We start from the raw sequence: 288,358 nt of genomic DNA, 5'->3' as shown, positions 1-288,358 counted from the left end.
GTTCGATATTTGCATTTGTGGCTGAAAAGTGTGGAAGAAAAATGGAAAAAAGGTTTTGTTACTTCAGTCATTTGTTTGTTTCAATCTCTGGCAAGTATGTGTCTTAAGTCTTTTGTTTTATTCCCAAATCTTTCACACATAACTTGTTTTTTTTTTTATCTATACATACCCTTCTTTTTGTCACGCCTCATTCGAACTGGACACAAAAATGCCATATTTATGGTTTAGGGGTTCTTTTAATAAAATAAATGGTTATAAATTATTGCCACTGTAGATTGTTTATATTTCTGCTTTTCTAAAATTTGTTATTTGTTTAAATTTGTTATTCCACCATATTCTTGAAATGTTGTTCTTTTGCTTCTGTTTTCCTTAATTGCCTTCTACACTCTATTCGCCTCTACTCCATAGGCAGGCATGCATTCGTGTGCTGTTTGTTTTGAAGAAGAAAAACAGCTGATTATTTATAAAGAGATTTGCATAGACAGATCATGCTCTCTCTCCCAGCATCAATTTAGTTTTTGTAAACAATTCTAGATGTCGCTGTTATGACACACAAATTGAGCCATTTTAAAAACAATGACGTTTCAGCATTTGGGGTTTCTAATACGAAGATAATTTGCCTTCCAATAGAAAATCAATTGTTTCTTAATGATAAGGCAGTAAGTTGTCTTCTCATTGAAGAAATACTTTTCTTCTTTAAGAAGCCCAGAAGTCAGTTTTCTTATAGAAAATCTGTGTTATTCTCACAAAAGGCTAGTAGAATATCTCAAAAGGGTCTAATAAAAGACCAGCAGGGTTTCTGATAGAACACCGGCAGGTCGTCTCATGGACTACCAATTAGTCATCCTATAGGACGAATAAGTCTTCTTATTTGAGACAACTAGACAACTATATAAATACCATGATGCCATAGAAGTTCAGTAGGTCTTCCTTATGAAAGCCTGAAGTCCTTCTCATAGAATATCATTAGGTGTTCTCATAGAAGAGTAGTAGATCTACTTCTTATAGAAGATGAAATAGCCTTCTCATAAAAAACCAGATGGTCTTCTCATAGGAAAAATTTTTTTCAGCTAACCTTCAGAGGCGTGGATTTTTAAAAAAATATTTTTCCAACAAAACTTCAGAGGCGTGGATTTTTTAAAAAATATTTTTCCAACAAAACTTCAGAGGCGTGGATTTTTTAAAAAATATTTTTCCAACAAAACTTCAGAGGCGTGGATTTTTTAAAAAATATTTTTCCAACAAAACTTCAGAGGCGTGGATTTTTTAAAAAATATTTTTCCAACAAAACTTCAGAGGCGTGGATTTTTTAAAAAATATTTTTCCAACAAAACTTCAGAGGCGTGGATTTTTTAAAAAATATTTTTCCAACAAAACTTCAGAGGCGTGGATTTTTTAAAAAATATTTTTCCAAAAAAACTTCAGAGGCGTGGATTTTTTAAAAAATATTTTTCCAACTAAACTTCAGAGGCGTGGATTTTTTAAAATATATTTTTCCAACTTAACTTCAGAGGCGTGGATTTTTTAAAAAATATTTTTCCAATTTAACTTCGGAGGCGTGGATTTTTTAAAAAATATTTTTCCAACTTAACTTCAGAGGCGTGGATTTTTTAAAAAATATTTTTCCAACTTAACTTCAGAGGCGTGGATTTTTTAAAAAATATTTTTCCAACTTACCTTCAGAGGCGTGGACTTTTTAAAAAATATTTTTCCAACTAAACTTCAGAGGCGTGGATTTTTTAAAATATATTTTTCCAACTTAACTTCAGAGGCGTGGATTTTTTAAAAAATATTTTTCCAACTTAACTTCAGAGGCGTGGATTTTTTAAAAAATATTTTTCCAACTTAACTTCAGAGGCGTGGATTTTTTAAAAAATATTTTTCCAACTTAACTTCAGAGGCGTGGATTTTTTAAAAAATATTTTTCCAACTTAACTTCAGAGGCGTGGATTTTTTAAAAAATATTTTTCCAACTTAACTTCAGAGGCGTGGATTTTTTAAAAAAATATTTTTCCAACTAACCTTCAGAGGCGTGGATTTTTTAAAAAAAATATTTTTCCAACCAACCTTCAGAGGCGAGGATTTTTTAAAAAATATTTTTCCAACTAACCTTCAGAGGCCTGGATTTTTTAAAAAATATTTTTCCAACTTTACTTCAGATGATAGGGTTTTTTAAAAAATATTTTCCAACTAACCTTCAGAGGCGTGGATTTTTTAAAAAATATTTTTCCAACAAAACTTCAGTGGCGTGGATTTTTTAAAAAATATTTTTTTTTAAAAATATTTTTCCAACAAAACTTCAGTGGCGTGGATTTTTTAAAAAATATTTTTTTTTTAAAAATATTTTTCCAACCAAACTTCAGAGGCGTGGATTTATTAAAAAAATATTTTTTTTTTAAAAAATATTTTTCCAACCAAACTTCAGAGGAGTGGATTTATTAAAAAAATATTTTCCAACTAAACTTCAATGGCGTGGATTTTTTTAAAAAAATATTTTTGCAACTAACCTTTAGAGGCGTGGGTTTTTAAAACAAAATATTTTTCCAACTTACCTTCAGAGGCGTGGACTTTTTAAAAAATATTTTTCCAACTAAACTTCAGAGGCGTGGATTTTTTAAAAAATATTTTTCCAACAAAACTTCAGAGGCGTGGATTTTTTAAAAAATATTTTTCCAATTTAACTTCGGAGGCGTGGATTTTTTAAAAAATATTTTTCCAACTTAACTTCAGTGGCGTGGATTTTTTAAAAAATATTTTTCCAACTTAACTTCATAGGCGTGGATTTTTTAAAAAAATATTTTTCCAACTAACCTTCAGAGGCGTGGATTTGTTAAAAAATATTTTTCCAACTAACCTTCAGGAGAGTGGATTTAAAAAAAAAAAATAATTTTCCAACTAACCTTCAGGAGAGTGGATTAAAAAAAAAATAATTTTCCAACTAACCTTTAGAGGCGTGGATTTGTTTAAAAAATATTTTTCCATCTAAACATAATAGGCGTGGATTTTTTAAAAAATATTTTTCCAACTAACCTTCAGAGGCGTGGATTTGTTAAAAAAATATTTTTCCAAATAACCTTCAGAGGCGTGGATTTTTTAAAAAATATTTTTCCAACCAACCTTCAGAGGCGTGGATTTTTTAAAAAATATTTTTCCAACTAACCTTCAGAGGCGTGGATTTTTTAAAAAATATTTTTCCAACTAACCTTCAGAGGCGTGGATCTTTTAGAAAATATTTTTCCAACTAACCTTCAGAGGCGTGGATTTTTTAAAAAATATTTTTCCAACTAACCTTCAGAGGCGTGAATTTTTTAAAAAATATTTTTCCAACTAAACTTTAGAGGCGTTGATTTTTTAAAAAAAATATTTTTCCAACTAAACTTTAGAAGCGTGGATTTTTTAAAAAAATATTTTTCCAACTAACCTTCAGAAGCGTGGATTTTTTAAAAAAATATTTTTCCAACTAACCTTCAGAGGCGTGGATTTTTTAAAAAATGTTTTTCCAACCAAGCTTCAATGGCGTAGATTTTTTAAAAAATATTTTTCCAACTAACCTTTAGAGGCGAGGATTTTTAAAAAAAAATATTTTTACAACTAACCTTCAGAGGCGTGGATTTTTTAAAATTTTTTTTTTCCGAATAACCCTTAAAGGCGTGGATTTTTTAAAAATATTTTTTTCCAACTAACCCTTAAAGGCGTGGATTTTTTAAAAATATTTTTTCCAACTAACCCTTAAAGGCGTGCATTTTTTTAAAAAATATTTTTCCAACTAACCTTCAGAGGCGTGGATTTTTTAACAAATATTTTTCCAACTAACCTTCAGAGGCCTGGATTTTTTTAAGAAATATTTTTTGAAATAACTTTCAGAGGCCTGGATTTTTTAAGAAACATTTTTTAAATAACTTTCAGAGGCCTGGATTTTTTAAAAAAATATTTTGCAACTTAACTTCATAGGCGTGGATTTTTTTAGAAATATTTTTTTTTAAATAACTTTCGGAGGCCTATATATTTTAAAAAATATTTTTCCAACTAACTTCAGACAGTTGAAATTTCCCAAATTTCTAAAAGGAAACGTATTCTAAATTCCTTTTGACAGATGTGAAATGAATAAATTTGATGAAATCTATTCTAATCGTGATTCATTTACAAAATGCCAAAAACTTTCCATTTGCTTTATTGATTTGTGATATTGGCATCGATCGGCAAGTGCCAACAAAATGCGTTCATATCTATCTAATCTTATTCTATTGCTAACAATATGCAAAGAAAAACAAACAATTTGAAACAAATGCGACCCACAAGGTTTATTGAACTTTGTAGGCTATTTGTTGTCCAAGGTAAGTGCAATGCCTTTCATTGCATTGCAGTGCGTTTTTTTCTCGCGTTCAAGTCATCATTTTACATTCGCCATTAGCATTTTACAATCGTTGTTATCGCTCTCTCAAATGATTTAATTAAAACAATACTTTCCCCTGTATCCAACCTTCCCACCATAGATTCACATACACATACATACATACTCGCTTAGGAAAACAAAAAAACAAATAGTTTTACTCGTCGCATGCATTGTCGTCGTCATCGGCACACTGACCAACCTCAAAATTCAAGTAAATAATTAAATACAAATATGTATAAAAGTGATGCTAATATAGCGGTTTTTCTGAGTACACTTTTTATTTATTTATTTATTTCAAAAATTCATTTGTGATACAAAGCCAAAAGGCCAATAAATGTATCAATTAACAACAAATAATATATCCTGAGTTTAATGTATTTACAATACTCATAATTATTACTAAAATTTAAATATATTTAATTACTTTTAATTCTTCAAAAATGAAAAAAAACAAGTGCGGCTCCCCAGCCATAAAAATATGTATTTATATTAATACTATGATTTAAGAATGTCCAATAAGCGGCAACTCTCTATACAATTAGCGATAACTATCAGGCCTTTGAAAAAATTGAAGAACTTTCAAACGAAAAACATTGTTGCTATGAGAAAAAACACGTAGTTCAAGAGGAAGTACATTCCAACTTCTCGCAACTCGAACCAAATACGATCTTGCAAAAATATCTTTAACTATTCTGGGAATATAAATCTGAGGGTTCCTTCTTCTTCTTTATTTGCCAATTCGGTTTTCGAATTATAGGCGACCAAAACAATATTGCAAAAATTAATTATGTGCTTAAGATATTATAATTTCATATGTTTTTCAGGATCTCTGCAAAGGCATCCCTGTCTTTAGCATCACTTAGAAGTCTTACAGAATCCCGAATTCCAGTCCATACTTGGATATTGTCTAGCCATATAGTTTCTTTTCTTCGTCTTTCCGGTCTGCCAGCAATAGTTGTCCGTAGTATATTTTGTAGCAATTTGTATTTGGGGTTTCTCATAATATGTCCTAGGTATGCTGTCTTCCTTCTCTTTATCAAATCGATCAACTCCCTCTCGCAGTGTATTTTTCTCAGGATTTCGGCATTTGGTATGAAATCAGTCCATGATATTCTCAGTACACGCCTATATATCCAGATTTCGAATGCCTCCAATCTTTTTATGTCTGCTGATTTTAAAGTCCATGTCTCAACGGCATATAGCAGAACTGACCAAACATACGTTTTTATAAATCGTCGCTTTGTTGTGAGATTAATATCATGACTTGACAAAATTTTTTGTATTTATAAAAAGCGTCTCTTGCCATTTCTATGCGACTTCTAATTTCTCCTGAGCAATCCCATTTCTCGTTGATATTAACTCCAAGATATTTAAAGCTCTTTACTCTTTCGATGCAGGCGTCTTGTACTTGCAGCGTGATATCATTGTAACTGTTGTTTTTGCTGATTATCATGTATTTCGTTTTTCGCATATTAATTTTTAGCCCGTAAGATTGGCTGTATGTGGATAGTTGATGCATTAGATATTTCAGTCCAAGCATGCTATCAGACAGTATTGTTGTGTCATCCGCATATCCTTATATTATTAAGGAACATTCCGTTTAAATATATACCTTTTCGAACGTTGCTAAAAGCCTCTTGAAATATTTTTTCAGAGTAGATGTTAAAGAGTAAAGGGGAAAGAATACATCCTTGCCTGACACCTTTAGATATAATGATGGTTTCCGTCAGTTCTCCGCTTATTTCTATTTGTGCTGATTGGTGCCAGTACAAGCTTTTTATACATTGGATCTCTTTTTGGTCTATATCAATGGATGCAAGAATTTTCATCAGTTTATCATGCTGCACTGTATCAAAGGCTTTCTCGTAATCAACAAAGCGTTTGCGTTTCGGCATTTTTGAACTAGTGTCTGTACAGAGAAAAGTGCTTCACGTGTTCCCATGCATTGTTTGAAGCCAAATTGCGTTATGCCCATGACGCTTTCACATTTCTTATAAATTCGTGAGTGAATTATTCTGAGGAATATTTTTAACGCGTGACTCATTAGACTTATTAGTCTGTAATCACTGCAATATTTTGGATGACTTTTCTTGGGGATAGTTATGAATGTTGATTTTAGCCAGTCTCGAGGATATTGGCCCGTATCGTAAATTCGGTTGAACAGTACTTAATGAATGTATAAAAGAAAATAACATCCTTAATGAATATGGAGAATTATGTTTAATAATATTATGGAACAAGATTAAGCAGCGATAGTTAATGAACTTATCAAATGAACACCCTAGAAATCGCGTAACATCTGCTGTTATATGACTATCTCGTCGGAGATTATATACAAAGCGTGCGATTGTATTCACAATCCGATTTAGCTTATCGAAATGCAATCCTATAGTCCCAGAAAACACCTCAAGACCGTACAAAACTTGTGACATCAAAAGAGAATTTGCCAGTGTTTGTTTTACATGTTGAGTTAAGTACAAGTTTGTAGAGTAAATCCGACGTAAGGTAGCATATATTTTCCCAGTCAGTGCATCAATATGATTTTTAAAGGAAAGTTCGCAATCTATTATAACACCCAGACACCTGTGCTGTTCAACAAACTCGATTCTGGCTTGGTCTATAAATATATTTAATGATTGTGATAGTCGATTGTTTAATCGAAAATCCAAAGCCTTAGTTTTTGACGGATTAACTTTTAAAGAATTTCTGGTTGCCCAGCCAACAAAGCGATTAAGATACATGTTTATGTCATTCTCAAGCGCTTTAGGGGATTCACGACAACCATTCTCATGCGATTGAACATTTTGGAAAGACGAAAAGGCTAAATCCCTTACAGATATAGCAAATCTAACATCCCTTGACATCATCCAGGGATCAACTGAATATTTAATCTTCTTCGTAACAACTGGAACAAATGAAAATAGAGAATTTAAAAGAGAACTAATGCAGGCACATTTAGCATCCACACCTACACTTCTAAAAACCAAATTAGGATCGAAGGAGGCAAGGAAGGACCATAAACCACTCCAGTCAATATTTTCGAGGTCTCTATATTCAATATAATCCGGAGAACTCCTAAATCTTAATGAAAGTGATCCAAAAATTAAGGCATGATCTGATATGGCCGTGCATTGTATTTGGCCAGTATAAACTATAATGGAAGAATCACTGGTTAAAATAAAGTCAATTAAGGATGTTGAACCGCTACCGATGTTAAAATGAGTAGGCCTAGAGTTATGGGCAATTGTCAAATTTAAGCGGGTGCAAAGTCCACGAATCAGATTCGCTTTAGCAGGGTCAAACATATTGCTGTTAAAATCACCAAAAATTACAATGTTGTTGTATTCTGCAAGAATGTCACAATGGAGGCTTTCGAACAAATCAATAACACCTGAAGGCAAATAAATAACACCAAAAAGGATGTTTATATGTCCAAACTGTAATTCTAAGAACAGTGATTCGCAATGTCGAACTGACGTTTTAAAAACAAACTTAAACTAAAGATTCTTAGATAGGTATATTCCAACACCACCACCTCTTGTAGTGTCTGGTGTCTGGCGATCACTACGTACGAAGTTGTAGCCCGGAATAGAAACCGCTGTGTCTAAAATCTCAGGAACAAGCCAAGTTTCAGAAACAGCTAGGATATCAAAGGTATTATTTCCCACAAGGTTTCTTAGCTCATCCAGCTTAGTAATAGGCCGAATGCTTCGACAATTCAAGTGTCCAACATTTAAGTTATTGACATAAGGAGACAATAGATTTTTTAAGTAAGAGCCACCACTTACTATTGGGCCAAGGTTTTCATTAGAAAGCATCAAAATAGATAAAAAGTCCAGAGGCGGGGAACCAAATAAAGAACAATAATTGCAATAGGCAAAGTAAATAAAAACTTAAATTCATCTCTAATATAAAAAAAAAACTTTACTATCTTAACACAGCTAATCGCTTATTAAAAATAAAATGTGAGATCAAAAATTAAACATCGAATTTATAAAAGAATGGACAATAATGCTTTACCAAGATGTAGCTAATATTTATGTACACCTCAAGGAGGCTATATGAAAGAATTCAATAGGAAAATAACTACATCCAGGTTTACATGAAAAATATGCATGTAGGGAAAAGTGATAAAACTTCAATTAGAGTTTGTAGCCTGATCAGTAAGCAGCGATGAACATCCACTTGCATCTCGCACAAGTACAGAACCGTCTGGCATTATAATTCGGGCTTTGGTGCCATTATCACCGTTTAATATTCTATATTTTGCTATAATATTCTGTTTACGAAGCTTAGCACAAATAGAATTCAATTTGCTGGCAGCAGGAGAGAAGTGGTCGTTTAAATATAACCGACTGTTGATATCCCCAGCAACATCAGGTAAAACATCTCCAAGTTTTAGAGAACGATTTTTGAAATATTTTCGCATAATTTCACCTCTGCAGTCCATGTGGTGAACAGAGTGGTCGAATATATAGTGCCGCATATTTGCATATTACTCGGGTGGAAGAAGGTGGTAATATAAGTCAAATAAGAGTTCAGCCTTTTAGAAATTACATCAATTACGCCAAGATCGTACAATCAATAATCCGCATTCGGAGATATCACCCCACATTGGTAAGTTCTTGTTTCACTCTACTGGGCTAGGACTTCCTGTTCCTGAATTCCACGTACGACTGGAGGCCGCACATATAGTATAATTTATTATCCAACGATTGAAACTTTATCGGAGGGTAGTCTGAACGCTGTCCTCACACAGCATGGAGTGTTTGACAGTATCAACGGCTTCTGTTCTATCGCACGGCTTGATCATGTTGAGTCCTCGACTAAAATGTGTAGAGATGGCGTGCAGCGCTGTTGTCGTACTGAGCTGCTTACGTAACCCATTCTGATTATCGGCAACTTGATAGCTATTCGGTCTGTACGATTCAGCTTTACCGGCAACCTTGCCTGGCTTCATTAGCGGGATCACGCTATCTATTTTCTAGACTTTGGGAACCATGGTTGAAAACTTTGGTGAGATACACGAATCCTGGCTCATCTAGCTATTTCAGCATTACCATAGAAATTCCATTGGAGTCCAACGCTTTGGATGATTTAGCGTTCCTGATGTCATTCGCTACATCATCCATTGTAAATTGGGGTGGTTCATCCTCGGCAGGAAGAGATTTAATGCCACGTAGTACTTTCGGAATGCTCGACAAACTGCCGTATGTTTTATCATTCTTCTTTCTAGTGTTCGAGAGTAACTGAACCGTGGGCACTGGCTATGGTTATGTCTGGTGATACGCTATATCTGGGTTTCATGGACCATCAGCCCTCTAGGCGTGGATTTTTAAAAATATTTTTTCATGGACCATCAGCGTGGATTTTTAAAAATATTTTTTCATGGACCATCAGCGTGGATTTTTTAAGAATATTTTTTCATGGACCATCAGCGTGGATTTTTTAAGAATATTTTTTCATGGACCATCAGCGTGGATTTTTTAAGAATATTTTTTCATAGACCATCAGCGTGGATTTTTTAAGAATATTTTTTCATGGACCATCGGCGTAAATTTTTTAAGAATATTTTTTCATGGACCATCGGCGTGGATTTTTTAAAAACATTTTTCATGGACCATCAGCCCTCTAGGCTTGGAATTTTTAAGAATATTTTTTCATGGACCATCAGCCCTCTAGGCTTGGAATTTTTAAGAATATTTTTTCATGGACCATCAGCCCTCTAGGCGTGAATTTTTTAACAATATTTTTTTATGGACCTTCAGCCCCTTAGGCGTAGATTTTTTAGGAATATTTTTTCGTGGACCTTCAGCCCCTTAGGCGTAGATTTTTTAAGAATATTTTTTCATGGTGTATTTTTAAGAATATTTTTGCATGGAACATCAGCCCTCCAAGCGTGGATTTTTTAAGAACATTTTTTCATGGACCTTCATTCAGCCCCTTAGGCGTGGATATTTTAAGAATATTTTTTCATGGACCTTCATTCAGCCCCTTAGGCGTGGATATTTTAAGAATATTTTTTCATGGACCTTCAGCCCCTTAGGCGTGGATTTTTAAGAATATTTTTTCATGGACCTTTAGCCCCTTAGGCGTCGATTTTTAAGAATATTTTTTCATGGACCTTTAGCCCCTTAGGCGTGGATTTTTAAGAATATTTTTTCATGGACCTTCAGCCTCTTAGGCGTGGATTTTTAAGAATATTTTTTCATGGACCTTCATTCAGCCCCTTTGGCGTGGATTTTTTAAGAATATTCTTTCATGGACCTTCATTCAGTCCCTTAGGCGTGGATTTTTTAAGAATATTTTTTCATGGACCTTCATTCAGCCCCTTAGTCGTGGATTTTTAGGAATATTTTTTTATGTGCCATCAGCCCTCTGTATCTTTCATCCCCTACATTACTCAATATTTATCTTCACATCTTACTTAAATGGAAGTTTTTCACAATGAATCTTGAATTGGGGTTTCGAATTGAAAGACATTAAGAAACAAACACACAAACCCCGGTGCCTTGGGTGCAGTGCCAATGAAAATGTTTCTACGTCCGACTAAACATACAAAATGATTTCGTTGTTTTGCCGTTGATTTATTTTAGGTGGACACAAGTTAAGTTAGTCATTATGTTATTGGTGTTGTGAGTGTTGTTCATTGTTGTTGTTTTATTTATAAAAATAATGTTACAAGTTTTTAGTTTACAGCAATTAGCCATCGTGTTGCACCGCAATAGGTAATCCAGTTTCAAAAACTATGGAAAAGCACAGAAAGTTAAACGCCAAAAAACCAGAGACGTCCGATTGGAAATTGGCCAAGAGGCTGAACTACGGCCAAATGTGTTTTGTGTTCAATACGAACGGCACCCAACCATCTTAAGGAAATTAAATTCAATCTACGTTGATGCCGAAATGTATTTTAAACAATTTAGGCTTATGGATAGACATTTGTGTCATGAATTATTCATGATATTCCGGATTTGGGATTTTTCCACACTCATAGTTTATGCGTTCGTTACCAAAACTATTCCATATGCATGCAGGCACACACAAAGTCATGCCAACATACCATGTAATGTACACATTTCAAATACGATCTGAAAGAAAAACCAGTCGACGCATCTGTATTGCATTGCGTTTGCCTCCGTATGACGTAAAGTTTGAATGCATTTTGCGCCGTTTGCCGCAGTTGAATGACCTGAAATTGCCTTAAAAAATGCCAAGGCAAGCAATGAATGTTTGAATGAATGGTTACAAATATTAATAATAGAGGCTAAAATGTATTCTAAAGTAGAGTGTAAATACTTATATACATATACACATATACATACATACGTGTTTCTATATTTACACAAACATAAGAACAGATTTAAAACAACTAAATGTTCTAGAAATAACTACATATTTTTTTTATAACAATTCATAAATTGACTAGAGAGTGACTTCTAGCATTTAAATAATATACTCCGATTCTATTATTAGCTCAATGAAAAATTATTAGCTCAACGAAAAATCCACGCTTAGAGGGCTGATGATCTATGAAAAAAATCTTAAATAGTCCCGCCTAATGGGCTGATGGTGCATGTAAAAATATTTTTAAAAAATCCACGCCTAAGGGGCTGATGGTCCATGAAAAATATTCTTAAATAGTCCCGCCTAATGGGCTATTGGTCCACGTAAAAATATTCTTAAAAAATCCACGCCTAAGGGGCTGATGGTCTATGAAAAAATATTCTTAAAAAATCCACGCCTAAGGGGCTGATGGTCCATGAAAAAATATTCTTAAAAAATCCACGCCTAAGGGGCTGATGGTCCATGAAAAAATATGCTTAAAAATCCACGCCTAAGGGGCTGATGGTCCATGAAAAAATATTCTTAAAAAATCCACACCTAAGGGGCTGATGGTCCATGAAAAAATATTCTTAAAAAATCCACGCCTAAGGGGCTGATGGTCCATGAAAAAATATGCTTAAAAATCCACGCCTAAGGGGCTGATGGTCCATGAAAAAATATTCTTAAAAAATCCACGCCTAAGGGGCTGATGGTCCATGAAAAAATATTCTAAAAAAATCCACGCCTAAGGGACTGATGGTATATGAAAAAATATTCTTAAAAAATCCACGTCTAAGGGGCTGATGGTATATGAAAAAATATTCTTAAAAAATCCACGCCTAAGGGGCTGATGGTATATGAAAAATTATTCTTAAAAAATCCACGCCTAAGGGGCTGATGGTCCATGAAAAAATATTCTTAAAAAATCCACGCCTAAGGGGCTGATGGTCCATGAAAAAATATTCTTAAAAAATCCACGCCTAAGGGGCTGATGGTCCATGAAAAAATATTCTTAAAAAATCCACGCCTAAGGGGCTGATGGTCCATGAAAAAAATATTCTTAAAAAATCCACGCCTAAGGGGCTGATGGTCCATGAAAAATTATTCTTAAAAAATCCACGCCTAAGGGCCTGATGGTCCATGAAAAATTATTCTTAAAAAATCCACGCCTAAGGGGCTGATGGTATATGAAAAATTATTCTTAAAAAATCCACACCTAAGGGGCTGATGGTATATGAAAAATTATTCTTAAAAAATCCACGCCTAAGGGGCTGATGGTATATGAAAAAATATTCTTAAAAAATCCACGCCTAAGGGGCTGATGGTGCATGAAAAAATATTCTTAAAAAATCCACGCCTAAGGGGCTGATGGTGCATGAAAAAATATTCTTAAAAAATCCACGCCTAAGGGGCTGATGGTGCATGAAAAAATATTCTTAAAAAATCCACGCCTAAGGGGCTGATGGGCCATGAAAAAATATTCTTAAAAAATCCACGCCTAAGGGGCTGATGGTCCATGAAAAAATATTCTTAAAAAATTCACGCCTAAGGGGCTGATGGGCCATGAAAAGATATTCTTAAAAAATCCACGCCTAAGGGGCTGATGGTATATGACAAATTATTCTTAAAAAATCCACGCCTAAGGGGCTGATGGTATATGAAAAATTATTCTTAAAAAATCCACGCCTAAGGGGCTGATGGTATATGAAAAATTATTCTTAAAAAATCCACGCCTAAGGGGCTGATGGTATATGAAAAATTATTCTTAAAAAATCCACGCCTAAGGGGCTGATGGTATATGAAAAATTATTCTTAAAAAATCCACGCCTAAGGGGCTGATGGTATATGAAAAATTATTCTTAAAAAATCCACGCCTAAGGGGCTGATGGTATATGAAAAATTATTCTTAAAAAATCCACGCCTAAGGGGCTGATGGTATATGAAAAATTATTCTTAAAAAATCCACGCCTAAGGGGCTGATGGTATATGAAAAATTATTCTTAAAAAATCCACGCCTAAGGGGCTGATGGTATATGAAAAATTGTTCTTAAAAAATCCACGCCTAAGGGGCTGATGGTATATGAAAAATTATTCTTAAAAAATCCACGCCTAAGGGGCTGATGGTATATGAAAAATTATTCTTAAAAAATCCACGCCTAAGGGGCTGATGGTATATGAAAAATTATTCTTAAAAAATCCACGCCTAAGGGGCTGATGGTATATGAAAAATTATTCTTAAAAAATCCACGCCTAAGGGGCTGATGGTATATGAAAAATTATTCTTAAAAAATCCACGCCTAAGGGGCTGATGGTATATGAAAAATTATTCTTAAAAAATCCACGCCTAAGGGGCTGATGGTATATGAAAAATTATTCTTAAAAAATCCACGCCTAAGGGGCTGATGGTATATGAAAAATTATTCTTAAAAAATCCACGCCTAAGGGGCTGATGGTATATGAAAAATTATTCTTAAAAAATCCACGCCTAAGGGGCTGATGGTATATGAAAAATTATTCTTAAAAAATCCACGCCTAAGGGGCTGATGGTATATGAAAAATTATTCTTAAAAATCCACGCCTAAGGGGCTGATGGTATATGAAAAATTATTCTTAAAAAATCCACGCCTAAGGGGCTGATGGTATATGAAAAATTATTCTTAAAAAATCCACGCCTAAGGGGCTGATGGTATATGAAAAATTATTCTTAAAAAATCCACGCCTAAGGGGCTGATGGTATATGAAAAATTGTTCTTAAAAAATCCACGCCTAAGGGGCTGATGGTATATGAAAAATTATTCTTAAAAAATCCACGCCTAAGGGGCTGATGGTATATGAAAAATTATTCTTAAAAAATCCACGCCTAAGGGGCTGATGGTATATGAAAAATTATTCTTAAAAAATCCACGCCTAAGGGGCTGATGGTATATGAAAAATTATTCTTAAAAAATCCACGCCTAAGGGGCTGATGGTATATGAAAAATTATTCTTAAAAAATCCACGCCTAAGGGGCTGATGGTATATGAAAAATTATTCTTAAAAAATCCACGCCTAAGGGGCTGATGGTATATGAAAAATTATTCTTAAAAAATCCACGCCTAAGGGGCTGATGGTATATGAAAAATTATTCTTAAAAAATCCACGCCTAAGGGGCTGATGGTATATGAAAAATTGTTCTTAAAAAATCCACGCCTAAGGGGCTGATGGTATATGAAAAATTATTCTTAAAAAATCCACGCCTAAGGGGCTGATGGTATATGAAAAATTATTCTTAAAAAATCCACGCCTAAGGGGCTGATGGTATATGAAAAATTATTCTTAAAAAATCCACGCCTAAGGGGCTGATGGTATATGAAAAATTATTCTTAAAAAATCCACGCCTAAGGGGCTGATGGTATATGAAAAATTATTCTTAAAAAATCCACGCCTAAGGGGCTGTTGGTATATGAAAAATTATTCTTAAAAATCCACGCCTAAGGGGCTGATGGTATATGAAAAATTATTCTTAAAAAATCCACGCCTAAGGGGCTGATGGTATATGAAAAATTATTCTTAAAAAATCCACGCCCAAGGGGCTGATGGTATATGAAAAATTATTCTTAAAAAATCCACGCCTAAGGGGCTGATGGTATATGAAAAATTATTCTTAAAAAATCCACGCCTAAGGGGCTGATGGTATATGAAAAATTATTCTTAAAAAATCCACGCCTAAGGGGCTGTTGGTATATGAAAAATTATTCTTAAAAATCCACGCCTAAGGGGCTGATGGTATATGAAAAATTATTCTTAAAAAATCCACGCCTAAGGGGCTGATGGTATATGAAAAATTATTCTTAAAAAATCCACGCCTAAGGGGCTGATGGTATATGAAAAATTATTCTTAAAAAATCCACGCCTAAGGGGCTGATGGTATATGAAAAATTGTTCTTAAAAAATCCACGCCTAAGGGGCTGATGGTATATGAAAAATTATTCTTAAAAAATCCACGCCTAAGGGGCTGATGGTATATGAAAAATTATTCTTAAAAAATCCACGCCTAAGGGGCTGATGGTATATGAAAAATTATTCTTAAAAAATCCACGCCTAAGGGGCTGATGGTATATGAAAAATTATTCTTAAAAAATCCACGCCTAAGGGGCTGATGGTATATGAAAAATTATTCTTAAAAAATCCACGCCTAAGGGGCTGATGGTATATGAAAAATTATTCTTAAAAAATCCACGCCTAAGGGGCTGATGGTATATGAAAAATTATTCTTAAAAAATCCACGCCTAAGGGGCTGATGGTATATGAAAAATTATTCTTAAAAAATCCACGCCTAAGGGGCTGATGGTATATGAAAAATTATTCTTAAAAAATCCACGCCTAAGGGGCTGATGGTATATGAAAAATTATTCTTAAAAAATCCACGGCTAAGGGGCTGATGGTATATGAAAAATTATTCTTAAAAAATCCACGCCTAAGGGGCTGATGGTATATGAAAAATTATTCTTAAAAAATCCACGGCTAAGGGGCTGATGGTATATGAAAAATTATTCTTAAAAAATCCACGCCTAAGGGGCTGATGGTATATGAAAAATTATTCTTAAAAAATCCACGGCTAAGGGGCTGATGGTATATGAAAAATTATTCTTAAAAAATCCACGCCTAAGGGGCTGATGGTATATGAAAAATTATTCTTAAAAAATCCACGCCTAAGGGGCTGATGGTATATGAAAAATTATTCTTAAAAAATCCACGCCTAAGGGGCTGATGGTATATGAAAAATTATTCTTAAAAAATCCACGCCTAAGGGGCTGATGGTATATGAAAAATTATTCTTAAAAAATCCACGCCTAAGGGGCTGATGGTATATGAAAAATTATTCTTAAAAAATCCACGCCTAAGGGGCTGATGGTATATGAAAAATTATTCTTAAAAAATCCACGCCTAAGGGGCTGATGGTATATGAAAAATTATTCTTAAAAAATCCACGCCTAAGGGGCTGATGGTATATGAAAAATTATTCTTAAAAAATCCACGCCTAAGGGGCTGATGGTATATGAAAAATTATTCTTAAAAAATCCACGCCTAAGGGGCTGATGGTATATGAAAAATTATTCTTAAAAATCCACGCCTAAGGGGCTGATGGTATATGAAAAATTATTCTTAAAAAATCCACGCCTAAGGGGCTGATGGTATATGAAAAATTATTCTTAAAAATCCACGCCTAAGGGGCTGATGGTATATGAAAAATTATTCTTAAAAAATCCACGCCTAAGGGGCTGATGGTATATAAAAATTATTCTTAAAAAATCCACGCCTAAGGGGCTGATGGTATATGAAAAATTATTCTTAAAAAATCCACGCCTAAGGGGCTGATGGTATATGAAAAATTATTCTTAAAAAATCCACGCCTAAGGGGCTGATGGTATATGAAAAATTATTCTTAAAAAATCCACGCCTAAGGGGCTGATGGTATATGAAAAATTATTCTTAAAAAATCCACGCCTAAGGGGCTGATGGTATATGAAAAATTATTCTTAAAAAATCCACGCCTAAGGGGCTGATGGTATATGAAAAATTATTCTTAAAAAATCCACGCCTAAGGGGCTGATGGTATATGAAAAATTATTCTTAAAAAATCCACGCCTAAGGGGCTGATGGTATATGAAAAATTATTCTTAAAAAATCCACGCCTAAGGGGCTGATGGTATATGAAAAATTATTCTTAAAAAATCCACGCCTAAGGGGCTGATGGTATATGAAAAATTATTCTTAAAAATCCACGCCTAAGGGGCTGATGGTATATGAAAAATTATTCTTAAAAATCCACGCCTAAGGGGCTGATGGTATATGAAAAATTATTCTTAAAAAATCCACGCCTAAGGGGCTGATGGTATATGAAAAATTATTCTTAAAAATCCACGCCTAAGGGGCTGATGGTATATGAAAAATTATTCTTAAAAAATCCACGCCTAAGGGGCTGATGGTATATGAAAAATTATTCTTAAAAAATCCACGCCTAAGGGGCTGATGGTATATGAAAAATTATTCTTAAAAAATCCACGCCTAAGGGGCTGATGGTATATGAAAAATTATTCTTAAAAAATCCACTGCCTAAGGGGCTGATGGTATATGAAAAATTATTCTTAAAAAATCCACGCCTAAGGGGCTGATGGTATATAAAAAATTATTCTTAAAAAATCCACGCCTAAGGGGCTGATGGTATATGAAAAATTATTCTTAAAAAATCCACGCCTAAGGGGCTGATGGTATATGAAAAATTATTCTTAAAAAATCCACGCCTAAGGGGCTGATGGTATATGAAAAATTATTCTTAAAAAATCCACGCCTAAGGGGCTGATGGTATATGAAAAATTATTCTTAAAAAATCCACGCCTAAGGGGCTGATGGTATATGAAAAATTATTCTTAAAAAATCCACGCCTAAGGGGCTGATGGTATATGAAAAATTATTCTTAAAAAATCCACGCCTAAGGGGCTGATGGTATATGAAAAATTATTCTTAAAAAATCCACGCCTAAGGGGCTGATGGTATATGAAAAATTATTCTTAAAAAATCCACGCCTAAGGGGCTGATGGTATATGAAAAATTATTCTTAAAAATCCACGCCTAAGGGGCTGATGGTATATGAAAAATTATTCTTAAAAAATCCACGCCTAAGGGGCTGATGGTATATGAAAAATTATTCTTAAAAAATCCACGCCTAAGGGGCTGATGGTATATGAAAAATTATTCTTAAAAAATCCACGCCTAAGGGGCTGATGGTATATGAAAAATTATTCTTAAAAAATCCACGCCTAAGGGGCTGATGGTATATGAAAAATTATTCTTAAAAAATCCACGCCTAAGGGGCTGATGGTATATGAAAAATTATTCTTAAAAAATCCACGCCTAAGGGGCTGATGGTATATGAAAAATTATTCTTAAAAAATCCACGCCTAAGGGGCTGATGGTATATGAAAAATTATTCTTAAAAAATCCACGCCTAAGGGGCTGATGGTATATGAAAAATTATTCTTAAAAAATCCACGCCTAAGGGGCTGATGGTATATGAAAAATTATTCTTAAAAAATCCACGCCTAAGGGGCTGATGGTATATGAAAAATTATTCTTAAAAATCCACGCCTAAGGGGCTGATGGTATATGAAAAATTATTCTTAAAAAATCCACGCCTAAGGGGCTGATGGTATATGAAAAATTATTCTTAAAAAATCCACGCCTAAGGGGCTGATGGTATATGAAAAATTATTCTTAAAAAATCCACGCCTAAGGGGCTGATGGTATATGAAAAATTATTCTTAAAAAATCCACGCCTAAGGGGCTGATGGTATATGAAAAATTATTCTTAAAAAATCCACGCCTAAGGGGCTGATGGTATATGAAAAATTATTCTTAAAAAAACCACGCCTAAGGGGCTGATGGTATATGAAAAATTATTCTTAAAAAATCCACGCCTAAGGGGCTGATGGTATATGAAAAATTATTCTTAAAAAATCCACGCCTAAGGGGCTGATGGTATATGAAAAATTATTCTTAAAAAATCCACGCCTAAGGGGCTGATGGTATATGAAAAATTATTCTTAAAAAATCCACGCCTAAGGGGCTGATGGTATATGAAAAATTATTCTTAAAAAATCCACGCCTAAGGGGCTGATGGTATATGAAAAATTATTCTTAAAAAATCCACGCCTAAGGGGCTGATGGTATATGAAAAATTATTCTTAAAAAATCCACGCCTAAGGGGCTGATGGTATATGAAAAATTATTCTTAAAAAATCCACGCCTAAGGGGCTGATGGTATATGAAAAATTATTCTTAAAAAATCCACGCCTAAGGGGCTGATGGTATATGAAAAATTATTCTTAAAAAATCCACGCCTAAGGGGCTGATGGTATATGAAAAATTATTCTTAAAAAATCCACGCCTAAGGGGCTGATGGTATATGAAAAATTATTCTTAAAAAATCCACGCCTAAGGGGCTGATGGTATATGAAAAATTATTCTTAAAAATCCACGCCTAAGGGGCTGATGGTATATGAAAAATTATTCTTAAAAAATCCACGCCTAAGGGGCTGATGGTATATGAAAAATTATTCTTAAAAAATCCACGCCTAAGGGGCTGATGGTATATGAAAAATTATTCTTAAAAAATCCACGCCTAAGGGGCTGATGGTATATGAAAAATTATTCTTAAAAAATCCACGCCTAAGGGGCTGATGGTATATGAAAAATTATTCTTAAAAAATCCACGCCTAAGGGGCTGATGGTATATGAAAAATTATTCTTAAAAAATCCACGCCTAAGGGGCTGATGGTATATGAAAAATTATTCTTAAAAAATCCACGCCTAAGGGGCTGATGGTATATGAAAAATTATTCTTAAAAAATCCACGCCTAAGGGGCTGATGGTATATGAAAAATTATTCTTAAAAAATCCACGCCTAAGGGGCTGATGGTATATGAAAAATTATTCTTAAAAAATCCACGCCTAAGGGGCTGATGGTATATGAAAAATTATTCTTAAAAATCCACGCCTAAGGGGCTGATGGTATATGAAAAATTATTCTTAAAAATCCACGCCTAAGGGGCTGATGGTATATGAAAAATTATTCTTAAAAAATCCACGCCTAAGGGGCTGATGGTATATGAAAAATTATTCTTAAAAATCCACGCCTAAGGGGCTGATGGTATATGAAAAATTATTCTTAAAAAATCCACGCCTAAGGGGCTGATGGTATATGAAAAATTATTCTTAAAAAATCCACGCCTAAGGGGCTGATGGTATATGAAAAATTATTCTTAAAAAATCCACGCCTAAGGGGCTGATGGTATATGAAAAATTATTCTTAAAAAATCCATGCCTAAGGGGCTGATGGTATATGAAAAATTATTCTTAAAAAATCCACGCCTAAGGGGCTGATGGTATATAAAAAATTATTCTTAAAAAATCCACGCCTAAGGGGCTGATGGTATATGAAAAATTATTCTTAAAAAATCCACGCCTAAGGGGCTGATGGTATATGAAAAATTATTCTTAAAAAATCCACGCCTAAGGGGCTGATGGTATATGAAAAATTATTCTTAAAAAATCCACGCCTAAGGGGCTGATGGTATATGAAAAATTATTCTTAAAAAATCCACGCCTAAGGGGCTGATGGTATATGAAAAATTATTCTTAAAAAATCCACGCCTAAGGGGCTGATGGTATATGAAAAATTATTCTTAAAAAATCCACGCCTAAGGGGCTGATGGTATATGAAAAATTATTCTTAAAAAATCCACGCCTAAGGGGCTGATGGTATATGAAAAATTATTCTTAAAAAATCCACGCCTAAGGGGCTGATGGTATATGAAAAATTATTCTTAAAAAATCCACGCCTAAGGGGCTGATGGTATATGAAAAATTATTCTTAAAAAATCCACGCCTAAGGGGCTGATGGTATATGAAAAATTATTCTTAAAAAATCCACGCCTAAGGGGCTGATGGTATATGAAAAATTATTCTTAAAAAATCCACGCCTAAGGGGCTGATGGTATATGAAAAATTATTCTTAAAAAATCCACGCCTAAGGGGCTGATGGTATATGAAAAATTATTCTTAAAAAATCCACGCCTAAGGGGCTGATGGTATATGAAAAATTATTCTTAAAAAATCCACGCCTAAGGGGCTGATGGTATATGAAAAATTATTCTTAAAAAATCCACGCCTAAGGGGCTGATGGTATATGAAAAATTATTCTTAAAAAATCCATGCCTAAGGGGCTGATGGTATATGAAAAATTATTCTTAAAAAATCCACGCCTAAGGGGCTGATGGTATATGAAAAATTATTCTTAAAAAATCCACGCCTAAGGGGCTGATGGTATATGAAAAATTATTCTTAAAAAATCCACGCCTAAGGGGCTGATGGTATATGAAAAATTATTCTTAAAAAATCCACGCCTAAGGGGCTGATGGTATATGAAAAATTATTCTTAAAAAATCCACGCCTAAGGGGCTGATGGTATATGAAAAATTATTCTTAAAAAATCCACGCCTAAGGGGCTGATGGTATATGAAAAATTATTCTTAAAAAATCCACGCCTAAGGGGCTGATGTTATATGAAAAATTATTCTTAAAAAATCCACGCCTAAGGGGCTGATGGTATATGAAAAATTATTCTTAAAAAATCCACGCCTAAGGGGCTGATGGTATATGAAAAATTATTCTTAAAAAATCCACGCCTAAGGGGCTGATGGTATATGAAAAATTATTCTTAAAAAATCCACGCCTAAGGGGCTGATGTTATATGAAAAATTATTCTTAAAAAATCCACGCCTAAGGGGCTGATGGTATATGAAAAATTATTCTTAAAAAATCCACGCCTAAGGGGCTGATGGTATATGAAAAATTATTCTTAAAAAATCCACGCCTAAGGGGCTGATGGTATATGAAAAATTATTCTTAAAAAATCCACGCCTAAGGGGCTGATGGTATATGAAAAATTATTCTTAAAAAATCCACGCCTAAGGGGCTGATGGTATATGAAAAATTATTCTTAAAAAATCCACGCCTAAGGGGCTGATGGTATATGAAAAATTATTCTTAAAAAATCCACGCCTAAGGGGCTGATGGTATATGAAAAATTATTCTTAAAAAATCCACGCCTAAGGGGCTGATGGTATATGAAAAATTATTCTTAAAAAATCCACGCCTAAGGGGCTGATGGTATATGAAAAATTATTCTTAAAAAATCCACGCCTAAGGGGCTGATGGTATATGAAAAATTATTCTTAAAAAATCCACGCCTAAGGGGCTGATGGTATATGAAAAATTATTCTTAAAAAATCCACGCCTAAGGGGCTGATGGTATATGAAAAATTATTCTTAAAAAATCCACGCCTAAGGGGCTGATGGTATATGAAAAATTATTCTTAAAAAATCCACGCCTAAGGGGCTGATGGTATATGAAAAATTATTCTTAAAAAATCCACGCCTAAGGGGCTGATGGTATATGAAAAATTATTCTTAAAAATCCACGCCTAAGGGGCTGATGGTATATGAAAAATTATTCTTAAAAAATCCACGCCTAAGGGGCTGATGGTATATGAAAAATTATTCTTAAAAAATCCACGCCTAAGGGGCTGATGGTATATGAAAAATTATTCTTAAAAAATCCACGCCTAAGGGGCTGATGGTATATGAAAAATTATTCTTAAAAAATCCACGCCTAAGGGGCTGATGGTATATGAAAAATTATTCTTAAAAAATCCACGCCTAAGGGGCTGATGGTATATGAAAAGTTATTCTTAAAAAATCCACGCCTAAGGGGCTGATGGTATATGAAAAATTATTCTTAAAAAATCCACGCCTAAGGGGCTGATGGTATATGAAAAATTATTCTTAAAAAATCCACGCCTAAGGGGCTGATGGTATATGAAAAATTATTCTTAAAAAATCCACGCCTAAGGGGCTGATGGTATATGAAAAGTTATTCTTAAAAAATCCACGCCTAAGGGGCTGATGGTATATGAAAAATTATTCTTAAAAAATCCACGCCTAAGGGGCTGATGGTATATGAAAAGTTATTCTTAAAAAATCCACGCCTAAGGGGCTGATGGTATATGAAAAATTATTCTTAAAAAATCCACGCCTAAGGGGCTGATGGTATATGAAAAGTTATTCTTAAAAAATCCACGCCTAAGGGGCTGATGGTATATGAAAAATTATTCTTAAAAAATCCACGCCTAAGGGCTGATGGTTTTCTGTCTCGAAAAAATATTTTGTGCCAATACTCCCCCAGGTAGAAGTATTATTCGTAATTACATAGATGGCGTATACATTATGACAACCATAATACGACCCCATAGCCTTCAAATCGAATAATCACTTCGTCAAAAAGATGCTCTGTAATAAATGTTTGAATTAATTCGTAGGTAATGTCTATGAAAATCCACATCTATTCGGCCTTCATAAATTATTCTCATGCAAGCTGATGATGATTGCAAATATGATACCTGAAATATAAGAGAAGACTGCAATGAGAGTTAAATAAAAGAGAGGGAATTTACAACTTCTAAGAGAACTTAGGTTTCCGTTTAGTGAATGGCGCCAAAATTTTCGTTTTCAGTTCCTATTGTTGATAATTTTGGTAAATGACATGCGCATTTTTATCGATTAAATAAATTTTAGAATTCGACCCGAAGTAGTGACGAATAGTGGGGTTGGTGACAAATGCCGGTATGTGAGGAGGTAGTGGGGCTGCGCTAGAACACATCAATGTGATAAGAGGTTTCATGGTTGAGAGAAACAAAGAGCCAGAAAATTGAATTGGCAAAATGGGGGTGTGTTGTCTTTTGTTTCACAGTTCCTCGTTTTACATTAGTGAGGATGTGCAAGTGTCTGTGTGTGTGCGTGTCAAAGTGTCAATGCCGACAAAAAATTAACTGGAAGTTGGGGTAGGATATGGAAGCAAAGTGTTAAACTTGTGAAAATTTATTGCGTAGAATTAAATGTTGGTAGTGTTGGATTTTTATATGTACATCTACCATGGAAAGTTAATACATATGTATCAAACATATAAATGTATGTATGTATGGTTAGTTTTGTGTGTATTCATGTCACCATTAATATTACATGTGGGAGTACGACGTGACACATCCGTTACGTCCCACCAAATAACAATTCTCTATGATGATTAACAATATCATCGTCGTTATCATGAATGCCAAACACGATGATTATGATGATTATTTTTATATTTGTTGAATGAAATACACTCTCATACACCCCATGTATAGACATACACATATTATGAAATGGCTTGGCTTCTGGTTTTGTGTGTATGTACGCCGGTGTATATTTTTTTTGGGGAGTTTTAGTAGCATTCTATCGCAAGATGTGTTAATGTTATAAAAGTAACTTTAAGGTTAGTTACGATTCTTTTTCAGTGATGTGGAACATTAATTGAATCAACAAGTTTAAATGGAATTTGTAATGTGGACGTTTTGTAAGTCTATTTAAAGTTTCAAACTTCTAGTTAATTTTAAGCTATTTTAAAGACGTGAATGACATTTTTAGTTAATTTGGGATTAAATTGATAATATTTGGTTAAAGTGGTTTTTAATGTTTCCAAGAAAAAATATAAAGGAAATCATGTTGTCAGGTTATTCGGATAATAAGAATAAGTGGTTCTTGGAGCATTCTGATAATTATCGAGAAAAGTATGAAGAATAAAATTATAGCATTGTATCCGTATAGCTTGAAACGGATGATCCAATCTTCATATGTTTTGTGGGATACACATAAAAAGCTTGTCCTTAAGCGAGAGGCTTTATAATTTTTTGACTGATTTATGGCGAAAAAAACTATCCATTTTTTAATTAAAATCGAAATTTTGACTTTTGTTTGTTTCGCTTAAGAACTGCATCATTAGGTTCTTAATGATACCACAAAACATATGTATACTGGTCGGTCTATTCGTTTTCGAGCACAAAACAGTCGAAAACAGTGTTTCGTAGGCGGACATTTGTTAGAACACTGTGCAATATTTTTCAACAAAAAAATTCGAAAGTGATTTTTAGATAAAAATAAAATCTTCTAAAATTTTTTTGTAGAGTTCTTGCAAAAAATCTCGAAAATGGCTTTTTTGGTGTTCAATAAGTGGCCATAACCCCTTAAGAGTAAACTGGATTAAAGTGTAGGACACTTGTGTATCTTGGAGCTGTAGCTAATTTTGGGAGTCACTCCCTTGGATAGTTGTCGTGTCAATAAGCAATTTTGGTTGGTTATCGTAGGATTTTTTAGAGCTTTTTGATCAAAACGATCCTCGAACAGCCCTTAAACTTCACTTTTGAGAAAGATTTTGAAATATTGTGAGGGAGGTATCCGAAGGAATGAATCAATATAGAACCTATTCGAACTTGATTTAATTTGTGAGTGATAAACAACGATGTGCAAAAGTTGGACCAACGTTAGTCATTTCTTTCGATAATTATCGGACCTATCAGTTTTTTTAGTTGATCGCCGAAAGAGCTTTCGGGCCATTAGCACATTAAGATAGCATGGATAATATTTTTAGTACATTTAGACAGCGTGGATAATTTTTCTAGTACATTTGGGTAGTATGGATAATATTCTTAGTTCATTTGGATAACACCGATAATATTTCTGGTACTTTGGATAACGTGGATAATATTTTTCGTACCTTGGATAAAGTGGATAATATTTGTCGTTCTTTGGATAACGTGGATACTATTTCTAGTACATTTGTATAACGTGGATAATATTTCAGATTCTTTGGATAAAGTAGATAATATTTCTAGTATATTTTTATAACGTGGATAATATTTCTGGTACTTTGGATAACGTGGATAATATTTTTCGTACCTTGGATAAGGTGGATAATATTTTTCGTACCTTGGATAAAGTGGATAATATTTCTAGTACATTTTTATAACAATGATAATATATCTGGGACTTTAGATAACGTGGATAATATCTTTCGTACTGTGGATAATATTTCTGGTACTTTGGATAACGTGGATAATATTTTTCGTACCTTGGATAAAGTGGATAATATTTGTCGTTCTTTGGATAACGTGGATACTATTTCTAGTACATTTGTATAACGTGGATAATATTTCAGATTCTTTGGATAAAGTAGATAATATTTCTAGTATATTTTTATAACGTGGATAATATTTCTGGTACTTTGGATAACGTGGATAATATTTTTCGTACCTTGGATAAGGTGGATAATATTTTTCGTACCTTGGATAAAGTGGATAATATTTCTAGTACATTTTTATAACAATGATCATATATCTGGGACTTTAGATAACGTGGATAATATCTTTCGTACTGTGGATAATATTTCTGGTACTTTGGATAACGTGGATAATATTTTTCGTACTTTGGATAACGTGGATAATATTTTTGATACATTGGAAAACGTGGATAATATTTATCGTACTGTGGAAAACGTGGATAATATTTCTCGTACTTTGGATAACGTGGATAATATTTTTCGTACTTTGGATAACTTTAATAATATTTCTCGTACTTTGGATATAGTAGATAATATTTCTAGTACATTTTTATGACAAGGATAATATTTCTGGGACTTTAGATAACGTGGATAATATCTTTCGTACTATGGATAACGTGTATAATATTTTGGTTAACGTGGATAATATTTTTCGTACTTTGGATAACGTGAATAATATTATAATATTTTATGGATAACATCGATAATAATTCTGGTACATATGGATAACGTGGATAATATTTTTCGTACTTTTGATAACGTGGATAATATTTCTAGTACATTTGTATAACGTGGATAATATTTCAGATTCTTTGGATAAATTGGATAATATTTCTAGTACATTTTTATAACGTAGATAATGTTTTTCGTACCTTGGATAAAGTGGATAACATTTCTAGTATATTTTTATAACAAGGATAATATTTCTGGGACTTTAGATAACGTGGATAATATCTTTCGTACTATGGATAACGTGGATAATATTTTGGTTAACGTGGATAATATCTTTCGTACTGTGGATAACTGGATAATATTTCTGGTACATTTTTCTAGCGTGGATAATATTTTTCGTACTTTGGATAACGTGGATTATATTTCTGGTACATTTTTCTAACGTGGATAACATTTTTCGTACTTTGGATAACGTGGATAATATTTCTAGTACATTGGTATAACAAGGATAATATTTCTGGGACTTTAGATAACGTGTATAATATTTTTCGTACTTTGGATAACGTGGATAATATTTCTGGTACTTTGGATAATGTGGATAATATTTGTCGTTCTTTGTATAACGTGGATAATATTTCAGATTCTTTGGATAAAGTGGATAATATTTCTAGTACATTTTTATAACGTGGATAATATTTTTCGTACTTTGAATAACGTGGATAATATTTCTAGTACATTTTTATAACAAGGATAATATTTCTGGGACTTTAGATAACGTGGATAATATCATTCGTACTATGGATAACGTGGATAATATTTTGGTTATCGTGGATAATATTTTTTGTACTTTGGATAACGTGGATAATATTTTGCGTACTTTGGATAACGTGGATAATATTTTTCGTACTTTGGATAACGTGGATGATATCTTTGGTACTTTGGAAAACGTGGATAATGTTTTTCGTACTGTGGATAATATTTCTGGTACTTTGGATAACGTGGATAATATTTTTCGTACTTTGGATAACGTGGAAAATATTTCTGCTACTTTGGATAACGTGGATAATATTTATCATACTTTGGATAAAATGGATGATATCTTTGGTACTTTGGAAAACGTGGATAATATTTATCGTACTGTGGAAAACGTGGATAATATTTATGGTACTTTGGATAACGTGGATAATATTTATGGTACTTTGGATAACATGAATAATATTTTTGATACTTTTGAAAACGTGGATAATGTTTTTCGTACTGTAGATAATATTTCTTGGGTGCCACCGTGGTGCAATGGTATGCACGCCCGCCTTGCACGCAGAAGGTCGGGGGTTCGATTCCCCGGCCAGGCAACATCAAACATTTTTCAACGGTGGCAAAATACCCCTCAGTAATGTTGGCGACATTTCCTGAGTATTTCAGCCTTGAAAAACTTCTCCACAAGTGGTGTCTTAAGACACGCCGTTCGGACTCGGCAATAAACAGTAGGTCCCATATCATTGAGCTAATATGAATCGGGGTGCACTCATTGATATGAGAGAAGTCTCCCTTGTCCCGTATGGGATGTTGTGGAACAATGTTTTTTTTTTGTTTTTTTTTGGATAATATTTCTGGTACATATGGATAACGAGGATAATATTTTTCGTACTTTGGATAACGTGGATAATATTTCTGGTACTTTGGATAACGTGGATAATATTTCTGGTACTTTGGATAACATGAATAATATTTTTGATACTTTTGAAAACGTCGATAATGTTTTTCGTACTGTGGAAAACGTGGATAATATTTCGCGTACTTTGGATAACGTGGATAATATTTTTGGTACTTTTGAAAACGTTGATATTATTTTTCGTACTTTGGATAACTTTGATAATATTTCTCGTACTTTGGATATAGTAGATAATATTTCTAGTACATTTTTATGACAAGGGTAATATTTCTGGGACTTTAGATAACGTGGATAATATCTTTCGTACTATGGATAACGTGGATAATATTTTGGTTAACGTGGATAATATTATTCGTACTTTGGATAACGTGGATAATATTTATAGTATATTTGGATAACATCGATAATAATTCTGATACATATGGATAACGTGGATAATATTTTTCGTACTTTGGATAACGTGGATAATATTTCTGGTACTTTGGATAACGTGGATAATATTTATGGTACTTTGGATAACATGAATAATATTTTTGATACTTTTGAAAACGTGGATAATATTTTTCGTACTTTGGATAACTTGGATAATATTTCTGGTACTTTGGATAAAGTGGGTAATATTTTTCGTACCTTGGATAAAGTGGATAATATTTCTAGCACATTTTTATAACAGGAATAATATTTCTGGGACTTTAGATAACGTGGATAATATCTCTCGTACTATGGATAACGTGGATAAAATTTTAGTTAAAGTGTTTAAAATTTTTCGTACTTTGGATAACGTGGATAATATTTATAGTACATTTGGATAACATCGATAATAATTCTGGTACATATGGATAACGTGGATAATATTTCTAGTACATTTGTATAACAAGGATAATATTTCTGGGACTTTAGATAACGTGGATAATATTTCTAGTACATTTGTATAACAAGGATAATATTTCTGGGACTTTAGATAACGTGGATAATATTTTTGGTACTTTGGAAAACGTGGATAATATTTTTCGTACTGTGGATAACATGGATAATATTTCTCGTACTTTGGATAACGTGGATAATATTTTTGGTACTTTTGAAAACGTGGATAATATTTTTCGTACTTTGGATATCGTAGATGATATTTCTCGCACTTTGGATAAAGTGGATAATATTTCTAGTACATTTTTATAACAAGGATAATATTTCTGGGACTTTAGGTAACGTGGATAATATCTTTAGTACTATGGAAAACGTGGATAATATTTTGGTTAACGTGGATAATATTTTTCATACTTTGGATAACGTGTATAATATTTCTCGTACTTTGGATAACTGGGATAATATTTCTGGTATTTAGGATAACGTGGATAATATTTTTCGTACTTTGGATAAAGTGGACAATATTTTTGGTACTTTGGATAACGAGGATAATATTTTTCGTACTGTGGATAACGTGGATAATATTTCTAGTAAATTTTTATAACAAGGATAATATTTCTCGTACTTTAGATAAAGTGGATAATATTTCTAGTACATTTTTATAACAAGACTAATACTTCTGGGACTTTAAATAACGTGGATAATATCTTTCGTACTATGGATAATATTTTGGTTAACGTGGATAATATTTTTCGTACTTCGGATAACGTGGATAATATAACGTGGATAATATTTTTCGTATTGTGGATAACATGGATAATATTTTTCGTACTTTGGATAACGTGGATAATATTTCTCGTACTTTGGATAAAGTGGATAATATTTCTAGTACATTTTTATAACAAGGATAATATTTCTGGGACTTTAGATACCGTGGACAATATCTTTCGTACTATGGATAACGTGGATAATATTTTGGTTAACGTTGATAATATTTTTCGTACTTTGGATAACGTGGATAATATTTATAGTACATTTGTATGTCGTGGATAATATTTCTGATACTTTGGATAACGTGGATAATATTTTTCGTACTTTGGATAACGTGGATAATATTTCTGGTACTTTGGATAACGTGTATATTATTTCTCGTACTTTGGATAACTGGGATAATATTTCTGGCACTTTGGATAACGTGGATAATATTTTTCGTACTTTGGATAACGTGGATAATATTTCTCGTACTTTGGATAACTGGGATAATATTTCTGGTACTTTGGATAATATTTTTCGTACTTTGGATGACGTGGATAATATTTTTGGTACTTTGGAAATCGTGGATAATATTTTTTTGTACTGTGGATAACGTGGATAATATTTCTCGTACTTTGGATAACGTGGATAATATTTTTGGTACCTTTGAAAACGTGGATAATATTTTTCGTAGTTTGGATAACGTGGATAATATTTTGGTTAACGTGGGTAATATTTTTCATACTTTGGATAACGTGTATAACATTTCTCGTACTTTGGATAACTTGGATAATATTTCTAGTACATTTGTATAACATGGATAATATTTCTGGTACTTTGGATAACGTGGATAATATTTTTGGTACTTTTGAAAACGTGGATAATATCTTTCTTACTATGGATAACGTGGATAATATTTTGGTCAACGTGGATAATATTTTTCGTACTTTGGATAACGTGGATAATATTTATAGTACATTTGTATAACGTGGATAATATTTCTGGTAACTTGGATAACGTGTATAATATTTATAGTACATTTGTATAACAGGGATAATATTTCTGGAACTTTAGATAACGTGGATAATATTTTTCGTACTTTGGATAACGTGGATAATATTTTGGTTAACGTGGATAATATTTTTCATACTTTGGATAACGTGTATAATATTTCTCGTACTTTGGGGAACTGGGATAATATTTCTGGTACTTTGGATAACGTGGATAACATTTTTGGTACTTTGGAAAACGTGGATAATATTTGTCGTACTGTGGATAACGTGCATAATATTTCTAGTACATTTTTATAACAAGGATAATATTTCTGGGACTTGAGATAACGTGGATAATATCTTTGGTACTATGGATAACGTGGATAATATTTTGGTTAACGTGGATAATATTTTTCGTACTTTGGATAAGGTGGATAACGTGGATAACATTTGGATAACGTGGTTAATATTTCTGGTACTTTGGATAACGTGTATAATACGTCTAATATATTTGGATAACGAGGATAATATTTATAACCCGGATAATATTACCTGTACTTTGGATAACGTGGATAATATTTCTATTACTTTTGTGTAATGTGGATAACATTTCTAGTATATTTGTATTACGTAGAAAATATTTCTGTTACATTTGGATAATGTGGATAACATTTCTGTTACAATTGGATAACGTGGATAATATATCTCGTGCTTTGGATAACGTGGATAATGTTTCTAGTAAGTTTGTATAAGTGGATAATATTTCTGGTACTTTGGATAACCTGGATAATATTTCTGGTACTTTGGATAACCTGGATAATATTTCTAGGACGTTTGTATAAAGTGGATAATACTTCTGGTACTTTGGATAACGTGGATAGTATTTTTGTTACTTTGGCAAATGTAGATAATATTTCTGGTACTTTAGATAACGTGGATAATATCTTTGGCACTATGTATAACGTGGATAACATTTCTGGTATTTTGGATAACGTGGATAATATTTCTGGTTCTTTGGATAACCTGGATAATATTTCTAGGACGTTTGTATACGTGGATAATATTTATGTTACATTTGGATAACGTGGATAGTATTTTTGTTACTTTGGCAAATGTAGATAATATTTCTCGTACTTTGGATAACGTGGATAATATTTATGTTACATTTGGATAACGTGGATAACATTTCTGGTACATTTGGATAAAGTGGATAATACTTCTGGTACATTTGGATAACGTGGATAATATTTCTCGTACTTTGGATAACGTGTTCCTCTTACGTTTGGATTACTGGGATAACATTTCTGTTTACCTTGGATACCGGGGATAATATTTCGGTTACATTTGGATAAAGTGGATAACATTTCTGAGTACATTGGTTAACGTGGATAATATTTATGTTACATTTGGATAACGTAGATAATATATCTCGTGCTTTGGATAACGTGGATAATATTTATAGTACATTTGTATAACGCGGATAATATTTCTGGTACTTTGGATAACGTGTATAATATGTCTAGTACATTTGGATAACATGGATAATATTTATAGTACATTTGTGTAAAGCGGATAATATTTCTGGTACTTTGGATAACATGGATAATATTTATCGAACTTTAGATAACGTGGATAATATTTATAGTACATTTGTAAAGCGCGGATAATATTTATCGTACTTTGGATACCGTGGATGCTATTTTTAGTACATATGTATAACGTTGATATTAATTCTGGTACTTTGGATAACGTGGATAATATTTCTAATACATTTGTATACCATTGCTGCTACTTTAAATAACGTGGATAATATTTTTAATACATTTGTATGAGGTGTATAATATTTCCTGTACTTTGGATAACGTGGATAATATTTCTGATAGTTTGATAACATTTCTAGTACATTTGAAAAAATATTATCCAAGGTCAGGCATCCAACCCATTGCCTTAAGACTGGAAACGCGTTGACTTCCAGATACATATAGCGTTTTTTCCTTAATGTTGTTTACAATTGTGAAATTCTTCTAAAATTTGCCTTTACCCTTCCTTTTCGAATTTCACAACTGCATTTACCTCAGAATCCGCCTCTTCCCCTTTGAATTTCACGTTTTTTGTTATTGTTGCATTTTTATGACGACGTAAATAATACCTAACATTCATGAGAAAATTACATCCTCTCTTTGCAATTGTCGTTGTGGGGAGGGAGGCAGGCACTTAGGGAAGAGGTAAACAACATCAAGTTGAAAAAACTTTGCATACGTTAAGAGTATCCTTGGCACGATTTGAGGGCATTGCTTGGTTTCTTTGCAAAGCCAATGCCTTGCTGTATTTGATGGTCCTTGTTTTTTTAGTTTTTTTCCTTGCAGCTTTGTACAGATGAATAGTGGCAAAAAAAAAATAAAACGGAAAGAGATGTTTTATGGACAAAAAAAGAGAACAAATAAAGAAGTCAATTTGAGGAAGAGAATGTGTGTGGCATTGCAAATTGCACATCCCACACTACACGGCAATAAACACACGCACACACATAGACTAGCACAGACCACGGAAGAGGGGCCATTTCTGTGGTTTTTTGTTGAAACGAAAGTCCCTTGTCCTTTGGCATCCTTTTGAGGTTCAACAAAATTCTCTGAATGAGGTTTAATGTTTTCTGATATGTTTTTTAATGAGAATTGAAAATATAAGAGTGGATTATTTTAAAGTATTTTATGTGTTTGAAATTATGAACGTTTTCTGTGCGATATTTTAGTAGCCGTTGTGCAAAAACAATTTACAAATTCGTTTGTTGTTGTTGTTGATTACTTAATACCTCAAAATGATGGCTAATTTATTGAGCACCGCGACATGAAGCCAAATGCGCAATTTTCTTTTGCTTGATGAAATGACCATCTGAGGGGCGAATGAGTTTTCTTTTTTAAATATTATTATTAACACTCAAATTTAATTGTGCAATGTAATTAAATAATTTGCTGTGCAATAAATTTTTTAAATATAACAAGCAGGAACAAATTGTCGTCCCATAAGTGTTTTTTTTTTTCAGTTGGCAAATCAAAAGCGTGACTAATGTAGATTTTCGAAAATAGAAGAATATTGAAAAACTAGATGGCATTTCTTTTGATTTTTGAAATTCGTAATGAGTGTCTAATTTATTTCTTGTTTGTCGCTGTTGTTGCACTCACAAATATTACATTTACGTAATTGCAATTGCTTTGACATGGTGCCGTATGATTTATGAGAGCAATAAATGTTTATTACACATTCGCCATGTGACCATTAGGAGGAAGGGAGGAATCTTAGTGTTCGATTGAGTCATTTTCGATTACCCCAAACTGAAATGAATTACCACAAGTCTTGAGAATGATTTTTTAAAGATTTTCTCAAGGAACAAAGGAGGACTATAAGAGTGGATTTTTTAAAAGTACAGAGGTGGACGATGAGCGTGGATTTTTAAAGATTTTTTAGAAGTTCAGAGGAGGACTATGGGTGTTGATTTTTAAAGGTTTTTAAGAAGTCGAGGCGAGGGACTCTAAGCGTGCATTTTTAAAGAGTTTTTAGAAGTCCAAAGGAGGACTATAAGCGATGATTTTTTTAAAAATTTTAAAAGTGCAGGGGAGGGACTCGGCGTGGATTTTTTTATGATTTTTAAGTAGTCCAGAAGAGGACCTTAAGCGTGGATTTTTTAAAGGTTTTTTAGAAGTCCAGAAAAGGGCCTTAAGCGTGGATTTTTTAAAGGTTTTTTAGAAGTCCAGAAAAGGACCTTAAGCGTGGATTTTTTAAAGGTTTTTTAGAAGTCCAGAAAAGGACCTTAAGCGTGGATTTTTTAAAGGTTTTTTAGAAGTACAGAGGAGGGACTATAGGAAGTCCAGAAGAGGACTATAAGCGTGGATTTTTAAAGATTATTTAAAAGTACAGAGGAGGAACTATAAGCGTGGATTTTTTAAAGATTATTTAAAAGTACAGAGGAGGAACTATAAGCGTGGATTTTTTAAAGATTATTTAAAAGTACAGAGGAGGAACTATAAGCGTGGATTTTTTAAAGATTATTTAAAAGTACAGAGGAGGAACTATAAGCGTGGATTTTTTAAAGATTTTAAGAAGTCCAAACTTATAGTACCCCTGGATTTTTTAAAGATTTTAAGAAGTCCAAGCTTATAGTATGGATTTTGTAAAGATTTTTTTTGAAGTCCAGAGAAGGGACAAAAATCATGGATTTTTTAAAGATTTTTAAAAAGTCCAGAGGAGGGACTGTAAGCGTGTATTTTTTTAAAGATTTGTTTAAAGTACAGAGAAGTCCCGAGGGGGTCTATAAGGGTGGATTTTATAAAGATGTTTTTAAAGTACAGAGGAGGGACTATAAGCGTGGATTTTATAAAGATTTGTAAGAAGTCCAGAAGATGGCCTATAAGCGTTAGAAATCCAGAGGAGGACTATAAGCGTAGATTGTTTTTAAAGATTTTTTAGAAGTCCAGAGGAGGACTATAAGCGTAGATTGTTTTTAAAGATTTTAAAAATTCTTGAACAGTATTTTATAAAAATGCATGCATTTTTGTGATTCTTAAAAATATTTTTTTAAAAATCCTTGTTAAAATATTCATCAAAATTCTGTACAAAATATTCCTTAAAAGTCCTCGCATATTCATGTAATTGAAAAATTTGCAAAATATCCTGTAAAAGTTTCTTTAAGAATCCTTGAAAACATATTCTTTTATTCTCATAAAAAATTCTTTAAAAACTATTCTTTTAAAATCCTTGAAAATTAGTAGAAAATATATTCTTTAAAACACCTTGAAAAAATATTCATTAAAAATTCATAAAAAAATATTTTATAAAAAATGCATGTACATACATATGTCGATGTAATCCTTGAGAAATATTTTTAAAAATACGTTTTTGATTATTTTCTTGTGCTAGAATTTCCACGTCTTTGAAATTAGGTGTATGTCCTTCTTGCATACAATGGGCAGCAAGAGCTGTTTTTTGTTCTAATGGCTTATTTTTCGCCTTTTGATCCGACTTATGAGAACCGAGTCTAGTTTTAAGCTTCGATCGTGTTGTTTCGTGGCGAAAAATAAGCCATTTGAACAAAAAACAGCTCTTGCTGCCCATTGTATGCAAGAAGGACATACACCTAATTTCAAAGACGTGGAAATTCTAGCACAAGAAAATAATCAAAAACGTAGATACATGCTCGAAATGTTACACATTGTAAATGTACCAACTAAACAAAGAATGAATTATAAGTCAGACACCGAACACTGTGCTCAGATATACAGGAATGTCATTGAAAAGCACATGCAAATTTAGTTGGAAAATTCTTGTCAACAAAAGAGGATGTAATAAGCTGTGGAAGTAACAAAACCAAATAATTATTATTGGAACTTTTGTTTTATAATTTTGTAAAAATATGTAATTGTTTTTTAAAGCAATAATTCCCTGATGATGACTATCGATGATAGTCGAAATATCGGAAAAATAAATCAACATTAAAAAAACAAACTTTGTCTGTTTTTATTTATTCTGACCTCAAGCCAAATGAAGGAACAGGAGATACTAATCAAAGGTCAACTAAAATCATACGAACGTTTTTAAAATTCTTAATAAAAATTCATTAAAAATGTCTTTAAAAATCCTTGAAAAATCTATATATATAAAAGAGCTTAGTGATAAGTGAGTGAGTGACATGTATATCATCGCCCAGACGAAACCGCTGAAGCTAGAAGGCTGAAATTTTGACTGTGGGTTGCTGTCGGTGTGTAGGGGTGAGATAAGGCTGGGTTTTTGGAAATTCGACCTAGAAGGGTACGAAAAGTACTAAAAGGTACTAAATACCCTTTGTATTAGGCAAACGGTAAGAGCTAGAATTTTGAAATTTGGAATGAGGGTAACTGATGGAGAGTCAGAAAGATGTACCAAAGGGTTTTCGGAAACTCGACCTCTAAGTGTACGAAAAGTACTAAATTTGTACGAATTGTATATTTTGAAGGAATTTAGCTAGAAACTTGGAATTTGGTATGGAAATCAAGGTTGGAAAGTTGTGTTTATAAAAGGAAATGGTTTTGGAAATTAGTACTCATGTGAAGGAAAAGTTCTAAATGGTACTAAATTTAGTACAATTGGGATTTGGGTGAACGGATAGAGCGGGAATACTGAAATTTGGAATGTGGGTCACTGATGGAGAGTTAGAAAGATGTACCAAAGGGTTTTTGCAAATTCGACCTATAAGTGTACTAAAAGTTACTAAATTTAGTACCAGTTGTATATTTTCCACTGATATAGCTAGAATCCTGGAATTTGGTAAAGAAATCAAGGTTGGGAAGTGGTGTTAATAGAAGGAAATGGTTTTGGAAATTCGTACTCATGTGCACGAAAAGTTCTAAATGGTAATGGTTGTAAATTCGTACTTATGTCCACGAAAAGTACTAAATGGTACTAAATTTGGTACAACTTGGAGTTGGGTAAGCAGATAGAGCTGCGAACCTGAAATGTGGATTATTGAGGTAGCATTGGAAATTCGTACTTATGTGTACTAAATGGTACTGAATTTGGTACAATTTAGATTTGGATAAATGGATAGAGGCGGAATCCTAAAATTTGGAGTAGTGTTACTGTTGGAGTATAGAATAGTGGTAGTTTTGGAAATTCGTACTTCTGTGTACAAAAAGTACTGTTCTAAATTTGGTACAATTTAGAATTGGGTGAACGGATAGAGCTGCAAACCGGAAATTTGGAATTACGATTACTGTTGTAGGGTAGGATTGAGTCATGGAAATAGCTTTGGAAAATTGTACTTATGTGTACGAAAAGTATTAAATGGTAATAAATTTGGTACAATTTGGATTCGGGTGAACGGATAGTAAAGTATTAAATGGTATACGAATAACGGTGGAATTCTGAAATTTGGTATTATAGTCGCTGTTGGTGGGCAGGGTTGAGATAAGTGAACGAAAATTACTAAACGCCATAAAATTTTGTTAAAATTGTTCAGATGAAATTGTAAATAAGTATCGCGATTGGGATATAATTTGGGATATCGCGATGTTATTTTTGAAACGTTTACCTAATATAAGTACTAAATTTGGTTGTTTGTTGGTGTTCAGATAAGGAGTTTTTTAAATGCATACAAATTCTGAAATTAGGTATGGGGGTCGCTGAGGACTGAATTATTGAGTTGGTATTGGAAATTCAAAAAATACAAAATAGTACCAAATTTGGTGTTGGGTGATGCTGGAATTTTATAGTTAGTGTGCGCAAAGTACGAAAGTGCAATAAATGTTGTATTGTTGTATTAATACTAGAAGTATTAAATACTACTAAATATTGAATCACTGGTATTGAGAATGTCTATAAAAATCCGCCTTTCTGCATGTAATACCATGGAGTTTTAAAATTGTATCGAATAGTGTGCTATTGCTTTCATATTAACGCGAAGGTGGTTTCTACATTTTACACTGAAATCGAACAGTCAAACGTATCTTTTGAACAAAATTGTTTCTTTTTTATTCTGGACGTTTTAGAAAGTACATTTGAAAACGTAGTAGGTCTACGACTGCGACTATTGTTTTGCAAGAAGGTTTTTATCCCCTGTGAACAAAAAGGGTTAAATTAAAATGTGTAAAAAATAACTGTTATATAGGTGCCATGTCAAACAAAGCATGCGGATTAAGTAACATTTTTTGAATAAAGGTTTTCTACATGTTGATATCACAAATGCCGAAATTACAGATACTTCGGTTGGAAAATGTGAATAAAATCTTCAAAATACCCGTACCGTTCTAATAAAACATGGACTTGAATTTAAAATGGGTATTTTTTTGGAAATTCGAACTAATAATATATGAACAATACTTAAAAGAAATTAAATATCAATTAAAATAGGTATTAGTACATCAAAATTTTCAGTGTCCACCATTTTCATATGAAATATTGTTTATTTGTATATTATTCCCTTTCCAACAATAAAAAACAAAAATTATCTGTTTTTTATTTAAGACCTCAAGCCAAACGAATAGAGGAAGAAGATATTATATAAAAGTTCACGCATGTTGATGTAATCTTTGGCAAAATATTTTTAAATTTGTTCTTTAAAAGTCCTCGAATATTTATGTAATTGTCGTTGGAAAATATAAGTGTGAATTTTTTTTCAGATTTTTTTTTTTTCAAATTATTCTTTAAAAATTCATGAACAATATTTTATAAAAATTCATGCATTTTTGTGATCCTTGAAATTTTTTTTTAATTCTTTAAATATTCATCAAAATTCTTAACAAAATATTCTTTAAAAGTCCTCGCATATTTATGTAATTGAAAATTTTGAAAAATATCCTTTAAAATCTTGTCAAAATGTCCCTAAGAATCCTTGAAAACATATTCTTTAAAAATTTCTCATTAAAAATCCATTAAAAGTGGTACCGCTATATGGGGCTATACCAGAACCTGTAACTATGTCCATCATTTTTAGTGAGGAAGATTCTGTACCAATGTGGGGTCCCATTGCCAAGTTACAGCCAATTCGGCCTACTAATGAAGATAAAATCCTCATAATACTTGAAATCGGGTGGTACCGCTATAATGGGCTATACCAAAACCTGTTCACGCATGCTGATGTAATCTTTGAAAAAATCTTGAAAAAAATATTCTTTAAAAGTCCTCGAATATTTATGTAATTGTCGTTGGAAAATAGCTTTCAAAACTCATTGAAAAGCTATTCTTTAAAATTCCTTTGAATGCAATCTTTAAAGTTAATTGTAGTTTACGCACTGATGGATGGAAAAGGACAAAGGCAACACAACAAGTTTGAAATGTCCAAAATTATTTAAAACCCCAAAAAATCAAGTTTAGTGCCGACGTAGAAAATTAACATTGCAAAAGCTTTTAATCTAATACAAATTTCCCTGATTCCAATTTCTAATAAAAACATTAAATTTATTTGAGCATTGTTCAAATATTACTTCATCCTTATTAAACAACAAGTGAGCAAAGGCTATAGTCGGGACGGGGCCGACCATGTGATACCCTACACCACTACCCCTGTGCATAAGCTTTTCACTGGTAAACATTTCTTTTAGGGAATATAAACCGACTACCACCAAAAATAATATGCCTCTTTGTCTCTGGGACCCCCATAAGCAACCAAAATTTCGTGACCATCCTATCAAAATTACGACCTGTAGCTTGATTGCAAAAAAATGGAAGAATTGGATGCATTACCGACTATTGTGGTATCTCCCTTGTTTGGCCACCTTCGCCAACCTGTTTTTCACCAATGTAAAGGTAATATTTTCTTCTTCCATTGACAGGCTTTGTCGTTGGAATACCCCTACAAGAAGCCAATATATTCACAAAGAATAAAACTTTAAATTTGTCTCCAAATGAGTTTTTCCCCATTCCGACCCCTAAATATTATCCGGCTATCACCAAAATCAATAGGCTTCTTCCTATGTGGGACCCGCATCAACTCCCAAAAAATTCGTGACGATCCGATTAAAATTGCGACCTGTGGCGTGATTACAAAAAAATCGGAAATCGGATGCATTATCGACTATTGCCATATCTCTGCTATTTGACCACCTATGACAACCTAATTTACATCGCCGTAAAGGTGATATTTTCTACTTTCCTTGCCAGATTTTGCTTTTGATATACCTCTTAAAGAAACAGAGATATTGGCTTTGAAATAAAACGTTGACCTTTCTCCAAATAAGTGTTTGCCCATTCCGACCCCTGAATATTATCCGACCATCATTAAAATCAGTAGGCTTCTTCCTCTGTGGGACCCCCATTAACCCCTAAACCTTCGTGACGATCCGATCAAAATTGCGACCTGTGGCGTGATTACAAAAAAATCGGAAATCGGATGCATTATCGACTATTGCCATATCTCTGCTATTTGACCGCCTATGACAACCTAATTTACATCGCCGTAAAGGTTATATTTTCTACTTTCCTTGCCAGATTTTGCTTTTGATATACCTCTTAAATAAACAGAGATATTGGCTTTGAAATAAAACGTTGACCTTTCTCCAAATAAGTGTTTGCCCATTCCGACCCCTGAATATTATCCGACCATCATTAAAATCAGTAGGCTTCTTCCTCTGTGGGACCCCCATTAACCCCTAAACCTTCGTGACGATCCGATCAAAATTGCGACCTGTGGCGTGATTACAAAAAAATCGGAAATCGGATGCATTATCGACTATTGCCATATCTCTGCTATTTGACCACCTATGACAACCTAATTTACATCGCCGTAAAGGTGATATTTTCTACTTTCCTTGCCAGATTTTGCTTTTGATATACCTCTTAAAGAAACAGAGATATTGGCTTTGAAATAAAACGTTGACCTTTCTCCAAATAAGTGTTTGCCCATTCCGACCCCTGAATATTATCCGACCATCATAAAAATCAATAGGCTTCTTTCTTTTTGGGACCCCCATTAACCCCCAAAATTTCGTGACAATCCGATCAAAATTGCGACCTGTAGCGTGATTACAAAAAATCGGAAAATGGGATGCATTATCGGCTATTGCCATATCTTTGCTATTTGACCACCTACGACAACCTGCTTTACACCGTTGTAAAGGTGATATTTTCTACTTTCCTTTCCAGGTTTTGCTTTTGATATACCTCTTAAAGAAACAGAGATATTGGCTTTGAAATAAAATGTTGACTTTTCTCCAAATAAGTGTTTGCCCATTCCGACCCCTAAATATTATCCGACCATCACCAAATTCAATATGCTTCTTCATCTGTGAGACCCCCATTAACCTTGAAATTTTCGTGACGATCCGATCAATATTGCGACCTGTAGCGTGATTTCCAAAAAAATAGAAAAATGGGATGTATTACCGACTATTGCTATAGCTCCGTTATTTGGTTACCTACGCCGACCTAGTTTGCATCATTGTAAAGACGGGATCTTCAACTTTCATAGTCAGGCTTTGCTTTTGGAAAATGTTCAACCAAAGCTGTGATATTTGTCAATATAATTAAAATCGCAAAAATGAAAATTGGGGTTTTATTTGCTACTATTGCGATATCTTCGTTGTTTGATCACCTACGAGCACCTACTTTACATCATTAGAAAGGTGATATTTTCTGCTTTCATTGCTTTTGGTATACCCCATACAGAAGCTGAGATATTGGCTTCGGAAAAAAGTGTTGTCTTTTTATCCACCTAAGTTTTTTGCCCTTTCCGACCCCTAAATATTATCCGACCATCACCAAAATCAATAGGCTTCTTCCCCTCCGGGACCCCCATCAACATCCAAAATTTCGTGACGATCCGATCATAATTGCGGCCTGTAGCGTGATTACAAGGTTTAGATGGACAGACGGACAGACGGACAGACGGACGGACGGACGGACGGACGGACACACATAGCCAGATCGACTCAGCTCGTCGAGACATTCATTTTGATATATATAAGTATGGGTCTACGACCATTATTTCGATGCGTTACAAACTTTTTGGCCAAAACCAACTTATAATACCCTCTCCACATAGTGGTGTAGGGTATAATAAAATATTTATGCTACCCCATGTAACGTATTAGTGTTGACATTCATCATACGATCCTGAGTATATGACAATTAAATATTAGTCAAAATAATAAACATGATATTTATGTATTTCTTATAGCCGAAAGAAGTACTCAAAAGCACCTAAATAAATACATATATAGATATGTATATATTTATGTATATTCCTGATTTATACCACGCACTTTTGTTTGCTATTTCTAACAGTTCGTGTACGTAATGGAAAAGCAACTGGTTTTACCATAAAAGGCAAGTCTATTGTCTTGGGGTTTGGCTTTTAGTGTTTTTTTTGTATTTTTCATTTATTATCCCGACGTCCTTGTAACTTTTTTCGTACACAATACACATTGAAAATGAAAGAATAAAGAAAAAACGGATGTAAGGTTTTCCTAAAACACAGTCATGCTTTGTGAATTTCCTCAGTTCATGGTAGAATACTCGTACATGTGTATACCCTGTACAAACATTTGCTTTTATGGCAATAGTCGCCGTCGTCTATGTCGCTGTCGTCATCACTGCCATTACCAAAATCATTATCTTCGATGAGTGTATCATCGTGTGCTACACCTTCCTTACCACCCACATCAGACAAATATCACTTGTCGGTGTGAGAGGGAGAGAGAGAGAGTCTGGTACCATCCATGGCCTATCTAACAGTCATCAGTTTGTTGTGGTCTCTTGCCAAACACTAGACTAGGGGTGAGCACGCCTGTGTGCTAGCACACAGGCAAATTGTGAAAACGTACTCTTAGTTTTTTGTGAACCATAAACAATTAAATGTTTATGCAATTTTTTATTTATATTTTTTTAATAATTTGCATTGTGGACGCTTTTAAACAACATTAATGTTTAAAAAATGTTGAAATAAGTAATGAAACATCAAGAAAAATTAAATATTAATTCTCCCTTAAGTTTGCCTCTCTCTCGATTTTGCTCAGCTCTGCACTAGACGCATCTCCGACGACTAAAACGAATACAATCGGGTTGGGTTTTTGTTTGCCTATACGATACGAAAACGTTAGGTAGTCAAAAGTAATTGTTTTGTGGGTATGTTTAATTGAATTGAAAAACGTATTTTAAATTCACTTTCGTTGGATACAATTTTTCAGCGTATTTCTTTGGTTCAATAATTCGGTTGTTTGTTGAACGCTCACTGCAGTCCAGGGGAAATGTGTGTTACGTTATGCGAGTCTTGTTGTTGTCTTTGTTTATTTTAATATTTTTGTTTACTAATATCATTTATAGATTTTTTTTGTCATAGAACAGAATATTTTAATGGAAATCAATTTTGTTTTTGATTTGAAATATTTGATATTTTGAACATTATATTTGGTATATCGCTCCACTGGGCCCATAGAAACAAAATAAGGAGCCAAATGCCTAGAAGACGGTATTGAATGTATACCGCCGAGAATGATTAAAGAACTGTTATTATGTTATCAGGGCCCAATGGTTATAAATTATTATACCCTCAGCATTTATGCTAACGAGGGTAATACACTTTCATACGGGCGAAATGTGCCTCACCGAAATAGTCGTTTTAGACTCAAGGTATGCCAGTTTCAGAGAATTTGGAGTTGATTTGGCCATGTCCGTCCGTCTGTCTAGCTGAAGCGTACGATAACTCTGGTACGGATCAAACGATTCGGTCCAAAATGTCGTAATATTTTGTCCAAGATTAGTTTAAGTTGAAAGATGGGTCATATTGGTCCTCTCCCTTGAGGACATCCTCCACAAAAGTTCAAAACTTTTCGCCAAAATGGCGTGCAGGATAACTCTCGAAGGCAGTGACCGTTTTGGCCCATGCTTTGCAAATCGCAATATTTCTGTGAGGCATAGATTAGTTCCAAATATAAACTATATTTGTCCACTACTTCAGGTACCTTCCACACAAAATTTCGGAAAAGTCCAGTTTAAGAGCTGCTCACAAATCGGTTTGATTTTTGTTGTACCAAATTAAATTCGCTGCCTCCATCACAACGGTACAAGTTTTTTAGGGGATAGTCCATACTTCCTGAGAAAATGGTCCGAAAGGTGTAAAATAACCTCTAGGATGCAATATGTAGTGGCTGGACTTGACTATATTGGTACACTTCTTCGGGTACCTTCCACACACATTTTCGGAAAAGTGCCATTTAAGAGCTGCTCACAAATCAGTTTTATTTTTGTTGTAGTAAATTTAATTCGGTGCCCCCATCATACTTCCTGAGAAAGTGGTCCGAAAGGCGTAAAAACCCCTATGATGCAATATGTAGTGGCTGGAGCGCACGATAACTCTCGATTCGGTCCTAAATTTGACCTTCACAATAGTTTGTCCAATTGGTCCATATAGGTCTTTTCCTTAGGGTATATCCCTCACAAAAGTTCAACATTTCTATTTAAGTGCAGTTCAGTATCTGTTCGAAGATCTTATGGAAAATTATATCGATACTACACCTTGTGGCCCTGTTTACAGCGATATTATGCTTCTCGGAGGCAAGTCCATGCTTCCTGACATACTGGTCCAAAGTCTCTAAGTTATTAGGTAGCCAACTAAAATGACTCCTAAAATAACATCCACCACCAACAATTTTTCCGAAAATATTCCTTACATACTCTTGAAAAAATCCAAATATTTTAAAAAATTCTTCAAAAATATTTAAAAAATCCTTGCAGTAATATTTTTTTTTTTAAATTCATGAAAATATTCTAATATTTTTTTAACAATTCTTTAAAAATATTTTTAAGAAACTCTACAAGTATCCACGCTTTTGCTGTAATGCTCCTTGAAAAATATTCATCAAAAGTCGTTACAAAAACATTTTTAGAACTTCTTGAAAAATATTCTTAAAAAACATTTGAAGAAATTCACTCCTTTTGCTATGATGATCACTGGATAATATGCCTTAAAAATCCTTGCAAAAATATTTTTTACAAATTCTTAAAAAGTATTCTTAAAAACCCTCCACGCCTATTGCTCTGATGGTCCTTGAAAAATATTCTTCAAAAATCTTTCCATAAATATTCTTAAAAACCCTTGAAAAAATTCCTCCACCAAAATGGAGTATGCCGATCCATCATTTCAGGTACCTCCTCGGCATCACTTGAGAGCTTTAGTTCATACGCAATATCTGAAACCCCCCTAATACATAATTATTGGGGAAAATATTTTTTGTTTACTTAGCCGGTATTCGATTCTATATTGTCCATAGACGAAAATTTGAACACTCAAAATTCCACGTTTTTGAGCTTTTAAAAAATCCACGCTTATTGCTATGATGGTCCTAGAAATATATTTTTCAAAAATCCTTGCAAAAATATTTTTTAAAAATCGTTAAATTATTTTTAAAAAACTTTGAAAAAATCCACGAATATTGCTGTGATGGTCCTTGAAAAATATTCCTTAAAAATCCTAGCAAAAATATATTTTTAAAAACTTTTGAAACATATTCCTAAAAACCGTCGGAAAATAAATCCTAAAAATCCACGTCTATTGCTGTGATGGTCCTTGAATAATGTTCCTAAAAACCCCAAATCATAAATATATTTTTTTTTTAAATTCTTGAAAAATATTCCTAAAATATCTTTAAAATAATCCGTGCCTATTGCTAAATACTTTTCTAAATTTTTGAAAAATATTCTTAAAAAAATTTAAAAAGTCGGCTCTTAATGCTGTGATGGTCCTTGAACAATATGCCACAAAAATCGTGGCAAAAATATATTTTTAAAATTCGTGAAAAATATTTATAAAATACCGTTCTCAATAAAAAAAATTATCGCCTGTTGGTGTGATAGTCCTTGAAAAATATTCCTCAAAAATCCTAGAAAAAATATTTTTTAAAAATTCTTAAAAATATTCATAAAAAACAAGTAAAAAAGTATCAGTCGGCTTTGCCGACAGAGATATACCCTCAGCCTGGGCAAATTGAAACACTTTTTTCACAAAAAACTTATGTATTTAGGGGGTTTCAAAATTTTGGTCGTATGAACCGACAAAAATGTTGATTAGGATTAAAGTTCAAAAAATTTGCGGAAAAGTTACTTAAATGAATGGACCGAAATAGACCATGGGGGTGCCATAGGGGGTTTTTATACCCTTCGCGCTGTTTTCTCAAGAAGTATGGACTTGCCCCTGAAACAACTTTTACCATCCTAATTGAGGCAGCGAATGTAAGTTGCTTCAACAAAAATCAAATTGATTCAATAGCAGGTCTTAAAGTGAACTTATCCAAAATTTTGTGTGGGAGGTACGGGATGGAGTGGACAAATATAGTCCATATTCGAACCTGATCTATACCTGGTAGATGTTATGAAAATGTGTAAAGTATGGACCAAATCGGTCACTCCCATCAAGAGTTATCGTGCGCACAATTTTTCCGAATATTTTTGAACTTTTGTGGGGTTGGTACCTGAAGGAGTGGACCGATATGGCTTATCTACGAACTTAAAGTAAGTTTGGAAACAATATTAAGAAGGCCAAATTTTGGCCGGAATCGGCATTTCCGCTCGAGAATTATCTTGCGCTTCCACCCATAAACATGGTGTCATAGGGTTTGTTTTTCAACTTTCAGGCTATTTTTTCAGGAAGTATGAACTTGCCCCTGAGGAAACTTGTACCTTCGTATAGGGGACAGTGAATACAAGATGCAGGTCCTAAACTGAACTTTTCCGAAATTTTGTGTGGGAGGTACTCGAAGGAGTTTACCGATTGAGTCCATATTGGAGCCTCATCTAAGTCTGGTAGAAATTTCATAATGTACAAAGTATGGACCAAATCGGTTACTCCCTTCAAGAGCTATCGTACGCACAAATTTTCCGAACATTTTCGAACTTTTGTGGGGGAGGTACCGGAAAGAGTGGACCGATATAATCCATCTTTGAACTTGAACTAAGTTTGGACAAAATATTACGAAAGCCAAATTTTGGACCGAATCGGTAGATCCGTTCGAGAGTTATCTTGCGCTCCAACCACTACACACGGTGTTATAGGGTTTTTTGTAACTTTCAGGCTATTTTCTCAGGAAGTACGGACTTGCCCCTAATGAAACGTACAGCGTCGTATAGAGGACAGCGGATACAACTTGCGTAAACAAACATCAAAGCGATTCGAGACCAGGTCCTAAACTGGACTTTTCCGAAATTTTGTGTGGGAGGTACCCGAAGGAGTGGACCGATTGAGTCCATATTGGAACCTCATCTAAGTTTGGTAGAAATTACACGCTGTGCAAAGTATAGACCAAATCGGTTATTCCCTACAAGAGTTATCGTGCGCACAAGTTTTGCGACAATTTTTGAACATTTGTGGGGGAGGTACCTGAAGGAGTGGACCTATATGGTCCATCTTCGAACTTAAATCGAATCTGGACAAAATAATTCGACACCCGAAATTTGAACCGAATCGATTGATCCGTTCGAGAGTTATCGTGTGCACCAGCCAGCCAGACAGACAGACGGACATTGCTAGATCTACTTAAAATTGTCTGAAACGGATATCGTACAAACATACTTGGGGTCTAAAACCATTATTTCGATGAGGCACATTTTTGGTCGTATCAAAGTGTAAAGGCTGAGGGTATAAAAATCCACGTCTATTTCAGTGATGGTGCTTGAAAAATATTCCTCAAAAATACTTGCAAACATATGGAAAAATATATTTAAAAATTCTTGAAAAATATTCTTAAAAAAAAAACTTGAAAAAATCCACCCCTATTCCCCAAAAATCTTGGCAAAAATATTTGTTACAAATTCTTGAAAAATATTTGTAAAAAAGCCCTCGAAAAATAGATATATTTTTTTAAATTCTTTAATATTATTCTTAAGAAACTCTTGAAAATATTCAAGTCAATTCCTATGATGGTTTTTGAAAAATAATTCTCAAAAATCCTTGAAAATAGATATATATATATTAAAAATTCTTTAAAAATATTCATAAGAAACTCTTTAAAATATCCATGCCTACTGCTTTGATCGTCCTTAAAAAATATTCCTCACAAATCCTTTTAAAAATGTTCTTTTAAAATCCTTGAAAAATATTATTCAAAACCCTTGCAAAAAATCCACGCGTATATATATTATATTTTAAGAATTCTTGAAAAGATCCACACCTATTGCTCTGATGTTCCTTAAAAATATTTCCAAAAATCCTTGCAAAAATATTTTTAAAAAAATTTTTGAAAAATATTTCTCAAAAATACTGGCAAAAATATTTTGTAAAAATTCTTGAAAAAACCCTAGATCATATTATATTCCTCACAAATTCTTGCAAAAATATTCTGTTAAAATCCTTGAAAAATTATTTTTAAAACTCCTTGAAAAAATCCACTTCTATTGCTATGATGGTCGTTGAATAATATTCGTCAAAAATCTTTCCAAAAACATTCTCAAAAACCCTTGAAAAAATCACGCATATTGCTGTGATGATCCTTGAAAAATATTCCTCAAAAATCCAAGCCTATTGCTGTGATGGTCCTTGAAAAATATTCCTCATGAATCCTTGAAAATATAATTTTTTTAGAAAATTCTTGAAAATATCCGTTCCTATTGCTTTGATGGTTTTTGAAAAATAGTCCTCAAACATCCTTGCAAAATATGTAAAAATATATTTTAAAAATTCTTGAAAAATATTCTTAAAAAACTTGAAAAAATCAATGGATGGTCCTTGAAAAGTATTCCTTAAAAATCCTGGCAAAAATATTTGCTAAAAATTCTTGGAAAATATATTCTTAAAAGAACCTTGAAAAAATTCAAGCCTATTGCTATGATGGACCTTAAAAAAAATTTCCCACAAATCCTTGGAAAAATATTCTTTTAAAATCCTTAAAAAATATTCTTAAAAGCCGTTGAAAAAATCCGCGTCTATTGCTGTAATGGTTATTGAAAAATATTTCTCAAAAATCCATGCAAAAATATATTTTAAAAATTCTTGAAAATATCCACACCTATTGCTCTGATGTTCCTTAAAAATATTTCCAAAAATCCTTGCAAAAATATTTTTAAAAAATTCTTGAAAAATATTCTTAAATGAACCTTGAAAAAAAATCAAGCCTATTGAGAGAATCTGGGATGTTTGTGGAACATTATTATTATATTGCTATGAAGGCATTGAAAAATAATCCTCAAAAATCTTTGCAAAAATATTTTTTTTAAAAATTTTTTGAATATATTCTTAAGAAATCCTAAAAATGCCATGCCTAAATCCTTGCAAAAATATTTTGTAAAAATTCTTGAAAAAACCATAGAAAAATATTATATTCATCACAAAACCTTGCTAAAATGTTCTTTTAAAATCCTTGAAAAAATCCACTCCTATTGCTATGATGGTCGTTGAAAAATAGTCCTCAAAAATCCTGGCAAAAATATTTTGTAAAAATTCTTAAAAAATATATTGAAAAAACCCTAGAAAAATATTAAATTCCTCACAAATCCTTGCAAAAATATTCTTAAAAAAACCTTGAAAAATATTCTTAAAAACCCTTTGAAAAAATCCAAGCCTATTGCTGTAATGGTCATTGAGAAATATTTCTCAAAAATTCTTTCAGAAATATATTTTAAAAATTCTTAAAAAAAACCCACGCCTCTTGCTATGATGTTTCTTAAAAATATTTCCAAAAATCCTTGCAAAAATATTTTTAAAAAAATTCTTGAAAAATATTCTTAAGAGAATGAGAAAAATTCAAGCCTATTGCTAGGATGGCATTGGCAAATAATCCTGAAAAAGCTTTGCAAAAATATTTTTTTTAAAAAATTTTGAATATATTCTTAAGAAACCCTAAAAATACATGCCTAAACCCTTGCAAAAATATTTTGTACAAATTTTTGAAAAAAACCTAAAAAACTATTATATTCCTCACAAATCCTTGCAAAAATATTATTTTAAAATCCTTGAAAAATATTCTTAAAATCCCTTGAAAAAATCCACTCCTATTGCTATGATGGTCGTTGAAAAATATTCCTCAAAAATCCTGGCAGAATAATTTTGCAAAAATTCTTGAAAAATATACTGAAAAACTCTAGAAAAATATTATATTCCTCACAAACCCTTGCAAAAATATTATTCAAAATTCCTTGAAAAATATTCCTAAAACCTTAAAAAAAATATTCTTCAGAAATCCTGGCAAAAATATTTTGTAAAAATTATTGAAAAAAACCCCTAGAAAAATATTATATTCCTCACAAATCCTTGCAAAAATATTCTTAAAAAAAACCTAGAAAAATATTCTTAAAACCCCTTGAAAAAATCCAAGCCTATTGCGGTAATGGTCATTGAAAAATATTTCTCAAAAATCCTTGCAGAAATATATTTTAAAAATTCTTGAAAAAATCCACGCCTATTCCTATGATGTTCCTTAAAAATATTTCCAAAAATCCTTGCAAAAATATTTTTAAAAAATTCTTGAAAAATATTCTTAAATGAACCTTGAAAAAAATCAAGCCTATTGAGAGAATCTGGGATGTTTGTGGAACATGATTATTATATTGCTATTAAGGCATTGAAAAAAAATAGTCAAAAATCATTGCAAAAATATTTTTTTTTTAAATTTTTGAATATATTCTTAAGAATCCCTAAAAATTCCGTGCCTAAATCCTAGCAAAAATATTTTTAAACAATTCTTAAAAAAAAATTCAAAAAACCCTAGAAATATATTATAACACAACATTGTTCCACAACATCCCATACGGGACAAGGGAGACTTCTCTCATATCAATGAGTGCACCCGATTCATATTTAGCTCAATGATATGGGACCTACTGTTTATCGCAGAGTCCGAACGGCGTGTCTTAAGACACCACTTGTGGAGAAGTTTTTCAAGGCTGAAATACTCAGGAAATGTCGCCAACATTACTGAGGTGTATTTTGCCACCGTTGAAAAATGTTTGATGTTGCTTGGCCGGGGAATCGAACCCCCGACCTTCTGCGTGCAAGGCGGGCGTGCATACCATTGCACCACGGTGGCACCCATATATATTATATTCCTCACAAATCCTTGCAAAAATGATTTTTTAAAATCCTTGAAAAAAATCCACTCCTATTGCTATGATGGTCGTTGAAAAATATTCCTCAAAAATCCTGGCAAAAATATTTTGTAAAAATTCTTGAAAAATGTATTGAAAACAACCTAGAAAAATATTATATTCCTCACAAATCCTTGCAAAAATATTCTTTTAAAATCTTTGAAAAATATTCCTAAAAACCCTTAAAAAAAATATTCTTCAAAAATCCTGGCAAAATATTTTGTAAAAATGATTGATAAAAACCCTGGAAAAATATTATACCTCACAAATCCTTGCAAAAATATTCTGTAAAAAAATTGAAAAATATTCTTAAAAACATTTGAAGAAATCCAAGCCTATTGCTGTTATGGTTATTGAAAAATAGCAATAGGCCTGAAAAAAATTCAGGCTTATTGCTATGCTGGTATTGAAAAATAATCTTCAAAAATCTTTGCAATAATATTTTTTTTAAAAATGTTGAATATATTCTTAAGAAACCCCAAAATTCCATGCCTAAATACTTTCAAAAATATTTGGTAAAAATTATTGAAAAAAGCCCTAGAATTATATTTTAAAAATTCTTGAAAATATCCACGCCTATTGCTCTGATGTTCCTTAAAAATACTTCCAAAAATGCTTGCAAAAATATTTTTAAAAAAAATTCTTGAAAAATATTCTTAAATGAAAATTCAAGTCTATTGCTATGATAGCATTAAAAAAACCAAAGAAGAATATTATATTCCTCAAAAATCCTTACAAAAATATTTTTTTTAAATCCTTTAAAAATATTCTTAAAACCCCTTAAAAAAATCCATGCCTATTGCTATTATGGTCGTTGAAAAATATTCCTCAAAAATCCTTGCAAAAATTTGTGTAAATTTATGAAAAATATTCTTAAAAAAACCCTTGAAAAAAATCCACCACTATTTCTATTATGGTTCTTGAAAAATATTTTTTCAAAATCCTTGCAAAGATATGTATATTTTTTTTAAATTCTTGAAAAGTAATAGAAATTCTTTGGAAAAATAATCTTTAAAATCCCCGCCTGCTGTTTTGTTGGTCCTTGAAAAACATTCATTAAAAATCTACGATTGTTGGTCTGCTGCCTTCTTGGTTACGTCGGTATTAACATGTGTGTGTGTGTGATAAGAAAACACACAAACCCCCAATTTCTGTATTTTTTTGTTACCTCATCTTACGTCATTTTTAAGATAATCCTTTTTAAAACAGCACTAGTTCAAGGTATACATTCGGCTATGCCTTTTTGATATTCTATTTTGCGTTTGTCTTTCTCTGTTTGAAAATCCAATTAACGACAATTGTTGTCTATACAGCCTAATGACCATTTTGAACGTGTTTCCTTCCACTCACAAGAAGACTTTCAAGTGTTCATCAAAATTGGCCACTACTTATTACGTTGTACGTGGTTGTTATTATTGTTGCTGATGGGGCTGTTTTGACTGTTCGTGTAAACTACTTGAACAAATTTCAATTGGCGGCATTTTTGTGATCTAGGTTCTGTGAAAAGTTTAAATTTTCATGACAAAATCATTTAACACTTCATTTAGAAAATTGTTTTGTGGAAATTCATTTCATGCGATAAAATTGCATTTGTCGGCAGTTTGGTTACGACAATTGGTTACATTTAATTTCTTATTTAAATTATTGGCTATGGACGGACATAGATTTCTGGAAAGCATGAAAGTGAAAAATTCGGCAAATGAAATCTTTTCGAAGAATTTACATTAAAAAACAAACGTTTGTTTATTTTTAATTAATATTTTTAATTTGTGAAGCTTTTGCGTGGCTCGTGTTAGCTAATCGCCTTTAGAAGGTTTAAGATACATCTCTTTATGTTGAAGCCAACTGCGTCTGTATTAACTATCTCCAACCATAACACTATGTGAACTAAAATTCGATGGCTTTTGAAACTTCAGAGGTATTCAAGGTCAAAGTTCATCTGTACTGTAGTTTTCTAATATTTTGCATGCTAATTTAATTTTTGTTTTTCCATATTTTTTTGTTCATGTTCATCTTCTCCATAGTTCGATAATAAGTTAGTCAACTTTTATTTTTTCAAATGCTCACAATTTTCCTCCCGGAACCAAGAAGAAATAATACCTTGTGTTCTTCCTCGCCTTCTTCTGTTTCAAGGAAACATTTGTAATTATTATTTTATTATAAAACTTTGTTTGACTTTTTGTCTTGGCGTCATGCCATAATTGTTCGTTTCCTTATTTCTTGTATTGCAGGTTTATTCGGAGGATCTAAGTCAGAGGTTCAGGGGAGGAAGATTCATTTCGTGGAAAAGGTAAAGCGTGCAAAGAAAAGTTTGTTGTTGGTATTGTATTTAATTAATAATATTCCATGGATTTAATTTCACTTTTTGTTGTAAATTTAATTGGATGTTATGTGTTTGGATGTTAAATGTTATGGTTTGGAGGGGGTATGGGGTTGGAAATGGTCTAATTGAAATAGAGTGAAAACACAGGTGTTATACTCTTTGGTGCGAAATACGGGGAAATGATGTATAAAAAAATAAGTGCTAATTGGCTTTATCAGGACAAAGTCTGCAATAGTATAGAAGGCTACGGTAGGAGGCTTATATAGAACACAAGACCTCCCTCCGTAGGAGGCTTCTATAGGATAGAAGACCTCCGTAGGAGGCTTCTATAGAATAGAAGACCTCCGTAGGAGGCTTCTATAGAATAGAAGACCTACGCAGGAGGCTTCTATAGAATAGAAGACCTACGCAGAAGGCTTCTATAGAATAGAAGACCTACGCAGGCGGCTTCTATAGAATAGAAGACCTCTATAGGAGGCTACTATAAAATAGAAGACCTCGGTAGGAGGCTTCTATAGAATAGAAGACCTCCGTAGGAGGCTTCTATAGAATAGAAGACCTACGCAGGAGGCTTCCATAGAATAGAAGACCTCCGTAGAATAGAAGACCTCTATAGGAGGCTTCTATAAAACAGAAGACCTCGGTAGGAGGCTTCTATAAAATAGAAGACCTCGGTAGGAGGCTTCTATAGAATAGAAGACCTCCGTAGGAGGCTTCTATAAAATAGAAGACCTCCGTAGGAGGCTTCTATAAAATAGAAGACCTCCGTAGGAGGCTTCTATAGAATAGAAGACCTCCGTAGGAGGCTTCTATAGAATAGAAGACTTCCGTAGGAGGCTTCTATAGAATAGAAGACCAACGCAGGAGGCTTCTATAGAATAGAAGACCTCCGTATGAGGCGTCTATTGAATAGAAGACCTCGGTAGGAGGCTTCTATAGAATAGAAGATCTCCGTAGGAGGCTTTTATGGAATAAAAGACCCCCGTAGGAGGCTTCTATAGAATAAACGACCTCCGTAAGAGGCATCTATAGAATAGAAGACCTCCGTGGGAGGCTTCTATAGAATAGAAGACCACCGTGGGAGGCTTCTATAGAATACAAGACCTCCGTTGGAGGCTTCTATAGAATACAAGACCTCCGTTGGAGGCTTCTATAGAATAGAAGACCTCCGTAGGAGGCTTCTATAGAATAGAAGACCTTCGTAGGAGGCTTCTATAAAATAGAAGATCTTCGTAGGAGGCTTTTATGGAATAAAAGACCCCCGTAGGAGGCTTCTATAGAATAAACGACCTCCGTAAGAGGCATCTATAGAATAGAAGACCTCCGTGGGAGGCTTCTATAGAATAGAAGACCTCCGTAGGAGGCTTCTATAGAATAGAAGACCTCTTGGCGTCATGCCATAATTGTTCGTTTCCTTATTTCTTGTATTGCAGGTTTATTCGGAGGATCTAAGTCAGAGGTTCAGGGGAGGAAGATTCATTTCGTGGAAAAGGTAAAGCGTGCAAAGAAGAGCTTGTTGTTGGTATTGTATTTAATTAATAATATTCCATGGATTTAATTTCACTTTTTGTTGTAAATTTAATTGGATGTTATGTGTTTGGATGTTAAATGTTATGGTTTGGAGGGGGTATGGGGTTGGAAATGGTCTAATTGAAATAGAGTGAAAACACAGGTGTTATACTCTTTGGTGCGAAATACGGGGAAATGATGTATAAAAAAATAAGTGCTAATTGGCTTTATCAGGACAAAGTCTGCAATAGTATAGAAGGCTACGGTAGGAGGCTTATATAGAACACAAGACCTCCCTCCGTAGGAGGCTTCTATAGGATAGAAGACCTCCGTAGGAGGCTTCTATAGAATAGAAGACCTCCGTAGGAGGCTTCTATAGAATAGAAGACCTCCGTAGGAGGCTTCTATAGAATAGAAGACCTCCGTTGGAGGCTTCTGTAGAATAGAAGGCTTCTATAGAATAGAAGACCTACGCAGGAGGCTTCTATAGAATAGAAGACCTACGCAGAAGGCTTCTATAGAATAGAAGACCTACGCAGGAGGCTTCTATAGAATAGAAGACCTACGCAGGAGGCTTCTATAGAATAGAAGACCTTCGTAGGAGGCGACCATTGAATAGAAGACCTCCGTAGGAGGCTTCTATAGAATAGAAGACCTCCGTAGGATGCTCCGTATGGAATATAAGACCTCCGTAGGATGCTCCGTATGGAATAGAAGACCTCTGTAGGAAGAACCTATAGAATAGAACACCTCCGTAGGAGGCTTCTATAGAATATAAGACCTCCGTAGGAGGCTTCTGTAGATTAGAAGACCTCCGTAGGAGGCTTCTATAGAATAGAAGACCTCCGTTGGAGACTTCTATAGAATAGAATACCTCCGCAGGAGGCTTCTATAGAATAGAAGACCTCCGTTGGAGTCTTCTATAGAATAGAAGACTTCCGTAGGAGGATTCTAAAGAATAGAAGACCTACGCAGGAGGCTTCTATAGAATAGAAGACCTCCGTAGGAGGCGTCTATTGAATAGAAGACCTCGGTAGGAGGCTTCTATAGAATAGAAGACCTCCGTTGGAGGCTTCTATAGAATAGAAGACCTCCGTTGGAGGCTTCTATAGAATAGAATACCTCCGCAGGAGGCTTCTATAGAATAGAAGACCTCCGTTGGAGTCTTCTATAGAATAGAAGACTTCCGTAGGAGGATTCTAAAGAATAGAAGACCTCCGTAGGAGGCTTCTATAGAATAGAAGATCTCCGTAGGAGGCTTTTATGGAATAAAAGACCTCCGTAGGAGGCTTCTAGAGAATAAACGACCTCCGTAAGAGGCATCTATAGAATAGAAGACCTCCGTGGTAGGCTTCTATAGAATAGAAGACCTCCGTGGGAGGCTTCTATAGAACAAAATACCTCCGTGGGAGGCTTCTATAGAATATAAGACCTCCATAGGAGGCTTCCATAGAATAGAAGACCTCCATAGGAGGCTTCTATAGAATAGAAGACCTCCGTAGGAGGCTTCTATAGAATAGAAGACCTCAGTAGGAGGCTTCTATAGAATAGAAGACCTCCGTAGGAGGCTTCTATAGAATAGAAGACCTCCGTAGGAGGCTTCTATAGAATAGAAGACCTCCGTAGGAGGCTTCTATAGAATAGAAGACCTCCGTAGGAGGCTTCTATAGAATAGAAGACCTCCGTAGGAGGCTTCTATAGAATAGAAGACCTCCGTAGGAGGCTTCCATAGAATAGAAGACCTCCGTAGGAGGCTTCTATAGAATAGAAGACCTCCGTAGGAGGCTTCCATAGAATAGAAGACCTCCGTAGGAGGCTTCTATAGAATAGAAGACCTCCGTAGGAGGCTTCTATAGAATAGAAGACCTCCGTAGGAGGCTTCTATAGAATAGAAGACCTCCGTAGGAGGCTTCTATAGAATAGAAGACCTCCGTAGGAGGCTTCTATAGAATAGAAGACCTCCGTAGGAGGCTTCTATAGAATAGAAGACCTCCGTAGGAGGCTTCTATAGAATAGAAGACCTCCGTAGGAGGCTTCTATAGAATAGAAGACCTCCGTAGGAGGCTTCTATAGAATAGAAGACCTCCGTAGGAGGCTTCTATAGAATAGAAGACCTCCGTAGGAGGCTTCTATAGAATAGAAGACCTCCGTAGGAGGCTTCTATAGAATAGAAGACCTCCGTAGGAGGCTTCTATAGAATAGAAGACCTCCGTAGGAGGCTTCTATAGAATAGAAGACCTCCGTAGGAGGCTTCTATAGAATAGAAGACCTCCGTAGGAGGCTTCTATAGAATAGAAGACCTCCGTAGGAGGCTTCTATAGAATAGAAGACCTCCGTAGGAGGCTTCTATAGAATAGAAGACCTCCGTAGGAGGCTTCTATAGAATAGAAGACCTCCGTAGGAGGCTTCTATAGAATAGAAGACCTCCGTAGGAGGCTTCTATAGAATAGAAGACCTCCGTAGGAGGCTTCTATAGAATAGAAGACCTCCGTAGGAGGCTTCTATAGAATAGAAGACCTCCGTAGGAGGCTTCTATAGAATAGAAGACCTCCGTAGGAGGCTTCTATAGAATAGAAGACCTCCGTAGGAGGCTTCTATAGAATAGAAGACCTCCGTAGGAGGCTTCTATAGAATAGAAGACCTCCGTAGGAGGCTTCTATAGAATAGAAGACCTCCGTAGGAGGCTTCTATAGAATAGAAGACCTCCGTAGGAGGCTTCTATAGAATAGAAGACCTCCGTAGGAGGCTTCTATAGAATAGAAGACCTCCGTAGGAGGCTTCTATAGAATAGAAGACCTCCGTAGGAGGCTTCTATAGAATAGAAGACCTCCGTAGGAGGCTTCTATAGAATAGAAGACCTCCGTAGGAGGCTTCTATAGAATAGAAGACCTCCGTAGGAGGCTTCTATAGAATAGAAGACCTCCGTAGGAGGCTTCTATAGAATAGAAGACCTCCGTAGGAGGCTTCTATAGAATAGAAGACCTCCGTAGGAGGCTTCTATAGAATAGAAGACCTCCGTAGGAGGCTTCTATAGAATAGAAGACCTCCGTAGGAGGCTTCTATAGAATAGAAGACCTCCGTAGGAGGCTTCTATAGAATAGAAGACCTCCGTAGGAGGCTTCTATAGAATAGAAGACCTCCGTAGGAGGCTTCTATAGAATAGAAGACCTCCGTAGGAGGCTTCTATAGAATAGAAGACCTCCGTAGGAGGCTTCTATAGAATAGAAGACCTCCGTAGGAGGCTTCTATAGAATAGAAGACCTCCGTAGGAGGCTTCTATAGAATAGAAGACCTCCGTAGGAGGCTTCTATAGAATAGAAGACCTCCGTAGCAGGCTTCCATAGAATAGAAGACCTCCGTAGGAGGCTTCTGTAGAATAGAAGACCTCCGTAGTAGGCTTCTATAGAATACCTCTGTAGGAGGCTTCTCTATTCCAGCACTAAAAGTGCTCAGATCAGGAATTCTGGGAAATATTACCCCTCCCATGGCGAAAAAATATATAATTGTAGATGTGACGGTCCTTTTTCGAATAACCTTCCAAGTCAACCCGGTGCATAGAACCGACCTTTATTGTGTGCTTAATCCACACCTATTTTCTTTTTTGATTGCTCCTAAAAATCGTTTAAAAAATCCACCGTTGTTGTTGTCATATTGTCTTCCTAATATAATGTAAGCAATAGTCAATCACTTTCCATTTTTCAAGCAACTCAATTCCAGATTGTTCCAAGAATTCCATTCAATCATGGACAATGCATTTGCTTTTAAATCACACACACACACTTTTGAAAGGATATCCGTAAAATGAGTTGATACTGAACCCGGTGCTGTTGGCAGCTATCATCCACAAATGGTTTTTAAGGACAATATGGTACAAAGCCACCTTGCCACCCCTTCAAATGAAGTGTACCTTCTAGCAATAAAGTGCAACAATGATAGATAGTTGAAGGCACCAGCAGGTCTGGAAAAGAATGGATAAAACACCAATCATGTTGAGATTTACATTCAAATTGACTGCTGATGACAACAACCATGATGACATATTTATGTTCATCAACACTTGCACTTCACCACAATAACTATGGAAATATTTTAAGTATATAACAGCTGTCACTGACGGCATTTAAATGACATTGAAGCCCTGTTAAACAATGACAAGGAAGCCATTGCCGTAGTAGTAGGGATTCCTAGGCGATAAAATTTGGATTTTCTAGGAGTAGAAGGAGGTTCCTTCCTGATAATATGTAGGACAGTAAATAAAATGTTTAGCTATGTAAATAGGTACATATGTATATACATATGTATGTGTTATTTAATTAATACACGGCTTCATTGAAAATAATTGTTATAACCCAAGGACCCTTGAACCTCTCATATGACAAAATACATATGAAATAATTACAGTAAGTGTAGTTTTTTCCTGTGGACGAACACATATCATTCCGACTCTTGTTATTGTTGACATAATTAATTGAAGTTGTTGTTAATAATTTCACCGCATAAAAGTCCATTGAGATTTCTGTCATTTAATGATGATTGATATTTCCATTGGACAGGTAGACGACAATCAATACACGTGTCGAATTTTTGGACAACATTGCTAAGCCATGAGAGACATAGTAATTATTTAATTGAAGGACTGTTAAGCTTACCTACAAACATACATACATACATACATATCGTCACCATAAATGCCCGAAGACGTAACCGACATGAAAATCGAAATTCGTTTTTTGACGTAATCTGATACATAAAGCTAAAACACACGCTCTGGCAAAATTTCAAGCTTCTACGTTCAAAAACAACAATGCTATTTAAGAAATGGCATTTCGGAAAATGGGATAATATTGCAGATTTTGTTGTAATGGAGGATCTTAAAACTAAGCACTTCAGCGGTTTTGGTTTCACTACTAATTCCCCTTCGTATATGATCGATAATATCCCATATACTCGCCTTCATAAGATTAATATTCCATAAAACAGTTTTTAATTTTATACCGTTTTTTGCTTCTCCTGTAAAGTTTTGGTTTTGTGGGTTACGTCTTCGGGCATTTATGGTGACGATATGTAAGTCAATAATGGAATCAAAGTATACTTTATGACATCAGTTATACGCATCAGGGTGCCACTAATTCAACAAAGAGGCCAAAGGGCATGTATTTTAAAGATTTTTAGGATAATGCCAAGACGCTAAAATGCTTTAATAGCCACGAATAAATAGTTTTTTAAGATCCAAAATCTTTATAAATAAAAATCACCCTTTCTCTAGAAATGAGTTTTTAGAAGCACCCTTTCTCTGGGAAAGGGTTCTTAGAAGCATCCTTTCTCTTCGAAAGGGTCTTTAGAAGCAACCCTTTTTTGGGAAGGGGTCTTTGGAAGACCCATTTCTCTGGGAAAGGGTCTTTAGAAGCACCCTTTCTCTGGGAACGGGTCTTTATTCTATGGGAAACGGTCTTTAGAAGAACCCTTGCTCTGAGAAAGGGTCTTCAGAAGCTCCCTTTCTCTGGGAACGGGTCTTTATGCTATGGGAAACGGTCTTTAGAAGAACCCTTGCTCTGAGAAAGGGTCTTCAGAAGCTCCCTTTCTCTGGGAAAGGGTCTTTCGAAGCACCCTCTGGGAAGAGGTCTTTGGAAAGGATCTTTCGAAGCACCCTCTGGGAAGAGGTCTTTGGAAAGGATCTTTCGAAGCACCCTCTGGGAAGAGGTCTTTGAAAAGGATCTTTCGAAGCACCCTCTGGGAAGAGGTCTTTGGAAAGGATCTTTCGAAGCACCCTCTGGGAAGAGGTCTTTGGAAAGGATCTTTCGAAGCACCCTCTGGGAAGAGGTCTTTGGAAAGGATCTTTCGAAGCACCCTCTGGGAAGAGGTCTTTGGAAAGGATCTTTCGAAGCACCCTCTGGGAAGAGGTCTTTAGAAAGGATCTTTCGATGCACCCTTTCTCTAAGAAAGGGTTTTTAGAAGCACCCTTTCTCTAAGAAAGGGTTTTTAGAAGCACCCTTTCTCTAAGAAAGGGTTTTTAGAAGCACCCTTTCTCTAAGAAAGGGTTTTTAGAAGCACCCTTTCTCTAAGAAAGGGTTTTTAGAAGCACCCTTTCTCTAAGATAGGGTTTTTAGAAGCACCCTTTCTCTAAGAAAGGGTTTTTAGAAGCACCCTTTCTCTAAGAAAGGGTTTTTAGAAGCACCCTTTCTCTAAGAAAGGGTTTTTAGAAGCACCCTTTCTCTAAGAAAGGGTTTTTAGAAGCACCCTTTCTCTAAGAAAGGGTTTTTAGAAGCACCCTTTCTCTAGAAAAGGGTCTTTAGAAGCACCCTTTCTCTAGAAAAGGGTCTTTAGTAGCACCCTTTCTCTAGAAAAGGGTCTTTAGAAGCACCCTTTCTCCAGAAAAGGGTCTTTAGAAGCACCCTTTCTCTAGAAAAGGGTCTTTAGAAGCACCCTTTCTCTAGAAAAGGGTCTTTAGAAGCACCCTTTCTCTAGAAAAGGGTCTTTAGAAGCACCCTTTCTCTAGAAAAGGGTCTTTAGAAGCACCCTTTCTCCAGAAAAGGGTCTTTAGAAGCACCCTTTCTCTAGAAAAGGGTCTTTAGAAGCACCCTTTCTCTAGAAAAGGGTCTTTAGAAGCACCCTTTCTCCAGAAAAGGGTCTTTAGAAGCACCCTTTCTCTAGAAAAGGGTCTTTAGAAGCACCCTTCTCTAGAAAAAGGGTCTTTAGAAGCACCCTTTCTCTAGAAAAGGGTCTTTAGAAGCACCCTTTCTATAGAAAAGGGTCTTTAGAAGCACCCTTTCTCTAGAAAAGGGTCTTTAGAAGCACCCTTTTTCTAGAAAAGGGTCTTTAGAAGCACCCTTTCTCTAGAAAAGGGTCTTTAGAAGCACCCTTTCTCTGGAAAGGGTCTTAAGAAGTACCCTTTCTCTGGGAAATGGTCTTTAGAAGTACCCTTTCTCTGGGAAACGGTCTTTAGAAGCACCCTTTCTCTGGGAAAGGGTCTTTAGAAGCACCCTTTCTCTAGAAAAGGGTCTTTAGAAGCTCGCTTTTTGAGGGAAATGGTCTTTAGAAGCTCGCTTTTTTAGGGAAAGGGTCTTTAGAAGCACCCTTTCTCTGGGAAAGGGTCTTTAGAATCACCCTTCCTATGGGAAAGGGTCTTTAGAAGCACCCTTTCTCTAGGAAAGGGTCTTTAGAAGCACCCTTTCTCTAGGAAAGGGTCTTTAGAAGCACCCTTCCTATGGGAAAGGGTCTTTAGAAGCACCCTTTTTCTGGGAAAGGGTCTTTAGAAGCACCCTTTTTCTGGGAAAGGGTCTTTAGAAGCACCCTTTTTCTGGGAAAGGGTCTTTAGAAGCACCCTTTTTCTGGGAAAGGGTCTTTAAAAGCACCCTTTCTGTGGGAAGGGATCTTTAGAAGCACCCTTTCTGTGGGAAGGGATCTTTAGAAGCACCCTTTCTCTGGGAAAGGGTCTTTAAAAGCACCCTTTCTGTGGGAAGGGATCTTTAGAAGCACCCTTTCTCTGGGAAAGGGTCTTTAAAAGCACCCTTTCTGTGGGAAGGGATCTTTAGAAGCACCCTTTCTCTGGGAAAGGGTCTTTAGAAGCACCCTTCCTATGGGAAAGGGTCTTTAGAAGCACCCTTTCTCCAGGAAAGGGTCTTTAGAAGCACGCTTTCTCCAGGAAAGGGTCTTTAGAAGCACCCTTTCTCGGGGAAATGGTCTTTAGAAGCACCCTTTCTCGGGGAAATGGTCTTTAGAAGCACCCTTTCTCTGGGAAAGGGTCTTTAGAAGCACCCTTTTTCTGGGAAAGGGTCTTTAGAAGCACCCTTCCTATAGAAAAGGGTCTTTAGAAGCACCGTTTCTCTGGAAAAGGGTCTTTAGAAGCACCCTTTGTATGGGAAAGGGTCAGTAGAAGCACCCTTTCTCTAGGAAAGGGTCTTTAGAAGCTCGATTTTTTAAGGGATAGGGTCTTTAGAAGCACCCTTTCTCTGGGAAAGGGTCTTTAGAAGCACCCTTTGTATGGGAAAGGGTCGGTAGAAGCACCCTTTCTCTAGGAAAGGGTCTTTAGAAGCTCGATTTTTAAGGGAAAGGGTCTTTAGAAGCACCCTTTATCTGGGAAGGGTCTTTAAAAGTACCCTTTCTGTGGGAAAGAGTCTCTAGAAGCACCCTTTCTGTGGGAAAGGGTCTTTGGAAGCACCCTTTTCCGTGGGAAAGGGTCTTTGGAAGCACCCTTTTCCGTGGGAAAGGGTCGTTAGAAGCACCCTTTCTTTGGGAAAGGGTCTTTAGAAGCATCCTTTCTCTGGGAAGGGGTCTTTAGAAGCACCCTTTCTCTTGGAAAGGGTCTCTAGAAGCACCCTTTCTGTGGGAAAGGGTCTTTGGAAGCACCCTTTTCTGTGGGAAAGGGTCTCTAGAAGCACCATTTCTGTGGGAAAGGGTCTTTGGAAGCACCCTTTTCTGTGGGAAAGGGTCTTTAGAAGCACCCTTTATTTGGGAAAGGGTCTTTCTCTGGTAAAGGGTCGTAAACGTACACTTTATGACAGCAGTTATACGCTTCTCTGGGAAAGGGTCTTTAGAAGCACCCTTTCTCTAGAAAAGGGTCTTTAGAAGCATCCTTTCTCTAGAAAAGGGTCTTTAGAAGCATCCTTTCTCTAGAAAAGGGTCTTAAGAAGCACCCTTTCTCAAGAAAAGGGTCTTTAGAAGCACCCTTTCTCTAGAAAAGGGTCTTTAGAAGCACCCTTTCTCTAGAAAAGGGTCTTTAGAAGCACCCTTTCTCTAGAGAAGGGTTTTTAGAAGCACCCTTTCTCTAGAAAAGGGTCTTTAGAAGCACCCTTTCGCTGGGAAAGGGTCTTTAGAAGCACCCTTTCTCTAGAAAAGGGTCTTTAGAAGCACCCTTTCTCTAGAAAAGGGTCTTTAGAACCACCCTTTCTCTAGAGAAGGGTCTTTAGAAGCACGCTTTCTCTAGAAAAGGGTCTTTAGAAGCACACTTTCTCTAGAAAAGGGTCTTTAGAAGCACCCTTTCTCTAGAAAAGGGTCTTTAGAAGCACCCTTTCTCTAGAAAAGGGTCTTTAGAAGCACCCTTTCTCTAGAAAAGGAAAGGGTCTTTAGAAGCTCGCTTTTTGAGGGAAATGGTCTTTAGAAGCTCGCTTTTTTAGGGAAAGGGTCTTTAGAAGCACCCTTTCTCTGGTAAAGGGTCTTTAGAAGCACCCTTTCTCTGGGAAAGGGTCTTTAGAATCACCCTTTCTCTAGGAAAGGGTCTTCAGAAGTACCCTTCCTATGGGAAAGGGTCTTTAGAAGCACCATTTTTCTGGGAAAGGGTCTTTAGAAGCACCATTTTTCTGGGAAAGGGTCTTTAGAAGCACCCTTTTTCTGGGAGAGAGTCTTTAGAAGCACCCTTTTTCTGGGAAAGGGTCTTTAGAAGCACACTTTTTCTGGGAAAGGGTCTTTAAAAGCACCCTTTCTGTGGGAAGGGATCTTTAGAAGCACCCTTTTTCTGGGAAAGGGTCTTTAAAAGCACCCTTTCTGTGGGAAGGGATCTTTAGAAGCACCCTTTCTCTGGAAAAGGGTCTTTAGAAGCACCCTTCCTATGGGAAAGGGTCTTTAGAAGCACCCTTTCTCCAAGAAAAGGTCTTTAGAAGCACCCTTTCTCGGGGAAATGGTCTTTAGAAGCACCCTTTCTCTGGGAAAGGGTCTTTAGAAGCACCCTCTTTCTGGGAAAGGGTCTTTAGAAGTACCCTTTCTCTAGGAAGGGGTCTTTAGAACCTCGATTTCTTTGGGAAGGGTCGTTAGAAGTACCCTTTCTCTGGAAGAGAGTGTATAGAAATATCCTTTTTGTGGGAAAGGGTGTTTAGAAGCACCCTTTCTCTGGGAAGGGTCTTTAAAAGTACCCTTTCTTTAGGAAGGGGTCTTTAAAAGCACCCTTTCTCTAGAAAAGGGTATTTACATGTACCCTTTCTCTAGGAAGGGGTCTTTAGAACCTCGATTTCTTTGGGAAGGGTCGTTAGAAGTACCCTTTCTCTGGGAAAGGGTGTTTAGAAGCACCCTTTCGCTGGGAAAGGGTGTTTAGAAGCACCCTTTCGCTGGGAAAGGGTCTTTAGAAGCACCCTTTCGCTGGGAAAGGGTCTTTAGAAGCACCCTTTCTCTAGAAAAGGGTCTTTAGAAGCACCCTTTCTCTAGAAAAGGGTCTTTAGAACCACCCTTTCTCTAGAGAAGGGTCTTTAGAAGCACGCTTTCTCTAGAAAGGGTCTTTAGAAGCACACTTTCTCTAGAAAAGGGTCTTTAGAAGCACCCTTTCTCTAGAAAAGGGTCTTTAGAAGCACCCTTTCTCTAGAAAAGGGTCTTTAGAAGCACCCTTTCTCTAGAAAAGGAAAGGGTCTTTAGAAGCTCGCTTTTTGAGGGAAATGGTCTTTAGAAGCTCGCTTTTTTAGGGAAAGGGTCTTTAGAAGCACCCTTTCTCTGGTAAAGGGTCTTTAGAAGCACCCTTTCTCTGGGAAAGGGTCTTTAGAATCACCCTTTCTCTAGGAAAGGGTCTTCAGAAGTACCCTTCCTATGGGAAAGGGTCTTTAGAAGCACCATTTTTCTGGGAAAGGGTCTTTAGAAGCACCCTTTTTCTGGGAGAGAGTCTTTAGAAGCACCCTTTTTCTGGGAAAGGGTCTTTAGAAGCACACTTTTTCTGGGAAAGGGTCTTTAAAAGCACCCTTTCTGTGGGAAGGGATCTTTAGAAGCACCCTTTTTCTGGGAAAGGGTCTTTAAAAGCACCCTTTCTGTGGGAAGGGATCTTTAGAAGCACCCTTTCTCTGGGAAAGGGTCTTTAGAAGCACCCTTCCTATGGGAAAGGGTCTTTAGAGGCACCCTTTCTCCAAGAAAAGGTCTTTAGAAGCACCCTTTCTCGGGGAAATGGTCTTTAGAAGCACCCTTTCTCTGGGAAAGGGTCTTTAGAAGCACCCTCTTTCTGGGAAAGGGTCTTTAGAAGTACCCTTTCTCTAGGAAGGGGTCTTTAGAACCTCGATTTCTTTGGGAAGGGTCGTTAGAAGTACCCTTTCTCTGGAAGAGAGTGTATAGAAACATCCTTTTTGTGGGAAAGGGTGTTTAGAAGCACCCTTTCTCTGGGAAGGGTCTTTAAAAGTACCCTTTCTTTAGGAAGGGGTCTTTAGAAGCACCCTTTCTCTAGAAAAGGGTATTTACATGTACCCTTTCTCTAGGAAGGGGTCTTTAGAACCTCGATTTCTTTGGGAAGGGTCGTTAGAAGTACCCTTTCTCTGGGAAAGGGTGCTTAGAAGCACCCTTTCTCTGGGAAGGGTCTTTAAAAGTACCCTTTCTTTAGGAAGGGGTCTTTAGAAGCACCCTTTCTCTAGGAGAGGGTATTTAGAAGTACCCTTTCTCTAGGAAGTTGTCTTTAGAACCTCGATTTCTTTGGGATGGGTCGTTAGAAGTACCCTTTCTCTGGAAAAGAGTGTATAGAAACATCCTTTTTGTGGGAAAGGGTGTTTAGAAGCACCCTTTCTCTGGGAAGGGTCTTTAAAAGTACCCTTTCTCTGGGTAAGGGTCTCTAGAAACACCCTTTATCTGGGAAAGGGTCTTTAAAATCACCCTTTCTCTGGGAAAGGTTCTTTAGAAGCTCGCTTTATCTGGGAAAGGGTCTTTAAAAATCACCCTTTCTCTGGGTAAGAGTCTCTAGCAGCACCCTTTCTCTGGGAAAGGGTCTTTAGAAGCACCCTTTCTCTGGGAAAGGGTCTTAAGAAGCACCCTTTCTCTGGGAAAGGGTCTTAAGAAGCACCCTTTCTCTGGGAAAGGGTCTTAAGAAGCACCCTTTCTCTGGGAAAGGGTCTTAAGAGCACCCTTTCTCTGGGAAAGGGTCTTAAGAAGCACCCTTTCTCTGGGAAAGGGTCTTAAGAAGCACCCTTTCTCTGGGAAAGGGTCTTAAGAAGCACCCTTTCTCTGGGAAAGGGTCTTAAGAAGCACCCTTTCTCTGGGAAAGGGTCTTAAGAAGCACCCTTTCTCTGGGAAAGGGTCTTACGAAGCACCCTTTCTCTGGGAAAGGGTCTTAAGAAGCACCCTTTCTCTGGGAAAGGGTCTTAAGAAGCACCCTTTCTCTGGGAAAGGATCTTAAGAAGCACCCTTTCTCTGGGAAAGGGTCTTAAGAAGCACCCTTTCTCTGGGAAAGGTCTTAAGAAGCACCCTTTCTCTGGGAAAGGGTCTTAAGAAGCACCCTTTCTCTGGGAAAGGGTCTTAAGGAGCACCCTTTCTCTGGGAAAGGGTCTTAAGAAGCATCCTTTCTCTGGGAAAGGGTCTTAAGGAACACCCTTTCTCTGGGAAAGGGTCTTAAGAAGCACCCTTTCTCTGGGAAAGTGTCTTAAGAAGCACTCTTTCTCTGAGAAAGTGTCTTAAGAAGCACCCTTTCTCTGGGAAAAGGGTCTTTAGAAGCACCCTTTCTGTGAGAAAGGGATTTTGGAAGCACCCTTTCTCTGGGAAAAGGTCTTAAGAAGCAGCCTTTTTCTGGGAAGAAGTCCTTAGAAGCACCCTTTCTGTGGGAAAGGGTCTTTTGAAGCACCCTTTCTCTGGAAAGGATCTTTTGAAGCACCCTTTCTGTGGGAAAGGATTTTTTGAAGCACCCTTTCTGTGGGAAAGGGTCTTTAGAAGCACCTTTTCTCTGTGAAAGGGTCTCCAGAAGAACCCTTTCTCTGGGTATGGGTCTCTTTAAGCACCCTTTCTCTGGGAAAGGGTGTTTAGAAGCACCCATTCTCTGGGAAAGGGTCTTTAGAAGCACCCTTTCTCTGGATTTTTTAAAGATTTTATGATCCTCCAAGGGGAATATAATTGTTTACTCTATTGTTGTATTCCATTCTTCTGGTGCTCTTCCACTGTTTTCCATATTCAATCAAAGTGAATCTGCATGATGATGTTTTTATTCGTGCGTTTGTCATGTTGCTTCTCCACACATTCCGTACACAGCACAGTACAAAGTCCTCATTGGAAGAAACATTCTCGAACATCAACGTCACTGCATCTCGTCATTGCAGTTTCTGAATTCGTTTTTCAATTTGTTTTTGCCGTTTGCTTCAGTTTGAATGAATTGTCAATTTGATCGATCTCGCATATTAATGAAGTTAATTGAAGCTGTAGCCAGTCACGTGAAATTTTAGATTGTTGCGAAATGTTCGAGAAGGAACTATTTTTTTAGGAATGTTGTTGTAGGTTTTGAGAATCATAGCTAATATTGTGTTGAGCTTTCCTTATGGGAAATTTCCATTATTTTATTTAAATTTCAAAACTTTTAGGATACTACATTTAGAGAATTTCAAAAGTAAGATATTTATCCAAGATTGTCTCGGTGATTGTGCTGAACTTGTTGATGAAAGAGGGATCAAAATAAATCTTGAAATTTGAGATGTTGTAGCGGCATTGTTTCTAAATATATACATACCTCAAAAGTCTATAAAAAGTGAAAATGTAAGCATGTTTGTGTTCGCAGCTTAGTAATTACAAAACCAAAAAATAAATGAAATCGGTTCCACTTGCTTTCTCAAAATGCTGTCATCTCAATTGACAATAATTACGGCGAATAACAATTGCATTGTTTGTTCTACAAAACAGCTGCTGACTAATAACTGTTCAGTGTATATATGTATATGTATATACAACACACGTATTGTATATAAACATACATATGTACATATTATTGTAATGCCAACTACCGCCGCCCTGTACTTTAAAAAATCATTTTCTGTGTACGTTCGTATGTATGTACATATATTTTGTTGTTGTTAAAACTATAAATAACAGCAATCCGATCCTTTTATTTATTTAATTTACACAATCAGCCAACGGGCAAACATTCGAGAAGTTTCAAACGCGTCCAACTGTGCCACCATGTCACCACTGACTTTTCACCACTGGTCATGCATTTGTGATTCTCCGGTCACAGTCCCACTTGGTTTAGATGTTTTTTTTTTTTGCTTATTTGTAATGACTTTCTTCCATGACTTTGATTGTGATCCGTTAACACATATTATGAGTCAAATTAAATAGTTGTTAATTAGATGGGGTCGAAAGAATTTTAGGAGGTCCCAAAGAAAACAATAGGCGTGGATTTTTCAAAGATTTTAAGAGGACTCAAAAAGAACAAATAGATGTGGATTTTTAAAGATTTTTATGACGACTCAAGAAGAACAAATAGGCGTAGATTTTAAATATTTTTAAGAGGATTCTAGAAGGACAAATGGAATAGATTTTTAAAGATTTTAAGAGGACTCAAGAAGGACAAATAGGCGTGGGTTTTTAAAGATTTTTATGACGACCCAGGACTTTTAAAGATGTTTAAGAGGACTCTAGAACGATAAATAGGCGTGGATTTTTAAAGATTTTTAAGGGGACTCAAAAAGGACAAATAGATGTGGATTTTTAAAGATTTTTAAGGGGACTCAAGAAGGACAAATTGGCGTGGATTTTTAAAGATTTTTAAGGGGACTCAAGAAGGACAAATAGGCGTGGATTTTTAAAGATTTTTAAGGGGACTCAAGAAGGACAAATAGGCGTGGATTTTTAAAGATTTTTAAGGGGACTCAAGAAGGGCAAATAGGCGTAGATTTTTAAAGATTTTTAAGGGGACTCAAGAAGGACAAATAGGCGTGGATTTTTAAAGATTTTTAAGGGGACTCAAGAAGGACAAATAGGCGTGGATTTTTAAAGATTTTTAAGGGGACTCAAGAAGGACAAATAGGCGTGGATTTTTAAAGATTTTTAAGGGGACTCAAGAAGGACAAATAGGCGTGGATTTTTAAAGATTTTTAAGGGGACTCAAGAAGGACAAATAGGCGTGGATTTTTAAAGATTTTTAAGGGGACTCAAGAAGGACAAATAGGCGTGGATTTTTAAAGATTTTTAAGGGGACTCAAGAAGGACAAATAGGCGTGGATTTTTAAAGATTTTTAAGGGGACTCAAGAAGGACAAATAGGCGTGGATTTTTAAAGATTTTTAAGGGGACTCAAGAAGGACAAATAGGCGTGGATTTTTAAAGATTTTTAAGGGGACTCAAGAAGGACAAATAGGCGTGGATTTTTAAAGATTTTTAAGGGGACTCAAGAAGGACAAATAGGCGTGGATTTTTAAAGATTTTTAAGGGGACTCAAGAAGGACAAATTGGCGTGGATTTTTAAAGATTTTTAAGGGGACTCAAGAAGGACAAATTGGCGTGGATTTTTAAAGATTTTTAAGGGGACTCAAGAAGGACAAATAGGCGTGGATTTTTAAAGATTTTTAAGGGGACTCAAGAAGGACAAATAGGCGTGGATTTTTAAAGATTTTTAAGGGGACTCAAGAAGGACAAATAGGCGTGGATTTTTAAAGATTTTTAAGGGGACTCAAGAAGGACAAATAGGCGTGGATTTTTAAAGATTTTTAAGGGGACTCAAGAAGGACAAATAGGCGTGGATTTTTAAAGATTTTTAAGGGGACTCAAGAAAGACAAATAGGCGTGGATTTTTAAAGATTTTTAAGGGGACTCAAGAAGGACAAATAGGCGTGGATTTTTAAAGATTTTTAAGGGGAATCAAGAAGGACAAATAGGCGTGGATTTTTAAAGATTTTTAAGGGGACTCAAGAAGGACAAATAGGCGTGGATTTTTAAAGATTTTTAAGGGGACTCAAGAAGGACAAATAGGCGTGGATTTTTAAAGATTTTTAAGGGGACTCAAGAAGGACAAATAGGCGTGGATTTTTAAAGATTTTTAAGGGGACTCAAGAAGGACAAATAGGCGTGGATTTTTAAAGATTTTTAAGTGGACTCAAGAAGGACAAATAGGCGTGGATTTTTAAAGATTTTTAAGGGGACTCAAGAAGGACAAATAGGCGTGGATTTTGAAAGATTTTTAAGGGGACTCAAGAAGGACAAATAGGCGTGGATTTTTAAAGATTTTTAAGGGGACTCAAGAAGGACAAATTGGCGTGGATTTTTAAAGATTTTTAAGGGGACTCAAGAAGGACAAATAGGCGTGGATTTTTAAAGATTTTTAAGGGGACTCAAGAAGGACAAATAGGCGTGGATTTTTAAAGATTTTTAAGGGGACTCAAGAAGGACAAATAGGCGTGGATTTTTAAAGATTTTTAAGGGGACTCAAGAAAGACAAATAGGCGTGGATTTTTAAAGATTTTTAAGGGGACTCAAGAAGGACAAATAGGCGTGGATTTTTAAAGATTTTTAAGGGGACTCAAGAAGGACAAATAGGCGTGGATTTTTAAAGATTTTTAAGGGGACTCAAGAAAGACAAATAGGCGTGGATTTTTAAAGATTTTTAAGGGGACTCAAGAAGGACAAATAGGCGTGGATTTTTAAAGATTTTTAAGGGGACTCAAGAAGGACAAATAGGCGTGGATTTTTAAAGATTTTTAAGGGGACTCAAGAAGGACAAATAGGCGTGGATTTTTAAAGATTTTTAAGGGGACTCAAGAAGGACAAATAGGCGTGGATTTTTAAAGATTTTTAAGGGGACTCAAGAAGGACAAATAGGCGTGGATTTTTAAAGATTTTTAAGGGGACTCAAGAAGGACAAATAGGCGTGGATTTTTAAAGATTTTTAAGGGGACTCAAGAAGGACAAATAGGCGTGGATTTTTAAAGATTTTTAAGGGGACTCAAGAAGGACAAATAGGCGTGGATTTTTAAAGATTTTTAAGGGGACTCAAGAAGGACAAATAGGCGTGGATTTTTAAAGATTTTTAAGGGGACTCAAGAAGGACAAATAGGCGTGGATTTTTAAAGATTTTTAAGGGGACTCAAGAAGGACAAATAGGCGTGGATTTTTAAAGATTTTTAAGGGGACTCAAGAAGGACAAATAGGCGTGGATTTTTAAAGATTTTTAAGGGGACTCAAGAAGGACAAATAGGCGTGGATTTTTAAAGATTTTTAAGGGGACTCAAGAAGGACAAATTGGCGTGGATTTTTAAAGATTTTTAAGGGGACTCAAGAAGGACAAATAGGCGTGGATTTTTAAAGATTTTTAAGGGGACTCAAGAAGGACAAATTGGCGTGGATTTTTAAAGATTTTTAAGGGGACTCAAGAAGGACAAATTGGCGTGGATTTTTAAAGATTTTTAAGGGGACTCAAGAAGGACGAATAGGCGTGGATTTTTAAAGATTTTTAAGGGGACTCAAGAAGGACAAATAGGCGTGGATTTTTAAAGATTTTTAAGGGGACTCAAGAAGGACAAATTGGCGTGGATTTTTAAAGATTTTTAAGGGGACTCAAGAAGGACAAATAGGCGTGGATTTTTAAAGATTTTTAAGGGGACTCAAGAAGGACAAATAGGCGTGGATTTTTAAAGATTTTTAAGGGGACTCAAGAAGGACAAATAGGCGTGGATTTTTAAAGATTTTTAAGGGGACTCAAGAAAGACAAATAGGCGTGGATTTTTAAAGATTTTTAAGGGGACTCAAGAAGGACAAATAGGCGTGGATTTTTAAAGATTTTTAAGGGGAATCAAGAAGGACAAATAGGCGTGGATTTTTAAAGATTTTTAAGGGGACTCAAGAAGGACAAATAGGCGTGGATTTTTAAAGATTTTTAAGGGGACTCAAGAAGGACAAATAGGCGTGGATTTTTAAAGATTTTTAAGGGGACTCAAGAAGGACAAATAGGCGTGGATTTTTAAAGATTTTTAAGGGGACTCAAGAAGGACAAATTGGCGTGGATTTTTAAAGATTTTTAAGGGGACTCAAGAAGGACAAATAGGCGTGGATTTTTAAAGATTTTTAAGGGGACTCAAGAAGGACAAATAGGCGTGGATTTTTAAAGATTTTTAAGGGGACTCAAGAAAGACAAATAGGCGTGGATTTTTAAAGATTTTTAAGGGGACTCAAGAAGGACAAATAGGCGTGGATTTTTAAAGATTTTTAAGGGGACTCAAGAAGGACAAATAGGCGTGGATTTTTAAAGATTTTTAAGGGGACTCAAGAAGGACAAATAGGCGTGGATTTTTAAAGATTTTTAAGGGGACTCAAGAAGGACAAATAGGCGTGGATTTTTAAAGATTTTTAAGGGGACTCAAGAAGGACAAATAGGCGTGGATTTTTAAAGATTTTTAAGGGGACTCAAGAAGGACAAATAGGCGTGGATTTTTAAAGATTTTTAAGGGGACTCAAGAAGGACAAATAGGCGTGGATTTTTAAAGATTTTTAAGGGGACTCAAGAAGGACAAATAGGCGTGGATTTTTAAAGATTTTTAAGGGGACTCAAGAAGGACAAATAGGCGTGGATTTTTAAAGATTTTTAAGGGGACTCAAGAAGGACAAATAGGCGTGGATTTTTAAAGATTTTTAAGGGGACTCAAGAAGGACAAATAGGCGTGGATTTTTAAAGATTTTTAAGGGGACTCAAGAAGGACAAATTGGCGTGGATTTTTAAAGATTTTTAAGGGGACTCAAGAAGGACAAATAGGCGTGGATTTTTAAAGATTTTTAAGGGGACTCAAGAAGGACAAATTGGCGTGGATTTTTAAAGATTTTTAAGGGGACTCAAGAAGGACAAATAGGCGTGGATTTTTAAAGATTTTTAAGGGGACTCAAGAAGGACAAATAGGCGTGGATTTTTAAAGATTTTTAAGGGGACTCAAGAAGGACAAATAGGCGTGGATTTTTAAAGATTTTTAAGGGGACTCAAGAAGGACAAATTGGCGTGGATTTTTAAAGATTTTTAAGGGGACTCAAGAAGGACAAATAGGCGTGGATTTTTAAAGATTTTTAAGGGGACTCAAGAAGGACAAATAGGCGTGGATTTTTACAGATTTTTAAGGGGACTCAAGAAGGACAAATAGGCGTGGATTTTTAAAGATTTTTAAGGGGACTCAAGAAAGACAAATAGGCGTGGATTTTTAAAGATTTTTAAGGGGACTCAAGAAGGACAAATAGGCGTGGATTTTTAAAGATTTTTAAGGGGAATCAAGAAGGACAAATAGGCGTGGATTTTTAAAGATTTTTAAGGGGACTCAAGAAGGACAAATAGGCGTGGATTTTTAAAGATTTTTAAGGGGACTCAAGAAGGACAAATAGGCGTGGATTTTTAAAGATTTTTAAGGGGACTCAAGAAGGACAAATAGGCGTGGATTTTTAAAGATTTTTAAGGGGACTCAAGAAGGACAAATAGGCGTGGATTTTTAAAGATTTTTAAGTGGACTCAAGAAGGACAAATAGGCGTGGATTTTTAAAGATTTTTAAGGGGACTCAAGAAGGACAAATAGGCGTGGATTTTTAAAGATTTTTAAGGGGACTCAAGAAGGACAAATAGGCGTGGATTTTTAAAGATTTTTAAGGGGACTCAAGAAGGACAAATTGGCGTGGATTTTTAAAGATTTTTAAGGGGACTCAAGAAGGACAAATAGGCGTGGATTTTTAAAGATTTTTAAGGGGACTCAAGAAGGACAAATAGGCGTGGATTTTTAAAGATTTTTAAGGGGACTCAAGAAGGACAAATAGGCGTGGATTTTTAAAGATTTTTAAGGGGACTCAAGAAAGACAAATAGGCGTGGATTTTTAAAGATTTTTAAGGGGACTCAAGAAGGACAAATAGGCGTGGATTTTTAAAGATTTTTAAGGGGAATCAAGAAGGACAAATAGGCGTGGATTTTTAAAGATTTTTAAGGGGACTCAAGAAGGACAAATAGGCGTGGATTTTTAAAGATTTTTAAGGGGACTCAAGAAGGACAAATAGGCGTGGATTTTTAAAGATTTTTAAGGGGACTCAAGAAGGACAAATAGGCGTGGATTTTTAAAGATTTTTAAGGGGACTCAAGAAGGACAAATAGGCGTGGATTTTTAAAGATTTTTAAGTGGACTCAAGAAGGACAAATAGGCGTGGATTTTTAAAGATTTTTAAGGGGACTCAAGAAGGACAAATAGGCGTGGATTTTTAAAGATTTTTAAGGGGACTCAAGAAGGACAAATAGGCGTGGATTTTTAAAGATTTTTAAGGGGACTCAAGAAGGACAAATAGGCGAGGATTTTTAAAGATTTTTAAGGGGACTCAAGAAGGACAAATTGGCGTGGATTTTTAAAGATTTTTAAGGGGACTCAAGAAGGACAAATAGGCGTGGATTTTTAAAGATTTTTAAGGGGACTCAAGAAAGACAAATAGGCGTGGATTTTTAAAGATTTTTAAGGGGACTCAAGAAGGACAAATAGGCGTGGATTTTTAAAGATTTTTAAGGGGACTCAAGAAGGACAAATTGGCGTGGATTTTTAAAGATTTTTAAGGGGACTCAAGAAGGACAAATAGGCGTGGATTTTTAAAGATTTTTAAGGGGACTCAAGAAGGACAAATAGGCGTGGATTTTTAAAGATTTTTAAGGAGACTCAAGAAGGACAAATAGGCGTGGATTTTTAAAGATTTTTAAGGGGACTCAAGAAGGACAAATAGGCGTGGATTTTTAAAGATTTTTAAGGGGACTCAAGAAGGACAAATAGGCGTGGATTTTTAAAGATTTTTAAGGGGACTCAAGAAGGACAAATAGGCTTGGATTTTTAAAGATTTTTAAGGGGACTCAAGAAGGACAAATAGGCGTGGATTTTTAAAGATTTTTAAGGGGACTCAAGAAGGACAAATAGGCGTGGATTTTTAAAGATTTTTAAGGGGACTCAAGAAGGACAAATAGGCGTGGATTTTTAAAGATTTTTAAGGGGACTCAAGAAGGACAAATAGGCGTGGATTTTTAAAGATTTTTAAGGGGACTCAAGAAGGACAAATAGGCGTGGATTTTTAAAGATTTTTAAGGGGACTCAAGAAGGACAAATAGGCGTGGATTTTTAAAGATTTTTAAGGGGACTCAAGAAGGACAAATAGGCGTGGATTTTTAAAGATTTTTAAGGGGACTCAAGAAGGACAAATAGGCGTGGATTTTTAAAGATTTTTAAGGGGACTCAAGAAGGACAAATAGGCGTGGATTTTTAAAGATTTTTAAGGGGACTCAAGAAGGACAAATAGGCGTGGATTTTTAAAGATTTTTAAGGGGACTCAAGAAGGACAAATAGGCGTGGATTTTTAAAGATTTTTAAGGGGACTCAAGAAGGACAAATAGGCGTGGATTTTTAAAGATTTTTAAGGGGACTCAAGAAGGACAAATAGGCGTGGATTTTTAAAGAATTTTAAGGGGACTCAAGAAGGACAAATAGGCGTGGATTTTTAAAGAATTTTAAGGGGACTCAAGAAGGACAAATAGGCGTGGATTTTTAAAGATTTTTAAGGGGACTCAAGAAGGACAAATAGGCGTGGATTTTTAAAGATTTTTAAGGGGACTCAAGAAGGACAAATAGGCGTGGATTTTTAAAGATTTTTAAGGGGACTCAAGAAGGACAAATAGGCGTGGATTTTTAAAGATTTTTAAGGGGACTCAAGAAGGACAAATAGGCGTGGATTTTTAAAGATTTTTAAGGGGACTCAAGAAGGACAAATAGGCGTGGATTTTTAAAGATTTTTAAGGGGACTCAAGAAGGACAAATAGGCGTGGATTTTTAAAGATTTTTAAGGGGACTCAAGAAGGACAAATAGGCGTGGATTTTTAAAGATTTTTAAGGGGACTCAAGAAGGACAAATAGGCGTGGATTTTTAAAGATTTTTAAGGGGACTCAAGAAGGACAAATAGGCGTGGATTTTTAAAGATTTTTAAGGGGACTCAAGAAGGACAAATAGGCGTGGATTTTTAAAGATTTTTAAGGGGACTCAAGAAGGACAAATAGGCGTGGATTTTTAAAGATTTTTAAGGGGACTCAAGAAGGACAAGTAGGCGTGGATTTTTAAAGATTTTTAAGGGGACTCAAGAAGGGCAAATAGGCGTGGATTTTTAAAGATTTTTAAGGGGACTCAAGAAGGACAAATAGGCGTGGATTTTTAAAGATTTTTAAGGGGACTCAAGAAGGACAAATAGGCGTGGATTTTTAAAGATTTTTAAGGGGACTCAAGAAGGACAAATAGGCGTGGATTTTTAAAGATTTTTAAGGGGACTCAAGAAGGACAAATAGGCGTGGATTTTTAAAGATTTTTAAGGGGACTCAAGAAGGACAAATAGGCGTGGATTTTTAAAGATTTTTAAGGGGACTCAAGAAGGACAAATAGGCGTGGATTTTTAAAGATTTTTAAGGGGACTCAAGAAGGACAAATAGGCGTGGATTTTTAAAGATTTTTAAGGGGACTCAAGAAGGACAAATAGGCGTGGATTTTTAAAGATTTTTAAGGGGACTCAAGAAGGACAAATAGGCGTGGATTTTTAAAGATTTTTAAGGGGACTCAAGAAGGACAAATAGGCGTGGATTTTTAAAGATTTTTAAGGGGACTCAAGAAGGACAAATAGGCGTGGATTTTTAAAGATTTTTAAGGGGACTCAAGAAGGACAAATAGGCGTGGATTTTTAAAGATTTTTAAGGGGACTCAAGAAGGACAAATAGGCGTGGATTTTTAAAGATTTTTAAGGGGACTCAAGAAGGACAAATATGCGTGGATTTTTAAAGATTTTTAAGGGGACTCAAGAAGGACAAATAGGCGTGGATTTTTAAAGATTTTTAAGGGGACTCAAGAAGGACAAATAGGCGTGGATTTTTAAAGATTTTTAAGGGGACTCAAGAAGGACAAATAGGCGTGGATTTTTAAAGATTTTTAAGGGGACTCAAGAAGGACAAATAGGCGTGGATTTTTAAAGATTTTTAAGGGGACTCAAGAAGGACAAATAGGCGTGGATTTTTAAAGATTTTTAAGGGGACTCAAGAAGGACAAATAGGCGTGGATTTTTAAAGATTTTTAAGGGGACTCAAGAAGGACAAATAGGCGTGGATTTTTAAAGATTTTTAAGGGGACTCAAGAAGGACAAATAGGCGTGGATTTTTAAAGATTTTTAAGGGGACTCAAGAAGGACAAATAGGCGTGGATTTTTAAAGATTTTTAAGGGGACTCAAGAAGGACAAATAGGCGTGGATTTTTAAAGATTTTTAAGGGGACTCAAGAAGGACAAATAGGCGTGGATTTTTAAAGATTTTTAAGGGGACTCAAGAAGGACAAATAGGCGTGGATTTTTAAAGATTTTTAAGGGGACTCAAGAAGGACAAATAGGCGTGGATTTTTAAAGATTTTTAAGGGGACTCAAGAAGGACAAATAGGCGTGGATTTTTAAAGATTTTTAAGGGGACTCAAGAAGGACAAATAGGCGTGGATTTTTAAAGATTTTTAAGGGGACTCAAGAAGGACAAATAGGCGTGGATTTTTAAAGATTTTTAAGGGGACTCAAGAAGGACAAATAGGCGTGGATTTTTAAAGATTTTTAAGGGGACTCAAGAAGGACAAATAGGCGTGGATTTTTAAAGATTTTTAAGGGGACTCAAGAAGGACAAATAGGCGTGGATTTTTAAAGATTTTTAAGGGGACTCAAGAAGGACAAATAGGCGTGGATTTTTAAAGATTTTTAAGGGGACTCAAGAAGGACAAATAGGCGTGGATTTTTAAAGATTTTTAAGGGGACTCAAGAAGGACAAATAGGCGTGGATTTTTAAAGATTTTTAAGGGGACTCAAGAAGGACAAATAGGCGTGGATTTTTAAAGATTTTTAAGGGGACTCAAGAAGGACAAATAGGCGTGGATTTTTAAAGATTTTTAAGGGGACTCAAGAAGGACAAATAGGCGTGGATTTTTAAAGATTTTTAAGGGGACTCAAGAAGGACAAATAGGCGTGGATTTTTAAAGATTTTTAAGGGGACTCAAGAAGGACAAATAGGCGTGGATTTTTAAAGATTTTTAAGGGGACTCAAGAAGGACAAATAGGCGTGGATTTTTAAAGATTTTTAAGGGGACTCAAGAAGGACAAATAGGCGTGGATTTTTAAAGATTTTTAAGGGGACTCAAGAAGGACAAATAGGCGTGGATTTTTAAAGATTTTTAAGGGGACTCAAGAAGGACAAATAGGCGTGGATTTTTAAAGATTTTTAAGGGGACTCAAGAAGGACAAATAGGCGTGGATTTTTAAAGATTTTTAAGGGGACTCAAGAAGGACAAATAGGCGTGGATTTTTAAAGATTTTTAAGGGGACTCAAGAAGGACAAATAGGCGTGGATTTTTAAAGATTTTTAAGGGGACTCAAGAAGGACAAATAGGCGTGGATTTTTAAAGATTTTTAAGGGGACTCAAGAAGGACAAATAGGCGTGGATTTTTAAAGATTTTTAAGGGGACTCAAGAAGGACAAATAGGCGTGGATTTTTAAAGATTTTTAAGGGGACTCAAGAAGGACAAATAGGCGTGGATTTTTAAAGATTTTTAAGGGGACTCAAGAAGGACAAATAGGCGTGGATTTTTAAAGATTTTTAAGGGGACTCAAGAAGGACAAATAGGCGTGGATTTTTAAAGATTTTTAAGGGGACTCAAGAAGGACAAATAGGCGTGGATTTTTAAAGATTTTTAAGGGGACTCAAGAAGGACAAATAGGCGTGGATTTTTAAAGATTTTTAAGGGGACTCAAGAAGGACAAATAGGCGTGGATTTTTAAAGATTTTTAAGGGGACTCAAGAAGGACAAATAGGCGTGGATTTTTAAAGATTTTTAAGGGGACTCAAGAAGGACAAATAGGCGTGGATTTTTAAAGATTTTTAAGGGGACTCAAGAAGGACAAATAGGCGTGGATTTTTAAAGATTTTTAAGGGGACTCAAGAAGGACAAATAGGCGTGGATTTTTAAAGATTTTTAAGGGGACTCAAGAAGGACAAATAGGCGTGGATTTTTAAAGATTTTTAAGGGGACTCAAGAAGGACAAATAGGCGTGGATTTTTAAAGATTTTTAAGGGGACTCAAGAAGGACAAATAGGCGTGGATTTTTAAAGATTTTTAAGGGGACTCAAGAAGGACAAATAGGCGTGGATTTTTAAAGATTTTTAAGGGGACTCAAGAAGGACAAATAGGCGTGGATTTTTAAAGATTTTTAAGGGGACTCAAGAAGGACAAATAGGCGTGGATTTTTAAAGATTTTTAAGGGGACTCAAGAAGGACAAATAGGCGTGGATTTTTAAAGATTTTTAAGGGGACTCAAGAAGGACAAATAGGCGTGGATTTTTAAAGATTTTTAAGGGGACTCAAGAAGGACAAATAGGCGTGGATTTTTAAAGATTTTTAAGGGGACTCAAGAAGGACAAATAGGCGTGGATTTTTAAAGATTTTTAAGGGGACTCAAGAAGGACAAATAGGCGTGGATTTTTAAAGATTTTTAAGGGGACTCAAGAAGGACAAATAGGCGTGGATTTTTAAAGATTTTTAAGGGGACTCAAGAAGGACAAATAGGCGTGGATTTTTAAAGATTTTTAAGGGGACTCAAGAAGGACAAATAGGCGTGGATTTTTAAAGATTTTTAAGGGGACTCAAGAAGGACAAATAGGCGTGGATTTTTAAAGATTTTTAAGGGGACTCAAGAAGGACAAATAGGCGTGGATTTTTAAAGATTTTTAAGGGGACTCAAGAAGGACAAATAGGCGTGGATTTTTAAAGATTTTTAAGGGGACTCAAGAAGGACAAATAGGCGTGGATTTTTAAAGATTTTTAAGGGGACTCAAGAAGGACAAATAGGCGTGGATTTTTAAAGATTTTTAAGGGGACTCAAGAAGGACAAATAGGCGTGGATTTTTAAAGATTTTTAAGGGGACTCAAGAAGGACAAATAGGCGTGGATTTTTAAAGATTTTTAAGGGGACTCAAGAAGGACAAATAGGCGTGGATTTTTAAAGATTTTTAAGGGGACTCAAGAAGGACAAATAGGCGTGGATTTTTAAAGATTTTTAAGGGGACTCAAGAAGGACAAATAGGCGTGGATTTTTAAAGATTTTTAAGGGGACTCAAGAAGGACAAATAGGCGTGGATTTTTAAAGATTTTTAAGGGGACTCAAGAAGGACAAATAGGCGTGGATTTTTAAAGATTTTTAAGGGGACTCAAGAAGGACAAATAGGCGTGGATTTTTAAAGGTTTTTAAGAGGATTCTGGAAGGACAAATATTCGTGGATTTTTTAACTATTTTTCAGAGGAGTCTAGAAGGACAATTAGATTTGGATTTTAAAGATTTTTGAGAGGAATCAAAAAGACAAAATACCTTTTTAGAGATCTTCTGTAGACATCTTTTGTAGAAGTCTTCTATAAATAGAAGACAGAAGACTTTAGACCAAACTTTTAACAGATTTTCAGAAATCTATAGACAGAAGTCATTCTTCTGGTTTTCTATAAACAGGAGACCTTAATAAATCTTTCTTAGAAAAAAACTTTAACAGGTCATCTACAGGTCGACAGCAGAATTTTAACAGACCTTCTGTGGACGGAAGACCTTTCGAAGATCTTCGAAGACCTTTTACAGGTCTTTGATAGACAATAGAAGTCCTTTGGTAGGTATTCAATCTGAACAATACGTTTAGGTTGGTTTGTATCTAAAGAAGAGCGTTAGGAGATATTCTATCCGAAGAAGACCGTTAAGTGGCCTTCAGTCTATATAAGGCATTCAGGATGACTTCTATCTTTAGGAGAGCTTCTGTCTAAAGAATACGGTTAATACCCAGCAAAATGTGCGATGCCGAAGATGTCATTCAATCATGGGTGCAAGTGATCTGGCATGTCATGTTTTTAGCATCTTCATCGATGAATTTTATATAAGCGTGGACCACAAAAGATGCCATTCATTTTTGAATCCGAAGCATGTCATTTACACCAATACTTTGACATGGCATTTACACCAATGCTTTGACATGTCATTTCATCATCGCTTCTTTCACGACTTCCTTTGCATGGGTTCAAATGCTGATGAAAAGATCGGATCTTTCACGACTTCATTTGCACTGGTACAAATGCTAATGAAAAGATCGGATCTTTCACGACTTCGTTTGAAACAATGCAAAAGATGCCATGAAATCACGTCATCGCATGGAACCCCTTCCTTCAAATTTTGCTGGGTAGGTTTTCTATTCGTGTATATTGTTCCACTTCTTTTGACCTTCGCGTCTCATATGACCTTCTCCAGCAGGATGTTGAAAAGATCACACGACATGCCGTCTCCTTGTCTGAAACCTCTTTTGGTACCAAACTCTTCGGAGAGGTTCTTTCCTATTTTAACTGAGGACCTCGTGTCAGTTAAAGTCATTTTACAAAGCCGGATGAGCTTTGCGGGGATACCAAATTCAGACATGGCGTGGAATACCTTTGAACGCAGCGGGCTGTCGAAGTCTGCTTTATAATCGACGAAAAGATTGAAAGTGTCGATCTGCATTTCTTAGGTCTTTTCCAGGATTTGTCTCAAGGTAAATATCTGATCAATGGTGGATTTGCCCGGTCTAAAGCCGCACTGATAGGGTCCAATAATTTCATTGACCATAGGCTTTAGACGTTCGCACAATATCCCTGACACTATCTTATAGGCAATAGGGAGAAGACTTATGTCCCTATAGTTGGAGCATACAGTCTTATCACCCTTCTTGTGGACTGGACATAGGATGCTCACGTTCCAATCGTCGGGTACGCGTTCTTCCTGCCAGATGGTGCTAACTAGCTGATGCATACACCTTATCAGCGTGTCGCCTCCGGTTTTGAACAAGGCAAGCCATAGGCTCCAGCTGCCTTATTATTCTCCAGCCGGTCGATTGCTGTTTTTATCACATCTTGGCCGGGCGGTATACATTCAATACCATCTTCTGGGATTGGATCTGTGGTATCTTCGCCGTCATCGGATACCAACAGTTTGGAAATTTTTTTTCTTTCCATAACCTGATCACACTATCTGTATCTGTTACCAGATTACCTTGTTGGTCTCTACAGGAGGATGTCCCTGTACCGAAGCCACTTTTTGATGTTTCACTCTATGGTAAAATGTTCGGACTTCATTCTGGCTCCTGTACATCTCGATTTTTTCACACTCCCGCCTTTCCATTTTTCTCTTTTTCCTGCGGAAAAGACGTTTCTCCTCTCTCCTTTTCTCCCGATACCTCTCTCGTGCGCTACGCGTTACTACTGATTGTAGAGTAGCCCTATATGCTGAATTTTTTCTCTTCGGTAGCAGCACGGCACTCCTGGTCATACCATGGATTCCTTGGTGGAGGTCTCTGGTATCCAAGTATGGAGTTTGCGGCTGTTTGCAAGGAGTGGGCAATATTTTGCCATTGTGTTGTTATGTTATCGGGACAAGGAGTACTCTCATTAAGCAATTGGGATAGTTAAGTGGAATATGCTGTGGCTATCTGTTGTGTTTGCAACCTACCGGTGTCCAGCTTCCTCATTGTGTCTGTTCGTGCTTTATTTGCAACGTTTAGACGGGTACGTACCTTTGCTGCAGCAAGGTAGTGGTCCTTATCAATGTTTGCGCCTCGGAACAATCGTACATCCAACACGCTCGATGCATGTCTTCCATCTATCACAACATGATCAATTTGATTACTTGTTCTTTGATATGGAGATAGCAGGTGCTCTTATGAATATCGAGATGATTAAATCTGGTACTGCTAACTACCATGTTTTTTGCAGCTGCAAAGTCTATCAGCCTCATACCAATGTCAGATGTTTCACTGTGGAGACTAGAGTTGTGCCAAAGGAACTATATGGAACTACCTAGTTCACTTTGCAGTTCCAATGGCCCACATTTTTTCTTTGAACAAACTGCGTATACTTAATATCACACGTTACATTTCATGATGTTACTCATACGTTTTGGAACTAGTACAAGGAACTAGGAACTAGATTACCAAACTCTACTAGAGACTGAATTTCCCGACTGTTGGGACAAAGATATTCTTCTTTCCAATTTTGGCATTAAAATCGCCTAGAATGATTTTAATGTCATGGGCAACGGTCATATGTTTCTTCTAGGCGCTCGTAAAATATATCTTTGGTCTGTTCGTCCTTTTCTTCAGTGGGAGCATGAGCGCAAATAAAGCTGATGTTGAAGAATTTTGCTTTCAATCGAATTGCAGCAAGTCTTTCATTCACTGGGGTGAAGCTGGAGACCAGATGTTTTAATCTCCGACCAACTACAAATCCGCAACCAAACTCATGCTTTGTGTCATGGCAGCTATAATACAGTGCGTCACCTTTAGGTGTTGTTGTGACGTATTTCCTGTATGGCAGTAATGTCGGCCTTGTACTTTCCAAGTACGAGTACATCTGCCAATGCGTAAACTGCACCTTCTCTATACAGAGTGCGAACATTCCAGGTGCAGATTCCAACGTTTGCGGGGTTCGTCAACTTTAGAGGGGTTTGTTTTTCTTTTCTTTCGTTTTTTCATGGTAGGCTGTTTTTGCTAGGGGAGGGTTATTAACCCTACGCCCAAACCCAAGTTTTTAACGTTCTTAGGGGTGAACGCGCGGCACATGTTAGCTCACTACCTTTAATGGGTGTTAAAGACAGCTCCCCAGGTGACACCACGGGGAGGTCCGTGTCCACTTGAGATGAAAGAGAGACCAAGATAAATCCTGGGCTTTGCCATGTTAAAGCCGGTCAGGAACGTTCCTTGGTACCTTCCATCCTCTACGTCGCCCTGGGTTCTGGTTACAATCAGATAATTCTTGACGTGGGAAATGCCATATTTCGTTTGATAATGGCCTAAGATCTCTAAAAACCCTTGGCACCAACCCAAAGGACTTATGAGTATAATATATATAATTGTTCCATAAACATCCCAGACGGGACAGGGGAGACTTCTCTCATATGAATGAGTGCACACCGATTCATATTAGCTCAATGATAGGGACCTACTGTTTATCGCCGAGTCCGAACGGCGTGTCTTACGACACCACTTTATAGAGAAATTTTACATGGCTGAAATACTCAAGAAATGTCGCCAACATTACTGAGGGGTATTTTGCCATCGTTGAAAATATTGACTTTCTGCGTGCAAGGCGGGTGTGCTTACCATTGCACCACGGTGGCACAATACCTTGCAATACAATACGTTGCAAATTGAGTATCCGATTTACATTGCAATATAAAATGTGTGGTATTTTGTTAAGTTTGAAAAAAATAAAGCCCTAATAAACATGTGCTTTTTTGATTTCAAAAACAAAAGATAGAAATAGCTTCTCCTTTTTCAATGAATTTCCAGCGACCTCAAACATATTTACAAGAAATTTACTTTCTGCGAGAAATTATGCATTTCGTGGAATGATATGGAAACATTCAAATTGAAAATGTAACGAATTTTCATTCATGTTTTTCAAAATATTCAATCAAATGTGAACAATTATTGGTTATTAAAATTCCAATTATTTATGGACATTTCCTTATTTTGTTTACATTTTCCGGTGACATTAAGATTACCAACAAAAAAATCTATGTGGTTGTTGAGTTGTATTTGTTGTAGTATTTACTTTACCTTCTTTGTTCTACCATGATTTAAAACGACAAAATACGTTGTCGTGAGAATATCCATAGTTTCTAACGCAATGATTGGAAACCTTTTAAAAATCTTGCGGTGACCAAAGTAGGAATGTCTACCGGAATTTGGTTTAAAAATTAGTTTGCTAAATTATATTGAAATTGGTCTCAATTCGGATATAGCTTCCATATATATTTTACATATTCACAGTTGATGTAAGGTATTATATAGTCGGCTTTGATCCTCTACTTACTGGTTTTTAGATGTCATTGCCCTCAAAATATATAGGTGTGTGTGTGCTAGCATCATGGAATGAACGGTATGTTTAGTTCGTTGGTTATTTTGCTGCATGGTTTTACCTCAATTAAGATCCTTCATTGCAGAGTCTAAATGGCAAGTCAAACATAGCAACGTTTTACATGGCTGGAATACTCTGAGTGGATTCAATACCCACGACCTCGGTATGTAGGGTCGCAAGAAAAACTCTTAAAATTAAAATGTCAATATTAAATATTAAAAGATTTATAATAAAAATATATTATGACATGTTTATAAATGATTTACATATTACAAACTTAGTCTATTTACAAAGTTTCGCCATGTGTTTCTATCGTTCGCTAAATACTGTAATTGATCAAGAGTTTGATTAGTTTCTGACATGATTGTTCTTCTCCATGTAGTTCTTGGTCAGCCTCTATTGGGACGTCCTTGTGGATTGCATCTAAGTACCGAGTGGGAAATTTCGTCCTCGCTTTTCCTTAAAGTATGACCAAGCCAACCGTATTTTCTTCTGGTTATATCGGATCCTATTCCATGCTGCCTTGTAACTATCCACAGTCGCTATGGTTTGCGGTAACCATATTTTCAAAAGTCTACGGAGGCATCTGTTTATGAAAACCTGCAATTTGTTAGTGATACTGCTGGTGACAAGCCAAGTTTCGGAACCATATAATAGTGTAGATTTTACACATGCATTGAATATGTCCATCTTTGTTTTTAGATCTATCGCTTCCGAAGACCAGATATTTGCAAGAGATGCAAAAGTACCTTGCGCTTTTCGTATGCGGCTTTCAACGTCTTCAATTGTTCCTCCCGATATAGATAAAATGCTACCCAGGTATTCGAAGCGGTCTACATTTTCAATGTCTTTGTCATAGATTTTAAACGGGGTATTATTGTATGCGTTGATTCTCATTGTCTTTGTTTTTCCGCAGTTTATCTTAAGCCCAATTTTGAGAGACTCCTCAGATAGTGCATTTAACTTGGTCTGCATATCCGAAAATGTTGTTGTCAGTAATACGGCGTCGTCTGCATATTCCAAATCACCAAGTTTGTCAAACATTCTCCAATTAATACCAGTTGGGACGGAATCTAGGTTTTCGAATACTGTGTCAAGAACTGTTATAAAGAGTAAAGGTGATAGTGTACAGCCTTGACGTACTCCACTGGTGGTAATGAATGCTTTACTCACATTGCCCTCGTGTAAGACTCTAGACGTTGTTCCATCGTAGCTTTTTTCTATGATATTTACAATTTTCCTGGGTACCCCTTTTGATGAGAGTGCTTCCCAGATGTAGCTTCTATTAATGGCATCGAATGCTTTCTCGTAATCAACGAAGGCCAGATACAAACTTGCATTGTATTCAATCGATTGCTCAATTATAATCCTGGTTGTGCATATTTGATCTATGTATGAGTTACCAGCTCTGAATCCTGTTTGGTTTTTTCGTAGCATTTTTTCCAAGGGATCTGCTATTCTGTTCAATATTATTTTGTTAAATATCTGTAATATTGATGGTAGCAACGATATGCCTCTCCAGTTACCACATTTAGTCTTAGGACCCTTTTTATGGAGTTTTACTATTATTGACTCTTTCCGGTCCATAGGGATACTTTCTTCCTCCCATATTTGTTTGAATAGAGGAAATAATGCATCCGCCATTATTGTGCTGCATGCCTTATAACATTCTGATGGTATACCGTCATTTCCGGGGGCTTTTCCATTTTTTAGGCTATCAATAGCTTCTTTAATTTCATTTCGAGTAGGATTTTCAATATTAATTTGCGGGTTTGATGGATGGGATCTATATATGTGAAATTGTTCCTGATGATGTTGACTAATATTCAAGGTTTTTTCAAAATGCCTTTTCCAAATTTTTATTTGGTCGTCTTTTGCTGTAACAAGACATCCCGTTTCGTCTTCTACCGGAGTACGATTAGTCTGAGAAGTAGCTTTTCCACTTAGCTTTCTAATGACATTGTAGAGCTCTTTAGTGTTTCCACTGTTTGCTGCATTTTGGGCTTCACTACCCATTGTATTGTAGTAATATCGTTTGTCTCGTTTTATCTGTTTCTTTATTTCCTTACTCAATTGTTTATATGTTGCTTTGTATTCTTCTATGCTGGTCTCTCCTGTTCATTGAGCATTTTAAGCTTTAGATTCTTCCTTTTGTCGATAAGATCCCAGGAGAGATTGGTCATCCACTCCGCATCTTGTTGCCGTCTCTTGAATCCTAAGACTTCCTTGCATATATCTGTCATCTTGTCTTTAAACCGCTTCCATTTTTCTTCCAGTGTTTCATTGGTATTTATGTTTATTTCTCTCACTTTGTTTGAAAATATGTGTACTTTTGGTTTGGCTCATTTTTAGTTTTCAATATCAAATTTTCTCACCTGAGGTGATTGATTATTATGTTTATAAAATAATTTTAGTTTTATCTCAGCTAAAAGTAGATAATGGTCGCTACTAATTTCTGCGCTTCTTTTGTTACGAACATCGCATAATATGTTGCACCATCTCTTTGAGATACATATGTGGTCTATTTGATTTTCGTAATTTCCACTACGTGCTTTCCATATTGTTTTATGTTTCTGCTTATGTGGGAATTGCGAACCCCCAATCTTAAGGTCAAAGTTCATACACAACTCTAACAGCAATTCCCCGTTTATGTTGCGATTTCCTAGCGCATGAGTCCCAATTACATGTTCAAAACCAACAATGTTTGAGCCTATTTGGGCGTTAAAATCCCCAAGTAGTAATATTATGTTTTTCTTAGGTATATTTGCCAGTACACTGCCCAGCTGACTGTAAAAACACTCTTTATCAGTGAGATCACTCTCCTCCGTAGGGCCATAGCACTGAATTACTGTTATATTATTGCATTTTGTTCTGAAGGTGGCTGTAATAATTCTTTCGGAGATACCTTTCCAATTTATAAGTGCCTTGTACGCTGCTTTTTTTAAGAATATGCCTACACCTCTAATATGTGGATCATCCTGGTTCGACATCCCAGAATATAACAGTACATCACCTTTATTGTTCCGGACTTCTCCGCTGGTGTTCCATCTTACTTCGCTCAGACCGCAAACACTAATATTTAATCTGTCACATTCTCTTGATAATTCGGCGAATTTTCCAGTTTGATAAAGCGTCCTCACATTCCATTGTGCAAATCGTATCCGTTTAACGTAGCTTTTATTCGTCATCAAATAATTGCGATCATTTTTTCTCTTTGTAATTACTCGAATCAGTGAAATTTCAGTAATCGATGGTAGATTAGACCAACGATACCTAGTTCGGTGATAGGGCTGCTATCTTTGGTTTTACATTTGCTTGCAAGTTCTGGCCTCCGAACATGCTATACTTTTTGCTTTGGTTCCTAAACATTTCCTCTTAGAAACAGGTGTTATGGTTATACCGCCAATGGTCGGTCGTCAGAGCCTACTCTGCTATAGACAGGGTCCACCACTAGTCGGCGAGGTTGACAGAAATGCAGGAGAGGCTTTAATTTATACATGTAAGATATGTACGCTTCACTACACCTTAGATTTAATGTTGTCGAATTATAAATAAATTGCAGAATCAGAAGCTTTATTTGTTCTGCTTCTGCAGGGTATTTATAATTGGACTTCATTGAATCTTTAATTCTTTGTTATATGTTTTTTTTCAGAAAAATGTTTTTCTTTTCAATTTATTTCAATTGAAAAAGGCAATGTTTGATTTAGAAGTCAAACAAATAATTGCCTCTTACGACAGACAAACTTTGCCAAAACACAAGGAAGATGAATGGCGCGAATGTCTTTGGTTGTGTAATTTCGCACAACAATAATTATTTCCATGGAAATTATATAATTTCATCATAATGATATTTAAGAATAGATGCCAATGACTTTTGAGTTGGCCAAATTCAAAGAATTTCGTACCAAACAAAAAAAAAAAAAAAAAGAAAAACCAAAACAAAAAGTAAGAAATATTGTGAAAACTTGAATAGCAATAACATTTCATTCCAAAGAATGTAATATGATTCTCAATTGCGGGAGATTATGAAACCAGGAAAACATGATATTTAAAGAATAGACACAAAACCCTCCTCCCACCCTGCTGTGACAATAATCCTCCAGAATACAAAAGGTGACTTGTTACGGGTTTTGTTTACATTTTTTGTGGATTTCAATTGAATGTGAATAACACTTGAAGTGATGTAATGTGTTTTGCTGACAATACTGCCCGGAACAGGGTCAATTAAGGTGATACTAGGAATTTAATTTGAAAGGTTTATGGAAAGAAAACTTTTAAGTATCTTCTAGAGATAGAGGACCTTTTACAGGCCTTCTATATACAGAAGACGTTTTCTATAGTTGGAACACCTGTTACAGGTCTACTATAGACAGAAAACCTTTCACAGATTTTTTATAGTCAGCAGATCTTTAACAAGACCTTTTACAGTAGTGCGATTCTCTAAGTAATTTTTTGAGTCGATAAAATTTAAAAGGAAAAAGCATTTTAATTTTACCGATTTTTGTCGGTGACTACAAAAATGTGTTGGAGATAGAAGACCTTTTACAGGTCTTCTATAGACAAAATGGCGTACAGAAATAAGGGCTCATGAAATAACACCCCAAATTGAAAATGAAAATAGGCCCCAAACGGGTATATGGAAAACAACAACAAAGCTTTTGGGGGCCTACTTTCATCTTTCTGGGATCTTTTTTCATTCAGTTGTTGGGGCCAATTTGTCTTCACAACAAGTAAATCGAAAATTTGAAAATCAAATTCGGGTGTAAATAATATTGGCGTCTAATTGCATTTCTATTGGGGCCTTTTTGCACATGTTTAGGGCCCAAATGCAATCCAGTGTTTAACACAATAAATTTTCGAGAGTTATTATTAAGAAAACAAAGAAAAATTAGGGTGTAATTTCATACATTTTTTAAGAACAAACTATAAAAAACGTTTCCCGGACGTAACACCCACGGAACATAACTCCCAAAATTCGTTGGGAGTTTTGTCCGTGAAGCAAAGCGGACATACGAGTAACTACAAAAAAACGCGGACATAACTCCCAACGATTTTGTTCTTAATTTCAAAGTTATTTTTTTTACTTTTCGATTTTTTTTCAAAGAACTGTTATAAATTTTAGAGAGGAGGTTAGAATATAAACGAAATCGTACATTTGGGAAGGTGCCAAACAATAGCGAAGTCCCCACAAAATCTGCTAGATATTGCCGAAAAAAATATTTTTGGCTGCGGCGCTTTCCGGTTTTATAAAAGTATTTGCAATTGTTTAGAAAAACTTTGTATTTTCTAAAACTTTCAAAATATTTTTGTAAAAACTCGCGCGTTTTTTTTCAAAAATATTTTCGCCTGCAGCGATTTTCGTCTTTAAACAAGTAAAAAAGTATCAGTCGCCTTTGCCGACAGAGATATACCCTCAGCCTATGTGAATTGGAACTTTCATATACGGACGGATCGAATGTATTTAGGGTATTTTCTGAATTTTGTGTCACTTTTTGGACATTTGAACTTGCCGACAAAAATGTGGATTAGGATTAAAGTTCAAAAGTTTTTTCGGAGGAGAGAATGGACCGACGTAGTGCATTAGGGAAGTGGATCTTATTTTGAGAGTCGTATCTTTTCAATAGATATCGCGCCCACTAGTCATTTCAATGGCTTATCGTACACCTTTTGGACCAGTATGCCAGGAAGCATGGACTTGTCCACGGAAAACATAATAGCTCTGTAAACAGGACCACAAAGAACATCATCGGTATAAATTTCCAATGGATCTCCGAACAGACCCTAAACTGCACTTGGACACAAATATTGAACTTTTGTGGGGGAGGTATCTTAAGGAGAGGACCGCTATGGGCCATTTTTGAAGTTAAACTAGGTTTGGACAAAAGATGACGAAGGCCAAATTTTGAACCAAATCGGTTTATCAGTTCGAGAGTTGTTGTGCTTTCCAGCTACTACATATGGTGTCATAGGGTTTTTTTACAACTTTCGGGCTGTTTTCCCAAGAAGTATGGACTTGCCACTGAAAAAACTTTTACCGTCAAATCAAAGTTAGTCAAGAGCAGGTCTTAAAGTGAACTTGTCCAAAATTTTGTGTGGGAGGTACCCGAAGGAATGGACAGATATAGTCCATATTCAAACCTGATCTATATCTAGTAGATATATTAGGATGCGTAAAGTATGGACCAAATCGGTCCTTCCCTTCAAGAGTTATCGAGCGCACAATTTTTCCGAACATTTTTGAACTTTTGTGGGGGATGAAGGAGTGGACGGGAGAGGACCGCTATTTTTGAAGTTAAACTAGGTTTGCACAAAATATTACGAAGGCCACATTTTGGACCGAAACGGCAGATCCGTTTGAGAGTTATTTTGCGCTCCAACCAAGGGTTTTTTGAAACTTTCAGACTATTTTCTCAGGAAGTATGGTTTTGCCCATAATGAAACTTGTACCACCGTATGGGGTGGCCGCGAATACAATGTGTTACAACAAAAATCAGAACGATTCGAGAACAGTTCCTAAACTGAACTTTTCCGAAATTTTGTGTGAGAGGTACCCGAAGGCGTGGACCGATTGTGTCCATATTGGAACCTCATCTAAGTCTAGTACAAATTTCACGATGTGCAAAATATGGACCAAATCGGTTACTCCCTTCAAGAGTGATCGTGCGCACAAATTTTCCGAACATTTTCAAACTTTTGTGGGTGAGGTACCGGAAGGAGTGGACCGATAAAGCCCATCTTCGAACTTAAACTAAGTATGGGTAAAATATTACGAAAGCCAAAATTTGAACCGAATCGGTTCATCCGTTAGAGAGTTATCGTGCGCTCCAGCCAGCCAGACAGACAGACAGACGGACGGACATTGCTCAATCGACTCCAAATTGTCTGAAACACATTTCGTCCAAACATACTTGGGGTCTAAAACCATTATTTCGATGAGGCACATTTTGCCCGTATGAAAGTGTATATACCCTCGTTAGCATAAATGCTGATGGTATAATAATAACTTACGCCCAAGGTCTGAGAATAGTTTTTAAAAATCCACGCCCAAAGGTCTGAGGATGGTTGAAAAAATATTTTTTAAAAATCCACGCCCAAAGGTCTGAGGATGGTTGAAAAAATATTTTTTAAAAATCCACGCCTAAAAGTCTGAGGATGGTTGAAAAAATATTTTTTAAAAATCCACGCCTAAAAGTCTGAGGATGGTTGAAAAAATATTTTTTAAAAATCCACGCCTAAAAGTCTGAGGATGGTTGAAAAAATATTTTTTAAAAATCCACGCCTAAAAGTCTGAGGATGATTGAAAAAATAGTTTTTACAAATCCACGCCAAAAAGTCTGAGGATGGTTGACAAAATAGTTTTTAAAAATCCACGCCCAAAGTTCTGAGGATGGTTGAAAAAATAGTTTTTAAAAATTCAAGCCCAATTATCTGAGGATGGTTGAAAAAATAGTTTTTAAAAATCCACGCCCAAATGTCTGAGAATGGTTGCAAAATATATATTTTTAAAAAATCCACTCCCAAAGGTCTAAGGACGGTTAAAAAATATTTGTCAAAAAGCCACGACCAAAGTTTGGAGGATGGTTAAAGAAATATTTTTTAGAAATCCACGGCCAAAGTATGTTTCAAAAAACCGCGCACATAGGTCTGAGGACATAAAAACTGTTATCGTAGTAAAAACAATTAAAAAATATCAGTGGGCTTTGCCGACAGAGTGGGCTTTGCCTCAGTCTATGTGAATTAAAACTATTATCTATGGGCAGATTGAATGTATTTAGGGTCTTTTCAGAATTTTGTGTCCCTTTTTGGACATTTGAGCTTTCCGACAAAAAAATGGATTAAGATTAGAGTTCAAAAGTGTTGCGGATTAGGTACTTAAAGGAATGGACGGACATAGTCCATTATGCAAGTGGATCTTATTTTGGGAAATTGTGGTATTGCCCATCTTCTAACTGAAACTAAGTTTGGACAAAATATGACGAAGGCCAAATTTCGGACCAAATTGGTTGACCAGTTCGAGTGCTATAGTGCGCTCTAGCCACAACACATGGTGCCATAGGGATTTTTACAACTTTCGGGCTATTTTCAGGAAGTATTTACTTGCCCCTGAAAAAAAACTTATACCATCGTAAAAGGGGTCAGAGAATGGGAGTTTCTTCATCAAAAATCAAAGTGATTCGAGAGCAGGTCCTAATGTGAACTCATCCGGAATTGTGTGTGGGATGTACCCGAGGGAGTGAAGAAATATAGTCCATATTCGAACCTGATCTATACATGGTAGATATATTAGGATGAGTAAAGTATGGTCCAAATCAGTCACTTCCTTCAAGAGTTATCGTGCGCACATTTTTTCGGTACATTTTTGAACTTTTGTGGGGAAGGTATCTGAAGGAGTGGACCGATATGAACTTAAACTAAGTTTGGACAAAATATTACGAAGGCCAAATGTTGGACCGAATCGGCAGATCCGTCCGAGAGTTATCTTGCGCTCCAACAACTACACACGGTGTCATAGGGGTTTTTGCAATTTTCAGGCTATTTTGTCAGGAAGTATTTACTTACCCCTGATAAAACTTGTACCTTCGTATGGAAGGCAGTGAATACAAGTTGCTACAAAAAAAAAAAAAAAAAAAAAAAAAAAATAAAGCGATTCGAGAGCTGGTCCTAAACTGAACTTTTCCAAAATTTTGTGTGGGAGGTACCCGAAGGCGTGGACTATGTGCAAAGTATGGACCAAGTCGGAGTTATCGTGCGCACAAATTTTCCGAACTTTTGTGGGGGAGGTACCGGAAAGAGTGGACCGATATAAGCCTAAGGAGTGGTACGATGTTCCATATTTGGACGTAATCCAAGTATGTACGCGAGTGTTATGTTAGGCACCACCAAGTTTAGTTAGTGGCGGCAGATTTTTTTGAGCTCCAGGGCCATTATCTCAAAATGTATGGACTTGTCCCCGAAAAAGAATACACCGTCAAGGAAAAGAATACAAAGTCAAAATTTCGATTTTTAACAAAAAATGTGACATTTATTGACCATTAATCGGTCAAAAAAATTTTAAGGAAAATTCTCTTATTTGAAGAAAAAAATTTGATGTATTCAGTAAATTCACAAAAATATATGAAGACTGAACACCAAATTTCTGTAATTTTGGGTGGATAATGTGGCTAAAACCTTAAAAAACCCGAAAAAAATTGGGCGGTACCGTTCCACGAGGGTTATATCAAAACGTGAACCAATACCAACAATTCTCTGTAAAAATATATCGCAAGACCTGGCGAAGACTAAATACCAAATATCAGCTACATTGGTTGTTTAATGTGGCTAAAACCTTGAAAATACCGAAAATCGGGCGATACCGTTCTATTGTAGCTATATCAAAACGTGGACCTATGTACATAATTTTTATCAGAAAAGTTTTTTGGTCCATTGGGAACCCTCAATGCAAAATTTCGGCGTATTTGAGCGTGAAACGTATCTAAAATCTTCAAAATTCCGAAAATCGGGAGGTACCGTTATATGGAATCTATATCAAAACGTGCACCTATGTCCATAATTTTTATCGGATAAGTTTTTTGTAAAGTGAAAACGCATCTCAAAATTCAACCAATTTGGTTGATAAGTTTAGCTAAAATATTCAAAATACCGAAACATCAAGAAGTAACGTTGCATGGGGACTATCCCAAAACGTGGACCGACCTTCCCAATTTTTTGCTCTCGACATTGTCAGTAAACTATAAGTATTTATACCGAAATTCATCTGCCAACGCCAACTCCTTTTATATTTGGCCACCGTTTATTTGAACTCGCGACATAGTGCAGCGTTTTTAAGGTTAAGCGCCATTATCTCGGGAACTAGGACTTGCCCTCGAAAAAAATTACAAAACATTTCATAACGATTCGTGAGGTGTCACTAAACTGCATTTATTTCAAATTTTGTGTGGGAAGTACCTAAAGGATCTTTTCATCAGCATTTGAACCCATGCAAAGGAAGCCGTGAAAGATCCGATCTTTTCATCAGCATTTGAACCCATTCCATCGATCCAATAGAGATGAATTTTGTGTTTTTATTTATACACATTTTCTAAATATATAAGATTAATTATTTACAATAGGCTTGATGTTGTCGACGAAATTACAACCAACGTTGTTAAAACTCCTGTCGTAATGAGAATGTCATTGCAAAGTTTTGGTGAAAATGGCATGCCAAATCATTGGTGGAAATTACATGTCAAAGCATTAATGTAAATGACATGCTTTGGATCCAAAAATGAATAGCATATTTTGGGGTCCACGCTCATATAAAATTCATCGATGAAGATGCTAAAAAGATGACATGCCAGATCACTTGCACCCATGATTGAATGACATCTTTGGCATCGAACATTTTGCTGGGTATGGCCCATCTTCGAACTTAAATCAAATCTGAACAAAATATTTCGATACCCAAAATTTAAACCGAATCGATTGATCCGTTCGAGAGTTATCGTACGCACCAGCCAGACAGACGGACAGACAATCAGACGGACGGACATTGCTAGATCTACTCAAAATTGTCTGAACCGGATATCGTACAAACATACTTGGGGTCGAAAACCATTATTTCGATGAGGCACATTTTTGGTCGTATCAAAGTGTAAATACCCTCTTTAGCCTAAAGGCTGAGGGTATAAAAATCCATGCCCAAAGGTCTGAGGATGGTTGAAAAAATATTTATTAAAAATTCACGCCCAAAGGTCTGAGGGTGGTTGAAAAAATATTTGTTAAAAATCCACGCCCAAAGGTCTGAGGATGGTTTGAACGAATTTTTGTTAAAAATCCACTCCTAAAGGTCTGAGGATTGTTGAAAAAATAGATTTTACAAATCCTCGCCTAAATGTCTGTGAATGGTTAAAAAATATATATTTTTAAAAATCCACGCCCAAAGGTCTGAGGACATTAAATATTGTTATCGTAGTAAAAATTGGTAAACTCTTGCAGTTCTGGAACAGAAAAGCCGTTAACACAACAGAGCAGATACTATACTTACGTACATATGTATGTAGGTAAGCATATATGTATGTATATTAGGGTTATGACCTTTTTACTTTTTTCTCAAAAATAATTTGGTTAAATAACATTCATTCCATTTTATTATAAAAAAAAGTTCCGCACGAACCACTTTGAAAAAATTTTATTTTGAAAAGATCATTCCCTGTTGCACGAAATGAAGGACCTTTTGCTTAAAATAATTTTTTGGTTAAAATAATTTTTTTTTCTATTTAAATATTGAAATAGATACCGCACAAACCACTTTTTTATGATATATGAAATGAAGTTATATCATAAATAAAAATTATAAATTTAAAAAACAACAAGTTTTAAAGTGGGTGTAGTTAAAACTGGCTTACCATAGGGAAAGGCAGTTATATATAATGACATTTATGTAGTAATACGATGATAAAATTAGTGAGAAACAAACGGTTATGTCATTTTGGTTATGTCGTGTGGTGCCTCTATACCTTATTTTCAGTTAAATACCTGCTTACAGTGACTTCAAAAAATGTTCATTGAAAAATAAAAACTTTAAACGATTTTTTATCGAATCACTTTATAATTAAGATTTTATGTAGTCTTAGGCCATGTTTTTATTATAGCCTTTTGCAGGGTTAACCTTCTTGTTGAGGATTTATTTGAAATATAAGCAATGGAATTGACATTTAAAACCCAGTGGGCTTGTGAAATCAGGTTATATATAAACGCAAAGACGTATAGCAATAAAGACCCGAACAAATGCATTTTCCAAAAACATATGCTAATAGTTCCACATTTTGGTTACAGATGGCTGCACAACACACTGGAATTGATAACAGCAATTCCAATCGTTTTTGATTCCCATTTCTCGCGGGAGAAAACATTAACGTTGTGTTTTGTGGCTGAAATTTATTTCTTTACTTTTTTTATTGTTTATTTAATAAAAAAAATCAAAAGTGAATGCCGTCAAACTTGAGTTTTAATGTTTTTCTTGTCAATATTCCAATGAGTAACAGTTTTCGTTTAACAGAACGTTGCTATGATATCGTAGCAACAGAGGTTAACTCCCTCTACGGTTAATTTTTCACAATTGACTTTTCCTATCTTATAATATTGACATCTTTGATAAACGTACTATTAGGTAAAAACTCATTAAAATATCATACAGGGATACAAGGTTGTAAAAAAAAGTCATAACCATAATGTACATATGTAGACACACACTAATGCTCTGTTCCAGAACCTGCAAGAATCTACTAATTTTTACTACGATAACAATTTTCCCTTTATGTTATCGAACAAAATAGTAAAAATTAGTAGATTCTTGCAGTTCTGGAACAGACCAATAATTTTTTAATTTTTTAAAAAGAAATATTTTCCATTTCATTTACGAAAATAATTAGCTAAATTTGTTGCGGCATAACATCACACCCACAGGCAAAAAATGCCAATCGTGACTGTGACGACCACAAAACAACGGAATAATGTCAATTGTAAAACATTCTTTGGTTAAATAAAAATATATAATTAAAATACAATAACAACAACAACAATGAACGTATTTGATTTTTCCCATATCGAATGAATAAAAAATGCTGACAATAAAACAACAATTCTTTGCCAAGTGATATAAAAATATGATGGTGTCAGCAACATTAAAGAGCAACAGCAGCAACAACAACGGAAAACCACCACAAATTACAAAATCCACAGTTCCCTTCAAAGAAACAAAAAATGTAATGAATATTTAATGAATTGACAACAAAAAAAAAAAAAAAAAAAAAAAAGATAACAAAAAATCAAATGCAATTTAAAAGAAATTGAATAATAATAATTCAATTGAAGAGTTAAATGTAATGTAGAGAGAGAAAGAGAACGGGAGCAAAATTTGTACATATTGAGATTTAAGTAGCAAGTTTTTTTTTCTGAGAGTAAGTTAAATATTACATATATGTATTAACAGCTTTGAAGAAAATAGTAGCACAACGCTTATTGGTCGGAGGATGGTTGAAAAAATATTGTTTTAAAAATTCACTCCCAAAGGTCTGTGAATGGTTGAAAAAATATTTTTGTAAAAGTTCAAGCCCAAAGGTCTAAGGACGGGTAAAAAAATATTTGTTAAAGATCCACGCCAAAAGGTCTGAGGATGGTTGAAAAATATTTGTTAAAAATCCACGCCCATAGATCTGAGGATGGTTGAAAAATATTTGTTAAAAATCCACGGCCAAAGGTCCGAGGATGGTTGAAAAATATTTGTTAAAAATCCACACCCAAAGGTCTGAAAATGGTTGAACAAATATTTGTTAAAAATTCACGCCTAAAGGTCTGAGAATGGTTGAAAAATATTGTAAGAATTCAAGCCCAAAGTTCTGAGAATGGTTGAAAAAATATTTGTTAAAAAGCACCGCCCAAAGGTCTGAGGATGGTTGATAAAATATTTTGTAATAAAAATAGGTAAAAAAAAACTTTTTAAGTTAAACGGTTTTATGTTACAAAACAAACATTTTAATCAACGATTGTAGACAATTGACGTGCCCCACGATTTTATTTTAGTCTAGTCTATGCATATGTTTATAATTCCCACGACTGTATCTATTTTATTATTTTTTGGTTTTTAGTACATTTATCTTAAACATTGCACTGTATGCTTAACATAAAACCGTTTAACTTAAAAAGTTTTTTTTACCTATTTTTATTTTCTAGTTTTTAGTTTTTATTTCGCATTCTGTTTAATTCGTTTAGTGCTTCAATATTGCAAGGTTTCTTGCCCGTTAGTTTATTGCAATACAACTCCTCTATACGTAGTCCCTGCAAAGATCTTACTCTACTAAGAGCCACGTAGGCTTGACCATCTTCAAACAGAGTCGCACCTAAGTATACGACTGCGTGATCCACAGTGCTGCCCTGCATTTTATGTATAGTAGAAGCCCATGATAGTATTAAAGGCAACATTCTTCTTTCAGCCGTCCCGTAATTGTACTTAGCTGGAAACTGTATGGCTTTCGGGTGTATAAGATGTACTGTATAGTGCACTGTATTCTTCTTGTCAAGCCCTTTTATTTGATACCCTTATTGGTGGGATTGATAAAAAATTGTTATCAGCCATTTGGTAGCGGCGGCCATCTTAGATTTCAATTTTGCATAGGGTAAGTGCACCAGTAGTCGGCACTCTAAGGATTCTCGCATCTTCAGCCGTATGTCATTCCGAGTCTAAATATCCAATCAAATTAAATTCAAGTTGTTATGATTCGTTATTTTGTGTAGTTTTAGATTATATAAACAATTTATTTCTGTTCAACATGCAAAAAATACAATTTTAGTGAAATACTGTTTTTTCACCAGTAGTCGGCACCATTCCCCAATAGTCGGCATGATATGATCCAGTAGTTGGCATGTTATTTTTAAATAAAGAAAAAATGCATACTTTACGTTTTTTTCTTAAATATTTGAAAGAACAATAGCTTAAGCATTAGGTATTTATACATTTCTAGTTTATTATATACATTTCTATTGATTTTACTTCAAAAAATAAGGAAATTTTAACATATTGTTTAAATAAATTAGTTCGTACCCAATAGTCGGCATCTATTACCCAGTTGTCGGCACCCCCCAACGTACGCACTTCAAATCATGGCTAATATTGCTTAAAATCGCTAAAGTTCCTTTCAAATTGAAACTATTTTTTTATTAATTAGCCTTTAAAGTATTTCTTTAGTATTTTTTATAATTTTTAGCTAAAAGTAATCGATAAAAATCAATGTTTATAACCCCATGCCGACTTCAGGCAAATTTTATATTTTTTTGTCCCTAAAGTCGGCATCAGCAAAAATTGCACAATTATAAATATTTTTTAAAAATTTCTTTTTCTAAAGTGTTCTTTTAACTGTTCTCTACCTACATAACAAAAATGTTGTGGAAAATTTCTTCATTTTAAAATAATTACAGGGCTTATAAGGTTAACATCTCCACAATTTTTTTCTTAAGAAACATGCATTTTCGGTTGTGGTGAAAAACCCGCACTGACAAAAACTTAAATTTCGATATAATAATTGGTCCTAGCTCAATGAAATTTTATATAAAGTTAGCTGACAATATTGTTGAAGCATTTTTAAGATTATTTTCCTATTTTGTTTTCTTAATATTTAGTTATTTGAGTTCAAATTCAAAAGGTGCCGACTACTGGTACATGCCGACATTAGGTGCACTTACCCTAGTAAATTGTATTCTACTTGTTGAGACCTTTCATTTGATACCCATTTTGAGGGGATTGATAAAACCTAAGTTATACGCCATTTTGTAGAGGCCGCCATCTTATATTTTAATTTTATATAGTACATTGTATTCTACTGGTTGAGCACTTTCATTTGACACCCATATTGATGGGATTGATAAAACCTACGTTATCCGCCATTTTGTAGCGGCCGCCATCTTGGATTTCAATTTTTTATGTATATTGTATTCTGCTTGTTGAGCCCTTTCATTTGATACCCATATTGATGGGATTGATAAAACCTACGTTATCCGCCATCTTGGATTTCAATTTTTTATAGTATACTAGCAAAGTGCCCGCTACTTCGTATGCGTTAAATATACAAAACAAATAAACAATATATAATATAGAATGGTGGTAACTAAAAATTTCCAAAATTTTATCAATCCTACAATTCAACAGGTATTTTAATTCCAAACTTGAGGATGGCAGCTACATCAGATTACCGAAATCCAAATTGTACCAAATTTAGTACCATTTAGTACTTTTCGTACCCATAAGTACAAATTTTCAAAACTACCTCAGTGTTATGTTCAAACAATAAGCTTAATTCCGAATTTCAGGATTCCAGATATATCCGATAACTCAAATCCAAATTTGGTACCATTTAGTACTATTCGTATCCATAGTACGAATTTCTAAAACTATCTCTATCAACACTCCAACATCAATTTTAATTCCGAATTTCACGATTCCAAATGTATCCGTTCGCTCAAATCCAAATTGTACCAAATTTAGTACTATTTAGTACTTTTCCTACCCATAACTACAAATTTCCAAAACTTTATCAATCCTACACTCCAACAGTACTCCTTATTCCAAATCTCGGGTTTCCAGCTATATCCGTTCCAAATTTGTACCAAATTTGGTACCATTTAGTACTTTCGTACCCATGAGTACGAGTTTCTAGAACTACCTCAATCCTACAAGCCAACAGTAATCTTAATTCCAAAATTAAGGATTACAGCTGCATCCAATCACCGTAATCCAAATTGTACCAAATTCGATACCATTTAGTACTTTTCGTATCCAAAGTACGAATTTCCAAACCTTCCTCTTTCAACACTCCAACAGTAATCGTAATTCCGAATTTCAGGATTCCAAATGTATCCGATCACATAAATTACAATTTGGTACCATTTAGTCCTTATCGTACCCATAACTAAACATTTCAAAAACTTCATCAATCCTACTTACCAACAGTAATCCTTATTCCGAATCTCGGGATTCCAGCTATATCTGTTCACTCAAATCCAAATTGTACCAGATTTGGTACCATTTAGTACTTTTCGTACACATACATAAGTACAAATTTTCAAAGCTACCTCAGTGCTATGTTAAAACAATAAGCTTAATTCCGAATTTCAGAATTCCAGATACATCCGATAACTCAAATCCAAATTTGGTACCATTTAGTACTATTCGTATCCATAGTACGAATTTCTAAACCTACCTCTATCAACACTCCAATATCAATTTTAATTCCGAATTTCACGATTCCAAATGTATCCTATCACTGAAATCCAAATTGTACCAAATTTAGTACTATTTAGTACTTTTCCTACCCATAACTACAAATTTCCAAAACTTTATCAATCCTACACTCCAATAGTACTCCTTATTCCAAATCTCGGAATTTCAGCTATATACGTTCACCCAAATCCAAATTGTACCAAATTTGGTACTATTTAGTACTATTCGTACCCAAGAGTACGAATATCCACAACTACCTCAATCCTACACGCCAACAGTAATCTTAATTCCAAATTTCAGAATTACAGCTGCATCAGATTACCGTAATCCAAATTGTACCAAATTTAGTACCATTTAGTACTTTTTGTTCCCATAGGTCCGAATTTCCAAACCTACCACTATCCAGCACTCCAAAAGTAATCTTAATTTCGAATTTCAGGATTCCAAATGTATCTGATCACCCAAATCCAAATTGTACCAAATTTGGTACCATTTAGTACTTTTCGTTGCCATAAGTACGAATTTCCAAAATTATCCCAATCCCACACTCCAATAGTAATCTTAATTCCAAATTTCACTATTCCAGCTCTATCCGATCACTTAAATTCATATTGTACCAAATTTGGTACCATTTAGTACTTTTCGTACCCAAAAGTACGAATTTCCAAAATACCTCTATCCTACACCCCGACTGTAATCCTAATTCCAAATTTCAGGATTCCAGCTCCATCCGTTCCCCCAAATCCAAATTGTACCTTATTTGGTACTATTTAGTATCTTTCGTACCCATATGTACGAATTTCGAAAACTACCTCCATATCTCAAACCTACGCTTCAACAGTAATAGTAATTCCAAATTTCAGAATTCCAACTTTATCGGTTCGCCCAAATTCAAATTGTACCAAATTTAGTACCATTTAGTACTATTCGTACACATGAGTACACATTTTCAAAACCACCTCCTTATATCAACTCATCTTCTAAACCTTGATTTTCATTCCAAATTTCAAGATTTTAGATCTATCCGTTCACGTAATACCAAATAGTACTAAATTTAGTAACTTTTAGTACTTTTCGTACACTTATAGTTCGAATTTCCAAAAACCATTTGGTACACCTTTCTAACTCTCCATCAGTGAACCTCATTCCAAATTTCAGAATTCTAGCTCTACGCGTTTGCCTAATACAAAGGGTACCATATTTAGTACCTTTTAGTACAGTTCTAGTTCGAATTTCCAAAAATCCAGCCTTATCCGACACCTTCGGACCAAGAGTGACCCTCACCCAAAATTTCAAGATTCTAGCTTTAGCCGTTTAGTCTGGGCGTTGATTATCAGTCAGTCAGTGAATCAGTGAGTCAGTGAGTCATCATTACTGAACTCTTTTATAAGTATAGATTGTATTCTGCTTGTTGAGCACTTTCATTTGATACCCATATTGATGGGATTGATAAAACCTACGTTATTTAGACCCATTTGACCACAGAATTTGTTGTAATTTGGTATTTTGTGTCTTCAGAGGCCAGAAAACATTTCTACCAAATTTGGGTTATATAGGTCCAAGTTTTAGTATAGCCCCCACATAAAGCCCCTTATAAAGTACGCGTCATTTTAATATATTTTGAATGTATTAGACCCATTTGACCAAAGAATCGGTTGTAACTTTGTATTTTGTGTTTCCAGAGGCTAATAAACATTTCTACCATAAAAAGTTTATATATGTAGGTCCACGTGTTGATATAGCCCCATAATACAATATCTCCCGATTTTCGATATTTTGAACGTTTTAGCCTCATTATCACACCGAGATGGCTGAAATTTGGTATTTAGTCTTCCTTAGGCGTATAAAACTTTCCCCCAGAAATTTGTAGGTATAGGTCCACGCCATCATATAGCCCCCATAGAACGGTACCTTCCGAATTTCGGTATTTTGAAGGTTGTGGCCACATTAATCCACCGAAATGGCTGAAATTTGTGGTGGAGGGTATAAAAAGTTCGGCCCGACCGAACTTAACGCTTTTCTTACTTGTTTATAGTATATTGTATTCTGCTTGTTGAGCCCTTTCATTTGATACCCATATTGATGGGATTGATAAAACCTACGTTATCCGCCATTTTGGATTTCAATTTTTTATAGTATATTGTATTCTGCTTGCTGAGCACTTTCATTTGATACCCATATTGATGGGATTGATAAAACCTACGTTATCCGCCATTTTGTAGCGGCCGCCATCTTGAATTTATAATGATAATGAATAAATATAATTGTATTGTCACCAAAATGCAAAGTGTATACAAAATTTCAGATTAATCGGTTGACAGGAAGAGGGTGAAATTTGAATTACTAAATTTGACCCAAAAATAAATAATAAATAAAACAAACGGGGTGAGCTAAATACAACCATTTAAAAATCCACGTCCAAAGGTCAGAGGATAGTTGAAAAATATCTGTTAAAAATCGACGTCCAAAGGTCTAAGAATGGTTGAAAAAATGTTTGTTAAAAATTCATGTCCAAAGGTCTGAGGATGGTGGAAAAATATTTGTTAAAAATCCACGCTTGAAAATCTGAGAATGGTTCAAAAATTATTTGTTAAAAATCTACTCCCAAAAAATCCAAAGGTCTGAGGATGGTTGAAAAAATATTTTTTAAAAATCCACGCAGAAAGGTCTGAGGATGGCTGAAAAACAATTTTTTTTATGTCGAGGTCCAAAGTTCTGAGAATGTTTGAGAAAACATCCTTGCTATTATTTTGAACACAGACGTATCGTTTTAGTTTTGCATGACTAGCAGCCGAGTCATCATAAAATCATTGTTTTATTCTGTAAAAACACACCCATTCAATGAGAAAAGAAACGACGACATGTAGAGTACACAAAAAACTAACAACAACAACAACCAAACGACCTCAATAACTCCTTACCCCTTTTGCAGCATAACAACATTTGCCAAAAAAGTACACACCGACCGAGAACATTTGCCTTTGGCTTATGTTTAGGAAAATTCTAGATCGACCATACATAATTTTTTTTTCTGCTATTTACATGTGATTTCATTGAAACATGCTGCTTCACCCTACCCCAACTTCTCACCCACAAAAAGAGCACTTTTAAAAGAAACCGGCAAAAAGTGCATAATCAATTATTCATACATTTGGACAATGTGCAACCAAGTTATACTCAGCTGCTAATGAGAGGACAGAGTTGGAAGCAATTCTCTTTCCGATTTTTTGGATACATAAAAATTTCAATTCAATGTGTGGGGAACTCGCTCCATAGGACATGCGCCACTCTTTGGGTTGGGAGAATAACAGAATCGTTCTCTTTATTCCTATTGTTAAAATAAACCCGTTTTTATCGAATACTAGCAGAAAATTTCACAACATTACTCAACCAATTAATCCACAAATTTCCAGTTGGATGGAGATTCTTCCATTGGAGAATATCCATAGCATAAATATTCAATGATCACCTCATGCGAGCATAATCTCGAAAAGGGTGCAAAGAAAAGGACAAAAACGTGAATCAAACGTGACACCACTTTGACAAAGTGGGGCGAGAGAAGACAACAGGCAAGTCATTCCATATGATTTATCAGTAATGCTAATTTTGTGATTTTTACAACCTCAATGTTATTAGATTTGGGGTTCATTTTCCCGTTTGTGTTGACTTCGACGGAGCCTTGTCAACAGCAAGTCACAGTCGAGTCCGAACTGTAAAAGAATAACAGCTGAGTGACAGAATAACTAATCAGACAAGAATTCGGTGGGCGATCAACAGTTTCCAGCCTTAAAAATAACCGGGACCGGATGGTATAATACCGGCAATGCTACAAAATGTGGCTGAGCCGGCGCTATCAATCCTGATAGAAATTTTCAAGGCTTGTTTATTGTTATCATACATACCTGGTCTGTGGAAGGAGGTTAAGGTGACCTACATCCCCAAAGCGGGGAAGCCAAGTCATGCTCTACCAAAAGACTACAGACCAATTAGTCTTTCTTCATTTCTCTTAAAACATTAGGAAGGTTACTGGATCTTGAAATTTGAACGCAATTAAACCCCATTAACATCAGCAAATCACAACATGCCTACACTAAAGGCAAATCAGTGGAGACTGCCTTGCATGAGGTGGTCGGGCATGTTGAGAAGCATATGGATAATTCAGGCTTCACGCTGGCGGCCTTCCTCGATATAGAGGGGGCTTTCAATAACGTGAAGCTTGAATCAATCCACAATGCTCTCAGCAACACAGGCATTTCCTCCATCCTTGTGGAATGGATTGATGAAATGCTAAAGAGTAGAATCATCAACTCATGCATAGGAGAGAGTTCCGTGAGTTCCAACCTCTGGACATCCTAATCCAGTTTCAGGCGGCGAGAACTGCTTTTAGACTCCGGGAGTCAGGGTGTTGGCGTGGTTCACACTTTGGACACTCGAATGTCCCAAAACTAGTTGATAGTCGACTTGAGTGAGGTGCAATGGTTGCGTAAGCGATTATATGCCTACCTCATTCAAGTTTGACTCCTTAACTGTTATCTTCCCAAGCAGAAACGCATGGGCTGAGTGCATATCTCCTCTGGACGGTCTGGCAATTTACACAGACGGACCCAAGATGGAAGAAGGTACTGGCGCTGGCGTCTACTGCGAGAGATTCTTGCTATCAAAGAAAGTTGGTGAAATGGCTTGAAGGCAGTCTTACAGGACCGGTGACTATATGTCGATAGTCAAGCGGCCCTCAATGCTCTCAAGCCATGGACCATAAATTCAAGAGCTATTCTTGATTGTAGGAGGGCTCTGCAGGATATACACGATATCGTAAAGCTATGTTGGGTTCTGGGTCATAGCAACATCATGGGAAACGAGGTAGCAGATGAACTGGCTCGAGGTGGCTCTAGGTCTATCGACTTATCAGTTGATGAAACGTTAAACTTCGGGAGATCTTCAATGAGAAAGCACAATAAAAATGGCTATTGGAACCTGGTTGTAGGATATCCAAGGCAATCTGGCCTGTGGTTTCTCTTCGAAGAACGGCTTCCCTCCTCTCACTTGATAAGTTAGGGATGACAATCGCGGTGAGACTTATAACAGGTCACTGCAGAGTGAGGTCCCTAACTTCAAAATGGGACGACAGTGACTACTGCAGACTATGTGAAGATGCGGAGGAGATAGAGACTGTCGAACATCTGCTTTGTAGGTGTCCCACGTTGCAAACAAGGAGATACCGTACACTAGGCAGATATGAGATAGACACTCTGACCTTCCTGCCTAACATAGATCCCATCGTCCTACTCAACTTTGCCAGACATCTAGCATGGCTTGGCAAAGGTCCTTAAGAAACCTTAATAATCAGACTCTTTTCACTTTTCCAGATAATTCCTTGGCGTCAATCTCTACATCTCCCACACTCACCATTTTATCATCTCTATCCTATCATCCTCATCTCATCAAGCCGCATCAACACTCTATCATCTCCTTCATCTTAAATCATCTCAACAACACACTGCCAGCATCTTTAAATCATTATCTCCATCATATTTAAATAGCCTACACAGGATGAACACAATGGACCAACGGTCTCCGAGTGAAGCAGTCACCTATTCTAATAGAGGGCTGCGCATCCTTAAACCTAAGCTAAGATTTGGCCATCCGTCTGTCTTGTTGGCAGTTTAGGGGATGCTCTAGAAATATTTTAAAATTTTCACCGAAGTTAGTCCTTGTGATAGTGATTACAAACTCCCAGAGATAATGGTCCGAAAGCTCTAAAAAATTCTACGAAGAGCAATTAAAATGAGTGGTGGGCCCTATAGCCATCCAAAGGATCCCTACAAGTATAGTGTGGTGTTGTTGTTGTAACAGCGTTTTTATTATATGTTTTGAAGTTCTTTTCCTTCTTAATCTGGCTCATCAGCTCTGGCTGGGGATCTATCTCCAGTTCTAAGAATGTGGCTGTTTCGATTGAATGTAACCACAGATCTGCTGGAGTTGGATGAGTAGGTTTGGCAGGCCATTTGAAATAGTTCAGACGGGCATTTGGTTTGCACGTTGTCATCGATCCTTGCCCTATAGATATTCAGACGGCTGCACCATCCCGAGCATAGTTGAGCCAAAACTACTTTGGTTTGTGGGACTGCATTCTTGTGAATGCTATTTAAACTTGCTTGATAGGCTTGTTGAACTCTTTTAACGCTGGACCACTGTTTCTGTATCACGAATATACCTCCATATATGGCGGGGTGGGGATCTTAAGCTCCATCTGGTGATTAGAATAGCACTCGCGGTAACAACCGAGCAAGTACTGCAACGAAAGCATGCAATAGTGTTGCTGTACTGGAAGAATATTTGTTTCCTCATGTAGATGGTCCACACCAGGCATGAGGAGGCACCCTCTTGCGCCAGGGCTGCATACTGACAGATTTGAATATTTTTCCATCGCGCCGCACTTATATTCGCGGTCCAAACTGGAGCAGCATAGCTTACCATAGACCGACCTATGGCATTGTATGTAGTTACGAAGGTTTCTTCATGTGCTCCCCAAGTGCTGTCGTGTAGGGTTTCGAGGACTTTGTTTCTAATTATCGTTGATAGGTGTGGCATGCGCGGACGACTTGTATAAGCTATCGAATATGACCCGACCGGACTTTGGGATACTTACATCCCACAACATCCCCGAAGGGAAAAGTAAGGGATACCTTTTAGACGGAACTGTGCATTCAGTGGGAGCCGCATATCCCCAGTCTATGTTGTGAACAGTGTGGCTGTTGACTTAGTAGCAGCGGATATTTCAAATTCCTCGCGTGAAAGATCTCAACAAGATTAATGAAATGGACATTTAAACTGATCCAAATGTTATCAACGGTGGGACCTGACGCCATTTACCACGTATGTAATTTCCTCAATGCCGTCGGAAACAGTTTCGAGATCGGGCTGCAAAAGTCACCTTTATTGGCTTCCTTGCCAGAGTTCCATAACGGTGCAACCGTGTCCATTGTCCAGGCTTCGGGACCTATTAGTGTGGCTAACGATAAGTTGAGGAATTTACTCAGATACTCGACTCCTGGTTAATCCATTTGATTAAGCATCACCATTGAAACTAAATCAGGTCCAAGCGAATTGTCCGATTTAGCGCCTCGAATAAACTCTGCTGGGTTCATGCGGCGAAGTTCATCACGCGTATTCGCTAATACCGTCGCCTCTGTCTGTCTTTCCCACGGTTAAGGTCGGGTGGCATATTGCTGGAGACGAGGATAGTCCGATGGTCCGACCCAAGGAAAATTACTGGTTGCCAAAGCACGTCATTCATCAGAATACATCAGACGAACTATCCTAGTGGGATCGTCCTTTTCACAGAGAAAAATATGGAGTTATCTATTTGCTCAGCCAGTGCAATGCCTCTCCGTTCATTTCCTAGGGTTGAATTTTATAGCATACTAGCTGAACCCGGCGCGCTTTGCTGCCCCGACTACGATTAAACATAATGGAATGCCATAATTATATTAACGTTTTTAATATTTTAACGAATAAATATAGGAGATATGAAGGAGCTATATACCTATTCAGGGTTGTTATGGAGTTACTATGGTATTTTTCAGTTTCAGAAGGTAACACTCCTTCGAAAGCCTTTTCGCCTATAAGTATTCCTAATGATTTAGATATACCATTATAAAACATAAATCTTAAGAAGTCTCTGAAAGATATGATACTTAACAGCCTTGGTCAATTCCTTCCCATCTTTAAGTACTTCTGTAAATAATGATGACTTTTACTGACTGCTAAGTCTTCAAAATTTCATTGAAATTGAACATACGTAACAAAAACATTAAATCGACCGAAAATATATATGGGTAGCTATATTCCTATATGAACCGCTCTCGATATAATTTGTCATATTTATTTTTACACCAAATCCCGTCTTACATTCACATTTTGTGCATAAAACACGGAAAATCAGACGAAAATATATATGGGAGCTATATTCTAATGAACCGATTTGGGTATAATTTGTCCCATTTATGCAGTGTGTCCAAATCTGAACCGGTCTCGATAGAATTTGTCACATTTATATTTAGAACAAATTCCGTCAGACATCCCAAATTTCAGCGACATTGGACACATATAGCGTGGTTAGAGCATCAAATACAGAAAATCGGCCTAAAATATAGATAGGAGCAATATCCAAATCTGAACCGATTTACCAAATCCCGTTACGCATTCCAAATTTCACAGAAATTGGACATAAATAGCGAGTTTGGTTCATAAAATACAGGAAATCGGCCGAAAATATATACAGGAGCTATATCCAAATCTGAACCGATTTCGATATAATTTGGCACATTTATTTCTAGACCAAGTTCTGTAACACATTCCAAATTTCAGCGAAATTGGACATATATAGCGTGCTTGGTGCATAAACTACAGAAAATCGGCCGAAAATATATATGGGAGCTATATTCAAATCTGAACCGATCTCTATATAAGTTAGCATATTTATTTCTCAAACAAATTCCGTCAGACCCTCCAAATTTCAGCGAAATTGAACATATACAGCGTGTTTGGTGCATAAAATGTGGAAAAATCGGCCGAAAATATATATTGGAGCTATATCCAAATCTGAACCGATTTCGATAAAATTCGGCACATTTATGTCTAGACCAAATTCCGTTACACATTTCAAATTTCAGCGAAATTGGACATATATAGCGTGCTTGGTGCATAAAATACAGGAAATCGGCGAACATATATATGGGAGCTATATTCAAATCTGAACCGATATCTATATAATTTAGCACGTTTATTTCTAGAACAAATTCCGTCAGACCCTCCAAATTTCAGCGAAATTGGACATATATAGCGTGTTTGGTGCATAAAATAAGGAAATCGGCCGAAAATATATGTGTATGGGAGCTATATCCAAATCTGAATCAATCTCAATATAATCTGGCACATTTATTTCTAGAACAAATTCCGTGAGAAATTCAAAATTTCAGCGTAATTGGACATATATAGCGTGTTTGGTGCATAAAATAAGGAAGTCGGCCGAAAATATATGTGTATGGGAGCTATATCCAAATCTGAACCGATTTTGATATAAATTGGCACGTTTATTTCCAGACCAAGTTCCGTCATACATTCCAAATTTCATCGAAATTGGACATAAATAGCATGTTTGGTACATAAAATAAGGAAATCGGCCGAAAATATATGTATGTGGGAGCTATATCCAAATCTGAACCGATTTGAATATAATTCGGTAAATTTATTTCTACATAAAATTCCGTCACACATACAAAATTTGGAGATTGTATCTGTAATACTTCTAAAGATATTTGCATACAAAATCTAAGTTTTTTGGAGGTACCTCCGGTTTTGATGCTATATCTCCAGATCAACGCGAAATTTCAAAAAATGATATAGCCTATTTTCATTCCAGGCCATGTAGCAATGTACCCTAAACGTTTCAGTAAGATCTGTTCAGCGGTTTTCGAGTCTATAAGGCACAAACAAACAGACAGACAAACAAATTTCAATTTTATATATCGTCTGCTCCGTCGGAAAAGGTCGTAAATCCACTTTTTTCGGAAATCGCGTTTTTGTTACAGAATGATAGTACAAGTCAAAACACGTCGTATGATACAAAGAAACTGGTAGTATGTGGCGTTTTTCTATTTCTTTTGCCTTTGTCGGAAAAGGTCGTAAGTCCACAAAACGTACAAATTTGAGTACGAAAAGGTCGTAAGTCCACAGGAAAATGTATACTTTAAAAGAATACAACAGCTAATGTAGATCAGATATAATGTTTAATATCATCCATGGTTGGGGTAGAATGTAAAGAATTTGCCTACACTTTTGGATGATAATCGGGTGATATTTGGCGGAGCCTGTGGACCAAACTTTTGAACAAAAATGTGATAATTTCTATATTGCAACGAAAATATACATTTGAAATCTATTTTCCCCTATAAGCGAACTGATTATGAAAGATTAACGTCTGGCCTTTTCAATGACACAAATTGGGATGCTGTATGTGTTCAAATACCTCATATATTGAAAACATTTAAAAAATAAATATGCAATATTCAAGTGACTATCAATAACATGTAAGAACGTCGTTAAATTCGGCCAGGCCGAACATGTTATACCCTCCACCAGAAAGTTTTATACCCCAAACGAAGAATAAATACCAAATTTTAGGCATTTCGGTGGAATATTGAGGCCACACCTTTAAAATACCGGAAGTCGGCAGGTACCGTTCTATGGGGACTATATGAAGGCGTGGACTTATACAGGCAACATTCTAGAGGAAAGTTGTATATCGCTAAGGAAGACTAAATACCAAATTTCAGTCATTTTGATGGGATAATGAAGCTAAAACCTTGAAAATACCGAACATCAGGAGGTACCGTTCTATGGGGGCTATATCAAAACGTGGACCGATATACACCCTTTTCAATACCAAACATCCTAGAAGTAATAGAAACTTCTATACCAAATCACGAAGATCTATCTTAAAAATTTCGAGCTTTATTTTAATTTCAAAAGACGGACAGACGCTCATGGTTATACTGACTTAGAATTTTACTCTGATCAGGAATATATAATTTATGGGGTCTCCGCTGAATATATCGATATGTTACACACTGAATGACAAATTTAATTATACCCTCCATATTATGGTGGAGGGTATAAAAATCTTCAGAAATGTTGGTGTCGATATGCAATTTTAACATACCACCAAATAACTGATGACTTGAGGCATGCCGACTGTGTCCACCTTCTTAAAATGTATCTTTTATACCTGATGAAACTATAGCTATCGATATGTTGCCTTCTAATCTAAACACTTGCTTTCCAATAAGACCAAAGCTTCGATATGCACAACATCTGGTATTTCCATTGATTTGTAACATATTTTAGAAAGTGGGAGTGGTCGGGTCTTATTGCTAAAATATGCACCCAGGATTGGGGAAACGGAATCGTTCGTAAGTTTTAACTAAGTTTTATTATATATAACCCTCTAATAATTATCTCTTCACCATGTTAAATTGCAAGCTTCTTCTTTGTCATAAATTCATATCATTCTTAAAATCTCGCGCAGATCGGAATATTACTGCGATCTACAGGACAGCTACAAAGTCGAGTAAAAATTGTAGGTTTGGTCCATTTCACATCATACGATCATAACCAACATCTAATGGGGTCACTTCTGGTCGGAACCCGATCTCTCCACAAAATTTCGTGACGATCGGTCCAAAATTGAGGCCTGGAGTTTTATTACAATTGTTAATGGATGGACGGACACACATAGCTAGATCGCTTTATCTCGTCAAGATATGAAAAAATGGCAAGGGGAGGGGTCTACGACGAATACTTCGCGATGTTACACGGATATTGGACAAAACAAACTTATAATACCCTTTCCACATTGTTTTGTAAAGTATAAATATTTTATTTTAAAAACGTCCGTAAATTGTAGGAAAAGGTCGTAAGTCCCTATAAAAATACAAAACTGTACAAGGAAAAGGTCGTAAGTCCAAAGACATCCAATTATCTCCCAAACGCGACGGAATTTTATCAAACGAAGTACAGGTATTGAAGCGGAATAAATAAACGAAGAATACTGCCTTTACCACCATAATAAAATCTTTATTACAGAAAGCGCTGGAAGGTTTTTTCTTCCTCCTCAAAAATTTATTGAGAGGGACTTACGACCTTTTCCGACGGAGCAGACGATATATAGATGATGCACATTAAACCACCTGGGCACAGCCGGTTAAAGCTTTCCAACAGTAGTCTGATGTCAAGCGAATAACGGTAGGCACAGCTATTATTCGGTGGGTCGTCGTAGGATTACGAAACTCCCCCGCGGTCCCCTCAACAGCAACCGCACACGCAGCATTTAGCGCTAGCCGTTGTTGTTCCAATCCCAAAAAATGCAAAAATGCCTTTTTGCAATTGACTCCGAGGTAAGATCGAGGAAATAGTGGAATTCATGAGTCGGAAGAATATTAAGGTCGCGGCGGGGCAAGAAACAAAGCTCAACAACAACTGCAGCTTACAGCGTTGTGATGGTTACAACACGCTAAGGAAGCATCTATCAGAAGTGGAGGTTGGGGACTAGCTTTCCTATTGCACCAGTATATTCAATGGAGACCTATCTCGCTAGAGCCTGTCTCTAATGACCCATGAATGTATGGGGGTAGCAGTCAGGTATGGAACTGCCAAGATAGAGTTGCTGAACGTATACACACCGCCGATAAATAGCTGTATCTCAGGTTAAGAGCCTAACATTAGCCCGCTCTTGGAATGTCATAACCGTCTGGTCTTACTTTAATGCGCATCATGAGATGTGGCATCCGTTCCTCGGAAACGAACAGAGGGGTACAACGCTGGCTGAGCAGATTGACAGCTCTACATTTTGTTCGGTCAGTGAGGACGCCCCTACCAGAATTAGAGGAGAGTGTCACAGCTCGCCAGACATAACCATCGTGTCACCTGGTCTGACAAATGACGTTACCTGGCAACCCGTCATTTCCCTTAGATCAGACCATCTCCCCATAATTGTCTCCATTAGCAGACCACCCGATTTCATTACCTCTGAACGCAGCACATTCCTCAATCATAAGAAAGCAGATTGGCCGGGTTTCAGAGAGTTCACCAATCACCGCTTCAGAGAAATGCCTAATCCTTCTAATGTTTGGGTAGCGGAAAGGACGTTCCGAGACATCATCATCATCGCCATATACCTGCTGGTCGAATACCCTAAGTAAGACCAAGCTTCCCAGCAGAGGCGACGGGATTAGCAAATGAGCGTGATAAGCTTCACCGAGCCAACCCCAATGACGCCAGAGCCAGGAAGCTGACACTGGAAATGGTCTGGTCGGCGAGCATTAGCGGAACAAGTGGTTAAATCACCTGAAGAGTTGCAACATTGGAGCCGGTACAAGTGAATTGTGGGCAACGGTAAAGTCACTCTCAAACCCTGAAAGGAGGGAAGACAGGACCTCAGTCATGTTTGACGACGTTACGTTGACTGACCCGAAGAGGTGCGCAAGTTATTTCAATCGGCAGTTTGTGGAGCACCCCGGGAGTGACAGGGCAAAGAGTACTACGTCGCATCAGATCTCTTCCTGCCTAGGATGAACCAGCACAGTTTACAATGGATGATGTTGCGAATGCCATCAGTAACGCTAAATCATCCAAATCGTTGGGCCCTAATGGAATCTCTCCTGATGGTAATGCTGAAGCAGCTGGATGAGCCGGGAGTGGAGTATCTCGATTAAGTCTGAGGACAAGGATGATGTTGCGAATGCCATAAGGAACGCTAAATCATCCAAAGCGTTGGGCCCTAATGGAATCTCTCCTAATGGTAATGCTGATCAGCTGGATGAGCCGGGAGTGGAGTATCTCGATTAAGTCCTCAACTTGTCGCTAGCCACCCTCATTGTTCCCGAAGTCTGGAAAATGGGCAGGATGGTCCCGCTACTGAAGCCAGGCAAGTATGCCAGCAAAAGTGAATCATACAGGCCGATTACGATTTTTTCACCTGTAGCAAAGACTCTTGAGGCCTTAGTCCAACCCAGCGTCAGATAGCTATCCAGTTGCCGATCATCAGCATGGATTCCGTAATCAGCACATCACGACAACAGCGCTACACGCCATCTCTACACATATTTGTCGAGGACTGAACCATAGACCGCCGTGTGATATAACAGTGATGGTGGAGATTGACTTATCAAAATCCTTTGATACTGTCAGGTACTCTACCCTGTTTGTGGACATTAAGCAGACAACGCTCCCGGCCATGCTTGAAACGATAGATAATCAATTGTATATTTGGACGCCAGTCGTACGTGGAATTCAGAAACAAGAAGTCCAAATTTAGTGTGAATGAAGTCCTCGGAGTACATTCCCCATTTATCGCGGCTAAGGAGCGTTAGCTGCCACAACAAACCAGAGTAGTTTTGTCTAGAGTTGGGCAGTCTAGTTCCCGGAGCGAAACGATCTTTCTAGTTCCTTTTCCCGAAAGGAACTAGCTCCTTAAAGTTCCAAATAGTTCGGAGGTCGATATAGTTCAACGAATCTTTCTCTTTCATCGTTCTTTTCATTCCAAATAGATCCGAGACCGAAATAGTTCAACGAGTCTTTCTCTTTTTGCTCGTTTTGTTTTTTTTTATTCCAAATAGTTCCGAGACCGAAATGTTTTCATTGTTTGGTGGATGAATTGACATAAAAATAAATTGCAGCGAACAAACAACAACAACGAAGGATCGACGTAGGAGTTAAATTGAAGGAACGAGAAAAACGAAAGGAACTATATGAACTAAAGGAACTATATAAACGCAAGAGCTGGATATAGTTCCAATAGTTCCTTGTCCGTAAGAGTTCCTTGGAACTAGTTCGTTCCGGAACTACACAACTCTAGTTTTGTCTCAGTACGCTCAGGATATTGCAGTCGCCTAAATCCTTATAGGACAAAGATGGATCGCACCGTGCAAAACATCTGCCCAGCATGCGGCATGGGCCCACACGACACTCTGCACCTTTTCGGACTGTACTGCCAAACATACTCATCTAATTCTAGTGGACCTGAGGTTACATCCCATCGAAACAACCCCTTTTCTGGAATTGGAGATAGACCCAGAGCCAGATTAAGCAGACGAAGGAGCACATAAACATACAATAATACAACAACATTAATCGGTGGGATATACATATTTAGAAATTCTGTTTCGGGTGCTAGAGTCGAGATCAAGTCTGACAGGTCTGTACTGAACAGACTGATGCAATAGGTTGTACGATCCAATCGCAGTACGTTTTATCCATCACATTAATTCATGCTCGTAAAATCCACAATCTCATTGATCTTCCTACGAAGACCATGGTAGTTAAACTGCAGGAATATTACATTGTCAGGAACTTGAAAGGCAATACTCGGTGTTAATGAGTGCGACTGGTATTGTTGTTGGGGGATTGCGGAGGAGTTTCATGATTTACTGACAATTGATAAGTTAAGCTCCACCATCACTGTTATATCACACGACGGTGTCTGGTTGAGTCCTCGACAAATATGTGTAGAGATGGCATGCAGCGCTGTTGTCGTGCTGTGCTGATTACGGAATCCATGCTGATGATCGGCAACTGGATAGCTATCTGACGCTGGGTTGGACTAAGTCCTCAAGGGTCTTTGCTACAGGCGACAAAAGCGTAATCGGCCTGTATGAGTCACTTTTCCTGGCATCCTCGCCTGGCTTCAGTCACAATGAGGGTGGCTAGCGACAAGTTGAGGACATAAGCGAGATACTCCACTCCCGGCTCATCCAGCTGCTTCAGCATTACCATCAAGAGAGATTCCATTAAGGCCCAACGTTGTGGATGATTTAGCGTTCCTGATGGCATTCGCAACATCATCCATTGTAAACTGTGGTGGTTCATCCTAGGCAGGAAAAGATCTGATGCGATGTAGTAATCTTTGCCCTGTCACTCTCGGTGTGCTCCACAAACTGCCGATTGAAATAACTAGCGCACCTCTTCGGGTCAGTCGACGTAACGTCGTCAAACATGACTGAGGTCCTGTCTTCCCTCCTTTCAGGATTTGAGAGTGACTTAACCGTTGCCCACAATTCACTTGTACCGGCTCCAATGCTGCAACTCTTCAGGTGATCTAACCACTTGTTCCGCCAATTCTCGCCGACCAGCCTGTTCATTTCCAGTGTCAGCTTCCTGACTCTGGCGTCATTGGTGTTGGCTCAGTGAAGCTTATAACGCTCATTTGCTAATACCGTCGCCTCTGCTGGGAAGCTTGGTCTTACTTAGGGTATTCGACCAGCAGGTATATGGCAAGCGACTTCACTGATGCCTCGAAACGTCCTTTCCGCTACCCGAACATTAGAACGATTGGGCAGTTCTCTGCAGTGGACTGTGGCACTCTTCTCTAATTCTGGTAGGGGCGTCCTCATTGACCGAACAAAGCGTAGAGCTGTCAATCTGCTCCGCCAGTGTTGAACCCCTCTGGTCGTTTCCGAGGACCGGATGCCACATCTCATGATGCGCATTAAAGTAACCAAAGACCAGACGGTTATGTCATTCCAAGAGCGGGCTATTGTTAGGCTCTTAGCCTGAGATACAGCTATTTATCGGCGATATGTATACGTTCACCAACTCTATCTTTGTAGTTCCACACCTGACTGCTACCCCCACGCATTCCATGCATGGGTGATTAGAGACAGGCTCTAGCGAGCTAGGTCTGCATTGAATATACTGGTGCAATAGGAAACCTAATCCCCGACCTCCACTTCTGATACGATCCTTCCTTAGCATGTTGTAACCATCAAAACGTTGTACGGTGCAGTTGTTGTTGAGCTTTGTTTCTTGCCCCGCTGCAACTTTGATATTCTTTCGAATCATGAAGTCCACTATTTCCTCGACCTTACCTCGGAGTCTATTGCAATTTAATTGCAAAAAGGATGAATTTTCTGGGATTGGAACAACAACGGCTGACAATTGCCGCAAGGAAAATTGCCTAATATAGATATGGATGTTCAGGATATACAATGTTTGTACAACTTACCCAAATCGACTCCATAATAACTGAAATGTATTTGGTCCATTGTCTTAAAGCATTATTGCGATAAGGCACATACCTGACTCTGTCAAAGTGTATGCCTCTTTAGAATAACGATCCACTTGATAGTCATGGATTTCGGTATGTAATGGAGTAATAAATATCATGAAATAAATACCTGATACACTCGACTAAATTCAAACTTCAATAAGTTGTGTGATATATTTATTTTAAGGTATCGTTAATTGTTTTTCTCTTTCTAGAAATCTCGCGTTTTTCGTTAAATCCAAAAGTTTACAACACTAATATGCTCCCCTCCAAAAAAGAGTGTGTCAAATTGTCTATGCATGCCAACAAACATAACAAAGCACCACACATTAAACAACAAAGAGAGAAATGTTTCACACATTCATTCGGTCTACTCTCCAGTGAGAAAGAGAGCAAATGGTTGTGAATTGCAGCACACATAATTTGTGTTTCAACTAAAGTTTACAATTCAGATACAAATCGTGATTCTTCAACGTAACAGCAAAACGACGCAAAGCGACGCTATAGCCGTAGCATATTTTACGCCTTAAAATAAAAGAAACAAAAAAAAAAAGAGTAGAAAAAGTAGAAAAAAGGAATAAATAAAATATAAATTATTTGCTTTGGGCAAATAAAAAAATAAATATTTCAAAACGAAAATAGAGCGAACGAGAGAACAAAGCGAGACAAACAAACGACGTTTTTTGTTTAAATTTGTTGGAATTTAAACTAAACAAATAATTCATGAAAACGTGAATTCATAAATTTATCGATTTTTTGTTGTTGCTTTTTTTCAAACCAAAAAGAAATTACGAAAGACCATCCGTAGCAAATAAACGACGCTTTATACGAAGTGTGTGTGCGAGTGTGGTGTGCGTTCGTGCGTGTGAGTGTGTTTATTATTTTTCGGTCGTCTCTTTTTTCACAACTTCGTACAGCGCGGTGGGTCGGTCGTTCGGTGTGTTATATTTGTTGTCTTTACCACAACGCGATTTAAACAAATGACAAATACGCGAATAATACCAATTAAGGTTATGTTGTAAAGAAGAAGAAAAAAGCAACAAAGCAAATGCAAAAAAATTGGCAATAAACCACCTTAGAGCAACCAACACCCTGGGAAAACTTGTAGTGGATTTTCCTTAAAAGTTTATCAAACAAAAAAGAAAAAAAAAACAAAATAGAAAAAGTGAAATTAAAAACACAAAGCAAAACTATGACAAATTGTTAATCCAAAGTTGAGCAAACTTTGGTTTTATTTCCTTGCAAGGAAAACACACAAACAAAATATTTGAAAGCAACAACATTTTTAACAACAACTAAATGGCTGCATTTTATAAATCTTTGACGAAAATTTGGACTTTTTAAGTTTTTCTTTTCGTTAGCCAACAAAACTTTCGCCAAAAGCGATTTAAACATTTCCATGTTAAGATATCGCCTTGTGTCGACTCATTTCTTAAAACAGCCGTAAATCAATTCAACTCGGTGAGAACTTCCAGAGAAACCAGAGTAGATTTGTAGTTATTTGTTTCACAAAAAATATTATTAAATATTGTTAACTATCTAAACAACAACAACAACCAATCAATCAAAAGCCAATACTTTGCCTTGAAAAGCCTAACAGTTTGCTGGAAAAACGTAAAAAGTTTGTTAAATGGCCTAAAAGTATGCTCTAAAACGGAAATAAGTAATAGGAAATAGCATTACAAGCACACCGGAAGGCAAAGAGCAGTGTAAAAAGGCGAAGAGAGTGTGAGGGCGAGAGAGTGGTTGTGTGTGAGTGCTCTGCAAAAAGCATCACCAGTACGACAGGGAGAGCCAAGAAGAGAGTTTCCGTTTGGAAAACTGCCAGAGAAAGTAAGCCCAAGGCAAAGGAACAAAGAGAGTGCTAGTGGGAGAGAGAACATAATAACCCTAATGAGCTATATAACTTACTAATCGATTGTGTCGTCTCCCAATTCCAAGCTTAATAGCCTTACCCAACAAAACATTCATTGCATTGTTCATTACAGTCATCGTCATTGGCCATTAGAATCAAACGCCAGGCAAGCCTAACACTACGGATATTTGCTTAGACCATAAAACCCAACAAAATCATCATTGTCATTGAGAATATAAACGAAGCTTAACTAATCAATTCGTTGTGCGGAGCATAGAACCCTTGCAACATCGTATATTGCTGTCATTGTCGGCATCTGCAACGCCATCTGTATTTGCTAATAAAATCAACCATAATTTCAAGCCACAACATCATCTAAGCCCACCCTTGTTGCTCTTCTGCGAATTTCTTTTACACAAGAGTTTCAATAATTTTGTCACAACGTATTCGTTAAAAGTTTTACGCTTCCTTAACGATTATAATTATCATTTAATTAGCGAAAATGTGCAGAGATCGCGATATGGTTTTGCCATAGATCAACGTAATCGCCAATACAAGGTTAAGAAAAAAATCAAAATTAAATAAAGAGGTGTCAACAAAAGCGACAACAACAAACCGCCTTAAAACTCTTAACTCTCCATTTGAGATATTGTTTGGTTTGATTGGAGAAAGAGATCTAATCTCAATAAAACACCATACATATATAGAAAATTGATTTTTCTATGCTGTGAATTAAAAAATCCACACAAAACCATGTGACTGTAATCGTAAAAATCTGTTCAACATAAAAACAAAAAACCATCTCAGCCGCCTTTTATAGAAAATTTTTGCAACGCCTAAAATCAGGCAACACTATTTTACCACAAGGGCCAGATAAGGAGACAGGAAATAATAACGGTGATTACTACATGAAAAAGGTGTGAATTTTCTTTTTCTAAGTGAAGGGAAAAAAGTTAATACCGCTCAGTTTGTGTGTGGGTGTTACCAGCAGTTTATGTGAGTGTGTGTGTGTGACATATATAACTAAAGAAAATAACTAAAAACGGGAGTAACATAAAAAAATCTTTACACTAAAACTAACGACTAAACATCGCATACGACGAATAACTACCGTTCGTTTACGTGAAAGAGAGAATACGAGAACAAAACGTGGGGAGTAGAAGTTTCGTTTCAACCCAACGAATCCTTCAACTCTAAAACTGAAATTATTTTTTTTTATTTTCGTTTTAAATTACCCGGATTTTTCGATTTAAGTTTTGTTTTGTACGGGCAACGCCAATTCCAATCATCAATTGGGTCCAGAGAAAAGGCAGCAAGATTGAAGACTTTGTGAGGAACTTGTGGAAGTCTGTTAAGGCTTGCTTTGTAAGTATTGCATATTTCTATTTTTACATTTTGATTTACATTAAGTACGTTTTTGACTTTCCTTATTCTAATGTTGATATATTTGCAAGTTGAAGAGTCTTCGGTATATAGAAACAAATTTATTATATGCTCGTGTTATTATACAACAATTTACATATATTTATGTGAAAAGGCACTGATTATCCCGAAGTAATAAAGGTTTTAATAAAGAAACCAAAGTAACATAATCTCTGCCTTATTTCCTGGTACTTTTAAGAATCTGACATGTGTTATCCATTGCGCAACAGGACATTTTTTGGATACGAAAGCTTCGTGGCTCACAAAGATCGTATAGGGCATCATCTGCACCTTAAAAGTAACGAATACACTCAATGCTTGTCTGCAACACACATTACAACATTTTTTGATGTGTCGTTCACAATGTAATTTTCTTGGCGACAGCCGAAATTTACCGTTGAGCTGTATTGTAAATATTTTTTTCTATATAACCTGATGTGTTATCCATTGCGTAACAGGACATATACATTTCATACGAGGGCTGCACGATAACTATCTGTACTAACAATGAAATATTTGCCATCAAAACTAGTTTTATTGTTTTCTTCAGTAGTCTCCAGCATGATTTATACACTTTATACGATTGGTGAATCTATGTTCCACTCCCATTGAGACACCTTCAAATCATGATTTTTGAAGGGTTTTACAGCATCTTCGGGCGACGAAAATCGTTGATCACGCCTTTTGTTCTGGATATGCTGGAATCAAATAAAGTCATTGGATCCCAAGACAGGGTTGTACGGCGGATAACCTATCAATTCCAAGTTTTGTCTGGCCAAAAAGACGCTGGTTTGAATCGATGCATTGTCATTATGCAGAAAGATTTGTCTTGTAGTGTACCACTCAGAATTAAACGTACTACATTTGTCAAGCCGTATAGTCGCCATACGGTCAGTTTGCCGAAGAAACAGGCGACCATTTGCTTTGAAGGTCTTCTTCCATGAACAGCTTTCGTTGGATTTGGAAAAAAACATTTGGGAAAAAATAATTAGGAGGCTTTGTCGACAGCTTCTTACCGTCAGCATTAAAAGCATTTTTGTAGGTGACAAAATAACTTTTGTAAGAATAGATTTCCAATCGCACCGATCTCTGTTTTACTTCTCAAAATGTGGATGCCATGCCGGAGTTTTGGCCTCCCTTGGGGCATATAACGTCGAGTGCCTCTTATTCATATGTTTTTCTGGCTGGGGCATCTTTATACATCCTTTTGACACGGCTCAGTCAACACAATCGTTGTAGCTCGAAACCTTTTACTATAGCTTTGTTCCAGAACCTGCAAGAAGCTACTTTTTTTATTCGATAGCATTTTTCCCTTTATGTTTTCGGAAAAAATAGTAAAAATTAGTAGATTCTTGCAGTTCTGGAACAGACCATATATCGATGTCGTTTGGTTGGTACAACTCGTGGTTCGTTCGTTGTCGGTATTCGTAGTTGACTTTTGTCTGGATTGAAAAACGTATAATCGATTATCATGTGATCGATTTTCGAGTTTGCCCGTAAATGGTTGACTTGGCGGTTTTAGAATTTCAAAAAGAAACTCGAAAATCGGCGGACGGTCGTTTATAATCAATTTTCTTCGGTAATGAAAAAGTTGAAAATCTAGTTTTAAGACAACTGAAATAGTCGCCAGACCGAAAAACCGCATTTTTAGTTTTGGACCAAAATCGAAAAGTCGATTATTGCTTTCCCATTACCTATCCGTAGCTCGTCTTGATCGCCCTACGATTTTTTTTATTTGTTGTATATAGTGCTTAGCATCTCGTATGATATTTTCCAGCAAGATGCTAAATATGCCACAATATAGACTGTCACCTTGTCTGAAAACTCGTTTGGTATTGAAAGCCTCGGAGAGGTTTTTTTCAATTTTGTCTGTCAATCTTGTGTCAGTTAATATTTTTTTAATAATTGTATTAATTTTGCATGATTACCAAACACAGACATAACTTGGAATACCTTTGATTCCCCTTTATAGCCAATAAATAGGTGATATGTATCGATCTGTTTTTCAGATTTCTCTACGATTTGGCGTAGAGTGAAGGTTTGGTCTACTGTAGATTTTTCAGGTCTACAACCCCATTGGTATGGACCGATTATTCAATTGGCCATAGGTTTTGTCCATTCACACAATACGCCCGACAGCACTGTATATGCGATGGGTAGAAGATTTGCCTTTGTAGTTGGCACAAACCGTCTCGTCTCCTTTGTTGTGCATAGGACATAGCAGACTGAGGTTCCAATGGTTGGGTATGCATTCCTCCAACTAAATTTGATCATACTTTTCCAATATGTCATCACGGGTCTTGAACAGTTCGGCAGGCAGTCCATCAGATCTTGTTGCTGCCCTATTGTTCTTCAGAGGATTTATTGATGACTTGACCTCACTTTGGCTAGGTGGTAAACACTCAATGCTGTCGTTTGGTATTGGTTCTAGGGTATCTTCATTGTTGTCCATATTCGATACCAAAAACTTGATGAAATGTTTCTTCCAGAGGCTCAGTACCCTATCTGCATCAGTTACTAGGCTTCTTTTCTCATCTTTGCACGGGAAAGTACCTGCACCATTCATTCTGATTCCTGAACATCTCGAGTCTCTCATGCCCACATTTTTTGATCTTTCTTCTTCCTTCTGAAAATACTTTTCTTCCGATATTTGTCCTTAGCGCTTCGTGTTGCTGGGTTGCTCCCATTGCCGCATTCTTCTTAGGGATACAGAAAATCGATTACGGTAAATCGATTATTAGCCGACTATTGACTGTGCGAAAACCAGATAATCGATTATTTTTAATCTACCTTCGAAAGACGGAGTCAACTATTATTAATCGTAGTCGTCTACATCGTGTTGTAGACTATTAGTCGTAGTTGACTATTGGGTGTGCTAAAATCGCTAAAATCACGGATCGCATCAAAGAAGATGGTAGATTATATTCGATTATAATCGGTTTTCGACAGTTAACGAATAATCGAAAGTCGACTTTTGGAACACTTCCAAATAATCGACTAACCAAATAATCGAAAAACCGATTATTGCAGTTCACTTTGTATCCCTAGTTCTTCTCTCCAGTAGTTTTAGGACACTCCCGATCGTACCATGGTTTTTGCGGCAGTATGAAGAGAGTGGGCTATTCATTGCCATTGCGCTTCCACATCATCGGTGCAAGTAGTGCCATCTTCCAGCATTTGGGTTAGTTGAGCGGAGTAGGCTTGCGTTCGCTCCTCGAATCGATCGCACATCTAACGCACTGTAAAAGTGTCTTCCGTCTATTATCTGGTTTCGGGTTTTCCCATCTGGAGACATCCACGTGGCCTTGTGTATGTCTAGCTGTTGGAACCGGGTGATAGCTCGACGGTTTTTTGGCGCAGAAATATCGACCAGCCTTATTCCGTTGTCAAATGTCACATTATGAATGCTGAACTTGCCGCACGTGAAGCCAAATGTATTTTTCTTCACAATTTTAGTACTCAAATATCCTAGAAACAACTTGCTGTCATGGCCAGGGCAGCAGTCATATTATCCTTGGTCTGTTCGTCCTTCTCTTCGGTAGGCCATTGGTACAGATGAGACTGGTGTTAGAGAACTTTCCGTACAAAAAGGATTGTGGGAATTCTCTCATGAATCGGAGTGAAACTGGAGAACAGGTTCTTAAGCTTCCGCAATGTGTAATCGTTTGTGATCTTTACGTCTGCCCGATTCCATTACACTTCCTGTAAGCCAAAATATCAGCTTTGTGCTTATCAAGGGCGTTTTGGAAATTTTATTTAATTTTGGGAGTCACTCCTTTCGATAGTTCCAATGACAACCTGTCAATTTTGTTGGGCACTGTATGACTTTTAGAGCTTTTGGGTAATTATGCCAAGAATTATTGACATGCCCATAAGAAAATAAAAACAACTGCAGAAATTTTGTCAGGGAGTTAACAGAAAAAGTTATCCGGTAGTGTCAATCATCGAAGTTTTAGAGAAATATTACGATGTTCAAGAATTGAACCAATGACTGCAAAGTTTGGGCAAAACTAATTCTCCGATTATGAGTAGGTGAGCAGATGTGTTATCCATTGCATGACAGGACATATTAAACTGTGAATTTTGCCAATGTTACAAAAATAATTTTTCCTGCAACGGAAGGAGGCAAGGTACGAGGTGCACTAAAAAGCTTCTGGCCCAGGCATCACGCATTGTCGCCAGAAGACCTTTTTTGGAGAGTTTGGTAGTTTTTAGCCTAAGCGTACTCTCACACATCGATTCAAACCAGCGCCTGTTTGACCGGAAAAAAAAAAACGTGGAGTTGATGGGTATGCGCGGTACAGCCCTGACTGGGGATCCAATGACATCATCTGATTCCAGCACATGAAGGCGTGATCAACAATTTTCGTCGCCAGTATATGCTGTAAAAGCGTTCAAAAACCATGTTTTGGATGTGTCTCAATCAAGCCACTGTAAACAACCCAACATTTGGTCGTATGTCAAACTGTCCTGAGTACGCTTAGGCTAAAAACTGTCAAACTTTCCCAAAAAAGTCGAATGACGCCTGCGTGGCCAGAAGGTTTTTTTAGTGCCCCACGTAAAATATTATACATTGTGGCATGACCGAAAATAAATTTTATGTCTCCATAGAAGGTAGTAGGAGATAAATAGATCTAGGTAAAAATCTATACCAAAGATCTGCTTATAGGACAAAAGTTCTGTTTTGGTCTACCTAATTAAGTACGCAGGTAGTACAATAGTAATATCAGCCTTCGACGCAGTGCATTACGTACATTCATATATCATCATTATTACTTCTTCACGATGACAAATACAAAATTGCTTGCAACAGCAACTCAACCTTGAGCTAATTATTTTCTATAATCATTAAACATATCAAAGGGTGTTATTAATAATGACATCAATTATTAATCAATTTCTCAATAAACCACAACACCGCCACAAGTTCCAAAGCACTGCAAATGCGTTTGTAATTGTCAGTGATTTAAGTTTTTTGTTTATGGTTTTCCGACACACACACACATTTACGCCCAGATAAACTCCAATTTCATCAACTTTAATTATAAACAAATAAGCACAAGCATTTTGTGCATTATTTATAAAATTTGCCATTAAAGGCAACACTTGTGACACACAACACGAAAGAAGAAACAAAAAACTTTAGCCATCACCTAAATTGTAGTTTGCAAGTGAATGACCCCACCACTCGCTCTGCACACTGTGTAAATGCTTTTGTGTGTGTTATTAATTATTTAAAGCCTAAAAGTAGGCTATTATTTTCATGTGTGCCATGACTTTTAAAACTAGGCAACGTTTATTCGAACATTTAATGGCTTTATTTATGTGATGACCCCCCATTTAAATTGGTATTAATTTTTTGGGATCCATGAACAGAAAAAAAAAAATTGGAAATTATATGAATAAATTTCAGATGGCCATATCGTTAAAAGGATAATTTTTAGAAAATTGTTAATAGATAAATTGTATTTTAATGAACTCAAATTAAACCAAAAAAAAAAAATAGAATTCCGTAGAGCATGACAACAAAAAATATATTTTCGAAAGGGTCAAAGTGAAAATTCTATGATATCAAGGACTCCGAATTGTATTTCAAATCAATAGTACGTGGACTTTTTTTGGCAGAGTCCAAATGACTCACAGCAGTAAAGTAAATACTTCCATACTGAACTAATACTGAAATTTCACAAGGAATCAGTCTAAAGTACAATACAATACCAGTTCTTGTTTTGGTACGAAAACTTTCTGACCTAGGCAAGACACAGTGCCGCCAGGCGTCATTTGAATTTTTTTTGGAAAGTTTGTAGCCTAAAGCGTACTCAGGACATTTTAACATACGACCATGTGTTGGGTTGTTTACAGTGACTTGAAAAAATCGAATTTGTTTGTCAACATTTTGGTCCGATAATTTTTCAAAATTTTCGACGCAAGAGTGCATCGATCAAATTAAATCTTTATATGTGGATAAAGGACCATCCTATAGCACTATGAAAAACTGGTTTAATGAATTCAATCGTGGCCGACACTCGCCAAAAAACGATGGTCGTGAGGGTAGCCAAAAATTGGACGTTGTGCCACAAAAAAAAAGCCGTGCGTGAACGGATAGTGCAAGATCGCCATGTTGTGTACCGTGGGATAGAGGCACCAACATTTGATATTGCATGAACACCTGGCTGCAAAAATGGATTATTTCGCTAGATCCAGCAAAATTGGTTAATCGCTCAAAAAAAGTCTCTTGTGCATTGGTGCAAAGAAGTTGTGAATAAAAGCAATGGCGGAGCTTCAAACGGCATTTATAAGATCGCCACAGACGACGAATCTTGGATCTATGCTTAGGAGCCCGAAACAAAACAGTAATCGACCGTTTGGGTCTTTGAAAGCGAGCCAAATCCTACGAAAGTTGTTCATGGAAGAAACACTTCGAAGCAAATGGTCGCCTGTTTCTTCGGCAAAACCGACTGGGTGGCGAATATACGGCTTGAGAAATGTAGGACGGTTAATTCTAAGTGTTACATTATAATTTGTTTGCCCGAAGTCTCCTGAGAAATTCGAAAAACCAACCAAAGATGACGAATCATTCTGCATCATGACAGTGCGAGCTCTCAAACCAGCGCCTGTTTGACCGGACAAAACGTGGAATTGATGTGTCATGCGTCGTAAAGCCGTGACTGGGGATCCAATGACATCATTTGATTCCAGTATATCAAGAAAAAAGGCTTGGTTAACGGTTTAATGAATTCAATCGTGGCCGACACTCGCCAAAAAACGATGGTCGTGAGGGTAGCCCAAAATTGGACGTTATGCCACAAAAAAAAGCCGTGCGTGAACGGATAGTGCAAGATCGCCATGTTGTGTACCGTGGGATAGAGGCACCAACATTTGATATTGCATGAACACCTAGCTGCAAAAATGGATTTTTTTCGCTAGATCCAGCAAAATTGGTTAATCGCTCTAAAAAGTCTTTTGTGCATTGGTGCAAAGAAATTTTTAATAAAAAAGATCGCGGTGCTTCAACTGACATTTCTAAGATCGTCACATACGACGAATCTTGAATCTATGCTTAGGAGCCCGAAACAAAACAGGAATCGACCGTTTGGGTCTTCGAAAGCGAGCCAAATCCAACGAAAGTTGTTCATGGAAGAAACACTTCGAAGCAAATGGTTGCCTGTTTCTTCGGCAAAACCGACCGTGTGGCGACTATACGGCTTGAGAAATGTAGGACGGTTAATTCTGAGTGTTACACTATAATTTGTTTGCCTGAAGTCTCCTGAGAAATTCGAAAAACGAACAAGAGAAGACGAATCATTCTACATCATGACAGTGCGAGCTCTCACACATCGATTGAAAGCAGCGCCTGTTTGACTGGACAAAACGTGGAATTGATGGGTCATGCGCCGTAAAGCCGTGACTGGGGATACAATGACTTCATTTGATCCCAGCACATCAAGAAAAAAGGCGTGGTCAACGATTTTGCCAGAAGATACTGTAAAAGAGTTCAAAAGCCATGTTGTGGAGGTGTCTCAATCAAGGCACTGTAAACAACCTAACACATGGTCATATATGAAACTGTCCTGACTACGCTTAGGCTAAAAACTGTGAAACTTTCCAAAAAATGTCAAATCATGCCTGGCGACACTGCGTGTTGCCTAGGCCAGAAAGTTTTATAGTGCCCGTATAGATTACATTTAACGGTAGCATCAGATTTCATTAATTTTTAGGGTTGTGATTAAATTGCTTGTTGCACCGTAGTATGAGCTCCCGGGTATCAAAAACACTCCCAGACAAAATGTTTCTATATGGTACATCCTGATTTAAGCTATATTGAATGTCTTGACCATACGTATATTTTTAACAAAATTGACTGTAATTTTGCGTAAAATTCTCTTGTATTCCCCGATTTTCAGCACATATTCAGATGTGTTATCCATTGCGTAACAGGACATACATAACTATGAAGTTTTGCAAAGCAATAAAAATAACCTTTTTTGAATCGAAAGAGGGCGATTTAAAATATATGAATTGTGATCAGACCGAAACCATTAAGGGGTTATGTTCATGGAGAAAGTTACAGGACACTTCCTACAAATTGCAAAACAAATTGCATTTGGAAGTGAAAAAGTTCGATGACAAGCCACTCCACAGCCGATATGTTTGATGAGTCGCACTAGCGGCGAAACTGGTCACATTATGGTGGTTGTGTGGGTTCGAATCGTCGACTTTCCTTTTTCACTTGCACAAAATCATGCACCATTAAGCTCAAATCTAACGAGAAATTAATTAAAGTTAATATTAAAAAATTGTCTTCGCCGCAACAGGCAAATTTTTCAAATAATTTTTTTAGTTAAAATTTAAATTTTGACTTTGACCACCATTATTTTAATGGATATTTTTACTTCCGTTTGGCTTAAGAACAAGATAATTAGGTTCTTAATGATATAAATAAAATATATATATAAAATATATGCTGATTGGTTTATTCATGTTTAGCTACAGCGGGCACGCAAACCGCTTTAGTAAAAACAGTGTTTCGTAGGCGGCCGAAAGTAGTTAAAGGTGTGACCTTTTAGAAGAAAACAAATCTTCTAAAAAAACTTGGTAGATTTCTTGTAAAAATTCATGAACAATTATATTACATAATCAGATGTGTTATCCATTGAGTAACAGGACATATAAAGATAAGATTTTCCAAAGAATAACATTTTCCCTTATTGGAAGTTAAAGCCTTATACATACATTGTAGGATATTCAGACCGAAAAGGAAGTTCATTTATATCCCCATAAACTGTAGTAGGAATCACCCGTTCGTGTGATCTTTTCTTAAAACAAATAAAAAGTATCAGTTGGCTTTGCCGACAGAGGTATACCCTCAGCCTGTGTGAATGATAACACCTTCTTCCCAAAAAAACCTATATACAGGGTTGCCCATATTCGACGGACCCATCTGGCAACGCCATAACTTTTGACAGAGATGTCACATCGCTTAATGACATACCGCGTTTGAAGCGTCAGTCCAAGCAGATTTTTACCATGAACCAATACACGCCACGCGAGCGCTCTGAAATAGTTGAAATTTACATTCAACAGAAGAAGTCAATTGTGAAAACTCAACGTGCTTTTAAAACATTAAAAAATGTGAGAAGTGCGCCTTCTAAGAACACCATTAAGCGTTTATACGAAAAATTTTCGACTGGTAAGGCTCTTTCTAATCCGAAGAGGCCAAATAAAAATCGACCAAGGCGATCGGCCGAGAATATCGCTGCCGTACGAGCCAGTGTTGAGAGGTCCCCAAGAACATCCCAAAAACGCCGTTCTCAGCAGTTGGGCATGATTTGACGCCGCCTGACTTCTTCTTGTGGGGATATTTGAAGTCAAAGGTTTACGTTAACAAGCCAAGGACCGTAGAAGAGCTCAAGGACAACATTCGTGAAGAAATAGCCGCTATTCCGGCCGAAATGTTGGCAAAAACGATGGAAAATGCTGCAAAAAGGGCACAATACGTCATCAACGCCAGAGGCGGCCATTTGAGAGATATCATATTCAAAAATTGATGTAAACAAATCTACTTGGAACAAATTAAATGATTAACATTGCCAACCGCCAAATTTTTATTTTTTTCTTTGAGTTTTTAAAAAAACATGGGTCCGTCGAATATGGGCAACCCTGTATTTAGGGGTTCTTCAGAACTTGCCGACGAAGATATAGATTAGAATAAAATCTTTAAAAGTTTTGCGGGGGAAGTACCTAAAGGAATGGATAGACATAGTTCCTTTTGGAGGTGTGTCTTATCGTGGGAGTCATTCCTTTCGATAGGACCATTATATCATGAAACATGCGATTGCGCATGAAAAATATCATATCGCTACTAGGAGAACTTTCGGTAAAAATTTCCATAGGATTCTCGCAAAGACCCTTAAACGCACTTAAACGAAAATGTTGATCATTTGTGTTGGTGGTACCCTAAGAAATGGACCGATAGGGCCCACTTTTGAACATAAACAAAGTTTGGGCAAAATATTTCGACATCCAAAGTTTGCACCAGATCGATTGCTTCATAATAGAGATATTGCGCCTACCATTTTAGCGAATATTTTCGAACTTTTCTGGGGAAGGTACAGGAAGGAGTGGACCTATAATTATTACGATATGCAAAGTATGGACCAACGTAGTATACGCTTCGAGAGTTGACGTACACAGCAAGCCACAACACATGCTGGCCGTAGGATTTTTTTGCAGCTTTCGGGTCATTTTCTCAAGAAGTGTGGACTTGCCACTTGCCAAATACAAGTTGTTACAACAAAAATCAAAAGGGTTCGAGATGAGGTCTTAAACTGCACTTTTCCGAAATGATGTGTAGGAGGTACCCGAAGGAGTGAGCCGTGGGACAAGATATTACGAAAGCCACATTTTGAAACAAGTCGGTTAATCCGCTCGAAAGTTATTGTGCGCTCCAACCATCCAGCCAGACAGACGGACGATTTTTCATAGGTGGTCATTTGTCAGAACACTGTGCAATATCTTTCAACAAAAATTCCGAAGATAGCTCAAGGTATGACCTTTCAGATAAATAGAAATTATCTAAAAAAAGTTTAATAAATTTCTTGTAAAAAATCATGAAAAATATTTTTTTCGAGGATCGTTTAGAAACTTTTATTGAAGATAGTCCTTGAGAACCTGTATACAACTACGCAATGTTTTTCGTGGCCGAGTCCTTAATTCCGGACATGATGGCGTCCGAAAGCTCTATAAAATCTTAAGATAAACAACAATTTAAATGAAATTCTAAAAATGTACAATGTCGACTCGTTTCTTCAGGTTGCGCTTAAACCCATTTTAAGGTCACTTCGGGGATAGTATTGAAATGCCTGGAGGAGTTTAGTGACCAAATGATATCTTGGCTTGTCGGAGCACCAAACTCTCCTCGCTTTCACACCTTAGTGAATCACATTGTTTATTTTGTTTCTATTCTGTCCTTTTCGGCCTTAGAATTAAAGCCCGCCCCAAAACCTTGCAATTTCAAACGAATTTGTAATAATTTATTTACAAATTTATTTATAGTTTAAGGAAATGAATACCTGTAATTTATAAATAACAATTCATAATTAGCTGATGGTATTGCATGTATTTCACTATAATTATAACCTCAGCATTTATGCTAACGAGGGTATATACACTTTCATACGGGCAAAATGTGCTTCATCGAAATAATGGTTTTAGACCCCAAGTATGTTTGGACGAAATGTGTTTCAGACAATTTGGAGTTGATTTAGCAATGTCCGCCCGTCTGTCTGTCTGGCTGGCTGGTGCACACGATAACTATCGAACGAATGAACCGATTTGGTCCAAAATTTGGCTTTCGTAATATTTTGCCCAAACTTAGTTTAAGTTCGAAGATGGGCTATATCGGTCCACTCCTTCAGGTACCTCCCACATAAAAGTTCGAAAATGTTCGGAAAATTTGTGCGCACGATAACTCTTGAAGGGAGTAACCGAATTTGTCCATACTTTGCACATACTGAAATGTGTACCAGACTTAGATAAGGATTCAATATGGACTCAATCGGTCCACTCCTTCGGGTACCTCCCACACAAAATTTCGGAAAAGTTCAGTTTAGGGAATCGCTTTGATTTTTGTTTTAGCAACTTGTATTCACTGCCCCACATACGACGGTACAAGTATCATTAGGGGCAAGTCCATACTTTCTGAGAAAATAGCATGAAAGTTACAAAAAACCACTATGACACCGTGTGAGGTGGTTGGAGAGCAAGATAACTCTAGAACGGATCTGCCGATTCGGTCCAAAATATGGCCTTAGTAATATTTTGTCCAAACATAGTATAAGTTGGAGGATATGCCATATCGGTCAACTCCTTCAGGTACCTGCCCCACAAAAGTTCAACAATGTTCGGAAAAATTGTTCGTACGGTAACTCTTGAAGGGAGTGGCCGAATTGGTCCATACTTTACACATCCTAATATATCTACCAGATAAAAGTAAAAGTATTTTCAGGGGCAAGTCCATACTTCTTGAGCAAACAGCCCGAAGGGTCTAAATACCCCATAGGCACCATATGTAGTGGCTGGAGATCCACTTCCATAATGGTCAATGTCGATCCATTCCTTTTAGTATCTCCTACGCAAAACTTTTCATCCTTAATCCGAATCAACATTTTTGTCGGTTCAAACGCCCAACATTTTTAAAAGCCCCTAAATTAGGGTGGGGCGATTTGTGTGGAAGCAAAAAAACCTTAATGAGCCCTTCGCGATTCTGATTCCTGGGATTGAACTGAGCAAAAAAGTCCACTTGACCATATATCTACCGTGAAAATCGAGTCTCCCGATTTTGACTTTAAGTTTTTTATTGACGTTTTTTGGATATTTTGGCATATAACAGCCAAACCATTGGGATTTTCGATCCAACACAAAGACAAACATTGTAGCCAAGACAGTAATTGAAAACTCTCTAATACATCGCAAAAGCATTGGAATGCTCCTTCAGGCAGTTTTGGCCTTAAGAATGTGCAAACTTCTCGGAAAATGTCGATAAATGACATTGTGCTACAAAATTTGACCCGAAAAATATTCAAGTGTTCTGATGCAAAATTATATCGTGTTGGGATCCATGGACAACGACAATGCCTTTATTTCGTTTGGGTCACTTCGTTTTATTTTTTTATAACGGTAAAAGTAGTGAAAATCTGGGTTTCTTACATTTTCAAATTTAAACGGGCATATCTTATTTTTTCCACAATGGATTTCTTTTGATCCTTCTTCCTTTTAAAGGGGTGAATAATGTCTATTGAATAAGCTATTATTGGTTTAAATCGGTTAAAAAATGGCTAAGTTATAGTGGTTTATGTCTGAAAAACCCCACAAAAAACCTATAAAGGAATTTCTTATAATTTTCAAAAATATAATGTTTTTTTCTTTTGTTCAATATTTATTTTGAAAATTATGAGAAATTCCTTTATAGGTTTTTTGTGGGGTTTTTCAGACATAAACCACTTTTTTACTTGTTATTGTAGCATCTTGTATCCACGGCCCCCATATGGCGGTACAAGTTTCATCAGTGGCAAAATCGTACTTCCTGAGAAAATAGCCTGAAAGCTTCAAAAAAACCTACGACAGCGTGTGTAGTGGTTGTGGCGCAAAATAACTCTCGAACGGATCTGTATTGTAAGAAGAATCAATCATAACTTATGTTGGGTTCCGGGTCACTGCAACATTGAAGGACGAAGTGGGGTGTCGCGTATCAGAGTCACATTATAATATAATTGATTGTTCCGTCAAACCACCCTTGTGCCACTTCATGCGACAGGTAGAACAGAGATATTGGGATAAGGCTAGCCAGATGTGACACCATCAACCAAGATTTAAGGTTCTGGTTATGCTCTCCAAACACAGAGCTACTTCTTTACTTTCTCTGAAGAATTTAATCACGAGCCACTGAAATATCATGTCGATATCTTGGAAATACCGACTACAGCAGTCTATGCGAAAATGAGATCTGAGAAAGATCTGAATTGTCAAAGGTCTTTAATCCAACCAAGCAAAATGTATTATCTTTCCAAACTTAAAATAAGTTACAAGATGATTTTAGCCATCTCCGACGAGTATCTGCCCTGCAAAAGTTAACAAAATTCGATAAGTGCAGTTTTAAAGCTGTTCGCAAATCCTTGTGAAGTTTTTACCGAATTTAGTTCAATTTCCTTGTGGTCCTGTTTACCACAACAATGTTTTTAGTGAGCAAGCCAGGACATCTTTATGATAGCTACATACATTTCAAACGCCTTGAGAAGTTTAACAACCGCTGACAAATGCAACATTATCTTGTCGGAGTATCGGACTTATGTTTTTTTTTTTGCATAATATAGTGAACCAAATTTTTTTCTGTTATTTTCTGCTATTGTACCCTTAGAAACAAATCCCTCTGATACCTACCCATTTACAATTAATTTGCAATAATTTATTTACAAATTTAATCATAGTTTAAGGATACTTAACCCACTAACCCTGTGATACTTAACCCACTTAAAGCCACTGGTCGTTTAAACGCCACAAAAAATGTTTGCAAAAATTGACGTAAAAATCGGATATTTTCGCAAATTGTTTCGGTTTTTTTTTTTGCATTTTGTTATAGTATTGCCTGTTACCTATCATTCCACGCTTATAAAGCTTCGTTTGGTCCATGCATTTCCACGCAATTGGCCTAAAACGCAAGCAATTCAGAAAAATCGAATTTTTTGTATTTTTCAACTTTTGATGAAAAATTTGAATATACGTTAAAAATTTAATCATAAATGTTACATTCATATAAAGTCAGGGATTTGTTAGGAATATAGTAAAACCAAGATATTGTAATGCAAGAATACACAGATATTACACTTCTAAGTTATCGGCATTTTTAAAAGAAGGCCCGATTACAGGAAAACTAAAAAAATATTTATTTAAAAAATGCTTAAAAAAACGCCAAAATATCATTTTCATATAAAACGTTAAGTTATCGCGCAAAACATCTCGGCGCTAAGTGGGTTAATTAACATTTTATACCTTGTTATTGTAGGTATATCATGTAAGAGTATTTCGTTATAATTTTGAATATCATTTAACACTTTTTAACGCTATTAATTAACAGTTTCCGCAAAATTGCTATTATAACTGTTTCACAGCATTCAAATAATTAGTTATTGTGATTTATTAAGTTATTGTTGTGGTTATTGAAAAAAAAAATTAACATAAGCGATAAGCGGATCTGGTTAAGATAATTACTTTATTTGCAAACCAAAACGATACAATGAAATTTTAAACAATTGTTTTTACTTTGTTTTTGAAAGGGCGAACTAAATAAAATAGAATGGAAACAAAATAGATTATAAACATTAAAAAAGTATCAGTCGGCTTTGCCGACTTTGGCTGTTTGAATTGAAGCTATCATCTAGTAACAATATCGAATCGAATACCGGCCTCGCAACCAAAACCCTTTTCCCCAATAATTATGTATATAGGAAATTTTCAAATTGTTTGGCCCTTTTTGGACGTATGAACTTGTCGACAAAAATATATATCGCTCATTTACTCAAAGAGTGGCATAACTCAAAAAATGAGTTTTTTGAGTTAGCAATTTCTATTTTTTCTACGACTTCTACTTTATCTTGTGTCAAATTTTCAAGTTGATATCTCTAAAACTCAACGAGTTACAGCTTATTTTCTAGGAGTTTGGCAAAAATCATAAAAAATGCTTTTTGAGTTTATGAAGCACTAAAACATTTCAAGTCATGCTTGATCTTGCACAGAAATTTAGCAGTAATATCTGGCTAGTTCTCTACAAAATAGGGTCCAACTAGTTATTTTAGTTTTTGTGTAATAAGCATTTTAGGTTCGGAAGTCAAATTTCAATCAGCAACTTAAAACGCGTTTTTCTCGAAACTCGATTTTTTGAAATGTGTCACTCTTTGAGTAAATGAGCGATATGTAGAAATAAGATCAAAAGTGTTGCGGAGGCCGGAATTGACCACATACTCCATTTTGGAGACGTACCCGAAGAAGTTGTCATATATAGTCCATATTCGAACCTGATTTATGTCTCGTAGAAATATTACGATGTCCAAAGTATGGAGAAAATTGGTTACTGCCTTCGTGCGCAGCAAAAATGTTTTGAACTTTTGTGGTTGTTGTAGCAACGTATATATGTTCTTTCTTGTATTATCAGTTATCAGGTTCCGGTTCCTCTGTATCCAGACTCAAAAATTCTGCAACCTAGACTGGCTGCGTCCATAAAGAATCAGGAGTGAGTAAGTGGGGTTAGCTGGGCAGTTAATGCTGTGCGGTCCCATTCCACATAGCGGGTATGTGTTTGTGTATCATGACATCAATTCGGGCCCAAAACGAATTGAAGCGCCTGCGTCGCCCGGATCTTAACTGAGCTAAAATCACTCGTGTTTGCCTTGCCAGCTGGCGTTCTTCTGATGCGATGGATGGGGGTGAGCCGCAAGTACGGCATTCACACTGTATCTCTGTACTACCTGTGCAACCGTCTTAGTGTGAATGCTATTCAATCCTGCCTGATATGTTCGTTGGTCTAGAGGTTTTCTTTTATACCTTTGGAACCCTATCCCTAGATCATGAAGATCTCTCCTAACGTGTCTGGGTGGTGTAAGCCTGTCCATTACATCGTGACCGGTATGCTCACGGCGATAACCTGTTTGGGGTACTGCATCGACAACATCCTGTTGTGCTGATGCACCGGCAACACCTTCGTCTCCACATGAAGATGGGCGGTCCACTGGTGTCATGAGGCGGCAACCTGTTGCAATCCTCAGAGCGGCATTCTGACAGGTTTGAATATTCTTCCACTCCGTAGCTCTAACATTTGCATATCACGCTGGCGCCGCGTACCTTACTACAGACCGGCCTATTGCTTTGTTTCTTTGTCAGCACCACAGATGTTGCCGGCCAGCGACTTGAGGATATTGTCCCTACTTATCGCAAATAGCTGTGGCTTGCGAGGACGACTTAAATGTGCTATCGAACGTTACACCCAATATTTTGGGGTAGTTAGTGGTCGGAATCAGTGCACCATCGACCAATATGTTCAGTGGGAGCCTCATTTCAGCCGTCCATGTGGTGAATCGTGCGGCAGTGGATTTAGCGGCGGATATTTCCATATTCCTCAGATGGAAGAACTGTACTATATCAGCTATGTAGACATTTAACCTATCACATATGTCATTGACGATATGACCCAACGCCAAGATTGTACAATCATCCGCATACATCACAATCTTTATGCCGTCTGGAGGGTGTGGAATTTCAGAAGGGTAGAGGTTAAACAGTTCCGGAGATATCACTCCTCCTTTGGGAACTCTCTGCTTCACTCTACGGGTTTTGAACTTCTTGTTACTGAATTCTACAAACCACTGGCGTCCGCATATATAGTTGATTACCCAACGTGTCAAAGACGGCTGCAGAGTCTTCTTCTCTATATCCTCGAACAGCTTGGCATGGTTGACGGTATCGAAGGCCTTCGATAGTTCAAGAGCCACCATTACTGTTTGATCGCACGGCCTGTTCTGGTTCAGTCCTCTACTGATATGTGTGGATATGGCATCCAATGTTGTTGTAGTACTGTGCATTTTCCGAAATCTATGTTGATGTTGGGCAACTGGAAAACAGTTTCTCATCGTGGGGAGGAGAAGTGCCTCTAGGATCTTTGCTACTGGCGACAGGAATGATATCGGCCTGTACGATTCACGATCTTTGCCATGGGCTCAACTCTGTTTCTATGAAAATGTGAAATGACAACTTTTATAAAGGAAATAAATGTCAAATAAAACAAATATTAAGAACATACCATGGCACAATTACCCAGGTAGTGGCATCGTAAAATTTTGAATATGTTATTTTAAAACTTTCTTTATGTTGTTGGAGAAATTAGAACAAAAATATTTTTTTTATAAAGGGATTTGACTTTTCATATTCAATCAGCTGGTGTGATACCACTACCTGGTAGTTCTGCCATGGAACATACATATGTATTTTTCATTTCAAATTTTCATAGAACAAGAATCCAGCCCCAGGCTGCCAACTTTCCAGGCTTCCTGTACAATATGGTGGCTAACGATAGCTTGAGGACACTTGTGAAATACTCAACTCCGGGTTCGTCCAGTTGCCTAAGCATTACCATCGATATTCGGTGTGGGCCCAACGCTTTGGATGATTTCACGCTCGGAGTGACATCTGAAACATCGCCTTCTTCGTCCTAATACTCTCGGGGTGTTCTATAAGCTGCCGGTAAAAATAGTATGCTCACCTCTTTGGGTCAGTTACTGTCACGCCGTTGAAAGTAACAGCGTTCTATCATCCTTCTTTCCCGGATTCGAGAGTGATTTAAACGTTGCGAACAGGTTTCTTAATCCTGTACCGATGTTGCATTGCTTCAGGTGTTATAGCCACTTTTTCGGCTTATGTTCGCCTACTAATCTGTTGACTTCAAGAGTATGCTCTCTAACTCTCGGGTCTGCAGGATTCGTACGACGAAGCTCATCACGCTCATTTGGTAGTCGCGTCGCCTCTGCAGGGAAATTTGTCTTATTTCACGTATTCGACCAGCAGGTATTTCTATTATGGTTTATTATGGTCTTTGTACAGAGACGATGATAGGAAGATTGAGCTAAGGGGAATGACGGGTTGCCAGGATACGTTATTTATCAGGCATGGAGCCATAACGGTGCGAGCTGTGGCAATCTCCTACAATCCTCGTGGGAGCGTCTTAATTCACCGTGCAAAACGTGGAGCTATCACTTTGCTCGGCCAGCGATGTACCCCCCTGGCCATTACCTAGGACGGAATGCCAAAGCTCATGATAAGCTTTAAAGTCCCTTAACATCAGACGATTATTGTCCTCTAAAATCGAACTAATATCGGGCATATAACGCAGGACACATCGGCGGTATGTACATATTAAGCTGCTCTACCTCGGCAGTACCACACTTTACTGCTACCCCCATGTATTCCATGTATGGATCACAGGAGTCAAGCTCAAGTCAAGCGCAAGCTCAAGTGTATTAGGAAAGAAATTGCCCCTCCTCCGCTCCTTGCGCGATCCTTCCGTAGAACGTTGTAACCATCACAAAGTTGCAAGCTATAGGTGAGCTTTATTTCCTGGATCGCGGCTACCGTGATGTTTTTGTGACTTATAAAGTCCACAATTTCGCTGACCTTATTGCGGAGACCGTTGCAATTGAATTGCCAGAATGATTCATTGCTAGATGTGGTGCTAGATGCTGCGTTTGTTGTTGTTGGGGAGACTACGGCGGCGTCTCGTATTCCGACGAAGACGAAGAGTCGGACGACGATGTTGAAGACATACTGGGCGATGTTCTGGCGTAGCAAGCAGCAACATACCTATCGATGTAATCCCGGATGCAACTAAGGCCAGAGCACTCTCTAAAATGCAGCCATTCTCTACAACCATTACATCTCACCGATATTGATCGGTGGTGGATACGGATCTGACAAACGGAACAGATCCATACTGGCCCGGGGTTAATACCTATCACGTCACGGATCAAAATAGTTCGGAGCAGGCATTCCGGAATAAATTGCCGCTCCCATGGTGGAAAAATACACTAAGACAAGCACGTAAATGTTGAGCTGACGGCCCCTGTTCAAAGATTCCTACGAGTCAATCCGCCATTTCACCCGATAAATATTATCTTATCGTTATGTTAAATTGCAAGCTTCTTCTTTTTCGTAAAACCAAATCTTACTTAAACTTTGGCGTCGATCAGACCATATTTGCGACCTACAGATCCATAATTTTGATCCATTTCACCCCCTCAATATTTCACAAAAGGGGTGGACCCGACCTCTATACAAAATTTTGTGACGATTGGTATATAATTGCAGCCTGGAATTTGATTAAAACTTTTAGTGGACGGAGACACATCTAAAAATCGCTTTATCTCGTCGAGATATGAATTTTGGTATACCACATGGGACGGTCTACGACGAATATTTCGCGGTGTTACATGATTTTTGAAAAAAAAACTTATGATATGCTTTTCACATTGGGTTGTAGGGTATAAATATTGCAAATAATGACTTTCGCTTTAATAAGGCAAAACAAAACCATTTTACCAATGGAATTAATTGGAGTGAAGTCTCTCCTTGTTCCACTTGAATGTTTGCAGAAAAAGTCAGTTTTTTTCTTACCTAGGTCCGATGAAGAAACAATTGTTTATAGCCTCAGCACGGTGTGCTTTCACAAATTTAAATGGAAGGTGCTTACACCTCGGAAGTTTTTGCTGATTCTGAAACTACAATGCTCGTAGATGAGAAATATCAAGAAACAAAAAAAATCGCCGGAGGGATTTTAAAATAAATCGCGGTTTAAATTCACATTTTTAGGGGTTCTTAAGGTTTTCACGATTTTGCTTAGAAACCGCGGGTCCTATGTAAATAGGCCTAAAGAAAATATTGTAGCTGTAAAAATTCTCCACAAGATTGGTATTTATGATATTTTCGTAGGTTTTATCGTTTTTGAGATAAAGAAGTTCAAATTGAGTCAATGCAATAACTGTATCGCCTCCTTATAAAACAATGCCATTACTGCAATTTTACAAATTAAACTTATATATCTTGAAAATGGTACAACCTAGGAAAAAATAAATCATCCAATCTTGTAGAGAATTTTCTCAGCTTCAACATTTCCATTAGTCCCATTTTGATATGACTTGCGAGTTCCAAGCAAAATCGTGAAGATTTAAGATAAAAACCTAAAAATTTGAATTGAACCTCTATATCTCAAAAACGGTAAAACCTACGAAAATATCATAAAGACCAATCTTGTGGAGAACAGCTACAAAATTTTCCTTAGACTCATTTCGATACGACTTGCGGTTTCCAAGCAAAATCGTGAAAACCTAAAAAACCCTAAAATTGTGAATTTTGATCGCGATTTATTTAAAAATCCCTCCGGCGATTTTTTCTGTTTTTTTATTTTTCTTATCTATGAACATTGCTGTTTCAGAATCCGCAAAAACATCCCATGTGTAAGCGGTTTCCATTAAAAGTTAGTTAAGGGGCACTGAGCATAATATTGTTTTATAAGGGGACGATACAGTCTGTGCATTGTCCCAATTTGAAATTCCATATCTCAAAAACGGTAAAACCTACGAAAATATCATAAATACCAATCTTGTGGAGAATATTCACAGCTACAATATTTTCTTTAGGCCTATTTACATAGGACCCGCGGTTTCTAAGCAAAATTGTGAAAACCTTATAACCCTTAAAAATGTGAACTTAAATCGCGATTTATTTTAAAATCCCTCCGGCGATTTTTTTTGTTTCTTGATATTTCTCATCTACGAGCATTGTAGTTTCAGAATCAGCATAAACTTCCGAGGTTAATTAAATTAAATTTGTTATGGCACACCGTGTCCGTCTTGAGGCTAGAAAGGGTATATAAACCTTGATACGACGAAAAATGTGCCTCGTGGAAATAACGGTTTTAGACCCCAAGTATGTTTTGACGAAATTCGTTTTATACAATTTGGAGTTGAGTTAGCCATGTTCGTCCGTCTGTCTGTCTGTCCGTCTCTTTGTCTGTCTGTCTGGCTGGTGCGCACGATAACACTCTAAAGGATCAAATTTTGGGTATCGCAATATTTTGTCCAAAATTAGTTTAGGTTCGAAAATGGGCCATGTCGGTGCACACCGTTGGGTACCTCCCCACAGGAGTTCAACAATTTTCAGTAAAATGATGTGAACGATAGCTCTCGAAGGGAGCAATCGATTTGGTCCATGCTTTGCACATCGTATTATTCCTTCTAGATATAGATCGGGTTCGTATGGACTATATCGGTCCACTCCTTCTGGTACCTCCCACACAAAATTCGGATAAAGTGAAGTTTAAGAGCTACTCTCGGATCGTTTTGAATTTTTTTCAGTAAGTTGTCTTTGCGGCTCGCTTTACGACTTTACAATTTTTTTCTAAAAGCTACAAGAATAACTGACGGCTCCAGCCAAAATGGCAAATTCGCAAGGTAATTCTCGCGGTGAGTTTCTATTTGGTGCATACTTTGGACATCGCATTATTTCATCCAGATATGTATCAGGTTCGAATATGAACTATTTCGGTCCACTCCTTCGGGTACTTACCACACAAAATTCGGTTAAAGTGAAGTTTAACAACTCCTCTCGCATCGTTTTTGTTCTTTTTTCAGTAGGTTAGTCTAGCGGCCTCATTTACAATGCTACATTATTTTCCGGAGTAGATCAATACTTCCTGAGAAAATGGCCCAAAGGCTCCAAAACCCTGCCGGCACATACTAAAATGGCTAGTGTGCAAGATAACTCCAAAACTTTTTCAAAAATTTCTTTCAAACTTAGTTTAACGTAATTTAATATTTCGAGTCCTTTATGAAGAAGTTCGGTTACTAAAAATGTTTGGTATATGTATGTGAATGATTTGGTATAACACATTGCGGTACATACAGATTTTAAAGCAAACTCAGCATATTTTATATACGGCATAATTATTGTGTTTGGTTTGGATTTGTTGTTTTTTTTTGTCAGTGGCTGAGGGTATATCTCCGTCAGCACAGCTGACTGATACTTTTTTACTTCTTTCTTTTGCCTTTCAACTTAACATTCCCTAACCTACCGAACCTAATAACATTTTTGCTTCTCGATTTAATGAAAAAAAAATCTGATAATTATTATTGGAACAAAAAGGAAATTGAAAAACTTTATTAGTAGCATAGCATGAATTGTTGTTGATAAAAATATAATTTTCTAAGGAATTGTACAAAAAGAAAAAAAAAAAAAACAGAAAATTTGCAAATGAAGTGCCGTCTAATTGTGCATATAACTGAGTGGGAGAGCGGGGTATGCAGAACATACTAATAGCTTACGGCAAATAAAGAACACAGACGCCAATTGTGAACTTGTTGTTTGAAGTACGTGTATGACCTCATTGCCCTTAAGGACAATTCAAACAAAATTTACAATTATTGCTCACAAAACGAACAAAAGTGGCAGGTCACCCATAGTCAAGTAAATGCTATAAAAAGCGGAGAAACTTTACTTTTGTAAAAATTTTTAAATGTTTTGCAATAATAAAAAAAAAATGAAAATAAGAATCAGTTTAATTCGCTAAGCCTTTGTGGTTTATTGCCAAGAATAATAGTTGTATCTATGGCATACAATTGTGTGTCCTTTGCAGATATTAAAATAGAATTTCTTTAAAGAACAAAGAAAGAAGAAGACCTTGTTTACATTTTTACACAATTTATTTTTAATTAATTTCTCTTACCGCACACACACACAGTGTTTTGTTTAAATATCTACAAAGACGATTTTATGTAGCTATGAATATAATGTTAGTTGCAGGTTTACACAACATATCGAATACAGTCCCAGTTTTCAAAGGACGTTTTTTTTATTGATAGGGGTTTTAGAGTTTTTTAGTTGACTTTTATGATTAAAATAACCCACCAAATGACAGTACTCTGAGGTATATTTCTGTTGAGGACTTTAACCCTTTTACGTCTCATTAATGTGACCTTTTTGTTCCATTTTTAGATAAAGTGTAAAAACAACGATGTATGGTGCCATAGCGGGTTTTTACAGCTTTCAGGTCATTTTCACAGGAAGTATGGACTTGCCCCTAAAAAAACTTTTACCGTCGTAATGGGGGCAGCGAATACAAGTTGCTACAACCAAAATTAAATGGATTCGAGAGGAGGTCTTAAACTGCACTTTACCGAAATTTTGTGTGAGAGGTACCCGAAGGAGGAGTAAACCGACATAGTCCATATTCGAACTTTATCTATGAAATATTACGATGTGCAAAGTATACACCAAATCGGTTACTCGCTTCAAGAGTTATCGTGCGCATAAGTTTTGCGAAAAAATTTAAACTTTTGTGTGGGAGGAACTTGAGGGAATGGGCCGATATGGCCCATCTACGAACTTAAACTAAGTTTTCACAAAATATTACGAAAACTAATTTTTGGACCAAATTGGTTAAAGCATTCGAGAGTTATCGTGCACTCCAGCCAGTTATACAGACAGACGGACGGGTGGACATGGCGAAATCGACTCCAAATTGCCTGCATCGAATTTCGTCCAAACATACTTGGGGTTTAAAACCATTATTTCGATGACGCACATTTTGCCAGTGTATATACCCTCGTTAGTATAAATGCTGAGGGTATAAAAATAAGCAAGAATATAAATATCTTCAATTTTACCGATTTTTGTCGGTAACTCAAAAACTGAGTTGGCGAATCGCACTACTGGTGCTCATTATGAGTTTTGGTAATCCATTCAAGGGACACAGCTCTGGTGGTTCAAATTGATGGCTCCACACTTTGTATGGTGAACGAATACGCTCGTGCGAGGATAAGAAGAGATTGCCACAGCTAGCCAGATATCACCATTGTGGCGCCGGGAGTGATAAATGGCGTATTCTGTACTATCGTCGCACAGTGTTGCCATACAAAAGTGGACAAAAATAGAAGGCGTTGACCTAGGTTGATGAATTTTTGCACAAGTAATTAATAGCATAGGAATGAAATATTTCAACTTTGGTCTATATCGGTTCAGATTTGGATATAGCCCCCATATGTATGTTTCCCCGAGTTTGCTTTAAATTGGTCAATTTTAATCGGATATGCTTCAAATTTTATATGCGATATTTGCTTAGGCCCCTGAATAGATTCAAAGATTTTCGTAAAAATCGTTTCAGATTTTGATATAGCTCCCATATATATCTTTCCCCGATTTTGGTATAAATCGTTCAATTTTTGATGAATAGCCTCAGGCCACTGTTCAGTTTTACCGATATTGATTTGATTTCGCAAAAATCGGTACGGATTTGGATATAGCCTCTTTATACATATACCTTTCACCGATTCTATAAATCGGTCAATTTTTGAAAAATAACCATTCAATTTAACATGGAATGTTTTCTTAAGCCCTTTTTCAGTTTCACCGATTCTGACAAATATCGGTTTAGATTTCAATATAGCCCTCATATATATTTTCGTCCTATTTTATGTATTCGATGCACTAAATACGCAATCTATGTGAGATATTGATTAAATTAGGAAAATATGACGTAAGTATCTGTAACTGAGTGACAACGGGCGAAATTATATATGGAAACCATATTCAAACCTGGGGGCTATGTAGAATCTGAACCGATGTATCTCAAAAGGTTGCAGGTATGGGCAGAATGTTTTTACACATTTCGCTTTGGAAGAAATGTCCAATTAACGGAAATAAAGAGTCAAGGTGGTAATAAAAAGATATACCGCACGAAATTTTAAGAATTTATATTTTTCTTTATCAAATTTTTAAATTGTTAATTCTTGATAACGGTACTTTGCCCATGTGCACTTGATGTCAGTTTTTTGTACTAAAATGTTATATTTATAGCCCACCCATCGCCTCCGTTAACAGGCCACCCGACTTTATAACTTCTGACCGTCATACTTTCACCGCCCCACAGAGCTGTTCTAATCCTCGGGTAACTGAGAGAATTGTCCGGGTTCCGGTAGCTACAGCCGCTCGCTCGGTCGAATACTCGAAATTTTACCACTTTCCCTTGCAGAGGCGATGGCACTGGCAAAGGTGCGTTATGAGCTTCGCAGTAGAAATCCTGAATACCGAAGAGTTAGTGAATTTACTCTCGAAGTAAACAAGTAAGTATGTGAGTACATGCGAAGCATGTGGTTAGACCACCTGATTTTCGGTATTATGAGGATTTTAGCTAAATTTTTTAACCGAACTAGCTGTAATTTGACATTTCAGGTTCCAGTTGTCACAAAACTTCTCCACCAAAAATTGTCAACATAGGATCATGTTTATACCCTCAACATTTCGACACCTCCAAATAATAGTATTCTAAGTCTAAAAAGTGAGTTTTGCAGGGGAAACTCTCAAAGTGTGGCAATTTTTTTGAACTTCAGTACTATTCTAAGTCAATATTTGTTTATAACTTCTGTTCGGATTGACCGATCACTACCAAAATTTGACAGAATTTAAGTTAAAGGACGTTCGACACCTCCACATAATAGTTTGCTAATTCTGAACAGTGAATTTTGCAGGACAAGCTCTAAAAGTTTGGAAATTTCTTTGACCTTCAGTACTATGCTAAGTAAATATTTGTTTATAACTTCTGTTCGGATTGTCCGATGATTACCAAAATTTGACAGAATTTAAGTTAAAGGACGTTAAATATAAAAATGTAAAGAACTTGAAAACATGCTAAATCGACTTAGCATACTATTGTTTGGAAGCGTCGATTTATGCTAACGAGGGTATATACACTTTCATACGGGCAAAATGTGCCTTATCGAAATAATGGTTTTAGACCCCATTTCGTCCAAACATGTTTGGACGAAATGTTTCAGACAATTTGGAGTTCATTTAGCCATGTCCGCCCGTCTGTCTGGCTCTCTGGAGCGCTCGATAACTCTCGAACGGATCAACCGATTCGGTCCAAAATTGGTCTTTCGTAATTTTTTGCCCAAACTTAGTTTAAGTTCGAAGATGGGTTATATCGTTCCAATCCTTCCATTACCTCCCACACAAAAGTTCGGAAAATCTGTGCGCACGATAACTCTTGATGGGAGTAACCGATTTGGCCCATACTTAGTACATCGTGCAATTTCTAACAGACTTAGATGTGGCTTTAATATGGACTCAATTGTTCCACTCCTTCGGGTACCTCCCACACAAAATTTCGGAAAAGTTCAGTTTAGGGCCTGCTCTCGAATAGCTTTGATTTTTGTTGTTGCAACTTGTATTCACTGTCCCCCATACGACGGTACAAGTTTCATCAGGGGTAAGTCCATACTTCTTGAGAAAATAGCCACAAATTTGCAGAAAAAACCCTATGACACCGTGTGTTGTGGTTGGAGCGCAAGAAAAATATCGAACGGATCTGCCAAATCGGTCCAAAATTTGGCCTTCGTAATATTTTGTCCAAACATAGTTTAAGTTTGAAGATGAACAATATCGGTCCACTCCTTCAGGTACCTCCCTCACAAAAGTTCAAAAATTTTCGGAAAAATTGTCGATAAGTCTTAAAGGGAGTGACCGCTGTAATACATACTCTGCACATCCTAATACGAGTACATCTACCAGATACAGAATAGGTTTGAATATGGACTATATTTGTCTACTCCTTGTGTTACCTCTCACACAAAATTTCGGATAAGTTCACTTTAAGACCTGCTCTCGAATCACTTTGATTTTTGTTGAAGCGATTTGCATTCGCTACCTCAATTACGACGGTAAAAGTTTTTTCAGGGGCAAGTCCATATTTCTTGGGAAAACAGCACGAAAGGTGTAAAAAACCCCTATGTCACACATATGTGGCGGTCGGAGAGCACGATAACTCTCGAACTGTTCAACCGATTTGGTCCAACATTTTCGGTCCGATTTGGTCCAACATTTCCGGTTCACAACTTTCGGTACTTCTCCCCAATATTTAAAAAATGTAACTAAAATGCTAGGACGTTATCACTTGAATGGGGCACCCAATTTGGTCCAAACTTTGGATCTCCTAATATGTTATCAAAATTTAGTTTAACTTCTAAAGTGGCCCATATCGGTCCTCCCTAAGGGTACCTGCCCTACAAAATTTCAAGGTGAAAGTTTCACTTCACATTGGCTGAGAGTATATCTCTGTCGGCTAAGCCGACTGATACTTCTTTACTTCTTTTGTTTTTGTTTAGCTACAATATTTTACCAAACTAGCTGTCAACATAGGTCCATGTTTTGGTATAGTTCCCATTTAACGGTACCTCCCGATTTTCGGTATTTTGAGTGTTTTAACTACAATTTTTAACCAAAATATATGTAATTTGACGGGTGCCACCGTGGTGCAATGCTATGCACACCCGCCTTGCACGCTGAAAGTGGTGGGTTCGATTCCCCGGCCAGTCAACATCAAAAATTTCAACGGTGGAAAATACCCCTCAGTAATGTTGGCGACATTTCCTGAGTATTTCAGCCTTGAAAAACTTCTCTACAAGTGGTGTCTTAAGACACGCCGTTCGGACTCGGCGATAAACAGTAGGTCCCATATTATTGAGCTAATATGAATCGGGGTGCACTCAATGATATGAGAGAAGTCTCCCTTGTCCCGTATGGGATGTTTATGGTACAATTAATGTGTAATTTGACAAATGAGGTTATCTGTTGTCACGAAACTTCTCCATTAAAAATTTTCAACATTGGTCCATGTTTTGATATAGTCCACATATAACGGTAGCTCCTGGTTTTCGGTATTTTGAGGATTTTAGATACAATTTTTAACCAAACTCTGTAATTTGACAGTTCGATTTCCCAGTAGTCATAAAACTTTTACACCCAAAATTTGTCAACATAGGTCTATGTTTTGGTATAGCCCTCATACTTGGCATTTGTAGTTCCCAGTGCTCACGAAACTTCACTACCAAAAATCGTCAACATAGGTCCACACTTTGATTAAGTCACCATATAAAGGCACCAGCCAATTGAAGACATTTTTAGATACATTTTCAACTCTAATTTAAGGTATCCGTAGTCGAAAAAACTTTTCCGCCCAAAATTGTTGACTGAAAGTGAATCTAATTACACCATTTTAGTTCCGTCGTAGGCTACGTTTATTAAGCTGTCGCCAAAGGCCACTGATTATCTTTACTTGTTTTAAAACTTTCCGTGTTAACATTTAACATCGGCAAAGAGGAAACATGAACTGAAAAGATAACAAAACCACACCAGCCAATTTAAAATTTGTTCCTTGACAAAATCCTCCCAAAAAGTTTATAAAATATAAAAATTGAAAAGTTGTTGTTGTGGTATGCTGTAAGGACAAAAAAAAAAGAAGAACACACCCATCTATTTTGAAATATTATATGCCGCTGAAGAGGAGACAACCCACCCAAGCTTAACAAAAGGCTTATGTCAAACGATTTTTTTTGAATTCATTCTATTTCTAGCCAAGGCGAGAGCCCTTGAAAATCAAAGCAAATCACTTGGGGTTGACAATACAAAAGAGAGAAAAAAATAACAAATTTCAACTCATGTGACCAAAATAAGTGGCATTCTATATTAAGCTTATTTTGGCCCAAGAATTTTGAATGCAAATGATCATTATAAAAATGTAAATTTAAATGTTTTTTTTTAATAAATTTAATAAAAAGTCGTTAAAAGGCTTTAAATACTTTCCATTTAAACAAAAACCTTTAAATGTTTTCAAGGTTATTTGTAATGATGACGATTTTTTTTAGCAATTATAACGCTGTTGTATTTTGAAACGTATGTATAATAATCGGACATTCGAAATATACAGTGAGCGTAAAAATAAAATTTACACATCAGAATATTTTAATTCCATATTTATGTACATGTTAAGTATAGAAACATGCTATTCATAAATGTGGACAAATGCTTAAACCCCCTGCCCCTTTTGTATAAGACCCATTCCTGTATACTTGGGTCTCTCATATCAAGTCTATATGAGTATATTAGCGGATCATGATCCTTATTTTATTATCTAGAAATAAACTACAATATAAGGAGACAATTTTCATTATTAGAGAGCACCGGAATAGCAAATTCTGCACCTAACAACTACCACCCCGAATGTACTGTACCCACCAATTATCGTCTAACATACTATTTCCATAAACAAATAACAAACTCTCAAAAGTGCGGAATGTGATGTCGTCGCACCATAATGATGCCAGTGTCAGACACATATCCCCATAGAAGGGTTTTTTTTCGTTTTGTTATTTTTCACATACCAAGCCAACCATGTCATCAACACCACCATCATCATGAGCTTTTTTTATTTTATGGGACCAGTCAGTCACTCTCTCTCAAAAGGAAGAAATATGAATACCCAACCGGTGATTGTGAGTCAACAAGTTTATTGCAATGTTATGTTTTTTTTCTTTTTACGAAGTCAAAAGAATTCCATTCATAAATGAAAGAATATTTTGTGTTTATTTACACTTTGCATTGCTGGAATAACTTTTTAATGGCAATATTTGCTTAGTTTGGAAAATATCTTAAAATAGTTTCATCTTAAAGTAGATTTTAAAATATTTATATATTGTTGTTGTTTTTGTTTCTGTTGAAATGCGCTAATAAAGTGTAATGGATAGCTAAGTTATGCTCCTGAACTTAATTTTGACATTTGTCGTCTAATTTACTGTGGGAATGTGAAAGATAAAACCAGGCAAGCAAATAAACATGTAGAAATGAATTAGTCAGCTAAATAGCTTCAGCGTATCACCGACTGTATGAAAAAAACAATATCAGGGTTGATGGAATTTAATGTATTATAATTTAATTGTTCGACAAACATCCCATAAGGGACAAGGGAGACTTCTGTCATATCAATGAGTGCACTCCAATTCATATTATCTCAATGATATGGGACCTACTGTTTATCGCCGAGTCCGAACGGCGTGTCTAAGACACCACTTTTGTAGAGAAGTTTTACATATCTGAAATACTCAAAAAATGTCGCCAACATTACTGAGGGGTATTTTGCCACCGTTGAAAAGTGTTTTGATGTTGCCTGGCCGGGGAATCGAATCCACGACCCTATGTGTGCAAGGAGAGTGTGCATACCATTGCAGCACGGTGGCACCCATGTATTACAAACAGATTCTAATTTAAACAAGTAAAAATTGTAAAGTTTTTATACCCTTCACCATAAAATTTTCTGAAATAAAATGTATTAATTAGTTTCCTTTTCTCTTCACAATGTTAAGTGGAGAAGTTTTTGACCACGGATGTACCAAAAACCTAAATTAGGTCGGGTAATTTATCTAAAAAGGTCTTCATTCGGGCGGTACCTTTATATGGGAGCTATATCAAAGTATGGACAATTTATCGTAGAGCAGTTTTGCGACCACTGAGAACGTCAAATGTGAAATAACCACTATTTCGGTAAAAAAATGTAGCTACGATTCTCAAAATATTGAAAATCGGAAGGAACCGATACGTCGGGGCTACAACAAATTATGTACCTACGTTTTTGGTGTATAAGTTTCACTGGGAATCTCATATTGCAGATAGTTTGGTTAAGATTTGTAGCCAAAATACCGAAAATCGGAAGGTACCGTTATATGGTGGTTACACTGGCAGCTGAAAATCTCAAATGACAAGTTGCAAAATATAGCTAAAATATGGCTAAAATCCTGAAAATAACTAAAATCCAAAGGTACCCTTATATGGGGGCTATACCAAAACATGGAGCGATATAGTCAATTTTTTAACTTTACAGAAAAAAATCGGCGATAAAAAAATTATCATATTGACGAAATTCGATAAAATTATTTGATACAATAAAATTTTAATATTGACTAAAATATTTATCGATTATTTTATATTGAACTGATAAAATATTTAAAATATTGACATATCAAGCAAAATGTGGAATATTTTGATAAATATTTTTGTCAATAGGTGAAATATTTTATCATTTGTATTTTTACTTTGTGACCAAATAAATTTATTGAATTTTGTCAATATGACAATTTTTTATCGATAAATCAAATCGATAAAATTTTGATTGAATCTTTGAATTTTATTATCAAATGACTTAAATTTTTTTTCTGTGTTGACATGCTTGCAAGCAAAAGACATATAAAAATTCAGTGTCTTATCTCAATTTTTCGGGATGCTAGAGTAATTATAACCGACTAACGGAGGGTAGCACCTACATAGATCAATTCAGAATTTATCCTGATGCGTTACAAACGGAAAAACATAATATGGTAGAGGATGTGGAGTCTATGGAAATTAAAAACGATTCGAGGCATGTCCTTAAATAGCCCACTTGTGAAAAAATATTTAAATTTTGTGTAGGTACCTCCGTCTCTGAAGTAGTGTGCAAAGTTTGGACCAATTCGTTCTTTCGTTTCAAAAGTTATCGCACACACCGTTTTGGCGAAAATGTTTAACTTTTGTGGGAGCGATACCCAATGGTCCATCTTCGAACTTGATCTAAGTTTGAACAAAATTGGCTGATACGTTTGATAGCCGAAGACAGACGCACAGAACAAAATTGAATCCAAATTGCGATGAAGCCTATAAACTGAGGGTATAATAAAAAAGTAAAATAATTTCCTTACCCCTATCAGAGTCTAGACCAAAAAGATGCCAATCTAAAGATAGTCATTATGGACGACCAGGAGGAATTCATTTTAAACGGCCAGAAGGAAGCATTTATATTCGATAAAAATGCATTCTTTATAAAGGACAAGATGGAAGTTGTTATAGAGAACCAGAAGGTTGTTGCTGTAACAACGCAAATATGTTCGTTCGTTTGTTTTATTCAATTCTGTAGTGAGATTCTCTAACGCATTTTTTGGTTACCGACAAAAATCGGTAAAGTAAAAACGCCAAATTATGAATGACAAGTAAAAAAGTATCAGTCGGCTTTGCCGACAGAGATATTCCCTCAGCCTCTGTAAATTGAAACACTTTTTTCCCAAAAAAACTTATGTATTTGGTGGGTTTCAAAAGTTTGGGCGTATGAACCGACAAAGATGTTGATTAGGATTAAAGTTCAAAAGTTTTGCGGAAGAGGTACTTAAAGGAATGGACCGACATAGACCATGGGGGTGCCATAGGTGTTTTTACACCCTTCGGGCTGTTTTCTCAAGAAGTATGGACTTACCCCTGAAAAAACTTTTACCATCGTAATTGAGGCAGCGAATGTAAGTTGCTTCAATAAAAATCAAAGTTATTCGATAGCAGGTCTTAAAGTGAACTTATCAGTAGTTGTGTGTGGGAGGTACCGGATGGAATGGACAACTATAGTCCATATTCGAACCTGATCTATATCTGGTAGATATATTAGGATGTGTAAAGTATGGACCAAATCGGTTACTCCCTTCAAGGGTTATCGTGCGCACAAATTTTCAGAACATTTTCAAACTTTTGTGGGGGAGGTACCGGAAGGAGTAGACCGATCTAATCCATCTTCGAACTTGAACTAAGTTTGGACAAAATATTACGAAAGCCAAATCTTGGACTGAATCGGCAGATCAAGTCGAGAGTTATCTTCCGCTCCAACCACTACACACGGTGTCACAGGGGTTTTTTACCTTTCCGGCTATTTTCTCAGGAAATATGGACTTGCCCATGATGAAACTCATAGCGTCGTATGGGGGGCAGTGAATACAAGTTGCTACAACAAAAATCAAAGCAATTCGGGAGCAGGTCCTAAACTGAACTTTTCCGAAATTTTGTTTGGGATGTACCCGAAGGAGTGGACCGATAGAGTCCATATTGGAACCTCATCTTTGTCTGGTGGAAATTTCACTATGTGCAAAGGTTATCGGTTTTTCCCTTCTAGAGTTATTGTGCGCACAAATTTTCCGAACATTTTCGAACTTTTGTGGGGGAGGTAACTGAAGGAGTAGTCCGATAAGGTCCATCATCGAACTTAAACTAAGTTTGGACAAAATATTACGAAAGCCAAATTTTGGACCAAATCAGCTCATCCGTTCGAGAGTTATCGTGCGCTCCAGCCAGCCAGACAGACAGACAGATGGACGGACATGGCTAAATCAACTCCAAATTGTTTGAAACACATTTCGTCCAAACATACTTGGGGTCTATAATAATTGTTCCACAAAAATACCATACGGGACAAGGGAGACTTCTCTCATACCAATGAGTGCACCCCGATTCATATTAGCTCAATGATAAGGGACCTACTGTTTATTGCCGAGTCCGAACGGCGTGTCCTAAGACACCACTTGTAGAGAAGTTATTCATGGCTGAAATACTCAGGAAATGTCGCCAACATTACTGAGGGGTATTTTGCCATCGTTGAAATTTTTGATGTTGCCTGGCCGGGGAATCGAACCCACGACCTTTAGTGTGCAAGGCGGGTGTTCATACCATTGCACTACGGTGGCACGGGGTCTAAAACCATTATTTCGATAAGGCACATTTTGCCCGTATGAAAGTGTATATACCCTCGTTAGCATAAATTCTGAGGTTATAAAAAGTATGAATAAAAGTTGTCAACACAGTTGCTAAATGTAGGCCTTAGCGATAACTTTATTTGGTTGTTAACATACCGGTGGCCCTATGCTCCACATTGAAGTAAAAAGGAATAAATAATAACTTACCGACAATTTTCGTTAGTTACCGAAATTATATGTATTTCAATTTAACCGATTTTTGTCGGTAACCAAAAATTGCGTTAGAGAATCCTACTACTGGTTCCTCTGTATCCAGACTCATTAATTATGCAACATGGACTGGCTGCGCCCATAAAGAATTAACAAATGAAGCGTGCCGTGTGGTACCAACTCACATGCCAGGCACGTGTTGGGTATCATGGCAACAATTCGGGCTCAATATGAATTGAGGCGGCTACATCGTCCGCATCTTAAGTGGTCTAAAACCACTCGTGTTTGCCTTGGCAGTTGTCGTTATTCTGTCTGCATCAATGTCAATGCTATCCAAGCCGGTCTGATTGGCTCGTTGATCTAGAGGTTCTCTGTTCTACCTTTGGATTCATCTTTCTAGATCATGAAGATGGCTCCTCACGTGCCTCAGTGGGGAAAAACTGTCCACTATATTGTGATAGGGATGCTCGCTGGTATAAAACCCAAGTAGGTACTGTATCGACAACATTCTGTTGTGCTGATGCACCGGTAAAATCATACCCCTCCTCATGAGGATGGTCCACTGGTGTCATGAGGAGGCACTCTGTTGCAGTCTTCAGCGCAGCTAATATTTGAATACTACACTGGTTTGTGTGTATGTTTTTGTGCTCGGCAGTCATTTTTGTTGGTACCAGCAGGCTTTTTTTTAGTTTGGGCAAGTATCTCAGGACTTGCCCCCTTAAAAAAGTGTGTGCCCTGGCTGTTTCAAAAAATGTCAAAATAAACATTTGAAATTTTGTATGGGAGATGCCCGAAGCTGATATATGTCTGAATGTAATCGGTGTATGTCTGGAGCCATTATCTCAGGACTTGCCTCTATAAAATTGTGCTGTATTAATATAGGCCGTAAGGACAACCTGTTTTTTTTTTTTTTGTAAAATAATTAATAACTTTTGTGGGGGACGTACCCCCAGGAGTGCACCCTATATGGCCCATCTTTGAACTTGATCTAAGTTTGGACGAAATATTACGAAATGTAAAGTTAAGGTGCAACCGTGGTGCAATGGTATGCACACCCGCCTTGCACGATGAAGGTCGTGGGTTCGATTCCCCGGCCGGGCAACATCAAACACTTTTCAACGGTGGCAAAATACCCCTCAGTAATGTTGGCGACATTTTCTGAGTATTTCAGCCATGTACAACTTCTCTACAAGTGGTGTCTTAGACACGCCGTTCGGACTCGTCGATAAACAGTAGGTCCCATATCATTGAGCTAATATGAATCGGGGTGCACTCATTGATATGAGAGAAGTTTCCCTTGCCCCTTCTGGGATGTTTGTGGAACAATTATTATAAAGTTTGGAACAAATCGGTTGATTTATTCGAGAGGTGTTGTGAGTGCCAAACAGACACACAGATGGACGGAGATGGCTTAATCTACTCCAAATTATTATGCGGAGAATTTTTTTTGGCCAAAAGGGTATATTTATTGACAGCAAAAAGGGTGTATATACAGATGACCTGAAGATCGTCTTTATAGCTGATTAGAAGGGCGTCTTTATAGACGACCAGAATAGCGTCTTTATAAACCTGAAGGAAGTATTTTGGGCGACCTTTACAAATGATCAAATGGGCGTCTTTATAGACGAACAGAAGGACGTCATTATAGACGAATGAAAGGTCATCTTTATAATCGACCGGAAGGGTGTCATTATAGGCGACTAAATGGGGGTTTTCAGATGTCCAGAAGATAATCTTTATAGATGACCCGAAGGTGGTGTTTATCGATGACTAGAAGAGCGGTTTTATAAAAGGAAGTCTTTATTTATGATCAAAAGGGCGTCATTACACACGACCGATGGTATTCTTTATAGATTACCAGAAGGGCGCATTTATGGGCAAACAGAAGTGTGTCTTTATATACGACCAAAAGGTGGTTTTTTCCAAACGTCTAGAAGGGAATCTTTATAGATGATCCGACTAATTTATCGACGACTAGAAGTGCGGTTTTATAAAATGAAGTCTTTTTTTTATGACCAAAATGGCGTCTGTATATACGACCTGAAGACAGTCTTTATCAGTGATCAAAACGAAGGGTTTCTTTATAGACGACCAAAAAGGGCGTCTTTCCACCAGATTGTCGTCTTTATAGACGACCTTAAGTGCGTCTTGTAAGACGACCAGACATTACTCTTTATAGACGACCAAAACGGGTCTTTATAGACGGCCTGTAGGTAGTCCTTATCGATGACCACAAGGATGTCTTTATAGTATTTTTAGACGACTTGAAGGTAGTCTTAATCGCTGACCAGAAGGGCGTCTTTATGGATAAGAAAAATAGTGACTTTATAGGTGGCCTGATGGGATTCTTAAATGATGACCAAAATGGCGTCTTAATATAGGCCTTTTTATAGACAACCAACTAGTCGTATTTATACGCGGCCAAAAAGAGTCTTTTTAGATGACCAAAAGGGAGCAATTGTGAATGTCCAGAAAGGAGTCTTTATAAATAAATTTGTTTTCTGTATAGGCGGAGTCTTTATAAAGGATCAGTAGTGCGATTCTCTTACTCATTTTTTGAGTTACCGACAATTGTCGGTAAAATTAAAATGCTTACAATTTCGGTAATTACCGATGTTTTTCGGTAAGTTAGCGACGCATAAAAAACAGTTGTAAAGTTCTACCGATAGCAACAGTGTTGTCAACTTTTATTTGAACTTTTTATTCATAATTTTGCGTTTTAGTTTTACCGATTTTTGTCGGTAACTAAAAAAATGAGTTAGAGAATCGCACTACAGAAAATATTTTTGTAGATCACCGTTACGGAGACTTTATATGCGACAAGAGAGGAGTCAGAAAGCAATCTTTATAGGTGACTGGGAACGATTATTTATGAATTTACAGAAGGGCGTATTTTTGTGCCGACCAGTAGAAAGTTTTATTGGCACCAGAATGACGATTTGTGGAAAATTATTTTAGACGACCAGCCTAGATAGCCAGGTAGGTAGCTACCCATTAGTTATCTTTATCTACGCGTTTGGTAATTTCTACGTGTCATTTACCGAGGCGTGTAATTTTTGAAAACGTTTGCTAACATTGGTTATTTCCATTCATGATTTCGCAAAATCATTGCCACATTTAAGTGTCTTACAATTTTTAACACATTGCACGGTGCTCTTGAAGGAACTTTAAATGGAAGGTGCTTACACCTAGGAAGTTTTTGCGGATTCCGAAACTACAATGTTCATAGATGAGAAAAATAAAAAAAAAATCGCACGAGCGTTTTTTAAGTAAGTCGCGATTCAAGTCGGCATTTTTAAGGTTTTTTTAGTTTTCACGATTTTTATTGGAAACCACAAGTCCTATCGAAATGGGCAAAAGAAAATATTATAGCTATGGAAATTCTCTACAAGATTGGCTTTTATGGTATATTCGTAGATTTTACCGTTTTTGAGATATAGAAGTTCAAGTTGGGACAATGCACGGACTGTATCGTCTCCTTATAAAACAATGTCATGAATGCAATTTCCCAACTTAAACTTATATATCTCAAAAATGGTACAAAATAAGAAAAATATACCAAATCCAGTCTTGTAGAGAATTTTCACAGCTACAAAATTGTCTTTAGTCCCAATCCGATGGGATTTGCGGTTTTAAAGCAAAATCCTGAAGACCTGAGAAAACAATCTGAATGATTGATCTGAACTTCTGTATCTCAAAAACGGTAAAACCTACAAAAATATTATGCAGGTCAGTCTTGTACAGACTTTTCACTGCTACAACATTTTCTTTAGTCCCATTTCGATAGGACTTGCGGCTTCCAAGCAAAATCGTGAAAACCTAAAAAAACCTAAAAATGTGAATTTTGACCGCGATTTATTTAAAAATCCAAAAATCCAATCCAAAATCCTCCAGCCAATTTTTCTTGTTTTTGAATTTTTCTTACCTATGAACAGTGCTGTTTCAAAATCCGAAAAAAATTCCAAGGTGTATGCGGTTTTCACTTAAAGTTAGTTAAGGCATTTATGGCATAGTTTTAAAAGGTAGCGATACAGTCAATGCATTGTCAAAATTTGAACTTCTTTATCTCAATAACAGTAAAACCTACGAAATTATCATAAAGGTCAATCTTGTACAGAATTTTCACTGCTACAACATTTTCTTTAGTCCGATTTTGATGGGACTTGCGGTTTCGAAGTAAAATCGTGAAAACCTAAAAACCCCTAAAATGTCAACTTAAATCCCGATTTATTAAAAAAACGCTCCGGCGATATTTTTTTGTATTTGTTATTTTTGTCATCTATGAACATTGTAGTTTCAGAATCCGCAAAACATCCCAGGTGTAAGCACCTTCCATTTAAAGTTGCTTCAAGAGCACCGTGATTGGCAATGATCAACCAGGCAAAATCCTTGGTGTAAATAACAAGGCCGTTTTTGGCCCGGTAACGTTACCTATGAGTTGAAATTATAAAAAATTTGAGAGATTACATTTTACATTTGTGTTGTCTGTGGCAGACAGCTTTTTCTTTTTCGAATATCATAATTGCTCGCCTGAAGTATTACGCCTTTTCAGGAAGGGTGGATGTATCAATATCTTGTTGTTCGCCACATCTTTATCTAATTTCTCGGAATGGTAAAAAAAAATTGTAGTGAGGGCCTCGGTGGCGCAATGATTGTCACGCCCGTCTTGAACACGTTCGATATCCAGACAAGGGTATATCAAATATTAAACGTTGGCATAATATGGGCGATACTTAAGTATTTCAATCATCTAAGAGTTATCTTCAAGTTGTGTCTTAAGGCACACCGGTGTTCGGTCTCGGCATTAAAAAATAGCTACCATTGATCTAATGTAAATCGCGGTGAACTCATTAATATGACAGAAGTCTCCTTTGGCCCTTCGGGGAATGTTTGTTGGAATATATATCAAAATTCTACTAGTATATCGGAATTTGTTTTGCCTTTAGAAACAACCGGACGTTGTATTTATGAACGGCCAGAAAGGGGGGTTTGTGAACTAGCAGCTTATAGTTGCTGTACACGTCGCGACGCTATATAAAACGGTGGACCGACTTTCCCAGTTGTTTGTACTTGTGGCAAAATCGATCCACGTACGATAATTCCTTCTATTTTTGGTTTAGTATAAACACACCACATAGTGTGTCGTCAGTTCTTTAGTTCGTACATATCTTCAAATCACTTGATGGTCTGAAGAAATTACAAATTGTCAAGATATTTACCAAATTTTTAACTATTTGCTTTTTAATTCAATATTTTAGATTGTGAGAAAATGAACAATTTCATTTTTAAGCATACATTTGAATTCATATCTTCAAGTGTTCAATGTGAGTTCCATTAAAATTTTGTCACGTTCGAAGTTAATTTTCTTTTAATTGATTAGCAAACTGAATCCCCAAAAAATATCACTGTAAAATATATAATCGTTATTTTTCTTCTTCTTCTCTTTTAGGTAAGTACCGGAATTTTTGGATCAAAAATTTTTACAGAAATTGATGTAAGTAATGATTACAAATTACTTATACTTACGATCATCAGGGTAATGTATATTACGAATTATTATTAAAATTAATGTTATGGCATAAAATAAAAATGAAAAAAACTGTTTCAACATTATATGTTTTTGTGTACAGTAGTTTAGATGACAACAAAGGCGTCTTTATGGATGACCAAAAATACTTCTTTAGATCCACTTTATAGACGACCTGACGGACGTCTTTATTGAGGTCATCAATAGGGCTCTTATACACAAGCTGAAGAGTGTCCTTATAAGCGACTTGAAGGGAGCGTTTATAGTCGATCTAAAATGCGTTTTGATAGACAACCAGAAAAGCATCTTTTTAGACGCCTAGAATTGCGTCTTTATAGACAAAAACAAGCGCGTCTTTATAGGCGAATAGTCGACTACATTTTGTATTTCAGTGTCCTATAGCAAGGCTCCCTTTTACTACAGTGTGTTTTATTTAAAGAATCTCATTTCTTCTTAAATTTTCATTTTTCCATTTCGGATGCCAAACACTCCCTCAGTACAACAGTTTGGAAATCCTGCCCCCTTTCTAAAAATGAAAAACCATTTGGTGGATTTATCAAACTAAGTCATCTATTGTTATTTCGCTTTTGTTTTTGATGATATCACTCAATCATGCAAAAAGTTTTCCACAAAATTAGTTTTGCAGGTTTGTTGTGGGGAGAAAAGTGAAAAACAGTTGACAAACCTTAACCACAAAATTCTTGAAAATCGATATGGCTTCCACGTGCTTTACTTTTTGTGGTACAAATGAGACAAAAAAAAACAAAACGAAAATATGAACTATTGCTTTCCCGAAATTCTGAAATAGATTCGTGATGTCACCATCGTCGTGATGTCAAACTAGAGCTTTGGAAGATATCATGCCTCCAGGCACACTAACATATATAAAATCCACTATATACGATATATTGATACTCCCTAAACCGCACAATGGCATAACAAAAATCAATGAACGGCACGAAACTTAAATTAATAAAAATGTTTTGTCAATAAAAAAAATGAAATGAATTTTTTTCTTGTACTGTTTTTTTTGCTTTTGTTTTTGTTATTTTCCAGCAGTAAAATATTCCACTAAAGAAATGGTTTGTTTTTTTTTTATTATTATTGATTCATTAAATGCTTCGCTAGTTATTCACAATTAGACACAGTGTTGTGAGATGGGATTAATGAGGGAACTAGAAAAGAAGTATTTGGTCGATTTCTTTACAGACCATACACCTAAACAGACGACCAAAATGGCGTCTTTATAGACGACCAGAAGTGCGTCTTTATAGACGACCAGAAGGGCGTCTTTATAGACGACCAGAAGGGCGTCTTTATAGACGACCAAAATGGCGTCTTTATAGACGACAAGAAAGGCGTCTTTATAGACGACCAGAAGGGCGTCTTTATAGACGACCAGAAGGGCGTCTTTATAGACGACCAAAATGGCGTCTTTATAGACGACCAAAATGGCGTCTTTATAGACGACCAAAATGGCGTCTTTATAGACGACCTGAAGGGCGTCTTTATAGACGACCAGAAGGGCGTCTTTATAGACGTCCAGAAAGGCGTCTTTATAGACGTCCAGAAGGGCGTCTTTATAGACGACCAAAATGGTGTATATATAAAAATTTAGGTGTTTTACTTTCTATAGAAGGTCCTTAAGATGACTCCAGATGGGTCGTGTCTTAAAGACGACCTGTAGGGCGTCTTTATAGACGACCAGAAGGGTGTCTTAAAGACGACTTTGTGTGTCTTAATAGACGACCAGAAGAGCGTATTTATAGACGATTAGAAGGGCGTTTATATTGGGAAGGACGTCTTTATAGACGACCTGAAGGGCGTCTTTATAGACGACCAGAAGGGCGTCTTTATAGACGTCCAGAAGGGCGTCTTTATAGACGTCCAGAAGGGCGTCTTTATAGACGTCCAGAAGGGCGTCTTTATAGACGACCTTAAGGCCGTATTTATAGACTACCTTAAGGGCGTCTTTATAGACGACCAAAATGGCGTCTTTATAGACGACCAAAATGGCGTCTTTATAGACGACCTGAAGGGCGTCTTTATAGACGACCAGAAGGGCGTCTTTATAGACGTCCAGAAAGGCGTCTTTTTAGACGTCCAGAAGGGCGTCTTTATAGACGACCAAAATGGTGTATATATAAAAATTTAGGTGTTTTACTTTCTATAGAAGGTCCTTAAGATGACTCCAGATGGGTCGTGTCTTAAAGACGACCTGTAGGGCGTCTTTATAGACGACCAGAAGGATGTCTTAAAGACGACTTTGTGTGTCTTAATAGACGACCAGAAGAGCGTATTTATAGACGATTAGAAGGGCGTTTATATTGGGAAGGACGTCTTTATAGACGACCTTAAGGGCGTATTTATAGACTACCTTAAGGGCGTCTTTATAGACGACCTGAAGGGCGTCTTTATAGACGACCAGAAGGGCGTCTTTATAGACGTCCAGAAGGGCGTCTTTATAGACGACCAAAATAGCGTCTTTATAGACGACCAAAATGTCGTCTTTATAGACGACCTGAAGGGCGCCTTTATAGAAGACCTGAAGGGCGTCTTTATAGACGACCAGAAGGGCGTCATTATAGACGTCCAGAAGGGCGTCTTTATAGACGACCAGAAGGGCGTCTTTACAGACGTCCAGAAGCGCGTCTTTATAGACGACCAGAAGGGCGTCTTTATAGACCACCTGAAGGGCGTCTTTATAGACGACTTGAAAGGCGTCTCTATAGACGACCTGAAGGGCGTCTTTATAGACGACCAGAAGGGCGTCTTTATAGACGATCAGAAGGGCGCCTCTATAGACGACCTGAAGGGCGTCTCTATAGACGACCTGAAGGGCGTCTCTATAGACGACCTGAAGGGCGTCTCTATAGACGACCTGAAGGGCGTCTCTATAGACGACCTGAAGGGCGTCTCTATAGACGACCTGAAGGGCGTCTCTATGGACGACCAGAAGGGCGTCTCTATAGACGACCTGAAGGGCGTCTCTATAGACGACCTGAAGGGCGTCTCTATAGACGACCTGAAGGGCGTCTCTATAGACGACCTGAAGGGCGTCTCTATAGACGACCAGAAGGGCGTCTTTATAGACGTCCAAAAGGGCGTCTTTATAGACGTCCAGAAGGGCGTCTTTATAGACGACCAGAAGGGCGTCTTCATAGACGACCAGAAGGGCGTCTTTAGAGATGACCAGAAGGGCGTCTTTATAGACGTGCAGAAGGACGTCTTTATAGACGACCAGAAGGGCTTCTTTACAGACGTCCGGAAGGGCGTCTTTATAGACGACCAGAAGGGCGTCTTTATAGACGTCCAGAAGGGCGTCTTTATAGACGTCCAGAAGGGCGTCTTTATCGACGACCAAAAGGGCGTCTTCATAGACGACCAGATGGGCGTCTTTATCGACGACCAGAAGGGCGTCTTTACAGACGTCCAGAACGGCGTCTTTACAGACGTCCAGAACGGCGTCTTTACAAACGTCCAGAGGGGCGTCTTTATAGATGACCAGAAGGGCGTCTCTATGGACGACCTGAAGGGCGTCTTTATAGACGACCAGAAGGGCGTCTTTCCAGACGTCCAGAATGGCGTCTTTCCAGACGTCCAGAATGGCGTCTTTACAGACGACCAGAAAGGCGTCTTTATAGACGACCAGAAGGGCGTCTCTATAGACGACCAGAAGGGCGTCTTTATAGACGACCAGAAGGGCGTCTTTATAGACGACCAGAAGGGCGTCTTTACAGACTACCAGAAGGGCGTCTCTATAGGCGACCTGAAGGGCGTCTCTATAGACGACCTGAAGGGCGTCTCTATAGACGACCTGAAGGGCGTCTCTATAGACGACCAGAAGGGCGTCTCTATAGACGACCAGAAGGGCGTCTTTATAGACGACATAAAGGTCGTCTTTATAAACGAACTGAAGGGCGTCTTTATAGAGACGACCTGAATGGCGTCTCTATATAGACGACCTGAAGGGCGTCTCTATATAGACGGCCTGAGGGGCGTCTCTATAGACGGCCTGAAGGGCGTCTCTATAGACGACCTGAAGGGCGTCTCTATAGACGACTTGAAGGGCGTCTCTATAGACTGACGACCTGAAGGACGTCTCTATAGACGGACGACCTGAAGGACGTCTTTATAGACGACCTGAAGGGCGTCTTTATAGACGATCTGAAGGGCGTCTTTATAGACGACCTGAAGGGCGTCTTTATAGACGATCTGAAGAGCGTCTTTATAGACGACCTGAAGAGCGTCTTTATAGACGACCTGAAGGGCGTCTTTATAGACGACCTGAAGGGCGTCTTTATAGACAACCTGAAGGGCGTCTTTATAGACGACCTGAAGGGCGTCTTTATAGACGATCTGAAGAGCGTCTTTATAGACGACCTGAAAGGCGCCTTTATAGACGATCTGAAGGGCGCCTTTATAGACGACCTGAAGGGCGTCTCTATAGACGACCTGAAGGGCGTTTCTATAGACGACCTGAAGGGCGTCTCTATAGACGACCTGAAGGGCGTCTCTATAGACGACCTGAAGGGCGTCTCTATAGACGACCTGAAGGGCGTCTCTATAGACGACCTGAAGGACGTCTCTATAGACGACCTGAAAGGCGCCTTTATAGACGATCTGAAGGGCGCCTTTATAGACGACCTGAAGGGCGTCTCTATAGACGACCTGAAGGGCGTTTCTATAGACGACCTGAAGGGCGTCTCTATAGACGACCTGAAGGGCGTCTCTATAGACGACCTGAAGGGCGTCTCTATAGACGACCCGAAGGGCGTCTCTGTAGACGACCTGAAGGACGTCTCTATAGACGACCTGAAGGGCGTGTCTATAGACGACCTGAATGGGCGTCTCTATAGACGACCTGAATGGGCGTCTCTATAGACGACCTGAATGGGCGTCTCGATAGACGACCTGAATGGGCGTCTCCATAGACGACCTGAATGGGCGTCTCTATAGACGACCTGAATGGGCGTCTTTATAGTCGAAAAGGAATTCTGAAGGGAGTCTGCTTATGCATCTTCTGTTTTTCTGTTTTTATTTTTTTGCTTTTGTATTTAACCCCAAAATTTTCCTTTGTGGAACCACTGTATTTCGGTTTCTTCTTCCTACACTGGCGGCAATGAAATCAGCCACAACAGAAAACAATTCTTAACTTGTCACGTTTGTATTTCTGGTTTTCACAAAAAAACAGCATGTCAACATTTGTTGCTTTTTCAAAACCAATAATGTTTCGATTTTTTGGTTCATCTGTTTCGTCTCCACCTCCATCTTCATCATTGTTGTTGCCATATACTCTTCTTCATCATCTGCTTTATGAGTCGTCATCATAATTTATTATCGTATCGCGATATTGAGCGGAAAAGTACAGTAAACATGTTGTTAAATTTAATGGTGTATGTCACGCATTCTTCTTCTTTTTATTATTATATTTTACTCAATGTATAAATGAAGTCATAGTCTCCGCCTTATGGCCATTTCTCTGTTCACTCCCACATTATTGTAAAAAAACATACATGTATAAGTTAAGCAAATATTTTATGTTTGATTGGAAATTATAACACTGTGCAGCAGCATTTTTGGGGGGTGGAAAATTTCTTTTGGAGATGAAAGCCCTTGATGAGTATACTAAGAACCCAAAAGGAAATTTTCGCCATAGGTCAAGTTTCTGAGATATCGCGCGATGAAGTTTTTGATTTTTTCCCTATAATACTTTGGATAATAGCTCCATATCTCCGTTTTGCGTTGTTGTAGCTTCATTTTGAGGTGACATGTCTTCAGTCAAATCGATTGGCGAATGTTTTTGTAGAACATTTCATTCTTCTAACTCAATGCCTTTCATGTCCTTTTCGTCCTTTATTTCTTGAACCGTAGTGAAAGTACCACAAGATGAGATTTTTCAGCATCCAAATATTCTACAAAAATGTTGCTCAGAAGATTTTAGGTACGGTTCTCTTTGACAACTAATCGATTTTGTCCCGTTTTCATTGTCCTTTTTGACATTTAATCGGTTTTGGTTCAGAAATAAACTAAGTTTTGTTTTTCTGTATATTCGTCATTGGGTATTTATTGGTATGTACACATAACCATTGGTTATTGCTTATTTAGACATCTGGGATGCTTCTGAAATATTTACCACAAATAGCTATTGTAATGATGAACACGTTAATAACAAATTTTCTTGGAGGATAGATCCGGTTATCTCAATTTTTGAACCGGATATTCCGATATTAAAACCGGTTTTTGAACCGGTTTTAAGTAACCGATTAAACTTATATGTATACCGTTAAAAAGCTTATAAAGTTGTCAATCAAATTAAATTATTTCGCTTCTGAAAACGTTGTTAGTTGCAGTTCTAGAACAAAAAAACCGTTTTCTTGAACCGTTTTTAAGGAAAAATATCAATACGCGCAAATATTGAGATCAAAGGCTGGGGGGCGAAAAATTCTTTTTGGCGATGAAAGTCGATGAATGTAATATTACGAACCCGGAAGGACAGTTATGCCGTGTTCATCATTACAATAGCTATTTGTGGTAAATATTTCAGAAAGCATCCCAGATGTCTAAATAAGCAATAACCAATGGTTATGTGTACCAATAACCAATAACCAATTGTTATGTCTACATACCTATACATAACAAATAACGAATATACAGAAAAACAAAACATAGTTTAGTTCTGAACCAAGTACGAATAAATATCAAAAATGACAATGAAAGCGGGACAAAATCGATTAGTTGTCAAAGAGAACCGTACCTAAAATCTTCTGAGCAACATTTTTGTAGAATATTTGGATGCTTGTTGTACTTTCACTACGGTTCAAGATATAAAGGACGAAAAGGACATGAAAGGCATTGAGTTAGAAGAATGAAATGTTCTACAAAAAGATTCGCCAATCGATTTGACTGAAGACATGTCACCTCAAAATGAAGCTACAACAACGCCAAACGGAGATATGGAGCTATTTTCCAAAGTATTATAGGGAAAAAATCAAAAGCTTCATCGCGCGATATCTCAGAAACTTGACCTATGGCGAAAATTTCCTTTTGGGTTCTTAGTATACTCATCAAGGGCTTTCACATTCAAAAGAAATTTTCCACCCCCCAGACTTTGAGTTCCAATTTGTGTCACAGTGTAATAAAGTGAGTTTTGAAAATTCTTTCAATATGGTCGACACCATGTCATACCCTGCATCTCTACAGACTTTTATAGTGACAAAATCTTATTGAGCTCACTTTATATTGAAAATATTTGAAGTCATTATTTGGGGGATACATAAAATCCCAGGCTTCCAATCAAGTTTGTGCTTCGAAGCTAGGAGGTAGCCAGGGTAGTGACCCCAGGAGGAGAACCTTTGGCACCACTTCCATTTAATTTTGCTGAGCATAATCGGAAATTGAGAAGTCCTTCTGCATACAATTTCAATAATTTCGAAATAAATAAAAGCAGCACGTTGTTGTTGTTCTTCTTCTTCTTTTTTAGATGGCTTAAGATCTTTTTTCTTCTCGATTAAGATGTTAATATGATCTTGACTTGTGTCTTGTTATTGGATATTCACAAGTCTGTGTAAAATTTCCATAAAGGTGTCAAATTTTAATTTACACATTATTTGCGAATCTGTTTACCTTCTGTTTGCTTTTGACAGTTAACCAGACAGGAAAATGTTTTCGGATTTGCTAATTTTAAATCAATATCAATAAATTGATTATTATTAAGACATCTAGCAAACTGTGGAAAATTGTGTGGGAAAGAAAAAATTGAAAGAGAAAATAAAATTAACACCTGATTATTGACAACAATTGATTTACACCAACAATATAATTAAGCTATTAATAGTTCGTAGAATTTGCGAGAAATTTGGTAAATTGGTTAAAAATACATTTTGGAGATAAATATTGATTGACATTTCTCTATAAATAGAAATTATTTTTGGAAGAAATTGTATATTGTTTTTTTTTTTTTCAAAATAGTCTGGCTTAATCCCATTGTTGTTGTTTTAATATTTTAAAACAACTAGTTTATTAGTGGAAAAGATTTGGCATTGTTCGCCAAGGGGTAAGGCAGGGAATACTATAGTTTCGATCCACGCCACTGGATCTCATCAGTTCCCTTGTTTCTTGTTTGTGGATATTCTCCACCGAAGTTATTTTTCAATAACTTCTTCAACAAGAAACTTTTTCATATCCAAACATCAATCGTCAGCTCGAAGTATAAAGGTAAGCAAAGAAAAAAGTTCAATGGTGTGTGCATTCGTTAAAATTCGACGACACATACTAGTGGAAGAGATTTGAATTGTTTTCGCAGACACTTTCGTCGGTGTTGTGTGGTTGCCAAGGAAAAACTTCTCAAAGAAACTTCTATAGACGACCTAAAGGGCGTATTATAGACGACCTATAAGGCGTCTTTTAGACGACCGAAAGGGCGTCTTATAGACCACCTAAGTGACGTCTTATAGACGACCTAAAAGGCGTCTTATAGACGACCTAAAGGATGTCTTATGGACGGCCTAAAGGACGTCTTCTAGATGACCAGAAGGGTGTTTCTATAGACGACCTAAAGGGCGTCTTATGGACGACCTAAATGGCGTATTATAGACGACCAGAAGGGCGCCTTTTTACACGGCCAGAAGGGCGCCTTTTAGACGACCAGAAGGGCATCTTTTTAGACGACCAGAAGGGCGTCTTTACAGACGATCAATATGGCGTTTATAGACGACCAGGATGGCGGAATTATAGACGACCTAAAGGGCGTCTTTATAGACGACCAGAAGGGCGTCTTTATAGACGACCAGAAGGGCGTCTTTATAGACGACCAGAAGGGCGTCTTTATAGACGACCTAAAGGGAGTCTTATAGACAATCTAAGTGACGTCTTATAGACGACCTAAAAGGCGTCTTATAGACGACCTAAAGGACGTCTTATATACGACCTAAGGGACGTCTTATAGACGACCTAAAGGATGTCTTATGGACGGCCTAAAGGACGTGTTATAGACAATCAGTATGGCGTCTAATAGACGACCAATATGGCGGATTTATAAACGACCAGAATGGCGGAATTATAGACGACCTAAAGGGCTCCTTTATAGACAACCCAAAGAGCGTCTTATAGACGACCAGAACGGCGTCTTTTTAGACGACCAGAAGGGCGTCTTTTTAGACGACCAGAAGGGCGTCTTTATAGACGACCAGAAGGGCATCTTTATAGATGACCAGAAGGGCGTCTTTATAGGTGACCAGAAGGGCGTCTTTATAGACGACCAGAATGGCGTCTTTAAGACGACCAGAAGGGCGTCTTTGTAGACGACCAGAAGGGCGTCTTTTTAGACGACTAAAAGGGCGTCCTTATAGACGACCAGAAGAGCGTCTTTATATACGACCAGAAGGGCGTCTTTTTAGACCGGAAAGGCGTTTTTTAGACCGGAAAAGCATCTTTATAGACGACCAGAAGGGCGTCTTTATAGATGACCAGAAGGACGTCTTTTTAGACGACTAAAAGGGCGTCCTTATAAACGACCAGAAGAGCGTCTTTATATACGACCAGAAGGGCGTCTTTTTAGACCAGAAAGGCGTTTTTTAGACCGGAAAGGCATCTTTATAGACGGCCAGAAGGGCGTCTTTATAGATGACCAGAAGGGCGTCTTACAGACGACCTAAAGAGCGTCTTATAGACGACCACATGGGAGTCTATATTGACGACTACAAGGGCGTCTTTATAGACGACCAGAAGGGCGTCTTTATAGACGACCAGAAGTGCGTCTTTATAGACGACCAAAAGGGCATCCTTATAGACGAAGGGCGTCTTTTTAGACCAGAAAGGCGTTTTTTAGACCGGAAAGGCATCTTTATAGACGACCAGAAGGGCGTCTTTATAGATGACCAGAAGGGCGTCTTACAGACGACCTAAAGAGCGTCTTATAGACGACCACATGGGAGTCTATATAGACGACTACAAGGGCGTCTTTATAGACGACCAGAAGGGCGTCTTTATAGACGACCAGAAGGGCGTCTTTATAGACGACCAGAAGGGCGTCTTTATAGACGACCAAAAGGGCATCCTTATAGACGACCAGAAGAGCGTCTTTATATACGACCAGAAGGGCGTCTTTCTAGACGACCAGAAGTGCATCTTTATAGAAGACCACATGGGCGTCTTCATAGAAGACCACATGGGCGTCTTGATAGAAGGCCACATGGGCGTCTTTATAGACGAGACCTAAAGGGCGTCTTACAGACGTCCTAAAGAACGTCTCTATATACGACCTGAAGGGCGTTTCTATAGACGACCACAAGGGCGTCTTTATAGACGACCACAAGGGTGCATTTATAGACGACCACAAGGGCGTCTTTATAGACGACCACAATGGCGTCTTTATAGACGACCAGAAGGGCGTCTTTATAGACGACCTGAAGGGCGTCTTTATAGACGACTTGAAGGGCGTCTCTATAGACGACCACAAGGGCGTCTTTATAGACGACCTAAAGGGCGTCTTATAGACGACCAGAAGTGCGTCTTTATAGACGACCAGAAGGGCGTCTTTATAGACGACCAGAAGGGCGTCTTTATAGACCAGAATGACGTCTTTCTTTGTAGACGACCAGAAAGGCTTCTTTCTTTATAGACGACCAGAAAGGCTTCTTTCTTTATAGACGACCAGAAGGGCGTCTTTATAGGCGACCAGAATGGCGTCTTTATTAACGACCAGAAGGGCGTCTTTATAGACGACCAGAACGGCGTTTTTATAGACGACCAGAAGGGCGTCTTTATAGACGACCAGAAGGGCGTTTTTATAGACGATCAGACGGGCGTCTTATAGAAGACCTAAAGGACGTCTTATAGACGACCTAATAGACGTCTTATAGGCGACCTAAAGGACGTATTATAGACGACCTAAAGGGCGTCTTTATAGACCAGAATGACGTCTTTCTTTGTAGACGACCAGAAAGGCTTCTTTCTTTATAGACGACCAGAAAGGCTTCTTTCTTTATAGACGACCAGAAAGGCTTCTTTCTTTATAGACGACCAGAAGGGCGTCTTTATAGGCGACCAGAATGGCGTCTTTATTAACTACCAGAAGGGCGTCTTTATAGACGACCAGAACGGCGTTTTTATAGACGACCAGAAGGGCGTCTTTATAGACGACCAGAAGTGCGTTTTTATAGACGACCAGAAGGGCGTATTTATAGACGATCAGACGGGCGTCTTATAGAAGACCTAAAGGACGTCTTATAGACGACCTAATAGACGTCTTATAGGCGACCTAAAGGACGTATTATAGACGACCTAAAGGGCGTCTTTATAGACCAGAATGACGTCTTTCTTTGTAGACGACCAGAAAGGCTTCTTTCTTTATAGACGACCAGAAAGGCTTCTTTCTTTATAGACGACCAGAAAGGCTTCTTTCTTTATAGACGACCAGAAGGGCGTCTTTACAGACGACCAGAAGGGCGTCTATATAGACGACCAGAAGGGCGTCTTTATAGGCGACCAGAATGGCGTCTTTATTAACGACCAGAAGGGCGTCTTTATAGACGACCAGAAGGGCATCTTTATAGACGAGCAGAAGGGCGTCTTTATAGACGACCAGAAGGGCGTCTTTATAGACGACCAGAAGGGCGTCTTTATAGACGACCATAAGGGCGTCTTATAGACGATCAGAAGGGCGTATTATAGACGACCTAATGGACGTCTAATAGGCGACCTAAAGGACGTATTATAGACGACCTAAAGGGCGTCTTTATAGACCAGAATGGCGTCTTCCTTTGTAGACGACCAGAAGGGATTCTTTCTTTAAAGACGACCAGAAGGGCGTCGTCCTTTGTAGACGACCGGAAGGGCGTCTTTCTTTATAGACGACCAAAAGGGCGTCTTTCTTTATAGACAACCAGAAGGGCGTCTTTCTTTGTAGACGACCAGAAGGGCGTCTTTCTTTAAAGATGACCAGAAGGGCGTTTTTCTTTATAGCTGACCAGAAGGGCGTCTTTATAGACGACCAGAATGGCGTCTTTATAGACGACCAGAATGGCGTCTTTATAGACAACCAGAATGGCGTCTTTCTTTATAGACGACAGAAGAGCGTATTTGTAGACCACCCGTAGGGTGTTTTATAGACGTCTTAAAGACCACCAGAAGGGCGTCTTATAGACGACCTAAAGGGCGTCTTATGGACGACCTAGAGGGCGTCTTATAGACGACTTAAAGGGCGTCTAATAGAGGACCTAAAGGGCGTCTTATAGGCGCCCAGAAGAAGGTCTTTATAGGCTACCAGAAAGGGTTTTCATAGACGACCCAAAGGGCGTCTTATAGACGACCCAAAGGGCGTCTTATAGACGACCTAAAGGGCGTCTTATAGACGACCCAAAGGGCGTCTTATAGACGACCCAAAGGGCGTCTTATAGGCGACCTAAAGGGCGTCTTATAGACGACCTAAAGGGCGTCTTATAGACGACCTAAAGGGCGTCTTATAGACGACCTAAAGGGCGTCTTATAGACGACCTAAAGGGGTCTTTATAGTGGGTCTTTATAGACTACCAGAAAGGGTTTTCATAGACGACCTAAAGCCTTTTTATACGCGATCTAAAGGGCGTCTTATATACGACCTAAAAGGCGTCTTATATACGACCTAAAAGGCGTCTTGTAGATGACCAGAAGGGCGTCTGTTAGACGACCAGAATGTCGTCTTTTAGACGACCAGAATGTCGTCTTTTAGACGACCAGAATGTCGTCTTTTAGACGACCAGAATGTCGTCTTTTAGACGACCAGAATGGGCATCTTATAGACGAGCTAAGGGCGTCTTATTGACGACCCAAAGGACGTCTTATAGACGACTTAAAGGGCGTCTTATAGGCGACCTAATGACGACATACATAAATGCGATAAAGAACTAAATCCCGACCTACACGTTGGGTTTATGACTACAATAAAATTTATATTTTTTTTTGCTTGTGGAAGCCAATATTTTCCTGCAGTTGTAAGGTTACAGCTAAAGCCTAGAAAAATCTATCAATCGAATTCGATAAAACCAGACCCATCTTTTGGTGGCATTTCAATTCCTCAGCTTGTTTAACATTATCATTAAAGCAGTTTGACAACTAAGTGTAACATTGACAAATTGACGTTAACTGTTATAGTTTTAATTAACAGGTTTAGGCTAACATTCTAAATTAAACCTACTTTTATTGTTAGTCCAAGTGACAACCCAAACATCATGTTCTTTCTGACCATTATATGCATTTATGTTTGGATGTATGTCAATTAATAAACATTTTTTACAAAATTATGTCAAGGTAGTTTATTTAACTTCGTTTCTAATGTAAACAAGATGAAACAGTCAATGTAAAACCGCAATTTGAGTTTCTTATCACGTTTGTGGTTGCTTCGCCTATGCTAACTAAGTAGCCCGGGAGTGATAATTAACGCTCATTTATTTATTGCAGTTATTTTGCTGTTGTTGCTTTTGTTGTTGTCATCGTCGTCGTTTACCCGGCTGCTGCATACAAACAACATTCAAAAGTGTCGTAAAATGCTGCCATTGTGTCTGCCTGTCATGCCGTGGGGTTGAACGTAAAACAACATCAACAGCTTTTTTAAATTAAATTATAAAAAATACAAACAGACGATGTTTTTGTTTTAATTTGTCCGGAGTTTTTTGTTTTAGTAAACAACATGACACTTAAGATAGAGATTTCATTTAGATATTTCCTGGAGAATTATCTGAAAGGTATTATAAAAATTACCATAAGATATTTTACACTGAAATCTTGGATTTAAACCATTTCTCCATATTTGTGGATGCTAGAGTGATTACCACAGACGGACGAACCGACATGCAGAGATCGACATCTAAACTTATTTCAAGAAAATCTGTATTGACAACTCTTTTTTAGACAGACACATTATTATTTCAATCAGATTCACATTGTGCGAGGGAGTTGTTAAACGCAATACCGCATACAATGTGAAATGGTGTTGTTGTTTCTGTCATTGCAGTTTTACAATTCATAAGGCCGGGACGATGAGGTCAACGAGTGTTGAGTTGATAAGAAAATTAAGATATATTCCATAATAATAACAATAAAAAAGGCACCAATGTTCTATATTCAATAACATTTACGGTGCTCCCGAAACCAACTTCAAATGAAAAGAGCGTACACCTAAGAAGTTTTTGCAGATTCATGGATGAGAAAAAAAACAAAAACTAAAAAAATCGCCTAAGCGCTTTATAAATAAACCGAGGTCAAAGTTCACATTTTTAGGATTTTTTTGGGGTTTCACAATTTTGCTTAGAAACCGCAAGCCCAATAGAAATGAGATTAGAGAAAATGTTCTAACTGTGAAAATTCTCTACAAATTTTTGAGATATAGAAGTTTTAATTGGGACAATTCACTGACTGTATCGTGGTACAGCCTAGTAAAATAGTCAAGCAAATCGTGAAAGCCTAACAAAAAAACCTAAAAATGTGACCTGAACTTCTATCACGGTTCACTTGAAGCAAATTTAAATGAAAGGTGCTTACAGCTGGAAAGTTTTTTACGGATTTTGAAACGACAATGTTCATAGTTGAGAAAAGTCAAAAACAAAAAAACCGGAGTGCTTTTTAAATAAATCGCGATTCAAATTCATATTTTTAGGGGTTTTTTCGTTTTCACGATTTTGCTTGGAAACCGCAAGTCCTATCGTTGTGTTGTAGCTATGAAAATTCTCTACATGATTGACCTTTATGCACTGTCCCAATTTGAACTTCTATACCTCAATAACGGTAAAGCCTATGAAATTATCATAATGGTGAATATTGTAGAGAATTTTCATAGCTACAACATTTTCCTCAGTCTCATTTCGATGGGATTTGCGGTTTCCTAGCAAAATCGTGAAAACCTAAAAAAAACCCTAAAATGTCAACTTTATTCGCGATTTATTTAAACAGCGCTCCGGCGATTTTTTTGTTTTTCCCATCTATGAACATTGTAATTTCAGAATCCGCAAAAACTTCCCAGGTGTAAGCAACTTCCATTTAAAGTTGCTTCAAGAGCACTGTGCCAACATATATCACAATGCACTCCTGGGCGAATATAAAGACGACCTTCCGGTAGCCTAAAATAAGCCCTTCTAGTAGCCTATAAGATGGTCTTCTGGTCGTGTGTAAGACACCATTTTGATGGCACCGTCGTAATAGAAACATGACGTCTCTGTGATCGTCCATAAAAAGCCCTTTTGGTCGCCAAAGACGGCCATCTGCGTCACTGTAAAACGACCTTCAGATTGCTTTCAAAGACTCCCATCTGGTAGCCTATAAAACTCCCTTCTGGTACGATGCCCATCCAGTAGCCTATAAGACGGTCTCCTGGCAGTATATAAGGATGCACTCCTGGGCGAATATAAAGACAGCCGACGAATATAAAGATGCACTCCTGGACAGTCCTCTAAGACGGCCGTCTGGTCGTTTATAAAAACGCTTCTGGTAGCCTATACAAAGCCCCTCTGGTAGTCTATAGACTGCTTTCTGGTCGTCTGTAAGACTCCATTTTGGACGTATATAAAAATGTACTCCTGGTCGTATATAACGACGATCTTCTGGCCCGTCTGCTAAAACGCCCCTCTGATGGGCTATTGTTCTGTGCTAAGACGACTTTTTGGTCATCTATATGACGATTTTCAGTTCGTTCAAAAAGACACACGTTTGGTCGTCTATAAATTCCACCCTTTGGAAGACCTTTGGAAGGTCCTCTATCCATAGAGGAGATCCTCTATCCATACAAGATTTTTAAGGGGTCTTCTATCCATTGTAGAGGTATTATGCTCATAGAATACCTTTAACAGGTTTAATATCCATAGATTACCTGTAATAGACCTTCTATTAATAGGAGGTCATTTATCAAGAGGAAACCTTTAGTAGGTCTTCTATCCATAGAAGTCGATTCTATACTCTAAGAAGATTTTCAGTAGGTCTTCTATTCATTAAACTTCTATGAGGTCTTCTATCCATAGAATACCTTTAGTATGTCTTCAATCTATAGAAGAATTTCAGAAAACCTCCCAGCTAAATTTGAAGGAAGGGGTTCCATGCGATGACGTGATTTCATGGCATCTATTGCATTGGTTCAAACGAAGTCGTGAAAAATCCGATCTTTTCATCAGCATTTGAACCAATGCAAAGGAAGTCGTGAAAGATCCGATCTTTTCATCAGCATGAATTTTGTCTTTTTATTTATATAATTTTTTCAAAGCATTGGTGTAAATGACATGCTTTGGATGCAAAAATGAATAGCATCTTTTGGGGTCCACGCTCATATAAAATTCATCGATGAAGATACTAAAAAGATGACATGGCAACTCACTTGCACCCATGATTGAATGGCATCTTTGGCATCGAACATTTTGCTGGGCTTTAATAGACCTTGTATTAATAGGACACCTTTAGCAGGTCGCTTATCAATAAGAAACATTTAGTAGGTCTTCTATCCATAGAAGTCGTTTCTATCCATATTAGACCTTTAGGAAGTCTTCTATCCATATAAGATTTTCAGTAGGTTTTTTATCCCTTAAAGACTTCTATGAGGTCTTGTATCCATTAAAGACCTCTAGAAGGTCTTCTATTCATAGTAGACATTTAGTGGGTATTTTATCCATAGAATACCTTTAGTGGTCAAGAGCTTTAACTCCATAGAAGACCTTCAGTTGTTTTTCTATCCATAGAAGACCTGTAGTAGGTATTTTATCCTTAGAATACCTTCAGTAGGTCTTCTATCCATAGAAGACCTATAACTTTAGTAGAGCTCTATGAGCTCTTCTTTTTATAGGAGATACGGAGATATTCTAGACTCGCATAGAAGGTCTTCTATCTAGAGAAGACCCGTATATATGAAATATTCAATCTATATAAGACCCTTTAGGAGGTCTTCTGTTTACAGAAGACCACTTAAGGAGGCCTTCTCTTTATAGAAGAACACTTTAGGAGTAATTAACGAAGACCCCTTTAGGAGGTTTTCTATCTGCATAAGCCTATTTTAGTAGGTTTTGTTCTATTTATAAAAGTAAACTTTAGGAGGTCTTCTACTTATAAAATATCCTTTTAGGGGGCCTTCTATCTATAGTAAACCCTTTTAGGAGGCCTTCCCTTTATAGAAGATCCTTTTAGGAGTCTTTTATTTTTAGCAAATTCCAAATTTACATCAGGATGTTGCTTAAATCTAATAATTTGGTTTTGCCTTTATAGGAGACCTCTTTAGGGGCAATCTATCTAAGACCCCTATAGAATATCATATATCTATAGAGGACCCATTTTCGAGGTTTACGCTATATGGACGACCCCTTTAGGAGTTCTGATATTTATCGAAGGTATCTATAGAAGAACCCTTTAGAAGATATTGTATCTATAGAGGACACGTATAGGAGGTCTTCTAAGGCCTTTACCCTTATAAGACCTTTTGTAGGAAGTGTAATACACAGAGATATTTAGGAGGTATTCTTTGTATAGAAGACGTTTGGGATGTCTTTTATCCGAAAAGTAACTTTGGAAGGTCTTTTATATATAGGTAGCTTTTAAAAGGTTTTCTATCCGTAAATGACTTTTAAGAGATTTTATATTCATAAAATACCTTGAGGGGATATTTTATTCATTGAAGATCTTGTATTTACGGAAGACCTTCTATACAAAGAAGATGTTTATGAGGCCTTTTATCCATATATATGGAGGTCTTCTATCTAAAGAATACTTTTAGCAGTTTTCCTAACCATAGAAGACCTTTAGTAGGTCATCGAACCATAGAAGACTTTTAGGAGGTTTTCTATCTAATATCCATAGATGCTACTTAGTAGGTCTTCTGTATATTGAAGACTTTTAGGATGCCGTTTATCCAAACAAATTTGGGTCTTCTGTCCATAGTAGGCTTTTAGGAGATATTCTATCCAAAAGACCTCTAATAAATCTTACCTTTTTTAGATCTCGTTTTCATAGAATATATTGTCTCCACAGAAGACTTTAAGAAGTATCCTATCTATAGAACACATTTAGGATATTTTCTATCCATAGAATTCCTTTGAAGGTTTTTTTTTATAGAAAACCTTTAGTAGGACAACGAACTATAGCAGACTTTTAGCAGGTCTTTTATACATAGAAGATCTTTACTAGCTTTATTTCATAGTGAAGTTGTGTTCTTACTTATGTTTTATGTGTACTCTCTTCTTCTGTACTCGGGCATTAATTTGCCGAAAGCCGCATTGTCATGACGAAATGTATTAAAAAGTGTGGCATATTTCAAGGCGCAATAATTAGAGTGAACAATTAAATTGACTAAATTTAGAAAATTTTAACACAATATTAGCTTTTTAATTAAATTCGTGCTAATTAATATTTTTAGCAAAAATAAAAGTAGTATACCATTTGAATCATTTGCAATTTATCATGATTCTTCAATCATCATTTTCTTTCCTAATCAAAAAATTAATTAACATTATAATTGAATGGTGAAGCCAATAAATTTTATGTGGTAATAAATTTTCCATTACATCCTGACGATTTTGTTAGTCATAGAAATCAAATTTCTTTTATCGTAACTTATGACCGAAAAAAATTGTTTCATGTTAGTTGATAGTTCTGCACGTGTTTCCTAGGGCAAAAAAAAAAAAGAAATAAGAGAAAGATAAATCGAAATATTCATGTCATGCTGTGTCAGACCACAAAACCGCTTCCGAAGATAAAGAAATAGTTTACTTATGGCAGAGAGAAGACCTTGGCAAAAAAACAAATGTTATTACTATTGCAAATAGTGAATTAAATTAGGTTGGTTGGCCAATGAAATAAGTCGCTTTTGTAAACAACACTGGCTTACAAAGAGAAATAATTGTTAAAAGGTCTTATGAAGGTATCTATGCTATATATGTATATGAAAGAAGAATGCGATGAGTGACTGACTGGCTGCCTTTAAGTTCGGATTTGCAACTTTAAAGCGTAATTATTATTGGTGTTATAGGAAAGTTTCCCAGAAAGTATATGAACATGCCAAAAGAATCCTTGATAACACTATGCAACACTGAAAATGCAAACAGCTTCTAATATGCATTTTTTGAAAGTACATATTTAGACTATAAAAACCCTAGTAGGGTTTTGTCCTGTCAGATCCAGTTCGGATTTTATGGCCTCATCTAAACCGGGCTAAATCTACACTTTTTGGCATTTATCAGGCCTTTATCTTAGAAACGAATAGGAATTTGGCCTTGCTGTCTTTAGCAATATAGTAGCCCTAAACTAGTAGAACTTATCTCTTGAAAAAACCACATAAGAAAAACTCCATCTAGGGCAACAAAATCTATAAAATATAGAAAAATTTACATAATTGCTGAAATTCTGGTCAGTATCGGCTAAACTATTGGAAGTTGAAGCAAGTAACATTTTACAAAAATCTTCCAAATAAAGTTCTCAACAATTCTTTAGAACATTCCGAAACTCTAAAATGCTTACTTCATATTGCTGCAGCGGTATTTTGCATCATACCTTTTACAACACGTATTTCAAACACAGTTCACACCAACAGTTTTTTCTCACATTTCGGATTTCACTACTTTATTGACATTTTTATTAAATCGTCGTTAAAAAATGTACTGAAAACAACGGGATAGAGGCATTTTACAACAATGACATGTTCTGAAGAGTTGTGTATTACATTCCAGGGAATATTTTTCCAAAAGAAAATATTCAGAAAAAATTAATGGTTTTGGAGATACGGTGCGAAATGTATAAAAATTGTGGAATTTTTGCATATATTTTAAAATTTGAGCCAATAAATGTAGTTTTTCGAGTTCATTATTTCTCCAAATATTTTATTCTTGTCCTTATCTACAAATTTGCTTCAGAGGTCAGAAGAAGATTCGCATTGGTTTCAGAGATATAGCCCCGAATTTCTTTAAAAACTCAATATTTAACCAGGTTTAGATGGGGCCATAAAATCCGAGCTGGATCTGACACAACAAAACCAAACTAGGGTTTCTTATCGTTTGGGTCTGTACTTTCAAAAAATTCTCAGTTCGAAGTGTTTGCACAAGATCACCTTAAAAATGTTGCACAGTGTAATGGATTACATTCAACAACGCCACCTATGATTGAACTGTTCAGATAAATTGGCGAAAAACTTGAATATTTTTTAAACTGGAATATGCGATTTTTAGCAATAGAAATTAAACTTGATTGATTTTATTGCTGTCGGAAATAAAATATTTTTGCGTTTGAAAATTATTTGGTAAACATGTTAATTTAGTAGTAACAAATGAAAAATATTAAGTTCGGCAAGGCCGAACTTTTTATACCCTCCACCATAAAATATTCTGAACTAAAATGGAATAATTAGTTAGGGCTATACCACAACATGGACTTATATTGAAGATTTTTTGTGGAGAAGTTTCGGTACCACTGAGAACCTAAAATGTCAAATTTCAGCTAGTGCGGGAAAAAATTGTAGCTAAAATCCTAAAACTACCGAAAATCAAGGTGTACCGTTATATGGGGGCTATACCAAAATATGGACCGATTTTTGGTAGAGAAGTTTCATTACCGCTAAAAACCTCAAGTATCAAATTACAGTTGCTTCGGTTAAAAATTATAACTAAAATCCTCAAAATACCGAAAATCGGGAGGTACCGTTATATGGGGCTATACTAAAACATGGAGCAATATTCACGAGTTTTGCTGCAGAAGTTTCGGAACCACTAAAAACCTCAAGAGTCATATTTAAGCTAGTTTGGCCAAAAAATTTAGCTGAAATACCCAAAATACCTTAAATCGGGAGGTACTGATTATGGGGGCTAGTCCAAAACATGGACTTATATTGACGATTTTTATTGGAGAATTTTCGGGACCACTGAGAACCACAAATTACAGCTAGTTAGGTAAAAAAATTTAGCTAAAACCCCCATAATACCGAAAATTGGGAGATAACGTTACATGAGGGCTATACCAAAACGTGGACCTATATTGATAATTCGTTGTAGAGAAGTTTTTTGGTCATTAGGAACATCAAATGTCAAATTTCAGCTACCTTAAATCGGGATGTATAGTTTTATGGTGGCTATACCCAAACGTGGGCATATCTGGGCAATTTTTAGTGGAGAAGTTTTTTGGTCATTATAAACCATAAATGTCTAATTTCAGGTAATTCGGTCAAAAATTTAGCTAAAAGCCTTAAAATACCTTAAATCGGGAGGTACCGTTATATGGGGGCTATACCCAAACGTGGACCTATATGGGCAATTTTTAGTGGAGAAATTTCTTGGCCATTGGGAACCTCAAATGGCAATTTTTTCCTAGTTCGGTCAATAACAAAAAAACATTGTTCCACAACATCCCATACGGGACAAGGGAGACTTCTCTCATATCAATGAGTTCACCCCGATTCATATTTAGCTCAATGATATGGGACCTACTGTTTATCGCCGAGTCCGAACGGCGTGTCTTAAGACACCACTTGTGGAGAAGTTTTTCAAGGCTGGAATACTCAGGAAATCTCGCCAACATTACTGAGGGGTATTTTGCCACCTTTGAAAAATGTTTGATGTTGCTTGGCCGGAGAGTCGAACCCCCGACCTTCTGCGTGCAAGGCGGGCGTGCATACCATTGCACCACGGTGGCACCCAGTTCGGTCAATAAGTTTAGCTAAAATCCTCAAAATACTTTAAACCGGGTGGTACCGTTATATGGGATCTATACCAAATCATGTACCTATATAGCCCATCTTAATTAAAGGAATATATTTTTATTTTATTTTATTTGATTAAATTTTATTTTATTTTATTATGATTTATTTTATTTTATATTATTTTATTTTATTTTATTTTAGTTTAGTTTATTTGATTTCATTTTATTTTGATTTATTTTATTTTAGTTTATTTTATTTTATTTTATTTTATTTTATTTTATTTTATTTTAGTTTATTTTATTTTATTTTATTTTATTTCATTTCATTTTATTTTATTTTATTTTATTTTATTTTATTTTATTTTATTTTATTTTTATTTAATTTATTTTATTTTATCTTATTTTGTTTCATTTTATTTTATTTTTTTATTTTATTTTGTTTTATTTTATTTTATTTTGTTTGATTTTGTTTTAATTTAATTTTATTTTAATTTTGATTTTAGTTTACTTTAGTTTTTTATGTTTTTTTATTTTATTTTATTTTACTCTATTTTACTTTATTTTATTTTGATTTATTTATTTTTTATTTTAATTTATTGTATTTAGTTTTATTGTATTTGATTTGATTTCATTTATTTCATTTTTTATTTTATTTTATTTGATTTTTTAATTTATTTTATTTCGTTTTGTTTTATTTTATTTTACTTTATTTTATTTTGTTTTATTTTATTTTATTTTATTTTATTTTATTTTATTTTATTTTATTTTATTTTATTTTATTTTATTTTATTTTATTTTATCTTATTTTATTTTATTTTGTTTTATTTTAGTTTGTTTGATTTTTTTTGTTTTTTGCTTTATTTTATTTTAATTTATTTTGTTTCATTTTATTTTATTATTTTATTTATTATATATATTATATATATATTTATTTATTTATTTATTTATTTTGTTTCATTTTATTTATGTATATTTTATTTTGTTTTATTTTAATTTATTCTACTTTGTTTTGTTTTATTTTATTTTATTTTATTTTATTTTATTTTATTTTATTTTATTTTGTTTTATTTTATTTTATTTTATTTTATTTTATTTTATTTTATTTTATTTTATTTTATTTTATTTTATTTTATTTTATTTTATTTCATTTTATTTCATTTTATTTGATTTTATTTTATTTTATTTTATTTTATTTTATTTTATTTTATTTTATTTTATTTTATTTTATTTTATTTTATTTTATTTTATTTTATTTTATTTTATTTTATTTTATTTTATTTTATTTTATTTTATTTTATTTTATTTTATTTTATTTTATTCTATTTTATTTTATTTTACTTTATTTTATTTTGATTTATTTGATTTTATTTTATCGTTTTTATTTTATTGTATTTGATTTGATTTTATTTTAATTTATCCTATCTTATTTTATTTTATTTCATTTTGGATTATTTTATTTTGTATTGTTTTATTTTATTTGACTCTACTTTATTTTGTTTTTATTTTTTTTAATTTATTTTATTTCGTTTTATTTTATTTAATTTTTTTTTGTTTTTTTTTATTTTATTTTAATTTATTTTATTTCGTTTTATTTTTCTATATTTTATTTTATTTTAATTTATTTTGTTTTATTTAAATTTATTTTACTTTGTTTTGTTTTACTGGTTTTATTTTTTATTTTGTTTAATTTTATTTTTTTATATTATTTTATTTTATTTATTTTGTTTTATTTTTTATGTTATTTTTATTTTACTTTATTTTATTTTGTTTTATTTTATTATATTTTATTTTTTTATTTTATTTTATTTTAGTTTTATTTTATTTCATTTGAATTGGATAGATTTTATTTTGTTTATTTTTATGTTATTTTATTTTACTTTATTTTATTTTACATTATTTTATTTTTTATTTTATTATATTGGATTTTATTTTGTTTTAATTTTTATTTAATTTAATTTTTATTTATTTTTTTAATGCAACCCTATTTAAATGCACCACAATGTATTTCCGTATACAATGGAATTAGTGTGCTAAACAAAAGTTTATTGCCCACTATGGGGGTTATTTTATTTTCCTCTTTGTTGTTTCTTGTTTTTCGTTTTTTTTTTTGCAATGCCATGCTTAGAGATCATGTCATTGTTATTTTTGCGCTTGCGCGTGTGACCACTTTATGACCAACTAACCGTCCACCCGCACTCCAAACGTGTGCCATTCATTATCAATGGCAAGACCGGTTAGTTGCTATGAGGGCTATAAAATATTTTTTTGTGATGATAGTCTGTTGTTGTTTAGTTGGTTCGTGTTTAAACATTTCACATTTATGGGTCAAAAAATAACATCAATAACATCAAAAACTCTCACAAATAATTAATCTCGCAAAGATATACAAAATAGTGATTTATTAACGTCGAATTAGAATTTGCATATAAATAGTTTTATTTGTTTCAATATCTTCAAATCCACACTATCCGAGTTCACCAACCTTTGTAACAGTTACATGTTATGTTTCAACATTAATATTCGCTAAAAGTTTCTTTTTAAAGCAGTGTGGGATTTTAATCCAAAATTTATGCAATTTGTTGTTTTTATATTTATTTCAAATAGTGTTGCTTTAACTCCACAAAAACATTATCTGCTGGGCTTTATAACAACACCAAAAAACACGCATGAGTTTGCACCCTGGAGATAGTGTTTTGATATAAAGCCTTGACTTTTCTTTTTTTTCTTAGCGAATTACAATTGGGAATCCCCTAGACTCATTTAAAGCTGTTTATTGTAATAAAAACTCGAATACTTATTATTGCCAGTAACCAAAAGTACCAAAAGTGAATACATTTTTTGCATGATTTTGGCCATTTCTGTAGCAACTGTTTGTTTTTGTGAGACTTTTAAAATTTTTTTGCTTTAAAAGAGTCAAGGTCCAGCTTTACAGAAATAAGTAACAATTCCTTTACTTTCCATAGATCAAACGGAAATTTTATTGTTTGAAATTGAATTACACTGTGAACACAAATTTTGGAACAGAGATAATTCCTTTTGGAGATGAAAGCCCTTGGTGAGTATATTAAGAATCCCAAAGGACAGATACGCCGTGAGTCAAACTTCCGCGTTATGGCGTGATGAAGTTTTTGCTAGAGGCCCTGTAAGGCATCAGGAATTTGCGTTATACCTTTGTTCACTGTTGTTTTAGCTACTTTTTGAGATGACATGTCAAATCGAATGAGGATTATTTTCGTAGAGCACTTCGACCTTCTAACTCGCTTCCTTCAATGTCCTTTTCGTCCTTTATTTTAAGAGCCGCTATAAAAGTACCACATGATGACGTTTTTCAGCTTCGAAATGTTCAAAAATGTCGCTCAGAATTTAGGATGACTTTCTAGGGAGGTGTGAACTAGACCACCTGCAGTATAAACCAGAACTAACTGGGCATATGGGAAACAATTTTTCTATCAATAGGAGACATTTGGGAGGTATTTTATCTATAAATAGAAGACCTTTCTATCTATAGAAGACGTTTCGGAGGTCTTCTAACTATAGACACTTAGGAGGTATTCCATATATAGTTGACTTTGGAGGGTCTTAATGAGGTCTATAGAAGACCTTTTCTACGAATAGAAGACCTTTTTCAGGTCTACTATGGTAGGTTCTTCTGTCTAAAGAAGACTTTTGGGAAGGCCTTCTATCTCTAGAAGACATTTGGGAGGTCTTCTAGTCTCTTATCTATAGAAGACTTTTATGTGGTCTTCTACATTTTGAAGATCGTTAGGATGTTTTTTACTTATAAAGGTCCGTTATGAGGTTTACTATCTTTATAGGGATGTTCATCTGTTTCTAGAAGACTTTCGGGAAGTTCTGCTATCTAAAAAAGACCTTTCTATAGATAGAAGACCTACACTCTCTAGAGAGAACTGTGACAGGTCTCCTATCTGTAGAAGACGTTTAAGAGATGTGCTATTTATAGAAGACATTTATGAGGTCTCTCGTTTAGAAGGTCTTCTATCTATAAAAAACCTTTGGGTCTGCTATCTATAAAAAAACATGTGGGAGGTCTTTAATTTATAAATGACCTTTGGGAGTTCTTCTACATATAGAAGACATTTTGGAGGTGTCCTTTGGGAGATCTTATTTTTATAGAAATCCTTTGGGAGGTATTTTATTAAAATAAGATCTTTGGGAGGTTCTTTATATCTATGAAGGAGGTCTTTTATCTATAGACGAGGTCTGCTACTTATTTAAGGCCTTTGGGAGGTCTTTTATCAAGAGAAAACCTTTGAGGGGTATTATATCAATAGAAGACCTTTGATAGGTCTTTTATCTGTAGAAAGGCTATGGGAGATCTTCTAACTATAGAAGAGCTGTGGAATAACTTCCATCTACAGTAAACCTGTAGGAGGTCTTCTGTCTATCTATAGAAGACCTGAAAAGGGTCTTTAGTCTAGAAAAGGAATTTTTGAGGTCTTCTACATATAGAAGAATAGCATATAGAATATATCTATAGGAGGATTTTGGGAGGTCTACTATCCGTAGAAAATCTTTAGGAGACCTTCTCCATATAGAAGATATTTTAGACGTATTCTATCTATAGAAGACCTTTGGAAAGTCTATTATCTGTAAAAGATTTTTTGGAGGTCTTCTAGTTACAAAAAACCTTTGTTAGGTCTTCGAACTATAGAAGACCTTTAAATGGTCTCCTATCTATAGAAGACCGTTCGAAGATTTTCTATATATAGAGAGCCTTTAGCCGGTTTATCTATAAAAGATTTTTGAGAGGTCTTCTATCTGCAGAATACCTTTTGGAGCTGTTCTATCTATAGAAGACCTTTGGGAGGTTTTCTATAAAAAGATGACCTGTGAAAGGTGCTCTATATAAAGATGACCTTAGGGAGGTTTTCTATCTATAGAAGATCTTTGGAAGGTCTTCTACATATAGAAGAGAATTGGGAGGTCTTTCATCTATAAAACACCTTTGGGAGGTCTTCCATCTATAAAACACCTTTAAGAGTTCTTCTATCTATAGAAGATCATTAGAGTGTGCCTCATCGAAATAATGGTTTTATACCCCAAGTATGTTTGGACGAAATCCGTTTCAGACAATTTGGAGTTGATTTAGCCATGTCCGGACCAAAATTTGGCTTTCGTAATATTTTGTCCAAACTTAGTTTAAGTTCGAAGATGGGTCATATCGGTCCACTCCTTCGGGTATCTCCACCACAAAAGTTCGAAAATATTCCGAAAATTTGTGCGCACGATAACTCTTGAAGTGAGTAACCGATTTGGTCCATATTTTGCACATAGGGAAACTACTACCACGCACAGATGAGATTGGAATATGGTCACTATCAGTCCACTCCTTCGGGTACCTCCCACCGAAAAGTTCTGAAAAGTGCAGTTTAAAGCGTGCTTTCGAAACAAATCGGTTTAATTTTCCTTGTAGCAAATTGAATTCGCTGCCCCCATCACAACGGTATAAGTTTGTTTAGGGTCTTGTCCATACTTTCTGAGAAAATGGACCGAAGGTGTACAAATTCCAATGGTGTGATGTGCAGTGGCTTGAGCGCACGTTAACTCTCGAACGGATCACACGATTTGGTCAAAAATTTGAACTTCGTAATATTTTGTCCAATAGTGTAGTTTAACTTCGAAAATGGTGCATATAGGTCTTCTCCTTAGGCTAACCCCCCCACAAAAGTTCAACATTTTTATTTAAGTGCAGTTCAGGATCTGTTCGAAGATCCATTGGACAATTATACCGATGCTACTCCTTGTAGTTCTGTTTACAGCGATATTATGTTTTTCGTGGGCAAGTCCATGCTTCCTGCTATACTGGTCCAAAACCTCAAAGTTATACAGTGACCAACTGAAATGACTCTTAACAAGTAAAAAAAGTATCAGTCAGCTTTGCAGATAGAGATATACCCTCAGCCTGTGTGGATTGAAATACTTTTTTTCCAAAAAAAAAGAAATGTATGGGCGTATGAACCGAGCTCAAAAATTTGCGGGGGATATCGATAGAGGGCTTTTGTACCATACTATCCTACGAAAAGCATAATATCGGGCCACTAGGGAAACCTTCAGTAAAAATGTCCCAAGGATCCTCGAACAGACCCTCAACTACAAGAATGTGTTGAACATTTGTATGAGTGGTACCCTAAGTATTGGACCGATATGGCCAAAATTTGAACATAAATTAAGCTTGGACAAAAAATTTCGAGATCGAAAATTTGGACCAACTCGGATTTATACATTTTTGAGATATTGAGTAATTATTTTAGCGGAAGCAGTGGACCTATAAGCACTACCTTCGATTTTCATCTAATATTTGAAGAAATATTACGATATCCAATGTGTGGACGAACGCAGTATTCGGTTCTAGCTCTACAGCCACTACATATTGTGCCATAGGGGTTTTTTTTTACAACTTTCGGGCTGTTTTCTCAAGAAGTATGGACTTGCCCCTGAAAAAACGTTTCCCGTCGTAATTGAGACAGAGAATGCAAGATGCGTCAACAAAAATCAAAGTAATTCGGGAACAGGTCTTAAAATGAATTCATCCAAAAACTTGTGTGGGAGGAACCCGAAGGACTGAACAAAAACAAATATAGTCCATATTCGAACCTGATCTATATCTGGTAAATATATAAAGTATGGACCAAATCGCTCACTCCCATCCAGAGTTATCGTGCGCAAAATTTTTCCGAACATTTTCGAACTCTTTTGGGGGAGGTACCTGAAGGTGTGGACAGATATGGTTTATCTTTGAACTTAAACTAAGTTTGCACAAAATATTACGAAGGCCACATTTGGGACCGACTCAGTAGATCCATTCGAGAGTTATTTTGCGCTCCAACCACTACACACGGTGCAAATCGGTTTATCCCTTCAAGAGTAATCGTGCACACATTTTATGGGGTCTAGAACCATTTCCGATTAGACAAATTTTACACTTATGAAAGTGTATATACCATAGTAAGCATAAATAAGCATGCGCAGAGGTTGAACGAAAGTCAGTCACTCCCTTCGATAGTTATCGTGCCCACCAGCCACATGTTTTAGAGCTCTCGGTCATTAAGTTGGGAAGTGTGGACGCATTTAGACACAGACTGAGGGTATATCTCTGCCCACAAAGTCGACAGATGCTGTAAATTAAACAAATTAATTTTGTTGGACAGTGTAATTTGAGGTATATTGGCTCGAGTTTGCTTTGGTTATTTGACTGTTGTGGCGTATATAAATATTGGTTTGCGCCTTAGAACTAACTACCTTCCTCCCCATTTAAGCGACATTTCGTGTTTTGCTAAACAAATTTCTAATTCTATTATGTAACTTAGGGTGTTGATTTACGTTTCATAGCTACGGCATAAAAATAAACCTAATTTTCTATTTTTAATAGAAATGCGTGATTTCTTTATTTGACCCTTTCTTTTCTGTTGTTTTTGCTTAATTAAATTATATAGCAGCCGTTGATATTGTTTTTATTTGTTTGTTTCGTTTTTTTTTTTTTTAATTTGTATACCTCCAGCGTTTGTTTTTCCTCTTTTTTTCGTTACTACGATGTGGGTGCGTGTTTCTGTGTGCGAGGTGCTTAGAAGAAAATTGATACTTATTTTGCTCGAATTTCGTTTGCGTGCAGTTAAACGCCTAAAATTATATCATTTTCTTGCAAAGCGAAATGAATGACAAGTCGTTTGTTCTACAGGAATGACTAGAGTTGTCTCTATTGTTTAAGGGCGATTTTCAAGACTATATTGGTCGGAAAATTGGTCGATTTTAGGTCTTCTTTATAAGAGGTGTCCAGAGTCACATTAGAAAAATTTCCTCGCTGCAATTATCACTTTGAAGGAAAAGGAGGTATGTGGGAGCCCTTTCGCTCACAACACCCTCTCTCATCGACAAATCGACAACTGCTGCAAGGAAATATGCCGAAGGTATATACGAGCTATATTATGTCAATCAAGGGATTATTTGTCGCTTTCAAAGCCTAACTCTAAAACCATGTTTGTGTGCCGCACAATGCCATCCCTTTCATACGCACACATACACACACACATTGTTATCTTGATATTGACATTAGATAATTGCAAATTTTTTATTTACGTTTTGCCTGCCGTTTAGTTTTAGAAGTTATTGTAAATTGTTTTTTTCGTTTTGTTAACTTTGTTGGAGAACTGCTTGCCGTTACCAAGTGCCAAGGAAAAGCAATGAACAAAAATTTTAGAACAAAATTAATAATGTATGCATTTGTTTATGAGAACGCCGCCTCGGACTTTGCCGTCAAGCGGTATCACTTATCTCCAATGCACAGTTGTTTGTACAGTTCAAAGCTAATTGGAAAATATTTGTTTTTATCGTTTTTTGTTGTTGTTGTGTTTTTCTACAATTGGGGATTAATTTTTGAGTTTACTTTGGAATTACGTATTTTCGGCATTTCGGTGTTATTCTAATGAAAATTTCATATTTATTTTGTGACTGAACTGCTTGTTTGTTGAGGTTTATGGGTCATTTGTTAAAAGTCAAGGGCATGGGATTTTTTTAAGGAAATGATAGGATCTTTAATTTTAAAAATAAAGGGAATAGTCGTAAGTTACTAAAGAAGTTTTAGAAGTACCCAGCGTAAATATTTAGGCTTTCCTTAGGAAAGGGTGCTTTGTAAGACCCTTTCCAAAGGAAAGGGTGCTTTGTAAGACCCTTTCCAAAGGAAAGGCTGCTTTGTAAGACCCTTTCCCAAGGAAAGGGTGCTTTGTAAAACCCTTTCCCAAGGAAAGGGTGCTTTGTAAGACCCTTTCCCAAAGAAAGGATGCTTTGTAAGACCCTTACCAAAGGAAAGGGTGCTTTGTAAGACCCTTTGCAAAGGAAAGGGTGCTTTATAAGAACCTTTGCAAAGGAAAGGGTGCTTTATAAGACCTTTCCAAAGGAAAGGGTGCTTTTTAAGAACCTTTCTAAAGGAAAGGGTGCTTTATAAGACCCTTTCCAAAGGAAAGGTTGCTTTATAAGACCCTTTCCCAAGGAAAGGGTGCTTTGTAAGACCCTTTCCCAAGGAAAGGGTGCTTTGTAAGACCCTTTCCCAAGGAAAGGATGCTTTATAAGACCCTTTCCAAAGGAAAGGTTGCTTTATAAGACCCTTTCCCAAAAAAAGGGTGCTTTGTAAGACCCTTTCCCAAGGAAAGGGTGCTTTGTAAGACCCTTTCCCAAGGAAAGGGTGCTTTGTAAGACCCTTTCCCAAAGAAAAGGTTGCTTTGTAAGATCCTTTCCCAAAGAAAGGATGCTTTGTAAGATCCTTTCCCAAAGAAAGGATTCTTTGTAAGATCCTTTCCCAAAGAAAGGATGCTTTGTAAGACCCTTACCAAAGGAAAGGGTGCTTTGTAAGACCCTTTGCAAAGGAAAGCGTGCTTTATAAGATCCTTTCCAAAGAAAGAACCTTTCCAAAGAAAGAACCTTTCCAAAGGAAAGGGGGCTTTATAAGACCCTTTCCAAAGGAAAGGGGGCTTTATAAGACCCTTTCCAAAGGAATGGGTGCTTTTTAAGATCCTTTCCAAAGGAATGGGTGCTTTTTAAGATCCTTTCCAAAGGAATGGGTGCTTTTTAAGATCGTTTCCAAAGGAATGGGTGCTTTTTAAGATTCTTTCCAAAGGAATGGGTGCTTTTTAAGATCCTTTCCAAATGAATGGGTGCTTTTTAATATCCTTTCCAAAGGAATGGGTGCTTTTTAATATCCTTTCCAAAGGAATGGGTGCTTTTTAAGATCCTTTCCAAAGGAATGGGTGCTTTTTAAGATCCTTTCCAAAGGAATGGGTGCTTTTTAAGATCCTTTCCAAAGGAATGGGTGCTTTTTAAGATCCTTTCCAAAGGAATGGGTGCTTTTTAAGATCCTTTCCAAAGGAAGGGTGCTTTATATGACCCTTTCCAAAGGAAAGGGTGCTTTATAAGACCCTTTCCAAAGGAAAGGGTGCTTTATAAGACCCTTTCCAAAGGAAAGGGTGCTTTATAAGAATCTTTCCAAAGGAAAGGGTGCTTTATAAGACCCTTTCCAAAGGAAGGGTGCTTTATATGACCCTTTCCAAAGGAAAGGGTGCTTTATAAGAATCTTTCCAAAGGAAAGGGTGCTTTATAAGAATCTTTCCAAAGGAAAGGGTGCTTTATAAGACCCTTTCCAAAGGAAGGGTGCTTTATATGACCCTTTCCAAAGGAAAGGGTGCTTTATATGACCCTTTCCAAAGGAAGGGTGCTTTATATGACCCTTTCCAAAGGAAAGTGTGCTTTATAAGACCCTTTCCAAAGGACGGGTGCTTTATAAGACCCTTTCCAAAGGAAAGGGTGCTTCGTAAGACCCTTTCCAAGGGAAAAGGGCGCTTTGTAAGACCCTTTCCAAAAGAAAGAATGCTTTGTAAGACCCTTTTCAAAGGAAATAGTGCTTTGTAAGACCCTTTCCAAAAGAAAGAATGCTTTGTAAGACCCTTTCCAAAGGAAGGGTGCTTTATATGACCCTTTCCAAAGGAAGGGTGCTTTATATGACCCTTTCCAAAGGAAAGTGTGCTTTCCAAGGGAAAAGGCCGCTTTGTAAGACCCTTTCCAAAAGAAAGAATGCTTTGTAAGACCCTTTCCAAAGGAAGGGTGCTTTATATGGCCCTTTCCAAAGGAAGGGTGCTTTATATGACCCTTTCCAAAGGAAAGTGTGCTTTATAAGACCCTTTCCAAAGGAAGGGTGCTTTATAAGACCCTTTCCAAAGGAAAGGGTGCTTCGTAAGACCCTTTCCAAGGGAAAAGGGCGCTTTGTAAGACCCTTTCCAAAAGAAAGGGTGCTTTGTAAGACCCTTTCCAAAAGAAAGAGTGCTTTGTAAGACCCTTTCCAAAAGAAAGGTTGCTTTGTAAGACCCTTTCCAAAAGAAAGGGTGCTTTGTAAGACCCTTTCCAAAAGAAAGGGTGCTTTGTAAGACCCTTTCCAAAAGAAAGGGTGCTTTGTAAGACCCTTTCCAAAAGAAAGGGTGCTTTGTAAGACCCTTTCCAAAAGAAAGGGTGCTTTGTAAGACCCTTTTCAAAAGAAAGGGTGCTTTATAAGACCATTTCCAAAAGAAAGAGTGCTTTATAAGACTTTTTTAAAAAGAAAGGGTGCTCCGTAAAACTTTTTCCAAAGGAAAGGGTGCTCCGTAAGACTTTTTCCAAAGGAAAGGGTGATCCGTAAGACCCTTTCCAACAGGAAGGGTGATCCGTAAGACCCTTTCCAACAGGAAGGGTGATCCGTAAGACCCTTTCCAACAGGAAGGGTGATCCGTAAGACCCTTTCCAACAGGAAGGGTGCTTTGTAAGACCCTGTTTTCAACCATCCTCAAATATTTGTTCAGTCATCCTCTGGATTTTTAACAAATATTTTTTCAATCATCCTTTGACCTGTAGGCGTGGATTTTTATTAAATATTTTTTCAATCATCCTCTGACCTTTAGGCGTGAATTATTAACAAATATTTTTTCAATCATCCTCTGACCTTTAGGCGTGAATTATTAACAAATATTTTTTCAATCATCCTCTGACCTCTAGACGTGGATTTTTAACAAATATTTTTTCAATCATCCTCTGACCTTTAGGCGTGGATTTTTAACAAATAATTTTTCAATCATCCTCTGACATTAGTCGTGAATTATTAACAAATATTTTTTCAATCATCTGTCCGTTATGTGTGGATTTTTAACAAATAATTTTTCAATCATCCTCTGTCCGTTATGTGTGGATTTTTAACAAATAATTTTTCAATCATCCTCTGACCTTTAGGCGTGGATTTTTAACAAATATTTTTTCAATCATCCTCTGACCTTTAGGCTTGGATTTTTAACAAGACGTGGATTTTTATTATATATTTTTTAAATCATCCTCTGACCTTTAGGCGTAGATTTTTAACAAATATTTTTTCAATCATCCTCTGACCTTTAGGCGTGTATTTTTAACAAATATATTTTCAATCTTCCTCAGACCTCTGGGCGTGGATTTTTAACAAATATTTTTTTAATCATCCTCTGACCTTTAGGCGTAGATTTTTAACAAATATTTTTTTCAATCATCGTCTGACCTTTCGGCGTGGATTTTTAACAAATATTTTTTTAATCATCCTCTGACCTTTAGGCGTGGATTTTTAACAAATATTTTTTTCAATCATCGTCTGACCTTTCGGCGTGAATTTTTAACAAATATTAATTCAGACCCCTCCGATATTTTGGCTTGAATTTTTAACAAATATTTTTCTTAACCATCCTCTGACCTTTTGGCGTGGATTTTTAGCAAATTTTCTTTTAATCATCGTCTGACCTTGTTCTTCAATCAGAAGATCATGTTAGGTTTTTTAAAGCACAACAGTAAAAATACAATTTTATTCCAACACGTTTGATTATTGCCACCAATAAATCTAACTGGAAATCTAATTTAATTACTTTAAAGTTAGCTGTTTTTCCAGTATTGATCAGATTTCAGAAATTATTATTGCAGTCATAATAATTAGGGCGTTTGATATTTAACATTGGTTTCGTTGTAGAAAAACGGCATTTGTATATCACATGACCAAAACCTACAACCACCCCCTTTGCCCACCCCCCTTCTAATATACATTCCGCAAAACTGAATTGCAAACAATTTAATTTGATTTTAATCCAAGCAATCAATGAACCTACGACCAACCATCCATTTATTTATTTGCTTCTTCTTGTTGTTGCTGGTGATGATGGTTGGCAGTGGTGGTATCACTGCTGGTATTAGTGGAAAATTTAGTTGTCCGCTTTGTGAAAGTTCGTTTAGTGCAATTCATTTTTAGTGTAAAACTAAAAACAATCAAATGACGTCAATGCACTGCAATTATTTGTTTTAGTGTTGCTACAAGAATGCATTGACCAGAATACGTGATTTTCTTCGTTGGAACAGCTGTGGATCTTGGAATATAATTCTATTTAATATTAGTTTTATGTTTCTTAAGTACAATGCATTTACTGACAATAATGACAAACATCAATGGCGTCGGCATCCTTTGTTCTGAGTTCATTATCGGAATGTAATGGGACTTATTTTAGGTTCATAGGTAATTGAAAGTTCTATAGTCAAGTGTGGTCTTCTATAGAATAGAAGACTACCGTAAGGGTACTTTATAGAACAGTGAAAACACCAAGTTTGAACGCGTTGGCTGTTTTCCTGTAGAAAGTGAAAACCTTAGAACCCGAACCAAAGAAATATTGTTGGAAACACAATATTTCTCCCAGATTGGATTGCGTGAAATAGAAAAGAAAAACACAGGAGGAATCAAAATGTGATTTGGAACAGAATATTGCTCTTTTTATTGAAAACAATAGAAATTAAGTTTGTGGGAAATCGATGCTTACCGAATGGATGGTTGATTAGCAAGTAATTTGTGTTGAACAAAAAGAAAGGTATGAAAGTCCGAGAAAGCACAGACGCCACGCATACATATATAAGTAGGTGAGCGGCAGTGAGAAAGAAAAAGAGTAAATGGAATAGGGAAAAGCCTGAGTTGCCAGAAGCCAACAAGGACCTCAGAGACCCAGGATTTTGGCGTTAACATTACCGCCCACCTTGCAGTAATGCTGCAATGAAATGAAAGAATAGAACTCGTGTCGTGTGTACTTTTCCGGATTACAATGTAGTGTAATTGAAGTAAAAGTTATTGGAAGAAAAATTCGAATATGTATATTATGGATGATGTAGATGTAGCTGGAAAGGAAAGTTTGTGTTTCGTTCATGAAAATAGAAATAAATAGAAATCAGTGCAAATTTTTCAAGGAAATTCAGGTTTTATTTCAGGATAGAATGGTATAATGTTTCAGAATAGAAACAGGTATGTGGAATTCCGGGACTACGAAGAATACGGTCCGAAAATAGCCCAACCGAAAATAGTATTTATGGCGGTGGGTAACCCTGGTCTCGAAATGGATCCATCACAAACAACCTTGGTATATACATCAGCGCCAAGGATGATGTCAATAGTTGACCGCTCATGGAACTTGGAATCGGCGAGATACAGGTTCGGGAAATTATCTTTGAACTTCTCCGGAAGGGTTTTGGAAGGAGTTTTGATATTGATCCGGTTGTCCACTCTCAGCATAACATCCACTTCACGCTCGGGATCGACGCTGGATTTTAGCGTGAGGGGGCAAAGTGTCTCGCTGTCCATCGTGAGAGTGGTCAAGTTAAGGGAATCAGCCAATTTTTTGGATATTCTGCTCACCGACGCACCAGAATCTAGCAGACACCGTGCAGACGATTTCACATTGCCATCTATAATCCGAACGACAGCAGTAGGCACCAAGACGACAGTGTTTTGTCGCAGCAGGGAGGACAATGTTTGGGTACTGTTCGCTTTGGAAGTCGATGGCGATTGCTTGGCAGGCGAATTAGAGCCTCCTTCGGGATTTGGTCGAACAGGAACCCTATCTGACCTTCCTTCTTTTTGGATGTGGAGTAAGGTGTGGTGGCGTCGATGACACTTTCGGCAACCTTGGGAGGAGAAACAGTCGCCGTGTGAGTGCTCATGAGCCAAACAATTCTGGCAGTATTTATATTTTTCGACCGCGCCAATGCGGTCTGATGTGCTCATGGCCAGAAACTTGTGGCAAAGTCGCAACGGATGACGGCTTTTGCAGATGCGGCAGGAGTAGGATGGACGCTGCCTCTCCACGCTGGAACGGATGACGGACCTCGCACGGGAAGGTGATCTCGGCATATTGTTCTACTAGACGTTGAAAGAACGAATATAACGGATTGTTATAGGTTAGACATCGGAACGAATATAACGGATCGTTATAGTTTGGACATCGGAACGAATATAACGGAATGTTATATATTGGACATCAGAACGAATAATGGTATCGGCAGAAAGTATTAGTTTTGGGCGGATATTACGACGAGTTTCGTGATGGGCCGGGTTATAGTTCCCCGTTGGGTAACTACATCCGCGACTCGAACACGACCGTCTGAACCCATATATACTTTCGAAATGCGGCCGAGACGCCACGCGTTCGGTGGAAGATTGTCATCGATGACGGCTACTAATGAATCGACGGTGACGTTGGGCTCGGAAGTTTGCCACTTATTGCGCTTCTGAAGTTCACGCAAGTATTCGTTCTTCCATCGAGAACAGAAAGTTTGGTGAATTGCCTTAAGCTTTTCCCAGCGATTTAGAATTGAAATGGAAGAAACATCGGCATGTGGATCAACGGGAACCAGAATAGGAGACCCAATAAGGAAATGACCTGGAGTCAAGGCAACCAAGTCGGAAGGATCTTGGGACATCGGAGAGAGAGGGCGCGAATTTAAGCATGCCTCTATGCGACAAAGCAATGTGGAAAATTCCTCGAACGTGAGTTTCATAGTACCTGCGAATTTTCGGAAATGACCTTTGAAGCTCTTAACCCCTGCTTCCCACAAACCACCCATATGTGGAGCCCCTGGAGGGATAAAGTGCCATGACAGCCGCTGAAGAGAATAATGGGCTGCAACACTATCCCGAGTGGCTTGAAGGAAGTTCCGAGCTAAGAGCTTCGAAGCACCTACGAATGTTGTGCCATTATCCGAATATAACTCCAAAGGACAACCTCTTCGTGAAACGAAACGATGAAACGCGGAAAGAAAAGTGGATGTCGAAAGATCCGATGTGGCTTCCAGATGAATAGCCTTCGTGGAGAAACACACGAAAACGCATACGTATCCCTTGGTGATACGGCAAGAACGACCGTTATAGGTTTTTATATCGAAAGGCCCTGCGAAATCAAGACCAGTTCGGGTGAACGGACGAGAGAACTCAGTTCTTTCTGGAGGAAGTGCAGCCATTATTTGTCGCTGACAACGATGCTTGTACAGAATGCAAGCTTTACATTTATTTATGGTAACCTTGATGAGATTCTTGACCTTCGGAATCCAGTATTGAGATCGAATAATTCTCAGAACTAGCTGGTTTCCACCATGAAGAGTTACCGAATGAACGAATGAAACAAGCAACTTTGAATAATGACAATTGGAAGGAAGAATTATGGGATGTTTCTCATTGAAAGATAAGCCAGGTGAGGAAGAAAGTCGGCCACTTGAACGAATTATTCCTTCCGAATCTAGGAAAGGATTAAGGTTTCGAATACAGCTGGAAGCAGGAATGGAGCGTTTAGCAGATAATGCATTATACTCGTTCGGATAGAATGCTTTTTGGCACACTTGAATCCAGCGATTCCGTGCCAGGTTTAACTCCTCACTAGTCAAAGGACCAGATTGAGGGACCGAATTGGAACGTTGCCTTGGATGTGTACGAGAGATGAATCGATAGACAAGAGCGAGAGAACGAAGGGCCTTGCCGAAGCAAGAGAACCTTGCTAGAATGTCGTCGAATTCGGAAAAGTAAACGAAGTTTACCTGGATGGATTTCCTCTCCAGAGTGGTATCCGGAACTGTAACGTTACCTGCGCACCACGTTGTCGATGAATCGCGCAACCAATGAGGGCCCTGCCACCATAAGTCATTACCGACTAGGTCGGACGGAAGAACGCCTCTGCTTGCCAGATCGGCAGGATTCGTCTCGGAAGAGACATGACGCCACTTGGAAGAATCAACAACTTGAATTATGTTGGACACTCTATTCGCCACGAAAGTTTTCCAGAAACAAGGTGGCTTAGCTAACCACGAAAGAACAATTGTGGAGTCCGTCCAACAGAATATGGAATAAGACGGAACGTCCAACAGCGGAAGAAGGCTATCGATCATCTCTGAAAGAAGTGCTGCTCCACATAACTCAAGTCTCGGAATGGACAGGGTTTTCAAGGGAGCTACTTTAGTCTTCGAATAGACTAGGTGCGTTGAAACAGAAGCACCGGAAGAAATGCGAACGTACAACGCCGCTGCATACGCGTTTTCTGACGCGTCACAGAAACCGTGGAATTGAACAGTGCTGCCTGGAGTGAAATGTACCCAGCGTGGAATACTGATTTTATCGATGGAAGGAAAATCAGCCTGGAAACGCAGCCAGTCTGAAAGTATGTCGTGGGATAAAGTCTCATCCCACTCGATACCAGACGCCCAGATTCTCTGCATCAGAATTTTTGCCAAAACCACACAAGGAGATAGCCAACCTGCTGGATCGAACAATTTTGCTATTTGCGAAAGGACTAAACGTTTTGTGTACGTGACGGAATCTGAAAATGGTTTGGCCATGAAAAAGAACGAATCAGTACGAGCATCCCATCGTATGCCCAACATTTTGGCAGTACTATTTTCTTCGAACTCAAGAAAGTCCTTGTGAAGGAGATGTTCGGACGGAATATCAGCTAGAATATCTTTTGTATTTGCGGTCCATTTGCGCAAGGAGAAGCCTGCGGATTTTAAAGCAGATTGTAACTCCTGAATTGAACAAATCCCCATCGAAATTGAGTGTGCTCCACCTAGAACATCATCGACGTACATGAAATTGCGAAGGATATCGCTCGCCCTAGGAAGCTCAGAAAGAACATCATCAGCTAACTGGTGTAGCACACGAATGGCAAGGTAAGGTGCTGAATTCACACCGAATGTTACTGTTTGTAACTGAAAATCTTGAACATCTTCATTTGGAGTAGAACGAAATAAGATCCTCTGGAATTTAGCATCTTCTGGATGAACTAGAATTTGCCTATACATCTTCTCGATGTCGGCATTGAATACGAACCGAAAAAACCTCCATCTTAGAATCAGCATGGTTAAGTCGGATTGTAGAATTGGACCAGTATGAAGAATATCATTGAGACTCAAACCACTTGAAGAAGGAGAGGACGCATTGAAGACCACTCGAACCTTTGTGGATGCGCGATCAGGCTTGACCACCGCGTGGTGAGGTAAATAATAATTGGGACGGGAGGAAGAACTAGAAGAAGATACCAAGTGCATATGACCCAGCTCACTGTATTCCCGAACCACTCGACCATACTCTCCCTTTAACTCGGGAGTTCGCATAAGTCGAGCTTCGTTCCTAAGGAACTGAGCCATAGCACTGGACCTGGAATGTCCCAAACCTACACCATCAGCATTTGCCTCCTTGAAGGGCAACCGAACAACATATCTACCCTCACGTGTTCTGGTAGTAGTGGACTTGAAAAGATTTTCACACAGTTGATCGGAAGGGGATAAGAAGTTCTTCCTTGGAAGATTCTCCACCTCCCAAAAGCGTGAAATCTCTTTATGCAAAGAGATTTCACAGAAATTTGAAGTAATATTGACTGACCTGGATGAACTCTTGCCAATGGGACCTGTTAAGATCCATCCGAAGATGGTCTCTTGAGCAAGAAGAGAGCCACAAATCCCAGCCTTTGAATTGGAAAGCATTAGAGAAGGTAGAACGTCGCTACCGAAAAGCAAGTCGATTTGCGAACTCTTAAAGAAATTTGGGTCAGCCAACAAAATATTTGGAAGATTCTTAAAGAACGATGTCGGAAGAGAATGGCTTGGAAGATTACCCGAAAGCTTTGGAATAACAAACGCAGACACAGTCAGCTCAAACTTGCGGTCAATTTTCGAGGAAAGAATGAAAGTGCACTGTTTGCGTACACTGGCAGAATTGGAATTGTTTAAACCGGAAATTTGTGCATTTGCACGCTTGAAGGGTAACTTGATTTGATTGAACAAACGCTCCGTAATAAATGTGCCCTCTGAACCTGAATCGAATAGAGCACGAGCTGAATAAGTTACACCATTGTGCACAATTTGTACCATAGCTGTACCTAACAAAACTCCCTGGGTATTAGTCGAAAAATAACTTTGCACATTCCCAACTCCGTTGCTAGTGGACTGTATTTCTGAACGAGAGAATGAAGCAGAGTTGGGATTGAGATTTGAATTGGAGGCTGTGTTAGATACAGAAGACGGTACGGAGGAAGCGGAATTGGCGGGAATCTTGTGAAGAAGCGTGTTATGTCGCTTATTACAAGTATAGCAGTTATGTTTGCTGGGACAATTCTTGACCGAATGTGTTTTTGAGAAACAGTTGAGACATAAACCTTGTCGTTTAATCTCGGAACTGCGAGCATCAGGATTCATTCTCAGAAATTTGGAACATTTTCGAATAATGTGTGCCTCATTTGGACATAGGGGACACTTTGGATCAGAGACCTTGCTCTGGAACGAACTGAAGTTTTTGGAAGGTTTAGACTTGCCTACGGGCGAATTTTCCTTGTGAATGGAACCAGGAACACCTCTTCGCATTTCGGAAACAGACTCTAACGTTAGGTACCTGTTGGTCAGAAATTTGTCCAATTCCGCCCACCGTGGAATACTGGACTTGTCAGATAGAGTTTGTTCCCAAAGCGTGAGTGTTGAGTCAGGCAGTCTGTTGGAACATAAGAAGACGAAGATCGGATCCCAGCTCTTCACATCAATATCATAGGTCTTCAGGACAGAAATACAGGAATTTATATCGCGCTGAAGGCGTTTTAGACCCTGAGAGGACTCGGAATGAACAGTGGGTAAATTGAAGAGGACCTTAAGCTGGCCATTGACGAGAATTCGCTTGTTTTCGTAGCGATCGCAAAGACTGGACCAAGCTTGAGCGAATCCACTATTGGTTAGAGGGCTCTTCTGAACAATTTCTTTTGCTTCACCTTTGGTTTTTTGAACTAAATGGAAGAGTTTTTCCACAGAACTGAGACGGGAGTTATCTATGTACATAGCCGTGAACATGTCACGGAATGTGGGCCATGCCATAGAATCCCCTGAAAAAACTTCAAGATCGCAAGGTGGCAAATTGAAAGAATATCCTGAAGGAATGTTGGAGGAATGGGATTGAGGAACTGGACTAGACTGGGCTGGAGATTGCTTAGGAGCAGCAGCTGCCTGCAGTTCGTCTGAAATTTCGGACAACTTGGCAATACACTTACAATAAGTAAGGTAAATGGTTTTGAACTTAGCGCGAATTGTGTCCAGTTCAGAAGCTTGATCTTCGTCACCGGATTCTTCTTCCTCGTGGGCTTCTGAAACATAGTCTTTGACGAAAGTGTCATACTCAGATTTAATTTTAGTCCATAAGGACTTTATTTCCTCTGTATGAAGCCGAATTAAGTGAACAGAGTTGACTGGAAGAATATTATTAGCTAGATCAGCGTCAAACCCCACGAGGGTGTCGGCTAGACGAATGAATGAATCGAGTGACATCTTCAAAAGGACCTTGAGTATGAAAACAGGAATGAACAAAAACCCAGGAATATATATCGAATGGACAAAATTTAGAATTTCAGATTAAAAGCTGAAAATTCTGGTTAGAATGGAAATTCCTGTATAAATACCAAAAAGTCACTTTTCGCTTCAACAGAATTCGAGAAAAAACCTCTTAAAATGGTGAATAGACCAATTAAATGTCGAAATTACGATTGGTTTTTTGCTTGTTCTTTTTTTTTTTTTTGTTTAAAGAAATGGACGAAAATTCAGCAAAAATATATATAAAATAGATATGTAAAATTGAGAAAAATATTTAAATCACACAATTTGTAAGTAGTTACGACGTTTTATACAATATATTTATTCAAAATAAATATACTTGTACTAAAAATCGTATTTGTTGTTATGCGAAATAATGATATTGAAAGAAAAATAAATATATTTTCAAAAACCAAAAAATTTCCAAAAATGTATATAAAGTTGGATGAATTTATTTTTTTTTTTTTTTTGTATTAGAATATATTTTATAATATCGGAAGAAACAACCAATTATTATTTTTCGAAAGATTTTAGCAGGTTTAATGGAAGAAAAAAATCAAATTTGAGAACCCTGCACAAAAGTCGAATATGAAACTACCAAAGTCGAATTTAGTCGATTTTGAGAACTCTGCATTTAAAAGGAATTCTAAGAGTCAAAAATCAACGTGTAGAACCCTATCAGCATATGATCGAACGAAATAGAATCGAAAACAAGAACAACAACAATAAATATTGAAATATCACCAACACACAGCGGGAACAAGTGCAATGACAGAATAATGAAAGAATGAAATTGTTGTTGTCACTTGTTGGTAAATAATACACACGAATTAATGCAGCGCGAAACTTCGAATTTATGCGGGAATGAAGCACAAAAGAAGGAGAAATAATGCAATTATGTCTTTAAGGAAGGAACAAAGAGTAGAAAACTTCTCTTATTTTTTTTTGTATAAATGCAACAACAATTGCAATGAAAATTGAATGAATATAAGAGAAATTATTATTTTTTTATTAAATTAACCACCGAATGGATAATTTTAACAGAAAAAAAACACAATTGCACTTTTCTCTTAGAAAATAAATGAAACAAAACCGACACTCTTCCACCGAAACCGCGTATTGAAAGAAATGAAACGACGTTTTGCCGACGGCAAATGCACTTTTGTTTGGTTTGTAGAAAAATTTGCACTTTTGTAAAAGAACGAAATCACAAACTTACCTTAGACTTGATGGATGAAATGATGAAATAAAATTTGTGTATAGTAGTAGGTAAATCCAAACTGGAACAGAAAACTTCGAGTAGGCTTTATATCCGGATCGTCAGGACCAAATGAAAACACCAAGTTTGAACGCGTTGGCTGTTTTCCTGTAGAAAGTGAAAACCTTAGAACCCGAACCAAAGAAATATTGTTGGAAACACAATATTTCTCCCAGATTGGATTGCGTGAAATAGAAAAGAAAAACACAGGAGGAATCAAAATGTGATTTGGAACAGAATATTGCTCTTTTTATTGAAAACAATAGAAATTAAGTTTGTGGGAAATCGATGCTTACCGAATGGATGGTTGATTAGCAAGTAATTTGTGTTGAACAAAAAGAAAGGTATGAAAGTCCGAGAAAGCACAGACGCCACGCATACATATATAAGTAGGTGAGCGGCAGTGAGAAAGAAAAAGAGTAAATGGAATAGGGAAAAGCCTGAGTTGCCAGAAGCCAACAAGGACCTCAGAGACCCAGGATTTTGGCGTTAACAAACAGGAACCACCGAAGGGGTCTTCTATAAAATGGAGGACCAATATAGGGGTCTCTTATAGAACAGAAGACCACCATATGGTCTTTTTTTAGAATAGAAGATCACCGTAGTAGACCTCCGTGGGGTCTTCTATAGCCGCCCTTAGGAGTTTTCTGTAGAATCGAAACCCTCCATAGGGTCGATATACGCAAAATCTGCCATCTGGGTCTTTATTGTGACAGAAGTTTTGTCTTAATATCATAGTATCACTATATTTCTTTCCAGCAATTATTTAAAACAATTTGTCATTCACCCATTTAGATAACCAAACACCGCTCTCAAGACCACCATTCTCTCAGTTGTCAAAACAATAATTACAACTGTCCTCTAGCTATAATTAATTTGAATCTATTTTTAAATATGTATATTCAACACCATTTTTGGACAGGTAAACTAATATTTGCAAAAATAAAATCAAAACTCGACAACAACAATACATAACACATACATTCTAAGTAGAGCAACAACAAAATCTTGACTATACTGACTATCTATCTAACTGCTAAATTATGCTATCTGACTGGCACGCGAGTACGTTTATCAGCAAACAAGCATTTGAATCCAACAACTAACTACCTGGCGATGATGAAGCAAAACGAATAAACAATGGAAGATTTATTAACTTCCCCTATCGCCATTTTAAGAGAGGTTTTGTGTGACAAAAATAACAGTCGGAAGCTAAAATAGAAGCAACCTGAAAATACCGATGTTATCACACCTTGTGATTTCGGGTAATGACAGTTCGATTAGAATTAGGAATATAATGGAGAGACTTTATAGTCTTCGAGGAATAAAGATATCTGATTTCACTTATATGTCTGGAACAATGATGGATTAGACTGGGACAAATTATCGCTTGAAATAGTGGAAAATTAGGGAATTTTGTTTCAATTACCAAAAATATGGGGTTTTGTAGAAACCATTCAAAATTATATTGCGCTTAAATTTGGTTCACAAGAATACGACAACGTTTTTGAAAATTAGAATACCAACACATGAAACATTTTTCCCATTCTGATACTGACCCCTTATTTGGCAATACACGTGTCATTTCCAAACGAAAAGAAAAAAAAAAAATAAATTGAAATTTTTCTATAAATTTCATTGTCCTTAAATGGCATTCCATTTTTAATAACAATTAAGTTTTATATAAACAGACAAAATACACACAAATTAAATGGATTTCATCACTTTTCGATCAATCTTAATTTAAGGCTACAAATAAAATAAAAACGACATGACAAAGACACAAAAAAATAAAAACAGAATGATTGGCTAATTATTATGGTGAAAATAAAAAATTGCCAAAAAAAAATCCCAAAATCAATTACTAAAAAAATAAATTCTTAACCCAGCTGACTATGATAAATGATCTTAATTGACGTCAGCCAAAAAGATATTAACAATTAACTAGGAATTTTGTAATGTCATATTATTTAATTTGAATCTGTTTCGGGGTTAATTTGCCTAGTTGTAATTGTAATCGATTAAATATAAAATATAATATAAAATACAAACTATAAAATATAAAATATGAAATATAAAATTTAAAATATAAAATGTAAAAAATAAAATATAAATAGATAAAATAATAAAATGTAAAATAAAAAATCCACGCCTAAAGGTCTGAGGATGATTGAAAAAATATTTGTTAAAAATCCACGCCTAAAGGTCAGAGGATGATTGAAAAAATATTTGTTAAAAATCCTCGCCTAATGGTAAGAGGATGATTGAAAAAATATTTGTTAAAAATCCACGCCTAAAGGTCAGAGGATGATTGAAAAAATATTTGTTAAAAATCCACGCCTAAAGGTCAGAGGATGATTGAAAAAATATTTGTTAAAAATCCTCGCCTAAAGGTAAGAGGATGATTGAAAAAATATTTGTTAAAAATCCACGCCTAAAGGTCAGAGGATGATTGAAAAAATATTTGTTAAAAATCCACGCCTAAAGGTCAGAGGATGATTGAAAAAAATATTTGTTAAAAATCCACGCCTAAGGGTCAGAGGATGGTTAAGAAAAATATTTGTTAAAAATCCACGCCTAAAGGTCAGAGGATGATTGAAAAAATATTTGTTAAAAATCCACGCCTAATGGCCAGAGGATGATCGAAAAAATATTTTTTAAAAATCCACGCCTAATGGCCAGAGGATGATCGAAAAAATATTTTTTAAAAATCCACGCCTAATGGCCAGAGGATGATCGAAAAAATATTTGTTAAAAATCCACGCCTAAAGGTCAGAGGATGATTGAAAAAATATTTGTTAAAAATCCACGCCTAAAGGTCAGAGGATGATTGAAAAAATATTTGTTAAAAACCCACGCCTAAAGGTCAGAGGATGATTGAAAAAATATTTGTTAAAAATTTACGCCTAAAGGTCAGAGGATGATTGAAAAAATATTTGTTAAAAATACACGCCTAAAGGTCAGAGGATGATTGAAAAGATATTTGTTAAAAATCCACGCCTAAAGGTCAGAGGATGATTGAAAAAATATTTGTTAAAAATCCGCGTCTAAAAGTCAGAGGATGATTGAAAAAAATGTTTGTTAAAAATCCACGCCTAAAGGTCAGAAGATGATTGAAAAAATATTTGTTAAAAATCCGCGCCTAAAGGTCAGAGGATGATTGAAAAAATATTTGTTAAAAATCCACGCCTAAAGGTCAGAGGAGGATTGATAACATATTTGTTAAAAATCCACGCCTAAAGGTCAGAGGATGATTAAAAAATATTGAATAAAAATCCACGCCTAATGGCCAGAGGATGATTGAAAAAATATTTGTTAAAAATCCACGCCTAAAGGTGAGAGGATGATTGAAAAATATTTATTAAAAATCCACGCCTAAAGGTCAGAGGATGATTGAAAAATATTTGTTAAAAATCCACGCCTAAAGGTGAGAGGATGATTGAAAAATATTTGTTAAAAATCCACGTCTAAAGGTCAGAGGATGATTGAAAAAATATTTGTTAAAAATCCAGGCCTAAAGGTCAGAGGATGATTGAAAAAATATTTGTTAAAAATCCACGCCTAAAGGTCAGAGGATGATTGAAAAAATATTTGTTAAAAATCCAGGCCTAAAGGTCAGAGGATGATTGAAAAAATATTTGTTAAAAATCCACGCCTAAAGGTCAGAGGATGATTGAAAAAAGAAAATTGTTAAAAATCCGCGCCTAAAGGTCAGAGGATGGTTGAAAAAATGTTTGTTAAAAACCCACAACTAATGGTCAGAGGATAATTGAAAAAATATTTGTTAAAAATACACGCCTAAAGGTCAGAGGATGATTGAAAAAATATTTGTTAAAAATCCACGCCTAAAGGCCAGAGGATGGTTGAAAAAATATTTGTTAAAAATCCACGCCTAAATGTCAGAGGATGATTGAAAAAATATTTGTTAAAAATCCACGCCTAAAGGTCAGAGGATGATTGAAAAAATATTTGTTAAAAATCCAGGCCTAAAGGTCAGAGGATGATTGAAAAAATATTTGTTAAAAATCCACGCCTAAAGGTCAGAGGATGATTGAAAAAAGAAAATTGTTAAAAATCCGCGCCTAAAGGTCAGAGGATGGTTGAAAAAATGTTTGTTAAAAACCCACAACTAATGGTCAGAGGATAATTGAAAAAATATTTGTTAAAAATACACGCCTAAAGGTCAGAGGATGATTGAAAAAATATTTGTTAAAAATCCACGCCTAAAGGCCAGAGGATGGTTGAAAAAATATTTGTTAAAAATCCACGCCTAAATGTCAGAGGATGATTGAAAAAATATTTGTTAAAAATCCACGCCTAAAGGTCAGAGGATGATTGAAAAAATATTTGTTAAAAATCCACGCCTAAAGGTCAGAGGATGATTGAAAAAATATTTGTTAAAAATCCACGCCTAAAGGTCAGAGGATGATTGAAAAAATATTTGTTAAAAATCCACGCCTAAAGGTCAGAGGAGGATTAAAAAACACTTGTTAAAACTCCACGCCTAAAGGTCAGAGGATGATTGAAAAAATATCTAAAATATAATATAAAAGATAAAATATAACATATAAAATAAAATATGGCATTAGACAATAAAATTAAATTTATAAAATAAAATATTTAGAATATAAAATAACTGTGGAAATATATAATTATTAATTATTCTTTCTTTTTTTCTACTTTTAGGTAAGTAATTTTGCATTTGGAATACATTTATTGAAAAAATTCCCGTAAGTTCTTAATTTTTTTTGTAATATTATAAATGTGATTTTTATGATTTATTTTGCATTTTCATTTGAATTTGTCTTTTCATTTGAACATTAAATTTCCCACCTAAATATTCAAGTTATCTATGAGATATTGTACATGCAAATTGAGTTCAGAATATTTTCAATAAATTTCTTTTTCTCATTCTCTCAGAAAACAATATAAATTGAGTATGCAAACCATTTGTTGTATGTTCTCTAGACACAACAGAGAGTAAAGAATGCAAAAATTGCGTACGTGATGGGTGTCATCTACAACAAATTAAATTCTTGGTGCGTAAGACTATGCAGAAGGTTTCATTGATAAAAAATACATGAAAAAAGTGAACATTGCTTTGTTTATAATACTCGTATTCAATATAATTTGTACAATATGTATGCAGGCCAATCACGAGAATATACGTATAACAGCTTAATAAATATTAACAATTAATTAAAAGGCAAAGTCGAAAATAGAACCAAAATATTTTCAGAACAATAAGGAAAAAGTTCTAGTCATTATACAAGCAGTCGAGCTGACAGACAATCTTTTTTTACCAATTTTGGTTAACCTTTGTAGTCATCAAGTCAAGGAGTCAAAATTCCACGTTTTGCCATTAGACTTTAGATAAAAAAATGTTTCAATAGAGAGGAATTAATTATTGTGGCTTGAAATATAAAGTTCTTCCCCTATTCTTCAATACTTTAGACGAGAAAATTACTTTTTAATTCCTTTTGTGGCAGTTTGGGATTTTTTGTTTTCATATCAGATTCTAGTGATGATATTGACGTCGCAACATTATGAAATTCAATGATATTTAGAGGGGGTGTTTAAAATTAGAGTATCATTTTAATACTAATGAAAAATATGCTTTGTCAAATACTAATTAAACATATTATTGGGTTTACTAGGAATCGCTTCCGGTTAATTGAGGGGAAAATGTGGAAAAATGTCCCTACTGCAAGATCCCCAACATTAAACGATGTTTTTATTGACATTTTCTAAAAAAGGAAATAAATAAACAAATAAATACTACTGCCGTAGAGGAACCCCCCACCCCTCCCATAGTTTGGTGGGGGCCCAAAGTAATTACCCTTTAGCAGCTTTCGTAGTGGGCATATAAAATAGTTTTTTCCAAAATCTGAATATATTTAGAATTTCTTGAAAGACGTAGGTTAGATGGACATTCGATGCCCTATCCAGAAAAAAATATTCCGTCGACGAAGCCCTTCCCATAGTTTGGTGGGGGCCCAAAATAGTTACCCTTCTGCAGCTTTCGTAGTGGGTAGGTATATAAACTAATTTTTTCCAAAATCTGAATATATTTAGAATTTCTTGAAAGACATAGGTTTGATGGAAATTGGGTGCCCTATCCAGAAAAAAATATTCCGTCGACGAACCCCTCCCCATTGTTTGGTGGGGGCCCCAAAGTAATTACCCTTATAAAATAATAATACCATATAAAATATTTTTTTCCAAAATCTGTATATATCTAGAATTTCTTGAAAGACATAGGCTAGATGGACATTCGATGCCCTATCTAGAAAAAAATACTCCGTCGACGAACCCCTCCCCATTGTTTGGTGGGGGCCCCAAAGTTATTACCCTTTAGCAGCTTTCGTAGTGGGCATATAAAATAATTTTTTTCCAAAATCAGAATAAATTTAGAATTTCTTGAAAAACATAGGCTTGATGGACATTCAATGCCCTATCCAGTAAAAAATATTTCGTCGATGAAGCCCTCCCCATAGTTTGGTGGGAGCCCCAAAGTAGTTACCCTTAAGCAGTTTTCGTAGTGGGTATATAAAACATTTTTTCCAAAATCTGAATATATTTAGAATTTCTTGAAAGACATAGGCTTGATGGAAATTGGGTGTCATATCCAGAAAAAAATATTCGGTCGACGAACTCCTCCCCATAGTTTGGTGGAGGCCCCAAAGTAGTTACCCTTCAGCAGCTTTCGTAGTGGGTATATAAAATAATTTTTTTTCCAAAATCTGAATATATTTAGAATTTCTTGAAAGACATAGGCATGATGAACATTAGATGCCCTATCCAGAGAAAAATATTCCGTAGACGAACCCCTCCCCAAAGCAATAACCCTTTAGCAGTTTTGGTCGTTGGTGCTTTTGTTAGAAATTGACACGTATATAATTATTTAAACGTTTAACCCATTAGTGCATAGCGTCCGTTTAAACGGACGTTTTTATTTCTTACGCCAATTCTTTATTTAGGCTGATGCACTGAATAAAACTGTTTGGGATGATTGAAAACATATCAAAATTAATAATTATGAGGTGAATCCCACCAAATTTCAAGCTTTTAGTGCTTGTTTATTACAAAAAATGAGAAAAATGTTAAAATTCATTGTTTTCAGTATATGCTAACTCGATAATATTCGTTACGACGTAAAATATGACATGATTTACTTCAACCAAAGCCAAATAGGATGTCAATTGAGTAAATGAACTTATCTCAAATACAACAAGCAACGCCAAACCAAGAACAGTAACAAAATATATCACACACAAAGTGTTCTAATTACATAGCGTCCGATTTAACGGACGGTCTGTAAAACATACGATAATTTATAAATGACAAAAGTTGTTCTTGAAATGTTTTATTTATCTTACTACTATTGTAAAACAAACAAAAAGTATGAATAAAAGTCGCCAGGGAACTTCATGCATTAATGGGTTAAACAAACCTCATTAATATAATAAAATTATATGCTAAATAAATATTTACAGTTTCCTTTAATTCAGTTAAATATTTTTTCAAGTATTATAACGAATTTAATATTTCGTTCTTAAATTAAATTTTGTCATTAATTTCCAATTTAAATTTAGCCTCAGTAGTGCTCTGTACAGTACGCTGCTGTTGGTTGGTGTCTTTGCTAAAATTAAATTTTCCAATTTGAAATCCAATTTATCTTCACACACATGCTACTTCTACGCAACTTTTGGGAATGTAAGGTTCGATCTGGATTTTCCTTATTCCTTCTAACGGAATTCTATCTTTTAAAGTTGACATCCATCAGTTTGTAAATATTTTCCGAGTTTCTTTTTGAAAATTACATATTAAAATCTTTAGCAATATTCATAAAAAACATTTCATTTACAATTTTGGTTCACTCTACTCTACACTGCCTCGTTAATAAAGCAATTAAAATGTCTGCGCTATCTTGTGCATCTCTCCTGCGAATATTGTTAAAAACATTGTTGTTAAACACCCATGTAATGACCTGACAAACAATCTCCAGCTTTTCTACTTGTGCAATGCATTTTGATAAGGTACAGCCATAAATTACACACCCCCTTTTCGTTAGGTTATCTTTACAGTTATTGTTATTACTTAATCGCTGTAATAATATAAAGGTAAAATAAAAACTGTTGAAAATATTATAGCTGACAAAGGCACACAACATTGTTGACATTAACTGTGTAGATCTGTAACACTCGTGATCTTCGTTGGGTAGAAGTTTCGAATAAATAAAAAATGGTAATAGCTGATGAAAGCTAGGGAGGGGCAGCTGCCCCCCCTAGATCCTACAAAACAGTTCATTTGTATGCAAAAAATGATAAATATTACGAAAAAACAAGCGTTTGCCCCCAGAGGCCTTCTGTTGTCTAAAAGAGGTCTCAGGAAGCTTTCATTGTCTATAGAAGAACTCAAGGGGCCTTCAGATGTCTATAAGAAGCCTTCCATTGTCTGTAGAAGACATCAAGATATCTTGTGTTGTCTATGGAAGTCCTCAAAAGACATTCTGCGGTCTATAGCATATTTAAAAAGGCATTGTAGATCTGAAAAGGCTTCTATTGTATATAGACGATCTCAGTAGGGCTTATGTTGTCTATTATCGCACTCGAGAGGCTTTCAGTTGTCTACATAAGGCATAAAAATGACTCCTGTTGTCTATAGAAGAATCTCAAGAAGTCTGCTGTTGATCAAGAGATCAAGAGGTCTTCTGTCGTCTGAAGGGGTTCTCAGGAGGCTTTTGTTGTCGATAGGGGCCTTCAGTTGTCTTTAAGAAGACTTCCCTTGTCTGTAGAAGATCTCAAGAGGCCTTCGGTGGTCTACAGTATATCTCAAAAGGCTTCTGTTGTATATTGACGATCTCAGTAGGACTTCTGTTGTCTATTGAATAGACAACATAAAGAGGGCTTCTGTGTTCTATAGAAGACCTTACTATGCCTTTTGTCGTACACAATCGGTCTCTAAAGGTTTCTTCTTTAGTCTATTGATGACCTCAGAGATCTTCTGTTATCTATAGAATACATCTAAAGGTCCTCAGGAGACTTTTGTTGTGTAAAGAAAACCTCAAGGGGCCTTTATTTGTCAGTATGAATTCTTCCATTGTCTGTAGAAGATTTATGAAAGTCCTCAAGAGTCCTTGTGGTATCTGCAGGATATATGAAAGGGATTCTGTTGTCTATACAAGACCTCACGAGACCTTCTGTTGTCCATATGCGATCTCAAGAGGTTTCTGTTGTGTCCAAAATACATCAAGAGAGATTTTGTTGTTTATTGAAGACCTCACAGATCTTCTGATATCCACAGAACACCTCTAGAGCTCTTCTGTCTATAGCAAGCCTCAGGTGGCTTCCGTTGTCTATAAAAGACTTCAAGGGGCCTTCAGTTGTTTGTAAGAAGTCTTCAATTGTCTGTAAAATACCTCGAGATTTCTTATGTTATCTATGGACTTTTTTCTATAGGAGATCCCAAGAGGCTTCTTTCGTCTGTAGAAGACCTCAAGAGGGTCGCATTTGTATGTAGGGGATCTTTAGAGGCTTCTTTTGCCTATAGAATATCTCAAGGTGTTTTCTGTTTTCCATAGAGCATCTCAAGACGCCTTCTGTTGTCCACATTAAGTCTCAAGAGGATTCCCTTGTTTGTAGTCGGTCCCAAGAAGTCTTCTGTTGCTTATGGAAGAAGGTCCGCTTTTGTCTATCAAAAACTTCAGATATCTATGGAAGATCTCAAACCTCTAAAGGATGCTTCTGTAGAATAGAAGGCCTCCACATGAGGCTTCTATAGAATAGAAGGCCTCCATGGGAGTCTTCTATAGAATAGATGGCCTTTATACGAGGCTTCTATACAATAGAAGGCCTCCATAGGAGCCTTCCATAGAACAGGAGGCCTCCAAAGGAGGCGTCTATAGAATAGAAGGCCTCCATAGGAGGCATCTACAGAATTGAAGGCCTCCAAAGGAGGCTTCTATAGAAAAGAAGGTCTCCATAGGAGGCTTCCATAGATTTCTGGAGGTCTTCTATAGAGAACAGTATATCTTTGGAAGTCTTCTATAGACAAGAGAAGAACTCTGGAGGCCTCCTATAGACAACAGAAGACCTTTGTAGGTCTTCTATAGACAACAGAACGACTCTTTAGGTCGTTCATACCAAACAAATGATTTCTGGAGGAGTAACTCCGGAGTTTTCTATAAACAAGAGAAGAGCTCTGGAGGCCTCCTATAGATAACAGGCCTCCTATAGACAACAGAAGACCTCTGTAAGTCTTCTATAGACAACAGAATACCTCCGGAGGTCTTCTATAGACAAGAAAAGACCTCTGGTGGTCTTCTATAGAGAAGAACAAACCTCTGGAGGTCTTCTATAGACAAGAAAAGACCTCTGGAGGTCTTCTATAGACAACAGAATACCTCCAGAAGTCGTCTACAGATAAGAGAAGAATTTTGGAGATCTCCTATAGACAACAGAAGACTTCTGTAGGTCTTCTATAGACAACAGCAGAGCTCTGTAGGCCTTCTATAAACAACAGAAGACCTCCGGAGGTCGTCTATAGACAACAAAATGATTCTATAGACAACAAAATACCTCCGGAGGTCTTCTATAAACAAGAGAAGAGCTCTGGAGGCCTCCCTTAGACAACAGAAGACCTCTGTAGGTCTTCTATAGACTACAGAAGACCGCTGTAGATATTCTGTAGACAACAGAAGGACTCTTTAGGTCTTTCATATCAAACATAAGATCTCTGGAGGTCTTCTATAGACAACAGAATACCTCCGGTGGTCTTCTATAGACAAGAAAAGAACTCTGGAGGTCTTCTATAGACAACAGAATACCTCCGGAGGTCTTCTATAGACAAGAAAAAAACTATGGAGGTGTTCTATAGACAACAGAATACCTCAGGAGGTCTTTTATAGACAACAGAATACCTCCGGAAGTCGTCTATAGATAAGAGAACTACTCTGGAGATCTCCTATAGACAACAGAATATCTCTATAGGTCTTCTATGGACAAGAAAAGAACTCTGGAGGTCTTCTATCGACAAGAAAAGAACTATGGAGGTCTTCTATAGACAACAGAATACCTCAGGAGGTCTTCTATAGACAACAGAAGACCTTCGGAGGTCGTCTATAGACAACAAAAGTACGCTTTAGGTCTTTCATACCAAATAAAGGATCTCTGTAGGTCTTCTATAGACAACAGAATACCTCCGGAGGTCTTCTATAAACAAAAGAAGAACTCTGGAGGTCACCTATAGACAACGGAAGACCTATGTAGGTCTTCTATATAAAACAGAAGACCTCCGGAGGCCTTCTATAGACAACAAAAGGATTCTTTCGGTCGTTCATACCAAACAAAAGGTCTCTGGAGGTCTTCTATAGGAAACAGACTACCTCCGGAGTTGTTCTATAAACAAGAGAAGAACTCTGCAGGTTTCTCTTAGACAACAAAATAAGACCTCTGTAGGTCTTTTATAGACAACAGAAGACCGCTGTAGATATTCTGTAGACAACAGAAGGACTCTTTAGGCCTTCTATAGAATAGAAGGCCCCCATAGGAGGCTTCTAAAGAATGGAAGGCCTCCATAGGAGGCTTCTATAGAATAGAAGGCCTCCATAGGAGGCTTCTATAGAATAGAAGGCCTCCATAGGATGCTTCTATAGAACAGAAGGCCTCCATAGGTGGCTTCTATAGAAAAGAAGGCCTCCATAGGAGGCTTCTATAGAATAGAAGGTCTCCATAGGAGGCTTCTATAGAATAGAAGGCCTCCATAGGAGGCTTCTATAAAATAGAAGGCCTCCATAGGAGGTTTCTATAGAATAGAAGGCCTCCATAGGAGGTTTCTATAGAATAGAAGGCCTCCATAGGATGCTTCTATAGAATAGAAGACCTCCATAAGAGGCTTCTATAGAATAGAAGGGCTCCATAGGAGTTTTCTATAGAGTAGAAGGCCTCCATAGGAGGCTTCTATAGGATAGTAGGCCTCCATAGGAGACTTCTATAGAATAGAAGATCTCCATAGGAGGCTTCTATAGAATAGGAGGCCTCCATAGGAGGCTTCTTTAGAATAGATGGCCTCCATAGGAGGCTTCTATAGAGTAGAAGGCCTCCATAGGAGACTTCTATAGAGTAGAAGGCCTCCATAGGAGACTTCTATAGAATAGAAGGCCTCCATAGGAGACTTCTATAGAATAGAAGGCCTCCATAGGAGACTTCTATAGAATAGAAGGCCTCCATAGGAGGTTTCTATAGATAAAAACGCCTCAATGGGAGGCTTCTATTAAGTAGAAGGCCTCCATAGGAGGCTTCTATAGAATAGAAGGCCCCCATAGGAGGCTTCTATAGAAAAGAAGGAGGCCTTAGGAGGCTTCTTTTGAACACCAGGTCCACGAAAGGAAGCTTCTGTAGATTAGGGGGCCTTCATAGAACGCTTCTTTAGTTCAGAAGGCCTTTATTGGAGACTAGAAGGCCTCCATAGGAGGCTTTCAACGATTAGGAGGCTTCCAAAGATTATATCGCCTCCATAGGAGGTTTGTATAGATTAGAAAGCCTCCATAGGAGGTTTTTATAAATTAGAATGTCTCCTTACAAGGTTTCTATAGATAAGAAAGCCCTTTCTTGGTTATGGTTAGGTATTTGCTGTTCGCTAGATCTCGGATAGGTGCTTGCGACATTTCTCTTTAGTTTGATTATTAAAAAATATTTGTATCCAAAATATTTGTTTCTCGTCAAAAAGCCTCATCCCATACCCACATGTCATCACCCTCCGTGAGATGATTCAATAAAGAAAATGTTTTAAAAGCCATTGTGGCTAAAGGGTCAAAGGACTAATTAAAAGTATGTTGTTGTAAAAAAACAAAAACAGCAATTCATTTACAAAACACAAAAATTGGCGAAAAATAATTTTGTACATTGTATTAAGTAGACTTTGCTATAAAACAAATATTTACCACGGGTCTGGTGATGTATTTTGCCTTTCAAGAAAAGGATAAACAACGTCATTTTCATTTAGCAAATATTTGAGGTAAACGGCCAATAGACGTATAATTCATGGCACACGGCTGCAATGGTTGGTCACACGCTCAACTCAATGAACAGAGGCAACATTTTAAGAATAAAGCGTGAATATCCGCACTAAGATGCTAAAAGCTGTGGTCTGACTTAGTGTTGTTTACAAATTTGCTACGTAGGGTTATTGTTTGCAAATTTCAGGTTACTTCAAACAACAACTTTAACATTGAGTAGCATCACAAAAATGTTACTACGTCTCCCAGCACCTCCAGGTGATACTGATGTCTGACTACACATCTCCACTTTAAAAGATCATGACTAATGTAAACACACATGTTTTAAAGGGGTTAGTTAGCAACAGCCACCTCTAGCACTAACTTAGTACAATTAACTAATTGTATTTTTTATTGGGCCCTAAACACCGACCGCACTCTGTCCCGGTCTATTACTAACCACTATTGTTATCGTTTTCGAGTACAATAAACAAATTATCTTCCCAACAATGCCCTCCCCCAAGTCTAACTCTAGCTACCTCTCCAAAAATACACTTGAAATGCTATTTTAGGGTAATATAAACCGACTGAAACCAGATGTTACCAATCTGATCTAGACGAAAATGAGTTATGTCTGGTTAACGGTGAAGGTGACGGACGACTCAGCGAGACTGTGGGAAAAAGGAAGGATGAAATGTGTGATATTACTGTTTTGCGTTGAGCAATTTCTGTGTTTACTTTGACGCTTTCAAGAGATGATCTTATGGTCATATATCATATGACAAACATATCCCGCATTAGCGAGGTGGCAGAATAATAGATAAACTGTTGTAGGTGGTTGGTATTATTTTGATCAAAACAACAACAAAACAAAAACTGTTTATTGATGTAATAAAAATAATAATTACATTAAGTAAATATTTGTAACATCTTGTGAAAAACATGGTGGGAATGAGAAATTACTTGAACTATAAGTGGGTGAGGAACTTAGACTCTTGGTGTTAAGGCCCGGTAATTTATGAAAGGAAATTATTGTAACAATAAACAGGGGTAATAATAAACCCAAAACTACCATGGATGGATAAGGAAAAAATCTCTCATCTCAACGAGTGCAGCCTGATTCCAACTCAACTCCTGTTATCTACAGAATACCTACAGCGGCCTTCTGTTGTCTATATAAGACTTACAGAGGTCTTATGTTGTCTATAGGAGACCTGTCTTGTTGTCTATAGGATATCTCCAGAGTTCTTCTCTTATCTACAGATGACTTCCGAAGGTATTCTGTTGTCTATAGAAGACCTCCAGAGGTATTCTCTTATCAATAGAAGACCTCCGCAGGTATTCTGTTGTCTACAGGAGATCTCCAGAGTTCTTCTCTTATCTATAGATGACTTCCGGAGATATCCTATTGTCTATAGAAGACCTCCAGAGTTCTTCTGTTTGGTATGAAAGACCTAAGGAGTCCTTTTGTTGTCTATAGACGACCTCCGGAGGTCTTCTGTTATCTATAGAAGACCTACAAAGGTCTTCTGTTGTCTATAGGTGACCTCCAGAGTTTTTCTCTTGTCTATAGAAGACCTCCGGAGGTATTCTGTTGTCTACAGAAGACCTCTAGAGATCTTTTGTTTGGTATGAAAGACCTAAATAGTCCTTTTGTTGTCTACAGAATATCTACAGCGGTCTTCTGTTGTCTATAGAAGACCTACAGAGGTATTCTGTTGTCTATAGAAGACCTCCAGATATCGTTTGTTTGGTATGAAAGGCCTAAAGAGTCCCTTTGTTGTCTATAGAAGACCTCCGTAGGTCTTCTGTTGTCTATAAAAGACCTACAAAAGTCTTCTGTTGTCTATAGGTTACCTCCAGAGTTCTTCTCTTGTCTATAGAAGACCTCCGGAGGTTTTCTGTTGTCTATAGAAGACCTCCTGAGACCTTTTGTTTGGTATGAAAGACCTATAGAGTCCTTTTGAACTTCCGGAGTTCTTCTGTTGTCTATAGAAGACCTACCGAGGTCTTCTGTTGTCTATAGGAGACCACCAGAGTTCTTCTCTTGTCTATAGAAGACCTCCGGAGGTATTTTGTTGTCTATAGAAGACCTCCAGAGATCTTTTATTTGGTATGAAAGACCTAAAGAGTCCTTTTGTTGTCTACAGACGACCTCCCGGGTTCTTCTGTTGTCTATAGACGACCTCCGGAGGTCTTCTGTTGTCTATAGAAGACCAACAGAGGTCTTCTGTTCTCTATAGGAGATCTCCAGAGTTCTTCTCTTATCTATAGACGACTTCCGGAGTTATTCTCTTGTCTATAAAAGACCTCCTGAGGTATTCTGTTGTCTATAGAAGACCTCCAGAGTTCTTTTCTTGTCTATTGGAGACCTCCGGATGTATTCTGTTGTCTATAGAAGATCTCTGGAATTCTTTTCTTGTCTATGGAATACCTCCTGAGGTATTCTTTTGTCTATAGAAGACCTCCAGAGATCTTATGTTTGGTATGAAAGACCTAAAGAGTCCTTCTCTTGTCTACAGAATATCTACAGCGGTCTTCTGTTGCCTATAGAAGACCTACAAAGGTCTTCTGTTGTCTAGGGGAGACCTCCAGAGCTCTTCTCTTGTTTATAGAAGAACTCCGGAGTTATTCTGTTGTCTATAGAAGACCTAAAGAGTCCTTCTGTTGTCTATAGAAGACCTCCTGAGGTCTTATGTTGTCTATAGAAGACCTACAGAGGTCTTCTGTTGTCTATAGGAGACCTCCAGAGTTCTTCTCTTGTCTATTGAAGGCCTCCGGAGTTATTCTGTTACCTATAGAAGAACTCCCGAGATCTTTTGTTTGGTATGAAAGACCTAAAGAGTCCTTCTGTTGTCTATAGAAGACCTACAGAGGTCTTCTGTTGTCTATAGGAGACCTCCAGAGTTCTTCTCTTGTCTATAGAATACTTCCGGAGGTATTCTGTTGTCTATAGAAGACCTCCAGAGATCTTTTGTTTGGTATGAAAGGCCTTAGAGTCTTTCTGTTGCATGTAGAAGACCTCAGTAGGTTTTCTGTTCTGCATAGAATACCTCAAAACGTCTATAGAAGATCTCAGGAGACGCTATGATATCCATATAAGACCTCAAAAAGTCTTGGTGGTATTTAGAAGTAGTAGTGGTGGTATTTAGAAGACCTTAAGTGTTTTATCTTGTCTCAAATGGTATAAATTGCTCTTTAAAAAGCCTCAAGAAATCTTCTGTTGTTCTTTAGAGAGTTCTTTATGGGACCTTTTGTGTTTTATCTCGTCTATGGATGACCTCAAACGATCTTAAGTGGTATTTTTTCTGTTGTCTATATAAGACCAGAAAAGATCTACTGTTGTCTATAGCATACCTCAATAGATCTTCCAATGCCTATAGAATACATTGAATTGTCTATGTCCTCAGTGTCCTTAGTGGCCAAGAGTTCTTCTGTTGTCTATAAAAGACCTCAGGAGGTCTTCTGTTGTCTTCGAAAACCGGTAAGTGATCGTTTTCAGACGTCATCTGTTTCCTATAGAGGTCTTCTGTTGTGTAGAATATCTCAAGGGATCTTCTGTTAACGCTTGCAAACTTCAAAAAGTTTTCTGTTGCCTCTGGTAGACTTCAAGAGGTCTTCTGTTACCCCTGGCAGACCTCGAGAGGTCTCCTGTCCCTTACATACCTCAAAATGTCTTCTGTTTTCTATAGAAGACCCTAAGGGATCTTCTGCTGTCTCTGGAAAACTTCAAGAGTCGTCTGTTGCCTCTAGAAGACCTAAAGACTCAAGAGGTCTTCTGTTGCATATAGAAGACCTAATAGGATCTTTTGTTGTTGCATGTAGACTTCAAAATCTTCTGCAGCCTATGGCAGACCTCAAGAGACCTTCTGTTGTCTATAGAAGACCTTAATAGGCCTTTTGTTGTCTCTGGAAAGCCTTCTGTTGCCTCTGGCTTAGCTCCGGTGGTCTCCTGTTGCCTTTAGCATACCTAAAAATGTCTTCTGTTGTCTCTGGAAAACCTCAAGAGGCCTTCTGTTGCCTCTGGCAGACTTCAACAGATGTTCTATTATCTACGAGAGGCCTCTAATTTCCTCCGTTATTTATAGAAGATCTCCAGAGGTCTTCTGTTGTCTCTGGAAAACAGAAAGACGGACCTCAAGAGGTCTTCTGTTACCTCTGGCATCTCGAGGAGATCTCAAGAGGTCTTCTGTTGTCTCTGGAAAATGTGAAGTGGTCGTCTGTTATCTCTAGAAGATATTAAGATGACTTCTGTGTCCTACAGAAGAACTCAAGAAGCCTACTGTTACCTCTGGCAGACATCTAGAGGTCTTCTGTTGTCGCAGGCAGACATCAAGAGGTCTTCTGTTACCTCTGGCATCTCGAGGAGATTTCAAGAGGTCTTCTTTTGTCTATGAAAAATCTCAAGTGGTCATCTGTTATCTCTAGAAGATATTAAGATGACTTCTGTGTCCTACAAAAGAACTCAAGAAGTCTGATGTTACCTCTGGCAGACATCTAGAGGTCTTCTGTTATATTTAACAGACCTCAAAAAGTCGTATGCTGTCTCTAACAGGCCTCAAAATGTCTTCTGTTGTCTATAGAAGACCCCCAAGAAGTATAATGTTGTCTCTGGGAACACTCAAGAGGTTTTCTGTTGTCTCTGGAAAACAGAAAGACGTCCTCTGTTGCTTCTAAAATACCTTAAGACATCTTCTGTATCCTATAGATGTATTCAAGAGCTCTTCTGTTGCGTATAGAACACCTAAAACGATCTTCTGTTGTCACTTGCAGGCCTCAAGAAGTCGGCTGTTACCTATGGCAGATCTCAAGAGGCCTTCTGTTGTTTCTAACAGACCTCAAAAAGTCTTATTTTGTCTCAAGTGGTCCTCTGTTATCCCTAGAAGATGCTAAGATGACTTCTGTGTCCTACAGAAGAGCTCAAGAACTCTAGAAGTTATCTGTTGTCTCCAACAGTTTTATATTGTCTCTAACAGACCTCAAAATATCTACCGTTGTCTATAGAATACCCCAACAGGTCTTCTGTTGTCTCTGGAAACACGTAAGGGGTCTTCTGTTGTATGTAGCAGGCCTCCAGAGGTTTCCTGTTGTGTCTAGAAAACCTCAGAAGATCTTCTGCTGTCACTTGCAGTCATCAAGAGGTCTTCTGTTGCCTCTGGCAGACCTCAAGAGATCTTCTGCTGTCGCTGGCAGACCTAAAGAGGTCTTCTGGTATCTCTGGTACATCGAGAGGTGTTCCTTTTGTATATAGTAGATCTCAAGGAGATCTTCCGTTGTCTCTGGAAAATCTTAAGAGGTCGTCTGTTATCTCAAGGAGATATTAAGATGACTTCTGTGTCCTACAGAAGAACTCTGTTACTCTGACAGACCTCGAGAGGTCTTCTGTTGTCTCTATCAGACCTTAAAAAGTCTCATATTGTCTCTAACGGACCTAAAAATGTCTTCTGCTGTATCTGGGAACACGCAAGAGTTCTTGTACTGTCTAAAGAAGACCTCTAAAAGTCTTATTTTGTCTCTAACATTTCTCAAAATGTCTTCTGCTGTCAATAGTAGACCTCAAGAGGTATTCAATCTGTCTGTAGAAGGCGTCAAAATGTGTTCTGCTCTCTATAGAAGACCCCCAAGAGGCCTTATGTTATATCTGGGAACTCGCAAGAGATCTTGTGTTGTCTATAGAAAACCTCAAAAATTCTTATGTTGTATCTAACAGATCTCAAAATGTCTTCTGTTGTCTATAGTACAGCTCAAGAGGTATTCATTTGTTTCCGAAAAACCGCAAGGAATCTTCTATTGTCTATAGAATACCTCAAGATATATTTCCCTGTCTCTGGAAAACCTCGAGAGTCTTCTGTTGTCCCTGGAACAAGCAAGAGGTCTTCTGTTATCTATTGAAGACCTCAAAATGTCTTCTGTTATCTATAGAAGATTTGGTGAGGTCTTCTGTGGTCTTTGGAAACCTGAATAGGTCGAATGTTATCCCTAGAAGACACTTGTCCTAGACCTCAAGAGATCTTATTTTGTCTCTAGAAGATCTCAAGAGGTCTATGGGAGATCTCAAGAGGTCTGTGGGAGATCTCAAGAGGTCTATGGGAGATCTTAAAAGGTCTTCTGTTGTCAGTGAAATACCTCAATAAGTCTTCTTTTGTCTATAGGTGACCTCTATGTATATTCTGTTGTTTATATAAGATCTCAATATGTCTTCGTTGTGAATGAAAGACCTCAAGATGTTTTCAGTAGTCAGTAGACCTGAAGAGGTCTTCTGCTGTCTATAAAAGACCTCAAAATGTCTTCTGTTGTTTCTAGAAGATCTCAAGAGTCTTCGGTTCATGCCGTTCATCCTTAGTAAGGACCGTCATTTCAGTGAGATCATCAAACTCCCTGCCTGCTTTTGTCTATTTTTATTATTAATTTTTGATGTGGATCTTCTTTTTCCCCTTCCACCCTCAAGTTAGTACTCCCATGGTCGCAACAATGGAACATAAACAAATCATAAAGCTTCCAACGGAATATTGTGCGTCATTCGCATGTTTTTTTTATGACAAACTAATTAAAAGTTTATTTTTTGTGGACATGATTTTTCGTTTATTTTTTGTAGTCTTAAATTGGCTCGACACGATTCACAAGAAGCCCTATTGTACATATGTATGTATATCAATTTAGTTTTCAGTTATGCTCTTCGCCTCATTCAATTACAGATTCGTCGGTTCAATGTCACAGAGTTGACGTGGATGATTTCGGATGGGAACTTTGTCTTGAGATGTTTTTGATAGTTTAAATATCCTCAGGGACAATTGTAAATTTTATAAGGAGTTATGGGCTATGGTGTTAGGTTAATAATTAAATTGTTGTTGTTGGTAAACTTTTTTTTTGCAAAATGTTTATTTGTTCATGATTTTTTTATTAACTAAAAACAATATTTAAAAAAGTCATGGAAAATTTGAATTTCTTCTTTGGAACTTGTATTTTATATTAACTCTAAATAAACCCTAACATTCATACATATGTATGTACGTGTGTAGCTACGTAGGATTTGTTATCCCATGTTCCTATTGTAAAGAGAATATGCCGTCACCTTGTCTATGTACAATTAGGCAAATCATAAATGACGTTCGTACTCAGTTATAACAAATAAATGCTCATGACGTTCGTCGTAGATTTATTAAAAAAAAAAAAAAACATCTAAACAATTTTATAGATGGGGCTTAAATATGTTTTCTTTCATCATATGAACGCAGGAGCTAAGCTTCCAGGGTCTTATGATGTGATCAATAAAAAAGGCTATAAAAAAGACGTTGGAAAATAACGACAATAGTGGGTTGTTTGTTCGGCAAGTGTTTTGAATATTGATAAATATGTACAATTTACTACAAACTTACCTTATAAATAGGGTTATCATATATACATACACATTTATTTCTATATAGATCCATATATTATAAAAGTAGTTAATCCCGATGACAAATGGTAAAATTGATCATCACTTTTGTATAAACAAAAGAGTACGACAAAAACAAAGACTATAATCAGACATATTAAATACCTATTTTATATATTGTAACGACATACAGACATTCATGAGACGTAAGTATGTATGATTTTATGTCTGACTTTGTTTACTTTTAGATTTCTATGCATTTTGTGCATATTGTCTAAGAAAACCCAATGAATTTTTCAAGAGAATGTCTGCCTCGGAAAAGAGTACCACCAACACTACTTGCAGACATGCTTCTCTCAAGTTGTTATTTGCTCTATAATATAGACTCTATATTATAGAGTCTATATTTTATTTTCTCAATCGCGTTAACTGTTCTCTACTAGTCTCCAGAAAAGTCAAAACATTCATTGTACCTTTATCATTATTAATTTATCAGATAATGTAAACACACACACGCTATTTCACAACAGTGAATTAATTAATAAGTGTTGTGCACTTATTTGACACTGTGGGTTGTTTTTGGAGATATATGTATTTAAAGAAATATTTTTATATGAAAAACACCAGTCATTATTAAGTTGTTGATGTAGTTTTCCAAATTTTGGAAAATAAAAATAATTTTTCAATAAAATTGCCTTAAAAAAAATTAAAAAAAAAAAAACAAGTAAAAAGCGGTTAAGTTAAGTGGTTAAGTTCGGCCGGTCGGTTTTTTAGGTTTTCACAAGTTTGCTTGGAAACTGAAAGTCATATTGGAATGGCACTAAAGAAAATGTTGTAGCAGTGAACATTTTCTACAACGTTTCTTTAGTATCATTTCAGTATCGCTTACGGTTTCCAAAGAAAATCCTGAAAACGTAAAAACTCTAAAAATGTGACCGTTGACCGCGATTTATTTAAAAATTCCTTTGACGATTTTCTTAGTTTTTTGATTTTTCTCATCTATGAACATTGTAGTTTCAGAATCTGAAAACGTCCCAAATGTAAACGATTTTCATTCAAAGTTAGTTAAAGAGCACCGCGCATGACATTGCTTTATAAGGAGGCGATACAGTCAGCGCATTGTCCCAATTTAAACTTCTATATCTCAAAAATGGTAAAACCTATGAAAATATCATAAAGGTCATAAAAGGTTTTGTAGAGATTTTTCACTGCTACAAAAAGTAAATATTGACCGAGTAAAAGTAAATATTAACCGAGATTTTTTTGTTTTTTGATTTTTCTCATCTATGTACATTCTAGATTCAGAATCCGCAAAAACTTCATTTAAAGTTAGTTCATGTGCCCCGTCACCCCAAATACCTCAATTATCTAATCTAAAAAATTTGTTCAATCAAGTGGTAACTTTATGTGGGGTCTAGATCAAAGTGTGCACATATGTTGACAATTTTCAGTTAGGAAGTTTTGTGACTGCAGAAAAAAATGTTGCCAAAACCATAAAAAAACAGAAAATTGGGAGGTCCTATACCAAAACGTGGACCTATATAGACATCTTTTGGTGAATATATTGACATATTTTGTGACCAATAGGCGCTTCAAATGTGAAATTACAGCATTTCGATCATGAAATACACCTAAAATTCTTAAAATATCGAAAATCGGGAGGTACACTTAAGGGGAGTACACATTATCATTCAAAACTGACAGTCAACGTACTTTTAGCACAATTTTCCGGCAAATAACAACATTAATTAGCTAAAAACGTTTGAAATACAATATTCATGGTATTATTCAGAGATTACAAAAGAAATTTTTCAGTTAGGCTTTGATATTCACGAAATAGACATCGATGACTGTCAGTTTTGCTTGTCAATGTGTACTATACTTTAGATGAGGCCTATACCTATATTGAACATTTTCAGTAAGAACTCTTTGAGTCCACTGTGAATCTCAAATGTCAAATTACGGTTAGTTCCGTCAAACAAAGTAGCTAAAACCCTCAAAATACTGAAAATCGGGAGGTATCGTTATATGGGAGCTACACCAAAACATGAACCTATGTTAAAGATTTTTGGTGGAAAAGTTTTGTGACCACTGAGAAACTCAAATGTCATATTACAGCTAGTTCGGTTAAATATTGTAGCTAAAACCCTCAAAATACCAAAAAAGTACCGTTACACTGTACAACAAAATTAAATTTTTTTCAAAATTATGGGAAAACCGATTAGATTATGAAAGTAGAGCTAAAAATATGAGACACATGTGTCGGCTTTTTTAAAGTTTAAATCGGAAAGAAACCAAAGTAGGCGGTTACTTTCATTTCTAGTTTTTTTTTCGGAATATTGGACTTATAATATTATGGAATCCTTGCATTTTAGGTATATGATGTCTTTGGCAACTTTACAGAGGAGAATGTGGGCAATATTCTTGTTAAGAATGTTAACCCTCATGCGGGATGTAAATGGACATTTCATTTCTTTGATGACCCATAGTGAAATTTGACGAAGAATATTTTTGTCTTTGACGTCATCTCTCTAAAATTATGTTTTCTGGGACAATTTTGAATAAACTCAGATGAAGTCCGACTTTAACCCTAAAACTAGTTTTTCATTTTTAGAAATTTGTGGCGATTAGTAAAATTTTATGACGAACAATTTTGTAGAATATTTGGATTTGATACGATCTCATTTTAAAGGAGTTTTTGAAATATTTTAGAAAAAAATTACCAAAAAGACCCCTTTGATGAACCGCATGAGGGTTAAAGTTTTTAACAAAAATATTGCCCACATCCTCCTCTGTAAAGCTGCCAAAGACACTGTATACCTAAAATGCAAGGATTCCATAATATCTTAAGTCGAATATTTCGAAAAAACTAGAAATGGGCGGAGCTTGTCCCGCCTACTTTGGTTGCTTTCCGATGTAAACTTTAAAAACGCCAATACACGTGTCTCATATTTTTAGCTTTACTTTCAAAATCTACTCAGTTTTCCTTGCCATTTTTTATTGTCGCACAGTGTTATATAGGGGCTATTCCGAAAAAATTGACCTATATTGACGATTTTTGTTAGAGAACTTCCGTGACCACTAAGGACCTCAATTGTCAAATTACAGCTAGTTTGGTTAAAAATTGTAGCTAAAACCCTCAAAATATCGAAAATCGGGAGGTATACCAAATCATGGATCCATGTTGAGGATTTTTAGTGAAAAAGTATCGTGACCATTGAGAACCTCAAATATCAAGTTACAGCTTGTTCAGTCAACAAATCAAGCTAAAATCCCCAAATTACCATAAGTCGGGAGGTACCGTTATATGGGAGCTATAACCAAACGTGGACCTAACTTGGCAATATTAACGGAGAAGGTTTTTAGTCATTGGGAACCTCAAATGTCAAATTTCAGCTAATTCGGTCAGAAATTGTAACTAAAATGCTCGAAATACTTTAAATTCGGAGTTACCGTTATATGGGGTAAACGTGGACCTACATATCTCCACCATTTTTGGTGCAGAAGTTTTTTGAAACTCCAACTACCAAATTGGAGCTACTTAGGACGGAAAATGTAGCTAAAATCCTTAAAATATTTTAAATAGGGATGTAACGTTATATGGGGACTATATGAAATAGGTCCACGTTTTCATATAGTCCTATAGTCATATAGTCTTGACTATTTTGAGTGGATAAATTTCTTGGCAATTGGGAACTTCAAATGTCAAGTTTTAACTAGTTCGGTCGGTGGTACCGTTATATAACTATCAAATGGGAGCCACCTAGGACGGAAAATGTGTCTAAAGTCCTTAAAATATTTTAAATCGGGAGGTAACGTTACGTGGGGACTGTAACAAAACGTGGACCTATCTTGACTATTTCGAGTAGAGAAATTTCTTGGCCATTGGGAACCTCAAATATCAAGTTTTAACTAGTTCGGTCATTGGTACCGTTATATCGGGCTATACCAAAACATGGAACTATGTTGACAATTTTTGGTGAAGAAGTTTGTGACTGCTGAAAACCCTAAACGTCAAAGTACAGCTAGCTTGATAAAAATTGTAGCTAAAATCCTGAAAATATCGAAATTCGGGGGTACCGTTATAAGGGGGCTATACCAATTGAAAATTGTAGCTTAAATCCTCAAAATAGCGAAAATCGGGAGGTAACGTTATATGGGTGCTATTCCAAAATATGGAACTATATTGACGATTTTTGATGGGGACGTTTCGGGACCACTAAGATACTCAAATGTCAAATTACAGCTAGTGCGGTCAACAAATAAAAATCCCCAAAATACCTGAAGGGGGAGATACCGTTATATGGGGGCTACACCAAAACGTGGACCTATATAGCCATCTTCGAATCTGCCCTACCTATGGAAAAAGACACTGGGTTCAACATTTTAACGTTCTACCTCAATTATTACGTATGCTAGAGTTATTACAACAGACGGACGGACAGAAGAATATATATTAGGGTGACCAAAAAAAACGAAATTTTTTTTTGTTTAAATTTTTTTCCAGTTTATCCAAAAACCCTTTATATGAAATTTTATGGAGATCGGTTAACATCAACCCGTGCCAACCTAGCGATTTTTGTTTCCATAGTAATTTGTATGGGGTCATACTATGGAGGGTATAAAAAACTGAGATTAAACTGAACTCTTGTACCAATAATAATAAATACACAGTCAGCTTTGCCGACAGAGATATACCCTCAGCCTGTGTGAAGGTACCCTAAAGAGAAGACCTATATGGACAATTTTCGAATTTAAACTATATTTGGATAAAATATTAGGAAATCTTTGGATCCACTTGGACCAAATCGGCATGCCCGTTTTAGAGATATAGTGCGTACCATTATAGTGACAGTTTAAACTTTTGTGGGGGAGGTACTCGAAGGAGTGGACCGATATGGCTCACCTTCGAACTTAAACCAAGTTTAGACAAAATATAACGAAGGCCAAACTTTGGACCGAATCGGCTTATCCGTTCGAAACTTACCGTACGCTCCAGCTGCTGATGTCGTAGGGGTTTTACAGCTTTCGGGTAATTTTCTCAGGAACTATAGACTTGCCCCTGAAAAAACTTGTTCTTGGGGACAACGAATACAAGTTGTTACAACAAAAATCAAAGCGATTCGAGAGTAGTCCCTAAACTGAATTTTTCCGAAATTTTGGGTGGGAGGTACCCGAAGGCGTGGACCGATTGAGTCCATATTGACACCTCATCTAAGCTTGGTAGAAATATCACGACGTGCAAAGTATGGACCAAGTCGGTTATTCCCTTCAAGAGTTATCGTGCGCATAAATTTGCCGAACATTTTCGAACTTTTGTGGGGGAGGTACCGAAAGGAGTGGACCGATTTAACCCATCTTCGAACTTAAACTAAGTTTGGATAAAATATTGCGATAGCCAACTTTTGGGCCAAATCGGTTCATCCGTTCGAGAGTTATCGTGCGCACCAGCCATTGAAACACATTTCGTCCAAAGATACTTAGGGTCTAAAACCATTATTTCGATGAGGCACATTTTGCCCGTATGAAAGTGTATATACCCTCGTTAGCATAAATGCTGAGGGTATAAAAACGACATTAAACATAATATTCTGTAGAAAACATGCTCGATTTATTTATCTGTTAAATAAATAGAACATTGGTGGCGTTTATTTAATTGGGATAGCTGTTAAGCCAGACTATTTTGAAAAATCAAAATTGTTAAATAAATAAATATCTTTCGTTTACTCCGTTTGTTAATTATTTGCAAAACTCTTAATTAGTCTGCAGTTGTTTAAACAAAAAGGAAACCAAGTGTTGTGTACCTTCAATCTATTTTTAATTAAAAATGTTATATTTTTGTCTGACAAGCGTATTATTTTTGTTTGATTTTATATTTTGTTGTTGAGTAAAACATAATTGGCCAAGAACAAAATGACGTTTCACGCGTTTACCTGTTTGGATTATATTTTTTCTACAAATAGAAGCTATGGAAAATTCCATTCCACTTTAAATTATCATTGGCTTAAATCCGAACTAAACACATTTTCTTTAATCTCAGGCCACTGTGCCTTTTTTGTCTTATAAATCTCTGTAAACAAAACACACACACAGATACTGTCACACATAAACATAATGAAAACAGAAGTTTTGTTTACAAATTAACATGCGTGTGTAAATAAACGAATACAAGCTATGAATGAACGTGGCCAAAGATTTGGGAGACCGGTTGGTGGCATGAATGCACTGAATTTCTTTTCATGGAAACAGGTAGCAGCGAAACAGGCAAAGAACACAACACAGCCCCTCCAGAGAGGGAGAGTGCAAGAGACTCTCGTGAGCAGGAAAGAGAAAGTCTATTTTATTTGAGAACAATAGATAAAACAAATTTGTAAGTAGACCAGAAAAAGGGAGAATCTTTCGTTGGAGCATTGGAGGGAGAAGTTTCTTACGATTGTGGACGATGGCCACTGGTTGTGGTGCTCTCGTTTTTGTTTTTTGTGGGTGCGTAACATGTGTTTGTCGCTGTGTACCTGCAGTTGGTTTTGTTATCTTATGACGATCGGTGTTTTTGTAGGCAGGCGCAGTCAACAAGATTGAAGAAAAACAGTTCGGGAGACCGGTAGCTGCAGAGGGATCTCAGATCTTTTTTGCATATATTTTGCCTTGACTGGGAGCGAATATAATTATTTGTGTTTTAGATTTTGCACAGTGAGCACTGTGGCAAGTTGAAAGAGCAAAACAAAAGTGTAGCAAAAAAAAAAAAACTAACTTAAAAACCCGCCTAAATCAAAATAAATTGAATTAATTAAAAATAAAATAAAAAAGACTGAAAAATCAATTTTAAATTTCTAAAATATTGATTTAAACTAAAAAGCCAAGAAAGACTTGCAAAATGTTGTTAATGGTAAAAAAGCTTAAATAAAAAATAAGAAATACAATTTTGAAACTAAACCAAACTAACCAAAAATATTATTTAAAAAAATATTATTAAAATTAGCTACCAAATAAAATCTTAAAAAGTATAAAATAGCAATGCTTTATGTAATTCACAAATGCATGACTAAATTTCTCTTAAATTGAATTTAATTAAATCCAATTGCAAGTGAATGAATGTGTAACCAAAGAAAATTTCAAACGTTTAGTTTTTTATTGAAATTGACAGTGCCTAATAAAAAACTTAAATGAAAATCACAATATAACAAAAGTTGCTTGCCTTGATATTGAAAAAAACTAAAAAAATTAAAAAAAATCGCGTGCATGCTTAATTGTTACATATAATAAAAAAGTATTCAAAGTAAATAAATTGCCAATATTGTTACTAATTTGTCCTGTGATATCCGCCAAAGAAATCTTCCCATATACTACTAACACCAGCAATAATGACACCAAGGATAATAAGTTATTTTTTGGTATGCATTAAATTTTATTATATAAGATATTAATATGGGATAAAATTATAAAATATTTACTAAAAAAATAAGGAAATTGCAGAGGTTTATGTGTGTAATTATTTGAGGAACGAGAATCCACTGTCTTGTGAATGTGAATATTCTGCCTTCATTAAAGCTCAGTTAATTAAATTAATTAAAACAATCAAATAATTTCCTATACCCAAATAAGGCAAATATCAAAAAAGAAACAAATATCGGCATGAGCCCAGCTAAGGTTCGAAACAAGGTCCTCTCCAACTAACAGAAAATGTTAAAAGCACTTTAGCTTTGCAGCAAGTACAAAATTTTCTATGAAACGAACTACCAGGGAAATAATTTTATAATATTAATTGGAAATTCGCCAGTTTCCAAATTACATTACAACTTCATAGGCCATGAAAGATCAATTAAAAATTTCAAAACATATTCGGGAAAAATAATGTCAAATTTTCTTTTTTGGACGTAAATTTGAAGGAAAACATTCTTATCGGGTATTTGTGGAAAAGTAGATAAGAGAGACGAACTGAAGTCAGCATTATGTCGATTTTGAAAACGTGGCAAAGGGTCGTTAAGCAAGGAGGTACATAAACAGAGGTGTAGTATAGAACGTAATTAATTTGTTGGTATCTTCTGTCAACATTTTTGGAAATCGGTATCGATATATTGTTTAAACAACATTCTGTTGAGGAAAATGGAATACCGACGGTACTTTCGAAATTGACCTTAAACCATTTCATTTTATATAAAATTTTTAAATATGAAATATAAAATATAAAATTAAAAAATAACATATAAAATATAAAATAAAAAAATATAAAATCGAAAATATAAAATCTAAAATACAAATATAAAATATAAAACATAAAATTAAAACGTAAAATTTAAAATATAAAATGTAAAATATAAAATGTAATATATAAAATATAAAATATCAAATATAAAATAAAAATATAAAATATATAATCTTTATAAGTAACAAGTAAAAAAGTATCAGTCGGCTTTGCCGACAGAGATATACCCTCAGCCTGTGTGGATAGAAATACTTTGTTCCAAAAAAAAAACTTATGTATTTTGGGGGGTTTTCAAAATTTTAGGCGTATGAACCGACAAAAGTATGAATAGGATTAATGCTCAATTTGCGGGGATAACGTTAGATAGGGCTTTTCATCACACTAGCTTACGAAAAACATAATATCGCTGTAAACAGGGCCACTAGGAAAAACTTCGGTAAAAATGTCCAAAGGATCCTCTAACAGACCCTTAACCATACAAAAATGTTGAACATTTGTGTGGGTGGTACCACAAGGATTGGACAGATAGGGCCCAAATTTGAACATAAACTAAGTTTCGACAATATTTAGAGATCCAAAGTTTGGACCAAATCGGTTGCAACGTCTATGAGAAATCGCGCGTACCATTTTAGCGAATATTTTCGAACTTTTGTGTGGGAGGTACCGGAAGGAGTTTGCCTATAACCACCAACTTCGAATTTAATCTAATATTCGAAGAAATATTATAATATCCAAAGTGTGGACGAACGCAGTATTCGGTTCCAGCTCTCCAGCCATTCCATATGGTGCAATTGGGGGGTTTTAACAACTTTCGGGCTGTTTTCCTAAGAAATATGAACTTGCCCCTGAAAAAACTTTTACCGTCGTAATGGAGGTAGCGAATGCAAATAGCTTCAACAAAAATCAAAGTTATTCGCGAGCAGGTCTTAAAGTGAATTTATCCAAAAATGCGTGTAGGAGGTACCCGACGGAGTGGACAAATATAGTCCATATTCGAACCTGATCTATATCTGCTAGATATATTTGGATTTGCAGTGTATGGATTACATCAGTCACTCCCTTCAAGAGTTATCGTACGCACAATTTGTCCGAACATTTTTGAACTTTTGTGGGGGAGGTACCTGAAGGAGTGGACCGATGTGACTTATCTTCGAACTTAAACTAAGTTTGCACAAAATATTACAAAGACCAAATTGTGGACCGAATTGGCAGATCCGTTGGAGTTATCTTGCGCTTCCACCCATAAACATGGTGTCATAGGGTTTGTTTTTCAACTTTCAGGCTATTTTTGCAGGAGGTATGGACTTGCCCCTGAGGAAACTTGTACCTTCGTATAGGGGACAGTGAATACAAGATGTTACAACAAAAACCAAGGCGATTCGAGAGCAGGTCCAAAGCTGAACTTTTCCGAAATTTTGTGTGGGAGGTACTCGAAGGAGTTTACCGATTGAGTCCATATTGGAATCTAATCTAAGTCTGGTAGAAATTTCATAATGTGCTGAGTATGGACCAAATCGTTTACTCCCTTCAAGAGTTATCGTACGCACAAATTTTCCGAACATTTTCGAACTTTTGTTGGGGAGGTACCGGAAGGAGTGGATCGATATAATTCATCTTTGAACTTGAACTACGTTTGGACAAAATATTACGAAAGCCAAATTTTGGACCGAATCGGCAGATCCGTTCGAGAGTTATCTTGCGCTCCAACCACTACACATGGTGTCATAGGGGTTTTTGTAACTTTCAGGCTATTTTCTCAGGAAGTACGGACTTGTCCCTAATGAAACTTACAGCGTCGTATAGAGGACAGCGAATGCAACTTGCGTAAACAAAAATCAAAGCGATTCGAGACCAAGTCCTAAACTGAACTTTTCCGAAATTTTGTGTGGGAGGTACCCGAAGGAGTGTACCGATTGAGTCTATATTGGAACCTCATCTAAGTTTTGGAGAAATTACACGATGTGCAAAGTATGGATCAAATCGGTTATTCCCTGCAAGAGTTATCGTTCGCACAAGTTTTGCGACAATTTTTGAACATTTGTGGGGGAGGTACCTGAAGGAGTGGACCTATATGGCTCATCTTCGAACTTAAATCGAATCTGGGCAAATTATTTCGATACCCAAAATTTGAACCGAATCGATTGATCCGTTCGAGAGTTATCGTGCGCACCAGCCTGCCAGACAGACCGACAGACAGACAGACGGACGGACATTGCTAGATCTACTCAAAATTGTCTGAAACGCACATCGTACAAACATGCTTGGGGTCTAAAACCATTATTTCGATGAGGCACATTTTTGGTCGTATCAAAGTGTAAATACCCTCTTTAGCCTAAAGGCTGAGGGTATAAAAACTACTGAACTGATTTTCCTGAAATTGTCATGGAATGTACAGGGATGGCTCCGGTGAAAATAGTCTACATATTTCATTGAATTTCGGAAGGGTGGGGTACTTCCCCTATACCCCATTTCTTTAAAAATGCTATATTTAAAATAATTACGAACGTGTCGGTTTGGAAATTATTTTGCGAGACAATTGTGACAATATATTCATCTACAAAACTACTGAACCGATTTTCCTAAAATTTTCAGGGAATAAACAGGGATGGTGTAGTTTCAAAATATGATACATGTTTTCTTGAATTTCGAAGGGGCGGGGTACTTCCCATTGCCATATTTAAAAAATGCCATATCTTTACGAATAAAAATCATATGCCATCATAACCCAACTTAGGTTTTTATGGAAAGAAAATTTTACCGTACCCACTTTTTCCAATTTTCATTTTAATTTAAATTTTCAATTTAAAGTTTTTCCGCAAAAGTTAGTGAGCTGATTTCCATAAAATTGTAGGGATTGTACAGGGATGACCCCCGAAAACAGGATATTTTATTGAATTCTAGAGTGGGCGGGGTACCACCCCTATGTGATATTTTAAAAAAAACGCTATATTTGCAAAAATTACGCATGAATCGATTTAAAAATTTACGGATTAATCCATAATTTATGTACTTCCTTGGGGCCTAAAGACCCGATCACGCCTGTTTTTTTTATACCCTCAGCATTTATGCTAACGAGGGTTTATACGGGCAAAATGTGCCTCATCGAAATAACGGTCTTAGACCCCAAGTATGTTTAGACGAAATATGTTTCAGATATTTTGGAGTCGATTGAGCAATGTCCGTCCGTCTGTCTGGCTGGTGCGCACGATAACTCTCGAACGGATCAACCGATTTGGTCCAAAATTTGGCTTTCGTAATATTTTGTCCAAACTTAGTTCAAGTTCAAAGATGGGTTGTATTGGTCCAATCCTTCCGGTACCTTTCCCACAAAAGTTCGAAAATGTTCGGAAAATTTGTGCGCACGATAACTCTTGGAGGAAGTAACCAATTTGGTCCATACTTTGCACATCGTGAAATGTGTACCAGACTTAGATAAGGTTTCAATATGGTCTCAATAGGTCCACTCCCTCGGGTACCTCCCACTCAAAATTTCGGAAAAGTTCAGTTTAGGGCCATCTCTCGAATCGCGCAACTTGTATTCACTGCCGTCCTTACGACGGCACAAGTTTCATCAGGGGCATGTCCATACTTCCTGAGAAAACAGCATGAAAGTTGCAAAAAACCCCTATGACACCGTGTGAGGTGGTTGGAGCGCAAGGTAACTCTCGAACGGATCTGCCTATTCGGTCCAATATATGGCCTTAGTAATATTTTGTCCAAACATAGTTTAAGTTTGAAGATATCCATATCGGTCCACACCTTCAAGTACCTCCCCCACAAAAGTTCAAAAATGTCCGGAAAAATTGTTCGTAGAGTAACTCTTGAAGGGAGTGGCCGAATTGGTCTATACTTTACACATCCTAATATATCTTCCAGATATAGATCAGGTTCAAATATGGACTATGCTTGTCCGCTCCATCCGGTACCTCCCACACAAAATTTCGGATAAATTCACTTTAAGACCTGCTCTCGAATCACTTTGATTTTTGTTGAAGCAACTTGCATTCGCTGCCTCGATTAAGGCAGTAAAAGTTTTTCCAGGGGCAAGTCCATACTTCTTGAGAAAACAGCCCGAAATTTGTAAAAAAAACATATTACACCACATGTAGTGGCTGGAGAGCTCATTCGGTTCGGTATCAAATTGCCCGTAAAATTTTGAGCTTTAATCCTATCCATACTTTTGTCGGTTCATATGCCCAACATTTTGAAAACCTCCCTAAATACATAAGTTATTTTTTTGGAAAAAAAGTATTTCATCCACACAGGCTGAGGGTATATCTCTGTCGGCAAAGCCAACTGATACTTTTTTACTTGTTTTAATTTAAATTTTCAATTCAGAGTTTTTCATTAAAAAAAAACTACTGAGCTGATTTTTCAAAAAATGTACAGAGATGGGCCCGAACAGGCTACATATTTTATTGAATTCCAGAGGGGGCTAGGTACCTCCTATGCGATATTAAAAAAACTATGCGATATTAAAAAAACGATATATTTGCAAAAAGTACGCATGTATTGGTTTAAAATTTTACGAACAATGTAGTACATCTTTGGGGTCTAAAGTCGTCACCACGCCTGTATTTTCAATATTATATCCCCAATACTACTGAACCGATTTCCATAAAATTTGCGTTTGAAAGAGAAAAAGTTAGATGATATCGAAACATGTCATGTCACATAGTAGTGGTTGTGTGGGTTCGTATCGTCGGCTTTCCTTTTTCACTCGCATCAGTGCTCATTAAGCTCGTTTCTAACGAAAAATTAATTAAAACATATAATCTAAAATATTAAATGTAAAATTTAAAATATAAAATTTAAAATATGAAATATAAAACATAAAATAAAAAATATAAAGTAAAAAATATATAAAATATGAAAGATAAGATATAAAATAAAAAGTATCTATATATAAAATAGAAAATTGTTTGTTTGTACGTTTGTTTGTTTGCGCCTTATAGACTCAAAAACCGTTGAAACGATCTTGCTGAAATGTTCGGGGTACATTGCTACATCGCCTGAAATGAAAATAGGCTATATCATTTTTTGAAATTCCGCGTTTATCTGGACATATATCATCAAAACCGGAGGTACCTCCAAATAATTTAGATTTTGTATGCAAATATCTTTAGAACTGTAACATATACAATCTCCAAATTTGGTTTGTGTAGAAACAAATTTACCAAATTATATTGAAATCGGTTCAGATTTGGATATAGCTGCTATATACATATATATTTGGTATATTTGGCCGACTTCCTTATTTTATGCACCAAACACGCTCTGAATGTCCAATTTGGAACGTGTGACGGAATGGGGTCTAGACATAAATTTACCAAATTATATCGAAATCGTTTCAGATTTGGATATAGCTCCTATATATATTTTCGGCCTATTTCCTGTATTTGATGCACCAAACACATTATATATGTCCAATTTCGCTGAAATTTGGAATGTGGGACGGAATTTGCTCTAGACATTAATGTGCCAAATTATATCGAAATCGGTTCAGATTTGGATATTGCTCCTATATATATTTTTTCGCCGATTTCCTGTATATTATGCACCAAACACGCTATATATGTCCAATTTCGCTGACATTTGGTAGGCGTGACGGAATTTGTTCTAGCAATAAATGGGACTTTTGGCTGATTTCCAGCATTTTATGCACCAAACACGCTTCTGGAAAAATGATTCCCATGTATAAAATAAATTGCAACTATCCTCAAACTTAAGGTTCTCAAACCTGGTTCTATTGTTAATTGAATTCACTCAGGTAGATTTAATCCAATCTGTAGAAAGAGAAATTAATAGGGTGAGAGTATATAACCTACGTAGGAACACTTATAGTCCAAAAGGCTTTAGAAGGAGTGTTACCTCCGGAAACACACAAAAATACCATAGTAGCTCCATAACAGCCCTGAATAGGTAGAGAACGCCTTCATATCTCCTATATTTATTCGTTAAAATATTAAAAACGTTAATATAATTATGGCATTCCATTATATTTTATCGTAGTCGGGGCAGCAAAGCGCACCGGGTTCAGCTAGTAATATATATAATATAAAATATATAATATATAATATAAAATAAAAAATTATAAAATATAAAATAAAAAAATATAAAATAAAAACATAAAATATAAAATACACATAAATAAATACTACAAAATATCAATTAATGTAAAAATAAAATATATAAGATAAAATATATTTTTTGAATTAAATGCAGTAAGACACATCATTTCAAAGGGATATTTGTTATAATTTTTCCATAGTTCGTATGATTATTATTGTTATCGTACAGCACTGCGTATAATTGATAGTTATTTTAAAAATTGCATATGTCATACTCACAGGGTGTTTATATAACTATTATTGCAATTATGTCATTCCTAACCAAATTATATTACTCTATTACCTCATATTGAAGTTGCCCGAATTACAAATTACCAATTATTTGTTCCTTTCATTATTCTTGTTTCTTTTTCTAGTTTGTTCTATGATTACAGTGTAAACTTTTTTTCAAACATCTGTGTAATTATTAACCCAGAATATATATTTGCTGTCTGTTTATTGCTGCTAAAAACATCAGTTGTTGCTGACATTAATCATATGTTCCGTTAGATGTTTGTAGTTGTTTTTTTTCTTAATTTGTCATGAAATGAGAATTGCATTTTACGTTTTTAAAATTGTTGTAATATAGACGAGATGATTGATTGTAAAATGTTATGGTGCAAAATAGTGGGCGGAGGAGGTTAACATCATGATATTTAGTTTTTGCTAAAAATAATTAAATTTTATTTTTAAATAGCCAATCAAAGCCTATAATAAATGAAAACTTTTCACATAATAAATGCTAGTTGTTTTTGTAAGTTTAAAATATTCCATCTACAAAGTTGTATTTACATGGCTATTTGGCATTGCAAAACTTTTCCGCAATAATTTATAATGGACAATTTGTACGACATGCCAATTAATAACATCGTGGGGAATCATTTTAAATGAGTTTTTTTTTTTTAATTTTAAAATTTTGAATGTGGGAGTGGGTTTGGATTTGTTTTGGGCAACAGCTGCAGTTTTGTAAGTAATTAATGTTTGGAAAAAATCAATTATTGAGGATACATCAAAATTATTTATTAAATTATAGGCAACAAATAAATATTAAAAATATCAAAATTAAAATTATTAAATAAAATATTACAAAACTGGGATTCTTAATAACACATAAAGGAAGACGGAAAGATAATTTTTTTCAATTTAAACCCGCCGAAATGCTATCGAGTTGTCATTCTGGTTGCATAGTTGTGACGTTTATGCATTTTTGCAAGTTTATTTGCTTAACAATATTAATTTATTTATTAAAGTCACGTCTTTCATTATTGTTTGCTTTACGATCACTACAAAACCCCTGCATTACAAAAATTATTTCTCAGATTTCAAATTATAAAATTTTCCACAACAATTACAAATAATCGTTCGTTTTTTTCATGACATAATTTAACAGATGTCAATCAACCTTCTTCTACTCCAGTTGAGCCTTATCACACACACAATCGTGAAACCCTGATATAAGATTTTTCAAATGCCATGCATAGCTGCTAATCATTTGTGGACAATAATTTTGCAATCATAAAACCAACAACAACCAACCAACAATAAATTCAACTGTAATGAGAAAACAATGCGTGTTTCCCTATCAATTCCCTTATAGAAAAAAAAAACAACACAACACAAAAAATATTCCGCCACTTAAAAATAAAATTGAAACAATTTCTCATTTCAAGTCATTCAATTAATGTCCATTAAGAAAAAGATAACAATTTTATTAACACCGTTATTTCGTTTTGTTAGTCATTAGGTTTCAATGTAGTTGATTGGCTGGCCATCGTCGGTCAGTGTTAGACGTCTTGCGTTTTGTTGCTCTTAATAATTCTCATTTAGATAAGGTTGTGGTGTTACCAGGTAAAGTGTTTGAAGATAAATCACTGAAGCTCCATAAAGGAAAAATAATTTCGATAATTTTTATTCCGCTAACTGAATTTGTTAGTGCACTCATAATTAAGGAGATTAGATTAATGGAAAAAAGTGAGGCAACATTTTTTTTTTGCAATAAGTCTAAAGTCTGGCGAAATAAATTTGAATCTCCAAGCGTATGATGAATTCGAACAGATATTCAACTTCCACCCATGCGTATGCTTAATAGAAAAAAATTAAAGAATGTTCACCCCAGCGTATAATTAACAATCAATGTTTTTAATATTTATTTTATTTTAGTTTTTTGTAAATTCCTATATTTAATATTTTATATTTTATATTTTATATTTTATATTTTATATTTTATATTTTATATTTTATATTTTATATTTTATATTTTATATTTTATATTTTATATTTTATATTTTATATTTTATATTTTATATTTTATATTTTATATTTTATATTTTATATTTTATATTTTATATTTTATATTTTATATTTTATATTTTATATTTTATATTTTATATTTTATATTTTATATTTTATATTTTATATTTTATATTTTATATTTTATATTTTATATTTTATATTTTATATTTTATATTTTATATTTTATATTTTATATTTTATATTTTATATTTTATATTTTATATTTTATATTTTATATTTTATATTTTATATTTTATATTTTATATTTTATATTTTATATTTTATATTTTATATTTTATATTTTATATTTTATATTTTATATTTTATATTTTATATTTTATATTTTATATTTTATATTTTATATTTTATATTTTATATTTTATATTTTATATTTTATATTTTATATTTTATATTTTATATTTTATATTTTATATTTTATATTTTATATTTTATATTTTATATTTTATATTTTATATTTTATATTTTATATTTTATATTTTATATTTTATATTTTATATTTTATATTTTATATTTTATATTTTATATTTTATATTTTATATTTTATATTTTATATTTTATATTTTATATTTTATATTTTATATTTTATATTTTATATTTTATATTTTATATTTTATATTTTATATTTTATATTTTATATTTTATATTTTATATTTTATATTTTATATTTTATATTTTATATTTTATATTTTATATTTTATATTTTATATTTTATATTTTATATTTTATATTTTATATTTTATATTTTATATTTTATATTTTATATTTTATATTTTATATTTTATATTTTATATTTTATATTTTATATTTTATATTTTATATTTTATATTTTATATTTTATATTTTATATTTTATATTTTATATTTTATATTTTATATTTTATATTTTATATTTTATATTTTATATTTTATATTTTATATTTTATATTTTATATTTTATATTTTATATTTTATATTTTATATTTTATATTTTATATTTTATATTTTATATTTTATATTTTATATTTTATATTTTATATTTTATATTTTATATTTTATATTTTATATTTTATATTTTATATTTTATATTTTATATTTTATATTTTATATTTTATATTTTATATTTTATATTTTATATTTTATATTTTATATTTTATATTTTATATTTTATATTTTATATTTTATATTTTATATTTTATATTTTATATTTTATATTTTATATTTTATATTTTATATTTTATATTTTATATTTTATATTTTATATTTTATATTTTATATTTTATATTTTATATTTTATATTTTAAGTTTTATATTTTAAATTTTATGTATTATTTTTTTATTTGATTATATGTTATATATAATTTTTTATGATTTATATTTTCATTTCCAAATAAAGACACCCGTGTCTAGATGATTAACTTCCACCCTTGCGTATGATTAACATTGCTTCCTTTACTAATATTTTGTTAGATTCTCAACAATTTATATTAATTTCTTTTTTTAATTTCCTTTATTTTCAGTGCGGCATGCGCCATCCTAACACTGGACTAAGTGAAGACGACCTAAGTCGTCTTACCGGTTCATCATCTTCGTCAGCTTCTTGTCGTAGTAATAATTGTAAACCCACATCATCTTCTTCCTCGTCGTCGTCGTCCTCAGCATCATCTTCGTCATCATCGTCGTCGGCTTCATCGTCCGGAGCCAATACTCCCGAAGAATGCAAACATATCAACAAAAGTAGAAAACATCACTCACCCAGCAAGCAGCATCATCATCATGTTTCTACAATACCCTCGGAACATTTGGAAAATAACAAAAATACACACCACCACCACCACCACAACAGCAGCCATCAGGAACAACATTCACACTTCAATTCCACCTATTTACCGGAAATCATAAACCCCTTAGAATGGCAAAAATCCCGTAAGCGTAAAGAACGCCTGGACAGTACCTCGTCCACCATACAGGATCGTAAACTACAGCGTTCAAATAGTGAAGAACTATTGCCCCCCCAGGAGGGCGGTGGCGTTAGGTTGCAAAATAACAATAATGTAGCTTCTACACCAGCCGATTTGGGCGTGAATGCCCTAAAATCGTCCTTGAAAAATGTAGAAAATATAAGGCGTGTCTCATCGGAAGATTTCAAGCGCACTCCTTATGAAGTCTATGAACAGGAACTTCGTTGTGAGGCTGGGGATCATGAGACTAGTGGCAATGCCATTGGTAAATCTTCTGATGAGAATGATGGTAGTTTGGCTAATCGCCAACACAACACTCAACAACAACAGCAACAATCATGGACAGTGGGTGTACCCATTAAGGATATGACCCGTAGATCACGTTATGAAACAAGTCCAGCTAGATCACAAAGGCATTCACCCATCAGGGTGTGCTTCAGTAATGGCAATGGTATTAAGCAGCTTCGTGACAGTGACGATAGTGAATGTGAGCACGAAAGACGACGCAGCAGTGAACGTTTCTGCAAGTCAAGGGCCCCACCGGGACGCAAGGCGTCTGGGGTCACAAAGAAATCCACCAGTTCCACCAGTGCCATGAAATATTTGCCTTCCAAGTTGAACGATGAAAATGTCTATAAATACGATTTGTCAGCCTTGAAATATGAGAGGCGTGGTTTTATTTCCAAGAAATCAAATCCAACCAATCAACAGCAACAACAACAACACACCATGGAGAAAAGTCTCAGCAATGACTTGAATGACAATAATTTGATTGACTTCACCAACACCTCGAGTGGTAACCTGAAATCTATGAGCAAAAATCTCTCGCCCACAGCATCATCAAATGGTTCCACAGATGATGTGCATCACAATGTGGCTCCACAAATGGCCTTACCTAAATCAGCAACAACAACACCTTCATCGGCCAACAGCAGCAAGAGCAACAGTCAAAGTAGTCTACACAAATTACCCATCCATCACATCTCAGCACAGGAATCACTGCCATGGGATCGTTCTGTGCCCGAAGACCAAACTCCTGTCTTGAGTCGACGTTATGCCACCGTTAGACCCCAATATGTGGATAGTATTGACACAGCGGCCAAATTGTCAAAAGTTAAACCGTATCCCCAACCCTATCTCAAACAGAATCCCATAACGGCCCAACTATTGGCCAATGAATTGGATGATGATGATGTTATGGATCCCTCACTAACAAATTTCCGTGCATTTACCACATTGGAAAATATCAAAACACGTGAATTAATGCAACAGGTGTTGCCGAATGTAATGTCTTTTCAATCGCCCGAAGAACGTATGCGTCAGATAAATAAACGTGTTACGGCTCTGAAGAAGAAATTAATGCAGCTCGAAGACTCCTATGAACAGAAGTCAGGTTATAAACCATCACAAGCTGATCGCCTGAATGATAAATATATGAAACACATCCTCTCGGAATTGAGTAAATTACGCAAGGAGCGCCATGAATTGAAGACAGACCCAATGTCTGCATTGGGCCTTAAGGTTAGCGGTGGCATGGATGCTGCAGAGAAATTGCAAAAGATGAAAGTTACCCTAATGGAAATTGAACAGGTGAGTTGAGTGGGAAATTAGAAATGATGAAAAATGTTTTTAATTAGGTTAAGAGTTTTTTTCGGGAGAATCGCAGATTTAGAATGGTTAATGAAGAAAGTTAGATTCTTTGGACACTTCGGCAAATTAAATTAATAATTAATAATTAATAATTAATAATTAATAATTAATAATTAATAATTAATAATTAATAATTAATAATTAATAATTAATAATTAATAATTAATAATTAATAATTAATAATTAATAATTAATAATTAATAATTAATAATTAATAATTAATAATTAATAATTAATAATTAATAATTAATAATTAATAATTAATAATTAATAATTAATAATTAATAATTAATAATTAATAATTAATAATTAATAATTAATAATTAATAATTAATAATTAATAATTAATAATTAATAATTAATAATTAATAATTAATAATTAATAATTAATAATTAATAATTAATAATTAATAATTAATAATTAATAATTAATAATTAATAATTAATAATTAATAATTAATAATTAATAATTAATAATTAATAATTAATAATTAATAATTAATAATTAATAATTAATAATTAATAATTAATAATTAATAATTAATAATTAATAATTAATAATTAATAATTAATAATTAATAATTAATAATTAATAATTAATAATTAATAATTAATAATTAATAATTAATAATTAATAATTAATAATTAATAATTAATAATTAATAATTAATAATTAATAATTAATAATTAATAATTAATAATTAATAATTAATAATTAATAATTAATAATTAATAATTAATAATTAATAATTAATAATTAATAATTAATAATTAATAATTAATAATTAATAATTAATAATTAATAATTAATAATTAATAATTAATAATTAATAATTAATAATTAATAATTAATAATTAATAATTAATAATTAATAATTAATAATTAATAATTAATAATTAATAATTAATAATTAATAATTAATAATTAATAATTAATAATTAATAATTAATAATTAATAATTAATAATTAATAATTAATAATTGAGTAATCAATTGCAAAATGCAACTACTTCTCATCCATACAGCCGCCACCTACCCACAGCGGGTATTTGAAGTATGCAACAACAATAAACAGTTTTGCCAAAATTAAAATTTTGCAATTATCTGCCGACATGACTTATTGATTGACTGATTAGTGGCCGCGCGGTGGCAGAGACTGGTAATGCGCCATTGGCAAAGACGCAAAAATATTGGTATAATTTTCGGGATAAAAATATTTTTGGGTGTGCTGTTTTCTGCCGTGACTCAAAACAATGTATGACCCAGCCGGTTAGACAGGAATGTATCTCAATAACAATATATTGCTAATGTTTGTTATTGTAGCACAAACAACGAGGTTTGTTTGTGAGTTAAAGAGAAATTGGAAATTAGATGAGGGCAGGAATATCACACTCAGATATGTCTTGGAACAGCTTTGATCTTTTTGGGCTGTCGAAGGCGGTTTGATAGTCGATGAGCAGGTTTTATCAGGGATGCCAAGTTGGTGGTTTTCCCGCCACTTGTGGTGATATTTGACGTACAAAACCTCTGCTTAAGCAGGGATGTCAGCTAATGATAGGTCTGTAGCGATGTTTACCTCGGAACATTTGGCATCGCTGGGTGGCATTTGTCTCTCTATTTTATCTTAGAGTTTTTTTTGCTTGTCTATAGTGAATCGGCCAGGTATAAAACCACTTGATATGGCCCCGACATTTCATTTGCCATATGTTAGGCTGTTCACGTAATACACTCCTCCACAGCACTTTACATAAGATGGGTAGTAGACTAATAGCACGTTTACATATAATTTGATTTAGTATATCCAGTGGGTTTAAATTACCCAGTCCGCTTAATCTTTAGATTTGAAATAAAATATTTTAAAGACATATTGATTTATTAAATTTTATTATTTTTCTCATAAACTTCGGATATTGACAATTTCAAAAAGCTACTCAAATAACAAAAGTATTGCCACCTGCTCTCTCTCTTCTATATAAAAAAAAAACAAATTTACTTCTAAAAATGTCAATATGCCAGATGTGTTTTGGCGATGATGAATGGCACGGCCCTCGTTTAGTTAAATGCTTTTGTATATTGTATGTATGTCAGTTGTATACATATTTGAATACATATGTATGTATATAGATTTTTATACATATATATATAGCACAATAGGTTAGCGTTGTTGTTATTTTTTGGTATTTTGTTTTGATTTGTATATTTGGCGGCTACTGACTCTCGTGATTCAACAAGAAAAGTATACGACGGGTAGACATACATACATATGTATTTATTTACATATATAAATATGTATAAGAATCACTTAACAATTCCATAATTGTGATGATGATGTTGACGATGATGTCCACATTGGGGTTCAGGGGCATTTGGTTAAAGTGTGAAGGTGTTATGAGGGGGCTTGGTCTTCTTTGCCAAAAATAAAAGAAAACAAATATTTACGCGACAAGCAAACAAATAATTCTTTTTCGCAAAATGAGAGAACAAGAAAATTTGTTGTCCGGTTTTTTGTTTTTAGCAAATTAAGTACAATATGTATATACATACATATACACATATGACTATATGGTCACATGTAAATAAATATTGATTGACATTTATGTGTGAAAATTCATTTTGATGAGTGCCACTGAAGTGTGTGTGCGGGTGTGTGTATTAGCGAGTGAGTGAAATATGATAACCACCGTTAATTGTTTGCACAAATTTTGTAGTCCATTGAATTGATTGATTTTTTTATTTATTTATTTTTGTTTATTATTCTCATAAATTTTCTTTTTTTTTGTAACAAAACATTCTTATCGTGTAACAACAACAACAACAAAACATAAAGATAGATAAGAAGGTGCACAAAATGTGTATCACCCCTTTAATGCACTTCTAAGTATGAACATACCCTGAAATGAAGTCCCCCAGTGCATGTTGTTGACACAATTCCAATATTTTCATTGTAATCAAAACTTTTTAGCAAAAGTGGAGATGAGAGGGGTGTGAAGATTTTTGGCATTTAGATAAAATATACTACCCCCCTACTACCATAAACAAATATTTGTTGCGGACGAAACTGAACCTAAGTCATCGGACAACAAAAGACGCAAAAGACCTTGGCGGCCAGCTAGTGTTGTAGGTAGTTTTGTTGTTGTTGATGTTCGTTTCAAGTGTTATATTTTATGTGCCAAATGAGTCTGGGATTTTGTGTTTTGTTGTTGTTGTTTTTATTTTGTTTTTGAGAATGCACTTTAACAAATGGCGCACTTAGTTTGTTGTGTAGAAATGGGGAAATAGTTTGTTTTACACCAATACGTGAGGCTAGGGATGTTATAATATTGTTTTGACTGAAAAAAATTTTTTGTGAGGCATGTAAATATTTACCACAGTTCAATATTTTGTTGCTGTATGCTATAGGTGTGTGCTTTAGGGATAAAAGTCCTGAACGAATTTAACATGACAAAGTTTGAAATGTAGTCTTGTTTCATTTTAAGTGAGTGGGAGCCATCGAGGTTTAAAGCATAGCGTGGCTAACTTGCACGCGGAATGCCTGGGCTTGATTTCCGGGCTTGACAAAATCGGAAAGCGGAAAGAGGGACTGTATGCACAACTACTTCCAGTATCTTACCTAAAAACATTAATTTCCGTTTTAGTGTAGCTAAATTTTCACCGAAAATAGCCATTGTGGTCCTGTTTACAACGCGGGCAAGTCCACGCTTCCATAATAGGGCAAAAAGCTATCAAAATCCAATGGTTACCATTGTAATTATCCATAATTCTCTCGGTAATAGATGTAATGCCCAAATGATCGTCTTGGAATATATGGATTTTATTCGTGAAGATTGAATCAGAATCATAAGCGCAACTCTCAAACGCCTAAACAAATTTCGGAGGAAACTTCCAAAACTTTGCTGTCACCTACGAAACTGTTATTTGTTTTTAAAAGGAATCAGAGATCACGGTGCGCCTTAACTAATTTTAAATGCAGATTCTGAAACTACAATGCTCATAGATGAGAATTATCAAGAAACAAAAAAAAAAAAAGATCGCCGGAGGGATTTTCAAATAAATCGCGATTTAAGTTCACATTTTTAGGAGTTCTTTAGGTTTTTTCGATTTTGCTTGGAAACCGCGAGTCCTATGTAAATGGGCTTAAAGAAAATATTGTAGCTGTGAAAATTCTCCACAAGATGGGTCTTTATGATGCTTTCGTAGGTTTTACCGTTTTTGAGATATAGAAGTTCAAATTGAGACAATGTACTGACTGTATCGCCTCCTTATAAAACAATGTCATTACTGCAATATCCCAAATTAAACTTTTATATCTTGAAAATGGTACAACCTAGGAAAAAATAAATCATCCAATCTTGTAGAGAATTTTCATAGCTTCAACATTTTCTTTAGTTCCATTTTGATATGACTTGCGTTTTCCAAGCAAAATCTTGAAGACTTAAGATAAAAAGCTAAAAATTTTAACTGAACCTCTATATCTCAAAAACGGTAAAACCTACGAAAATATCATAAAGGCTGATCTTGTGGAAAATTTTCACAGCTATCTCACACCGTGAGATCTGTTCAAGTAGGCATTATTTATTTATTTATTTATTTATTTATTTATTTATTTATTTATTTATTTATTTATTTATTTATTTATTTATTTATTTATTTATTTATTTATTTATTTATTTATTTATTTATTTATTTATTTATTTATTTATTTATTTATTTATTTATTTATTTATTTATTTATTTATTTATTTATTTATTTATTTATTTATTTATTTATTTATTTATTTATTTATTTATTTATTTATTTATTTATTTATTTATTTATTTATTTATTTATTTATTTATTTATTTATTTATTTATTTATTTATTTATTTATTTATTTATTTATTTATTTATTTATTTATTTATTTATTTATTTATTTATTTATTTATTTATTTATTTATTTATTTATTTATTTATTTATTTATTTATTTATTTATTTATTTCTTTATTTATTTATTTATTTATTTATTTATTTATTTATTTATTTATTTATTTATTTATTTATTTATTTATTTATTTATTTATTTATTTATTTATTTATTTATTTATTTATTTATTTATTTATTTATTTATTTATTTATTTATTTATTTATTTATTTATTTATTTATTTATTTATTTATTTATTTATTTATTTATTTATTTATTTATTTATTTATTTATTTATTTATTTATTTATTTATTTATTTATTTATTTATTTATTTATTTATTTATTTATTTATTTATTTATTTATTTATTTATTTATTTATTTATTTATTTATTTATTTATTTATTTATTTATGTATTTATGTTTTAATTTATTTATTTATTTATTTATTTATTTATTTATTTATTTATTTATTTATTTATTTATTTATTTATTTATTTATTTATTTATTTATTTATTTATTTATTTATTTATTTATTTATTTATTTATTTATTTATTTATTTATTTATTTATTTATTTATTTATTTATTTATTTATTTATTTATTTATTTATTTATTTATTTATTTATTTATTTATTTATTTATTTATTTATTTATTTATTTATTTATTTATTTATTTATTTATTTATTTATTTATTTATTTATTTATTTATTTATTTATTTATTTATTTATTTATTTATTTATTTATTTATTTATTTATTTATTTATTTATTTATTTATTTATTTATTTATTTATTTATTTATTTATTTATTTATTTATTTATTTATTATTGGCATAAGTGTAGTAGAAAATCTACTCACATCGTCATGAAATTTGTGGAAGCAGGTTGTGCTCTCCCTTTTTTCGTGGGCAAATCCATTCTTTCTGGGATAATGTCTCAAAAGCTCTAAATAAATCAGCGGTATCAAAACGAATGACTTTCGAACTGAGTGTTCGATTTGTAAAATTTCTTCCACACGTATATCAAGTTCTATATTAAAAACATCTTCGGGCACGTCCCTCACAAAAGTCCATAATGGCAGGCTCTTGCAGGGAAACCTCGATTTGGTCGTTCTTCCAAACCTACATACGTAGATAGACTATCTCGGTCCACTTCTTCCGCTACCTCCCCACAAAAGTTCAAATATTTAGGCTCAAGAACAAGTTCGGATCTGTACGCTGATAAATGTTACATTTTATTTCGGATAGTTCTCGCAGTACTCATGACAACAGTAATGTTTTGGAGAAACAAACCATACTGGGGTTGCTTCTTTTCATTACGTCACAGGCTGAGGGCATAAATCTGTAGGTAGAGCCTGTTGGTTGCCACCGTGGTGCAATGGTATACACACCCGCCTTGCACGCTGAAGGTCGTGGGTTCGATTCCCCGGCCAGTCAACATCAACATTTTCAACGGTGGCAAAATAGCCCTCAGTAATGTTGGCGACATTTCCTGAGTATTTCAGCCTTGAAAACCTTCTCCAAAAGTGGTGTCTTAAGACACGCCGTTCGGACTCGGCGATAAACAGTATGCCCCATATCATTGAGCTCTAATATGAATCGGGGTGCACTCATTGATATGAGAGAAGTCTCCCTTGTCCCGTATGGGATGTTTGTGGAGCAATTATTATAAAGCCTGTTGATACTTTTTTACTTGTTTTCAATATTTATTGGTTGGTCTCAAATATTTTTTAGCATTTTTATTCTAACATTTTAACATGCCTCTAATACGGCTAATCTTTTTTCGTAACTGATTTTAAATGCAGTTTCTAGTCAGTTTGTATGTCTTTGAAATTTGATTTCTTTGAAATAGGTTTACACAACCACCCACCCTAATGTGACTTCTTATTTTTCTTTTCCTGACATCAATGAAACAAAAATGTTTTTATTTCGAAATAAAAATACCAACTAAACCTATTTTTATGTTAGTTCTACATTTTGTAATATTTTTTCTTTTGTGTGGACATCAAATGTAAACATAAAAGCAAAGTCAGGTGATTTTGTTGTATATTTGCGGATATGTGTGTAAACAGGTGAAATATTTTAATGAATAACATTACAGTCTATTTGAATACATGCAATTAAATAATATTGTATAACAATTGAAATTTCTTGAAAATTGCTCATAAGCATTTTTTGTTCATATGTTGATGGTGGGGATGTATGGTGAAGAGATAGAGAGATGTTTATTAGGAAATGACGTATTAAAGTGACTACGAATTTGTCGATGCTTTTCATTACAACAAGTAAAAAAGATACATGAAAAAAAAACTGTTTTTATGATGCTCAAGATAAATTCTTAAATAAAACAACAAAATAAATGTTAAAAAAATTATTTTTTTTTTATTTTCTTGGTAAAATAACAAAAATTTCACACAGGTATAAAGAAAAAAATCTATGGACAAATTTAAAAAATTAAGAAAAATTAGTATTTATTCGAATACCACTACCAAATAAAACTTAAAATTTGTGTAATTAATCGTAGTTTATTAAAATAGAAAATTTTCAAGAAAATCGAAGAGTACAATCGTTTATAAAAATTGATTTTTAATATTAAATCGCGAAAATTGCACTCAAGACCACTGTAGAATTTGTTTTCTTTTTTTATTAGATAACTGATAAAAAAAAAATAAAATAAAAAAAATAATACCCTTCACCACTGTGAATATGTAAAATATATATGTGGGAGCTAAATCCAAATCAGAACGGATTTTGATATAATTTTTCACATTTATTTGTAGACCAAATTCCGTCACATAGTCCAAATTTCATCAAAATTGGACATATATAGCGTGTTTGGTGCATCAAATGCCTTAAATCGGGAGAAGATATATATGGTGGCTATATCCAAATCTGAACCGATTTTTTCCAAAATTCGTTCGTCCTTTGGCCAAAAAAAAAAAAAATTTCTTCCCCAATTTTCATGCGATTCGGACAATAAATGCGACGGACATGCGTAAATCGACTCAGAAAGTGATTCTTTGTATATCCCTAAAAGGAACTATGGGTCTATCTCGTTTCCTTTTGCATGTTAGAAACTAATGCACAAAGACATAATACCCCTTACCACAAGGTGGTGTAGGGTATAATTACCACAAGGTGGTGTAGGGTATAATTAAGGAAAAACACACTTTCACTCAGAAATCCCCAATATATTTGGAATATAAAAGAATTGTGTTTGCAAAAGGTTAAAGTGTTGTGCATACTTTTTTTGAATTCTATGAGGAAATGTATTCAATTTTATTTTAAAATAAATCTAAAAAATATAATAAACATTACCGACCACCCTGATCTTTACTACTAATTTGAAAAAAAATTACACCCACAAAAGGTTAAAGTGTTGTGCATACTTTTAGGCGCCAGCATCAATGTTTAATTCTATGAGGAAATGTATTAGATTTTATTTTAAAATTAATATGTAAAATATTAAAAAAAACATAGCCGACAGCCCTGACTTATACTACTAATTTGGAAAAAAATACACCCACACAACTGTCATTTCTATATGAGTAATTCTGAATAAAGAGATATATCTCATATATGTTTTTTCGCTTAATTATCGAATATTAATTTAAATTAATTAAGAACAAGTTAAAAAGTATCAGTCGGCTTTGCCGACAGAGATATACCCTCAGCCTGTGCAAATTGAAACACTTTTTTCACAAAAAAAAAACTTATGTATTTAGGGGGTTTCAAAATTTTGGTCGTATGAACCGACAAAAATGTTGATTAGGACTAAAGTTCAAAAAATTTGCGGAAAAGGTACTTAAAGGAATGGACCGACATAGACCATGGGGGTGCCATAGGGGGTTTTTACACCCTTCGGACTGTTTTCTCAAGAAGTATGGACTTGCCCCTGAAACAAGTTTTACCATCGTAATTGAGGTAGCGAATGTAAGTTGCTTCAACAAAAATTAAAGTGATTTAATAGCAGGTCTTAAAATGAACTTATCCAAAATTTTGTGTGGGAGGTACGGGATGGCGTGGACAAATATAGTCCATATTCGAACCTGATCTATATCTGGTAGATAATATGAGAATGTGTAAAGTATGGACCAAATCGGTCACTCCCATCAAGAGTTATCGTGCCCACAATTTTTCCGAATATTTTTGAACTTTTGTGGGGTAGGTACCTGAAGGAGTGGACCGATATGGCTTATCTACAAACTTAAACTAAGTTTGGAAACAATATTACGAAGGCATATCCGTTCGAGAATTATGTTGCGCTTCCACCCATAAACATGGTGTCATAGGGTTTGTTTTTCAACTTTCAGGCTATTTTTTCAGGAAGTATGGACTTGCCCGTGAGGAAACTTGTACCTTCGTATAGGGGATAGTGAATACAAGATGCTACAACAAAAACCAAGGCGATTCGAAAGCAGGTCCTAAACTGAACTTTTCCGAAATTTTGTGTGGGAGGTACTCGAATGAGTTTAGCGATTGAGTCTATATTGGAACCTCATCTAAATCTGGTAGAACTTTCATAATGTACAAAGTATGGGGCAAATCGGTTGCTCCCTTCAAGAGTTATCGTACGCACAAATTTTTCGAACATTTTCGAACTTTTGTGGGGGAGGTACCGGAAGGAGTGGACCGATATAATCCATCTTTGAACTTGAACTAAGTTTGGACAAAATATTACGAAAGCCAAATTTTGGACCGAAGCGGAAGATCCGTTTGAGAGTTATCTTGCGCTCCAACCACTACACACGGTGTCATAGGGTTTTTTGTAACTTTCAGGCTATTTTCTCAAGAAGTATGGACTTGCCCCTAATGAAACTTACAGCGTCGTATAGAGGACAGCGAATACAACTTGAGTAAACAAAAATCAAAGCTATTCGAGACCTGGTCCTAAACTGAACTTTTCCGAAATTTTGTGTGGGAGCTACCCGAAGAAGTGGACCGATGGAGTCCATATTGGAACCTCATCTAAGTTTGGTAGAAATTACACGATGTGCAATGTATGGACCAAATCGGTTATTCCCTACAAGAGTTATCGTGCGCACAAGTTTTGCAACGAATTTTGAACATTTGTGGGGGAGGTACCTGAAGGAGTGGACCTATATGGCCCATCTTCGAACTTAAATCGAATCTGGACAAAATATTTCGATACCCAAAATTTGAACCGAATCGATTGATCCGTTCGAGAGTTATCGTGCGCACCAGCCAGCCAGACAGACAGACAGACAGACGGACAGACAGACAGACGGACGGACATTGCTAGATCTACTCAAAATTGCCTGAAACGGATATCGTACAAACATACTTGGGGTCTAAAACCATTATTTCGATGAGGCACATTTTTGGTCGTATCAAAGTGTAAATACCCTCTTTAGCCTAAAGGCTGAGGGTATAATTATATTCTCAATATCAACAAATACAAATAAAAACAAACACGTTTTGTTTCATTGTTGTCATTTTTGCTTTGTTTTGCATTTAATCATGTAGACGGGCAACGAGGCAAGTTGCTTAATTAAACCGGAAATAATAATGAAATAATATATTTTACAATTATATTCACAATTTTTTGTATTTTTCGTCAGTTGAAGAACAAAAATGTATTTCTTATTTAAATAGACACAAAAAGGAGAATGAATGACAAAAACCCCGAAAAATATGTGAAAAGAAACAACAATAAGCAGTATATGATTGAATCATAAAATTGTAAATTTATTATTCACACACATTCGATGTGCATGATGATCAGGATGATGATGATGAAATAATGATATAAACAATAACAGATTCTATATTATAGGGTACTACACAACTGAAAAAATGTTTTCAAAAGTAAAAAAAAGCATTGGAATAAATAAATATTTCGGGTCGGGCAGAGGGAGCTTGTTTACAATAGAAGAATGACCTATACCAAAAAATATTGTTTAGCAAAATAATTTGTAGGTAAAAAGAACAAGTAAAAAAGTGTCTGTCAGCTTTGCTGACAGAGATATACCCTCAGCCTATGTGAATTGAAACTTTCATTTATGGACAGATAGAATATATTTAGGGTCTTTTTCTGATTTTTTGGCCCTTTTTCGACATTTGAACTTGCCGACAAAAATGTGGATTAGGATTAAAGTTTAAAACTGTTGCGGAGGTGGCACTTGAAGGAATGGAGCGATATAGTCTATTTGGAAGCGGATCTTATTTTGGGAGTCATATCTTTTCGATAGATATCGCCCCCACTATCAATTTCAATGGGCCATCGTATAACATGCCTGGAACCATGGACTTGTCCACGAAAAACATTATATGGCTGTAAACAGGACCACAATGAACAGCATCAGTAAACATTTCCAAAGGATCGTCGAACTGACCCTAAACTGCATTTAGGTACAAATGTTGAACTCTTGTGGGGAGGTTCCTTAAAGAGAGGACCGATTTAGTTTAACTTCTAAAATGGCCCATTTTACAAGTTAAACTAAATTTGGACAAAATAATAGGAGATCCAAAGTTTGGACCAAATTGTTTGAGAATTTTGACTAAATTTTTTTTACCGAATTACCTGTAGTTTAACATTTGAAGATCCCAGTTCCTCCACATTTCAAAAATTTGTGAATGCTGGAATTGGCTTCAAATAAATTGTTTACCTTATTTATGGGGGCATGGATCCATGTTTATTAACAGATTTTCTTCAATGAAAAATTACTCCTTTCCATTATTTTTCTTACCAACATTTGCAATTTTATAGCGCAGTCACTATCGGCCACAGCTTTATTTTGTTGTTCCTCACTCATCATCATCTTTTTGTTGTTGCTGTTGTTTTATATTTCTTGTGATTATTTTTCTATCAATATTTATTTAAAACCCAATTGTGAATGAAAATTGATTCGCCTTCCTATTTGTTGTTATGTTTTTATTTTCTATTTTTGTGTTTTGATGAAATTCTTAATGAAATTTTTGCGAAACATTAATTATGTTGGGAAAGGGTTAGAATAGTAGAAGAGACGAAGTATAGAAACGAATAAATTATTAAAACATGTTCAGATATTTTTGTAGTGAAAGAAGAAATTGTAAACAAAATAATTAATCATTTAAATTCATTGAATAATTTTTTACAGAAAACGGTAAATAATGTCAGGTGATTCGCAATTAGTAGTGACCTTCAAGAAAACACATACTTACATATATTGTAATTGTGCTGCTTTTTGGTGGAAGGGAACGTTTTTATACCCTTTTTAGCCTAAAAAGGGTATATACACTTTGATACGACCAAAAATGTTCCTCATCGAAATAACGGTTATAGACCCCATGTATATTTGGACGAAATTCGTTTGAGACAATTTGAAGTCGATTTAGCCATGTCCGTCCGTCCGTCTATCTGGCTGGTGCTCATGATAACTCTCAAACGGAACAACCGATTCGAACCAAATTTTCGGTATCGTAATATTTTGTCCAAACTTAGTTTAAGTTCGAAGATGGACCATATCGGTCCACTTCTTTGGATACCCCCCCACAAAAGTTCAAAATTATCCTGTAAAATGGTGTGAACGATAACTCTCGAAGGGAACAATCGATTTGGTCCAAACTTTGCACATTGTATTATTCCTTCGATATATAGATCGAGTTTGAATATGGACTATAGCGGTCCACTCCTTCGGGTACCTCCTACACAAAATTCGGATCGCTTTGAATTTTTTTCAGCGACTTTTTTTCCTGGCTACTCTCTTTACGACGGTTCAATGTTTTTTTTTGGGTTCAAGTACATACTTCCTGAGATAATGGCCTAATAGCCCCCAAGAAACCTTGACGGCACCAACAAAAATGCCAAATCCGCAAGATTTTTCTCCCAGGGAGATTTTGATTGGTCTAAACTTTCCACATCATATTATTTCATATACTCATGTATAAAGACGGAATATGGACTATATCGGTCCCGTCCTTCGGGTACCACCCACTCAAAATTTTTTGCAAAACGTTGTTACGAAAAATAAGCTGCCGGCACTAACTAAACTGGGTAGTACGTAAGATAACCCTCGAAGGGGGAAATCGATATCTTCCAAACGTTGTACATCGTACGAGGGGCACTAGGCAACACGCAGTTTCCCAGGCGTCATTTGACATTGTTTTTTTTTTTGGTAAGTTTGATAGTTTTTAACCTAATGACAGTTTGACATACGACCATGTGTTGTGTTGTTTACAGTGACTTGAAAAAATCACTTTGCAAAAAAAAAAGGAATTTACTTGTGAACAGTTTCGTATTATAATTGTTGACAACGTTCGACATGGAAAATTACGGTAAGAGTGCATCGATCAAATTAAATCTTAGTATGTCGATAAAGGCTTGAGAAATGTAGGACGGCTTGAGAAATTTAGGAGGATTAATTCTGAGTGGTACACTATAATTATTTTGCCCGAAGTCTCCTGAGGAATTCGAAAAGCGAACAAGAGAAGACGAAACGTTCTGCATCATGACAATGCGAGCTCTCACATATCGATTCAAACCAGCGCCTATTTGACCGGACAAAACGTGGAAATGAAGGGTCATACGGCGTACAGCCCTGTCTGGGGATCCAATGACTTCATTTGATTGCAGCACATAAAGAAAACAAGGCGTGGTCAACGATGTTTTGGAGGTGTCTCAATCATACCACTGAAAACAACACAACCCATGGTCGTATGTCAAACTTTCCAAAAAGAAATGTGAAATGACGCCTGGCGACACTGCGTGTTGCCTAGACCAGAAGGTTTTCTTGTGCCCCTCTTTGTATTTCCTACAGCCTCGAATTATATACGACTTTTGATTACATAGGACCGCTCTTTCGGGTTCCTCCCACACCACATTTGGCAAGACTGCAGTTCAAAGGACTCGTCTGATCGTATTTAAATTTTTGGTAACATATTCTGTATGCGGCCCTAGTTAAGGTGGCACAATTTTGTTCGGGAGAAAATTCCATATTTCTTGAGAAATTGGTCCAAAAACTCAAAAAACTCCTATAGATGTCAGAAGTATTGTGTTTGATTCTTTTCTTTAGGTCCGTTAGCTGGGGGTATATCTCAGTTGGCACAGCTGACATATACTTTCTTACTTGTTATGCCATCAGCATTTATGCTAACGAGGGTATATTCATTTTCATACGGTCAAAATGTGCCTCATCGAAATAATGGTTTTAGACTCCAATTATGTTTGGACGAACTCCGTTTGAGACAATTTGGAGTCGATTTAGCAATGTCCGTTCGTCCGTCTGGCTGGCTGGAGCGCACGATAACTCTCGAACAGATGAACAGATTTGGTCCAAAATTTGGTTTTCGTAATATTTTGTCCAAATTTAGTTTAATTTCGAAGATGGGCCATATCCATCCCACTCCCTCGGGTACCTCCCCCACAAAAGTTCGAAAATGTTAGGAAAATTTGTGTGTACGATAACTCTTGAAGGGAGTAACCGACTTGGTCCATACTTTGCACATCGTGAAATTTCCACCATACTTAAATGAGATTCTAGTATGGACTCAATAGGTCCACTCCTTCGGGTACCTCCCACACAAAGTTTCAGAAAAGTTCAGTTTAGGATATGCTCTCGAATCGCTTTGATTTTTGTTGTAAAAACTTGTATTCACTGCCCCCATACAGCGGTATAAGTTTCATCAGGGGTAAGCACATACTTCCTGAAAGTTGCAAAAAAACACCTGTGACACCGTGTGTAGTAGTTGCAGTGCAAGATGACTCTCGAACGGATCTGCCGATTTGGTCCAAAATTTGGCCTTCGTAATATTTTGTCAAAACATAGTTTAAGTTCGAAGATGGGTTATTTCGTCCACTCCATCCGGTACCTCCCCAACAAAAGTTAACATTTTTTCCCAAAAATTATATGCACGATAACTCTCGAAGGGACTAACCGATCTGGTCCATTCTATACACATCCTAATATATCTACCAGATATAGATCAGGTTCGAATATAGACTGTATTTGTCCACTACTTCGGTTACGTCCCACACAAAATTTTGGATAAATTCACTTTAAGACCTGCTCTCGAAGCACTTTGATTTTTGTTGAAGCAAATTAAATTCGCTGCCTCCATTACGATGGTGCAAGTTTTTTTCAGGGGCAAGTCTATACCTCCTGATAAAATGGCCTAAAAGCTGTAAAAACCCGTTATGGCATCATATGGTGTGGATGGAGCGGGCGGTAACTCTTGAACGGATAAATTGATTCGATTAAAAATTTGACAATCGTAATGTTTTTCACAAAGTTAATTCAAGTTCTAAGATGGGCCTTATTGGTCCACTCCATTGGGTATCTCCCCCACAAAAGTTCAAAACTTTTCGCTAAAATGGTGCGCACGGTAACTCTCGAAGGAGTAACAGATTTGGTTCACACTTTGGACATCGTAATATTTATTCGAGACATATATCAGGTTGGAATATGGACTATATTTGTCAACTTCTTCGGATAGGTTAGGTTAGGTTTAAGGATGCGCAGCCCTCTATTATAATAGGTGACTGCTTCACTCGGAGACCGTTGGTCCATTGTGTTCATCCTGTATAGGCTATTTTGAGATGCTGGAAATGATGATTTAAAGATGATGGTGTATTGCTTAGATGTTTGAAGATGAAGGAGATGGTAGAGTGTTGATGCAGCTTGATGAAATGGGGATCATGGATAGAGGTGAAGAGATTATGGTGAGTGTAGGAGGCGTATCTGGAAAAGTGAAAAGAAATTTTTTATTAAGGTTGCTAGTGATCTTTGCCAAGCTATGCTAGATGTCTGGCAAAGTTAAGTAGGTCGATGGGATCTATGTTAGACAGGAAGTGTGTCTATCTCATATCTGCCTAGTGTACGGTGTCTCCTTGTTTGCAACATGGGGCACCTACTAACCAGATGTTCGACAGTCTCTATCTCCTCCGCATCTTAACATAGTCTGCAGTAGTCAATGCAACTGTTGTCCCATTTTGAAGTTTGGGATCTCACTCTGCAGTGACCTGTTATAAGTCCAACCGCGATTTTCATCCCCAACTTGTCAAGTGAGAGGATGGAAGCCGTTCTTCGACGAGAAACCAAAGGCCAGATTGCCTTGGAAACCCTACAACCAGGTTCCGATAGCCATCTTTGATGTGCTTTCTCATTGAAGAACTCCCGAAGTTTGCCGATGTAGTGACACATCGGTGGCCGGACTGTTTCATCAACTGATAATTCGATAGACCTAGAGCCACCTCGAGCCAGTTCATCTGCTACATCGTTTCCCATCATGTTGCTGTGACCCGGAACCCAACATAGCTTTACGATATCGTGTATATCCTGCAGAGCTCTCCTGCAATCAAGAATAGCTCTTGAATTTATGGTCCATGACTTGAGAGCCTTGAGGGCCGCTTGACTATCGACATATACATATAGTCACCGGTTCTCTAAGACTGCCTTCAAGCCCTTTAACCAATTCAGCTGCTTTCCTGATAGCAAGAATCTCCGCCTGAAAAACACTACAATTATCGTCAAGCTTATATGAGTTTTTAATTAGTGTATTCTCGCAGAAGACGCCAGCGCCAGTACCTTCTTCCATCTTGGACCTGTCTGTATAAATTGCCGGACCGTCCAGAGGAGATTTGCACTCAGTCCATGCGTCCTTCGCATACCTTCAACACAAAATTGCGGAAAAGTCCAGATAAGGACCTCCTTTCGAATCGTTTTGATTTTTCTTGCAACATGTTACACTCAAGGTTCCTATTAAGATGGTACAAGATTTTTTTCAGTGGCAAGTCCATACTTCTTGAGAAAATTACCCGAAAGCTGTAAAAAAAAACGCCTACGGCCAACATGTGTAGTGGCTGGGTCGCACGACAACTCTCGAACGGAATACTGCGTTGGTCCACACGCTGCATATCATAACATATCTTCGAATATTAAATGAATTTCGAAGATGGTGCCCATAGGTCCACTCTTTCTGGTATCTCCCACACAAAAGTTCGAAAATATTCGTTAAAATGGTAAGCGCAATAAATCATAATCGGAGCAAACGATTTGGTCCAAACTTTGGATGAAATTTGAAGATGGTGCTTATAGGTCCACTCCTTCCAGTTACCCCCTCCCCCCCATAAAAATTACGAAAATATTTGCTAAAATAGTAACCGCAATATCTCATAAACGGACCAATCGATTTGGTCTAAACTTTGGATCTCGAAATATTTTGTCCAAAGTTAGTTTATGTTCAAAATTGGCCCTAATCGGTCCATTCCTTAGGGTACCACCCACACAAATGATCAACATTTTTGTTTAAGAGCGGTTAAGGGTCTGTTCGAAGATCCTTTGGAAGATCCTTTGTTTCCGAAGGTACTCCTAGTGGCCCTGTTTACAGCGATAATATGTTTTTCGTGTGATAGTACATGTTTCCTGACATAATGTGTCCAAAAGCTCTAAATTATATGGTCGAGAGAGGAATGACTTCCAAAATAAGACCAACTTCCAAAATGGGCAATGTCGGTGCATTCCTTTGGGTACCTCCCCCGCAAACTGTTTGAGCTTTATTCCAAATCCATATTTTTGTCGGCAAGTTGATTCGCCCAAATGTCTGAAAACTTCCTAAATACATAAGTTCTTTTTTGGGAACGAAGTGTTTCAATTCACACAGGCTGAGGGTATATCTCTCTCGGCAAAGGTGACTAATACTTTTTTACTTGTTCTTTGTTTTTTCATGGTATGTTGCTTATTGGAGGGATGGGTTCCTAGCCCAACTCCCAACCCAAGTTTTTTACATTCTTATGGGTGAACGCCGGGCATATATCGACACCTCCAAATAATAGTATGCTAAGTCTGAAAAGTGAGTTTTGCAGGAGAAGCTCTCAAAGTTTACAGTTTTCTTTGACCTTCACTACCATTCTGAGTAAACATTTGTTTATAACTTCTGTTCGGATTGACCGATCATTACCAAAATTTGACAGAATTTAAGTTAAAGGACGTAAAATGTAAAGAACTTGAAAACATGCTAAGTCGACTTAGCATACTATTGTTTAGAGGCGTCGATATTAGTTCACTACCTTCAACGGATGTTAAAGGCAGCTCACCAGGTGATACGACGGGGAGGTCAGTGTCCACTTGAAATGAAAGAGGGACCAATATAGGTCCTGGGCTTCCCCATGTTAATGCTAGTCAGGGCCGCGCTTGGTGTCTTTGAAACCCTTGTTGAGATATAGTTCTGTTTATTTCCATTTAACGATGAGTAGTAGTCACCATTATGCTTATCATTCTCTGAGTGCTCTTTGTAAGAATGAACATTTCTTCCAATACACTTAAATCACCTGTAGATCCCCCAGTCTTAATCATTTATCATGGAATTTTCTTAGTTAATGAAATTCATATACATTTAATTCCAATTAAAACTCTGTTTTATCAGAAACGAAGAAAAAATGGAAAAATTGTACAACAACAACAACATGAGTCAGCCATCCCATTTATCCATTTAACAGCAAATTGACCATCAATTGTTCTTCATATTAAAATTTTTTCATTTATTTTTTGTTTGTTGACAGATAAATGTTGGCATTTAACCAATGATATTTACCGTAATTATTTTTGACTGTTTTTTTGTTTTTGTTGTTCTTGTTGTACATTTAGTCACCCAGCGAAGCCAGCCAGCCATACGTTTAAAATAAATAATGTAAACAAATCATCGAAATGCATATACATATAGTATGATTTTCTCCCATTTTTGTATATTTTACCATAATGCATATTTTTCGCATATACAAATTTGTTTTTTTTTTGCACCGAATTACCACAATTTGAAATAATTTCTTTCGTATTTTTGTATTAAATTTTCTGTTGTGATTTTGATGTTCGTCACATGTTTGACGCCAGCATTATTTTCTTAATTGAAGAAGAGAAACATTTTGGCAATATTTCAATTTGTGTGTTTTTTCAGTTCTTTTTTTTTGCAAAAATATAATTTAAAAATAAATTTCTATTGGAAAGCCAACAACCAACAAATTGAGCAATAATATTCAGTTTTTGTCAACAACATTTGTTATATTGTCTAGAATGCAAGAGAACATACATAAATATTGAATTTATTTAAATATAATGCAAAGCAAACCTAAATATTTAATGGTAAAATATAATGCAACAAATGGTTTAAGTTCATGTTTAGAATTTTTTTCGCACTTTTAAAACCAGGAAATGATATAAAGACACAATATAAATTATTTCAAAAGCTGGGGCCTTTAGAAGGCAATACAAATCTAGAATATTCGTAAAATTCCTTCTTCTTTAAATATGTCATTTACTTTGCAGACCTTTTATAAATATCAACAACATAAATGACGTATATAATAATATGATCCTTTGGTGTAAATGCAGCTTAAGGTTTTTCTTCCAGCACAAACGCAACTGGCTCAAAAACCCCACAAGCTATGCCACGAACAGCAAAAAAAAGCCATCACTCCCACAAAAAAGAAACAAAAAACATATTTAATATTTATTTCATTTAATGATACTCATCATTAAACGTGGGCGTTTGACCGACTCACAGCTGCCCATCATTGTCTAGCAAAAACATAAGAAACAAAAAGATCTGTGGGCACGTGACTCAATCCCCATACTCTCTCTCCTACGTATTCACGTATTTATGTATAAACTATCTCATTACGTAGAAATATTTAAAACCCCCCGGTGTATTCGCTTTTTTCTTTCCTTGTGTTAAATATAGAATTCTGATAAATACGAACAAAAATAACTTTCTCATAATCTCTGTCCACTGTATAAAAAAAATATGTACTTTCTGTCAGTTTATATGAAAGAAAAATGATTTGAGGTCATTTTCCCAAAAGTATTACTTTTGTTTTGATTTGGAATTCTTGGAATGCTCCAATCTTGGCAATTGCTTTGTTAGTTGGTCAAGTACACCACAGTTGAATACTGTTGCACGTAAAAGTAAATATTGAAACAGATATTATTGCCACACTTAAAAGTAATACAAAACAGAAAAATAACAAAGTCTCTGAAGAGAGGAGAGGTAGACCACTTGTGGACGTTTTTAAATTACACTTAACATTATTTTTGAAAAATACAACTGACGTCATAAAATTATCTTAAAATATATATGAACTTAAATTGCTTTCAACGAGAATTTATATTACCAGGGAAACTGGAATAGTTCATGGGCTAACTAGTTCAATTGAACGATTCACTCAAAAAGAGCATTTGAACTAGGAGAATCAAAGCTGTTCAAATGGTTCCTTAAAAAGGAGAACAACAGTAATCGTTCCTTTTATTTCGTAATCTAGAAGATATATTTTTCACGAACGAACTAGTTCAATTGAAGTAAAAAGACATTATTAACATTATTTTTGAAAAATACGACTGACGTCACAAAATCATCTCAAAATAATTATTAACTTAGTTTATGAGCTAACCAGCTCCATTGAACGATTCACTAAAAGAGAGCATTTGAACTAGGTCAATCAAAGTCGTTCATTATAGTTCATTAAAAAAGCAAACGACGGCACTCGTTTCTTTTAGTTCGTAATATAGAAGATGCATTTTTCAGGAACGAACTAGTTCAATTGAACTAAAAATACGTTAACATTATTTTTGAAAAATACGACTGACGTCACAAAATCAACTCAAAATAATTATTATCTTAATTGGGTTCAACGGGAATTTATATTACCAGGGAAACTAGAATAGTTCATGAGCTAACTAGGTCAATTGAAAGAGTGACTAAAAAAAGACCATTTGATCTAGCTCAATCAAAGTCGTTCATAATAGTTCCTTAAAAAAATTGAACAGCAACAATCGTTTCTTTTAGTTCGTTATCTAGAAGATATATTATTCACGAACGAACTAGTTCAATTGAACTAAAAATACGTTATTAACATTATTATTGAAAAATACGACTGACGTCACAAAATGAACTCCATGTAATTATTAACTTAAATTGGTTTGAACGGGAATTTATATTACCAGGGAAACTAGAATAATTAACTAGTTCAATTGAACAATTCACTCAAAAAGAGCATTTGAACTAGGTCAATCAAAGTCGTTCGTAATAGTTCTTTAAAAAAAGCGAACAACAACAAACGTTTCTTTCAGTTCGTAATCTAGAAGCTAGAGTTGTGTATTTTACGAACGAACTAGTTCAATTGAAGTGAAAAGAGCGACTAAACTACGACAATGTCAAAGTCCTCAATAATACCGTCAGCCTTATGGCTGCACAATTCGAAATGTATCTCAAAGCAAATTCCGTTTTAGTCTATTTGGAATCGATCTAACCATGTCCGTTCATTGGTCTGGATGGCTGGCTGGTTAATACGATCACTATGGAAGCGAGTAATTGATTTGGTTAAAGCTGTGTAACTTGTAATATTTTTTCCAAGGGTACAGACCTATTAACGGGATTTAATATGGATAAAAGATCTCCTTAAGGGATCTAATTGGAAGACCTTCTATAGGAGGGTCTTCTATAAAAAGAAGACCTCGTAAAGGGGTCTTATATAGATTGAATACCTTGTATAGTCCTCTCCTGCAGATAGAAGATCTCTCATAGGGTTCTTCTATAGATAGAGGACCTCCTAAAAGGCGTCTTAAATCGATATAAGATTTCCTAGAAGGGTTTTCGGGAAAACTAAGACATTCTAAAGTGGTTGTCCATAAATAAAAGACCTTCTAAAGACCCCCGTAGTCGGTATGCTATTTATCGAAGGCGTCATAAATGGGTTTCTATAGATATAGGACCTCCTAAATGGATCTTCTACAGATTTAAGAATTCCTAAAGGCGTCTTCTGTAAATATAAGACCTGATAAAGGTCTGTAGATAGAAACTCTCTAAAGGGGTCATCTATAAACCTATAAGACCTCCTAAAGTGGTCTCTTGAGAAATATAAGACCTCATAAAAGGGGTTATTCCTAAGGGGTTATTCCATAAATAGAGGACCTCCTGAAGGGTTATTTCATAAAAAGTGCACCTCCTAAAGAATTTTTCGATAAAGAGAAGACCTCCTAAGGGGCATTTGATAAATAGAAGACTGCCTAAAGGAGTCTTCTGTACATAGAAGACCTCCAACAGGGATCTTCTATAGATAGAAGACCTCCTTTGGGGGTTTCAATATATGCAAGACCTCCTAAAGGGGTCTTCGATAAATAGAAGTTTTCCTAAACCGGTCTTCTCTAGACAGAAGACTTCCTACAGTCGTATTTTATAGATAGAAGAGCTCCTAAAGGTGTCTTCGATAAATAGAAATACTCCCAAAGACCCCCTTAGGGGTCTATCTATCGAAGACTTTTACATGGGTCTTCTATAGATATAAGACCTTCTAAAGGGATCTTCTAAATATAAGACCTCCTAAACATAGTACACCCTCTGAAGGGGGTCCTTTATAGATAGAAGACATTCCAAATGGTGGTCTTCGATAAATAGAAGATCTAAAGGAGTTTTCGATAAATATAACCACTCCTAAAGCCATCTTCCGCAAATAGTAGACCTCCTAATGGAGTTTTCCTTAAACTGAATACCTCCCATAAGGGTCTTCGATAAACAAAAATTTCCTAAAGGCGTTTTCGGTATATAGAAGACCTTCTAGGGGTGTTAGATAAATGGAAGGCCTCCTAAGGGGTCTTCGATAAACAGAAGACCTCACAAATCGGGCCTGTGATAAATAGAAGATCTAAAGGAGTTTTCGATAAATAGAACCCCTCCTAAAGTGATCTTCCGCAAATAGTAGACCTCCTAATGGAGTTTTCCTTAAACTGAATACCTCCCATAGGGGTCTTCGATAAACAAAAATATCCTAAAGGCGTTTTCGGTATATAGAAGACCTTCTAGGGGTGTTAGATAAATGGAAAGCCTCCTAAGGGGTCTCTGATAAACAGAAGACCTCCTAAATGTGTCATCGATTAATAAAATACCTCCTCGGGGGGTCTTTCGTAAATGGAAGGCCTCCTAAGGAGTCTTCTGTAAATAGAAACCCTCCTAAAGTGTATTCGATAAAAAAATAGAAGATCACTTAAAGGAGATGGTCTCCTGAAGGAGGCTTCGATAAACAGAAGACCTTCTGAAGGGTTTTTTCGATACATAGAAGACCTTCTAAAGGTGTTTTCGTTAAATAGAAGACCTTCTACAGACGTTTTCTGTAAACAGAAGACCTATCTAAAGACTTCCCAAGGTGTCTTCTATAGATAGACGACCTCCTAAAGGGTTCATTGATACACAGAAAACCTCTTAAAGAAGTCTTCGATAAATGGAAGACCTTCTTAAAGTAGTCTTCTATAAATAGAGGAACGCCTAAAGGAGTTTTCGATAAATAAAAGACCTCCTGAAGGGGCCTTCGATAGGTGGAATCCCTTCTTAAAGGGTGTTCTATAAATATAAGACCACTTAAAGGAGTTTTCGATAAATATACGACCTCCTACAGGGTCCTCGATAAAGAAGGTCTACTGAAGGTGGCTTTGATAAACAGAAGACGAAGCGAAGGGTTGTGCGATACATAGAAAACCTCCTAAACAGAAAACCTATCTAAAGACTTCCCAAATTGGTCTTCTATAGATAGAAGACCTCCTAAAGGGTTCATCGATACACAGAAAATCTCTTAAAGGATTCGATAAATGGGAGACCTTCTTAAAGGAGTCTTCTATAAATAGAGGGGCCTTCGATAGGTGGAAGAGCTTCTTAAAGGGTATTCTATAAATATAAGACCACTTAAAGATGTTTTCGATAAATAGAAGACCACCTACAGGGTTCTCGATAAAGAAGACTTCCTGAAGGGGGCTACGATAAAAAGAAGACGAAGCGAAGGGTTGTGCAATACATAGAAGACCTCCTACAGGCGCTTTCTGTAAACAGAAGACCTATCTAAAGTCTTCCCAAAGTGGTCTGCTATAGATAGAAGACCTCCTAAAGGGTTTATCGATACACAGATATCCTCTTAAAGGGGTCTTCGATGAATGGAAGACCTTCTTAAAGGAGTCTTCAGTAAATAAAAGAACACGTAAACGAGTTTTCTCTAAGTAGAAGACCCCCTAAAGGGGGTTTCGGAAAATAGAAGACCTCCTAAAGGGGGTTTCGGTAAATAGAAGACCTCCTAAAGGGGGTTTCTGTAAATAGAAGACCTCCTACAGGCGCCTTCTATAGATGGAAATCCTCTTGAATGGATTCTTAGATAAATAGAAGACCTCTTAAAAGGGTCTTCTATAAAAGGAAGACCTCCTATAGGGGTCTTATATATGGAAGACAAGAAGGTAAATATAAAACTTCTTATTGAGGTCTTCTTCCTAAAGTGATCTTCGACAAGTTATCCCCCGCCGGGGATAACAATCTTGGCGTGATGCGGTGGCTTGAAGCCACAATCTGATCATTCAATTTCTTTTAGTGTTGAATTGGGGGGTTGTGACCGACCAAAAGTTATCCACTTTTTCTTATCGCGAACCGACAAAATGCACCGAAACCTCACAGTGTATTCTTGGTCAAACGACATAGATTTGGTAGTGATCTCCTACGAATATAATTTGAGATCCCCTAACACCGGGGTGTGAAGTGACCTCGTGCCTATCGGTGTTTTAGGTTTGCAGTCAGGGTACCGACTGTATTATAACTGAGCCTCGTTGATACCTGGACGCCTCAACGAGTAGCAGGCTTAGTTGTCAAGTCCAATTCATGGTAGTGGAGGGTTATGCCATAATTGTCCTCAGCTTCCCCTGTCACAAATCTTCTTATTGAGGAATAACAATTTAAAAACAAAAACCAAATCCCCTTGATAACGAACACTGCTACAACCACGGACATTGCTGCACCCAGTGCAACTAACAAAAATATGGGCGGGGACGACTGTTCCACTCCGACTCTGGACAGAGTTAGCGACTGCATCAACATACAGAGTAGGGAATTACTCAATGTCTTAAGGGAAAGTGCGGCCCTGAATCTGAGCCGAGAAAGCTCTTCTGTTAGCAACTGGGAGGATATTCCCCTGTCGGATGATGAGATGGATACCACGGTTATCCCATCCCAGACGAACAGGGAGGTGCCCCCCCTGGGTTGCTTCGAGGAGTTCTAACCAGGAAGAGCAGGAAGTAATTCCCTCAAGGGATGGAATGTGGGTCGGTACCGACAGGCCTGTTCTTCCCAGGCAGGACGACTTGATGGCGGAGGCTACTGGTGAAAAGATGAACCAATCTCTCACTTCCCCCTCTATCAAGAGCAGTAAGGCCAGGGAAAGAAAAGATAAACATGGCTACAAGAGAGCAGTAAATTACTGCTCTAGATTTGTGGACAAGTTACCAGAAGAGGTCTCTCAGGCGGAATTCCGGGAGGTAAGGTTGAAGCTTCGCTTTTTGAGGAGGATTGAGGGGAAGTACCCTCATATTGAGAAGTTTTCACTGCCTATCGATCGGATTCCGCAGCCTGACCCGGAGATAGTCACCAGCCCAAAAGGGCATGTACAAGCGGAGATGCCACACAAACCACCAGCTACTACGACAGCCCCGCCGGTGAATGCTACTAAAGCTGCTGGGGAAAACTGGGGCGGGAAATGCTCTGAAGCTACTGATTTACGGAAGCCTGTTAAACAGGCATCTGCGAGATCCGTGGCGGGGAACAAATCCAGCCTCTCGGGGAAAAAACAAAATCGGACCGAAAGGGAATACTGGCTCTGCTGGAGGTCGGACGATTGATGGGACTGACGGTCCATCAACCTCACAGCTGACTAGCGGCCAGAAGACAACCTATTCACTACAATCGAGTATGAAGAGAGTGAGGTCTTCTGAGGACCCGCATCCAAATGTTAAGAGGTTGGATGTTAGCCAGTCTGATAGTCAACCGGCATCGTATTCGAAAATGGCCGCTCGACAGCCAGTTAAGGGAGCCCAACCAGGGAGGATCTGTAAAGGCAGCCCGGGCCAAAAACTGCCTAAACCTGTTGGAGAGAAACCATGTGAGCCTCACTGGCCTGCGAGAATGACAGCCCCAGATGACCTTCTGGTAGCAATCATTGATAGAACTGATCCTGAAGGCAGGATCAATGACGATCACTGGTTGCTGGTAGAGGGCCTTCTGAGAAAGGTCATTTCTTCCGATGATGTGGATGAGAGAAAGACCGGCTTTGGCGGGGCAGCCGTATACAAGCGCGTCAAAGTTATTAACTGTAACGATGAGGAATCGCGTGATTTTCTCACCCAAACAGTGAATGGCTCCATCACCGAGATTTCATCCCATCCTATAGAAGGAAGACCTCCTGTAAGGTTCTTCTATATATGGAAAACCTCATATAAGGGTCTTCGATAAACAGAAAATTTCTTATTGGGGTCTTCTATAGCCATCCAAATTGATCTTCGACAAGTAGAAGACCTCCTAAAGGGGTCTCCTATAGATAGAAGACCTTCTAAAGGCGTCTCCTATAGATAAAGTAACTAAAGGGGTCTTCGATGAATAGAGGGGGTTTTAGATAAATATAATATAACCTCCAAAAGCTATCTTTTATGGATGGAAGGCTTCCTATAGGGGTCTTCTATAGACAGAAGACATCCCAAAGTCTTTTACAGGGTCTTGAAAAAGGAGTCTTCTACTGATAGAATATCTTCTAAAGAACACATCTATAGATAGTGGGTTCCTAAAGGGACCTTCACTAAATATAAGAGCTCCCTGCGGCGTCTTGCATATAAAGCAGATCTCGTGAATGTTACCCCTGTAGATGTATGACCTCTTATAGGGCTCTTCTAAGGGTAGAAGACATCCTAAAGAAGGCCTCTATGAATAGGAGACTCCTTAGGAGATCACGTATCCATTGAATACCCCGTTAGAAGCTTTTATTTCTCTGAAAGACGACTTTAGATCTTCTAGGTGGTAATCTATCTACAGGAGACTATCAAGATATTGCCATCAAAATACCCTAATATATAGGGACCATCCTCTCGTTCTCGTGTACTTCAATTCATGGTTTTATTGTAGGTTGTTTTGGTGTTTCTATTTCAAGCTTATAATTTTATTTTCCATAATTCCATTAATAATAACTGAAAGTTCCACAAACCCCGCCCAAGTAGTGTTCTTGTAATATATGAAGGATTCGTGCAGATCTTGCCGATTAGAACTGTCAGTGGAAGAATTTGTCTCACTGTTTATGATGCCTACCTCGCAGAGTCCTACATTGTAAACTTCCAAAATTGTTGTCAGTCACCCAACAAATTGCTACTTGTTTTGAAAATTAGGGATATATTTATAGGGTATTTGGGTCCAAAACTGCTGCTATTGTTTTTTTTACACTCATAGGCTGAGGGTATTTAGCTGTCGCTATAACCGATTTAAGATTTATTTTTGCAATTTCTAGTTTAATTTTTTATTGCATTTTTTTTCAAACAACTAATATCTCCCCAACTCTCTTCTTCGTCTCCTTTCAGAGTTTGGCCGAGAAACGCAAGGATCACAATCGTCCCGAGGTTCTCGATGAACTGACCGCCGATCAATTGGTGCAAGAGAAAACCACGGTGCAACACGGTTTACTCTTTTTTGAATCTCTCTATGGGCGTCCATCGACCAAGGATGAACGTGATGCCGCTCGACCACTATACGATCGTTATCGTCAACTGAAGCGATTGGTTTCACGCAGTGTCACCTTAAGTGGCTGTTCGGCTGCTGGAGCACCCGAATTGCCAACCATACTCGAACACGAGGCTATGGTCTTTGAATCGACCACCTTCCAGTATTCATCGGCCAACAGTACTGAAACCACTAACTCTCCCACAGATTCGGTGGTACCAAACAACAGCTCAGATGAATCGACAACCACCACCACAGCTCAATCTTCTCAGCAGCAGCAGGAGCAACAAAATGAAACCATCAGCTGTTTAAGTATTGAAAAGTTGTGGGAACAATTGGAAAAGACCCGTGAGGAAAAGAAACACCTGAAACGGGTCATACGTGAATATGAGACTGTTTTTGAGGAGGAGAATGGCCGAAAAATGTTGAAAAGTGATCGCAAGACCATTGAGGAGACCTATGCCCAGTACAAGGAGAAAAAGGCCAAGACTCGTTTATTGCAGGCCTTGATTAAAAAGCAAATATCGCGTTGAACGCAGCAAAAATGAAAGAACGAAAGAATGAATGAGAAAGAGAAAGCAGTATAAACCGTTATAATAAGTGTATAAAGGAAATGCACTCACTGACACACACTTGCCACACCCGAAGCCACCGACCCATAGAGGCTGTTTTTGAGTGGGTTGGTGGTTGTGGTGGTTGGGTTGGTGTGTGTTTGCGTTGTGTATAACAGCAGTCAGTCATTGTAGTTTGGCCCAGATCCAAAAAAGGCTTCAAGTATAACAGCTTTTGTATGAAAAAAAGCACTGAGAAAGCTTAGAGTTTAACATTAAGGCTTTCCCTTAGTTTGGTTACAAACCCCCCCCCAAAAAAACACCACCAAACAATGCCCCCGTTGGTGTTTTTATTTTAGTTGGGGACCAAAAACAAACAAAAGCTTTTTTGCATTGTGGCAAAAAGCTTTTGTTTGCCACGGCTCCTCTTCATCATTGTTATACGTTACGTTATGTAGAGTTTAAGCTCTCTGTTTATTTTTAAAATATTTTCACTGATTTCCACAGTTTCTAAAGCCTTGGAATTGTCAGTCGAGGAAGAAGAAGAAGAAAAAAGTTTGGTTATAAACCCAAGACATTTGTTTTGTTATAATGCCCTCTATGGTCTCCGTTGCGGTAAGGCCTGAGCGGTGCATTTTCGTTTCTTAAAGTTTAAAATATTTTTTTGTTTTGTTACAAAGGATGAACGGTTTTTTTGAACGGCCAGGAAGAGGGGGCTGATGAGAAGTAAAAAGTTTGTATTTTTTCCCTTCTACCTCCCCCCGACAAAAAGAAATTTATAAAATTACAAATTTGTGGGTAGGTGGAGGAATTGTGGCGGCACTGACCCGCCTCCCCACCCCCTCTTCTAACGAACGTGTATTACATATTAAGATTATTATGTATTCTCTAAGAATTATATTTACAAAGAAAACATATTAAAAAATAAAAAAACAAATAAATATTATTAAACATTATAAACATTATTTAAAAGCAAAACATTGTTATTGTCATTTTTTCTATAATTTATTTTCACAATATTTTATGTTTTATTTTTTGTTTTTATTTTTTTTTTACATTATTGATCATCATATTAATTATTAAAAAAATCATTTTATTCTAAAAACAATAATGCCATATGTCTAACATATACTTCTTATTTGTTTATCCATATATTTTTAAAATTTTATTATTTTTTACATTTGTTAAAAAAACCAATAAATTATTACTATTCATGATTTATATATTGTATAAAACAAAAATATATACATGAAAAGAGCAGTAACTATAGCAGCAAAGCAAAAAAGATGAAAACAAGAAAAACATTGAATGCGAATAACCAATTATAAATATTAAAAACAATAAAAATAAAAATAAATATTTGATATACTTAACTAAACAAAACAAAAAAACCTGGTATTTTTTAGTTTTTGGGTTGGCTTTTTGGTTTATTACAATTACACTATGCAACACGAAAAAAATTAACCATATTCTGAAACCGCAGCGTGATAGAAGACCAAAATAAGAAGACACGTGTCTCGGCGTTTCGTCCCATCACTTCGAATTTGATATCAAAAAGGATCACATTGTTAGGCTCTATCTTCCAAACCATTAAGAATTTTGATGTCCACTCCGAGGCAAAGTTGTAGTACTTGTCATAAAGAACAAAACTTGTCAATACACAAAATCCATCAAAGGTCATATTCAAGGTCAAAAATGGTCAAGGTCAAATTTCTTTTAAATTTTTTTCGGGTTTTAGTCCATAGATATCTAACGGCTAACAAATCGTGGAAACATTCAACTACAAAATTGTACCTTAGACCTCAGCAAAGAACTTTCTTCCCTGCATGAACTTTTTAGGACCAGTCCTTAAAGGTGAAAATAGCAACAAAACTATAAGAAAATTTAAATTTTGTCGATTTTTCTTCGATTTTGGTTCGTAGATACCAAACCGTTCAAAATCTAAAGAAACAACCAACTACTAAAATGTACACAAGTCCATGTTTTGGTATAGCCCCCCATATTACGGTAGTGGTCGCAAATCTTTTCCACCATGGATCTATGTTTTGGTATAACTCGCATATAACAATATCTCCCGATATTAGGTGTTTATAGGAATTTAGCTACATTTGTTGACCACACTATCTGTAATTTGACATTTGAGGTTCCCAGTTGTCTCAAAACTTGTTTTCGAAATAGCAGCCAAATAAAGGTACCGACCGATTGAAGACACCTTTAGATACATTTTCTGACCCAATTTAGGCGCTTAGACCATTCGTGGCATTTGGGGCACGATAACTCTCGCGATTTGGTTCAAAATGTGTTTCCCGTAATATTTCTTGGTTTCGATTCATTTCTTAGGGTACCTACCGCACAAAATTTCAAAAAATGTCGCAGAAGGGCATGCGTTTTATACCCTCAGCATTTATGCTAACGAGGGTATATACACTTTCATGCGGGCAAAATGTGCCTCATCGAAATAATGGTTTTAGACCCCAAGTATGTTTGGACGAAATCCGTTTCAGACACTTTGGAGTCGATTTAGCAATATCCGTCCGTCCGTCTGTCTGGCTGGAGTGCACGCTAACTCTAGAACGGACCAACCGATTATGTCCAAAATTTGTCTTTCGTAATATTTTGTCCAAGCATAGTTCAAGTTCGAAGATGTGTTATATCGGTCCACTCCTTCCGGTACCTCCACCACAAAAATTCGAAAATGTTCGGAAATGTTTATGCGCACGATAACTCTTGAAGGGAGTAACCGATTTGCTTCATACTTTGCACATCGTGAAATTTCTACCATACTTAAATGAGGTACCAATATGGACTCTATCGGTCCACTCCTTCGGGTACCTCCCACACAAAATTTCGGAAAAGTGCAGTTTAGGATCTGCTCTCGAATCGCTTTAATTTTTGCTCTAGCAACTTGTATTCACTGCCCCTCATCCGACGGTACAAGTTTCATTAGGGGCAAGTCCATTCTTCCTGAGAAAATATCCTGAAATGTGCAAAAAACCGGCATGACACCATGTGTAGTAGTTGGAGCACAATATAACTCTCGAACGGATCTGCAGATTCGGTCCAAAATTTGGCTTTCGTAATATTTTGTCCAAGCATAGTTCAAGTTCGAAGATGTGTTATATCGGTCCACTCCTTCCGGTACCTCCCCCACAAAAGTTCGAAAATGTTCGGAAATGTTTGTGCGCACGATAACACTTGAATGGAGTGACCGATTTGGTCCATATTTTACACATCCTAATATGTTTACCAGATATAGATCAGGTTTGAATATGAACTATATTTGTCCACTCCTTCGGGTACCTCTCACATAAAATTTCTTATAAATTCACTTTAAGGCCCGATCTCGAATCACTTCGATTTCTGTTGAAGCAATTTGCATACGCTGCCTCCTTTACGTCGGCAAGAGTTTTTTCAGAGGCAAGTCCATACTTCTTGAGAAAATAGCCTGCACCTTTCAGCACCCTATAACAGCGTGTGTAGTAGTTGGAGCGCAAGATAACTCTCGAACAGATCAACCGATTTGGTCTTCGTCATATTTTGTCCAAACTTAGTTTCAGTTCGAAGATGGGCAATATCGGTATTTCCCCCAGTATTTAAAAAATGTCACTAAACTGGTATGCACAATATATCTTGAACGGGGCAACCAATTTGGTCCAAACTTTTCATCACCTAATATTTTGTTCAAATTTAGTTTAACTTCTAAAATGGTCCATATCGGTCATCTCTTTAGGGTACCTCCCCCACAAAACTTTAACATTTATGTCTAAGTGCAGTTTAGGATCTGCTCGAAGATCCTTGGGAAATGTATTCCGATGCTGTTCGTTGTGGACAAGTCCATGCTTCCTGGCATAATAATCCAAAAGTTATACTATGACCCACTAAAGTGACTATTGAGCGCTATATCAATCGAAAAGATATGACCCACAAAATAAGATCAACTTCTGTAATGGACTATGTCGGTTCATTCCTTTAAGTACCTCCTACGCAACATTTTGAACTTTAATCCTAATCCACATTTTTGTCTGCAAGTTCAAATGTCCAAAAAGAGCCACAAAATTCTGTACGTGGATGAAAGTTTCTATTCATATAGGCTTAGGGTATATCTCTGTCGGTAAAGCCGACTGATACTTTTTTACTTGTTAATTTTTCAACAGGAGCAGGTCTTAAGAAAATGGTGCAAAAGCTCAAAAATCCCTTCCGGTACAAACTAAAATGACTGATGAGTATAATTTAATCCCACGGCAGTGGGTTCTTTGTACCGTATTGACCCAAAACCATAAGCTTATCGGTCTGCAGCTGTCAAATAAGCATCACATATATGGTGCTACCACAATAAGAAATGATGAGAACGATTATAATCGTAAGTAATTACTTACGAATTGAGTGTCTGATTTGGCCGAAACTTTACATATCGTAAATAAAGTTCACAAAACATATTTGGATACCTCCCTCAGAAAAGTTCAATATTTTCGCTTAAATGCAGTTGAAGGGTTGTTCGAGGATGGTTTTGAAATTTTTAACGAAGGTACTAAATTGTTTCATGGGCAAGTTTCTGCTTCCTGATATAATGACCCAAAAGCTCTAAAAATCCTTCTTAAATTGCCACGATAATCGAACTTAAATTGGCACGATAATCGAAAAGAATGACTGATATAGGTCCCACCTTTCGTAATCAGGGCAATCATGAATATTTAATATAATTAAATAATTAAATTTAACATAATTAATTAAATAATTTTAAAAAGTGAAATTCTTTTAAAATCATTATTTTAAAGCCAATTACTTAATTATGGAATATTTTCGCCGAATCGACAAAAATATTTCCTATATTGACATAAATATGGAAATAAAAAAATTGTGAAATTGAGGAAAGGGAAAAATTCTGAATATTTCTCTCAAACCTACAGCAAGTTCCAAAAATGTCTACATCGGGCAACAAGTTTCAGTTCTTCCCTCCTTAAAGTTAGAAATGTTCGCTTAAGAGCAGTTTAAGGGATCTTCGAGAAATGTTATGAAATTGGAATCGAAGGTAGTCCGATTTAAACGATATAAATTTTTCTTGGTTAAGTCCATGCTGCTTGACATAATGGATGGTGGTCACGATAATGGTGGTCAGGGAATGACTACCAAAATTAGATACAATTCCAAGATGGACTATACCGGTCCATTTCATAGGTACATCCTCTGCGAAAATTCAACACTGTTGCACTTTAATCCAAACTAAATTTAAAGCAAGGCGTCCGCATTTGTTCGGAATGTCTACAATCGTTAAGATGAATATCTCCTTCTCTGAAGAACGCCACAAAATGCTGAAAATGTCCTAAATAACAGGGTTCCGAAAAGCGGCCTAGTTTCACTCTCTACTCGTATTCTAGCGGCAGTACCGCTGCGAGTACGTTTTACCGACAGAGATATACACACAACCTGTGACATAATGAAACGAAACAAACCCATTATGGCTGTGTTTTTTAACACTACTGTTAAAATGAACACTGCCAGACCTGTCCGAAATAAAGTTTCAAATTTATCTGCGATCAAGGGCCGGAAATATTTCCTATATAATTTTTTTCATTTGACATTTTTCCCTTTACATACAAAAGTTTTTATTTCACATTTTCATAGAAACAGAATTGAGCCCCAGGTCTCAACCTGCCTTTAAGCCTAATTGTTTGAACATTTGTGGAGGAGGTACCGCAAGAAGTGGGCCAATATAGACCATCATCGAATTTGACGTAAGTTTTGAAGAAGAATTACGATGTGCAAAGATTGGTGGACCTAGGGGTTTTACAGCTTTTGTGAGTATGGTCTTATGGCCGATAAAAATTATACTGTCGTAATATATGTAGGTCACAAGGACCTGTTGTAAAATTTTTAAAACAATCTAAGACATTGAAAATGTTGAATGGGATGTACCCGAAGGAGTTCGACCGAATATAAGATTGGACCAAATCGAATCACACCTTTCGATAGTTATCGTGCCCATCATATACTTTGGTTGATAACCGTTGATTTTTACGTCAGGAATTATGGACTTGCCCACAAAAACCCCTATAACGCTGTAAACATGACCCAGGAAGTACTTTCGTTGACAATTTGTAGACTATCCTCGAACTGCTCTTTAAATGCACATAAGCAAAAATTTTGACCTCTTGTGAGGGAGGTACCCGAAAATGTTTCCAATATAGACCTTCGTGGAACTTGATGTAAATTTAGAAGAAATTTTACGACGTTCAAAGTTTCGGTCAAGTCGGTTACTCTGTTCGTAAGTTTTGATGCTCATTAGTCATTTGATTTGGTGCCGGCAGGGGTTTTTAGAACTTTCGGCACATTACCTCAGGAAGTATGGACGTACTTCAGAAAAAAATGTACCGTCATGAAAGTGGTCACAAGCATAACCTGCTGCAAAAATTTTCATGACGATCCAACAAGAGACCCTAAACTGCACTTCTGCCGACAATTTTGAAATGTTGTGTGGGAGGTACTCGAAGGACTGGATAGATTTAGTCTATATTCAAAGAAAATCTATGTTCAGTAGAAATATTCGAGAGCGATAGTGTGGACTGATATGGTCCATCTTCGAACTCGATCTAAGTTTGGACAAAATATTATAAGAACAAAATTTTGGACCACGATAACTCTCGAAGGGACTAGCCGATTTGGACCATACTTTGCACATCGTAATATTTCTACTAGACATAGATCAGGTTAGAATATGGACTATATATGCCAACTTTTTCGGGTACCTCCAACAAAAAATTTTGGAAAATTGCAGTTTGGGACTTACTTTCGATTTTTATACCCTCTACTATAATATGGTGGGTATAATTAAATTTGCCATTCCGTTTGTAATACATCAAAATATTCATCGGAGAGCCTACAAGGTATATATATTCTTGATCAGGGTAAAATTCTAAGTCGTCCGTCTGTTGAAATCAAGATACAGCTCGCAATTTTTAAGATAGAGCTTTGTAATTTAGAATAGTAGTTTCTATTACTCTATTGGTATTGCAAATGGGCTATATCGGTCCACGTTTTGATATAGCACCCATATAAAGGTACCACACGATTTTCGGTATTTTAAAGGCTTTAGCTTCATTATCACACCAAAATGGCTAAAATTTGGTATTTAGTCTTCGTTGAGGTTAAAAATTTGGTACTTAGACTTCGCTGGAGGTATAAAACATTCCCCCAGAATTTTGTCGGTATAGGTCCACGCCTTCATATAGCTCTCATAGAACGGTACCTCCCGATTTTCGGTATTTTGAAGGTTGTGTCCTCAATATTCCTCCGAAATGGCTAAAATTTGGTACTTAGACTTCGCTGGAGGTATAAAACATTCCTCCAGAATTTTGTCGGTATAGGTCCACGCCTTCATATAGCCCCCACATAACGGTACCTCCCGATTCTCGGTATTTTGAAGGTTGTGTCCTCAATATTCCTCCGAAATGGCTAACATTTGGTATTTAGTCTTCGCTGGAGATACAAAACTTTCCCCCGGAAGTTTTTCGGTATAGGTCCACGCCTTCATATAGCCCTCATAGAACGGTACCTCCCGATTTTCGGTATTTTAAAGGTTGTGGCTTCAATATTACGCCGAAATGGCTAAAGTTTGGTACTTAGCCTTCGCTGGAGGTATAAAACATTGCCCTGGAATTTTTTTGGTATGGGTCCACGCCTTCATATAGCCCCCATAGAACGGTACCTCCCGATTTTCGGTATTTTGAAGGTTGTGGCATCAATACACCTCCGAAATGGCTAAAGTTTGGTATAAAACATTCCCCCGGAATTTTTTCGGTATAGGTCCACGCCTTCATATAGCCCCCACAGAACGGTACCTCCCGATTTTCGGTATTTTGAAAGTTGTGGCCTCTACATCACATAGCCCCTATTGAATGGTACCTCCGGATTTCTGGTATTTTGAAGGTTGTGGCCTCAATATTCCTCCGAAATGGCTGAAATTTGGTATTTAGTCTTCTCTGAGGGTACAAAACTTTCTCCCAGAATTTTGTCGGTATTGGTCCACGCCTTCATATAGCCTCCATACAACGGTACCTCCCGATTTTTGGTATTTTGAAGGTTGTGACCTCAATATTCCATTAAATTGGCTGACATTTGGTGTTTAGTCTTCATTTGGGGTATACAACTTTCCATTCAAAATTTGTCGGTATAGGTCCACAACTTTATAAATTTGCTAATTAGTCTTCTTCACAAACGAAAGGAAACTAATTGTCCCATTTTACTTCAATATAATTCGTCGTGGGGGGTATAACAAGTTCGACCCGGCCGAACTTACTTGTTCTTGCAACAGATTGCTTTCAACGCCCCTATTACAATGGTACAAGTTACTTGAGTGGCAAGTTCATTCTTCTTGAGACAATCACCCGAAATCTGTAAAAAAACCCTACGGCGAAGAATTTTCAACATTTTTGTTGAAGTTTGGTTTGTTCGAGGATCCTTTGGAAATTTTTACTGTTTACAGCGGAATTATGTTTTTCCTGGCCTGATAAATTTGTCAAAAATCTCTAAATTCCATGGTGAGCAACTGAATGAATGGTGGGTGCAATATCTATCGAGAGGAATGGCTCCCAATTCCGGTCCATTCCTTTAGGTACCTCCTCCTCAAAACTTTTGAGCTTTAATCCAATTCAATATTTTTGTCGGCAAGTTGAAACGCCCTAAATTCTGAAAACCTCCTAAAGAACGAGAGTAAATATCTGTCGCCAAAGCCGACTGATTCTTTTTTACTTGTTGATTATGTACGAATATATGTATGGCATAAAATATACAAATATGTATTAATGTTAAATAAATCACAATGAAATGATTATGAAAGTGATGAACTCTAATGTAAACGTAGCTTAAGGAACTTTGGAGAAATTTATTTATAATTATTTTTAATGAATTAAAATATCATTTGGAATGTGGAAAAACGGTTTGGGGTTTATTATATTCACGAATATTGGTGTATAAATCTGAAGAAAAGATCATCACATCATAAATCTGGAACAGGAATCTTCAATTGCAGCAAGAATTCATAAATATTTGGGGAAAAAAATGTGAATTTTTAATATTCTTCTTTAATAAAAGAAAATTATTTTTTACATTCGTTTTACACATACAATAATACATTCTAAACATTTTATAATTTAGGTTTTTTAGGTGTTTTTTAAATAAATATAAAATTACAAGCATAAAATAATAAAAAATAACAAAAAAAAATAATATAAAAAAATAATAATTGAAGCAAATTTGACTGATGTTAAAGAAAAAAAAAAAACAAAAATTATTTGCAATAAAAAATAAAAAAAAACAAAATGACACAATAAAATAAATATGTATTTGTTTATGAAATTTTCCATTTAATAAAAAATATTTATAAATATATTTATGAATGTTATATTTTTTCACAAAGAAATCTAAAAAGAAAAAAATATTTAAATAAACATTTGCATTAACAATACTAGAAAATTAGATATCTAAACCTATCGATCAAATGATGGCAACATACACGGGGAAATAATGCAAAAACAAAACATTTCTTATTGGATCACAAATCCAAACCAAAAAAAAGTTAACTGATAGTATTTTCATTGAATTTCGAAATTATGAAAATATTATCGCAAAAATAAAAGAAGCAAACATTTTTAAGGAAATCTATTAAAAGACTTAATTCCCTAAGAAACAAAAACAAAAACAAACAAACAAAAAATTTTAAAATAATAGTAAAATATTTATAAAAGACCTTAAAGCAAAATATTTGCATTTTTTCAAAAACTAAACAAGAAAAAGAAAAAATAAGAAAAAAAATAATAACAGGAAAATGTTTTAGTAAAAAATAATAAACAAACTATTATTGATTACAATAATGCTGTTCTTTTTTTTGGAAAAATATTATAAACGACATTGAATAAAAACAAACAAACGGGATAATATTTTATTTAATTACTCCCATCCCCCCTATATAAAAGAAATAATCAAAATAGCAAAGAAAACCAATATAGAATTATGTCAACAAATTTATAAATGTATGAGAAATAAAAATATTCGAAAATAAAATATTTAAATAGCAAAGCAAAAAGACATTTTCAAAATAAATAAAAATATCAATGTTTCCAAAAATAAAATAAAAAAATTAATAGAAAAAAATGATGTTGTAATTAATTTGGTTAAACCGAAGTAAGTATTACTGGGTTTCTTATAATAACATTGCATTTCCCGCCGGCTGGCTTTTTTGTTCCGCTTCATTTCTGACATAATAAAAAGTAAAAATGTATCAGTCGGCTTTGCCGACAGAGATATACCCTCAGCCTATGGGAATTGAAACTTTCATATACGGTCAGATCGAATGTATTTTGGTCTTTTCATTATTTTGTGACCTTTTTTGGAAATTTGAACTTGCCGACGAAAATACGGATTAGGATTAAAGATCAAAAGTCTTGCAGAGGAGGTACTTAAAGGAATGGACCGACATAGTCCATTATGGAAGTGGATCTTATTTTGGGAGTCATATCTTTACGATAGATATCACGCCCACTAGTAATTTCAGCGGGTAATCGTATAACTTATGGACCAGTATGCCAGAAGCATGGACTTGTCCACGGAAAACATTATACCGCTGTAAGCAGGACAACAACGTACAGCATAGGTATACATTTTCAAAGGATTTTCGAACAGACCTTAACCTGCACTTAGACACAAGTGTTATTGTCCAAATTTAGGACAATATATTAGGAGATCCAAAGTTTGGACCAAATTTGTTCAACAGATATTGTGCATACCATTTAAGGGACAGTACCGGAAGTTGTGGACCCGTATTGCCTATCTTCGAACTGAAAATATGACAAAATATGAGGAAGGCGAGATTTTGGACCATATCGGTTAGTTCGGGGGTTATCGTGCTCTCCAGTCACTACATGTGGTGCCATAGGGTTTTTACACCTTTCGGACAGTTTTCTCAAGAAATATGGACTTGCCCCTGAAAAAACTTTTTCCGTCATAACTGAGGCAGCGAATGCATGTTGCTTCAAAAAAAAAAAATCAAAGTGATTCGAGAGCAGGTCTTAAAGTATAAGTTTTTTTGTGTGATAGGTACCCGAACGAGTGGACAAACATAGTCCATAGTACCTGAAGGAGTGGACCGATATGGCCTATGTTCAAACTTAAACTATGTTTGGGCAAAATATTACGAAGATCAAATTTTGGACCAAATCGGTTCATCCGTTCGAGAGTTATCTTGCGCTCCAAACAACACCACACGGCGTCAGGAAGTATGGACTTGCTCCTAATGAGACATGTACCGCCGTAAGCGGGGCATTGAATACAAGTTGCTACAACAATAAACAAAGAGATTTGAGAACAGGTCCTAAAATGAACTTTTCCGAAATTTTGTGTGGAAGGTACCAGAAGGAGTGGACCGATTGTGTCCAAATTGAAAGTCTGGTAGAAATATCACGATGTATGAACCACATCGGTTTCTCCCTTTAAGAGTTATAGTGCGCACAAATTTTCCGAACATTTCCGAACTTTTGTGGGGGAGGTACCGGAAAAAGTGGACCAATATAACCCATCTTCGAACTTAAACTAAGTTTGGACAAAATATTACGAAAGCCAAATTTTGGACCAAATCGGTTCATCCGTTCCGCACCAGCCAGACAGACAGGCGGACGGACATTGCTAAATCGACTCCAAATTGTCTGAAACGGATTTCGTCCAAACATACTTGGGGTTTAAAACCATTTTGCCCGTATGAAGGTGTATATACCCTCGTTAGCATAAATGCTGAGGGTATAAAAATAACAGAATAAAAAAGGCCCAACTAATTTCCAACTAGGTTGTCCTTTTCTTCCTTATTGTTTTATATTTATTATGTCAAAAATGAAGCGTATCAATAAAGCCAACCGGTGAGGGTCCTTACGTATCGAGGCCTTTAATGTTGCCAAATAAGATCTCTCTGCTTATCCAAAAGTTTGCAACAATTTGTACAAATTGTTGCAGAAAGTTGTCTTGTGTTAACACTTTTTTATAGTTCTTCACTTAGAACATTCAAGTTTTTGTTGGAGAATTGTCTTCTACCAAGAACTAGTGAGTAACCAGATAGATATTTTAAATCACCAGATCAAGCCTTCCTAAATTTTTTTGATAAATTCTTTCTAGATGATCTTCTAAGGATCTTCCATTCATCGACAGAAAAACTCTCTATAGAAATGTACATTAGTAATGTCTTCTTTCCATAGAGAGGTAGACATAAGTCCATAGAAGACATTCGGAAGAGGTCTTCTTTCCATGAAAGTCTTTCGTCTTCTTCATAGAAGACAGTCTTGAGACAGTCTAAGAGGTTTTTTATCCTTAGAACAGACTTGTAGAAGGTCTTTTATCCGTAGAAAACAGTCGTAAGAGGTCTTCAATCTGTAGAAGGCACTTGTCAGAGGTTACATCCATAGAAGAAATTCGGAAGAAGTCTTCTATTTATAGAAATCATTCGTAGGAGGTCTTCTATTTGTAAAATACACTCATAAGAGGTCTTCTATTCATAGACGACATTTGGAAGACATTCTATCCATAGAATCCATTCGTAAAAGGTCTTCTATCCATAGAAGACAGTTGTAAGAGATCTTCCTTCGTAGAAGTCACTCGTTAGAGGTCTTCAATTTGTAGAAGGCACTCGTAAGAGGTCCTTTATCCAAAGAAGTCACTCGTTAGAGGAATTCTATCCACAGAATACGGTCGTAAGATGATTTCTTTCCATAGAAGTCACTCATAATCGGTCCTATATCCATAGAAGACATTCGGAAGAGGTATTCTTTCCATGGAAGTCATTCGTCTTCTTCATAGAAGACAGTCTTAAGAGGACTTCTACTCATAGACTTGTAGAATGTGTTTTATCCGTAGAAGACAGTCGTAAGAGGTCTTCAATCTGCAAAAGGCACTTGTCAGAGGTTATATCCATAGAAGACATTCGGAAGAAGTTTTCTATTTATAGAAATCATTCGTAAAAGGTCTTCTATTTGTAAAATACACTCATAAGAGGTCTTCTATTCATAGACGACATTTGGAAGGCATTCTATCCATAGAATCCACTCGTAAAAGGTCTTCTATTCATAGAAGACAGTTTAAGAGATCTTCTCCAATTTGTAGAAGGCCCTCGTAAGAGGCCGTTTATTCATAGAAGCCACTCCCAAGAGGTCTTCTATCCAAAGAGGGCACTCGTAACAGGTCATCTTCCCATAGAAGTGACTGGAAATAGATTTTTTATTCATTGAAGGCACCCGTAATAAGTCGTATATTCATATAAGACGGATGTAAGAGGTATTCTATCCATAGAAAACATTCGGAAGACGTCTTCTTTCCGTGGAATTTAGTCGTACGAGGTTTTTAATTCATAGAAGACAGTCTTAAGAGTTCTTCTTTTCTTATGAGACAAATTTCTTCATCCTGCCACTGATGCCAATTATGTTAATGTACGTGGTCAGATAACAGAGTTATACGCTAATATATCCATAGAAACCCTATTTTAGGGCAGCTTTAGTCAGCAACCCACCATTTATAGTCTAGCACTAGATGACAGCTGATTTTAATACTGAATAATCTTAAACCCATGACCTACTTTGGAAAATAATTCCCGAGGTGGGCACTGGTGGGCATCATGACTGAAATCTTACGTCAAATTTAAGTATATGATCGAATTGGCATTACGAAATACACTAAGAAAATATGCAGATAACTAGAATTCCACAACACGAAATAACACTATTTTTAATGAAAATTAAGCTATTACCTCCTCCTTCAAAATCCACTATAATATTTTGCTATACGTATTAGTTTCGCGATATTTTGAATATATTTACTTGCACTTAAAATATGGTTGTACTCACAACAAAAATTATTAGTCAAATGTTCCGAATTTTGAAGCTATTCTTAAGATGATCGCGTTCGAATGCAACAAAAACTAATATATTTTTAAAAAGGTCCATGTCATAGCTGTCAGAGTTGCCAGATGTTGTACCGAAATTTTGACATTATTTTTTTATTTTTGGCCAATAGGTGGATCCACTTTGCATTGAAGACATTCGGAAGACGTCTTCTATTTATAGAATGCTCTCCTAAAAAATCTTCTATTTGAGGAAGGTACTTTTAAGAGTGGTGTGCCACCGTGGTGCAATGGTATGCACACCCGCCTTGCACGCTTAAGATCGTGGATTCGATTCCCCGGCCAGGTAACATCAAAACTTTTCAACGGTGTCAAAATAGCCCTCAGTAATGTTGGTGATAAACAGTAGGTCCCATATCATTGAGCTAATATGAATCGGGGTGCACTCATTGATATGAGGGAAGTCTCCCTTGTCCCTTCTGGTCTTAAGACGTCTACTATCCATAGAAGACTGTCGTAAGAAGTCTTCTCTCTATAGAAGACAGACATAAGAGGTCTTCTTTTCATAGGAGTCACTCGTAAGAGGTCTTCTATTTGTAGAAGGCACTGGTAAGAGGTTTTCTATCCACAGGAGAGCCTTTTTCCATAGGAGTTACTCGTAAGAGGTCTTCTATCCATAGAAGAAATTCGGAAGAAAACACTCGTAAGAGGTTCTATCAATAGAAGACAGCCGCAATCATGCGGATATGATATCTATGTCGCCTAGAGTTGTTGCCAATACAACAAGCGTGAGGATAAACCACCACAGATTACAATGGATGATTTTGTGAGTGCCATCATGAAAACTAAATCATCCAAAGCATTGGACCCTGATGCAGACTTCATGGTAATGCTGGAACAGCTGGGAGTGGAGT

The 288,358-nt window shown here is 36.1% G+C and overlaps 2 protein-coding genes across 8 annotated transcripts in view; one reads left to right on the top strand and one right to left on the bottom strand.

Moving 5' to 3' along the window:
- Nucleotides 1-389, bottom strand: part of Dlish (Dachs ligand with SH3s) — a 6,042-nt gene extending 5,653 nt beyond the window's left edge. Inside the window, exons 1-2 of the mRNA XM_073957612.1 lie at nt 170-389; nt 1-21 (exon numbers count right to left, since the gene is read on the bottom strand). The exon at nt 1-21 is cut by the window's left edge and continues 956 nt beyond it. Coding sequence (XP_073813713.1) covers nt 1-21; nt 170-215 — 67 coding nt within the window. The 5' untranslated portion in view covers nt 216-389. The remainder of the gene's footprint in view (nt 22-169) is intronic.
- Nucleotides 390-119,950: 119,561 nt separating this feature from the next.
- LOC141387647 (uncharacterized) lies at nt 119,951-273,571 on the top strand. Of its 7 annotated transcripts, XM_073957608.1 has the most exons (5): nt 119,966-121,350; nt 121,870-122,737; nt 161,909-161,953; nt 243,546-245,576; nt 272,888-273,571. In XM_073957608.1, exons 4-5 carry the CDS (start codon nt 243,552-243,554, stop codon nt 273,557-273,559), a joined length of 2,697 nt encoding a protein of 898 aa, XP_073813709.1. In that variant the 5' UTR covers nt 119,966-121,350; nt 121,870-122,737; nt 161,909-161,953; nt 243,546-243,551; the 3' UTR covers nt 273,560-273,571. The 7 variants fall into 7 exon arrangements, with proteins under 7 accessions (XP_073813707.1, XP_073813705.1, XP_073813709.1 ...); XM_073957606.1 differs by having other exon boundaries at nt 119,951-122,737; XM_073957605.1 differs by lacking the exon at nt 161,909-161,953.
- Nucleotides 273,572-288,358: the final 14,787 nt, after the last annotated feature.

The sequence above is a fragment of the Musca autumnalis genome, unplaced genomic scaffold (genome assembly GCF_047663935.1).
Source record: "Musca autumnalis isolate F117 unplaced genomic scaffold, ASM4766393v1 scaffold_5, whole genome shotgun sequence".
Lineage (NCBI taxonomy): Eukaryota > Metazoa > Arthropoda > Insecta > Diptera > Muscidae > Musca > Musca autumnalis.
The sequence above is the reverse complement of the archived record's forward strand: the minus strand, read 5'-3'. Positions and strand labels throughout refer to the sequence as shown.

Bases quoted from the DNA above. Each gene is read 5' to 3' on its own strand.
- LOC141387647 (XM_073957602.1), top strand. From the start codon at position 232,786: ATGACACCAAGGATAATAAGTTATTTTTTG. The intron at 232,816-243,545 runs GTATGCATTAAA...CTTTATTTTCAG, and splicing joins GGATAATAAGTTATTTTTTG to TGCGGCATGCGCCATCCTAA. The intron at 245,577-272,887 runs GTGAGTTGAGTG...GTCTCCTTTCAG, and splicing joins CCCTAATGGAAATTGAACAG to AGTTTGGCCGAGAAACGCAA.